This window comes from Plectropomus leopardus, chromosome 7 (assembly GCF_026936395.1).
Source record: "Plectropomus leopardus strain MGB_pleo_1.0 chromosome 7, ASM2693639v1, whole genome shotgun sequence".
Lineage (NCBI taxonomy): Eukaryota > Metazoa > Chordata > Actinopteri > Perciformes > Serranidae > Plectropomus > Plectropomus leopardus.
The window spans coordinates 21,343,605-21,631,962 of NC_142182.1; the positions used below are offsets into that span (position 1 = coordinate 21,343,605).

At 38.0% G+C, this 288,358-nt stretch overlaps 6 protein-coding genes and 1 non-coding gene across 15 annotated transcripts; 2 read left to right on the top strand and 5 right to left on the bottom strand.

Moving 5' to 3' along the window:
* Positions 1 to 35,984: 35,984 nt before the first annotated feature.
* On the bottom strand, positions 35,985 to 71,663 carry tmtc3 (transmembrane O-mannosyltransferase targeting cadherins 3). Of its 2 annotated transcripts, none has more exons than XM_042496916.2 (14): positions 71,526 to 71,663; positions 70,464 to 70,677; positions 69,779 to 69,997; positions 61,996 to 62,095; positions 58,505 to 58,620; positions 57,145 to 57,317; positions 52,495 to 52,747; positions 47,312 to 47,460; positions 46,824 to 46,944; positions 46,483 to 46,594; positions 43,876 to 43,979; positions 43,248 to 43,417; positions 41,962 to 42,188; positions 35,985 to 39,498 (listed from the first exon to the last, which is right to left on the bottom strand). In XM_042496916.2, exons 2-14 carry the CDS (start codon positions 70,650 to 70,652, stop codon positions 38,621 to 38,623), a joined length of 2,811 nt encoding a protein of 936 aa, XP_042352850.1. In that variant the 5' UTR covers positions 70,653 to 70,677; positions 71,526 to 71,663; the 3' UTR covers positions 35,985 to 38,620. The 2 variants fall into 2 exon arrangements, with proteins under 2 accessions (XP_042352850.1, XP_042352851.1); XM_042496917.2 differs by lacking the exon at positions 71,526 to 71,663 and adding an exon at positions 70,947 to 71,150.
* cep290 (centrosomal protein 290) lies at positions 71,618 to 181,057 on the top strand. 8 transcript variants are annotated; one of them, XM_088080192.1, is made up of 54 exons: positions 71,618 to 72,248; positions 73,942 to 74,019; positions 74,243 to 74,312; positions 74,402 to 74,448; positions 74,934 to 75,068; positions 76,361 to 76,414; positions 76,595 to 76,615; positions 77,999 to 78,145; positions 79,190 to 79,372; positions 79,663 to 79,752; positions 81,666 to 81,788; positions 82,238 to 82,258; positions 82,419 to 82,542; positions 83,246 to 83,418; positions 83,759 to 83,921; positions 84,032 to 84,132; positions 84,219 to 84,285; positions 85,701 to 85,810; positions 86,700 to 86,775; positions 86,982 to 87,115; positions 89,682 to 89,846; positions 90,761 to 90,910; positions 91,571 to 91,686; positions 91,776 to 91,878; positions 92,090 to 92,320; positions 93,457 to 93,630; positions 93,754 to 93,865; positions 95,658 to 95,863; positions 96,038 to 96,189; positions 96,547 to 96,658; positions 97,448 to 97,903; positions 98,032 to 98,196; positions 98,441 to 98,548; positions 98,662 to 98,796; positions 98,883 to 99,152; positions 100,145 to 100,252; positions 100,523 to 100,722; positions 103,115 to 103,328; positions 103,948 to 104,085; positions 104,844 to 105,065; positions 105,532 to 105,654; positions 106,367 to 106,509; positions 107,925 to 108,080; positions 109,230 to 109,353; positions 112,271 to 112,468; positions 113,382 to 113,516; positions 114,750 to 114,836; positions 115,082 to 115,246; positions 115,337 to 115,459; positions 115,864 to 116,033; positions 116,311 to 116,452; positions 116,892 to 116,965; positions 180,313 to 180,407; positions 180,728 to 181,057. In XM_088080192.1, the coding sequence occupies exons 1-54, from the start codon at positions 72,144 to 72,146 to the stop codon at positions 180,970 to 180,972; spliced, it is 7,539 nt and encodes a 2,512-aa protein (XP_087936318.1). In that variant the 5' UTR covers positions 71,618 to 72,143; the 3' UTR covers positions 180,973 to 181,057. The 8 variants fall into 8 exon arrangements, with proteins under 8 accessions (XP_087936318.1, XP_087936315.1, XP_087936319.1 ...); XM_088080186.1 differs by having other exon boundaries at positions 71,774 to 72,248; positions 112,271 to 113,071; XM_088080193.1 differs by lacking the exon at positions 112,271 to 112,468 and having other exon boundaries at positions 71,619 to 72,248.
* A 150-nt stretch (positions 181,058 to 181,207) lies between these two features.
* Positions 181,208 to 186,794, bottom strand: rlig1 (RNA 5'-phosphate and 3'-OH ligase 1). The gene is made up of 7 exons (XM_042496253.2): positions 186,253 to 186,794; positions 185,008 to 185,125; positions 184,598 to 184,693; positions 184,384 to 184,500; positions 183,554 to 183,751; positions 181,968 to 182,137; positions 181,208 to 181,676 (listed from the first exon to the last, which is right to left on the bottom strand). Exons 1-7 carry the CDS (start codon positions 186,340 to 186,342, stop codon positions 181,461 to 181,463), a joined length of 1,005 nt encoding a protein of 334 aa, XP_042352187.2. The 5' UTR covers positions 186,343 to 186,794; the 3' UTR covers positions 181,208 to 181,460.
* A 358-nt stretch (positions 186,795 to 187,152) lies between these two features.
* lyve1b (lymphatic vessel endothelial hyaluronic receptor 1b) lies at positions 187,153 to 191,972 on the bottom strand. The gene is made up of 6 exons (XM_042496252.2): positions 191,807 to 191,972; positions 190,480 to 190,642; positions 189,921 to 190,060; positions 189,437 to 189,838; positions 187,977 to 188,055; positions 187,153 to 187,652 (listed from the first exon to the last, which is right to left on the bottom strand). The coding sequence occupies exons 1-6, from the start codon at positions 191,907 to 191,909 to the stop codon at positions 187,463 to 187,465; spliced, it is 1,077 nt and encodes a 358-aa protein (XP_042352186.2). The 5' UTR covers positions 191,910 to 191,972; the 3' UTR covers positions 187,153 to 187,462.
* A 6,136-nt stretch (positions 191,973 to 198,108) lies between these two features.
* On the top strand, positions 198,109 to 205,602 carry LOC148189181 (uncharacterized). Its single transcript, XM_088080195.1, has 7 exons — positions 198,109 to 198,333; positions 199,303 to 199,503; positions 200,262 to 200,449; positions 201,963 to 202,176; positions 203,074 to 203,172; positions 203,273 to 203,340; positions 203,996 to 205,602. The coding sequence occupies exons 1-7, from the start codon at positions 198,244 to 198,246 to the stop codon at positions 204,153 to 204,155; spliced, it is 1,020 nt and encodes a 339-aa protein (XP_087936321.1). The 5' UTR covers positions 198,109 to 198,243; the 3' UTR covers positions 204,156 to 205,602.
* Positions 205,603 to 205,756: 154 nt separating this feature from the next.
* eif4g2b (eukaryotic translation initiation factor 4, gamma 2b) lies at positions 205,757 to 222,683 on the bottom strand. Its single transcript, XM_088079460.1, has 21 exons — positions 222,674 to 222,683; positions 222,306 to 222,414; positions 220,405 to 220,470; positions 218,381 to 218,506; positions 216,432 to 216,534; positions 216,155 to 216,286; positions 215,259 to 215,325; positions 215,017 to 215,168; positions 214,720 to 214,830; positions 214,036 to 214,218; positions 213,493 to 213,634; positions 212,069 to 212,232; positions 211,840 to 211,953; positions 211,364 to 211,492; positions 211,045 to 211,149; positions 209,979 to 210,194; positions 209,549 to 209,807; positions 209,149 to 209,353; positions 208,440 to 208,648; positions 207,623 to 207,744; positions 205,757 to 207,424 (listed from the first exon to the last, which is right to left on the bottom strand). Exons 1-21 carry the CDS (start codon positions 222,681 to 222,683, stop codon positions 207,359 to 207,361), a joined length of 2,790 nt encoding a protein of 929 aa, XP_087935586.1. The 3' UTR covers positions 205,757 to 207,358.
* On the bottom strand, positions 211,575 to 211,751 carry LOC121950822 (small nucleolar RNA SNORD97). The gene has a single exon (XR_006106351.1). It is a non-coding gene; the product is annotated as a small nucleolar RNA SNORD97 (small nucleolar RNA).
* Positions 222,684 to 288,358: the final 65,675 nt, after the last annotated feature.

The window sequence follows — 288,358 nt, forward strand, 5'->3', positions numbered from 1 at the left end:
TCAACAGTAACTTGGGGTGCCGGGACTTAAGAAAGGTCAATTGAAGGCTAAATGATGAACACAGTATTCCCAGTATCAGGTGTCAAAATCAGTGCTTTAAGATCTCAGCAAACAGGCCTCCTTAATGTCAAAAGATGTTGAAATCTTTGGGTAATGCAATCTTTTACCTCCCATGCCTCCTTTCTTTGGTGCTCTGTTCAATGTACCCTGCAGGCTTCCCACCTGCTGGTCAGCTGCACAGCTGGACCTCCCCCACCTTTAAAGTTACCCCACCCTACCAGTTCGACCTGACCTCATTTGTAAAACAATCTCAACCATGCCCTGTTCACCTCCAAGCTGTTAAATTTAGAATTATCTGATTTTTTCTGGCCTTATATTTCTTTGAGGGAATTGAATCTCTGTCAAGTTCTTTGTGCAATCTACACACAAAGCAAAACATGCCAAATTAACTCAGTGGTTCAGTCACGGCTGATACACATAATGCTGGGATGAGTTTCAAAATGTATTCATAGGAGGAGAGCTTCTGTCATCTTTTAAAGAAAACATTCGATATGCTGAGGATATCAGAAGATAACAGCTGAGAATGAATGCATGTAATCTACTGTTGTTTGATAGATTATATGCAGGGATTCTTTAACAATGCGAAGACCTTTCTCGTGGAGATAACTCATCTTTTTGATTGCAGATTGTCTTTGACAGTAATTGCCTGAGGGATTGAGGGATTGAGGAGATAACTGAGGTGTTTCTTTCAAGCTCCCACAATGCCCCTCGGCTGTGTTTGATCTAAGAGAAAACAGTTAAAAGTATGCGTTTGCCTTGGGCAAGAATTAATCAAAGCTCTATAAGCTCCTCTTGCCTAAACAAAGAGGAGCCAAACATGTGAAGCTGCTGTTTAGCTCAAAACAAAACAGTGTTAACTAACTGTCTTGATAATTGAAATATAAAATACGTTTTTTGTAACAGTTTTTGTAACTGGTCCAGTACTGAGTGAGAGAGCTGCCACCAGCAACCATCTTACAGGCTGCAATTTAACCACTTTGGGAATTTGTACACAGTCAGTTTGCTTTGACTAAAAGTGTTTGTTTTTCAGCTACTGACATGTTCAGATTATTATTCTAATTGACATTATTTAAAGGATCCCTTCAGAGAAAGTCCTTTCAACTTTCTGCATCTGCTGTTAACGTTCTGTGATGGTGCTACTTTAATGTCAACAAATGCACATAGTGGGATGACATTGCATGTGGTTATGTTTAGACAAGACAAGGAAATGGCAAGCAACACTGGGACATCAACAAAAGCACATGCTGGCATGGATGGTTAGCATTAGGCAACAAGGGCATATATGGTTAGCTGTAGAAGAAAACCCCATCCAAATTCAGACAGGGAGCAAACACTGGACTCTGACATGAACCTCTGGGGTTTGTTTGATCGATCTGCCACTCATACCGCATCCCCTATAAGCACCATAATGCTCCTTATATTAGCATTTGTACCTGACTCTGTCCAGCTGCATATCATGCAGACGCAACATGTTCCGTCTGTCTGTGTTCAGAACTGACGCTGACTGTCCACATATCACGTTGCCACAGCAGGTGCTGTGAACGGTTCTGTCCAACCACGTTCTCAGTTAACGCTGTCCAGCGCCGTATCATGCAGACGCAAAAGTTGGCTTTTAACGTCGGAATCTTACGCTGAAAGCTCTGCCAAAGCAGTGGTATTTGATGACTTCAGAATAAAAACAGGCTAGACCTTTTTGTTAAAGAGTAAGATCATTGTTGTTTAACCAGAAACAGCCCTGAATTTGCTATCTCCACCAGACCACATTTAAAATAGTTTTAGTTTTAGCAGGTATGTATACATTGTTTTCATCTAACTTGATAAATTAAGGGTTTATTACAACCACACCAGAGTTGGTGATGTAAAACAGTGTAAAGTACAAGTCACTTTTTGTGATTTTTATCTTGTTTTGACTTTGAATGAAATGTAATTTACTAAACCTACGGAGTGCCCTAAGGATGATGTTTTTGTGAAGGTCGACACGGAAGTCACCCTGGTTCCCTCATCAAAAGCCTGTGGGATTTTGCCATTGGATTTTGGGTTATTGACAGAAAGTAAGCTTTGTGGCAAACAAACATCTATAATACTTGCATTTTTTGTTCAGCAAGATAATCTTCACAAATGAGCACTTCTTTTAAGATTTTTGAAGCCTAAATGCAATGGCCAGAGGTAAAACGCTAACGTTAGGCTTGACACAAACTACGCTATGTTTGCATGACTTAGTTGCCACCAGAACAAGGTTGTAAAGGCGTGTTCAGCGCAACTTGGTGTTGACAAACTTTAGTCTCATTTAGCCACTTGTTAGCAACCACCTTTTTTGAAGACACATAAAAGCTTCAAAATTTATTAATGGGATATTTACTGATGTGAATGTGAAATGTGAATGTGAATGTGAAAATGTGGAAGTCTCTAAAGTTTGTGTTAACCACAGACCTTATTTCAAGCCTCTAACAAAAAAAAACCAAAAAAAAACAACTGATTTCAAGGCAAGGTAGTGTAAAATGCTAACTAAATTCCAGGTTTTAGGAATCATTCCTGGGCTGCTCCATTACTCATCAGACACAGAAACATGAGGAAATAGGGTCCAGGTTGAAAAATACAGAACCCTTTAAAACATGAATAAATGTCTCCACTTAATTGTTCATCATACAACAAAACATAAGGACCAGGACTGACTCAGATCACTCTGGTGGTTACTGGCACAATTTTCCAACTGCATAGCGTGAGCTCTGAAAATTGATATGAACTTATCATGACAATATTATGTGCAATTTAGAGGGCCAAGTAGGCTATAAAAGGTTTCCAGTAAGCGTTTGGGTCCCACATGCACATGGACAGACAGAATGTTTCTCTGAGAAGATGAAACAGGTTGCGTGTGTTCATTAGCAAATTCCAGTAACTAGTCAGAGATTTGATGTTAATTAAGTTTCTGGATGTCTTTCATTGCATTGTTGCCATAGCAGAGCTAGAAGTAATGTGTGGTTACAGCAGAAGGTGGTTATCTGGAATTGACTTGTGTTGTTTGGTAGCTTGATTGTTCATAGCACAAAAGGTAAACATACTACAGTATAGTGTCGTTGTTTCCTAAGCAGCAATGATGTGTAGACGATGAAGAAACCTCCGCTGACACCGACTTGGTTGCATAAGAATCAATTTATTACAACAAAGTTCAACATCCACCAGGCACCATGGTCTGCCTGGGAGAGGATTCGGGACCAATGTGAATCTCTCTCTCTTACAGCTCATGCATGTGTCTTATATAGGTACAAGCATCTACAGATCTATCAGTAAACATTCCTTCACCCATTGTGTTCACTCACAAAAACCCCAAGGGGACACATTCCATGTAATTTAAGCCGGGTGTCCATACTCCAGCCATCAGACCCCAAGGCCTAACCATCCCTTAACCTTTGATCTCAAGATAAGAACCATATAAACAGAGCATAATACACCTCAATAGTCAACAGATGGAGTTTACCTTCACCTTCACGCTTTCTCTAAAAATCAAGGTTTGTTTTCCTCAAGCTACAGAGATGGAGAGGAGAAATTTCAAGACAAATAAAGATCTTAGTACTTTGTGGCTGGTAAGTTTTGGGACATTTTCAATGTTCTAAATAAAGATGTTACTCAGTGGCTAAATAATCTAAATACAGTGGTTTTGGTATTGCATGGGTATGCTTTGATGTGGCTGGTATTTGTGGTGGCAGACTTGATGCCTTCAGGGACAAAGCTAGAACATCCCCCATGTGGTGTGATAACAAGGCCACAGTTTTAAATTACCTTTAAGGAGATTCCACATGCTGGTGCTGATCATTATTTTTCTTCACCAGACTTTGCCCTGCAAGAACCAATGACAACAATGAAATGCTGAGTTACATGTCAACCTGATCACCTCAAGGAAAAAATATGGTGAGCCCCTCTTTTTTTTTCCTCTCTATTTTTCATAGACAAGTCAGGTCAGTTTTATTTATAAAGCCCAATATCAGAAATCACAATTTGCCTCAAAGGGCTTTACAGCATGCAACATCCCTCTGTCCTTGGACCCTCACAGCAAGGAGGAAACCCCCCCCAAAAAAACCTTTCCAACCAGAACAAAAGTTAGAAACCTCAGGAAGAGCAGCTGAGGAAGGATCCCTCTTCCAAGCCAGGACAGATGTGCAATAGATGTCGTGTGTACAGAGCAGATCTACATAATAAAATTACAGTAATCCATATAACAAAATTATACACAGAGGGAGAGAGAGAGAGGGATGCACAGCAACAACAATGGCAATGATGATTATAACAATAGCAACAGAAATTTGAAAATTAATAAGAGTAGTTTATGAAAATATGTTATATGCATATATTAAAGTTTATGTATATTACAACAATAATAATATGTGTAATAATAGTTTGCATGGGGCAGGACCACAGCGCAACCAATACCCACAGTCCAGGCACAGCCATGATCAGAGGAAACCTTGGAGACAAGGGAGCACAAAGGCTCTGGAAAATAAGCTGAGTTAGTGATCTGCAGTGAAAGGACATGTAAATGAAAAGAGTGAGAAGGAAAGAGTAGCTAGAAAGTCCCTTGATAGACTAGGCCCATATCGGTCTAACTAGGGGCTGGTCCAAGGCAAGCCAGCCCTAACTATAAGCTTTATCAAAGAGGAAATTGTCAGTCTACTCTTAAATGAAAAGATGGTGTTTGCCTCCTGGACCTTCATTATTTATAATAATATATCAGGTGCCAAGATGGCGCCTATTCATTCCAATCAAGTTGTTCACCTGCTGCATACGCTAAAAAAATGTTTATCTTTCAGGCATTTTTCCATGCTATGCAGCCCACTGAATGTGCGCAGTAGTATTTCTTCCATTGGCCACACCTGTGAGTTCCTGCTCTGCTCATTGACTTAACATTGCAAAGACATCACAGATTTTTGAAATAATTTTCAGCTTGAGGAAGGTTTCACAAATATGCAACCACTTTGACTAGAAACAATTCTAATAGAAATAAGCATAAGTCATTATTGACCTTGTTTGAAGTTTAAGGTGTCCTGTCAACAGTTTTATAGACATCTCTTCTATAATGGTGGTCTATCCAGAAAATGCTCTTTGGGCCAGAGGGGATTTTTTTTTATTTTCGGAAAGCCTGAGCTGCTTTCCTTGGGGCCTGGTATTCATCAAGAAATGTATCATAAGAGTATGCTAAAGTCATTATTAGAATTAATTAATAATTAGAATATTATAAGATATAGCCCCAACGGAAATTGGACTGTGTGGTCTGTGAACTGCTCACATGTTTGTGGAAAAACATGTTGCTGTTGAATTTCTGTAGCACTAATCTTTCAAAGCTTTCACTGCACAGGAAATTTAATTCACTGACATTTAATTGGGAGTAGTTTCAGAGCCAGATGAAAATCTGGGCAAGAAAAACCATGTATGGCGAGACAGCACTAGAGCTGAGTGAGACAATGTGGTTTTTTTTGTGATTTGGGTTTATTGACCCTGTAATGATTCTTTAGACTTCCACAAATTCACAGCAATGTTTACTTCACTATTTGCTTTAATGCAGAAAGATTTGTCCATCTTCTCAAAATAATACATAATAAAAATATGTGGTGGAGGTGCAGCCTCGCTTGAATACATACTGTGGTGGGTAATAATATTCTTCACTTAAAGTAGACACCTGTGTCTGCTTAGATATGCCAAGTGGAGATGTTGTTCACTATCAGTGCATTTTTCTGCTGTTTTAAGTAGGGAGGAGTGTTTTCAGATATCCTCCCATCACGCACACCAAGTACTATTTGTTACATCTTCTGTCAGGAAGTTGTGAGTTTGACCTCTTCCTCTTATCAGCTGTTTGCACTGATAGTGATTTAGAGATTTTGGCTTGCTGTGAAGCTGCTGGCACTGAAAGCTTGGTCAAATGAATGGGATATGTTAGGTGAGTGTCTATTAATCCATCAGCACCCTGTAGTTGACAGGTATGTATAAGGTGTTTTATTTCAGTTGAGGCTTATCACAGAAGCCTCGTCAGTAACCATTTCAGTTCATCTGTGGAGCATTCTTTAGACCTAACAAGGTCTTGTGTCCACATTTTTGGATATATTCTGGGTCAATACATCCTTATTTGCTTAAGTCTTCTAAAAATGTTAATAAGACCAGCCCATCAGACAAAATTAGTGAGTAATATTGCATTTTGAATCAGCTGATGAACTCTGTCTGAAACCAGCCTATTCTTATTCTGCACTCTTAAATAGTGTTGCTTTGACAGTCCATTTGGCGTTAGTTCGAAATGCCAAAAGGCACCTTTTGTGTGCGCATGATATGCTGCTGGACAGAACCAGTCTTACAGTTATTTTATGTTGATGGATGGTTAGACGGCACCTGCCGCATTCTCAAGATGCAATATGTTGATGTGGAAGTCAACTGCACATCAGCAATATATGAGGACTCAGGATGAAAACGTGTTGAAACTTACTGACTTGATGGTTCCGTCATGTCAGAGACTGTAACAGCAAGTGGCAACCTTGGAGCTGTAACAGACATACTCATCGCATTCTTTCTCTTTTTTTTATGTTTTACACAGTGTCCCAATTTTGTTGGAATTGGGGCTGTAACCATGCTGCAGTGTTTAAAGCTAATAAATATTTTACTTTGAGCGATTTAATTTTATAGCACATTATGTTGCTAAAGCTCAATGTGCTTTACAATAAAATGCATTGACAAAGACAGACCAAATCTTTCACAAATTGATGTAGTCAATGCAGTCTTGACCACTCTTAGAAGCTTTCAAAAGGGCTGTGATCAAATAGTAGAAAAATACTGAAAAATACTTCCCATGTCTTTTCCTAAATACTTCTCTTGACCTTGATGGAAAATGTTGTGAGGTGTGTGCATGTGCGTGTGTGCGTGCGTGTGTGTGTAAGCATTGTTTTTTTACTACAATAACATTTGTTTATTATTTGTCATTACCAAAAGCTAAAAAAAAAAAAATCCACCTCAGAGTGATGGATTGTCTAACAGAATAGGCCAAGTTGTGTTCATGACAAGGTGATAGTGCTTATTCCTTGTAAATGTCCTAAAATCCTAGAAGTGTCCTAAAATCCCAGAAACATCTGAGAATCTGAGAAATGCCCTGAAAGCTTAGAATCGTCCTTAAATCCTAAAAATGTTCTAAAATCCTAGAAACATCCTAAAGTCCGAGAAATGTTCTAAAATTGGAATAATGTCCTAAAATCCTAGAAATGTCCTGAAATCCCAGAAATGTCCTTAAATCCAAGAAATGTCTTAGAATCCTAGAAATGTCCTAACATCCTAGACACGTGCTAAAATCCAAGAAATGTTCTGAAATCCTTGAAACATGTATGGGACTGCCCCTGGCCTCCTGCTATTTTGCAAAAGTGGCTCCCTACCAAAGGCAGTTGAGTAACCCGGAGCTCAGGCAACGAGAACCTGGCTCTGTTGAACTTCTTCATGTTACACTAGTTGATACACATGCAGTTGTCACACTCTTTTTGCTTTTGTTTTCGCTGTCCTTGATGCGATATCATGACAACACATCTGGCTGACTGTTTATAATTGACAGCACTCTCTGTGATTCCTAAAAGGTGTCAGTCGAACTTGTAAAATGTATCCCCTCCTCCAGTGCCAAAATTCATCTCCATGAGCACATCCCAAAAACAGAGGAAGGCAAGTGGAAATAATCACAATAATATCACAATGGCAATACATTATGTTATGTTCGGTTAAGTTGCTACAGTTAAAAAAGGCCATGGTGGTCAACATTGGCCAAGAATGTGCAAGTGATTAACAGCATAGTTTTTGGTAAAACTTGGGATCAGGATTTAAAAGACCATTTTCCAGTGAGAAAATCGGTTCATTTTAACACAGTTCAGATGTTACATCCCATTAGTGACTGAAAGATAAATAAGATGAAATATTAAACATGCACTTCACTTAAAATGATCTTGCTTTTGTTATGTTCTCTGAGCTACAAAAACACACACACACAAAAAAAAGTGTGTGACTGAGAGAGAGCAGTACTATTTTGTGCATCTAAGAAATCTCATCTGGGATTAAGTGTACATATCTATCAAGCAGATTATGAGCCACCTGGACTTCTTTTACTGTTTCAGACCATCCCATATTTTATCTGCTTCTGCAAAACAGAGCTGAGTGTCGATTAATGCACCCTTACCATCCATGCGGCTAAAGGGTTTGTTTGGCTGTAATAAAAGCCTTACCTAACATGTTGTTCCAAAGGGGATGTGAGTAAAATTGAGCATTTGGCTTTAAATAATTGGGGAATTTATAAAGCTGTCAGACTCGTGATCATAAAATCATGGGAATCTTATTTGAAAAGGTTGTTTTTATTTTTTCCTCCTCAGGCCCGAAGGCTGTATGGTCACAGCTCAAAAATGAGTGAATAGCTTGGTTTTTTGTTTTCTTTTTTTTAAGAACTGCAGACACTGAAGACAGCAGTCTGTGTTCAGATTTCTCATTTGACACACATTTTGTGCAGTTCTTCTGAGTTACATAAAAAATGCATTAGGTCCACTGGAGTTCAATCTTTCCCTTTGTACACTATTGGAGCCATGACATGCTGCATTAAAAAATTCACAATCAACAATCACTTTCACATATGCGCACATAATGATTATTTCGACAGTATGACAAATAAAGAATACACTGACGTCACTGAGAAGGCAAAGTCAGGAAATGACCTTGTTTGACAGCAGTGGCAGCAGTGGATGTGAACTGTGAGCTCCAACAGTGAGACGCAGACTGTTTGAGTCTGTTAGGAAGTGCCGTTTGGTGTGTTTCTTCTGTATGTTTAATGATGCCATGTAAGTCAATTTCCCCCAACCGTTACTGTTTCACAACTTTAATTTCTTTCGGTCAGTGGGGATACCATGTGCTTTGAATTACCAGCAGGCAAGCTATAGTGCATATTTGATTCTTTTTGTGTCATCCCACCATTTTTATTTTTTTGACATTACGGTAGCGTATGAATATAGTATGAATGTAAATACATTTTCCAACTTTAAGAGTTAGGTTTTAAAAAGTAAAACACCATTGTTAAATTGTTTAGAAGTTTATTATAAACCCTACTATTTATAGGCTTCCAGTCTTGTTCCCACATCTTTACACTACTCGTCCATGTTATTGTTACAGCTGTCAACTCTCAAGCACAAACCCTGTCTTAAACCATCAAGTAGTGATTTAAAAAAAACTTGTTCCAAAAGCTACATTCACGTGTGGTCTGGACCAACATTTGACCAGAAGGATTGGAACTGATTATAGTTGGTAAAAATAAACTGATTTCTATCATTGTCAGGGTTTATGTATTTTCCTTATTCGACTGCTTGTTTTTGTGTTTTTTTAACTGCTTCATAAATCAAAATATGATTATGTTTGGATATTCCTTTCTGCTCTCCATCTACTATACTCTCTGGGATTCAGCTTACTCTGACCAACCACAGCTGTGTGGGTTGTAAGGCTCTGGCACAGACAAGTTCTTGCTCCCTGAGGTCTACATCAGGCATATAAAATGTTTCACTTTCTGCCATAGGCAATCAATGTTAATGCTCTGTTTACTCGAAATGAGCCACACAGGCAGTGTGACTGACCGTTTTTAAAAACTTTTCCCCTCCTTTCTGCAATGCCTCCATGATGTTCACTGTGCCAGCATCCAACATTCAACACTGAATTCGGTTCTTGGTTGTTGTCATGTGAAATTACTTAAGTGAATATTTTATCAAAGCTTAATGCAGTTAAGTCATGTGTCTTTGGAAATAAATAGTCTTCATAATGATTGGATTAAATGTTCAGTTGATGGTTTATTAAAGAACATACCTTCCTAATATGAGCAATTCAATGATTGTCTGGTAGTTCACATCATGCAAGAAGATGTAGAAAAGGCAGACACATACGGCATGCTGAGTGAATCTGTTATTGAAGGCTTTGCAGTTTGACTTTGGAATGCACTTGAGGTCTTTGTCCTGTATTTGGCCATATAGATCAGACTGTGTTATTATACTGTTAATGATGGATGAGCCCAAGTGCCATCAAGACAAATTTCCAGACATTCAGCATATATGTATGGTCAAAAGATGGTCAATCTGTTGTTTATGGTCAGTGGCGGTATTCTCTGCCTCTTTATGTTTTACCTCACTCTACAGAGGAAAATAACAACATTTAATATAAGGAACTTACATAGAAAAATGTCAACATATTATGTAAGGGTAAACCAAGGAAACTGTCTTTCAGTATGTGTGTGTGTGTGTGTGTGTGTATGTATGAATAAATGTATGTGCGTGTATATGTACGTATATGTATGTTTGCATGTGTATGTACAGTATATGTACAGTATATGTACACACACACACACACACACACACACACACACACACACATATAACTAAATTTATATTAATTACATTTTCGATTCCATGAATAACTAAAGCTGTTAAGCACTGCACTTGCCTCTGGGCCTTCCCACAGTCAGAGCCAACATGACAGTACAGTTCTTCTTGCTCTTTTTTATGTTTCATTTGAAGTCTGTTACACATCAATGCATCTTGACAGTTGATGTGCAAACACACCAAATGTAATTTATTTCAGTGTTTAGTGTCACCCTTAGAAACCACTCATTACATGCTAACAGTCACCCACTATACATGCCAACAGCTGTTGTTTTTTCTGTTTAAAGTGCTTTCATATGATAATTTCTGCTGCTCCTTCTATTATTTCCTTATGCCCTACAGCTTGCAGGGCTGGCTCTAAAACCTTTGGAGCCATACGCCATATCTGTTCAGGGGCAACTTCTCTTCATTTTTCCCAATTTATTAGTTTCCCATTAAAGATATGGTGCTGCCAACTTTCTCAATCGGAAAGCAAAATTCTCCTAGAACTCATAGAGACCTCTAAAGACAAACCCTGTTATCTGGGTCAGCAGGTGCTGCCTTAGAGGACTCACTTGTTGGTGGCTGTGCTCTCACTGTACATTATGTAGCATGATGTAGATGGTCAATATGGAGCTGGTGGTATAATTTGTGCATCTGCAGACAAAGACAGACTTGAATGCTCATAGTTATATACCCACTGTTTATGTTGCTCAAAATATGGCACATTATTGGAAATAAATACCATTTAGTATGCAACTGTGTTTTGCAATAATAGTAACTTAACTCAGTTTCACAGTAAACTCAGCACCTTGACTAAACACCTGCTACAGGCAGTGTTGGAGCAGCAAAGGATGAAGAGTTTATACTTTAATTTTCCTTCCACAGTTGTAGAGCCGCTGGGCTGTGCCAACATGTTTTTGCTCCCAACTAGTTAACTACCTTCACTTGGTCAGTGGTCCTTTGACCTGAGATACTCGTCCAGCATCAGTTTTGGTATGTCAGGGACAGTGATTTATGCTCATTCCATGTATTGTGTACAGTTTCTACGCATTATCCATATAAAGTACCTTTAAAAAACAACTTATAACACAGGTTTTAAAAAAAAAAACTTTCAAGTTTTACTTAGTTCATTTTAGGCAACAAAAGCAAGTAGTTCACTTTTCAGTTTGCAGTCAGACTATAGTCAATGCACATGCAGAACGCCCATGGGTGAAGTAGCAATACATGTTGATTGTATTTGTGTAAACTATTTGCAGTTGTGTTGTTTGACCCCATCTGTTGTGCTGAGATCACTGAAATTGAATTCTTCCATTGCAAACCACTACTTCAAACACATCCTGCTACACTCAAAACACTGTATATGATCCAACAAATACAGTCAGAGGCAGGATAGGCTAATCTTGCACTTCCTTTTTAAAAGATCCCCTTGTGTTCTGTGAGAAAAGCTATATTTAGCCTGGTGGTCACTGGCCTAGTCTGACTTTTTATAGCTAACACTCAGGGTCAGAACAATGATGGGAATTAAGTAAAGAGAAGATGGAGCAGAGAGGTCTGCACCCAGTCATTGTGAATACACTGGACTGCACAGCCACAGGTCAAACTCTCTCAGTGTGTGCTGGTTTTAAGTGCTACAGAGCTATTTTTCTGATACAAGCAAATTTGTACTCAAAGTATAACTGCAGCAAATCTTTACGTATTATTTATCAAACAATTCAGATAAAACATCCTAAGATGCTTAACGAATGCAAAATATAGGACTGAAATAATCAGTGCGTGAATGAATTACATAATTATTAATCTTCAAAAAAATAGAATACTGTAACTTAATAATGTATACTGAATACTGTGAATCATTTTGTCAGTTGTCAAGCAATGATGCTAACAATTTGCTGGTTCTTGCTCCTCAGATGTGGGCATCTGCCACGTTTTCCTGCTTCACATCAAGTCATGTAACCTTCAGATTTAATGGCAAAAAAAGAAGAAAAATACACAGATGAGTAATAAATTCAAAGTTAATATGTGGAGGGTTAAGTCAGAAAGGAGTGTGGCCAAGGATCTTCTTTGATGTAACCACATATCAAACAGACAAAAAATGAAACGTGTATAACTCCACTGTGGCCTCTGTATTTTCCTTCTTCACTCCCTCTCTGAATCATCCATCTCTTCTCTTTACTCCCGACTTCACGCAACTCTTATCCCACACATGTGCTTTTCCTCAGGGGCTGCCATCCATCTCTCTCTCTCACTAAATCATATGACTGCTTCTCTTCCCTGTGAGCTGCACATTTGCTTTGCACCAGAGCAGGAATATGGGAATCATTCAAACTACTGGCTGTGGTAAAAACATAATCTCTAATGTGCCCTCTCATCTTACTGAAGACAGCTCCCAACTGTGTTGTGTTGAATTAGTTGTGACCTAAACAATCCTTTACACACTGAAACCACTCAGAGAAGGACAGTCAGCCTTGTTGTTTATTCCAAGACTCCATTATTGTGGCCTGGCCCTGCCAGATCAACAACAGCAGTGCGTGCAGTCCAAGTTATGACATTGAACTACTACTGAACTAGGGACGGGCATTTTAAGTAACTTCAAAATTCAAGCACTCATATTAAATTATCGTAGAGTACTTGAAAACTCGTAAAAAAACCACAACAAAAAAGTCTAACATAAGAATAGGAATGTAAATGGCTGTAGTTTGCCTATTAAACCGTCAACTGATGGTTTGGAAGAGAGAGTTAATTAAATTTTTTCACAGACATGGATGTAAACTGTAAGTGCAACTTGACTGGAAGAGGAGGCATACAACCACATGTCAATGTATCCAATAGTTTGTCATTATTTTGTGTCTCTGCAGTTTCCTTGCATCTTTTTGTGGTCTTTTTGAGTGTCTTTCTGAGTAGTACATATTAATTTAAGCAACATTTGGCAGGCCCGTTAAGTAACTGATACATGTACAGGGATCACTGTTATTGATTACGGCCACCAATAACACTGTCAAACTTCTTGCAGTCAAGTGAGAGTTAAATTAAGATTCTCTTGAAAAGTTCCTTTAAAAGGAAGGAAAAAAATGTTTGCCCCAAAATGTTGTATTGCATTTAGTTGTTTTCAAAATATTCCTGGATTTTTCTGATCACAAAAGTACACGTTCTATGAATTGCAAAATGTTTAAACAAAATGTTCTCACAAAATTATTATTTGAACTTTGTCTAACCAGCTCTTTGTGTAAAACATTTATTACTCTTTGGATTCACAGAGGCAGCATAAAATGTTTATATATATTTACATTTAAAAAGATAAATTAATACTAGTGATTATGTGTGATCCACAGAGTGGAATTTCCATAAGGGAACACAGGAGGAGCTACTAAATATGTTTTTATGTAAAGGGCTACATTATAGCAAAGAATAAAAGGGAGATTTTGCATTGGCAGAAGAGAGCATCTTTCATTTTTTTGGCAGGGAGGAATGTGGGAACACGTGTGCAGCACATGTCAAACAATCTACAATCTTTGAATGACAAGAAAAATGCATGCAAGCCCCAATTAATAATACAATGAAAGAAAAGAGCTTTTCCTCATATTTACAAAAAGCTTACCTTACCTTACCAGCTCACCTTAAAGTGAGTCAAATAGGTCAGAGCCCTGAATCACACATCTTAACACTGTTCTTTCCTCTGCAGGTTCAAACATAACTCAACACTTAAACAACAGTGCATTTGTGCACACAAAGTTTAAGGTCACCCATGACTGCCTGCAAATGGTAAAAATGCATGTAGTTACAATAAGAAACCACTTATGCCACTCCTCACATAGCTTAGATATTCTTTTTATTCCTTGAAACTCCAAACTACTGTCTGACTTTATTTATTTAGTTGCAGTCTCAAGAGTATCCTGTCAAAAAGTCCAAAAACCTGACTCACAATATTCTTCCAAATCTGAGAAAGAGCCAAAGCGGTCTTCAGAGGATTGATGGCGTTTTGAACTTGGTTGCACTGCAGAAATTGTTTTTATAGACTGTGTTTCATGCAGATGGCACTTCATCTGAGCATATCTTGCCAAGTATAGTCACAGCAATTTAAAATAGCTATTTTTACATGGGTGGGATGGCATGATGGCCAACAATAAATTAAGTTTTCTTACTGTGCAGAGGAGCCCTTTTGTCCCTGTCCAGACTGTGCTTTCGTCATCCGGCCACCTGTCACATGATCAGACTTTGACAAAGCCTAAAGGAATGATCCTTCTATCCTTCTTTGTTTTCTGGTAGTTTCAAAACTGGCTCAAAACGCAGACACTGAATTTATTCTCTACCAGGATGTGCCTGAAACAAGACTGTGCAAGGACTGTTAGCATATAGGTATAGCTTTATTCATATGAACAAACAGACAAATGAAAAATAAGAGAGAAAATAATTATTGCAATAGTATACATGCAGCCGGACAGCACATGCCCTCAGGCCCAAACTCACACCACAAAAAAAGTTAATACTTTGAAACTTGGGCAAATTGGCTTGATGTGTTTCTTTCAAACACATGGGAAGAAGACTGAGTGACAAAGGAAGAAATGACCCAAACATTTGTTAAAAAAATATATATGAACCAGGAAATTGCCTGAAATTTATAAAATAAATAATGAAACTATCATAATTATAAGAACATTATTTTTTCATAGCCCAGGCATTTTTCCCTAGCTTCATTTTCTAAATCTACTAATTTCTTGCAATTTGTGAAGCAGCACGATGAAAGTGGTGATGCTCCAGGTTTTAAGGCCTAATGCAATCAACCATTAAAGGAATATTTCACCCACAAAATGATTCACAATAGTAAACATTAAACAGTAAAGTAAAAGTTCTGGTTTTAATAACAAAGCATCAGTCTGTGAGCATCATGTTACTGTTATAGTTGTATGAGGTGGACCTCATACCTGATTACTACAAAAAACCAAAAAGGTTGGAGACCACTGGTTTTAATGGTAATCTTCAACAATGTGCTGTATTTAAAAAGCTTGTCATAGCTTCCATTTTGTCAAATCTTAATTTAATAAGTTAATAAAGCTGTCAAATAAATGTAGTGAAGTATAAAGTACATTATTTCCCTCTGAAATGTCGTGGAGTAGAAGTATAAAGTAGCGTTAAATGAAAATACTCAAATGCAAATTTTACTTAAATACAGTACTAAAGTATATGGATGACACTGACACCTAACCTTCTGTTAATTTTACAGTATATATATCTATAATGTTTGATAATAATCCCTAAAACAGGTGCAATAGATCCTGATCCATTAAGGAAACATGGAGGATTTTATTATCAAAGGTTTTTTAAAGGTGTTTATTTTGCCTATTATTTTGGGGGGATTTTGTTCTATTATGAAACAAATTTAATCCATACATAAAATGTGCCCTTTTGTGTTGAACTTTGTCGTCACTATGGGATGACCCGTTCTGCAAGCTGTTGCAGTAGTTCATTAGTTGAATATGGTGAATACTGTTGACTATATTGGGTGAAAGCATGTGTTTAGACTTAAATGTATGATATGCCCTTGTATGTATCACTCAATTATTTTCAACATTAATCCCAACTAGACAGGACTTTATTTCCCCAAATCATCTTTGTCCTTGGAGTTACAATGGACTAAGATTGTTTCAGCCTTAAAATGCCTTGGGGAAATACATCCACATGCTGACGACCCACCTTGCAGTGACACTCACCAAGAAATTAAAACAACCAGATAGACGCACTTGAGTAAACTGAATGCTATAAAGTGTTTCTAATTTAACTTGAAAAGTCAGAAACATTCAGACATGTATAACACTAATTCCTCCTCATCACAGTTTGCATTTACAGGGGCCGGGGAGGGAGCCTCTAAACTCATTAATTTTGCAGGGATAGTCTAATTTTTACAATCTGACATTATTTTTTAGTTTAATCTGTGCACCAGCTGCATCTGCAAATGTTTCTATAGCATGGACACTGCAAAACAAGGCTAATTTCAGCTACATGTATTATGTCATTTATAATATCAGTCAGAGGTAACAAAGCAGTACATTTACTGTAATACTTAAGCATAGTAATGACATAAGAATCAGATCAGATGTAACATACCAATCGGATGTAAGAAGAGAGCAGCACAACAATTTAAAAAAAGAATGGATGCAGTCTTCCAATTTTTTTCATTTTAGATGTGGAAAACTGAACTGATAAGCATTACATGGACCAATGTTAACCCAAAACATGTTTCTTTCTTACACTAACTACATTGTACATTTCCTGTGAAAAGGGAAATGTAGTCTATTTTAAAGACACAATGCATGGAACCAGCTTAAATTGACATACAAGGGTGGAGCATCATATCTTGATGTATATGTCCGTTAACAAAGCCGCATTACTTGACCGATTAGGACGAGAACGTGTTTTCAGCACAGCCTCACAGAGCAGCTAGTGTAACTTTAGACTTTTAGACTTGTTATAAGACCTGAGTCACACCACAAAATGACAGAGAGAAATGTCAAAAAAAAACAGCCTTGCAATAAAACACTTCTTGTAGCAAGGTATCAGCTTGCTCATGAAGGATTTTACAAGTTTTATTTCACTCTACAGAGTATCTGCCCCTTCAGGCTTTAATTGTGTAAACACAGTGTGCTATCAGTGGCAAATCAGGGTATCAAAGTTCACTGAAGTTGAAGTTGACAAGAAAGTTTTGCATGGATGTACAGCACTCTGCCTCGAGGACCAAATTCTCTGATTGTGACTGAAGTATTCTATTGACCCACGAGCATGACCAGGACCTACAACTGTGTGCCCATTTGGCATCCTTGCTGAACAGAAAAGGGCTGTAAGGTGAAATAGCTGTCTAAATCAACTTCAAGTTATTGGAGGCAGCAACATAAAAAAAGTTTGAAAAACAACGCTGGTAGGACAGTGATCACTCATACACTTTTAAATGTCTCGTTTCATGTATCAGAAATATAGCCTGCTAATGATGACTGTTTCCAACCAGCAGTTTGTCTATTTTTTGTCTGCAGGTGTGTGCTTTCTCCATTTAAAGGTCGTAGGTTAGAAAGCTATTGTTTAGATGAGCTGGTAGAGGCCACCATCCCTTTTCCACATGTAAAATATTCCAATCATTCAGTGGTGAATCTGTAGAAATACTGGCCTCACTGGGACACTTTACCTCCTCTGCTGGTGTCACGTTACATTCTTTGTTTTAGAATCACTTAGTCTTTGGTGCATTCTTGTTTTCTTAAAATAGATAATAACCTTCATTAACATAGTTTAAGACAGTTGACTCCACGAGTCTTTACTTGCTCCACTGTGTCTTCATTTCCATCAGTGTTGTCGTGAACGTGGCTGGTGCAGGATTGCAGCAGAACATTTGAGGCTTCTGATGTGGGTATTTAGTAAAAATCTGAGTTCAGGCAGATTTAAGAGGGTCTGAAAAGATTCATTTCCCTCTAGCATCATCCTGAACAGCCGGAGACAAGTTGGGTCTGTATGACAGGGGAGTTTACTGGGTATAGGTTTAACTCTCCAACATCAGGGTGACAGACATCCAACCGGCTCCATTTACAGAAGGAACTCATTACTTTTGTTGTTTGTTTATGTGCCTCTTTGTTTTGTCTCCAGGAGAATTCATGCACTTCCTCTATTTCCATATTCCCTTCCCTTATGAAGAATGCCAACAGCCAGACCTTCTTTATCCACACAAAGAAAGCTGAAAGTTTTTACCCAATTCTGTGCAGATATTCATCATGCACTCATAACCTACACTGGACTCCAACCTATTGATTCTTTCTCTGGAAAATGATCCCTTTAATTTACATGATTGCTGAGCAATTTTTTCTGTTCAAGTTTTACACGAGTTTCCAACCTTAAAGACAGGTTAATGTTACCCTCCACAGATTAATGACACCTTTCTTCATGATGGACAAATTGTATATCTAAGGCTGTATAACAAACATTTAGAGTGGATTTGTAGAGCATATTCAAGTGAGGGTTAAACCTTTTTGTGTGTTAATTATTCAGTATGAAAGTGCCCCAATCTTCTGCACTGTAGAGTCCACAGAGCATGTGGACTAGAGACTTACAGCTGCCAAGCACGGCCGAGCAGCCAACTTTCCCCGTCCGAGTGGCTGACTTCCACATTAACTAATGTGACTGAAGGTAAAATTATTTAATCTTGTAATCTTGTGGTTCTTCTAGGCTTTCCAAATATTATTGGAACTAATGGACCAAATGTTGATATAAAAAGAAGCCTGGGGGGGGGGGCTTCTTTTAATATCAACATTTGGTCCATTAGTTCCAATGCCACTACAAAAACTATCTTCAAAGACTGGCACTCTTTCTGGGGGCCTGGCCTGATCTGTTAACGTAACATGATGCACATGTTATATGTCAGACCAGAGGCCGACACTGTTGTGTTAAACGTCACAGCTGTCATGCCTCCTTTGCTTTTGTGATGCTGGCATTCTGTCTTTTATCACACATTGGAGCAGCATAATGCCACATTTGTTGGTTCTGTGTAAACCATAAAAGCTGCATAAAGTGGGAATCTCTGTGTGAAAATGGCTACTGTCACATCTACATCCATGTCAGACTTGTTGAAAAATTTTAATCCAATTTTAACATTTGAATGATTACTTAACAAAATTCAAAACAGACAAATACTTGACTTCAGAATCACTCTTTTAGGTGGACCTGTTATGGTAGGGGTTGGGAATTTAACAATAATTTGCAGATGACAGTTACACAACTCTCTGCCAGTCTCTGAACACAAACAAAAAAATGCATCATTTTCCCTGCTAAATCATATTTTAAAGGACTATAGAGATACAGAGGAAATGTTGTTCATGTTAATACAAACACAATTAATGTTTTTTTTCTTTCCAGAATAAAAGAAGAATATGTGGTGCATTTATTTATCCCTGCACCCATAGCGCAGTTGTTGAATTGGACCAACCTGCTTTCATGCTGCACAAATAAGAAGCATCAGGAGGCGGGAATGGTGTTTGTCTTCAGTCAGTATAATCCCAAACAGACTTCAGTTTTGTTTTTCTCTTTGTAAATGAGAATTTGTGACATGATATTTATGACAAATGGCAGTATGAAACACAAAGCAGACACTCCTGATGTACAACTGACTAATTTTCACAAGAGAGGGAACTAATTTTTCCAGAGAGGCGATGTAGCCACATCTATGAAAACTTTTTATATGTTGTTGTCTTTTTAGGGTATAGTGTGTCTTGAATTGTAAAGGGAATTAATTGTCTCTCTTAAAGAAATGTTTGACCTGATTTGTGCAAAAAAGATTTCAGCACATTTACATCTATACAGTGAAACACTACATTACACTTCACTCTAAGTTTGGACTTCTTTTTCGGCACCTTGCCAAAACAGAGCTAGGTTGAGCAGTGAGTGTCCTGCGTGACCTCAAGTTTGCAAATTGTCTCAAACCAAATTGGGAACAGAGCTATGAAGACATATGATGCATTCACATGAGAAAAAAACTGCTCTCTGTTTCTTATGAAACGAGATAATTATGTAAATAATACTGAAAAACATGAGCAGATGTTTTTCAATGAAATCTTTTCTCAGAGTTCTGAGAATGTCTTACGTGCATATACACGCAGTGGTTATTAAGAGGTTTAGAACCAATCCAGATCTGATATTTTTGAATTATTACAATGGGCTGTAACAATATTAAGCCTTTCTGAGACTGAGCTGATGGAGCTGTGTAAATGATTAAAGGGTCTTTTCATCCATAATTACTTGCTGCCCCCTTATACATGAAGGAGAATTTTGTTTTAAAGCTTTAAATGAATACTTCCCCTCATAAATAATCATTTGTATACTAGTAACTCACCCTTTGTTACATTGAATTTGTGAGGAAAATGTTGTTTGTGTAGGTCAAAGGGGTTTAACAGCAAAACTTTGACAAAAACATGAGTAAACAAACTTTCACACAACCTTTGCAGTACAATGCAAGTGTTGTTTATCAGTTTTATCTTCAGTACTTTTCCAACGGACAGCCTTTTCTGACAGGGAGCTGACCTGAAAGTGAGGCTCATCTATGCTCTCTCCAAAGCCAGACTCCACTGACAAACACAGTAATGTTTCCTCTCTAAACACAGAGCCTGCTGTTGCCTGATATTAGACAGACTTATCAACTTCTTACACCTCGTTTCCATCTTCAGTCTGACATTGCATTCACTCTAACTGAAATCTGTGGGGGACCTGGATTTTATTTTCCCTAATCAATCAATAGAGACCAACGTTTCGCCTGAGTGGAGTTAAGTAAAAACAACCTACAATGTCAGGCAATATTAAGAGGTCATCTTGATTTAGAACAACCTAGATAGCAGTGGTTGCCTTGTCTGTAGCATTGGCCATTGTTGTCATTACCCCTTGTTGGTTACGGCACACCGCTTGACAAAAGTGTTGACTTGGCCCATGGCACTGAAGGCTTATCATTACTCATCATGCATCACTTATTGGTTAGTTTTTTATTTCAAAGTGTTATTGCAATGATTTGTTTTTATTTTTTATCACTAACTAAATATCCAAAGAGTGCCTCACTCATTGGTTATTTTTTTTAATTTCAAAGTGTTGTTGTAATGTTTTATTTTAATTTTATTGTATTTTATTTTATTTTAGTCTCTACCTATGCAGGCCTCCATATTAGTTGAAGTACATTTTGTTGTATACATTGATTTTATTGTATGTTTCTAATGGTTGTAGTATTTTCAGCTCAGCACTGTTATGTCTGTTTAAATTTTGGAAGCCTAACCAGGGGCAGGGATTGCAAATTAGCCTTGGCTAGAAACCTGTATGGATAGCATCTACTTTGTATGTCTTATGAAGCAATGTTTCATGCACTTGTCCCTATCAAATAAACATGTAAATAAATAAATTGTTTGATGTCATGACGCCAGGCGAATCAGTCGATTTAAACTCTGTGGAGTGGGCAGATTCCAAGGTGCTGACCCAGCCAAGAGCTGCTGGTCTTCCGCTGCCTCAATCAGTTAGTGTGTTTTGTTATTGGACAGCTTTTGTGTTGTAGTTAGTTTGGCTTCAGCAATGTCACAAATTACTGATTGAAGCAGTGGTAGACCACCAGCCAGTGTGTTTGGCAAGGTACAATGAAGTCTGGCTTGGAGAAGAAGAGCATAGATTAAGTTTTACTATACGTTCAGTTCCCTGATGGACAGGGCTGTCAGCTTGGGAAATACTCAAAATATGACAATAATTAAGCCTAGAATAATACTGCATGATTTTTGTGAGAGTTTTCAAACAGAAGTTTAACTGTTGTGAAATACAGGCACCTGTGACTTCAGTTCATCAAGAATTTTCTTTATTTTGGGATTCTTCATTTATTGGAGGCATGCTAGAAAAACAAAGTTTTCTTCATGAATTTAGCGTAACAGTCATATGGGGGGTAGGGGGTTGAAGTATTTCTTTAAGCAATGAATAAAGACATTTATTCAACAGTAATGAGTCTCCTCATAAACAATGCCCCATGTAATCAAGATAAGACTTTTCAAAGAAACCAAAGAAACTATTTCAATGAAAACCTTTTCACAGAAATGTTTATTCCTATTGACCACTGAGACTCGAGATGGGTGTGAAATTATTTTTAGTGCAGGAAACTAGAACTTTCTGTCTTTCTGACTTCCTATTTTCTCTTTGTCAATGACTCTTTGAGGTTTCAGGCAGTGTGACTTCAGTGTTTGATATGTTTCCAGAATTTAGTTTTGGCTCATTTTTAGTTGAGTGTCAGTGTGTTTCTGTTTGTGTGGGGCTGTGTCACATTATCAAACACGGGGTTACAGTTGTTTATTTTTCAAAAGTGACATTATCTTCCCCCTGCCCTTCCACTACCTATGGCTCATGGGTTAGTTTAACTCTCAGACTGGAAATGAGTCCCATCCTGCTCCTGGGCCTCCTGTAAAACCTGTGCAGGCAGCGCACACACTTCCTCTGAGGAAAGAGCTGTAATGTAGGAGCTAAATTAAAGCGCACACATTGGTTTGATGGCACAATCTAGCTGCAAACAAATGACAAAAGTACAGACATTTAATTATTTTTTTAAAGTTAATCCCAAGTGAAATATGTTTTAATGGACTTTTTATTTGGTTTCTAAGCCCTTCCCTGTACTCCGTATGAAAGCAGTATAGAGGAGACATACATCCATACTTGCTGCAGAACTCTGTCTTCACCTCTTATTCCGGTGATGAAATTAGCTAGCAACATTGTCTAATGCAGAGTCGCCGTGATGGCGAGCTTCAAGTGTCCTGAAGGGTTTAACATTATCTGAAACCAATTATACACTGTTAAAATACCTGATTAGTTCATAGTCCACAAAACAAAGTTGACATGCTGAAGAGACACAAAGTTTTTGCCTTGGAGCAAAACTCTTTGTTTTTCTCTAAAACACTTTGCCTAACCAGGCCACACAAATCTCTCAGAGCAGGTTTCTGCATGCAACAGTTTGTAAGCATGTGAGCGTCTCACCGCACAAAGTATTGGTCAAAATGACAGCAAAGATGTCTAAATACAAATGCATCCACCATTAAAGAATTTTTGTTTCTATATGTTTGCTACTTATTATAGTTTTTATCTGTTTTGGATTCACCCTGCATTTACCAAATCCCTAGGTAATTTCTTTTCACAGATTTCTTGTTAACTTCTGGGGCATCTCAGTTTGATTGTATTCCCCTTCTTTGCCTGGGCTATTTATTGAACTTTTATGTTATTAAAATAATATATTATTGTTATTATTGTTATTATTATTATTATTATTATTATTATTATTATTATTATTATTATTACTATTGTTGTTGTTATTGTTATTATTATTATTATCATCTTTGTGTTTTCTTGTGTAGTTTTATAGTTTTTGCTATATTTTCATTGTACAACACTTTGATCAGTTCTTGTGCATGTATGGTCAATAAATTAATTTGGATCTGAATTTGGATTTTATTCAAATGAGGAGAACAGCGCCCCCGTGCACCGCGACGTCACTTCCTGGCCTCCAGGTGAAGCTCCGTCCTTTAATTAGATGAATTTGAAATTAATGCCACCCGCAGATTGTGAAGGAAGAGGACATTCGAGGATAAATCAGAGTAGACGTGTCCAAACAAACTTGAACGAAGTTTTTAAATTTAAATAAGTAAGCTCGTTGTTCAGTGTAGGAAATTAAATTAGGTGTAGGTTACAAGGCTATGAATGATTTTTTTTGTGGCGTGCTCGCGCTCAGCAGTGGAAAATGGAGACACCAAATGCCCTGGGAAATCATATGACGTGGATATGAACAACTTGACCTCCTTTAAGGTAAGAATAATGCCACCTTAAAATGGCGTGACTCAACATGTCTCTGTGTGTCTGTTGTGTCCTGGGGCGTTTCAGGTGGTTAAATACCCGCTGCTGCTCTTTCTGTTGACGCGCTGTTTATTTGTTGACGTTTTAACGTCAGTGTAAGTGAGATGTTAAAGTGTGCCACGTTTGTTTGTATAATTTGAAACTGTCTACACATGCAGACACAGTCAGCAGAGACTGGGGCTCTGCATGCATTTCCACATTTTTGCTTTCCTCAGTCGTCCTCGTCTTTTTATTGTTCGTGATGTGTTGTTGTGCTGTAATGTTAAGCTGTTCAAGGGTCTTGTTGCTGTTGTTTCTGAGCTGTGCTGTACAATGAGTTTCAATAAGTCACTCAATAATATGCCAGTTTATGTTGAAACTATTTTAGAGTTGTGTTCAGGTGTGGTAATTTTGGATGCTGTAGTCTGTGGTGCTACTGCTTTGCATTGAGAGATCTTTTTAATATTTTGTCCATATTATTTATGTCATGTGCAGTAGTGGATGAACCTAAAAGTCATACTTTAGGAGAAGTACAGATTTCTTACCAGAAAATAACATTGGTTGAAGTCAAAGTTGCCTATTGAAAATATTCCCCTACTTGAGTAAAAGTCTCAAAGTATTTTGAGATTTTTTTATGTACTTAAGTAACAAAAGTAATTTTATGATATCAATAGGCTACACTAAAGTTTTGAAAGTAAAAAGTTCAAGTAAATGCTGCTAATTAAAAAGCAAGTAGTCAGAATTTTGTGAGTAATTACATTTATTTTTCCGTAACACATTCCACCTCAAAAATGAAGTGTACATTACACTTAAAAAAAGTTTTTTTTTTTTTTTTTACAACTAAATAGTTACAGAAAACATTTTTTAAAATAAAAATCAGTTTTTCCTTCCCTCCCCTTTCTTTATTCATCAGGACATAAAAGACAGACATAAAAACTCAAATGAAGCACAGATACATTTAAAAATTACTAAAGTACTGTAGCAAAGTATTATTTCCTTACATAACACCACTCGCAACGTCTTTATGTACGTATCATTTTTGTTTTGCTAGACGATAGATGAGAGATACATCTCTCTGCTTGTGATGGACAGAAGGCAGGCTAGATAGTGTTCATGCAGTCATTCTTTCTTTAAAGTGTTTGTATTGTCAGATTTAAGGGATTGTTGAGATTTTTTGAAGTGGAGGTGTATGGGGTACTTATCCCTATTTAGTGTGTTTCAGTAGATGTCAGTCGGCACACTTCAGTTTGGAGAAGCAGGAAGGAGTCTGACATGGAAGCTAAGCAATCTGCTGCTATGGACAGAGGTAGCAACAATACATATATTTCCACCTTAAAAAAAATCGATGTTAGCTTAAAGGTACACTAAATCAAAAGTATTTTCACTGCTTTACCTTTCTGTCAGACAGCCCATTTCAACAAGGAAGTTATGGACGGCTTCAGATACCCATCTATGCTGTCTATGCTCCAAAGTCACAAAATAATACAAACAAGCTAACTGATAGAGGCAGCAGAAGACCAGCAGCTCCTAGTTCAGCGATATTAAATCACAGTTCTTCACTATGGTCTGGCTTTCAAGAAAGTGACATAATGGCCTCATTTTCCCATTGGAAAACTCTGACTGTCATGAAAGTAAAGCAGTTAAAATATTCTACATAAAGTGCAAACTTGCATGTTGGAGTTCAGTCAGTTGAAAAACTCAAAAAATCTGAACTATGCCTTCAACTCATGGTTAATTTAAGGACGTTTGCATTGGTTAGCTGTTATATATATATATATATATATATATATATAACCTAGATTTATCCTTGGGCTAATTAATTCCTATCTGTGAACTCTGACCTTTTTGAGTAGAATAACCTATCAAGTGACAGGGGAACCTGCGGCATCTGTTTCATGTTATTGTATCCTTTAACAGTGTTTTTACATGTCCCGGACCTTAACAAATATACTAATAAATAAAATAAAATAAATACATGTTTAAAAGCCAAAGTCAGTATGCCCTGTGCTAACAAAATATTTCACAGATGTTGGTCTCCAAGGTTAGAAAAGAGCCAGATAAAGAAGATTTTAAATGCCCTTCCTCTTCCTCCTGGAGTAATGTACAGAAGGACCTCAAGCTGTTGGAGTTAATCAGTTACTTTTAGGGAATTTATGTCTATTTTTGATTGCTCCTCTTTTTTTTAAAACAAAAAAATGATTCGACAGGCAGAACCATGTTGTGCTCATGTTTGTACTTCAGCTAGGAATGATTAAGTGTATTCTCTAACCTTAATGAAGTATTTCACTGCTGGAATGATGGCTTTTTAATAAAACTAGGGTGTCCATGCTGTAGAAAGACAAAAACGCTTTTGAGAGATCTCTAGGTGCTGGATAGATGGAGGAAAGTTTACCACAGTTCATCTGCACATACTGCTGACATTGTTTTGATACAAAGCTGGTTGAAAATCAGCAAACTATCCCTTTACCCATTTGCATGCTCAACATCAAGCATTAACCGTTAACATAACGCATCTAAATCTCATTCTGCCCTTAAATGTAATAGCAGTTCTCAACTCTTAAATAGCCCTTAAAAGAAAATGGTCCTCGCTTTCAAGGTCATACTCATAAAAGTACAATAAGGGCTGGGACACATTGTGTGTCTTTAACTGCCTGAAAACACAAGGTTGGACGCTGGATGCTACTCTTGTGCTTAGCCTATGCCAAGTTTAAAGTGCTTGGAGGCAGGTTGTTTCTGAGGTTGGCAGGACCCTGTCATAGTTTACCAGAAATCCTGAGTCTAGACCTGATGTTCTTTTCAGATGCTTTTTTAAGTGTGTATTAAAATATTGTCAGTGGGACAGATGTAAAGCGCTGGGTAGCCCTGCACTCAAACGGAAAAGATATCTGGCAGTGATTGGTTGTTCCTTTCACATGACATGCATTGCAGGCTGCTTCCAAAAGCTGAGTTGAGTTAATTGATTGACTGATTTATTTACCAAGTTAAGGCTTGTACAGCCAGGAAGAGCATTTCCTCTCTGACAGCCAAGTTTGGATCAAAGCCTGAGTCCTGTCCTGCTTGTCAGGGGATGCAGTTTCAGTCAAGTCAAGCCAAGTCAGTTTTATTTATAGAGCACATTGTCACAAAACACGGTTTGCCTCAGAGGGCTTTACATTGTATGACATCCCTCTGCCCTTAAACCCTCACATCACCCAAGGAAAAACTCCCGAATAAAGAACCCCTGTAATGGGCAAAAAAAAAAGGAAGAAACCTCAGGAAGAGCAGTAGAGGATGATGAGGAATCCCTGTTCCAGGACGGACAGTTGTGCAATAGATGTCGTAAATAACAAATGAAATACAATTGTGGCAAAAAGGAAAGAGAAAGAGAGAGGGGGAGGGGGAGAGAGGCACAGCAATAGTGGAAACAGACACATGTCATATTACAATAACGATAGGTGTGAAATTATCAAATGCACTTTATGATGATATTGTAGGTGTTGAAATGAGTCTCATGCTTTTATTGATAGGGAGGTATCCAAAGGCATGATAACGCCATCAGTGCAGTGAAAGCAGGAGCACAACCAAAGGAAGGGTTCAGCAGGAGAGCTGGTAGTGTTGTGTTTGGGACCTGCAGCATGAGAGCTGCTGGCACGCTGTCTGGTATTTTATAGCTGCAGGGCTAATGTTTGCATCCTTGCCACTGATGTTAGTTTCATGTTGTGTGCGTCTAAATAAATGCGGATATTTTTGCCTGTTTTTCAGATGGTTGGGGTCAACGTCTCTCCATTAATAATTTACTCTTTGGCTTTTAGAATATGATTTAATATAATATGTAAAATATAATGGTAGGGGAAACACTGCGCAGTAAATTTTACATTGATGATAATGTCCTCTTAGTAACTTTATCCAAAGCAATCCCTTTCTTTGCACACAGCTTTTGTGTTTGGTTAAAATAAATCTGTCGGAAATTGTGGTGTGTTTCAGTTATGTTAAATTGTTTTTATTTGATTCAGTGAGACAGACCGTTGGGCGCCATGTGTATTCACTGACAATACACTGTGCACATGGTAGATTTTACCCTCAAGGACAGAAGGAAAAAAAAAGAAAAATCACATCGTCAGGGAATGTGTGCTTGCACAGTTTTGCAGCCTTGAAGTGTTGACATATACACGAGGCCATCTTCATACCGTGACTGAAGAGGTAACGCAAGCATGCATGTCTTTTTGATTAATATTTAACTTGTCATCACATAATGGGAGATGAAAGAGTAGGAGGAAAACTTGACTTACTCTTGTGTTCTGCTGAGATGGGTGTGATTGATATTTTCCAAGACGGGTAGCATTCTGCTTGTGATAAATGAAGCGTCTGACAGCGAGGACCTCAGTTAGTATCATTGAAGTCACTCCTATGGGATTCTGCTGACATCTGCTAGAAAATCTCCAATAACATAGCACAGTTCTTAGCTGTGAGTGTCCGCTTCTCTGTTGGTCATGATCTTCTTGATCTTAAGTGCCTTGTATTTATGCAAGAACAGTTTATATACATGCATGTACGTGTTTATTTTTGATGAATCTGCTCTTTGAGCTGCACGGATATTCTTGCTTTCTCTACAGTTATCTGATCCGCAATAAAGGTCCTTAAGGCTGCAACCAACCTTTTTTCATAATCTGTTGACTGGATTTTGTACAACAGTGAAAAATGTTTTCCAGATATCCTCATATGTCTTTCAGTTGTTTGTTTTGTTTGCTTAACATTCAAAATCCCACTTATTCAATGTATGAGTGTTTTGTGCAGGTATTCTCTTGCTAAAGACTGTATGTATGGAAAAATAAATACATATTTAAATAAAAATACAATAAGAAAAAATAAAAAAGAAATAATAAAAACAACTAAACATTAAAAATGAGTTTTAAAAAAGCGTATTTGTTATAGAACTACTTTATTCCCGAAGCCATGGTAAAGGATGTTCAAACCAGAATTCCTGCCTTGCAAAACACATCCAGAGATCTTTGCCTTTGCGTTGCAGTGTGAAGTCTACCACCTAGGACCAGGCGGAGCTGAGCACCCAGGTGAGATGTGCTAGCTCTATAACCTAAAGGTCCTTTTGGTTGGCAGACTTCACTGACACTTGAATTATGTACTGTTTGCCTTCCCAAAATAAGCATATCTGCCTTGTTTGCTGTGCGCCTCATCAATGAGACCGGGTCAAAGGTATCAGGCCGAGAAAATAAACAGGGTGACTACAGTTGCCTTTCACTCTACAAGCAAAACTACTGTTTGATGGTTTCTGGGAAACTGGAGGACCTCCAGCAGACACCCTGCTAGCTACTTTTAGTCCTCTGACCTACAGTGACCTCAGCAGGTTTGTGTCATCAGTGTTGTGTCAGGCTTAAATGAGTCTTGGTTAAAGGTACAGGGTTCCCACAGTCATGACATTCCTGGGAAAGTTACCAGATTAGAAGAACTATTTTCCAGGCATGGAAATGGTTAAGAGTGTTTTGGAATGGTTTTGATTATTGTTTTGGTTTTTGTTTTGAAGACGTTCATAAAAATTCAAAAACATGTCTAATGTTACGAAAAATACATTCCTTGTGATTCTACTTTCAAGTGTAGTGCTGTGCTGTGTTACTATTAATATTACTCAGCGATGGCAGTGTCAGAAGCCGTTACCTGGACAGTTTATGGCGCTATTCTGGGGCACCATTCATCCCATGTCTCAGCTGAGTAGAGCATGCGAATGCGGCCGGATGTATTTGATGGTTCTAGGTTGGGCAGATGCTTGGCCGTGCCATTTTTAATAATGGCAGTGATGGCAGTGTCGGCAGCTGGAATTGGGCAGTGTGTGCAGCCAAATCTGGGCCAGATTATTTTGGGTTATTTGGGATTCTGGGATGTCATTCATCCCAGTCTCAGCCAAGTTGGGCAACCAGACAGGGCCCGATTTATTTCTTCTGGTGTGCTGAGAATGGATGAATATATAGGGAATGTAAAACAAATGAGTAAAATAAGCAAGTGCTTGCAGTTGGCTTATCCTCAAATGCCTGGAAATTGCGTGTTTAGCAATATAGTTTTGGAGTGACAAATATAATACATGACTCAAAAAAGAGAGGCAGCCTCAGCCAGCCATGCTGAGAGAGATCCCCACCCCGAAACTAAAGCACCTAGCTTATACGCAAATCATAAAATGTGATCCTCTCTATTACCTGCTATAAATCCTCTTGAGAAGACTGTTTCTCCTATTTAATCAGTCATCAGCCCTTGAGCTCATCATCACATTATCACATTCTTTTACAGTACATTGTGTCATTTGTGTCAGCGCTCATCTCTGATGCAATCCTGCAATGCAGACAGACATTCCTGTCAACCACACACTGTGGGTGCTACTGTGAAATCCTCTTCTTCTCACTTAATATTGGCAGTTCTGTAGGCAGTCGTTCTTATTTGTCTGTTCACCCACGGTGGCTCCAATCCAATGCTTTTTCTCTGACTCGTGTGTTTTCTCAAATAGAATGAGAGTAACAAAACTTAGATTTATTTATATGTAAAAGCTTTGAATACTCTGAACTCATGCTTAACAAGAGGACTATTAAGCAATGACATTTATTTGATTAACCTCTGTTTATTCAAAATTTAGTTACAACTGATTCAGTCAGTTAAAAATAAGACTTAGCTTATGTCAGAACAATAAAATAGCAATAAGAACTTAACAACATATAAAAATGTGGTTTGAAATGCAATAAAAATAGATGAGGTAAAGAAAAAAAGAACCACTTAATGCAGCACAGCAAGCCTATAAAATAACTTCACTATTAGCAAGTTGAAATAAGACAAGACTGTTCAGAGCTTGAGCTTTTTCTGGGCTGCTGGGCCTCTTAGTAGCAGTTAAGACAAGGATTATTGTTTCTACAATGGGTATAGTGATATCAATATCATAGACAGAATTATGCTTTCAAACTCAAAAGGGCTGAAATGCTTTGCTTTATTAAGTTATGTTCTCTCTCATTTGTTCTCATGTGGAGTTTGGTGGCAACATTCTTTGTCAGTTGGATATTTGCTCTTCAGATGCTGAATATAAAGTTACAATAATCAATTCTGGGAAAAACTAAAAGAAAAAGAATGTCTTCAAGACGGAAGATTCTTTGAAATAAATCTCTTAACATTTTTTATTTGATAAAGACATTACTCACTTAAATTTCTTGGCATAAGCAATTTATACTGATGCAGTGCTTGAATTGGTTCGCTTCTCACTAGTACAGAGAATTGTTGGGCAAAATGGGCTGAAACAGGCTGCAAGAGGTGCAGCAATGCAACTCTCACCCGAGCCAGATAGTGCACAGTGCAGTAAATGTAAGTAAAATTAACCTGTAGACCGACATAAAATATAAAAATATTCCACTGATTAATGGTCAACCACTGACATTTGACAGTGGCCAGTTTAGATTTCTCCCTCCAAAATCTTCTGTCTATTGATTGTCTAGAGAGCCTTGCAGGTATCTGAAACAAATTTGTTTAATGTGGACGAAAGTTAATGTCAGCATTTTGTCATTTGCACCCTCAAATAAGTAGTTTTGTGCATAAAGTGTGCCTTTCAGAGTACTGGTATTTTTAAATTTCAGGTTAAATTCTGTGCTGACCTCTGTGATTTTATTTACCGAAACTTCATTACTATTGTGGGATGGCCCTCCAAGATTTGTCAGAGGACAGTTTAGTTGAGCCAGAATTATGTTCTCCCTCCTGCTTATTTTTTGACTTTGAAAAGACGCTAGCAATTGTTGGTGTTTGTTAAATAGCTTAAGGCTCACCATTAGACATGCACATACTTAAACGCCATACAGCCATCAATCGTCGAAAACTTCTTAGATAAATATTGCCCCGAGTTAGTAAAAACTCGATAAACTTTTCATATTTATTTTATTCTCAGGAAATTCTGCCATGCACTCACACATTTTTCTTTGAGAGCTGCAAGGTACCTTGTTGTGTTCTTCATCAAGGGCACACCAAAAATAGTTAATCAGAGGACGGGAGAGTGGTCCTACAGTACAAGGCTTTGCTCGTCAGTCTGGATATTCAGTCCCTTTAAAGCGTGTGTTTGCGTCTTTTACCTTGACCCTGTCCCCCAGAGTGGAGTAGCTTTGTTGGGAGTGAAACTTTCTTTTCATTCTTAGTTGAAAAAACAATTTCAAAGCACACAGCTGTTATTAATTAAAACTCTTGTAGTTCCAAATACCACCCAGAGTTTTAGCAATTGCCTTGAGCATTTTCTTGTGAGAGGATGCTAATGTTGTTGAGTGATGGGGAGACCCCCTTCGGCTGCGTGTGTCTCAACAGCACCAGCTATGACATTCCTAACAGTCAACCAGCAGAAGCTATAACTAAAGTAAAAAATTTAGTCTCATGGCATGTTCTGCATACAGCGGGCCCCTGAAGTTACTGCATGTGTGTGTCATCGGCTCATGGTCGCACGCACCACCCTTGAGAGTTTTGGGAAGCCTTTGAAAATTCAGTCACTTGTAAAATGGACAAGAGAGACAATGTAATTTATTTTCTGCCTTCAACAAATAATTGAAAATTGGTATTTAATTGGTATGCAGTTAAATTTCTCATTAAAAATGATTATTTTATATGTGATTTTATGTGATTACATCCACCCAATAAAGTGCTGCTGGTATAATCAGGCACATTTCCTAAAGATTTATTCACCCAACAATAGTGTGTTCAGTAGATGTTATTTGTCAACTTTTATTTAGTAAATTGTTGTCATATTCTGTGACAAAATGTGCAACATTAATAACGTATGTTGTGCAACGCATTTAAGGGGCACTTAAAATCTGATGAATGTGTTAAACGATTTCAAACTGCTCATATAATATGCACCTTTTTCGAAAAATGTTTAACCTGATAGATTAAATTGTCATCAATTTTGACTGATTTCTGAGTTAATTGCTACTCTTAGACTAGTCAACTAGTTAATTTTTAATCAATTTATAGAAAGAAGTCATCAGAAACATCCCTAATATCCAGATATTGCGTAACCCCACTTTACAATGTTAAAAAACAAAAACAAAAAATATCAGTTGATATATTATTTGAGTTTTTCTTAGCTCTAAAATATTGATAAATTAAATCAAGTATTCCAGTTTTGATAATCATACTTAATCATTTAAGGTATTCAGTGTTTCCCCTAGGTTTACTGGTTTGGGTGGTGCCTGGGCTGGATGAGGATGGTCTCCCACGGGACCCCTCTCTGCTGATTACCCATGTATTTGCTATGTATTTTATTCATCTATAGCTTATTCATTCATTTAGCCAGGAGGAGGATTTCCTCTCTGACAGTCAAGTTGGATCAAAGCCTGTCATCCTGCGGTGAGTCCTGTGCAGCTTGTCAGGGGATGCAGTTTCAGCAGAAGAGCTGGTAGTGTCTGCTCAGGACTTGGGCCTGGAGCAAGAGAGCTGTGAGCACTCTGGCTGGTGCTTTGCCAAGCAGCAGGGATAGCATTTGCATCCATGCCATTAATGCTAGTTTCATGTTGTTTACATCTGAAAAAATGTGGATATTTTCACCTGTTTATCAGATGGTTGGGGTCGACTTCTCTCCATTAATGACTTACCTGTTTTAGACTATCACTCTTTGTCTGGTGATGTATCACTCGCAAAAGCTGCAGTGCTTTGCAATACACTTAATACATGTAGAATCTCTCCTCTGCTCCGCTCTACTCTCTGTCTGACTGTGTGTGTGTGCCTATCCCTGTGTGTGTGTGTGTGTGTGTGTGTGTGCGTGCATGTGTGCATGCGTGTAGGGGCATGGTCCACAATATAATGGTAGAGGAAACACTGGTAGTTATTAAGCACAAAGATGTTGTTTAACAAGTTTAACAGCTGTCAGGATTGCTGCCTCTCTCTGTTCCTTTTAAAATGTTAACTGTTAAATGTTAAAAAAAAATATTGAATGTAAGGGTTTCAACAGCTAGTTGGACAACACAAGCAAATTCTAATATTAAACTATTTTCTGAGAAATTATTGACCCAATGATTAATCATCATAAGTGATTGTGAGAGAGTTGAAACACTATTTATTCACAGTAAAATGGAAGTGAACATCAAAAATGTCTGACACCCTTGAAGCACAACTGAGTCCTGCATGTTGTTAGCCTTAATGTTTCAGTTAGTTCATGTTTCTTATCTCAGCAGAAATGCTTGAGGTACCCATTACATTAAGGAAAACTTGGTTATGTATGTTTTTTAGTCACCCGTGACTGTGTGCAAACTAATTATCTTTAATTTGTTTTTATCGGAAAAGATTACATAAATCCAGCTGAAGCTTCCAAGAATCATAATGCCTAATACTGAATGCAATATTTCATATAATATAACTCCTGGCAAGAAAGCTTTAGATGGTAACCGCACAGCAGGTGTAAGTGACAGCTAAAGCCCTGAAGCAAAGTGTTGAGGCGGCCAACAGCACATCACACTGCATGAAAGGCACATTGTGACTGATAGCATGACAGTTACACTCTTCCTCCAGTCAAGCTGACAGATCAGGCTCCGGCTCGGCTCATGGGGTTGACAAGTTCTCACTCTGATTTGTGAAGATACATTCTCACACTGTTCAAAAGTAATTACCAGAGTTTTTATACATTGGCATCGGCTGCTCCGTCTTTCTTTTATGTCCCAACACCTGAAGAATACAAACTAACTACCCAAGACAGCAAACAAATCCATGGCAGGAGACCAGGGAATGTGAAGGGAAGCAGGGTGTAACTTTATTTAACATTCATGGTTTAAGAACATTGATATTTTTTCTTCTGAAATACACTTCGATATTAAAGGGTCACACAGGATTCCTACAGCTTGGGGCAAGTTAGATTTAAGACGTTATCAATGCCGTTTCAGAATGAAATTTCTAATCAATTTTACAGCATGAACCAACATCAGTAGCCCTTTTTACATAGAGATCATGCTATAGGAATGCTACCTAATCCTTTCTTTGGCCCTTTGCAAAACTAATCTTTGGCATTCTGCTCCAGTGTGTGATTTTAAATTGGTTCTGGAATACCAGAACCAAAGGAGGCAAATATTAACAAGGGCATTTAAATGTAAAAAAATAATCATTTATCTTTGGAAGAAAAAACAAACAAAACAACCCCCCTCCCCCCAAGTGACAGCTGTATAGCTGACAATGAATCCTCTGCTGAGAGCATCGTGTCAGGAAGTGCTGTTGGTTTTCCTTTCCTGATTTGCATGACATTAATGCCAGAAAACAATCACATTTAAGAAGCTGGCACATTTTTTCTTAAAAGAGTATCTCAAATGGACTTATCATTTCGCAGATTAGTTGGCGAATAATTTAATAGTTAATAACTAACCATTAATCATTGCAACTCTAAAGTAGGGTTACTATGGTATACAATTTTCATTGTATGATAACTGTTTTAGAAAATATTGCGCTTTCTATCCAGGTGCACTATTTTTCCAATACTGTACATAAGCAAATGTAAACGGTATGATAGCTCTCAGTTTTCATACCACAGTATAACTTGACACCAGTGTGTGGCCTCAACCCTTCTCCATTTACCTTCATTATATTGAAGTGGGAGCAGAAAACTCAAAACCTGGCTAAATCAAATCAACGACATAGCTAAATACCCCAGAGGTAATAAGAAAATGTTGTTTCTTTTTATATAATTTGGGTGAACTGACGCTTTAAAACTATATCCTCGAGCAGATCTTTACTCCGTATACACCTCCAGCTTTCTCTATTGTCAAAAATCCTAGTTGACACATTGTTACAAACAAAACATTTGAATGTTCTGCACATTTCCCCACAGACACTGAATCAGAGCAGGAAGTCAAATGATGCCAAAGGATAGATAGTTGCATTAGATGCTGTGTTTATGCCTTGTATTCATAAATTACATTACATCCAAAGTGTAATTGGTCAGAGAGACGAACAACAGCATACTTCTGGTACATTGGATTTCAAATTGGAACCTAATTTAGGATTTAATATAGGATTGGCCCTGAGCTTGACATTCTGTGAGGGATGGCACACTGTTTCTGTGGCATGAAATGCACAAAAGAACATGATGCTTGTCCCTCATCACATATATTTCTGCAGCTCACAACCTGGGATGCTGCACCTAGGATGCTGCATGCATTGGCTTTACCTTAAAAATTGCAAACAGACACAGGAGAGCAAAAGCAATGAGTTGTCATCTGACTTTATTTATTAACCTAAACCCCCACCACCCAGGGCTATTGCATAAAAAAAGAAAAAAAAATTGTACAAAAATCAGCCACTCAGAAAAATGAGGTGAAACAGAAAATGTTGCAAACGAGATGTTTTCTCATTCAAAGCTGTACCTATTTTTTGGGGCGGACAGTTGGTTAAATAAATTTCATACATGTTTAACACTGACATGGCTCTGTTGTTTAAAAGTGAAAAACATTTATGAAAGGTTTTACAAGTGGCATAATGAAAATTAATAAAGACAAATAATGCACCATGAATTTAAAGCATACTGTAAGTGGTAAACAAAAACATCTACAGCATTTGCAGTGCATAATAACATATAATAAATAACACTGGATACAAGAACACTGTAAATATATGTACATAGAATTTCAGGGCTAAACAAAGTCAATGCATAGCAAGGCTCCTTAGTACCACCACAGTGCTGCTATCTTACAGTGATCACTCTTCTTTCCTGTCATTCCACTATTTCGAATTGCACTAAGCAGGGGGTCGTCGTACTGAAACAAATTATTGCACTGTGAAGTAAAATCAGGAACACTGTGGGTACTGTGAGGACATTAACATCAGCTTGCAAGGGAGAATAATTTGAACTTAACTTGCTTTGTAGTGAGTGTGATTCATTGGACATTGTTGATATTTTTTGAGTTTATATCCAGTGGCAACCTCTGGGGTTTAAAAGGAAGTCAACATCGAAGTTCCAAAAACTGCAGGTTCTTGACTGGCCACCTAAGGCGTGCTCAAAGAGTAAGCCAATCCCTTTAGACCCTCATGTTAAAATGTCCAACTTTACAGCAGAAATAAACATGTACAAGAGGCAATTTTCTTATAGCTCACCTGTTTAAATGTTATTAAGGCTTAAAATTATGCATACTTAAAGGTGCTGCTGCTTTGAGTGACAGGTGAGTGCCGTCTGTTTAAAAGTTACTACCACAGCGACAATGTTGGTTGAGTAAAGTATCCATGGCATAACCCCTGATTGACACAGTATTGGCTAATGGTGTCCCAAAAGGTTTTGTCAAGATTTTTTTGTGATTAACTGTAGCTTGGAAGGGGCTTCATTATGTGTTCCTGCCCCTTTGTTAGCAGTAACATTAGCCATAATAATAAAAAAAAAAATACTTGCAAGGTGCAAGGTGGCTAAGCTGCAGATACAGTTTTTCAGGTGATTTGCCAAGCTCGTAGATTTGTGATAAGCCAGTTTTCTTTGGCATATCTGGCATCTTTGTAAATTTTGAAATTATTCTAGACGCTTAACTTTTTTCAACACTTTGCTAGTGCATCTATAAACCCGTCACTGGCAGTTAAACTGTTGGAGTCACTTTAAATGTCATTGTCTGACAATAGCAAATAATGAATTTAAATTCAGAATTAACTAAATGGCAAATTCAAGGCTTCAAAATGGGAGTCCACACACCAATGGGGAGTTTCACATTGGCTGTGTCCATTATTTTATAGCCTGATTTTGACTGCTCACCCACTGCTGTCTTAGATGATGGTTGTAAGAACTTTTTATTGCAAGTGATCACGAGTGTTAATGCTGAATAGAGTCAATACAAAGGCTACTTCAAACATCCAAATGTTATTTTAGTGCCAGTAAGCTAAAACAACATGGCTTTGGAGCTGCATCAATAAAGTGGGCTGTTTATTTGCAGATGTGCTGTGAATACTCTCCTTGTAGAGTGGGAGGAACTTGAAAATGAGTAACACATGATGAAGCCTGATGCTGGGAACACGTGTGCATTATTGTTGACCATCACATAAAATGGCGTGGTCAAAGCAATGTGAATGGTAAAAAAAAATAAAATAGGGAAAACAATCATCTGGGGTTGCTGTGTCTAAAGAATGGGAGACAGGCGCTAAGATAAGAGGAGCTAATGTGACAAAGGGAGTGAAATAATGGTGTTTAGATGGGATCACAATGAAATTTCGAGGTGAAGGCAGCTTTTAGCACAGAGGCTGATGATGTAGTGTCAGGAAGTGCTGAGCGAGATCAATAAAGATTAGAAGATGTGTGAGCCTGCTGTTGATGTAGAGTGGAGGGTTATTTTGCTGTTTGTGTGGTTTGGGTTATTTTGAGGCGCGAACTCTGCAGATATCATCCTGCCTTGAGGATATCTGGGGAACACGTCATTTCCTTTAATTGTCCAAGATACAATCAATCCGTTTTTAAAAACAATAACAAGTGAGTCACATCTTAGTGAAAAAAAAAATCCAGTGATAAACAATGACTACACATAGAAAAACAAATATTTATAGCTACTGCAGATCTACGATATGTGAAATCACATTCAGATGAAAGACACACACTGGCAACTACATCTGCCATAAGCTTTAAATAGATTATCCCAAATTGGCTTTGTGCTTTGTTACATGAGTTTCATGTGCAGATCAACATTTCCCTTCCTTACATGATTAGTGTTAAATCAACAGGGCCATGCCGAGCAGCCTGCAAACATGTGAATGAATCAAAGGAATAAAATGACAATTGATTAGGAATACACAATTTCCAAGGGGGGAAAATGCAGTCTTATTTTGGAGCATTAAAGAGCTCTATAAAAGTAGTCCAGCTATAAATTACAACAGTGTCAATCACCACTTAATATGCGCTCAATCTCCTCTAGTCTCTTCAAGGCAGCTGCCCTTTTTTTCTCTATATCTTTAATCTCTTTAGTGGACTTACCCTTAGTCTGCTTGTCAGACTGGCTACTGTCCAAAGATTCTGATTGGTCCACACCCACACCTCCGAGGCTTTCTGTAGAGGATTTCCGCTCATTCTTCTCCTCCCCAGCCCCCTTCACAACAGCATCAGCACCCCTCCCTTCCTTCTCACCCTCAGCAACTTCCTCCGCTCCCTCTTTAACTCTCTTCGGCTTTTCCTCCTTAGCCAATATGGTGGCTCCACCTGCCGCAGTAAGAGGTTGCCCTGCTGCGCTCATGGCTGCCATTTTACTTCGAACAATATTCAAGTGACGACGCACGTACTCCTCGTTTGGTGCCAGGGCCAGTGTTTCCTCCAGGCAGCGCTCGGCACGTGGCAGGTCGCGCTCCTCAAAGTATACCACGCACAAGTTATGCTTGCCTTGCACATTGGTGGGGTCCATGCGCAAAATGCGCTCAAAGCAGGCTTTAGCACCATGTGTGTCCTTCTTGTGGTTCATGAGGATGTCACCCTTCAGGATGAGGCCCTTGATGTGCTCTGGGTGGTGACGCAGCAGCTCGTCCAACACAGGCAGTGCATCCATCTCGCGTTTGGACTGAGAATAAAGCAGTGCCAGGTTAAACAGTGCACTACGGAACCCAGCTTGCAAACCAATGGCTTTACGCATCCACCGCTCAGCTGCTGCATTTTCATTGGCATCCATGGCCAGCATGCCAAGGTTGAAGTAGCCGTTGGCATCTTCAGGATCCTCCTCCACATAGATCAGGAAACGACGGTTGGCTTCAGGCCAGAATTTTGGCTCGCCTGCCACAAAAACAAGACAAAATACAAGGTGTCATTTATTTTTGCAATCCACTCCTAATATTCAACTATATAGTCTACAGCAGTGTTTCTAAAATGGTTTTGAGGGGTACCTGAGGGGTACTCTGGAGTACTACAGAGGATACATGAGATTTTTATCTCCACCGGGTGTAAGCCTGAAGGGGATCATGCGTTTGGTCGTGTCAGTGGGTGTCTGTCTGTCTGCAGCTATTCATGCAAACTACTTGACCAAGTAGCCCCAAATTTTGTGTGCATTCATGATTATATGCTCAAGGATCTCTTGTGGTTGCAGTTATGGACATTTTTTTAAAAGTCCGTTTTATTGACTATTTAATATCGTCACTGGTTTCTTTTTGTGTATTTTAGTTGCGTTTATTGTTCTTATTTCCTACTTTGTTGTGCTTTAGCCTACAGACAAATTTAATACTATTGAAAAATCTTGATAAGAATGACATGGGCCACAGATTTGTGGCTGTTTTAATAATAAAAAATAGATTATTCCTCACAATTATATTGTATCTAAATTTCAGACACAGTTCATGTTAACAGAAGAAATGAATCTGCTTTATGCAATGTGCTACAGCCCTATCAAAAACAGACACCGTGTATATTTTTAATAACTTCTTGGACCCTTATGAATAGTGCTGTTGTGCATCTGCTGGAATTACAAAATCAAAAAACTAGAATGGCCCTGATCTGCCTGGGTGACTGCCTTGTGGAGATTTTTACTCTACTGAGCGCACTTTTTTAGTTTTTAAAGTTTAATTACAAAATATCAATCATGCATTATTCCTAAAAATAAATACGCTATAATAAGTTCAATGCAAAATGTAAATGTTATTTTAATGAACCACATTTTATATTCGCTGTTTCTATTTTCATTTTCATTTTCATTTTCATTACTGCTGCAATAAACACAATCCCAGTCACTTTAGACAGAGTCTCTGAGGAGTCTCGCAGAAAAATACACTGCCATGCACTTGCAGTCGGTCATAAGTGATGATTGGGAGGGATTACTTCTGCATGAGTCGTGTAATGTCTTTTAGGAAAGTCCTGCAGCCTATATCTTTAAACGTATATAAAAGTGGGCTAACCTCGTAATTGCTGAAGGCAGTTGTTGTGATCCATTAAAGTGAACACAAACTGCAGCCGAAGAAGGAATATGTTAAATGTGAAGAAAAGAATTTGTGGCATGTTTGGAGCGCTGCACACTTTAACACCTGTGTTACCCTGGCCACTTTAGCCAGAACATTGAAAGTAAGATGAATTTGGTGAAACAGAATCCAGCTCCAAACATTCAAAAAGCTTTCAGACTGTCTGCAAAGGTATTTCTAAAAGAGCTTTTTCTAGCCATTAGGGTTACAAAGGCTGTAGTGCTGTAGCTTACTGTCAAATGACCCTGGATTGAACTTTGTCATCTGAGAGAAAGCGGCATGTCTGCAGTGGACTATACAAATAAAGAGCTGTGGGAGAATGCTGTGAAAATGTAACAACGATCATATCACATTGTGAAAGTGACGTTCTACTTGTGTTGTTGATCCATGTTTAAAATCTCTTATTACACAGACTCTGCTATGTTTTATATCCACACATTTATAAGACTGTAAAAGAGAGAATCATTTAAAGAATGTGACACATCAGTTGAAAAAAAATCTGCAGAGTGGAGGAAGCAGGCTCTGTGAGTTTGGCAAACATGAGCTTGTTGTGTAATGCTATTTAGCACTTGTTATGAATCATTTTCAAAAGGTACACTTGGCAGAACAAATCAACTGTTAAAAGCCTTGATTGATAGAGTAGCAATGGAATACCTTTACACATGTGCTGACACATCAAAGGTTGGCAGGTAACAGTAACGCTCATACTAGAAAGGTAAAACACAATCTGTTGACAAGAACTATTGCTACCTTGAGGACTCAACTCCTTGTTAATTTTGTTTGAACCACCCAACAAAAAGATAAATAGACATGTCATCCTTAGTTTCTGTGCCCTCAACAAGTGGGTAGTCATATGTGTCTCTAAAGTCCAGATGCTCCAAATGGTCCAAATGTTTAAACTGGAAAAACCTGCTGCAGACGTGCTGGGGTTAAAGAGTGCATAAACACCGCAGCAAGATTTAGAAGAAGCATGGGTGGAAAAGCTTACACAAACTAAAAAAAACACCAGTCGAACTTGCTGTAAATATAACTGCTTATTAAATGTGTGAATTGTGATAGAGCAAATGAAGTGTGACTTGACAGAAACTTGGCTTCGAACTCTGCGCCAGCGCTCAGATTTATTGTAATATAAAGGCCAATTCTAAGGAACCTGGTTACACCCTAAAGGTAACATCAGGTTATTTCCTTTGTTCCTACCTGTTGCTTTGAAAGATGCCTTGAACAAGTAGTGTCCCACCTTTTCTCCAGCCAAGGACAGGATTAGTTAAAACCATTCACATAGCTCACTCACCAGACTCCTGCATGAGAAGTGCTGAGTTGAAGAGCGCCAGCTTGTGGCGTGGGTTTAGCTCAAGGGCGTGGTTGAAGTTCTTCAGGGCCTCTGATGGGTCCTTCATCTCAATGTTGACGATTGCTAGGTTGTACCACAGGTCAGCGTTGGTGCGGTCAAGCTCCAAGGCCCGGAGGTAGGCATCCCGGGCTTCTGTGAGCTTGTTCATCTTCAGCAGCAGCTCCCCTCTGAGACAAATAAAATTCATTAAATAAAAGCACACAAAAAGAAATCAGTAATCAAGGTGTGGTAAAATAAAGTGTGTAAAATGCTCAGTATATAATTTTTTTTCTGTGGCAATCAAAGTCCACTTTCACTTAATACTAGGAAGGCCAGACAAGTAATGGAAGCAGATTTTTGTGCCTCTGCCTGGGGTTGTCCGTCTGTCCGTCCATTCGTCCTTCTGTCACATTCTCATAAGCACATTATCCCCAAAACACCTTGGGGGAATTAAATCAGATTTGGTACACATGTCCATTTGGACTCAAGACTGAATTGATTATAATTCAGTGATCAAATTTAAAGGTCAATGTGACCTCACAAAACATATTTTTGGCCATAATTCATACACAGGGTAAAATGAAGAAATAATGACTTTTTATATACAAAAGGTCAATCGTCCACCTCACTGTGACATAATGTTCTACGAAAACACTTTTCTGGTGGTTGTGTGTCAAGCATCCATGTTTTCAAAGACATGGATGCAAACTGTTGCCCTTTGTTGGGTTTACGGAGGCATGCATTTGCGAGGTAGTAGTTTGAGGAGCAGGTGATAAATAGAATAGAGAGTCTAGAAACATTGTGGCAGTTACTACAGGCCTTCATTGCAGAGCAGGAAAAAAGAGTGTATTGAATTAAAATTCAAGAATGTGTGTGCTGTGACCAGGGTTTTGGACTAATCATTTGGTATTTTGGAGCTCTTTTCCTCCAAACTGTAGATGTCACTTAACGAATATGCAGATTATTATGGAAGAAAATCAATCACATCATTGCTGGTCAGTTTCAGATGGAGCTGCATTCTTGTGTACTTCTAGCTACTGTTAAACTTTGGATTTTATTCCAGAGGAACTGTTTGCTAAACAACAGTAAATAGGAAGCGAAAAATTATGTTATACACATTTTATTTAAGGAAAAAAAGAATAAAACTCCTGTCCAAATTGACATTAAGTTGTACCATTAAGTTATGAGTATGATGCTAAATCATGTTCAAAGATTGACATGGATGGGTCCAAAGTAAAAAATCTTGCCTGCTGATGTAGGCCTGTTTGAAGTCTGGTCTCATGCTGATTGCTTGTCGGTAGAGCTGGTCAGCCTCCTCCAGCCTCGATTCGTTGGCCCGGATCAGATTGGCCAGGTTTATGTAAACGTTCAGGTGGTTTGGGGCCACACGTGTGGCATATTTCTTACCAGGAATTACCTGATGAGCCATCACAAAGAAGTCAGTGAGTAAGGTCAACCACAACAAGTTTGAATACACAGTTCCTGAACAAAGTATTACAAAATAGACACACTTTGTCTCCTCTGACAATTCAACCAGATTAGATCGTAATGTTGACAATATTTTTGGGTGCTGACTTCCTGATGTGCCCAAGCCCCCAGGAACAGAGCTGGGCTTTGAAGCCAATTTGACATAGTGGCTAAACCATATAACTAAAACTTCCGAGTCCATCATGTGATGCCATTAGGTCTAAAATGAATGACAAGTGGGTAGGACGCAGTAAAAGATATGCATGGAGATGATCCAAGTGGTTTGGCTTAGCCTGACTGGTGAATGAAGAAGTGTTTTTTTGTTTGAACTTTTACTTAGCACTATGCAACTTGCTTTATGCAATTTGCTCCAAACATTTGTGCTCTGTCTTTGACGTGATGAGATACCTGAGGCATGAGAGATTTGGCAACCAAGTAAGCATCTTCTGCCTCTTTGGACTTGTTCAAGTTCTTGTAGGTTCTTCCAACATTCATGTGAGCACCAATGTCATCTGTGGAAACATTGTATGGAGAATAAGAAAAAAAATAACTACAGGCTGAAATATGCAGAAGTCTGTGTTTTTTTAAAGTCCGTTTTCGTAAACTGACCCTGTTTGTTTCCCATGTATTTTGACACGTTTCTCCCACTTTACTTTGTTTCCACAAATAAACTGAACTAATGTTAATTATACATAATGAGAAATAACACCTAAATGCAACTATGTTTTGAGAGGGAGCAAAATAACTGCTTCCGGGAACCAGTAGGACAAGTGAAACATTGAAAAGGGTCAGTCAGGGCAAGCAGAGCTGATGCTTGATGATTAGCATAGCAGGAAATCCTCATCGGGTTAATGTGTTTACAGTGTTAATCTTGGGGAAACACTCTTGGGTGGTGAACCGGCAAAACCGTTGATGTCTCAGCTGATGACGGGCTTCCTGAAAACTAAGCAATGAAGCAAAACAGAAATGCTGGGAGAGGCCTCACTTTCTCTAACAGGACATCTAATGTATAAATATTAAATATTAGTTTAGTATAAATTCTTGAGGTGAATGCAGTCTCAGTTATTGGAGTATGATTAATGGACTCATCAAACAACAGGGTGGCCAAGTGAAGAGGGAAGTTACTGGAAAATGAAATGACAATCCAAGACAAATATATGAACACAGCCACCCTTTATACAGTGAGATTCACAAGGCATCAAAGACTTAAAGGGGCAGTTCACCATAAAATCAAAAATACATGCTCTATCTGTTACCTGTTGTACTATTTATCAATCTAGATTGTTTAGGCTTGTTTGCAATGAGTGTTGGAGATATCAGCTGTAGAGATGCCTGCTTAGTATCGAATATAATGGAACCACATGACAACCAGCTAGCCCCGCAAAGCGCCAAGAATTTGAAAAACAGAACAGCATTGTCTCTTACCAGATATCATGACCCAGTGTCTGAAGATAATCCACAGACCTTGTTGAGAGCAGTTTAATCTGGGAATTATTTTCTTTTTACTGAACTACACCCGCCAACCACATAACCGTGCATAAAGTGTGCATATACTCACGGACAAGAGGCCAAGCCCCCAGGAACAGCACTAGGATTTGAGGCCAATTTCACATAGTGGCCAAAAGTAAACTTACACTGTACATGTCCATCATGTGATGCCATGGGCCCCAAAGACTCTTTCCCATTAACTTACATTGGAATACAGACATCTGTAAATCAGTGGATTTTTTTTTGGGTTAAAATCCCCATCAAAAATTGTTTTACTATAGGGATTTTGATAGATTTGATCCATTCGTTCTGATTACATTTTGAAAGTCTAGAAGAGCAGCAAGATTTAATCATTTTTCCCTATTCCGCTTAGCAAAGTGCTAAACCAGCTCTGTAGCTCTGAATGTTTGATTGCAGTGATTTGGTATTCGCACCATTCGTCACCTCTCACAAATTTTTTACAATTTGTGGGACATTTCTTACCAAGTTGTCATTGCATTTTTCATATGTTTTTTCCCCCAAAGAAATCAAACCAATTTGCTCGGGTTTCAAAATATTGTCAACACATATGCAAGGATATTTTTGTTTCACTTTAGGTCAAAACTAAGGGACAGAGCAAGATCTAAAAATTAATGGCATCCTCCTCAGCTCAGCTACAGCATTAGCTAGCTCAGTGGTGCTAGGTGACCTAGCAGTAGATGCATATTTCATTCTGCATGGTGATATAGTGCTAGATTGTTCAACAGCACTTCAGGTAATGGGAAAAATATTAATATTTGATTTTGTGGTGAACTGCCCCTTAAACAAACAGAGGGTGGAAACAAAAATACTTTGAAGTGACAATACAATTAATAGTGTTGTTTAGCAATTATAATAGTACTGTATTTTGTTTGCGACTTCTGCAGCAACAATGTGGGCAGTAACTACCTGGAAACCTTTTATCTCTGTGCACTTCCTCATGTTTTTTTGAGAACTTTAAGAAAAAAATGAGTCATCTCACCCATTTAACTGAATATGTAAATGTAAGTGACAGTTGTTGCAGCATGCATTAAAAAAATAAGACACAAAGCTACAGCAGGAAAACCACACTGGCAAAAACAACCACACCTCACTGAAAGAAAGACTGGAAAAAAAGAGAAGCTCTTGAAAGGGTATCTGCTGAACAACTCAACACTTTAACACTGAGTTAAATCAGCACATCTGAAAGTCTTAAAAAAGGTTCACTAAATGAGTCTTTTGGCACAGGGCTATTGTATGGTAGGTCTTGTTTTGTCTAGCCCTCGTCTGATCATCTGGTCTGCATTTATCTTCAAAGAGCTGGTAGTGCAGTTTATCAGCTGACAGTGAAAATCTTATTGTGTCACAGGTGATAAATTTACAACATGAAAGATCTCACAATATCCTCTCGTACTCAGTTAAGACATATTTGGACAAGCCCCGGCAGATTTTTTTGTCATTACGTGTGATATCTCTCCCCAATGTCAAAATATCCTAATGATTTACAAATGGCTGATTTATGGTCCTTACCTGGCTGGACGCGAGTGGCCTGGAGAAAATACCGCAGAGCCCTTGCATAACTGTTTTGGTTCTCTAGAGCATGGCCAACATTGTTCCACAACTTGGCATTGTTCTTGTTAACCTGAAGCAGCAATTGAAGAAACATGCAAATAAGCTTATTTTGCCTTGTAAACGACTTGTTTTGAGTTGTTAAAGACTGATTCATCATTTGTCATCTTTTGACAGTTTAATCAGGCCTTTTAACACAAGCTGATCAAAGATTTGTTCTAATGTTGAAAAACAGCCAAGATACACTGGCAAGGTGGACAAGGATAGTCTAGAAACGGCGCCTAATTGTCAGTCAGTCTTACCTTCAGGGCTGAGGTGAATAGAGTATATTCTGACTCCCAGTCCCAGTTCCTGTTGAAGGTTTTCACTGCATGTGTTGTTAAAAGAACTCCAATGATCAACCAGGAAACTTTCTTCAAGTGTCTACAAAGGAAGATATAAACAGTTTCAAATTATACTGGTTAGGTAATACAATAACAGAACATGGTTTGGTGAGTTTTATTTTGTTTCTTTTGAGTTCGAATGAAGTGCATGTTATGGTGAGTTAACAAGGCAATTCAGATGTTAGTCTTTGAGCAGTGGCAGAGTGAAACTTGGATTGGTGTATCATTGTATTTTTCAGTTGATTCAGGAAACTAGTTTGTCTGATACACTTTAAGGCCCCATTGATGTGTGTTGTCACCATAAGAACTAACAACAATCACCATTTTCTTTTGTGCTAGTCAAATAACCACAGCAAACAGGTTAATGTCCGTTTTATTCATTCTGTTTCTGTGGGAAGAGCACTCACCCTTTATGTGAGACAATCTTGAATCCATGCGCCACAAGGACACAGAATCCCATGCTGGGTACATAAAGTACCCGTTCTGCCACAACAAAACCCACAGGGAAGAAGAGGTTGGACGCAGGAATAAAAGGCAGGACGATCAAAGACAGGGCCTGAAGGAGAAAGACAAGAACTTACTTCAGTCTGTATGCAACGAATTATTAACGTGCACTTAATTTTAACTACATAGTGAAGTTCAGAGATCGTACTTCAACTGTCAAAAACATGTAGAAAAAATTTAAATGATTCCACTACAGCTGGCACATTTGGTTAACTGATCAAATTGTTGATTGACAGATTATCAGTTGACAGCTATTTTGAGAGTTTAATTAACAATTTCAGTACATTTTCCAACAGAAACAGTTTTGATTCCAGTTTCTCAAATGTGAGGATATGCCACTACTCTCTGTCATCTGACAGTGGACTAGATAATTGTGTGTTGTTGTTTTCTTTAGTCTGTTGATAGGACAAAAGCCATTTCAAGATGTCACCTTGGGCTTTCAGAAATGATTATTGGCTTTTTTTGTTTGGTTTTTTAGTCAATAATGAAAATAACCACGAGTTGCAGTCAAAGATTCAGCTTCTAAAAAGGTAAACTGCAGTAAGAGTCTCCACGCAAAACAAGCTGATGTTACAGTGGTTAATCAGATATGAGAGGTGGCAACAGGCAGGCTAAAATCTAACCATCTCGTCGTGTGTGAAATGAGCTAAAGCCAAGAGATATGACACTGCAGGTTTTTCATACCTCTGCACAGGCTGGAGCCTGGGGTTTAGTCAGTTTTTATATATAGCATCAGTGCAATCAAAAGAAATAGCAATCCATGACTAATGCAGTTATATGGTTATTAAATAGAATGCTGTGGGAGTTACATGGTTGATATATGGGATACTGCCAGGGGAAGAGAAGAGTGCTAAAAATAATCTGTTTTCATATTTATTATAATATATGCCTTGGTATCTTATGACTTGTATTTCTAGAATATATATTGAGCCAAATGTTGGTTCTGTTTTCTTACACCCCAACGAAATAGTTTACTGCTCCATGACAGGTGGCATGATTTAATAGCACAGGACAAATTTCTCTGCAATAATCAACTGAATGCAACTCAAATTAAACCCATCAGGTTTAACTTCTTTATTTTCAATTGCAGTGCCTGGAAATCACATCTCTTATTCTGATGGAGAGTCCGTCCATAAAATCCTACTAAACGTCATTAAAATGTAGTGTAGAGACTTATGGCCTCATTAGTTTTTATTTGCTTTGTTGACTTTTGAAAGATGTTTTTAGTATTATTGATTCCCATTATTAAAACCTATACATCTGCATTTACTTTAGCAAAACTAACATCTATGAAAAGAACTGTCCACGTTTATCTTTCATTATTGCTAATCTCCCGTGTCTTCACAAGCAATAAGATTGAGCAAGTCACAAAAATAAATGCCTTATTGTGTCACATAAAATTGTTTAACAGAGTACGTACTGCAGTGTATGCCAAGATGAAGGCGATTTTAAGAAGTTTGTAACTCGTTTACATGCCAGCAACAGTATGTGTGGAGTAGGGCTGAAATTTTGAAAATCAGTTTTTCATTTAAGTAACTTTTAGGGGGAAAAAAATCACCTGAGCCAAAATGTTAAAATGCGACTGTTTGCTGGTTTTCTCAAGTCCTCTACAGAGTTGCAGCTGTATACAGCTTTCAAAGTATACTGTAATACAAAAATTGAATGTTAACGCATACATTTCCTTATCTGCGGTATTGAAAAAATTTGACTGGATGGAGAATCTCACCTTCATTTTTGTTATTTTCAAACGGGAGATTTTTTACACACACTTCCATTAAAAGTAAATGGTTTTAACTTTACATTATAGTAATAAAAATGTTTGCTCAACCGAATGAAAAACCTTCTGTTTTCACTCCTTTGTGGGTCATTGTTACTGATGATAATACTAATTCTGTAATACCGTGATATCGCAATATTTTCTGAGACTGTGATCATACAGTGAAAATCTTATACAGTTGCAGCCCTTGTCTTCTATATCAATAGTACTGTAAAAAAACAAGAGCAAACAAACAAAACAGGTTTTTACTTGTTGGTCGGACAAAAGAACCAATGTGTAGATGTTAATTTGGGCTTAGGAAATTATAATGACACATTTTACCTTTTTAAAGACTAAATAATTAAAGGATTAATCATGAAAATATCCAGCAGATAAGTTGCTGAGGAAAATAATCATTAGCTGTAGCACTCTTGTACAGCCCACAGTCACCACGGCTAGGAAAGGGCAATCCAGAACAGGCCTCCTCAGTGGACAACTGTTATCTAAAACCATTCAATGTGTCTCATGCTCTGTGTGAGACAGCTGGCAGCCTTGCAGTAAAGCAAAGTAGGGTGATGTGGTTTGATATTGTTATGCAACATTTTTAAAAGGCTCTAAGCAAACCAGAGTAAACACCGCAAAGATCGTAACTCAGTTTATTTTGTGTTGACTTCTTGTGCCTTTTTCTAAAAATGAATAAGAGAAATACTGTTAGGAAGTTTACTGACCTTAAAGTAGGAGAGAGATGGGCTTGTTGCACAACAAATGCTAATTTGTTTCTGTGTGCAACAATGAACAATCAACATTCGCTCGAGTGAGAACTTATCTTTTATTTCTCATTATTCTGCTGACTGATATATTGCCTATTTTTGTCATTTTATTTTTTTTAGGTTGCTAAGTAATAAAAAATATCTTATTAGATTTGTTTTATTGATAAAGCTGTCAAGAATGTTCTGCAATCTGGATTTTGCCACAGTTAGTGCTTCAACGATGTAGCTTATGTCAAAAGAATTAAGTTCAATCAATAAAAACTAGATGGTGAAGAACAAATATCTTCAACAATGGTACTAAAATTCAGACTATAGAAAAAAAAGTCTCTAGCAAGTAAATGTCAACAAGTTTAGCATCAGCAAAAATGTTCCAGTCGAGAACTGAATGACTTTGAGGATAAAGTATAATTATCTGGATTTTCTGTGGAATTAAAGTGGCTGATGAGCACAAGGAACCACTTTAGCCGAGAATTTGGTTAAAACCAGTTTATTGCCTTTAAATGGCCCCGGTTTATTATTTCTGAAAATAAAAGTAGCCCTTTCTGGACTAATAACATATAATGAAGCTATTCAACTAAATATGAGTAGTTCGAAGTGAATAGTGAATAAGAAAACATGTAAGATCATATTTACTGATCACAGACACTAAAATGTGTAATAATAATGCTCCACACAGAGCAGCCATCCATAGTTGGCCTCTATAACTAACCCTATACCCAACGATTTAAGACGACAGCCAAGAGGATCCCAATTACCCCAGCGACAAACTGTTGTGTTTCTCATTTTGTTTTTACTTGCGTGATCTTTTGGGTCAGGTATTGTTAAGGGAACTCCTAAGTAATACTAATACCTATAGAGTACTTAAACTGATGATTCAATACCCATCATGAAATTAGAAGCATTCAGTTGCATAAAATGCGTGCAGATGCCACAGGGGTGTAGTATAGAATACTTTTGAATGTTGTGGTGCTGTCTCAGCTTGCTGAACAGCCAAGTCTGTAAAATACATTGCGCTCATCTTTACCACAGACTGTAATGGTTATAGCTGCTGCAGTAGTGAGCCAAACACACGTCACATTTAATCGAAGGCCGCTTGCAGTGATTGGCTCTGAGCAAAAACATACCAACAGTCATTTTTTTTAGATCTGCGTACAAAAAAAAGATTAAATGCAGGTAATGTTTGACTAGAGAAATTTCAATAGTACTTGGTACTGGGTTATTTCAGTTGATACCTTAAAGATATCAAGTACAGATACCCATCCCAAGAAAAAATCCTTTTCTTTACTGGAACTGTTGTAGCCTGAGACTAAAGATTTTAATTGCCAATGACTGCTTCTCTGTAACAGAGAAATATTTCAAAACAAGCCTGTTTGTAACAAAGCATAAACTTGGCCTCTGGCATTGGTGCCTGCCTGTTTCTCAAGAGCTGGGAAGTTACTTCCCACTTGACACTGCACTTTATTTGGTCCTGAGCAATACATCTGCTATGATATCGTTGCATCCCCAAGCAACACTCAGGAATACGTTCATTTGCCAATATCTAGCTATTTCGGGCCAGGCTACCGGAACAAACGTGTTCATTCTGAAAGTTATATCTGTGATACTCAAATTGGTTGAGATTGCTACAATGTTACATCTCCAGGTTTCTTTCTATTTGTTGTTGAATAAGCTGAAGGGAGTGACGGAGAGTGAGCTGTGCCTAGCATGCTGCTCGGTGGTGTAACAGTTGATAGGGGTCCTCTCCAATACATTACACAGTGTGTACATAAAGCACTACTAATAAATGTATCCCGTAAATCTCAAGAGCTTGCACTGTATGCTGCACTCCCATGGGTTGTCAGCAATAAACCTGCCAGCTGTGAAGTCAATCAAATGAATAGTTGTCGAGAAAACTGTAGGACAAACACGCATTCACACCATAAACTGCGTAAATAATGGACAAAGCCACAGTGACAAAACCATTGGTTTGTTATCTGCCGTTTTAAAGCCTCCAGTTCGGCATTAGGGCTGGTTATGGTAGGGCTGTTCGGCATTTGGTTGAGAGGGTGAATTCTAAAAAAATTCACCCCCTGTACAGTTGTCATGAATGCTGAAATTAGCTATAGAGACCAAAACTGTTTGTTTGTGCCAGGCTGTAAGCATGTTTATTTCAGCTGTAAAGTTGGGCATTTTAACATGAGGGTCTCGGGGACTGACTCTGTTTTGGAGCAAGCCTCAAGTGGCCATTCGATGAATTTCAGTTTTTAGCACTTAAGCACTGGCTTAATTTTTCAGCCTCGGAGGCTGCCACTTGATACAGGCAGACTCCTTCCATTTTATTGAGATCAGCAGAGAAGCATGAAAGTGAGGAGCACTCAGTCTGCAGCTATATCTCGGGACAGAGGGACGTCCCCAGAAGAACACTGACTGACAATACAAAAAAAAGACTGCTTGATTTGAAGGAATCTCAGTTGACTGAGGGGTCTCGACTGATTATTCGAATCGTCGAATTGTAGGAGGCAGTCCTAATACTAACAAACAAAGCAGTTTATTTGAATAATCTGGATAAGCATCTTCTCACCATGATGACAGTCTTTGCAGAGCTGTGTCTGTAACGCAGGCTGTGGTAAGCTAGCAGGCCCAGAAAAGTGTAGAACACAAGGGTGGCCAGGTTTCGCAGGTCTAGAAGTGACTCCACCAGAGGGATGGTTCCCATAGTCCAGTCACAGCAGAGCTCAGATGGATTCAGCAGAAGCCATGCATTCACAGGAAGTAGGTAGTTGAAAGTGAGTTGTCTAGCGGGAGTGGGGCTGACTGCTGCAGGGTTATCAAATCTAGAAAGAGAGGACCAAGAAGAAAAGTTAAACTGACCAGTAAAGCCTGACCAAACATGCCATGGAGCATGGTGTGCTCATGGAGCACTTTTTTTTCCACAGAATGCATTAGAATATATGCAAGGAAACACTTTTGCTTGAGGAATTTGAGGTCATGTATACTGAGCAAAACTAAAAGGATCACAAGTTAAATGTGGTTAGGAGTATGGGTTCAAGGAGGCAAAGAAGAGCTTAAATACAAAGTGTCAGGAAAGGGCATGTCAGCATATATTGACACCTTCGCACAAAACTTGTTATTTTAAACCTCAGAATTTCATTTGGATAAGACTTGGGATTTACACCTCTGTTTGCCTTTTAATGCCTGGAAAGCCGTGAAGAAAAATGTCTTATTAGAGAGATAAAATACCTGTGTTAAAAAATAAATACCATATAGCTAACCAATGATGGAGCACGGATATTAAATAGCAGTGGAATTTGAGTAAAAAATGATTCATTTTTTTATGATTGATGGTAATGTTTGAAAATAAAAACACAGGTCTATCATAAATCAAATGTAGCACAATTCATCTTCTTCAGGTTCTTTATCTTTTGCACAGCCTCAGCTGTCGAGAGAACAATCACCCATCTTAGTCAAGAGAACATGCACCCTTCATCATATCCCATAAAATACTGCATGTCAAGTTGATTTTGTTTAAAGTATCTTTATCTTTATCTGAGTTGTGAGCTTCTTTTTCATCAATCATAGTAAAAAAAGAAGGCTGAGCTATGATGAGTATGTACCCAAATACACTGATTTTTGTTTTCTACACCTTGAAATGCAGTATTTGTATCTCATCTACTATAACTATCTAGATCTATAAAACCGATATCTAAATAAGATATAAGGCTACAATATATCCATCTGCCAAAATCAATATCTAAAAAATTAGTACAGCAACAGAGTTGAGAGACAGCAAAGCACATAGCATGTGATATACAACGTAGATACTTTTTATAGATGTTCACATTCAGAACAAAGATGTTATTTAATCTTGCTATATAAAATTTTGTCATTTAATGTGGTACAGGATAGAGGTTAACCGCTGGTGGATCTTTAAAGGCTGATAAAATAACAATAGTTTAGAACAGAAAAAAGCAGACAGACGCTAAATCGTGGAAAAGAAATGACAGTTTCAGATATGAACAGTCTTTGAATTTATCCAGCAACTGGATAACTGTTGAATTTAATATCAAACTCAAAGTAATAAATGCTTCAAAAAAAAAAAAAGAAAAATCTCAATCACTGAATATCAAACTCAAAGTGATAAATACCTAAATAAATATGAAAAGCATTAACTGAACAACACTAAACAAAATCTAGATGGGAGTTAGTTTTGTTTGCACTATTAATTTTACTCAACTTCAACCTGAGATTCTCAGGACACTACTTTGATGATCATAAATCCAACAACACTTTTTATTCCAATGCTAACTGAAAGGCCAAGTGGCCATCTAAAATAAAAAGGGCCTAATATTACTCTGAGAAGATGAGTGCTAAGAAAATTTCATTGGAATTTTCAATTGAATAATGAGATACCTGGAGTACATGACTGTGTAGTAAATTTGTAATGTAAGTGACATAGGATAACCCTTTAAAATGTAAATTAAAAAACAGTATTTATCGCTATGAACATGTTTTGTCTATTCAAGAGCCAGTGAGACCCCCATATCCTCAACTTAAGATCTGTCTCTCTTTGGTGTCCAAGGTATGCATATCCTGCCGGTATCTAAACTGCTCTGGTACAGTAGGAAATTTGAACTACGAGACCACCTGTTAAGGCAACTAATCCCAACTGTGATGGAGATAATCTCAATGTGCAGTATTGTTATGACTTGAACACAGAAGTTCCTGCAGACAATCTGGAGACATCTTTAGGATTACGGCTAGAGGATTAGCCGATCGTGCTAATTGTCTGAATTTTATCTCCACTATCAAATGCCATTAGGTTGAGTCTGTGCAGAATCCTGTGCAGACAATTTTAAAATAGATTACACTCAATCAACACTTGAACTATTACCATTCATCGCTGGTTTAGTGTTCTTACTGGTCACATCCTTAATCTAAATATAAAAAAATTTCTCCCTCTGAATTATTACTTGTAGCAGCTATGCCTCTATTTTGCTGATACTGAAGAGATACTGTGCACAGAATCTAAGCTGCAGGCACACACTGATTCTCCTCTCTTTGTTTAATTAAAGATTGAGTATTTAGGATTCAGATGAATATACTGGAAGAAATTCAATATAATACCATGAGTATGTTTTCTGTAGTATATAATCACCAGCAAATGAGTACTTGTGCTTTTGTTACCTTAACATGACCCCTTTTGAGCCATTTATAACTACACAGGGAGCGGGTCCTTGTCTACAGAGATTATCATGTTGCACCGGCAGGTTTTTACGGTAGCTCAGAACGGACAAACCAAACACTGGCTCTCCCGTCAGCCCCTCCGCGACGAGCACTGTCAGAATAAACAGATTTTTTAAATGTGAAACCTGTTTATAGTATTTTTTTATGGTTTAACTCATCGGCTCCATCTGTTTTGGAGAGTGTTTTTAATGGGAGACAGCTTTATTGAGTGTTTACAATTTTTAATAACCAGGTCTGTTATTTTTGCGTATAATTCGGCTCCTAGTAAAAACCCTCTGAACAATGAACATTGAAGGAATTCTGACTAGGAGAGCTTTCAGCTAGTTGTAATCTGCTAGAAACCACTAAACCCCCCTAAATTTTACACACTGCTCCTTTAAGTTTAAAACGTACAACTCATTGGACACTTGGCCCATTTGCATTCATAGGTAGGTAAATACAGTGTAAAATACAGCAGCAAGTATTGTAAGCAATTGTTCCTTATTGTAATTTGATGGTCCTTGGTTTGAAACACAATATTTTAACAAAGCTGTAATGAAAACGAAACATCCATTTATAAATAAGAAATATTGTCTCGTCAGAAAGTAGGTTTAAGTAATCTCTTAAATAAAAAAGGAGCTTTTTTCAAAATTAGTTAATGGATTAATGAAATTTATATTTAGTCTCGTATTTTAAATGATATAAGTATTCTTCGACAATAAATTACATTACATAAATAATATCTAGAATGCAATATTAAGAAGATACGATACATTTCAGTTTGTTATTGTTGTAAGTATTTCGTTACTTGATAATATGTCAATATCTTATCTTATTGACATGAACCTAGACTCCCCTGCATTTTCAGGTTCATGAGGGTACACATACATCACACAAGTGTGTCACACTTGTGATGAACAGGGTCTGCATTCCATCCAGAGCAGGGCTGCACTGAGCCTGTGCCAAGTTCAACAGATATTTTGTCATTATCAAAGGTGTCATGAACAAGAAGAGATGCTGTGCCCTCAAAATGTTCAGTGCACCTATCATGTCATCATGATTAACTTCCAGTGATAACAGTCTTACCGTTCACTACAACACCATAAATATCTCATTGCAGCATAAATATAACATGCCACATAAATTTACCTTACAGGGATATCAGCATGTGTTAAAGGGGGCACGGTATTTGACCGAGAATTGTCACAACGCAGTGGAAAGCATTTGAGGAATAAAAAGGATTTTTAAAAAAACACACTAGCTTTTTTCATGTAAGAGGATTACAAGGCCCATTTTTAGTTGTTTTCAAGTAGCTGAAGCTTTGGCCTTTGAACTCCTCACGACTGATTTAATTGTTCTTATCTGAGAAAGCAAATGTATGTACAGTATGTATAATTCATTTTCATGTAATGTAGAACTCTGTTCACTACAAAATAGTTCTAGGCCTGTAAATAGCATCTGACAGCGGCAGGAAGTCAGAAGCCATGGGAAGATTTTCTACTTTAATCAAATAAAAAGACATTACATAAACTATTACATAATCTGAAATAAATAAAGAACCAGAGTAGTATAATGTGTTTATATAACCCTGAAATCCATTTACATTCAAATCATGACTTTAACTGTACTCCAACGCCCTTTAGTGTCTACAAATGTCTTTTCCTTTTGTGCAGATAAGAAACAGCAGCTCTTTTCTAAACTGTTCCAAATACAAACCACTAAAACATAATGCATTCTCCTAAAAATTATCATACCAAACCGTAACATGCTCGCACACACACACACACCCACCCACCCACACACACACACACAGACACACACACACACACACACACAAAGACAAAAAAAACAAAAAGTAAAAGAAATGTACACTATTAAGGTCATTGATTTTTTGACACACCAATAAAAAAAAAGGTCGACAATCAGGGACAAACAGCTTTAGCGGTTGTAAGGCTGAAATGCTATTTTAACAGCATATAGTTGCTGCTGATGGGATAATGCTACCTACCTGGTGAAGACAGGAAGCTGAGACTGGATGACTTGAACCCTGATGATGACGAGCAATAGTGTGCTGATGATGAGGACAATAAGCTTTAGCAGAGTTTGCAGGACAGCATAGGGGAAACCGTCTTTTCCTTGTAAGACTTGCCGTAATGTGTCCAACAGCATGGGCAAGGTAAACTAAAAAGAATAGTAACATGAAAGCACAGGAAGGAGGGGTCAACTCGACATTGTAATGTAAAGGATTCCTTCCTACACACCTTCAGATTTAAATCCCGCTTGTTATGCCTTTGCACCAGCAATAGCAAAGGCTGGAGCCATCATACTGTCTGGTTCTCTATTTGTCTGTCAGTCCATCCTTTTCTCGTCAATATCAAACACTTTAAGGGAATTTCCTGAAATATGGCACAGACATCCAATTGGACTGATAAGATTTTGGTGGTCATAGGTCCAAAGTTCTGGTCACTGTAACTACTTATGTCTAATCCTCACATACCTGATATTTCAAGAACACCTCAAGGGAATGTCTTCAAAGTTGCCATATACATCCACTTGGATTCAAGGATGAAATTATTAGAATTAGGTTGTCAAAGGTCAAGGTCACTGTGACCATATATCTGTCTCATTCTTGTGAAAGTGATATATTAACAACACCTTGAGGGCATTTCTTAAAAATTTGGCACAGAAGTCCACTTGGACTCTAGATGAACTCATTGGAAATTGATGGCTGATTATCCAGGGTCAGGGTCACTGTGACCTCACAAAACACATTTTTTGACCATATTCAAGAATTTATACTATATAAATTTTACATAAATGTCTGACAGGATAAAATGATGACATTATATATATTTCCAGAAATCAGTTTCACTGTGAGGTTACTTTTTACATTACTTAATGTCATAACTCAGGAACAGAGCGGGAGGCATTTGGTCAGGTATTGAGTTGGTGACACTACTCCTAAAAATGTGGTGATTGTATAGATTTGTGCTACGGGGGGGTAAGATGTGTGTGAAGCATCCATGTATTCACAGACATGATGGTCAACTGTAAGTGCAACTTGGATGGTTTGGAGGCATACAACTGCTAGTTTTTACAATTTAATTGACTTTTCCATTGTGATTTAGGTTTTTGATGTGAAACATTTTAAAATCTCATTTCCCTGCCATTCAGGCTCATTCAGTGTTAGATATATTCATTGTGTATCAATCTAATATACTGCCTAATCTGATTAATCTCATCCAGGTAGCAACTGCTTTTTAAAACTACCAATTTAGCAAACCAAAGTCTCAAGCAAAATCCAGCCATGCTTTGCTGTAGCAGGTTGACCAAAAGAAACACAGAGTAACTAAGCTTCAGTGCCTTACCCCTTGTGCAACAAACACTTCATAGACACAGCAGATGCCGACGACAGTGATTCCCTGCTCCTTACACAGTGTTGCTGCAGCCACTAGAACAACTGTCAGAGCGATGGGAGCCCAAACTAAAAAAAGAAAAAAGAACAGACATAAATAACAAACAAAGTTTCTGCAACTGAGACTCCCAAAATACACAGTATTTCATGGTGCTTTACGTCCTGCATTACACAGAGTGTTCTGTGCCTAATGTGCGTTTTTGTCGGCTCGCATTGAATCATCTCATTGCTTTTTGAGAGAAGCTAGCAAAACCACAACCTGAAAAGTTGTTTATTGAATTATCTTTGCTTTAAAGGTGCATTATGTAAGATGTGGATGTAATTTTAGTTTAAAACATTCAAAAAAACCTAACTATCAACAGAGTGTGAGGCAGTAACACCTTTGACGTTGTGTCCAAGATGCCTATGTATTGTAGTGCAGAGATATTCAATGCTAAACAGCCAGGGATGGGCGGCCCTTTCTGTAATAATACATCCTGGCTTGAGAGGTGATAGTGAGTCACTGTGTGATGCAGGAGAGGATGAAGAAGTTGAGCTGGCTGGAGCATAAACTCAATGGATACAGTGTAGAAGTTACAGTCTCAGTGAATTAGTTAGTGTGTAAGAAACACAGTGATGGCAGAAGATCCAGGAAAACAACCAGGTCCTGGCAGAAAGCAATGTTCCGTGGCAAAGAAAAGAAGCGATGTAAGAAGAAGCAAAACTAGAGTAAATATCCGGTGTGGCTTTCCAACGCAGGAGACAGCGCTTGGAGAGTAAAAAGTTGCAGTTTGACGCTGAATTCGTAACGTTTCTTTAAGACTGGTATGTGACATCTAACGCTGGCTATTAACCAAATCATATCTTTAGTTTAACTAATGATATCACCAACTGTAGGCTTACAGTTCATGATAAACTTTTCAAATGGCGGGATGCCACTTTTTTCTTGTTACTGTTGCGTCACTAAAGCTAAGCTAAGTAAGCCATAAAATAAATTATCTACAAACACCAAACGTGAAGATCATACGATACGATAGCAGCCTTATTTTGACCAGCTGTATTCTTGCTCTGCTGTCTGTTCTGAGTTGGCCTTAGTTATGACTGATGACACTAATTGTGGTTGTATGGACAGAGAAACGGGGGCTTGTTGATTTTTTACTCATGCCATGTGCGTTTGCCAGCAGACACAGACAGTGAAAATGGTGTTTTGATGATTATATTGACTCTAGACCACCTTTTACTGCAGTTTAAAAGTCTCTCTCTGACACAGAGATGAGGAAATAAAACAATGTCTGTTTTACTTCAGCTTTCCTGCTTCCCTTCCAAAATAAAAACCCTTTGACATCGTCTCTGTGGACAGAATCCCACCAGTAGCTGATACGAGGCATTTTATTTTGAAACATTTGCAGGACCGTGTTAATGGCTGTGCAGGAGCTTGCACGACTTCATAAGTGAGTGGAATTTGTAGATAAATATGGAAATACAGTACTCATAGCAGCAGGAAGCGATGCAGCAGTGACGTTGCAACAACGCTGAACACCACAAGCATGAAACATGCTGCAGTTTGGCGAGGCTGCCGTCTGGCGAGGCTGCAGTCACACACAGATGATGCATGCTGTGTGAAACGGGCTTTACACTCAAAAATATGTGAAACTAAATAGTTATAAAATATACTGACGTTTAGATGGACTAAAATGTTCCAAGCTTTAAAAATAAAAACAATAAATAAAAATATTCTTTGCCCATCCCATACAGAAGCTTTTACAGTGGCTCATTTAATACATTTCTTAGTACAGATATTTATCCAAATTTAATACACCAAACTCTAGTGCAATAAAACTTAAGCACAGCCCCTACTGAGGACAAAACCACTTGTCCTTAGCAGGCCCCATTTTATCAAAATGCATGATTTAATGGAGCATGATAAAATCCTCATCAACATGTCAAGTAGGGAAATATTACAATCAAGCCTTTGCAGTTAAGTGGCAATCAATCACTGTTAAAATACCACTTGAACTTTGCTAGACCATAGAAAGGAGCCAGGTTGAAAATAATTGATGCCAGACATTAAACCTTGCGTTTGCTCTTGTCAGCAGTGTGGGTGTTGTTAATCATTACAGGGAAATGATGTATTTTATGAGGATATATTTTGCATTAGCTCAGCATTCTATTTCCCAGTCATCAACCTTTTGTTGAAGTGAAATATCACAACCCGTCCTGTAAACACCACTATGGATTTTAATCCATATTCCCAGATGCCCAGCCCACAGTGTTAATTATTCATTGGTAGCCAAGAAGGGCCAATTCATGATGAATCTTGGTCATAAACCTTGAAATATGTGAGTTTGTGACTTAATAAGAACTGCCTGGACTGACCATTGTTTTAGGGGAAAATTATCTTGTTGGGGGGGAAGACCCGTTTTAGCCCCGTTTTAGGAAAAGCACAGGTGAAATTGTTATCATTAACGATGTCTCAGTTCTATTAAATGCCCCAATAAGATATTTCAGTGAGCCAGCATGCACAATACCAGGGCCTCCCCTAAGTGGAATGCAGCTATCATAAATCATATTAAATACACCAGTGCTTTCCCTAATATGACATGTCATAATGTCTGCTCTGAAAAGGTTTCTCATGGGACACAGCTTAAATGAGCTGCCAGGTGTCTGAGCTGCCCCTGCACACTGTACGGCTAATCCTGCCTGACAAACCGGAAATTCAGCATGACTCATAAAATAAGTCATACGGCTCAAAAATCAGATCATAAACTGACTTAAGCCGTTAAGTGTAAGCCCAGCTTACATAAATTTAAAAAAATTGGTAGGGCTGTGGTTCAAGCTTAACAAGTCATTGCTGTCATGGTTTCTGTTGGTTGGCACAGGTAAACGGGTAAACAAAAGACTGACAGAAGTAGACCAATTCAATGTGAATCCAAAAGTTTAAAAGCCTTTGTTATGAATGGTTCGCACACATTGCGCATACAAAAGAAATAAAAGGGCATAGGTGTGCTGTGTCATTTTCCTCAGGGTGCAATTATAAAACAAATACACACAGGTGTATTTGATGACAACAAGCCCCACCCTACCCTACTACGTGAGAGATTTCATCGCACTGAGAACCACAAACACAATACCAACCAAATACAAAGCACAACAGACACAGGTCTGTCTGCATTATCATTTCAATATAAAAACTGTAACAATGTGAATATAATTACATGATCCTATCCCAAACCTTCCTGTTGCCACAAACATTTGACTGTGGACTAATACTGCTTATTAATGAATGAGGAGGGCTGCAACATTGCCAGAGATCTTCCGGGTCACTTGCGTCATACAGTGGGAATTTTGGGTTGGGTTTCCTGTCTCTGTCTTGAATGGATGGGCAAATGCTTAGATGACATAAACTCAGTACATCTTGTACATGGGTTATATTCAAGTGAGAGGTGTGAAGTACAGTAGACTTACCAATGGAGTGGTCTGCACCTTTTGATTTAGTGTAGGCCAGGAAAGCAGCCAGGAGAAAGATTGAAGAAAGAAGTTCAGCTCGGCCAACCACACCTGTGACCTGATAAGAAGTGACAGCAGTTAGTACTGTGGCTCATCTATACTGATTTGTTAGTTTTACGTCTCATAGAAGTGTAGGTTAATCTATTTATTTAAAAGTCTGCAAAAAATGGTGCATGTTCAATCATACAGATTGCAAACATTATTTCCTCACGAGAAGATACTTGATGAATGTCGTGCTTTTACAAATATTTATGGGTCCACATTGACAACAAGCTTAACTTGCACAGTTGTGTTGCAAGTGTAAGGAAATCCATCAGCGCTTCTATTTCCTTGGGACAGTTTTTGATGTCTGTGGGAATTATATGCTCATTCTTTATAGAGCTACCATAGAGTCTGTTTTACATTATGGCTTTCCAGCTGGTTTTAATACCATCAAATGATCAAGTTCAAGGCCTGCAGTGCTGGCCCTCGCCACCCCTTGTCAGCTTTTCTTCAGTCGATTCAGCATGTTGAATTGGTGTCGGAGTTGGCAGAGCTTGTAGGTGAATGAAATCACTCAAATTAGCAGATCAGTGTATCACACAAGAAGAGAAATTTAAGTGAGGAATGTAAACAAGAGCTAAAGTCAAGAGGGAGTAGGACTAAAACTAACTTGTTATGTAAGGTAAGATTGTTCTCATTAAGTCATTGAGCCTTTTAGCAGAAAGGTTTCCTGATGGGTTGTGTTTTTGTTCACTGGCGCACGGTAGATATGCTTTATTTCTTTCGTTATTGGATTGTGTTGTTAAAAGTGCATACTGGCTAAATATTGTCATAGTTTCCCTTTTTAAATGACAATTACAGACAACTACCAGCAGGTAGTTGTCTGTAATTGTAATTTCCATTCACACAGGTGCAGAATGTATGTGCTGGTTGGCCATCAGGTATATCTGTGTGTGTGTTCATGTGCAACTTTTTGTCCAAGACACGGGCAACATGAGGTGACACAACAGTTGGCTTTCACACCACTATTTGTTTGATGTTGGTTTGGTGTGTCTGTGCCTTTAAAATGCTGTTTTTCAATCGAGACTGTTTTGATGCGATTTGCCGAGTGTTGGAGATGTCAGCCGTAGAGATGGCTGCCTTCACTCAAATATTGTGAAACTAGATGGTACTGAGCTTGAGGTACTCACAGCCCCTAAAAACTTGTAAAATTGGACAGCAATGTCTCCTTTCGGAAATCATAACGTGGTTGCTGAAGCTAATCCACAGACCTTGTTGCTGGCAGTGTTGTGTAGGAACTATTTTCTTTTTTACCAAACGATACCCGCCAACTGTATCATAACGCAGAAGGAGGCGTGCATCTACTCATGGATGAGAGACTCATATTCGTGACAGCACAAGATGTAAACATTAATGGTGTCATCCTCAGCTGAGCCGTAACATTAGCTAGCTCAGTAATAATTGAGTGTTCCCTTCTGCGCTGTGATACGGTTGGCAGGTGGAGTTTGGTGGAAAGAAAATAGTTCCTACATGAAACTGCTCACAACAAGGTCTGTGGATTATTTTAAGTAACTGGGTCATAATTTTTGGAAAGAGACATTGCTATTGAGTTTTTCAAATATATTTTCTGGCCCTTTGAGCACCACAAGCCGAGTGCCATCTAGTTCCATCATAGTAAAGTGAATGGCCAATGTCTTTAACTCTTGGCAACTCATACCAAAACAATCTAGATTAATTGTAATTAAGTAGCTGGCTGTTTTATGTCAGGTTTGCATACGTGCAATGCAGCAGGTTCCCCCCCATGGCAGACAACAAGGTATCCATAACCTTGTTTTGACACAGGCTTTCAAGTGTCGAACATGTCAGCACATGACCATTCCTACCCTGAGTTCAACAACAACCACGTTTACATCCTCAAATACACTTCAAATAAAGAAAAACACAGAATAACTGATCTAATCTCTGAGAGCATTACACACATGTCCAGGGCTGGCAGTAACCAGAGCCCACACGTTTAAGCCCTCAAATCCAGCTGTGAAAACAGGTCCAGTTGGGTAAATCTTTTGAATAGATGACAAGCAGATCTCCGCAAAGCAGCCTCTCATGAACATCTGTCATTTGTGTAAATGATGACTGCCCTCGTGTGGAAGAAATAACATTCTCACTTAAGCCGCAACTAGAGGCCTGAAGTTGTAGAAATAAACATACCCTAAAACCACATGAATGATCCCACAGACAGTTTTGCAAGCACTTTACAAAAACAAAAGTATCTCTTAATGCTGCAATTGATAACTTTAGTGAAAATACATTTTTGTCATATTTTTTGAAACTGTCAGTATATTCAGTCAGCACAAATAATAATCTGTGAAAAAAAATCATGTCCTACCCCCTCTACTGATTGCTTCAAATGGCATTTGCTGAAATCTACTGCTGTGCATGGAAAATCTGCTATCAATCATGTCAACCATGGCGGGTGACCAGCAGTCAAACAAGGTAGTGCTAATCAAAATTCTGTTACTACATTGCCTATTTCTAACTTCAAGTGTTGTCAGAAACATGATTTTTTTTTTACCAGGGTTTCCCACACATCCCTTTATTTGTGGCAGCCTTCCACAATTAAAACATTTGCTGCCACATCTAGATTTTTTTATTTTTGGAGATGGACCATTCATTAGGAGCACTTTGGGAATATACGTATATATATGCCTTTTAACATCAGGCAAGGGATTACGATGAAAATAAGCTCCCCAGGTAACTCGGTGTGTGTTTAAATGTGAATTAATGCACACCCTTTTTTAAATAAATAAATTACACACACACACACACACACAAACACACAAACACACACACACACACACACACACACACATATATCTATCTATCTATATATATATATATATATATATATATATATATATATACTGTTGTTTTTTTATAGCATCACACTGTTGGAGTGCAGAGTACAGCCAGGGCAGAGAAGTTAATCATAAATTCTGCTGGGTCTAAAAATTGGCATTGCAGCAGCTGCTCCTCTCCTCCATTGATCTGTGCTGATCAGCTCAGGATGAATTGACTGATCAATTATCTGCCCCTGCGACTCACAAACTGCTGCTGAGGAAAAACACTCATGGAGAGCCCCGCCTGCTCTGCGTTCACTGACATGCAGAAACCTCAGAATTTAGAGAGGGACACAGAAAGAAAACAAAACTAAATTTTGATCACAGTTCACAGGGTGATTGATATGATTGACAGCTGTGTTAGAGACTCCTTGCCTCTGATTGATTATTTTGTTGACTTGCCATAAAGCCATTCATGCACTAGAATGCAGAATAGGCAGAGGAGTATCACTTTTTCACAGATTATCTGTCTCATTTAGTACTGTGTGGATGAAGTGACATGAAGTTTCAGCCAATATGAAGTTTTTTTTTAAAATAAAAGTTCCAAACCACAGCTTTGAAGCTAAAACCAGCAATTAGTGTATATATATATATATATATATATATATATATATATATATATATATATATATATATATATATATATATATATATATATATATATATATATATATATATATCACTGAGTCCTTTGAATGGCACTGCCTACTATTAAATAAAGACATTTTCGAAAACTGCACAAACATGGTCACAATACCAACCTACACTTACTTTATCAGGCAGTCACACCACTGCATTAGCTCACTTGATAAAGTGGCTAAGTATGCAGTGACCCATTTTGCTACAAGAACACTAAGAAACATGTATGCCCCTGTGTATCATTCACTGTTGAAGCTTGATTCCACTGATAGCTGTTAAAGTAAATAACTGCATTATTTAAATAAGTCTGGAACGATTTTTTTTTGCCACAGTGTTCCTAATAAGTTAACACACTGATTTGCTCACATAACACTGAGAGGATAAATTCACAAGGAACAAGGAAATCTTTGAAAAAAATCTGAAGTTCATGCAGTACATCTACTTACAGACAGCCTCAAAACGTCTTTGTTAGCTTATTAAAGCTAACATAGCAGAATGGTAGAAAGGTTGACCACAGTTTTGGTTTGATTAACTGAACTACTCAGACTTTAAATCCCATATTCTCAGTGTGTCTGTGTCAGAGTGAGCGCTTGCCCCCTAATGCCATTTTAGAGCCTTAATATACTGTATTGTTGTGGAGCACACTAAATAATTTGTATTTAGAGATACTTGGACATACTAAAAAAATCCTGAAGTCCCCAATCCAAAAGACAGATAACCAAAAACACACTGAGAAAGACATGGGGACACACAGGGACTCTTTGTACCCACGTACCATGAAGGGACCTTCAGTGCTTGGAGCATAACTCAAAAACAAATGATCCGTTCAGAGAGAGATTCCAGACGGCGATAACATGAAGGGCATTTGCTGGACTAACTCTAAGGGCTCATTTGTGAGGCAAATTGTTTCCATTCAAGAAGTCTGAGAGACTCTGCATAGATTAGAGAACACCATGAGGACGACTGGCACAGCACTGCATGCTGTGTAACAGTAGCACTCCACCCCAAGAAGCAGAATGTTTTCTTTGTTTTTCTGCTCTGGTCAGGGCCTGTCTGGTCATCAGTTCAGCTATGCTGAATAGGATGAATTACAAATCCTAATTGGGGAGGAGGCTTTTCAGACAGGCCCTGCAGAAGAGATAAAGATCATATCATAAAGTATACGCAAAAGGTTTTTGGTTCAGTGAACATTGTGGTCCCAATAAAGTTCATGATAGACTGCTATAGCAACTATTTTTTTAAATTCAAAAAGGATCAGCACAAAATAGTGTCCATGGGCATAAGAGGAGGACTAACAATAATTGCTAAAGGAGTCTGAATACTGGAGAAGGCTGCTGAACTCAACAAATACTCCCCTCCCGTCAATGCTCTTTCAGAACCTCCTGTAGTATCTCTGATGTTTGATAAAGTTTCATTTCTATGGTGTAGCCTTAGGGAGGACGGGGAAGGAGAGCAGCCAACATAGTGTTATGTGGCTCGGTCCAGTCTACTTTGTTTGTTCCCCTTTATGGAATCAGGGCTGTGTATGAATACAAGGGGCCAGATGCATGAAATTCTGTATAGACTGATGACTAAAACTGTGTGTATGCACAATGACAGATATATGCATCAGCATTCTTTTTGTCAGATTTATAAAGCTGCATATATGCATGTACTGTTTTATAAATCTCAGCCTGCAAAAATAACACCATCAGTGAAATTGGCAAACAACTAAAACCAAGATGCCCATCTCCTTAAATTATATTAAATCTCCTCATAAACTCACCTGCAGCTATCTCACCTGTATGCCTAGTCTTAAGTCTGAGTGAGGAGCACACTTCCTATTCTTCATTTATAAATACCTGTTTGTGTGGGAAAAGGCATGTGCGTGGTTTTTGCATGCATGTATTGTTTATATATCCTAAATTTCTCCAGTGCATAGAACAGACAGTAAACAAACCATTAGGAGATATTTGCTGAGTTTGACAAAAAGGTTAGATCAGAATCACTGTCTCCACCTCTAACAGAGGGCTTAAAATGACACCTGCGGTAACTGGAGTTGACCTAATCCCGTTAGAAGGGAGTTCATTGCATGCAGGTAAACACATTCCACCATGGGAGGGGATGTCTTGGATAAGGTATGATCAGACCCTTTGCAGGCCACAAGGGCTGGATTTAACAATATGTTACGTGTGCAGTTTTTTCATCTGCTGCTTACTGTCATATTATAAGTAGTTTAATCACAAAACAATGTCAGTTTGACATGGCTTCTTTGTGTGTGGAAAACTTTTGCTTTTTGTTTGTGGAGAAGTTATGCAGCCAGAAAAATATGACCTGTTTGATAACCTGTACGATAACCTGTTTTGAAGCTGACTAAGATGCCTCATCCCGCAGACAGACCTGGTGGGCATGTTGAAGCAACGGTGAGGTGATGATTTTATAGAGGTGTTATAAGCAGCAGATGAGTGATGTCCTCTAATCCCCCTCCTCTGTTCAGTGAAGACATGCACCTTGTGTACATATACACATGGCTTATACACTATAGCCTCCTATAGACCTTTTTTTTTAACCTCAAAGCCATGCTTGGTTTTCTGTTAGTAGAAGCACTACTGTGTTCTGGCCTGATATACTGACTCTTTTTGTTTTGTGTGATGCATATTTGGATACATTCATTTAATGACACAGTTGTTGACATGTTGTTTGAAATATATCCAAAATGTCTTGTCTTGTTGCCCAATTTATGGTCATTTAGAAAATCAAAGTCAAACAAATAATGGTGCACAGGTAAAAAAAAAAGGTTTGTGTGGACAATTGCACTGTAAGACCACTGCTGCTAACAATGTACTTCACTGTCTTAGCATTTTTCCAATATCCCTACTGGGCCTCTCCAGTGTGGTGGAGCATCAGCTTAATTTAGAAAAGGCCTCACATTTGCTTGAGGACAAATGCTGTGTATTTCCTGCCTAGTACTGATGAAGTCTTATGAAGATCCCAGGAAATGGGCACTTCAACTTCTTCAAATGTTGCTTCCTAGAAAACAGTGTCTTCCCTATGGTGACCTATGTTTTGCTGCACTTGTGGTAACTGAAAAGTCCAACCAATACACAAAACTAATTAATTTCTATCAGTACTAAAAACCCATTACCTTTAGGCTTGAGTTCCAAGCTCTATAACTTAAAATGTACCATCCTAATTAAGTAGGTACTACCAAGTGAGTATTCACATTAATATATCTGTGCCAGATTTCAATAACTGAGAATGCAGCTGGGTGAAAGAGTTGAGTTAAGAAAGGAGGCGGAAGCGTTACAAATTCTTGTGCGAGCAGCTGCCTGGCTGTTTACACCAGATGTACATTTTTTCACGCCGGTCAACAAGGAATTCTGCTCCTCTGCTCTTCTCTATTAACACGTGAAGCTAATCTTTATCATAAGTACCTTCTCCCTCTCTGTCTACCTGCATGTGTGTGTGTTGCAACTAACAAATATTTGGTGGAAAAAGTATGTGATCACAAAATACACAATCACAAACTGGAGTGAAACTAGATTATTTCTCATATATATTTTGGATGGGCAGAATCTGTAATTCCATCGTGTGGGGTTAAAATCATGTGAGATGGGAGAGTCTATGAGCATGGGGTGTATATTTTGTCATTTATCATAATCAGATAATTTACAGTATATCATATATATCCTTTATATTATTTATAATAAAGTCTGTTGTTAAGCCACATTTAGTTGCACAGACGCCAAAACTATCACTGCAGATTGAAAGGTGACCACATCTTCTCTGAACAGCCCAGTTGGTTAATAAGGGTGTCTAAAGGAAGCTGGCAATGTTTTCCAGAGCTTCCTTGCATAATTAGGAGAATAGAGAGAAAGAAAAAGAGTATGAATGTTTCCCCCTTGCAGCTTTTTCAAAATTTACATTTTTTGTACGTTGGATGCTGGTACCAAATCCTAGTTATCAGTACCAATTAAAATGTGAATGATACCCAATCCTACTTCACACGTACAATTAATCACTCACTGATTTTTTCAACAGGAAATAAAACAAACTTTGAAGAAGTAAGAAATATAATTTCAGTGGACCTTTGAACTAATAAACTTCAAATTTTCAGCTTAAGTCAAGTGGATAAGTTTAAGACAGCGACAGTCATTTCATTTGGTAACTGTGTGTACTGTATGTGAAGTTATTTTCTGCCATAGCGTACATACATTGCCTTGACCCAGGAAATGTATACTTACAGCTTCAGTGTGGATGGGGTGCACAGCAAACAGCAATGCTGCCACCAAGCTGGAAGTTTTGTCCAGGAACAATCTGCACACTCGCAGGAAGAGCACACATACTACAGCATGTAAAACAACATTGAGCAGATGGTAGGAAGCTGCACTCAGCTCACTGAAGAGGTAGTTCAGTCGGAAAGTGAGTACAGTCAGGGGTCTGTAAGATTTATGGCTCCGCTCCTGTAATTGGACATACACAAGATAATATTAGATTTAAAACATTCAGAACATTTTAGAATAACAAACACACATTCACAAAACAGGTCTAGAGTGTTAAAACTACAGTTGACAAAATGAATTTAATTGACAAGGACAATGTTAACAAGTCGAAGTACAGCGCTTATATTTCTCAGGGTGATAATCGCAAATGGAATGAAAAAATTACGCCATGTTGGGAGTTGCTACCACAGAGTAGTACGCCCATGCAAATGACTCACACTTCACTCACTATATACAGTAAATGCTGTCAAATGGAGGTCTATGGCTGAGGCTTGAAAGACTTGACCAGAGTAAAAGAACATATTCACCAACCCTTAAACCAAATAATTGCTTGAGATAAGCCACCTCAACTTTTATCAATATGATATAAACTGAAAGTAAGCCCATACTGATAAACCACAGGTGTGTGTCATGGCCCATTACTTACCTCGGCCATGGGTGTTCCCCAGAAGTCATTGAGGAACAGATTGCGTAGAGGGGTAAGGGGCCGCAAGTCCTTGTTGTCAAGGATTGCTGAGACATCATCAAAAACAAAGCCACACGACAGACTGTTCCAGTAACATCCCACCACCAGTCCAGTCAAAAGTAAAATCTCCTTCCATGACACCACAGCCATGGCTGACCAAAGCCGTCATTGATCACTGTATAGGAAAACACAGAGGTGTAACATATATTAAAATTAGCATACACATGTGAGAACTATAAATCACTTGTATATTTGTTTCCTGATTTGACTATCATTTTAAAAGCAAGCATTTAATCATACCAACAATAAAGCTCTGAAAGGGATTTGATATGGCAGGTTTATGTAGCAACCTCACTCAATAATTGCGTTATAGTAAGTAACACAAGCATGGCTCACAGGTCTCTTTCTGATTTATGTTGCTGCCTGGTCACAATACTCACTCACCCTTATGGTGGCTTAAAATCTGTGGTGACAATAGTATCCCTCATCTGAGATAGGCCTTGTTCTTGTTTCGGATTCTGGAACATAACCGGGCACATAAACTGTCCTCCAAGTAAAACTACGGGTGGGGATATAGGCCCAAATGCTGAAAAGTCAAACAGTCGAGCTACCGGAACAGCTGTCTGCGACCGAGCAAAAGCAATTCAGGGTGGATCTTAACATAAAAAAACCTAAACAAAAACCCACCATTGCCAATATTATCATCTTTGAATGGCTGTAATGTCAGATAGTGGATACACGATTGAAACCATCATAAGAGTTGCTCTATCGCTGCGATATAAACGTAAAAAACCCCTTAATAATACGCTCTGATGATCAGCATAACTAGCTGGCGATAAAGCTAGCTAACGTTATGCAGCTAATGCTAACTAGAGTTATACCAGATTTTACGACGGAAACTGTGGACACAGACGTATTAAAAAGCCTCTATTGTAATTCCTACCTATCGTGTCTATAAAAGAGCAGACAGTGGCTGCAGAGTGGATATCAAAAGCCAGAAGTGGTCAAAGTTTGCACACTTACGGGGTAAACAATTCAGCCGACGGCATTCCAATTGTGAAAGCTAGCCTCCATACATCAGCACTATCACTTCCGGTTCAGAGGTGACCGCGCGAGTCAAACGTTAGCAACATCAGACAGACTGAAATGAATACGCCCGATACAAAAGTTGTTAAAATTACGACTTAAAAGCACCGACGTGTCTCCGCAGTTTGGTAAAGTTCCCTGCAATGGTCCACTCTTCGCTTCTCACTTAATGTATTTCCTGAGTGACGCAATTATTCTCTTGCGGACTCAATGTTAGCATAACAAGCTAACTAAGTTAGCGTTGTTGTTGTCAGTGGTAACCGAGCAGCTGAAGCACCACATCATAGAAACCCCAGGGTTAATTCAACGTACCGTTAACTTGATGTAACGTGACTAAAAAGTCATTATCAATTTCGTTAATGCTCTCATTTCATTTTAGCATTTCTGCGGAAAGTATGGCACATTTTGAGAAGCGTAACAAAGTTTATCCTTAGCTCCGTAACTCCAATGAGCTAGCTAACCAGCTAACACAAACATTGCGTAACGCTAGCTAGCCCATCACGTCGGTTTCTGTTTGATTCCTGTTGAAATATTTGTAACCACTCTACGGCCAAGATGCCTGCTGCTCTTGATTGGGAGAAAGTGGCCACAATCGACCCAGTGCGTCTCCCTGAATGTGAAACAGACCAAGTGGACGAGGTCTTCAGCATGTTCGTTTTGGTAATTGTAAACACTTCACACCAGTATTAATCACACCTCAAATTAGTGCTCTGTTGCCCAAACATAAAAAAATTCTCTTGTTTCAAGTTACAAGATGATCACAGTGATGATGTGTTGTTAATCCTTGACTACTTGCACAAACAAAGACTACCGTCCTGCTGATCCGAGATTATTGTTGAGGGTATTACAGCTCCGTAATCAATGGCTTTGTCAGCAAAATGTATGCATCGGATTGTTTTGCTTTGACTCCCCCTTTCCAGTGTAGTCACCCAGTACGTTTACATGCCCAGTTTAGGCCATTTAATTGGACTAATGACCTCAGTATACATGCACCAAAGGAGAATAGATTTGTTGATGGAAGTATGTGTTACTCCACCAATGAGATATACCCTCTTTCACCTAGTTGCAACAGTTAGACCTGCATTTTTATACAGTCTATGCAATTGACAGAATCACAATCATAACTGTTTATTTATAATAACTTCAGGGTAGAAAACTACAGAATCACGTACACATAATCAAATAGCACTGAGCAAACTCTGCATTCATCGAACAACAATTTTAGTTATAGTGTAGCCTGCGCTATATTTACAATATTGTCACTGCTTTACTTTGCTTTAAGACAGCCCTTACAGATGGGGATTTGAAGTCATTATATCAAAAACACCAGACTCCATTGAGAACATTTTATTTTACTCACAGAATGGCAGAATTGTCGATTTATTGCTGCCTTGATCAGCTATTGTGGAATGTAAAGAGGAGGAAATATTCAAATATAGTAATCACTTAAACTGACTTTTTTTTTAGTTGGCTAAAGTAGCTTATTTTGCTGGCGCCACATCCACAACAGTGCATTGCTTAGCATCTGTGCCAGTGTTGTGGGACTGTGCTTTATTTATCAGACGAGGGGGGTGGCTGCGGTGTGACTTTTTTTATGTAAAATATATATAAATGACTACGTTTTCAATTTGTATATCCCCCAACTAAGCCAAAATTAAAAACACAAGTCCCTCTTCAGTGCTTACATTTTTCAATGCCTTACCCTTTTTGTAGCACCCTTTCCCCCCCTCACAAGTAATGAGTAATCGCTATGGCTAACCACCAAGGGAGGCTGGCGTGGCGACAAGAAGCACGTACAGAACGCAGAGTCCACTTAAAATCTGATGTATTTACAGGACGGAATAGCTCAAATCACAATGTCTGTGTGTGTTAGTCCAATTTTGAGAAATTTGATAACAATAGAGAGAAAACAATAGTTTTGCTGGTGTTACTTTTCTAGCAACACGTCCTGGTGTGATCGACCCTTCAGTTAGCCTAACACAATAATTCGACTTCTTCTAACATCATGTAAGTGTACTGACTGCTGACTTGGATGTTTCCCATAGTAGCCCTACATCTGCATTAGATCATTGTTTAACTTAATGCAAATCTAAAGTGAGTGCTGTCATCTGAGCTTTGAACAGGAGAATTTGTTTGACATGCCTCCCCCTTTTTGCACAGCCTGCTACCCTCTTAAAAAATAACAAAAAATAACAAACAGTCCCTTAACTGTAACACACACAGATAAATCTGTGTGTATACACACACACACACACACACATACATATATATATGTACTAGACAATTGTTAAAATAAGTTAAAATGACTATGCATTTGACTGTTTTTCCACTTTGAACCATGCGCTCCATGCAGACGGAAGATTGGGACGTGAACGATAAAGCTCCGGAGGAAATTATTCAAGTCCTCAGAGTGTTTCAGTCCCTATTGAAGGTGATAATTATTTTATTTGTTGTATTGTAATCTCTCCCATGCACATCTACAACCCTATTAGCAGCATGTATAATCTATTTCATTAAGCAGGAATATTTTGCTCATATTTACTAACTGTAGTTTTTTTTCCACCCTGGTGCTATTTTATGGGCATATATGTTACAAAAAAAAATCTAGGTTTGACATTTTCGACATTATTGTCTTCTTTTCTCTGTTTTTTTAGATTAAGGATCGGGAGGTTTCTATTGCTTACAACTTTATTGAACAAATTGGTGTAAATAATGCTAAGAGTGGTAAGTGCATTGATGAAGTTTGGTAGTCAAAATACTTTTTGCTAAGAAAGACCATCATTTACATTAGTGCTTATGTCTTACAACTGTAGAAAAGGAACTCCGCGGCCAGTTGTTGAGGCTCGAACAAGAGCACCAGGTAATGCTTTTCAGGATCTGTCTGTGTATTTGTCTATACTCTGTAAGTCAACATGGTTTCTTACTGTATGTTTTTAATCACTGGGATGAATTTCAGTACAAATATAAATTTCTCAAGTTGGAAATTACGGCAACAGTACCAAATCAGCCAATCATAGAGAGTAACCCTGGCTACAAAGTGATTGGTTGTGGTGACTACTGAATGACATCCCCTAAGAAGATTACAGCTAATTCCTTGCATGCTCTTAGCCATTACCTCTTGTGTCAACGTCATTGTTATTTTCATTTTTTAAAGTTTCTATGTAATCAGAATTTCCATTCTCACAATTGTTATGCAAAGAGGAAGGTAATCCTTGTTTTAGGACTTAATGACTGTATGCATATTTTCATGTTTATGAACAGATGGAGGTGATGGGAGACTAAGAGGTTTCTTGGTGGGGGTTGTTTGGGTGTTTGTTTGTCTTGTTTCCGGTCCATACGATTCAGCTCTGCAACACAGTGGCAGGCACCCGCTTTCTGAGAGATGAGGCTCGGCAGCTCGAGACCCAGCTGGAGCAAAAGGACAGAGAGTTGACCCACTTAAAGAAAGAGATGGGCAAGGGAAAGAAAACCAACGAGGAGGTATGAACATGTTACCCATAATTTCCACGACTAGCATAGGACTATGGATTCAGTATTCTGTCCTTAGATGACCTACAGATATTAGCTCATAAGTACATGCTGGTGCAACTGAAGTGCTTGATATATTAGTAAGACATTGTACTGGTAAGTCCTTTGAAGTATATGTTAGTGGAGGTAATTATATTTGTCCCATAACATCACTCATGCAAAAAGATATTGTCAGTTGATGTGATTGGACTGCACATATTTATTTTTTTAATAAACTCAGGTAATAGATATTTACTCAAATACGAATTTTTCAAAACTAACATTTTATTTAATTTATGGTTCATAAAACAGTAATGTAAAGTAGAAGAAGAACTAAAATCCTATATAAATGGGTGTGTTCTGTAGCAATACATTTTGATATTAACTTTTAGTCACTGAGACAGATTACATAGATGTTATTGGATTAAAACTGCTATTATTTGCTATTAAAATAATTATGTAAAATAAACTACAAATTAATAATGATCATAAGTGTGCTACATTATACAATTTTTGTATAAATTTTCAATCATGATGGCCACAAATATTGACAAGTCAGCATGAAGGTATTGAAAAATACTTTCTTTGTTTTGTTATTTAAACAGTAATACATTATAGATAAATAAGTCAGCACCCAGCAGGTAAAAAGAAGGTTTGGAGATGAGCTCATTGTTCTCCTTTTGCCAACATCGAGTCAAACTGAGTAGGAAGACTGGAAGACTTCTCTGGGTCCACAGTAAATGTGTGTTGAATATCCAACTTCCAAACTTGCTACAGTGCTGCTGTTGTGCTGTGATGTTTTGTCTGTCTAGGTGCTTATGGTGCGCTTATGGTTGCGCTGCAACATTATCAGTTATAGATTTGTTTGCCACTTTAATGAATGTCTATAAAATGGAGGGGTGGTGTGAGAGCTTAAGAGTAGTGTCAGTTGTGTGAGGCAATGTGTGAAAGTTGCCAGCTATACCATATTACATGCACTGGTACATGTAGACCCGAGAATTACACTCACAACTCAAATTGTGCGTACACTACCATGTATATGCACAGGGTATTTTGACGCATGACAGTATTTATATGCATATAAATATTATGACTAATAATCTGCCATTGCACTAGTCTTTGTCATCATAGTTTGCCGTTTATTGGTACACAGGTTAATAGTCTGGAGCATCATTATTGCCATGTGCAAATGTAAAATATCTGTTGTGCATCTGATGTGGTTAAAACTGTTTTTTTGCATTTTGTACTCTATTTTGTTTTACTAGTTGGTTGTGCGAGCTGAGGAGGCTGAGGATGAGGTCAAGAAGCTGAAAAGAGAGGTATGTGGCCGCTAGCCCTACATGACACAGATTATAAATATTTTTTCATTCATTGCTTCTTCTTCTCTGTTCAACATATATTCTAACATAATTTAAAACTTGTGTAGTCTCATGTGCTCATCTAAATGCTTTCTCAAAATTCATCATCTCTCTGTATCACTTTCTGTTCCATTGGCAAAGGTAAAAAAGCTTAGGAAGAAGGTAAGAAATATAGGTAGTGAAGTAAAATTAGTTTTCAGTGATACAGTAGAAGTAAAAGTTTGGTAGTATTTGTAGCTATAAAATGATGCAAGTGTGTCAGTAAATTTAGAACACATTTAAAAAATCTCTCTGCAAACAGTTATTTACTGCACACGATACTGCTGCAGAATTATTTAATGTTATATTGACACAGCTTTTCATAGAACTCCATAAAAAGTCAGAAAGAAGAGAAATCTTAAGACCACATATATTGTATGTTTTCCCACACAGATGGGTGCCAACAATAATAATAATGAGAATAATAATAATAATTGGTGTGCGTCCAGGAATGTTGTCAGGGCCAGCGGACTTGTTCATATTCACTCTTAGCATCTTAGAGTTTTCTCACATCTGCTGTGGTCACTGAGAGTGCCTTAGTCCTCTGGAGGCGGCGTGGACTTAACAGCTGAGTAAAATTAGTTCAGCTCGTCCAGAAGTGTGGCCTCACATATGATGGGGGCACTCCAGCCTTTGTAGCCTGTAACATTTTGAATCCCCTGCCACATATCTTTAGTTCTGTTGCTGTTGAGGTCTCTCTCCAGTCGCTGCTGGTGTCTTCTCTTAGCCTCCTTGATGCCAGCTCTCAGTTGTGCTCTGATGTATGCCTAGTTTTCCCCTGACTGAAAGGCAGCTTTTTTGCTCTGAGAAGAGCCTTCACCTCCCCATTCATCCAGGCTTTCTGGTTGGGGAATGATCTCGCCATCTTTGTGATCACCATGTCATCAAACACATTTGCTGATATATGGTGTCACATAAAATGCATATTCTTCAAGATTGATCTTGTTATTTTCAGTGGCAGCATCTTTAAACATTTGCCAATCTGTGTGCTCAAAACAGTCCTGTAGGGCTGCTGTGGCTTCATCTGTCCATGCTTAAATGGTTTGTTTGACTCTTTTTATTAGCTGACAATATGTCTGCAGAAGGAGCAGAGAAATATGATCTGACAGGCCAAAGTGAGGGCGTGATAGGGCTTTGTAGCTGTCAGGAATATTTATATACACGTGGTCCAGGATGTTTCTTCCTCTTGTGGGGATCTGGACATGCTGGTGGAGTTTAGATAAGACAGATTTGTGGTCTGTTTGATTAACATCACCAGTTACTATGAAAATTCCATCCGATTGCTTGGTGATGTTGCTGCTGATGGCATCATACAATTCCTGCGGTGCATTGTTTTAATTTGCATTTGGGGAAATGTAAAAAGCAACATTTCAACATTTCAGATCCAAAAATAAGACAAATCCATTGTTTCTTATCACATGTAGTGCCTCTAGATAAGTGTATGACCACAGGTTCGGGTCCAGTTCTTTTTCTAAGTCTAATTTGGTCCTTCCTACACCAAAACAGAATGAGCAGCTCCAGCAGGATGTGGACTTCTACCGCGGAGAGCTGGACCAGAGAGAGCCAGTCCCATCCAGAGATGAGAATACTGAGATCCAGAAGAAGCTTAAGGAGAACAAGAGACTTGCTGATCAGTACTATGAAGAACTTAAGGTACTTTAGGGAATCTATTTGTCTACTATACCTTGTGGTGTATCAGGTAACAGTGCGAGGGTTAATAAAACTAGCTAGCATTAGTGAGCCGGGTTACTACTAGCCATGAGTTGTCGTGTAATGGTGTATACATTATATTTACATTTTTTTACATGACTAGCTGGTAAAACAAATTTCAACATGTCAAAAATTAAAGGGAAAATTATTTAAATTTGTTGGAAAGGTTGCAATCATGCTGCTCGCTCTCCTCTCATCCTTCGGATAGTATTATGCTATATATTAAATGTGAGCAGAGCATCACAACACAAACAGCCATAAACTGTTTTGTAACATATTTTATTTATTTGGGTAAAATATTCTCCATAAAATAGTATGGACTTCTGACTTATGGTCACGAATATGCATGTCGGTATTTGTTATGAATGGACCACCAGCCATTGTTGTCACTTTAAATGTCATTTATATTGTTTAGAAAGCGCAGCTGACGTGTATATTGCATATCATAGTTGAGGCTGATGCTGTTGTTACCAGTGTGAAAATAACACACTGGAGTGGTATCATGCTGCTGCTGTTTGGTTCTGTAAAAATATGGAAAGCTGGCATCAAGGCAAGACTTTGTAGCATGCCAATAGTGCGAATCTCTGTGTAAAAAAAGCTACTTACAATGGTTGAGAGAACTAAATGCTCAAAAGTCAAGTTACACCTCACTAGAGTCAATGCTGACAATGCTCATTAATAAAAGCGCTACAAGGCTTTTACAGGTAAGGGCAGAAGCATGGGTCACGGTTTAAAAGTAACCACAAGTCAGCTGTTTTTTTTTATCTATGAATATTGCCACATTCACAATTCATGTACAGTACATAATAGAAGAAAAGCAGTGTTAACTCGGTTATTAATTTGTTTCCTATTTTTTCTTATAAAAAAACAACAAAAAGAGTCAATAAATGTACCATTAAAGTACCGTATCAATAAGCAGTATCAAGGTCTTACTACTGTAGCTTGTGAAGCTATTTGTTTACAAATTAATTAATTGGTGTCCACTAGCAAGCAGAGGATGAAATTGAACACCTGAAGACACAGAATGAGCAGATGCAGAAAAGTCTGGAGGAGTCAGTGAGGGAGATGGAGAAGATGACAGATGAGTACAACAAGATGAAGATCATCGTACAGCAGACTGACTCCATTATGGACCAGCTCAGGAAAGAGAGAGATCATGCAAAGCTGCAAGTAAGGAACATCCTCAATTAAGGTCTTTATATATGTATATATATATATATATATATATATATATATATATATATATATATATATATATATATATATATATATGTATGTATGTATGTATGTATATATTCATTCTGTTCTCTCCCTTAATCTGTGAGTATGTTGTAAGATATATTTTCATGCTGAGATGAGTGATCTGACATGATTAATCATTTAACTGCTAGGAGCACTGGATTATTGAAAAAAAACACTGCAATGATGAAGCAATCAAAGGTCATGTGTGTGATTTGCAGGTCAGAGAGTTAACAGATAAGATTCATAGCATGACTGAAGAGGATGACCCAATTATGGCAGCAGTCAATTCCAAAGTGGAGGAGTGGAAGGTGAGTGTTAATCTGATGTCTACACCTCCCACATAGGCACCTCTTTTCTCTTTTTCTTTTTAAAGCATATGAAGTTAATTAAAATGCTTCTTTGCTTTAGTAACTTTTTATGAACTCAGCAACATTACCTAACTTTCAACTGCAGGAACGTAAGTCTGAATTTACATCCTGCTCCATATTAAGTCCCTTTTTGGCAGCAGAAATTTCTGGAGGCCAATATTTTCCACATAGCTAAGAATTTATTTATAGTGGCCCAGCACAGTGTCAACATTCACAGCCACACAATGATTGACTAGATTTTTTTTAACTATTTAAAATGCCCTGCTCTCTTGCCCTTCCCAGTGGACAAAAACCCACTAACACTCCCTAACTTCTGGATTTTGTTGTTAATTGGAAAGGTTACAATCTGCATTCATACCCAGGAAAAAAAGACTGCGGTAGTCATATTTATTTATTGGCTCTAGCTCCAATTGATTTACAATAATGAAAATATGATACACAGATGGACATGCTAATTTTTGTCCCTTTACCAATGTGATGCAATGATGCACCACCACAAAATACTGTTCGGCTTCGTCTGAGCAGCCCAGACCTCAACCATTGTTAAAATTATGTCGGCATTTGAAAGAGAGACTAAATGAGTAACTGATATAAAAAAAGTAACCACCATAAAATTGCCACCGGCCTTTTTGCTGCTTCCTACTGTTTACCAACCTTGTTTTCCAGCATGTTGGTGATACAGGGTGTGACACGTAAGTAAAAACAACAGAAAGGCATTGTTGTCTACTGGCAATGGGAACAGAGTCGATCATATATTTAAGTGGGTTTTGCTGTGTTAAAAATAACCTACATATACTGTAAGTGCTAACTTTCGTGGAAAAAGGGTATCTCTTTCTTTCTCTCTCTAAGAAAAAGACACATCTGTGACTTAAGATGAAACTAGCTGTGTTCCCATGGAAACCCACTCATGTGGATTCCATAAATAGCAATATTGGGTTATGAATTTGATGAATTTTATTATTTTTTCAGACCAAAGATGAGAAAAGATTGATCTAGTTAGCATAGCTTGCTGTCTCTCTGCCTCACTCTGCCACTAGGACCTTCCATGGTTGTAGTCACACAATTTCAGCAAATGCAAACCCCAGTGCTTTGGGTCACTGGTGCTAGATCCAAAAATGTGCAACAGCAGCAATAGAAACATTGGCAAATCACCACTAAAAGAATTTAATTCTGTGGGAAACACTGTGAAGGCCCAGGAACTGGAATCTGGATAGAATTTGAGGGACTGAGGGTCACTGATTTATGAAAGACCTCCCTCAAAGCTGACACCAGCTCTGTACAACCTTATTCATAATGTAAGCAAGTACTAGTTGTCACTAGTATAAAATAGAATTCTTATTTTATTTTAATGACATTAAAAAACCCAAACTATATAATCAATTTGCCAGATACACTAAAAAAGTCAAACAACAGAGAAAGAAGGGCAGTTATATCAAGTTACTTTGGAGACCAGCATTCTAGCATTTTCAGTTTACCTCTCCAACTCTGCATATCTCCTTCGACTTATTCATTCAGATATCACAGTCACACAGAAAACTAACTAATATGAGGACAGTGTCTCTGTTGTTGTATTAAACAAGTGACCTATTTTTATAATACACAACTAGACTACTTTGCTTAAACTTCACCGTTGTAAAAAAGTAATAGAGGCACAAATAGGAATGCGTAATACAAACTTACTCTCTTAATGTAGTTCCTGGTGTTTATTAGTTCCTGCGACCAAATTCATGTCCGTGTACACATGTACACATGCTTCTTTACCATCACCATTGAGTTTGGCTGTTTGTTGAATGGTTCTACAGGACCGCCATGAGTCTTCCATTGTGCTGACATGATCTTCTCCTCCCACACAGAGAGTGCTGTCTGGAAAGGACGATGAAATTTTGGTGTACCAGCAGATGATCCGAGATTTGAGGGAAAAGCTGCGTTCGGCCCAGTTGGACTTGGACAAAAGCAACATTATTGCCTTGCAGCAGGTCTGTCCCAAAGCAGGCGAGAAATGAATCCTCGCTGATTAAGTCAGATTTTAAAGCGCTTTAAATATCACTTGATATTTATCCCAGCCATGTTTTTTGAAAGAAATATTTGCACGTAAAAACATTATTTCACTTAGTTTACAACATCGTCACAGTAAGTGATTATATTTTAATATAGAACAAAATATACAACAGCTTATTATATTATATTATTATAATAATATAATTCTTTCAGACCCTGCATACTTAAATGATTAAAATCTAATTAAAGTTTGGAATGTAACTGCCTTTATTTGTGTTCTTTAGAGCAGGTGAATGCTGAAGTGGAATTTCCTTTTATGTTTTTCCATCTGGCTGTCATTTTTCCAACTTTCTGCTTTTTCTTATTGTCTTGACATGCTTTATCAACCTTTCCTCCCTTCTGTCTGTCAATTGCTGCTCTGGTCAAGGTCATATTTGAGCTTTGCAGTGTAAGTTTCATCTGTCCTGTGTCTGTCAACCTCAGCATTCCCTTTTTCACTTCATAAATCCCCTTAATAATGGTAGTGCCAATGATATAGTGAGGTGCAGCTGTGGTCAGTCTCACATTTAAAGCATCAGGATTTTAAAGTGTTGGTGAATGTCTTCAAGGCTGTCCAAGAGAGAGACAATCAAATCAAGATACTGAGTGAGCAGGTGGAGCAGTATACAGGCGAAATGGAGAAGCACACCCAGCTCATTGAGGAGCTAAAAATGTCCACAAAGAAAGACAGAGGTGGGTTGATCACTGCTCAAGATTCCTCACTTGATATAATGTTTTTAACACTCATTATTGGATTGCTGCAACACTTTTATCAGCCTTTATTCTGTCACACGTGGCCTACAAGTGTGTGTAGTAAAATAGAAAGTAGTCATTTAAGTAATTTACAAATTTGAGTTCTTGTATTAAATTCTTATTGAGTACTGCATATGTTCTCTTTTACAAAGCAAAAAACAGAAAAATGCTATGACTCTATATTTTGAACGATTACCAAACGTCCAAATCAAGTACTTGAGTAGTCATGCCCATCCCTGATGGAGAGGTAGAGATATTAGCCCTGGTCAACAACTAAATGTTGTTAAGATACAAGTTTATTTGGTCTCACTGCTGATAAAAAGCAAAACAGAAATCATGTAAAATAAACAACTATGAGCACAACTCCATTGCGTTATAAGTGCCTTTAAAATGTCCAACTATTAAAAGAGAAAAACAATTGAAGTAGCATCGGAAAGCAAATGCCAAACATTCTGCTGTTTCTTGCTGTATTTTTTAACAAATTCTCTGGCTGAACTTTGGTGAAGTTCGTAATTCTGTAACGTTACGCGTGCTTGTCATGAGGTGACCTAGAAAAACTGTAGTAAAGTAAATTCTGATGTCTTGCAATCACCACCTAGTCACTTGTCTGCAGTTAAAGAAAGATTTCCTTATCTTGTCCTAGGCTTACCATCTTCCATACAGCAGAGAAAGATGGAAGAGCTGAAGTGCAAGTTGGAAGCTGCAGAGACACAAGCAGTGGAAGCAGTGCAGGCGGTAAAGCTTGCAGAAGCACATGCTGAAGAAAAGGACAAAGCACTCATTGAGGCTTCAAACCGTTTGAGCCAATATGAGTCTGTAAGTCTACAAACACCCTCTTTCCCCTCTTTGTTTTTGTTATTCTGCTAATTTCAAAGAATTTTTTAATCTTTATCAAATTAATTGAGACACTAATTCTCAGAAGAATATTTTTTCTCCTTGTCCATCATGACTTTTAATAGAAATCAAACTACAGTGTGTGACTATGTGACTGTGGTGTGATTAGCTTGCCTTTTGGGTCTACAAGCTAAGTGTTTGTCTTCCACCGTGTCTAATTTCATCCTGATTTCTCTAAAAAGTGTTAGCGTCGGAAAAGGAGACTAGAATAAAACATGCTTTCTGATAGAAGAGTAATGACAGCTGTGTTTCTGTATTACAGGGCTGTTATGGCCTTGAAGCAGCCATTGCTGAGATCAAAGAGTGTAAAAATCAAATTAGAATTAGAGACCTTGAGGCAGAGGCTATGACCAAAGACATCAACCAGCTTGAGATGAGAATCAACGACCTTATGGATGAAAATGAAGATTTCCGTGAAAGACTGGGTCAGTTCTTTTAGAAACATTTTACTTCCATCTCTCCGTCTATTTAGATAGTGATCTGACCTGATCTGACCTTGAGCACTGAATTTAATTTTGTTCTTTTTCATCCTAAGGTCTGGAACCAAAGCAGGAAGTGGATTTGACAGAGTTCAGGCGAGCCAGAGAGCTCAGACAGCGCCAGTACAAAGCAGAAAACCAAGTCCTCACCAAAGAGGTAAAGTTCAAAGGTTATAACAACTGCGTTTATAACCAGAATCTATGTACCCTAAACCACCCTCATGTTATTGCTTTCCTCCTTAGATTGAACGTCTTGAAGAAGAGAGACTGGAGCTGAAGAAACAAATCAGAAGGATGGTGAAAGAAAGAGGTGATGGAAAATACAAGGAATTAAATAACCCCTATTATTGGATTTACAATCTTTAGTCATGTTTTTCCCCTAAGGGATAAAAGGTAACTTGAGGATTTTGTTTTTCCGTCTGTTTGATTCAGTGATATTATAGACAAGACCTGTTTGTCTTTGGCAAAACTTGGCAAATTTATGTGTTTTCATGTTGTTTCTAAAAATGTATTGGCCTTATGAGAGCAAAAAGCTATTTCTAAGTTTCTCAGAACCTCAAGGTATAATTCCTATAACTGACTTATTAAAAAGAGTCTCTTTGAAAGAGGTTCTTTGGATTTTTGAAGTGGGTTTGTTAAAGGTTCTTAATTGCATGGGAGAAAAACTAATGCACTGCTGTGGTTTGGGGCATCTGCATTTTAGCCACCTACAAAAGTGAAATACTGTCTCCACAGTGAAGAGTGTTTTGTTGTTCTAAATTTTATTTTCTTGTATTTGTTATCTCTTTGATAAACAGCTGAAAATCTGGTCCAAAGAGCTGACCAATAGTGTTACACAGAGCACAGCATAATAGGTTCATGCTGAGGAATAAGGAAGTTCTACAGTTCAGATAGTGTAGTCCCAAAGGAAAGGGCTGTCTGACAGCAAGGCAAAGTGGTCAAAATATTCTCTTTGCAGCGTGCCATTGAACTCACGTTTTATTTAGGTTGGCCTTTTTTTAGGTGACTAAAATATGTTTTGTTGCCGCCCACCTAAATGGCAGCACATTGCTTAGCTTACAGTTAACTTGTATTCATCTGCACTGTTGTTTACCAACCTTGTAATGCAATGCAGTGCATCGGTCCACTCAGATTACACAAAAGCATTTTTTGTACAGTTCCCTTATTTGTGACTTTCTTTGCACATGTTTTGAAATATCACCCTCTGAAACTTCTGCTTCCAGCTCAATAAAATGGAATACGGGGGATTTTATTAGGGGGCTAAAATTTAATTTATCATTTTTTTAATACTACATTGCAAAGATGATTGATTTAAAACATTAAACAGCAATGCATCTTTCCAGAAAACCTGTTGAAGATGTTGAAAATGGGTGAGGTTATTGTCACTAACAAAGACAATCATTGACTTCCATGTTATTGGAAAGGAGGCAGAACTTTAATCCAAGAAATTCTAGAGGCAGATATCTCAAAACCTGAGCAAATAAGTTCAAAACGAACAAACCACTAAAACTGTCTCCTGTTGATGGAGAGTTGAACTTGAGAAATTTGTGTAAATCCTCTCCAATCCAATCCATTTGTGTAAATTTTTCTTATTCGCCTTTTTTATTGCTGAATTATAGTCTTTTGGGGATTTTGTCTTTTCAAAGTGTTATAAGTACAGAAAAATGTCAGATATTCACATTTTGCTGTCTCTTAAGTGTTTGTAACGATCAGCTTTGTCTGCAGGTATGCCACATTCAAGCTTGCTGCTGGAGGAGGACGTTAAGTCCAGCAGGACTGTACAGCTGCCACATACACAAAGCAGCACTTACACAGATGAAGAGATCCGACGCAAAGTAAGCTCATGGGCAATGATGTAATTTCTTCCATGTTGGCTTCATTTAAGGCCCAGTGTTTCAAAGAATCGCGATTTCCCAGTTAAGCCACAGGCTTAAACAGTTGTTGGAGGTGATTGCTATCCGAGCACAATGGTTTGTGGTTTCAATAAGCAACAATTTGTTTTGTGTAATTTGTTTTATTCATTTCTGATCATTATCTAATCGGGCTAGTCTGGTTAAGAAGAATTTCCTCTATCAAGACAGACTTGGTTACAAGATTTATGCACCAAACAAAAGAATGCAAATGTCATCAATATGCATAAAAATTTAAGACATGAGAAAAAAATGAAGATAGAATGGGGAGAAGAAGGGGATGTGTAGATGGATATTTCATGAATTCGTCATCTTTTCATTCAACAGCATTCAACAGCATACTTTTAGCATTCATTCATGCTAAAAGTACAGGTTTATGATATATGTATTTGGAGTGATTCAGATGATGTCATGTTCAGAGTCTGCATTCACATATAAATATCTGTCTAAATAGATGAATGAAATGAAATGGTTACATAGATATCCATTGTAAAGAAAGCAACAGAGTATCCTGTGTTGAATCCTATCAGGAGTTCGATAGAAATACACAAGTGAATCTAGTAGAACTTAAGATGTTTGTCAAGCAAAACTGTTTCAATTAATGATTCGTGATTAGCATTTAAACCATACATCAGACTTTTTTTTATACCATGAAATATGTAAGTATCAGTCCAAATTCAGTCCAATATCAGTACTTCATTGCTGTGTCTTTTTTAATGCCAGTACAGTTGACAAAATACATGTTGCACCTGAAGCTGAACGGTTTTAAGGGATTTACTGTTACATTTTACATGATATAAATTTCTCTTTGCAGAATGAGTACCTTGAAAAACAACTGAGCAATAAGGAGAGAGAGTTGGAACTTCACAAAACTCAGTTTCAAATCAAATGTGAGTATAGCCCTGCTGTCATTCTGATTTGCATTTAAAGTTTACATGGACAGATTTTGTTTGTCTGAACACTTAAAAGTAAGAGAATATGTACTGGAAGGATTATTATTGTAGTTTTTCCACAACATGAGAGATTTTAAGAGAATGAAATGCATCAGAGTTCGAATTTTCACCGATGTTGTTCCTCCCTGTGTTTTACCTCTCAGTGGATGAACTGTTAAAAGTGAGAAGAGACCTTGAGGATGCACTAAAAGATGTCCTCCAAGCCATGAGGATTAATCAGGAGACCACTCCATCTGACACTGCCATCGATATTTCCCGACTGGAAAGGCTGACTAATGTAAGTGACTGCCATGTACAAAATTATGATCAGCACAAGGGTAAATTCCAGTATTTTTCAACTCGGACCCTATTATCCAATGTTTTTATGATTAAATTACTCTTGGAAACAACAATTTTTGGAATCAGTGGAGTATTTAGTATTTGTTTTTCTCCCGACAGGCTCAGATTGTTATTATGAGTGCCTGGTAACATTATCAAAAGTAACCTACAGAGAAATTAAAGGTTTGTCCATACCTTTAGCTTGTTAAGATAAGATAATCCTTTATTAGTCCCACAGTGGGGAAATTTACAGTTACAGCAGCTATGAGATACAGGATTAAAAAGAACAATATAATAGTAAAAAAAAATTTGAAAAAATTAAAATTACAAATATGAAAAAAAAATTGAATAATAAAAAAACAAGATGCCAAGTAAATAAGAAAACAAGGTACAAAATAGTAACATAGAGTTACAAGGTGCAAACAAAAGCTCAATAGTCTAAAATGTATATATGTATATATAAAATATGTGCAAACCAGTCTATGTGAGAGTTAGAGGGAGGAGTGATGGTAAAGGCTTAGACGTACTTTCCACAACTGAATTTCCTGGACAGCTGCAGTTATACGCACACGCAGTTCTATCTACAGTACAACTGTCAATGTTAGCCATTGGCTGTAAGCAGGAGGACAGTAAGTTCATCTCACAGCACTCCTGTCTCACTTAAAACAGTCCATACCGTGGTGAGTTGACTGGCTTGACAGCAGTGTTATGGACAGGACTGAAGTTTGGAACAAGAGATTTAATGTGGACAGTTTGCACCAGTCCATATAGGGTCCAAGTGGACCTTCGCAGACATTGGTAGATTACAACACTTACATGGCACATATCAAAGCAGATCCACATGCACATATGGACGTGAATACTATGAATTGGTCTTAAAACTTTGTTGTTTATGACTCCAGAAAGTGTGTCTTATTCTTATCTAAAGGTGTTCAATGGAAAAGAGAAGTCTCTTTATGAAATCTCAGACTTTTACACATTCTCGGAATTTGCCAAATATCCAGCCGTGGCTGAAATTAAACCCAGTACGCGATAAAGACTGAACCTCTGGGAACCCAATTTACCAAAGATTTTGGACACAAAATGCAGTGGAACAAGTGGAACTTGGTACAGAAAAATGTTTAGTTTCTCTCAAGGGTCCTCTTCCTTCAGCCAGGTTCCTTAGGGTATTTACATGAAGTTACATAGTTTATATTTACATCTTGTAAAGACACATTTTGCCTCACAGAAGTCATTTTTATATAAAAGTTCACATAAGACGCTCAGATCCAAACTTAGCCCACTACAGCCAATATCACCTCAAACATATCCTTTCAGACACAACCGTGAATGATGAGCTTTCTTCCTTAATATATTCAGCTAAATATATGATACTCCTGCAATCTGTGATCACATGAGTAACACCATATTTTCCACAGTTTCAATGTACACTGTGTAAAATGCTTTTATAATTAGACTTCCCCTCCCATGAATTTCAATGCTTTTTGTCTGTTGAAGAAGCAGATGGCTTGTCTCATAGCAACCAAATAAAAAACAAATACATTGAAAGACAAGCAAGTTAAGAGGAGTCAAACTTTTGGTGGATTATGCTGTGCTGTTGTCCGTCATAAAAAATCTAATAAGTCAAATTTAAGACAGCTTAGAAGGACGTTTGTTTGGCTTTGACATCACACTGCTGGGCTCAACATCAGATATGTCCAAAACAAGTGGAAGTAACAGGAAGTATCGCGCAGGTGCAAACCACATGCAATCTGACAAACACCAAAATAAGTTAGTAAGTAGTAAGTAAGTAATTAAGTAGTGTGTTCAGCAGTTTGATTTTGGACAACAAAAAGTACGTGCACATTTTTGTACAACAAGTGTTAGAAAATGTTAAACGAATATGGTTTTAAGGCGGTTACACTGACTGTAAGGCAAAACCTCAAATGATCTATTCTATTCCACAGATTGGGTCTATTATTTATCATTCAATGTTTTGGGCATTTATTTTGATGGCATTTAAATTGTTCTCCAAAATTATTTTGGCTGACTGAAACTACATGGAAAAAACAGAACAATTTGTGTAATAATGTTTTAGTTGACTGAATTGACAATAAAAACTAGATTAGAAAAAATGAAAACTATCTGAAACAATAATGTGTTCTTACAAAACGAGCTAAAATATAATAAAAATATACAGGAAGTGTCTATAGTTTTAGTCTGTTAATTTGAAGCAACAATAACAACCCATTTTTGATTAATAAAAACTAGCATAAACTAGCCTAATAAAAGCTGAACGTAAGTTCATAAAAAGCAAATTAAAACCTAAACTAAAAAAAACTAATAAAAACCCAATCTAATAAAAACTAAACTTAAACTAATAAAAACTAAACAATGAAACATCAACTGTAACGAGCAAAAACACTTTGTAAAATAACTGAAACTAAACTGAACTGAAAACACACATCTAAAACTAAAATCAAAAAGCAATGAAAAATAAAAAAATATATAAAATATATTTGCTTTGCTCATCCCCCAAACCACAGGTAATAGATGTCAGCAATATGAGCGGACAGTCTGAGTCTGCCGTGTACCTCAAGTCCCAAATCCATCAGCTGGTTGGGAGAAATGAAGAACTGAGGCAGGAGCTGAAATCAGCCCGGGAGGAAGCAGCCAGCACTTTGAGTCAGCTTGCCAGAGCCAAAGAAAAGGTACATCTGTATTGTGTTGTGTTAAGATAAATAGATAGTGGTGTTGACTGATGTATTTTTTTAAATCACGACTGATATGATCACATGGACTTTTCTTTCTCACCCTTAAAAAAAAAAAAAAAATCCGTATTGTCCATCTTTTCTGGCTCCACATTCATATATGATTTGACAAGTCGTTCAAGTTCAAGCTGCTCATAAACTCTGGTTATTGAAGGCCAGCTCCAAACCAGAGAAGTGTATGTAATTAAGATTCATAGAGACAGTGACAATGTCTGCGTGCTCTGAGTCCCTGAGAGTAATAAGCAGCAGTGAAACATTTCTTCATGTGATGCCTTTGTTTCATGTAACAAGAAAAAGTAGGGAAAAAACTTGTCTCCACTTTTCATCTTGCATTCATTTTCAGTATTTACGCTGATGCAACACCTCTGATATATATGTTTAACAGAAACAGTTTTTCAAAGAGAAAAGCTGGCAAAATGTTTGTGGGATCCTTGTTCTAAAAATGAGAAAGCATTTTGTTTATACCACCAGGCATTTATCAAAACTCATCTTTAAGTCCTCCACTTTGTTCTTTTATCCCATCCAGTTTCTTTTATGTTTTTATTTTATTGTCTGGTGGTCGTTTTATTAGTTTGTCTTTGGTGGAGTATGTTTCACATTATTTTTATTTAAATTGCACTGGTATTTGAGTTAATCCCCTGATCATAATCTCTGTAAAAAGCCTTTTTTCTTGTGTGACTCATGCTTAGCAGTTTGAATTGATTCTCCAATTGCTAAACTATTGTTCTGAGTCAGCTTCTGAAGTTATCTAGAGGTAAACTTGGGAACTATTGTGATAGACAAATAACATTTTTAGTGATACTGAAGTTGGTATCATAAAAACAAGGGTTGACTGCTTTTGATTTGCCTGTCAGGTGAGCCACCTGGAAGGTGAATTGGAGCTGTTGAGGAGGTCGGGCAGCAGTGGAGTTGTTCTCCGTGCTCTGGCGTTTCCTGAGGGCCAGGGGCCCAGCAGCACAGAGGTCATCAGTTCGTTGAATGAGTACACTGTTCGACTTCTTCAGGTCAGTGTCTCTGTCTTCTTAAAGGAATAGTTTGGATCTTTAGAAGGTTGGTTATATGGGGTATTTATTAATAGTCAGTATATTTCCTACAGTGGATGTCAGTCGGCATGCCCCCAGTTTGGAGAAGCAGACAAGAGTTCTGACACAGAATGTAAGCAATGCACTGCCATGGACATGGGCAGCAGCAAAACACATTTTAGCCTCCTAAAAATCTCCCACCTAAGTGTACGCTATAATAAGAATATTTTAACCGGACAGAGATTTACAAGTTGTTAACTGCTTCAGTTCCCCATCTGTTATCTCATCAAAGCCACCAGAAACATTAGACAAAAGAAGTAATTTTAGCTCACTTTTTAGCAAATAGGTTTTGTTGCTGCCCCCGCCCACAGCAGTACGCCATTTTGCGTCACTGGCAGGACTGCCTGCTTCTCCACAGTAACATAAAACAAAAGATATACTCATCTACTGCAGGATCCTGTGCACTTAGAAAGTAGATTAAAAAAGGATGGAACAGGGGTTTGTAATACTCTGCCTATAGATCAGGACCTCATAAAACCTCTCTTCAAAAGACCTAAACTGTCCCTGAAAGACCTGGATTGAAAATCTGCAAATCAGCAGTATGTCTCAACTGTAAACATGCATTATACTTGAATTTATTAGGAGCTCAAAAACCAGGAGGAAAAAAGCAAGAAACTCACAGGAACTCTGGAGGAATATAAGGAGAAGTTTTCTGTTATTAGTCACCAACAGGGACTCCTCTATAAAGAATACCTAAGGTTTGTTGAAAAAAAGTTTCTTTTGAGTTGTAGCTGGTTTGTAACCCTAAGAACAGCATTTGAAAAACATTTTACTGTGTTTGTCTCAGTGAGAAGGCGGAGTGGCAAAAGGAGAAAGACACATTTACAGAGATGAAGAACAAGCTGGAGGAGCAAAAGCAGGTGGACGCAGTTAAAATCCAAGAGTTCACCGTAAGTCAGACAAATAAATGCTTATAGGGTTAATGGTACTTAAGTACTGCAATATGGACTGCTTTTTTGTACTTCCTTTATTTGAAGCGCTTTATTCAAGGTGTCAGTGTTTTTGTAATAGAAAAATGGATGCAGAAAATGTAGATGTAGAGTCAATGAATATGAGGAAAAAGTACCTAAGTAATTCATCATTCTTTCTTTCACCAATCAGGAGCTGCTGGACAACCTTCAGAAGGACCCAGAGGAGATCAGGAGACAGTTGAGCGAAGCGTTGCGCAAGTTGACTCTTTTGAAGGTTAATGAGAAGAAACTGACGCGACGCTACAGCACCCTGCTGGAGCAAGAGCAGCATCTCCGCAAGGAGAACAGCAAGCTGAGAGACGACAGCAGCCACATGCAGGCCTCTGTCGCCCAGAGGATAGGCTACCTGCAGAGATACAAGGTAGACAAAGAAAATGTTACACCGGTAGACCTAATTCTGTTTTCCAGAGTAGAAAAATAAAAGGTTCAGCCTGATCTACTAATAGTTCATGTATGACATGAAAGTCAATCCTGCTTTTGATAGACAGTTTAAGTCTGAGGACACCAGATAGCTCACTATCAGCTAGGGGTTTTCGAGTTTTACAACTATCTGGATTAAAAAGTGACATAAGGTAGGCCAGAGGTAGAAAATATGTACCATTGTTGGAACAAGAAGCAACAGCTCATAGAAACAAGCACAAGATTACATAAAAAAGTCAATTTAAACTTGTTATATTTTCATTTAACAAAGTACGAAAGACTGCTGTTGTATAGATATTTTGGTATTTTTCAAATTGGGTCTAAGAGCCAATCTACAGCATTTTTGGAAGACCTTTTTGACGTCTGTCATTCGTGCGTCTCATGGAAAAGATACTTTTCCATTTAATTAAACATGTCAAACGAATCCACACTGACTCTGTAAGACATGCATCTCATGAGATTCCCTGTGTCTATTTTGTTGTGTTTCGTAAAGCTAATCTGCATAGACAGCTGTTAAATATCCTGCTGCACACGTGTCTTTAACTTATTAACCACATCTTCATCGACTGATTAGTTCTGCTAGTCAGTTAGTGAGGTTGCCTGTTATACTTAGGGCAGATTTCCTTCACTCACAACTGTGGGCGGGAAATAAAGTCAGTGAAGTCAGTGAAGTCAGTCAATACTTGAAAAACACTGTTGATTTTTTCACATGAAACAACATGAAAAACTGTTCCAGTTTGGTAAATTTCTGCTGTCAGACAGCTTGTTGATGGCAGGTTAGCCCTGTCCACTCAGCTCTCCAGGAGCTACAGCTGACAGACAGCTAAGATGTTTACAGAGGACAGGGTTAGTTTGGATTGGAAACGGGACAGTCATGCTCCACTCACACCCCGTTTACGTCTCGCCTCCAATGGGGATTTACAAAAAATCATGGACAGAAATGTGGTAATAATACCCAGATTTCCAAATACTCTGATTTTGTTTTCAAAATCACAAGTAAAAGTTGCTTTTGGGTTTAGCCATCATTACCACCATAAAACTGCCTTTTACTGACACTGTCTTTTGTTTTGTCATCAGGAAATGGCTGCATATAAGATAGCAGCACTGCAGAAGGCCTTGGATGATAGTGTGCCCACATCAGACCTGGAGAGGGCTAACAAACAGTTCACAGAGCTAACAGTGAAATACAGAGACATGCTGCAGAGGGACAGCCGCCTGATACAGAGAACCACCAACCTCGAACATATGGAGGTAGAACAATTTAATTGCCCTAATATTTTATTTAAACCTCCAATACACACACCATTATTAATTTTACCTCTTAACTGTTGAATGACCATACCCTGTATTTGTCCTTTTTTTCCCGTCTCTTAGAGTGAGAATGAGTCTTTACGGGAGCAAATCTCAGCCATGAATGAAGAAATGAAGATCACTAAGGAGAAACTGAATACTTTAGAACAAGCATGGGACAACGTCAATGCAACTGGTAAACTATATATGGCTGATTTTATTTAGCTCAGTTCTTTCTAAAACCTATAAACTGACAACCAGAACAGTCTGTTATATTTTTTATGTGTTCTAATGCCAAACACTGCAGGCTGCAAAGAAACTAAGACTTTCTGTGACTCACAGAAAGAAGGAATCTGTTGATGATCAAATAGTATGTCAACACAGACTGACTGGACCATAAAAGGAAATGTTCAGTCTTTTACTCGACTGAAGTTCTTGCCATTATTTTTTATCAACAAAACATTTCCTTGGTTATTGCGACGCCACTTTTCACAGCTGAGGGCACAGGCTCCCCACAAGGCCAAAAGTTTTAGTTGTTTATGTCTATTGTATCGCTTTATTTGATGTGAGCTGTGGCTTGTGGTATCATCACATGCCTATGACAATGTGCTTAAGCTGTTCACCTCCTTAACATTACAAACATAGCATGCAGGCCCCTCAACAAGCTAAAGGTTACCTTTGGTGATTTTCAATTTGGACAGTTTTGCGTCATAGTGATAAAATTTTAAAAATAATCTAGTGTTCAGTGAGACTGCTGCAGCAAGCTGCAGCAAATCAGACTGCAAAGTAACCACTTCGGGCATTTATGCCCCATCAATTAACATCCACTACATTTGCTTGTTTTTGCCTCTGACAGACTCAGATTATTGAAGTGTCTGATAACATTATGGTAAGGATTCCTTTAGAGACAGACCTTTGTTAAAGGGCATACTCTTTAACAAACGGAATCCTCACACCCACCAGACTCCATATATAAAGGGTTTGTTTTACCAAGCCAGAGTTGGTGATTGTTAGAACAGTGGAAAGAACAACCAAGACAGTTTATGTGAGTTTTATTTTGTTTCTGTCAACTTTCAACGAAGTGTGTTTTAAAATTATAAAATGAGTTTGTTTAAATCAGTCTGGTGGGTTTGGTGATTGAGAAGCTGTTTTTGGTTAAACAAAAATGAACTCACAAAAGAGCACCTGTAGAGATATTTTCCATAATGTGGTCAGGCACTGAGAATCACAGCCTGAGCCTGTCAGTGGCAAAATCAAGCACTGTTAGTGGACAAGTGGTTACTTTTTATGGCTGTTTTGACACAGTTTTGCCGCTGTTGGCTACAGCACCAAAATTGTTGTTCCCATTAGTCACTGATACACAAAAACATGGGAAAATAGGGTTAAAAAATAAAAAAGTTATCCTTTAAAAAAAATAATGCAAAACATTTATAATGCACTTGAAGCCTTTTATCTAGTGGGCCATTTGTAATTTCTTCTTTGTTGAACTTTTTTTTTTATCCATTTTTTTGTTTGACACTTTTATGATTCTTTTATGAGCATGGTTATTATCTATCTGTTTATTTACTTTATTAAGTGTACTTTACATGTAAATGCCATTACTGTCTTTTTTTCCCCGTTTTTTCAAATGAGCTTACCAAAACAGTTTCCAATGAGTCATGTTGACATGGCAGTGAAGTACTGAATCTTAATCGAAAGACTCAGATTGCAAAAAGAATAGGTCAGGTTTTAATTAACTTGTGCTTAACCTTGTCCAAACCAGGACTGCTGGCAAAAATCGTAAGAGGAACAATCACTGCTGTGTACTAAAACAGTTATATTATTAAAGTAGCAAATTAGTATGTACCGTTTTAGTTTGATTCCAGTGTTATAGCATTCATGCAATGCAGTGAATCCTGATTAATTAATCTGAGAGTTATCCTAGTTTGTGGATTCCACCCTTAATGTCAAACTCTCGTCCCAAATAATGTTTTTGTCTTTTATATCAGGGGGCGAAAATAGCATGGATAAGGCCGACAAGGCAATGGCCAACAAAGAGATGGTGTCTGCAGCGAGGCGCATCACTACTCTGGAGATGAAGGAGCTGAACGAGAGGCAGAGAGCCGAGCACGCCCACAAGATGTATGAACACATGAGGAACTCCCTGAGGCAGGTGGAGGAACGTAACTCAGAGCTGGAGTCCAAGTTTGCAGAGGTATGAGGCTGAGGGAAATGACAGATGAGTTGTTTCTTGTCATGCTCCTGAGACTTGCTGTTGCATAGGATGTCTTTGTGACCAATTTTATTTTATTTTTTTAATAAATTGTGCTATTTGTAAAATGCCATACAGTTCACGTTTTCAAGCAACGGTCCCTCTGCTTATCTGCAGTTGAGCAAGTTGAATGTAGAAGCCCAGAGGGTGGAGCGGGAGCTGAGAGATGAGCTGACGGACAGTGTCAGCAGAGCTGTGAGCGACGCTGACAGAGCCAGGGTTGCAGAGTTGGAGAAGGCTGAGGCTGAGCTTCGCATTGAAGTTTCTAGGTAGGTTTGGCAATGTGCAGGTCTGAGATTCATTATTTATGCTCTTATCATGTGATGTATGTCTGATTAAAATTTTCATTCACAATATTGAAATGACTTCTGAAATAATTGATATCAACATAAAGGTTTTTGAGGTCACGGTGTCGAGTGTCGTGAATTAATATGTTCAATGGTTGTGTCATTCCTTGAAAATGCTTCTCTGTTATGATTTCCTCAGCTTTTATTTAATATTTTATTATATTTTGCTTATTTTTTTTGTACTGTTGATTATAATGTTGGTAATAAAGGCATTAAGGCTCATTCTACTATTGAAGGCAAAGAGTGTAATATGTGTTATTTTTTGTTATTTTTTTACAGGCTTCAAGAGGTGTCTGATGTGGCCATGATGCAGGCATCTGCTCTCCAGGCCAGACAGCAGTCCAAAGAGAAGGAAGTAGAAGCTTTGAGAAGACAAATATTTGACTATCAGGTAATTAGGGCCTGAGCAGCAAAAGCGGTTTCAGTAAGGACCTTTTTGAAATGCTTGCTTTTGTTATTATTTCACGGAAAGACTTGCCTTTTTGAGGGCCCAAACATGCTCATGATCTTTACAGACTAATCTTAACTGGTGAAAAATTTGATATTTTATAGATGTCAAGTTTAGGTGACAAAAGCCCATATACAGTACGTAAGGCTTCTGCAGCGACCTGGTTTCGAGTCCGACCCGTGGCCATTTGCTGCGTGTCATTCCCCCTTCTCTCTCCTACCTTTCCTGTCTCTTTCAAACTGTCCTATAAATAAAGAGAAATGCCCCTAAAAAATTATCTTCACAAAAAATTAAAACAAAGTTTTCGGCACAAATTCAAGGTAACACATGGTAAGTAATTGATAAACAAATTGTCATTTTGTGGAATAAGTATACCTTTGACTGCACTTTCTGTCACAGTTATGTATTCATAGCAGACTTAAAATTAGTCATTGTTTTTGGTATTGTACACTGATCCATGAAATTTTTAGGTTTTTGCTTTCAGCATGAAATGGGGAATGTAAAGAAATAAAGTTAATAAAGTAGTTTTCAAGTTTTTCCAATGCTCTAGACAATGATAAAAAGCAAAATCATAGTACAAACATTTGTATAGTAGCCCTTAATATTGGAATGGTAAAAAGTACATTCAAATTTATCAAATCAATCAATCAAAACACAAACAACCAGGTTTTGTATCAGGCAGTAACGCACTTCAGTGAGTTAAAAGCATGTCTTCACATCTTTTTCCCTCAGTCACAGTCAGATGAGAAGGCCCTCATTGCAAAACTCCACCAACACATTGTGGCTCTGCAGCTCAGTGAGTCATCTGCGTTAGCCAAGTTGGAGGCCGCCACCTCTCACATCCAACAGCTGGAGGCATACAAGCTGCGTGCGGAACAGCGGCTGGATGCCAGCGAGCGCACTCTGTTCCTCGCCCGCCAGGAGGGCAGAAATCGCTCCAAGCACCTACGGCAGACCATCCAGTCTCTGCGTAGGCAGTTTGCCGGAGCGCTGCCTCTTCCCCAGCAGGAAAAGTTCTCCATGACCATGGTGAGCCTGCAGGAGGACAGAGCAAAAGCCCAGGAGGAGAAGAAGAAGGCAGAGGAGGAGAGGAGGAGGGCAGAGGGCAGGGCAGAAGAACTGGAGCTGAGACTCAAAGGCCTGGAGGAGCTCATCTCAACACTGAAGGATGTGAAAGGGGCCCAGAAGGTCAGTCTGTTTAACTGTTTCAAAATAGTTGAATAAGAGTCTGTTTTCTTCTGATTTCATTTATTTGTGTCACATCCTGCCCACAATGAATCTGCAAATGCTTAAAACCACTCCAACCTCTCAAACAGGTAACCGAGTGGCACAAGAAGATGGAGGAAGCTCGTCTGCAGGAGCTGAGGAAAGGCAGGGAGCTGGTTGTCCAGAAGGAGGAGATCAGGTACCTGAGAAACCTGGTGGAAGAGCAGGAGCGGACCATCCGCACACTAGAAGAGGATATTGTGCAGCAAAACATGGTGAGTGAAGAACTCTTGAGACTTCCAAAAATGATCAGAGCATTACAGTTATATGCAAAGGCATTATAGTGGTGAGAGTATCTCAGTTAAAAGAATGGTGAAAAGTGTAGCTGTAAAAACCTCATAATTTTAACTGCCTCATTTGTGAAGGAGCTTTTGAGCACATAAGTGTTAGAGTAGTATCATAATATTCAAGGAAAATATCAAGGTAATGTCAAAAACCTTTTTTTTTTGCCACATCAAGCTTCAAGAAGAACGCCAGCTTGCATACGATCAGCGAGAGGTGGAACTGGAGCGCCAATTGGACCAGTACGAGAAGCACCAGCGTGAAATTTTAAGCAGTGCAGAAAAGGTAAACTGTTCACAGAAGGAATTGTTCAGATGAACAGCAAGTAAAACATGATGATTCAGAAACAGACTGTCCTTTCAGCTCTGAAGTATTAATATATTTTTGATTGGTTTCAGTATGAGGATGGTACAGGATCACTCCCAGACCCGAGTCTACCTCTTGCTCATCAGTTAGAGTTTGCTTTGAGTAAAAACAGAGAGCATTTCCGCACCATCTTGGAAACGCAGGCCACCTGCAAAAGTTTAGATGAGGTATAGTGTTCAGTGTTTCTACATTCAGTATTTCTTATATATCAGTTGATAGCACATTGTTAAAACTCTTATTCCCTCATATGCAGAAATTGAAAGAAAAAGAAGCAGCTCTGTGGAAGGCAGAGCAGAACATCGTGTCCAGGGATAAGGTGATCAATGAGCTGCGTCTTCGACTTCCAGCTGCTGCAAACAGAGAGCGCCTGCTGGCCGACCTCGCCAAGCATGAAGAGGGCCAGTCTGACCACCAGCCTGCTCTCAAGGTGGCTCACCAGACCATCAAAGACCTCCAGGGTCGACTTGACAAAAAAGAGGACGTGCTAAAGAAATACCAGAACCAGCTGACTCAAGCCAGACAGGTACAGTGATTCAACGATGCATCCAGTCTCTTATATTCTTCCTATGTGCTTTTTAAGAGGCATTAAATAATTTGTGAGTAACATTTTGGCAGTGACTAGTTGTAGGGTCTGTTGGAGTTTAGGGTTTATGAATTTCTTGAATCTTTAAGTGGTGGAAAAAATAGATTTCAGCACTTACATTAAATATTTATTAGCAGTCTTTTTTGGGGGGAGTTTTTCGTTAGTCAGCGTGAGGGTCTAAGGACAGAGGGATGCCGTGTGCTGTAAAGCCCTCTAAGGCAAATTGTGATTTGTGACAATGGGCTTCATAATTAAACTTGAAATATAACTCCATATCACATCTCCTCATATAGTCTTTAGCTTTAAAGACAACTGGTTGCCACAGTTGTGGCGCAGCAACCAGAAAAGCAGTCACCTTTTAGTTTTAGTCACAAGATGAGACACACAAAACAATTTTATTTTCAGTAGAGATGCAACTAGTCGAATGTTCAATTAGTAAAATTTTTAAAGCAAAAATGTCAAACATTTTTAGGTGAATTGAATATTAGGGTAATGTGGATACACTTTATAGTACCAGTCACCATCCTTACTGCTGCATTTTGAACCATCTGTAGGCAAGATATCGATGACTATGAAAGGCCTAAATATAGGGAATCACAATAGTCCAATCTTTTTGTAATGGAGACCCAAGTTACTTTTTCCATCTCATTGAAGGACAGACTTGGCTTGATTTTTCAAAGGTTCTTAACTAATTGTAGCAGACGTTAACAGAACTGATTTGTTTGTTAAGACAGAACTTTGAATTAATTATAACACAGATTGTTTTAGCATGAGACTTCACATACACAATGACTCCTGGACTAAAAGCAAACAAAGATTATTACTTCAGTATTGTTACTGTTTTATTGAAGGAAATCATTTGCCATCCTAAATGTAATATTCTCAAATAAAGTATTTCTTTGTTTCATTTAACTACACCCTGTTGATCCCAGGATCAGGAAGAGATGATAAAGAGACACCAGGAGGAGCTGAGAGCTCTGCATCACAAGTTGGACTTGCACTCGGACACCTCACTGGACCGCTTTAAACAGACGGCAATGGTACGCATATGTCCATGTCTTGTATTGTTGCCTGTTTTTGTTCATGCCAAAAATGCTTTGGTTTGGTGCCTGTCTATTCCAAAACGTCAGATGCACATTAATGTCCAGAGGTGTCTCCTTTACATGGCTTACATCCCATACTGCATTCTAGGTGTACTGAACATTACCTAACATTTAACATTTGATCAATCAGTGTTTAATGAAACAACATCCCATTTTCTGAGTCTAATTTAGATTTCCCTCCTTATTTAATACTCTTTCTTTATCCAGGAATTAATGAAGAAGCCCACTATCAGGGTGCCAACTACCAAGCATTTGGAGCGTCTGGCTGAGCTGGAGCAGACAGTGGCTGAACAGGACATCTCGCTGTCCTCTGTCACAGAGAAGCTGAAGCTTGCCACTGCTGAGCTGGAGCGACAGAGGACCACCATGGAAACACTGGCGAAGAAACACACTGACGAGATGTCAAAGTGATTATCCTTTTATTAAAGTTTAGTTCTGAAGTTTCGGCAGTGGTAAAATGTAGAGATTAATTTTCAAACGGAGTCAGAATCCTTTATGTTTTATTTATCTTCGTTAATGTGAGTGAGTGCATTAATGATTGATGCAAATATTATCAAAAGTGAACATACAGGATTTTAACAATTCCATTTTTATACAGAGGCTAACCTAAAGCTACATTTGAAAGCCTCTCTCTAGACACATTAACAAAAAAATTAAACTTAAACTTATACTACCAGCAGCGTTTGTGTAACATGGTTTTCCCACATAAAAAAGGGCTGGAAGCAGATCTACTTTTTCTCCCCAACTGAGAATTTTAGATTGTACCTCTGCCCCGCCCAATATCGCAGTATGTTTCCCTTTCTCCAGCTCTGTTTGTGCTCATTTGAACAGTGGAAGAGCAGTATGCATCAGGATGCCTCGCACTAGCATTAGAGGAAACATTGGAGATATTGAGTCATACATGTTTGAGCCTCAGATGAGAAGTCTGTTGTGCACCAAAATGGGTGACAAACAGAGCTAGTAGAAAAGTGTAGTTAGCATCTTTTATTGTTGATGTTGTTTTCTTAGCTTGTAGGCTAACTGGCAGTGGCTGACACTGTGTAAATTGTTGTGAAACTTAAAGTAATATCTGCTACAATATTAGAGTTTATTCGGATTGGTCTGATTGACATCCAAAAACCTAACCGTGTTTGCTGTCAAAACTGTGCTAATGTTAACTCTGCTCTCTGTACTGACAAGTCTGCTCTGCGCTGGAGGCTTTGGGTTTCTTTACCTGTGCTTTGTGTTTTTCATATTAGACAGTAATTGGCCTTCATTCATTCATTCACTGAATGTCTGACAATGTCATAAATAGGAGGACAGGTGGTGGTGTGTACAAGACTGCTGATTTGTAACTGATTGGCTCAGGTTTGAATCTCACTCACGGCGCACGCATTACCTAAACTTTACAATGAAGATGATAACAGTAGGCCTACTTTACTCAGTTACAGCGTGAAAGCCTATTTTAATGCAAAAATGAATAAAAATACATAGGCCAAGAAGACCACGGCATAATTATAAAACATATTTATTTCCGATCGGAATGACAGCTGACTGAACAAATCAGGCACCAGGATTAAACAAGCCTGGCTGTCAGGCTGGGCGGGAACAGGCTAAAATCCCCAAATCCTGGCTTAATCCGTTATTTAGGTTTTGTACAACAGCCCACGGGAGTCAAGACCAGAGCACAGTTCAGGTCCAGGGCACAGTTCAGGTCCAGGGTACAGTTTGGCACCCTTCATGAGGTACCCCTAAAGCCTGAAAAAGCTCCTGAATAAATGCTCTGAACTTAAGGCGTTGGAAAATTTCAAATACCATAAATCAACAGTTTAAATATCACTATGCAACAACAGATTTCTTTGTTCCCTTTAATGTAGAATTCATAATACAAGGTTCCATATTATCTGCTTTTAACTGTGGATCATGGATTAATGGCTTTGATTATTTCACATAGTACAACACTTCATCATATAGCTTTAAGGAAGACATGGAACAAGCTGGTACTGTCAGACAGTGTTGAATAAGATGATTTTAACAACCCTAAAGCAACTTAAGGGTAAATTCAAGGGGTTAAAAGTTTAATAACAAGAGGCTAAAGAAAAGTAGATTAAAGAAAGCTTTCAAGAGTTCAGTAGTGCACTGGGACATGTGAATTTCAGCCACACCAGAACATGCATGACTGAGGGTGGGCAGAACATTAAAAATACCTTTCAAAGGGCAAGTTGACTTAGCGTCAGCACTTAAGTGCCAACAAAAGCTGAATGAGACATAAGGTATATTACAGGTTAATTATACTAAACTGCTTTAGGATTTGCTAGGTCGGATGTTTGCCTAAAAAACTCATTGTATATCTCAGCAGTTGTAAATTCCACGGTAGCAGACATCAGGTAGCTTTCCAGAGCTCAATGCTAGTCTAATAGAAGACATGGAAGAAAAATAGCCCAAAATCTCAAGATTGATGAGCGTATGGAAAAACTATGTTTTTACTTGTTGTGTCTTACCGTGTCGTTTCAGTAGTTTTAGACGCCTTTGATATTTTTACAGAAGGCATGGCTTTATAAGCTTTTATGTGTTTAACTCATTGTAAACCTGGAAATTTTCCTGTGATAGCTACAGGTTAACATTTAAATTATGTTCCTTTTATATGTGTATGATTTTTATTTACTCTAATCGTGACTACACCTCCTGCCAACCCCATAAGTTACTTTTCTACTTCGCTATCAGGTTCGAATTAAAAGCCATGCCAAATGTATTTTAAATTGATAATGAAAGTCAAAGAAATGTGTATGTTATGAAACTAACAGAAGGGATTTGTTGCAGGCTGGAGGAGTATCATGCTGCCCAGGTGAAAGCTCTGACCATTGAGACCGAGGATCAGAGGAGCCAGATGGCCCAGATGGAGAAGGAGATGAACTACCTCCGAACCGAGCTGGCAGCACAGAAGGAGGCCAATGTCCGCTCCCCCACCAACACCATGAAAAACCTGGTAGAACGACTGAAGGCGCAGCTAACCCAGAAAGAGAAACAGCTCAAGGTTGTTCTTTCACCACATAAGTGTATCTTTTTTTTTGGTCCATCAAATAGTGGTGAGCAACATAAAGGCATTAGTCCTGTTTCTTTGCTAAAATTCCCTGGTTGATATCAGGAAAATGATGTTGATGAAGTGCTGCTCTTTGCACTTCCCCCGTAATTCTGTTCCCATCACGTCCTAGGATGTGCCTCATGGGTGGACTGACTGTTGTAAATTCTGTGTGATGGACTGATGACATGGATATTTTCCTGCTGTTCATCCAATGTATGCTGCTACTGAAACTTGAATTAAGTCAAATAAATACTGCTTTTTCACCTTTTAGCTGCTTAACAGGTAAGCTGATTGTGGTATTAGTTTTAGGATTACTAAAAGTGCCCCAAGCATTTTTGATGATACATACTGATTATTTTTATTTTGTTATTTTGTCAGAACTACAGCTAAGTTTTGTGTTTGTTCACCACATACAGGAAGAAGATGCTTTTTGTTAAGTTCATACTAAGAATAAGTGTTAGGAAGTAGACAATGAAGAAATGAACAATGATGCATTAACTAAAATGAGGTCTGACATCTTCACTTGTCATATTTATTATAGCTGACACCTCTTTGTTCCCTGTGTTCTCAGGCTCTCAGTAAGGCTCTCCTGGAGCTGCGGGCAGAGCTGACATCTGCTGCAGAGCAGCAAGTCATAGCCAGCGCTGCACAGAAAGAGGAGAGTCTCAATGTACAGATGTTGGTCGACAAACACACCAAAGAGCTTAAGGTGGGACTCCCTTTATCATAACAACACAATTGTTTTTTATTGTGGTGTCTGCAGGTCCTTAAAATGTCTTAAATTCAATTCTGTATATATTAGGCTTTAAATGTCCTTAAATAGTCTTGATTTTGAATTTGTGAGCTTAATTGGCCTTTTTTTCTCTTATTTAATTTAACAGTCTTTTAATTTTTATTTGTCAGTGAGTTGATTTCCTCTGCACGAAAGTTAATTTGTTATGTAAGAAATTTCTAAACCAGACACTGAAACTGAATACTTTATACTTGCACATATCTATTGGTTAAATAAAGATTAACAAAGCCTGCATGCTGCACCATATATGTACGAAAAGGGCAGGCACCTATGGGGTCAATATATAGTATATATATATAGATAGATAGATATACATTTACTGATATGATATGATTGATATTGTATATGTTGACCTATTAGGTGCCTGCCCTTTTTTTTTCAAAAACAGCTGGGTACAGTAGTCTTTAGTAAATGTTACTGAAAAAAGGAGTAACTACTAATGCATTTGCAGAGGACCATTGAAAGCTGCAGACTGATACAAAGTATTATGTCTGTGTTTGTTGTATGGAAGAATTGATTTTTCATTGACTGGTTGACATCATTATCTTTTAATACACAGACAATATTTGTTTGTAGCATCAATTCTTTTATGTTTTCTGTAAGATTTGCTTTCAATAAGAAAACTACAGAATATCCCTAATACTCTAAATTGAAAAATCCTTCTTCTGATAAAGGTGCGTGTGCAAGAACTCAGTGAAGAACTTAAAGCTGCAAAGGAGTCCACTAAAGCAGCCAGAGGCCGGGAGAATACCCTGAAAGAGGAAGTGGATGGCCTGAACCAGGACCTTCAGAAGAGTCTGAAAACCCAGAGACGCCTGCAGACTGAGAGGGAGGAGAGAGAGCAGGAAATCCAGGAGCTCAGGCAGCAAAACAAAAGGCTCAGCAGTGCCCTTCAGGTTAGTATTTCTAAGGAGAGTGGAATTACACAACAAGCTAGTGATTTGTAAGGAAGTATGCTGCTTGGATTGATTTTGATCTGCAGCTTATCGCTGTTGCTGTTATATAAGCTTTAGTGTAATAAACTCAACAGCCTCATGACAGCCAATATCAGGACATCGTGTAAACACATAGCAGGACGTTTAGACCCTGAAATGTCATGAAACAGTAACATGTAAGACACGCAAACCCTGCTCTGCTGTAAGTTAAGATATAATGAGGAGTACATCAACAGCAGGATGTTACATTCTTCTCAGATTTATGGTAAACTCCCGCAGAGGTGTCACAGGGCTTTGGCTTCATCTCTTTCTTCTCATATCCTTAACATGATGCCATGGGTTGTGATTCTAACCTTTGCAGTGTTTGTGCCTACACTATCTAGACAAGTGAGGTGCCATTTGGATGTCTTTTTTATTTGCTGTTCAGAATCAACCAGAACCAGATGTGAAGGGGCCCACCATTGAGAATCTGCAGAAGAGGATCAGGAAGCTCGAGTCTGACTTGGAGAAAAGAGCAGAAATGACGAATGTTAAGGATGGTCATGATAAGGTTTGGGCAACAATGTGGATATTAGTGAGGTCATTTGTTTGCATGACTACGGAAGCCCTAAGCGGACGTGTTTTTTTTTTTTTTAACAAGCCGTTCTCATAACAAGATATTATCTCGTTATCTCGAGAAAACAGAGTTTGTTTTCCTGAGATATTATCTCGTTATCTCGAGAAAACGAACTTTGTTTTCCCGAGATATTAAGTCGTTATCTCGAGAAAACGAACTTTGTTTTTTTAAACTTTATTGAATGAACGTCAGAAGAAGAAGCGGCGGGTGGATGATGTGACAGCAGGTGCCGTGCGGTGTTCAGCGGACAAATGTGTGCAGGTTCTCGCCCTGCACGCACTAAAAGCACCGGAGCAACAGTATAATAATCTAGTTATGATTACTGATGAATTTGGATGATGTGTTCCTGTAATAATCATCTTACCTTGCGCATTTGTCCGTGCTGAGCACCGCACGGCACCTGCTGTCACATCATCCACCCGCCACTTCTTCTTCTGACGTTCATTCAATAAAGTTAAAAAAAAAAACAAAGTTTGTTTTCTCGAGATAACGACTTAATATCTCGGGAAAACAAAGTTCATTTTCTCGAGATAACGAGATAATATCTTGTTATATCGAGAAAACGGCTTGTAAAAAAAAAAAACACGTCCGCTTAGGGCTTCCGTACATGACAACTTGATGTGTGACTTGTTTTTTTTACTTGCAGACGAAAGGTGAAATAGTGCGTTGGGAGGAGGGCAAGAAATGGCAGGCCAAGATGGAAAAGGTGAAGCAGTCATTGAAGGAGAAGGAACGAGAGAATGAATCACTGTCGAAACAGCTCACCACTCTTAAAGACCTCTATGCAAGGTCAGTATGTACATTATACTGAAATATTTGCTCAGTATTCCTCGATCTTGCTCTTAACATGAAGAATGACTTCAAAACTGCAATAAGCTACTTGGAACATCTGGGTCCAGATGACAGCATGAGGGACAGAAGTTTGCAAACATGAAATAATGATAAAAATCAGGGCTGCAAGCAAGGAATATTTTGATCATTTTGGTTTTTCGTGACTCTACAGATAATTTTAGTATTTAAAGCCATTTCTCACCAAGCACAGATTTTTGTCCAAAAAAAAATTGGTATGGAAATTTATGAAACCTGATTTTCATATAAATGTTTACAAACCTGCGAAGCATTCTTGCAGGAAAAAAAGTTAGACCTCATATCAGTAGATTTTACTGCACGTTTGTCTTTGACCGATTCATTCCTTTTTCCAACTCATGCTAACACCTCAAGATCATAGCTAGCTTGCTGCCAAATTGGGGAACCTCAAATTAGTTTCTCAACACCTAATATTGTACAACAAACCTTGTGAACCAAATGAAAGACCATAAAATGGCTTAAAGATTGCCCAGCGGCTTTCTAACATTATATGTTGGTCATAGTACAGGGCTAGCCAAGACAGTTAGCACTAGCATCAAATTTGGGGTTTATGTATCATGTACTTAACATTGGCCCCCTACATTTTCTGTCTGGATAAGTTTTTATTATGTGGCGTGGCAATGGACACAACTTAACAGAAAGTCATTGGGCCTCTACACGTTTGTTTTACAAAAATGGAACTTGGCAATGTGGATAATTTGCACTGTGTTTAGTTATTTGTGTATCTCATATTGTCATCACACTGTGAGAAATAACTTTTAATCGCTTTGTCAACAAAAGAAAAATTACAGGTACAAAGGCCCAACGGCGGTGAAATCTTCAAATTCCTGACCCACAATTAAAAAGATATTCAGTTTGTTTTTATTTTAAACAAACAAACAAAAAGGGACAATATCATTTTGGGTCTTTTACTTGAAGACATACTAAAACAAACAATTTTTTATCAGAATGGTGGCAGATTTATTTTCAGTTAAACAACTAATTGATTTATCATGTATACAGCTATTTGTATTATCTGACAATTCCTAAGTGTCTCACCCAAAGTTCATTACATCCCTTTGTTTTTATTTTTTATTTTTTTTTGCGTTGGGTGCCTGGTAGCTCAGTCAGTGCTGTAAACTATACACTTTGTACTGATGTTGACCACCCTTTTGGAAGTTAGTACACACAAACCAGTGTACTTTACTATTTTATTCGATCAGGAAATTTTAAATGTGTCTGAATTCTGTCTGACTATGAAAGGTTACTGCAACTTTCAAATTTGAAAATGTCAAATCTAGTAAGTTTTTACATCTCTAGCCCTTCTGTTTCCATTCTGTGCTTTATTTTGCATGCAGACTGGAGCAAGAGAAAAGTGTGCTACAGAGAAAGCTGAAGGGTCGAGGTGTGACTGCTGATCAGGTGGTGGGAGTGCGGTCCACTGAAATGGAGAAGGAGATGGAAGAGCTGAAGAAGAAGAACTCAGACCTGGAGGCACAGATCCTCACCATAAAGTATGTAGCAGTCTTTAAGATTAGCCTAAACAAGATACTTAAATTAGGGCATTTTGAACAAAGATATTTTTTAAGATATTACAAAGTCACAGTGCGTTCACCTACGTCAATCTAGACAATTTAAGGTCTAGTGTGTAGACTTTCAGGGGGGTCTGTTGGCAGAAATTGAACATAATATTTATAACTATGTTTTCATTAGTGTATAATCACCTGAAACTTATATTCATGTCTTTGTTAGCGTAGAATGAGCCCTTAATGTCAACATAGGCTGCTGTTCCTCTTCCATGGAGCCCTCCACGCAGCACTGACATGTTTCTACAATGGCCCAGAATGGAGAAACCAAGCACTGGCTCTAGAGAGAGCCTTTTGGTTTTTTATGAGACTTGAAGGCCACCTGGACAGGAAGGGGCATTCAGTTGGCTTCAGTTTACAACCTTTAGGCTAGATGGAAAAAATTCTGAACAAGTAGTAGTGTTCATAGATCAACTCAGTACAGAAGCCATTGAGTGTTATAGTTTCAAATTTAGGATTGTCAGTACATCAGGCTTTTTTTACAGTGTTAATGTTGCATTTAGCTGATTACAGCCTCAACTTAAAGCCCTAAAGAATTATCCATGTAACTGGTGATCATTCCAATCTGAGCCACAACGACAGATATTTATGACCATGAAATTTGATCTTATATCTAAATTTCATGGCATTCTGCAGTGTTAATATTTTCAATATATTATACAATCTGTTGTCACCATTATTAGAAATAATTGGATCATTTTGTGAGCCGAGAAATTGTAAAATCACATGCATAAATTACAGAAGTATTAATGCAGGAATTTAACATAATTTTCCTGATGAAGAGAATGACTGATGCCGAATTTTTTTAAGCTAATAGAGAGGCGTAATCCCTACCCTTTTGCCAGACCTAAATGGGACCTTATTTCAGAAAAAAATATGTACAGAAGTCAACAGTGGAAAAAAAAAACTTGATCCTTTTTGAATTGTCCAACATGCACACCTGTATGGGTAACTAATATTTATGATGATCAAACATATGTCAGTGGAATAAACCCTTCAGCTGTGTCATTCTCTAGAGTCTAGACTGTTGAACTCCTCCCAAGTCTTTTTACAAAAATGCAATATTTGAACTTGCAGACAGCACCAGGCTTTACCTCGTGATGATGCCATTGAGAATCTGACTGTGATGAACCGCTACCTGGAGGAGAGAGTGCACTCCTTAGAGAACCAGATATCCAAAGAGCCTCCATCAAGACCCTCTGTGAGTGCTCATCCACATGCAGATGATGACTGTAATTAATGTGAAAGACTTTGTCAGATATATCCAGGTAATTCACACTGTAACATAAATATATGCTGGAACACATAGAGCTGGACATTTTTTTATCTTAGGGATTTGTTAACCACAGAAGACATTTATTAAACAAATCTTTGATTTCAGCCTTTCAAGTGAGATAATATGTTTTATATAGTGTAAGATTGAAAAATGTTAGGTATTCATTCACGTGACCTTTGGCTCCTTGGACTAATGATGGATAATTTTCACATTTTTGGGGGTCCGTTTTATAATTAGTGCTTTGCAGTATGATATTAAAGACGACAAAGATAAAGATCAGATATTTCTGTTCATAAAAATAGAAAAAAAAGTTCCAATGAAAAAGCAGAGAAGTAAAGGTGATAAAAATGGTACTAGAGAAAGATAAAGAAATACTGAATCAATAGGTCCTCAGCAGATTTTTAAAGATGTCAACAGAGCTTGTGTGTGTAATATAACTGGGCAGGATATTTAATATTCTGGGGCATATTAGATGGAAGCAGTTTTACTATTTGTTTATTGGATACTTTAGGAAGTGTTAAACCACCAACATCAGAGGACCTAAGGGCTCATGTAGGTGATAACAAGATAAAAAGTCAGAAATGTCAGAGGATGCAATGCCAGGGGTGTTCAACATTTTCCAGTCCAAAGACCCCTTAGCTAAAAGAGAGATGGAGCAGGGACCTCCTACTGCAAATATTGTATAAAATTGACTTGCGTATTAAACAGTACAAGTAATACTAAGCTATTAAAATAAGAATCATTGGCAGATTCACATCTTTATACATGTTTGATGTTGAGGGAGACAGTTTTCAGAGTCTCTTGTGTGAAAAGTTCCAGGACGATCCATTGTGGCTCACATGAATGCAACCCAGCTAACTGACTAATAGGTTTCATGGTATATAACTATGAGCTAACTAGTTCGCCTCGCAGTTATGGACAGGTGCTGCACAGGAAGAAGTGCTAGTTTACTAACAAGATTGCAAAAAGATTTATGGGTAAAAGTTAGTCTTGCATCGTTGTTGTGTATTTTATATTAACCCTTTGAAACCTGGAACTACATCGGTTTTCTGATGCTGCATTCAGCACATTTTACATTAAAGGCGACAAGAAAATTATCTTAAAATTAGTTTTTAAAAAGAGAGCGATATTATTAAAAGTTAATAATTCTAAAAAAAAATACGGGGAAATATAAAGAAAACTGTATTTATAATAATAAATAAATAAATCTCTGTTGAAGACCAGGTGAAGAGGGTATTACACCAACCTGCTAGTAATAAAAACATGCATCAGTTTCTCTGCATGCTGCTATGTTAAGAACAGGCTTACTTTTAAAATAGTTCTCAGGTGGAAGAATGTTATATGCTTTGAATGATGCATCAATTAATTGAAAGAAAGAAAAAAATAATATATAAATTCTATATGTATATACTTTATGGATAAAAGTATTGGGCCACCTACACATTACATCTACAGGAGCTTCTATGATATCCCATTCTAAATGCATAGGCATTAATATGGAGTTGGTACTCCCTTTGTAGCTATAACAGCTTCCACTCTTCTGGGAAGGCTTTCCACAAGATTTTTGGAGTGTATCTGTGGGAATTTTTGCCCATTCATCCAGGCGAGCATTTTTGAGGTCAGACACTGATGTTTGACGAGAGCGCCTGGCTCACAATCTCCGTTCTATTTCATCCCAAAGGTGTTTGATAGGGTGGAGGTCAGTGCTCTGTGTGGGCCAGTCTTCCACACCAAACCCATCCAACCATGCCTTTATGGACTTTGCTTTGTGAATTGGGGCACAGTCATGCTGGAACAGAAAAGGGCCTTTCCCACACTGTTCCCACAAAGTTGGATGCATAGATCTGTCCAATATGTCTTGGTAAGCTGAAGCATTAAGATTTCCCTTCAGTGGAACCAATGGGCCTTGGCCAACCCCAGAAAAACAACCCCGAAGCATTATCCCTCCACCCAACTTTACAGTTGGCACAATGCAGTCAGGCAAGTAATGTTCTCCTGGCATTTGCCAAACCCAGACTCATCTATCAGACTGCCAGCTGGAAAAGCTTGATTTGTCACTCCACAGAACACATTTCCACTGCTCCACAGTCCAGTGGCGGTGTCCTTTACACCACTCCCTCCGATGCTTGGCATTGTGCTTGGTGATGTAAGGCTTGCATGCAACTGCTCAGCCATGGAAACCCATGCCATGAAGCTCCCAGTGCACAGTTTTTGTACTGATGCTAATGCCACAGGAGGTTTGATTTATTGAGTCGGCAGAGCGTCTGCAACTTTTACGCTCTGTGTGCCTCAGCACTTGGCGACCCTGCACTGTAACTTAATGTGGCCTGCCACTTTGTGGCTGTGTTGTTTGTGGTGCCTAAATGCTTCCTATTTATAAAAATACCACATACAGTTGATTGTGGAATATCTAGGAGGGAAGAAATTTCACAAACCGACTTGTTGCAACAGTGGCATCCTATTACAATACCACACTCGAATTCAGTGAGCTCTTTAGAACGATCCCTTCTTTCAAAAATGTTTGTAAAGGCAGATTGCATGGCTAGGTGCTTGATTTTATACACCTGTGGCAATGGGACCGAATGAAACACCTGAATTCAGCGATTAAGAGGTGTGGCCCAATACCTTTGTCCATGTAGTGTATATTATATACAATATATCATATGCATTGCAGGATGTACAGTCCACAGTAAATATCACTACATGTACTGAACAAGGCATTTTTCCATCTCTGTATCATGTGTGTCTGTTCTATTTTGAGGAGCAAAATGTGTTTTTCTTTTATCCCTCTATTCATCATTCTTTACTCTTTTTCTTTATGTATCTTCTTCACTGGATTTAGTCTGATTCAATGCCTGTGAAGGCTAAAAGCTCCTCCTCCTGGACTTCCAGAGGGATTTGTTCTCTCACATTTGATGTTGTCGATGGGTCACGCGAAGGGAATGCAGCACCCCATCCTGCTGTGTACTACAGCCGCTCTGTTAGCTCTTTAACTGTTGAAGACACTGCTGACCAACAGAGGGAGCCAAAGCTAAGCCAGGTAGCCAAAGAAACTCAAACCAGCATTGTGGGAGCAGAGGATGTTCTAACAGAACAAGAGCAGTTGAGTCCAGATGTTGCTGAAAACACAACAGCAGACAAAACTGGAGGGGAAGATGTCGACACCAATGAGATAGAAGCAGATATTTTAAAAAGTACACAAGACATCACAGGTGAATTAGATGTCAGTGAAGAAAGGGAAGAAACACAGGCAACAATAAAAAGTGAGCCCGAGCCTGAAAATCCATCAGAAAGACCAGGATCAGCTATGTCATCTTCTGAGCCAGCTGTAGCAGCAAGTGGCTCTGAAACTGTGAATGAAGAAGGTGTTGGTGAGCAACATGATCGAGAGGGTACAGATAATGATAATGATGTGGGGATCTGGGAAGAGAAGCCAGAGGAGTCTGAGGAACAAGACAAGCTGAGAGATGAAGTGACTGGCAGTACAAAGGAGGAAGCAGAAGATAATCCAGAACAGTCCTGCTCAGCAGAGCCAGATGTGGACTTCGGCTCCACACTGAGAAATCAAGCAGAGAAGTCAATCAGTAAAGAACAGGATGTTCATGTACGAAAGCGAGGGAGCAGATCCCTTAGATATCTGAAGGTACTTCGAGCTTCTGTTGTCCCCCAGTGTAGTGGTAGTGCTGTGATAGCTTAACGGTAGATGTGGCAGAGCGACTTTTTAATAAAAAGTCAGTGTAAGTGGCTTGTTAGTGTGTTGTTTTCTCTCCGTAGTCGTGTGTAGGCAGAGACAGATCCAGGACCCTAAAACAAGACTTTTTCAAATAAAGCTCTTCCTCTACAATCCCTTAGGGCTTCAAGATTCAGTTTTTTTCCTTCACAGCAGTGTTTATACCTGCCACATTTTTTTATTAAATTCACCTTGCTGATATAGTGTCTTTTACATCCGGTAGACTTCAGGACGAGGGACTGGTACTCCCTCACAGAGAGATCAAGACCTCCAAAAAGAAAACCTCAAGCTGGCCTCTGAGAACCTTGAGCTTCGTTTCCAGCTGGAGCAGACCAACAAAGATTTACCAAGACTCAAGGTATACATAACCTCCATTAAGAAGTAGTTGGTCAGTGCTATGCCATTGTTTGATATTGGTGTTTCTTATAAAGGCCCAGATACACCAAACCAACATCAGAGAACTACTTACTAGTTAAAAAGTCTAGTTGCTTCGTCTCATCCAAAAAGTTGCATCTGAACAGACCAAACCGACTGCCAATCAGCAATTATGCTCTGTGCTTGCGTTAGAGGGGATATCCCTTCATACCAGCAGATGGCGGTTGTTTGTTGTCATTTTTCAAAATGGGAAACAAGAAGACTTGGTTTATGGCGTTGGTTAGCCACTTAGTCAAGTGTATTTACCATGCAGAACAACAACACAAACCACCAGGAAACTTTTCTGCTAATGGCAGCTCAATGGCAGACGAAAAGCAATCTTACCTCATATAACAAGTTTGTTTCGACTTCACTTCATGTTGGCTTTAGCCCTTTATTTACATTTTTCACATACGTTTGTCCTCTTGTGAGCTGAGATTCATATTTAGATACAGGGATGGTATCAATCCTCTCATTTAACTCTTAGCAAGAAAGGCAAAAAGCATACTTACAAAAATGGTTAAGCATTTCTTGAAAACCTAAATAAGGGCTTGAGTTTTTTCTAGAGATTGAAGACATTTGTCTTAAATTCTGTATCTAATTATGTGCTAGATGTATACAATGCAAGATTGTTGGTTACCAGTAAAAGTAAAAGCCGACCCAGAGTTCACTCTTGTTTGGCGTTTCACTTTGCTATATTTGCATTTTTGTGGCAGTGTCTCTTGAATGCTTGCTGCTTACAGTCTGGCACCTGGTTGCTAGCTGTTTATAAAACCCCAACCTCACCTCAGCACTGAACACATAGATAATTTAAATATAAGAAAATAAGAAAATACAGGCAGAGGGCAGAGTCTCTGCAGAAAAATACCCCACCACACACAGTGTGTCATAAGTGATGATTGAAAGAGATTACACCTGTATGAGTCTATGCATTGTTTTTTTTAGGAAACCCTGCATAGCATATGTTTTAACATTTACAAGTTTTAGATACAAAATCTTTAATTAAAGTGATTTTATTTATTGTCATAAAGTATTTTTCTACATTTCAGCATCAACTTCACTTTATACCATTTTGACAAAAATGTGTACAGTCCTGTATTAAGTTTTAAGGTACAGTTCAAAATGTTTTATTTTAGCTAATAGTGTTTTATATGATTGCATCTTTGTGTTTTCACAGAATCAAGTTGCAGACCTCAAGGAGATGTGCAGTGCGCTGAAAAAGGAAAAGGCTGAGGTGGAAAAAAAGCTTGCACACATTCGTGGAGTATGTTTATCTAAAGTCACCCATGTTCTTTCTATACACGAGTATTTTCCCAGACACAATTAAACACAGAGATAACAAGAAATCGAACTATACATGTCTACATTTGCGGTTAAAAAAAATCCCAGTCAACTTAAAAACATTTAACACATATCAAGTCTGTGATGGCTCTACTTTGGAAATTCATTCACCAGCCCCCTGTTCCAAATATAGTTCATGGAAGTGATTTGTATTGTGTTCCTCATCAGGCCGGTCACAGTGGTAAAACAGTGCCTGAACTGGAGAAGACCATTGGGTTGATGAAGAAGGTTGTGGAGCGGGTGCAGAGGGAAAATGAGACGCTGAAGAAATCCAGTGCACCTGCAGACCAAGACAAGGTTTCTGCCTTGGAGCAAGAAAATGAGAAGCTAAAGGTTGTTGACTGTCTCATATGTTATATGTCTTATAGCACACTCTGTTCTGTTACTACAGCTGACATTTAATAGTCTTTCCTTTTTTTCTAGGCTGACTATAGGAAACTAAAGAGTCAAAGTGAAACTGAGCTGAGTGCCAAACTTGAATCGAAAACCAAAGGACTTGAGAAAATAGTGATGGAAAATGAACGTCTACGCAAGGAGATCAAAAGGGTGAGTACATATTGTATACATTAAGGTAATTCCACAATAAAATGTAAATATAAAAAAAGTGTTTTCTAAAGAAAAAAGCATTGTAATAATAATAAATATTTTCTATTTAAAAGCTGGTGTCCTAGTATTAAGTCACTAGTAGGGCTGACACCTTCTGCTCAGTTGGTCAATTGGTGGGTTATATTCTCTTGCCCAACCAAATTCTCAATGACGGACAATTGCTGGTGTTACATTCATAAGGCCATGGGTACCAAGTATCCCTCTAATTATAGAGCTAATTTTTCTAATAACGATTTTATGACAGAGGTTTTTTTTTTATTAACAAGGATTTCTCTTATATAATAAAAACCCTCGTACCACACATTTTCATCTCTGTTATTCCACCATGTCTCATATTGTTACAGGAAATGGAAGCTGCAGAGAGGCTGAGAGTGACAAAGGCGAGTCTGGAAGTGACCAACGAGAAGCTCGAGGCAGAGCTGGAAGAGACCAAGCAAAGACTGCGGGCAGCTCTTTCCAAACCCATCACAGAGGGAGCAGACAGTAAGACCTGGAAGGCATCTGTGGTAACAAGGTCAGCAAAAATATTTAGCATTATTATTATTATTATTATTTCCAATAGTTTCGTCTTATTGTAGTGGATGTTTACAAAGTGCATTAATCAGCATTACGAATGAGCATTATTTAGGACCAGTATTTATAAAAAAAAAAAACAATCTCCATTACCTCCTTCATACTCTGTCTTTGAAGTGTGGATTCAAAACTTTGACCTTGTTTTCTTTGTAGAAGTTCGAAGCTATAAGTTACAGTTTACAGAGAGTGAGCACGCTGTTGTTTTACTACTTCCGCAGAATGTTTGAGAACAAGATGAAGGAGCTGGAGAAGGAGCTTTCCCAGAAGACCTCCAGTCTGTCTGAACTCAAACAACAGCTGAAGGAAGTGAATGAACGTGAGGAGAGAGCTCAGATAAGCATCCGAAAACTTGAAGATCAGGTAAAGGCTATATTGCTATTTCATTTTATGAAAAATTTCAATTAAAGACTATCTTCTGTTGGTTTGCCATGTCAGTTCCCGAGAGACTCTATCGCATATTTGGATTTGGCCTCAGGCATGTGTCTAATATGGAATAAATTATTGAAACACATATACTAAACAATTTTATTCAGTAGCTGTAATAATTGTTATATACTTGTTACAGTTTTCATGAATCTGTGTGTGCTTCAGTGGTATCTATTTTTAATACCTTCCCCTAAATTTTACTGGTGTATAAAGTGTAGGAAAGCACTGTGTGCAGAGCTGTAAGATTGCAGGAGAGCTCCATTAAAAGAAAACGGCCTAGTCTTACTGTACAGCTTATGTAAAAAAAAAGTTATTCATGTTTTGAAAAAGTATGTGGTAGATGTATATTGACTGTGAGTTTGTCATTTCTTAGGCTGACATGTTAAAAAGTTTTCCTACCACCGCAAAGACAGGAGGAGGGCTCACCAGGGAATTCCAAGCAATGAGGTTTGTTAAACTATGTGCAATATTGAAATCACAAAATGATAATTAAGTAATATTAAGGCTGTTCATAGTCCAATTTGACAATGATAGTAAGAACATTTTTATGATATCCATATATATACCATATTATGGTAAGAATTGTAGAATCAGAAACCAAACTGTTTTTGCAACTGCATTTAAATGCAATGTTTGACTTATACAATTTGGAAATTTGTTAAAGAAAGAAGTTATAGGACGCCATCAAAAAATATTGTTGTATTTGATAAAAATGAAATCAAATTGTCAAAGTCAAAGTATATTATACCACAAAAATAAGAATAAAGTATAAATAAAATAAATAAATTTACATAAAAATATTAAAGTATAAACCAAAGTATAGTATGCCAGAAAAAAAAATCTGAAACAGTAATAGCATAGTATATCACAAAAAAGTCGTAGTATAATAAGACATAAAAATGTAATTAAACCTATTTTAAGTTGTTTTAGGAAAATTCTCATGAAAAACTAATAGTATTTCATAAAGCATGTCATAAACAAGTCAGTTTAGTATAGAAAATAGTTCATAGAATCACAGTTAGGTGTGTTAAGGAATTCATAGTATGTGATGAAAATGAAAAAGAAGTCATAGTAAAGTATGTTATAAAAATGAAAAAAAAAAAAAAAAAAACATGATGAAAAAAGTCACAGTGCACTGCTTTGAAAGAAGTCATAGTACATGGTTATAAAGATTTAAAAGTCTCAGTATAGTCTGTCAAAAAAAAGTGTAAAAAAAAATATTGTATAGTATGTAGAAAAAAGTCTTGTAAAGTATGTCATAAAAATGTAAAAATAATATTATCATAGTATTTTTTGAAAAAATGTAAAAATAAATAAATAAATAAAAATATAGAATGAAAAAAGTCATGGTAAAAAAATTATTGGACATTATGTCATACAAGTGTACAAAAAAGTGATAATCATCGTTATGTCATAAAATGAAAAAATACAAACCAAAATAGTTCATAGAATCATTGTTTGCACTTTTTGTATAAGTCCAGTTGGTGTGTGTGTTCTACTGGTAGCAGTGCTGGTTGTACAGTCTGACAGCAGCAGGAAGGAAGGACCTGTGGTACCGCTCCTTCACACACTTTGGATGGTGCAGTCTGTCGCTGAAGGAGCTTTCCAGTACAGTCAGAGTGTCATGCATGATTTGGGAGTCGTTCTCCAGCATGGAGGACAGCTTGGTAATCATCGTCCTTTCTCCCACCACCTGCACTGGGTCAAGCAGGCTTCCCAGGACAGAGCAGAGGTTTTCCTGACGGTAGCCGTGATGCTGCTGCCCCAGCAGACCACTCCATATGAAATGGCTGATGCCACTACAAAGAAAGTACTCAGGAGCAGGCCCTGTAACCCTAAGGACATGTGAAAATATGTAATTTTCAATCATTTTTATGACATGTCAAAATTTGCTATTTTTTCAACATATTATGCTATGGCATTTTCAGTCATTTTTTCAACATGCTAAATTATGACTTTTATGGCCTTTTTTGGCCTTTATTTCCACTTTGTATACTATGACGCATCTCTCCAAGCTATAATATGTGGTTTTCAGACGTTTTTAGAAGCAGGTTAGTGTGCCAGAGGTTGCTGGTTCAAGTCTCATCTGGAATATATGACTTTTATGGCATAAATTAAAAACATAAAATGTTGGCTGATATATGTGTCTGCTCTGCTGATATAAGTCGGCAATGGCATACCCTGCAAGGAATACTTAAAACAGTTAAAAAACGCACAATTGTCTCCCGAATATTCATCTACTGAATACTGATTTTCCTTGCTAAGAACTTAGTTGATTATCGGTCTGACTCGTATATCAGTCAAGTTTTTGACAGATGTCACTTCCGATACTGAAGGGAACATCGAAAGGTACAAAGAGTCTGGAGGTTTGGTTCAGTGGGTAATCAGGGGGTTAGTATACCAGAGGTTCATGTTTCAAGCCTCTCTTCAAAATTTTGACTTTTGACTGATGGCATAAATCAAATAAAATATTGGCTGATATATGTGTCTGCCCTGCTGATATAAGTCATCGATGGCGTATCTTGCAACAAACTCTTAAAACAGCAAGGAAAATCAGTACTGAGTTTCTGAATATTCAGGAGACAGTTGTGTGTTTTTTAACTAACAACTTAGTTGATGATCAGCCTGACTCATTTATCAGTCTAATTTTTGACAGATGTCACTGCCGATACTGAACTGAAGGGAACATTGAAAGCAGGTAAAGTGTCTGCAGCTTTGTGAGTAAACCAGGTTGTTAGTATACCAGAGGTTGCTGGTTCAACTTTTGCCTAAAACATCTTACTTTTATGGCATAAATATAACAAAATATCGGCTGATATATGTGTCTGATCTGCTGATACAAGTCAGTGAGGTTGAACCTTGTTTCTCGTGTCCTGAATTTTCATGTACTGAATCCTGAATTTTCCATGCCAAGAACTTAGTTGATTATCAACCCAGCTCACATCAGTTGAGTTTTTGACAGATGTCGCTGCCATTACTAAGGTAAATGGAACGTCAAAAGCTTCTGAAGTGTCTGGAGGTTTGGCTCAGTGGTCTGGTCAGGTGTTTAGTATATTAGAGGTTGCTGGTTCAAGTCCCACTTGGAACTTTTGTCTTTTATGGCATAAATAAAATAAAATATAGGCTGATATATGTGTCTGCTCTGCTGATATAAATCATCGTTGGCATATCTTGGAATGAACTCTTAAAACAGCAAGAAAAATCAGTATTGAGTATATGAAAATTCAGGAGACAATTGTGCCTTTAACTAAGAACTTCGTTGATGATTAGCCTGACTCATTTATCAGTCTAATTTTTGACAGATGTCACTGCTGATTCTGACATAAAGGGAACGTGGAAAGCATAGGAAGTGTCTGGAGGTTTGGCTCAGTGAGTACATCAGTTGGTCAGCATGCCGGAGGTTGTTGGTTCAAGTCTTGCCCGGAGCATTTTACTTTTATAGCATAAATAAAATAAAATATCTGCTGATAAATGTGTCTGCTCTGCTGATATAAGTCAGTGAGGTTGAACCTTGCTTCTCGTGTCCTGAATTTTCATGTACTGAATCCTGAATTTTCCATGCCAAGAACTTAGTTGATTATCAACCCAGCTCACATCAGTTGAGTTTTTGACAGATGTCACTGCCATTACTAAGGTAAATGAAACGTCAAAAGCTTCTGAAGTGTCTGGAGGTTTGGCTCAGTGGTCTGATCAGGTGTTTAGTATATTAGAGGTTGCTGGTTCAAGTCCCACTTGGAACTTTTGTCTTTTATGGCATAAATAAAATAAAATGTTGGTTGATATATGTGTCTGCTCTACTAACATAAGTCAGCGATGGCATACCTACCAGTACTCAAAACAGTTAATAAACACACTGTCTCCTGAATATTCATGTACTGAATACTGATTTTCCTTGCTAAGAACTTAGTTGATTATCAGCCTGACTCATATATTTTGACAGATGTCACTGCTGATACTGACATGAAGGGAACATTGAAAGCTATGAAGCACCTGGAGGTTTGGCTCAGTGGGTAAATCAGGTGGTTAGTGTGCCACAGGTTCCTGGTTGAAATCTCACTTGGAACTTTTGACTTTTATGGCATAAATAAAATAAAATATTGGCTGATATATGTGTCTGCTCTGCTGATATAAATCATCGATGGCATATCTTGGAATGAACTCTTAAAACAGCAAGAAAAATCAGTATTGAGTATATGAAAATTCAGGAGACAATTGTGCCTTTAACTAAGAACTTCGTTGATGAAATCTCACTTGGAACTTTTGACTTTTATAGCATAAATAAAATAAAATATCTGCTGATAAATGTGTCTGCTCTGCTGATATAAGTCATTGATGGTATACCTTGCAACAAACACTTAAAACGGTTAAAAAACCCACAATTGCCTCCTTGTGTCCGGAATTTTCATGAAATGAATACTGACTTTCCCTGCCAAAATCCTGGACCTGACTCACATATCATTTAAATAAAATATCGGCTGATTTATCTGTCTGCTCTGTTGATATAAGGGTCACATGGTGTTAATAGGCAAAGTTCGGCAGTGATGCTTGTCAAAAACGATTTTATTTTATTTATACCACAAAAAATCTTTTGGCTGTAGATTCATACAGTTTAGACACTGATTGTGATATTGCAGAACAAATTAAGGCAGTAAAGTTGAGTGATAAATTGTTTTGACGGATAAATCAGGTGAAGTGGTCCAGAAACAGGTAAAACCAGTATTGGCAGCTGCGTCTGTCGAAATCACAGATATCGGCCTGACTAATATATCAGTCTAGTTTTCGACAGCTGTCACTGCCGAAACTGAATTTTTTTTTAGTAGAAGTTTTTGGGAGCAGTCAAAAATTTGACTTTTTTCAACACTCTATACTATTGCCTTTTTGGCCATTTTTTTGACATGCTAATTTATGAGGTTTGGGGCCTTTTTTGGCCTTTATTCCCACTTTGTATGCAAAGACGGGTCTCTACAAGCTTTTCTAGGTTGTTTTAAACCGTTTTTAGGAGTGGTCAAAGTTTGTCTTTTTTGACTATAGCCTTTTTGGCCATTTTTTGACATGCCAAATTATGAGGTATTTGGCCCTTTTTGGCTGTTATTCGCGCTGTTATTCCCAAACTGAATTTTGCCTTTCAACACCATGTGACCCTTATATCAACAGAGCAGACAGATAAATCAGCCGATATTTCATTTTATTTATGCCATAAAATATCATACAGTTTAGACACTGATTGTGATACTGTGGAACAAATTAGGCACATAAAGATTAGTGATATAACGTTTTGGCCAATGAATCAAGTGAAGTTGTCCTGAAAGAGGTAAAACCAGTATCGGCAGTGATGTCTGTCGAAAACCCAACTGATATATGAGTCAAGCCGATTTTCCTTGTTTTTGAAAGACGTATCTGCCGATACTGGTTTTATCTGTTTCTGGACCACTTCACCTGATATATCGGCCAAAACAATTTGTCACTCAACTTTACTGTCTTAATTTGTTCTGCAATATCACAGTGAGTGTCTAAACTGTATGAATCTACAGCCAAATGATATTTTATATCAGTTAATATATCTGTCTGCTTTGTTGATATAAGGGTCATATGGTGTTGAAAGGCAAAATTCAGTATTGGCAGTGATGTCTGTCGAATACTCCACTGATATATAAGTCAGGCTGATAATTAAATGTCACCTGTTCCAGATAAGACTTGACCAAGCAACCACTGGCACACTAACCACCTGATTCACTCACTGAGCTAAACCTCTAGACACTTCTAATGCTTTCAATGTTCCCATTAGCTCAGTATCGGCAGTGACTTCTGTCAAATACTGATATATAAGTTTGGCCAATTATCAATGAAGTTCTTGGCAGGGAAAATCAGAGTTCAGTACATGAAAATTCAGCGGACAAGGACACAATTGTGTGTTTTTTTAACTGTTTCAAGTGTTTGTTGCAAGGTACGCCATCAATAATTTATATCAGCAGAGCAGACACATATATCAGCCTATATTTCATTGTATTTATGTCACAAAAGTGAGATGTTACCGGCAAGACTCAAACCAGCGACCTCTGGCACACTAACCACCTGATTACCCACTGAGCCAAACCTCCAGACTCTTCACAAGCTTTTGACGTTCCGTTTAGCTCAGTAACGGCAGTGACATCTGTCAAAAACTTGACTGATATGTGAGTTTGGTTGATAATCAACTAAGTCCCTGGCAGGAAAGATCAGTATTCAGTATATGAAAATTCAGGAGACAATTGTCTTTTTTTTAACTGCTTTAATTGTTAATTGCAAGGTATGCCATCAATGAGTTATATCAGCAGAGCAGACACATTTGTCAGACAATATTTTATTGTATTTATGTTATGAAAATCAAATATTCCAGGCAAGACTTGAACCAGCAATCTCTGGCACACTAACCACCTGATTTACACACTGAGCCAAACCTCCACTTTTCATGCTTTTGACATTACTTTTATGTCAATATTGGCAGTGACCTCTGTCGAAAACTCGACTGATATATGTGTCAGGCCAATAATCAACTAAGTTCTTGGCAGGGAAAATTCAGTATTCTGTATCTGAAAATTCAGGACATGAGGACAATTGTGTGTGTTTTTCTTTAACCGTTTCAAGTGTTAGTTGCAAAGTATGTCATTGATGACTTGTATCAGCAGAGCAGACACATATATCAGCTGGTATTTTGTTTTATTTGTGCTATAACAGTTAAATGTCACCTGTCCAAGTTAAGACTTAAACCACCAACCTCAGGCACATTAACTGCCTGATTTACCCATTGAGTCACACCTTCAGACACTTTGCAAGATCAAGTTCAACAGAATGTCAAAAACAGACAATCTTATGGTTTACAATTAAGTGTTTTAACAGACCATGCCACTGCATCTCACACTTCACCATCCTGAATGAGGTTTGAACCAATATCTCATAGTCTGGTGACATGCCCTCTGACCCATTTCAGACATTTTAACTATGTTTTAAGTTGCTCTTCAGGCTCTTCTCTGGGAAGCAGCCTGTAAAACATATCTGCCCTGGATACGGTTCAAACTCAACATTCTAAATAGTTTTTTTTCTTTTAATATTAATATTATAATATCTTTTAATATCAATTTGGTCTAAAAATGATGTACAACAAAATGACGTTGAGTTTATGTGCACTCCACTGTCAATTAGTGGGCACTGAAAGTACTACATTATGTGAAATATCTCACTCCAGGGTCCAAACCCTTTGCGTGCATTATTATTATTATTATCATTATTATTATCCGAAATGAACGACCGCTTTAGCTGGAGTTCACCAGTACCCCGACATATGTGGGGGTGTGAGGGCCCTTTCATCGCTGCTTGCATCTTTAATTTAGCCTTTATTCCCACTTGGTATACTATGGTGGGTCTCTACAAACTATTCAATGTTGTTTTCAGCCATTTTTAGGAGCAGTCAAAATTTGACTTTTTTCGACATACTGTACTATTGCCTTTATGGCCACTTTTTTGACATGATAAATTATGCAGTTTTTGGCTGTTTTTGGCCTTCATTCCCACGTTATATGCTATGACACATCTCCATAAGCTATTCTACGTTGTTATAAGCTGTTTTTAGAAGCAGTCACAATTTGACTTTTTTGACATACTATGCTATTGCCTCCCCTCCCTGAGCTACCACCTTATCGTGGTGGATGGGTTTGCTTGTCCCAATGATCCTAGGAGCTCAGTTGTCGGGGGCTTTATGCCCCTGGTAGGGTCACCCATGGCAAACAGTCTTAGGGGAGGGACCAGGCAAAGAGTAGCTCTCTGGACCCCTTATGAAGAAAAACACAAATGGTCCACGGTTTCCCTCGCCTGGACGCGGGTCACTAGGGCACCCCCCGGAGCCAGGTCTGGGGGTGGGGCTTGATGGCGAGTGCCTGGTGGCCAGGGGGTTGGGGGGGTCCTGACTGTTGTTTGTGCCAGTGGACAAACAGCAGCTCAGCTATAGGGTGTCCATATGTGCACTTGGCACCAGGACACCCTAGGCCGCAGTTCGATGATCCACTTGGTAGTCATGTCATCGGACTTACTGCCGCATGTCTTGGACATTTGGGTGAAGAGAGGGGCGGGGCTGTTAACCGATCACCACCTGGTGGTGACTCAGCTCCGATGGTGGGGGACCAAAAGGCATTGTGAGGTGTCTGCTGGAAACATCTGGCAGAGTCTTCCATCAGAATGAGCTTCTACTCTCACCTCTGGGAGAGCTTCGACCATGTCCCAAGGGAGGCAAGGGACATTGAGTCCGAGTGGGCCATGTTCCGTGCCTCCATTGTTGAGGTGGCACATCGGTGCTGTGGCCGTAAGGTGGTCGGTGCCTGTCACGGCGGCAACACCCGAACCCGTTGGTGGACACCGGCGGTGAGGGATGCCGTCAAGATGAAGAGGGAGTCCTATCGGGCCTTCTTGGCCTGTGGGACTCGGAGGCAGCAGACAGGTACTGGTAAGCCAAGCGGAATGCAACTACAGTGGTCACCGAGGTGAAAACCTGGACATGGAAGGAGTTCTGTGAGGCCATGGAGAAGGACTTCTGGAAGGCTTTGAAGAGGTTCTGGACCTCTTCTATGGTACCCTCATCTATGGTAGCGAGCTTTGGGTAGTGACCGAAAGAACAAGATTGTGGTTACAAGCAGCCGAAATGAGCTTCTTCTGTAGGGTGGCTGGGCTCTCCCTTAGAGATAGGGTGAGAACCTCAGTCATCAGGGAGGAGCTCGGAGTAGAGCTGCTGCTCCTCCGTGTTGAGAAGAGTCAGATGAGGTGGCTCAGGCATCTAATTAGGATGCCTTCTGGACGCCTCCCTGGTGAGGTGTTCAGGGCACGTCCCAACGGTAGGAGACCCCGGGGAAGACCCAAACACGCCGGAGAGACTATTTCTCTCAGCTGCCCTGGGAACGCCTTGCGATCCCTCAGGAAGAGCTGGATGAAGTGGCCGGAGAGAGGGAAATCTGGGCTTCCCCTGTTTCGGCAGCTGCCTCCGCGACCCGATCCCTGGATAAGCAGAGAAGAAGGTGAAGGTGATACTATTGCCTTTTTGGCCATTTTTTTGACGTACTAAATTATGAGGTGATTGGACTTTTTCGGCCTTGATTTCCACTTTGTATACTATAACGCGTCTCTACAAGCTATTTTAGATAATTTTCACCCATTTTTTAAGAGGGGTCAAAGTTTTGATTTTTTTAGACCTACTATACTATTGACTTGTTGGCCATTTTTTAGATATTCTAAATTATGAAGTTTTTAGGCGTTTGTGGCCTTAATTCCCACTTTGTGTACCATAACACATCTTTACAAGCTATTCAACATTGTTTTCAGCCATTTTTAGGGGGGAGCAAAATTTGACTTTTTTCAACATACTATACTATTGCCTTGTTGGCGATTTTTTTAAAATGCTAAATTATAAGGTTTTGGCTGTTTATGGCCTTAATTTCCACTTTGTGTGCCATCACGCATCTCTACAAGCTATTCTACGTAATTTTCAGCCATTTTTAGGAGGGGGCAAAATTTGACTCTTTTCGACATACTATACTATTGCCTTGTTGGCCATTTTTTTGACTTCCTAAATTATGAGGTTTTTGGCCGTTTTTGGCCTTAATTCCCACTTTGTATACCAAAACGCGCCTCTACAAGCTTTTCTAGATCGTTTTTATTCATTTTTAGAAGGGTTTAAAATTTGACTTTTTTCGACATACTATACTATTGCCTTGTTGGCCTTTTTTTTTTTGACATGCTAAATTTTGAGGTTTTTGGCAATTAATGTCCTTTTTTCCCACTTTATATACCATAATGCGCCTCTCCATGCTATTTTAGATCGTTTTTAACCATTTTTAGGAGGCGTCAAAATTTGACTTTTTTCGACATACTATTGCCTTGTTGGCCATTTTTTTGACATGCTAAATTTTGAAGTTTTTGGCCGTTTTTGACCTTAATTCCCACTTTGTGTACCATAACGCATCTCTACAAGCTATTCTACATTGTTTTCAGCCATTTTTAGGAGGGGTCAAAATTTGACTTTTTTCATCATACTATACTATTGCCTTGTTGGCCATTTTTTTGACTTCCTAAATTATCAGGTTTTTAGCCGTTTTTGGTCTAAATTCCCACTTTCTGTGCCATAACGCATCTCTACAAGCTATTCTACATTGTTTTCAGCCATTTTTAGGAGGGGGCAAAATTTGACTTTTTTTGACATACTATACTATTGCCTTGTTGGCCATTTTATTTGACGTGCTAAATTTTGAGGTTTTTGGCAATTATTGGCCTTAACTCCCACCTTGTATACTGTAATGTGCCTCTCCATGCTATTTTAGATCGTTTTTATCCATTGTTAGGAGGCGTCAAAATTTGACTTTTTTTGACATACTATACTATTGCCTTGTTGGCCATTTGTTTGACTTCCTAAATTATCAGGTTTCTAGCCGTTTTTGGTCTTAATTCCCACTTTGTGTGCCATAACGCATCTCTACAAGCTATTTTACAACGTTTTCAGCCATTTTTAGGAGGGGTCAAAATTTGACTTTTTTCGACATACTATACTATTGCCTTGTTGGCCATTTTATTTGACGTGCTAAATTTTGAGGTTTTTGGCAATTATTGGCCTTAATTCCCACTTTGTATACCATGAAGTGCCTCTCTATGCTATTTTAGATCGTTTTTATCCATTTTTAGGAGGCGTCAAAATTTGACTTTTTTCGACATACTATACTATTGCCTTCTTGGCCATTTGTTTGACTTCCTAGATTATCAGGTTTTTAGCCGTTTTTGGTCTTAATTCCCACTTTGTGTGCCATAACGCATCTCTACAAGCTATTTTACAACGTTTTCAGCCATTTTTAGGAGGGGGCAAAATTTGACTTTTTTCGACATACTATACTATTGCCTTGTTGGCCATTTTTTTGACTTCCTGAATTATCAGGTTTTTAGCCGTTTTTGGTCTTAATTCCCACTTTCTGTGCCATAACGCATCTCTACAAGCTATTCTACATTGTTTTCAGCCATTTTTAGGAGGGGTCAAAATTTGACTTTTTTCGACATACTATACTATTGCCTTGTTGGCCATTTTTTTTGACATGCAAAATTTTGAGGTTTTTGGCAATTATTGGCCTTAATTCCCACTTTGTACACTGTAATGTGCCTCTTTATGCTATTTTAGATCGTTTTTATCCATTTTTAGGAGGCGTCAAAATTTGACTTTTTTCGACATACTATACTATTGCCTTGTTGGCCATTTGTTTGACTTCCTAGATTATCAGGTTTTTAGCCGTTTTTGGTCTTAATTCCCACTTTGTGTGCCATAACGCATCTCTACAAGCTATTTTACAACGTTTTCAGCCATTTTTAGGAGGGGGCAAAATTTGACTTTTTTCGACATACTATACTATTGCCTTGTTGGCCATTTTTTTTGACATGCAAAATTTTGAGGTTTTTGGCAATTATTGGCCTTAATTCCCACTTTGTATACCATAAAGTGCCTCTCTATGCTATTTTAGATCGTTTTTATCCATTTTTAGGAGGGGTCAAAATTTGACTTTTTTCGACATACTATACTATTGCCTTGTTGGCCATTTTTTTGACTTCCTAAATTTTGAGGTTTTTGGACGTTTTTGACCTTAATTCCCACTTTGTGTACCATAACGCATCTTTACAAGCTATTTTACAACGTTTTCAGCCATTTTTAGGAGGGGGCAAAATTTGACTTTTTTCGACATACTATACTATTGCCTTGTTGGCCATTTTTTTTGACATGCAAAATTCTGAGGTTTTTGGCCGTTTTTGACCTTAATTCCCACTTTGTGTACCATAACGCATCTCTACAAGCTATTCTACATTGTTTTCAGCCATTTTAGGAGGGGTCAAAATTGGACTTTTTTCGACATACTATACTATTGCCTTGTTGGCCATTTTTTTTGACGTGCTAAATTTGGGGGTTTTTGGCAATTATTGGCCTTAATTCCCACTTTGTACACTGTAATGTGCCTCTTTATGCTATTTTAGATCGTTTTTATCCATTTTTAGGAGGCGTCAAAATTTGACTTTTTTCGACATACTATACTATTGCCTTGTTGGCCATTTTTTTGACTTCCTAAATTATCAGGTTTTTAGCCGTTTTTGGTCTTAATTCCCACTTTGTGTGCCATAACGCATCTCTACAAGCTATTCTACATTGTTTTCAGCCATTTTTAGGAGGGGGCAAAATTTGACTTTTTTCGACATACTATACTATTGCCTTGTTGGCCATTTTTTTTGACATGCAAAATTTTGAGGTTTTTGGCAATTATTGGCCTTAATTCCCACTTTGTACACTGTAATGTGCCTCTTTATGCTATTTTAGATCGTTTTTATCCATTTTTAGGAGGCGTCAAAATTTGACTTTTTTCGACATACTATACTATTGCCTTGTTGGCCATTTTTTTTGACATGCTAAATTTCAAGGTTTTTGGCCGTTTTTGACCTTAATTCCCACTTTGTGTACCATAACGCATCTCTACAAGCTATTCTACATTGTTTTCAGCCATTTTAGGAGGGGTCAAAATTGGACTTTTTTCGACATACTATACTATTGCCTTGTTGGCCATTTTTTTTGACGTGCTAAATTTGGGGGTTTTTGGCAATTATTGGCCTTAATTCCCACTTTGTACACTGTAATGTGCCTCTTTATGCTATTTTAGATCGTTTTTATCCATTTTTAGGAGGCGTCAAAATTTGACTTTTTTCGACATACTATACTATTGCCTTGTTGGCCATTTTTTTTTACATGCTAAATTTCAAGGTTTTTGGCCGTTTTTGACCTTAATTCCCACTTTGTGTACCATAACGCATCTTTACAAGCTATTTTACAACATTTTCAGCCATTTTTAGGAGGGGGCAAAATTGGACTTTTTTCGACATACTATACTATTGCCTTGTTGGCCATTTTTTTTGACATGCAAAATTCTGAGGTTTTTGGCAATTATTGGCCTTAATTCCCACTTTGTATACCATAAAGTGCCTCTCTATGCTACTTTAGATCGTTTTTATCCATTTTTAGGAGGCGTCAAAATTTGACTTTTTTCGACATACTATACTATTGCCTTCTTGGCCATTTTTTTGACTTCCTAAATTATCAGGTTTTTAGCCGTTTTTGGTCTTAATTCCCACTTTGTGTGCCATAACGCATCTCTACAAGCTATTCTACATTGTTTTCAGCCATTTTTAGGAGGGGTCAAAATTTGACTTTTTTCGACATACTATACTATTGCCTTGTTGGCCATTTTTTTTGACATGCTAAATTTCAAGGTTTTTGGCCGTTTTTGACCTTAATTCCCACTTTGTGTACCATAACGCATCTCTACAAGCTATTCTACATTGTTTTCAGCCATTTTTAGGAGGGGGCAAAATTTGACTTTTTTTGACATACTATACTATTGCCTTGTTGGCCATTTTTTTTGACATGCTAAATTCTGAGGTTTTTGGCAATTATTGGCCTTAATTCCCACTTTGTATACCATGAAGTGCCTCTCTATGCTATTTTAGATCGTTTTTATCCATTTTTAGGAGGCGTCAAAATTTGACTTTTTTCGACATACTATACTATTGCCTTGTTGGCCATTTTTTTTGACATGCAAAATTCTGAGGTTTTTGGCCGTTTTTGACCTTAATTCCCACTTTGTGTACCATAACGCATCTCTACAAGCTATTCTACATTGTTTTCAGCCATTTTAGGAGGGGTCAAAATTGGACTTTTTTCGACATACTATACTATTGCCTTGTTGGCCATTTTTTTTGACGTGCTAAATTTGGGGGTTTTTGGCAATTATTGGCCTTAATTCCCACTTTGTACACTGTAATGTGCCTCTTTATGCTATTTTAGATCGTTTTTATCCATTTTTAGGAGGCGTCAAAATTTGACTTTTTTCGACATACTATACTATTGCCTTGTTGGCCATTTTTTTGACTTCCTAAATTATCAGGTTTTTAGCTGTTTTTGGTCTTAATTCCCACTTTGTGTACCATAACGCATCTCTACAAGCTATTCTACATTGTTTTCAGCCATTTTTAGGAGGGGGCAAAATTTGACCTTTTTTGACATACTATACTATTGCCTTGTTGGCCATTTTTTTTGACATGCAAAATTTTGAGGTTTTTGGCAATTATTGGCCTTAATTCCCACTTTGTACACTGTAATGTGCCTCTTTATGCTATTTTAGATCGTTTTTATCCATTTTTAGGAGGCGTCAAAATTTGACTTTTTTCGACATACTATACTATTGCCTTGTTGGCCATTTTTTTTGACATGCTAAATTTCAAGGTTTTTGGCCGTTTTTGACCTTAATTCCCACTTTGTGTACCATAACGCATCTTTACAAGCTATTTTACAACATTTTCAGCCATTTTTAGGAGGGGGCAAAATTTGACTTTTTTCGACATACTATACTATTGCCTTGTTGGCCATTTTTTTTGACATGCAAAATTCTGAGGTTTTTGGCAATTATTGGCCTTAATTCCCACTTTGTATACCATAAAGTGCCTCTCTATGCTATTTTAGATCGTTTTTATCCATTTTTAGGAGGCGTCAAAATTTGACTTTTTTCGACATACTATACTATTGCCTTCTTGGCCATTTTTTTGACTTCCTAAATTATCAGGTTTTTAGCCGTTTTTGGTCTTAATTCCCACTTTCTGTGCCATAACGCATCTCTACAAGCTATTTTACAACGTTTTCAGCCATTTTTAGGAGGGGGCAAAATTGGACTTTTTTCGACATACTATACTATTGCCTTGTTGGCCATTTTTTTTGACATGCTAAATTTCAAGGTTTTTGGCCGTTTTTGGCCTTAATTCCCACTTTCTGTGCCATAACGCATCTATACAAGCTATTCTACATTGTTTTCAGCCATTTTTAGGAGGGGGCAAAATTTGACTTTTTTTGACATATTTTACTATTGCCTTTTTGGCCATTTTTTGTGACATGCAAAATTTTGAGGTTTTTGGCAATTATTGGCCTTAATTCCCACTTTGTATGCCATAATGTGCCTCTCTATGCTATTTTAGATCGTTTTATCCATTTTTAGGAGGCGTCAAAATTTGACTTTTTCGACATACTATACTATTGCCTTCTTGGCCATTTTTTTTGACTTCCTAAATTATCAGGTTTTTAGCCGTTTTTGGTCTTAATTCCCACTTTGTGTACCATAACGCATCTTTACAAGCTATTTTACATCGTTTTCAGCCATTTTTAGGAGGGGGCAAAATTTGACTTTTTTCGACATACTATACTATTGCCTTGTTGGCCATTTTTTTGACATGCTAAATTTCAAGGTTTTTGGCCGTTTTGACCTTAATTCCCACTTTCTGTGCTATAACGCATCTTTACAAGCTATTTTACATCTTTTTCAGCCATTTTTAGGAGGGGGCAAAATTTGACTTTTTTCGACATACTATACTATTGCCTTGTTGGCCATTTTTTTTTACATGCAAAATTCTGAGGTTTTTGGCAATTATTGGCCTTAATTCCCACTTTGTGTGCCATAACGCATCTCTACAAGCTATTCTACATTGTTTTCAGCCATTTTTAGGAGGGGTCAAAATTGGACTTTTTTCGACATACTATACTATTGCCTTGTTGGCCATTTTTTTTGACATGCAAAATTTTGAGGTTTTTGGCAATTATTGGCCTTAATTCCCACTTTGTATACCATAATGTGCCTCTCTATGCTATTTTAGATCGTTTTTATCCATTTTTAGGAGGCGTCAAAATTTGACTTTTTTCGACATACTATACTATTGCCTTCTTGGCCATTTTTTGACTTCCTAAATTATCAGGTTTCTAGCCGTTTTTGGTCTTAATTCCCACTTTGTGTACCATAACGCATCTTTACAAGCTATTTTACAACGTTTTCAGCCATTTTTAGGAGGGGGCAAAATTTGACTTTTTTCGACATACTATACTATTGCCTTGTTGGCCATTTTTTTTGACATGCAAAATTCTGAGGTTTTTGGAAATTATTAGCCTTAATTCCCACTTTGTGTGCCATAACGCATCTCTACAAGCTATTCTACATTGTTTTCAGCCATTTTTAGGAGGGGGCAAAATTTGACTTTTTTCGACATACTATACTATTGCCTTGTTGGCCATTTTTTTTTACATGCAAAATTCTGAGGTTTTTGGCAATTATTGGCCTTAATTCCCACTTTGTATACCATAAAGTGCCTCTCTATGCTATTTTAGATCGTTTTTATCCATTTTTAGGAGGCGTCAAAATTTGACTTTTTTCGACATACTATACTATTGCCTTGTTGGCCATTTTTTTGACTTCCTAAATTATCAGGTTTTTTAATGCTTTTTGGTCTTAATTCCCACTTTGTGTGCCATAACGCATCTCTACAAGCTATTCTACATTGTTTTCAGCCATTTTTTGGGGGGGCCAAAATTTACTTTTTTTACATACTATACTATTGCCTTGTTGGCCATTTTTTTTTGACATGCAAAATTTTGAGGTTTTTGGCAATTATTGGCCTTAATTCCCACTTTGTACACTGTAATGTGCCTCTTTATGCTATTTTAGATCGTTTTTATCCATTTTTAGGAGGCGTCAAAATTTGACTTTTTTCGACATACTATACTATTGCCTTCTTGGCCATTTTTTGACATGCTAAATTTCAGGTTTTTGGCCGCTTTTGATCTTAATTCCCACTTTCTGTGCCATAACGCATCTCTACAAGCTATTTTACAACGTTTTCAGCCATTTTAGGAGGGGCAAAATTTGACTTTTTCGACATACTATACTATTGCCTTGTTGGCCATTTTTTTTGACATGCTAAATTTCAAGGTTTTTGGCCGTTTTTGGCCTTAATTCCCACTTTCTGTGCTATAACGCATCTCTACAAGCTATTCTACATTGTTTTCAGCCATTTTTAGGAGGGGGCAAAATTTGACTTTTTTTGACATACTATACTATTGCCTTGTTGGCCATTTTTTTTGACATGCTAAATTTCAAGGTTTTTGGCAATTATTGGCCTTAATTCCCACTTTGTATACCATAAAGTGCCTCTCTATGCTATTTTAGATCGTTTTTATCCATTTTTAGGAGGCGTCAAAATTTGACTTTTTTCGACATACTATACTATTGCCTTCTTGGCCATTTTTTTGACTTCCTAAATTATCAGGTTTTTAGCCGTTTTTGGTCTTAATTCCCACTTTGTGTGCCATAACGCATCTCTACAAGCTATTTTACAACGTTTTCAGCCATTTTTAGGAGGGGGCAAAATTTGACTTTTTTCGACATACTATACTATTGCCTTGTTGGCCATTTTTTTTGACATGCAAAATTTTGAGGTTTTTGGCAATTATTGGCCTTAATTCCCACTTTGTGTGCCATAATGTGCCTCTTTATGCTATTTTAGATCGTTTTCAGCCATTTTTAGGAGGGGGCAAAATTTGACTTTTTTCGACATACTATACTATTGCCTTGTTGGCCATTTTTTTTGACATGCAAAATTCTGAGGTTTTTGGCCGTTTTTGACCTTAATTCCCACTTTGTGTACCATAACGCATCTCTACAAGCTATTCTACATTGTTTTCAGCCATTTTTAGGAGGGGGCAAAATTTGACTTTTTTCGACATACTATACTATTGCCTTGTTGGCCATTTTTTTTGACATGCAAAATTCTGAGGTTTTTGGCAATTATTGGCCTTAATTCCCACTTTGTATACCATAAAGTGCCTCTCTATGCTATTTTAGATCGTTTTTATCCATTTTTAGGAGGCGTCAAAATTTGACTTTTTTCGACATACTATACTATTGCCTTCTTGGCCATTTTTTGACTTCCTAAATTATCAGGTTTTTAGCCGTTTTTGGTCTTAATTCCCACTTTGTGTGCCATAACGCATCTCTACAAGCTATTTTACAACGTTTTCAGCCATTTTTAGGAGGGGGCAAAATTGGACTTTTTTCGACATACTATACTATTGCCTTGTTGGCCATTTTTTTTGACATGCTAAATTTCAAGGTTTTTGGCCGTTTTTGGCCTTAATTCCCACTTTCTGTGCTATAACGCATCTCTACAAGCTATTCTACATTGTTTTCAGCCATTTTTAGAAGGGGGCAAAATTGGACTTTTTTCGACATACTATACTATTGCCTTGTTGGCCATTTTTTTTGACGTGCTAAATTTGGGGGTTTTTGGCAATTATTGGCCTTAATTCCCACTTTGTACACTGTAATGTGCCTCTTTATGCTATTTTAGATCGTTTTTATCCATTTTTAGGAGGCGTCAAAATTTGACTTTTTTCAACATACTATACTATTGCCTTGTTGGCCATTTTTTTTTGACATGCTAAATTTCAAGGTTTTTGGCCGTTTTTGACCTTAATTCCCACTTTGTGTACCATAACGCATCTTTACAAGCTATTTTACAACGTTTTCAGCCATTTTTAGGAGGGGGCAAAATTTGACTTTTTTCGACATACTATACTATTGCCTTGTTGGCCATTTTTTTTGACATGCAAAATTTTGAGGTTTTTGGCAATTATTGGCCTTAATTCCCACTTTGTATACCATAATGTGCCTCTCTATGCTATTTTAGATCGTTTTTATCCATTTTTAGGAGGCGTCAAAATTTGACTTTTTTCGACATACTATACTATTGCCTTGTTGGCCATTTTTTTTTGACATGCTAAATTTCAAGGTTTTTGGCCGTTTTTGGCCTTAATTCCCACTTTGTGTACCATAACGCATCTTTACAAGCTATTTTACAACGTTTTCAGCCATTTTTAGGAGGGGGCAAAATTTGACTTTTTTCGACATACTATACTATTGCCTTGTTGGCCATTTTTTTTGACATGCAAAATTCTGAGGTTTTTGGCCGTTTTTGACCTTAATTCCCACTTTGTGTACCATAACGCATCTCTACAAGCTATTCTACATTGTTTTCAGCCATTTTTAGGAGGGGTCAAAATTTGACTTTTTTCGACATACTATACTATTGCCTTGTTGGCCATTTTTTTTGACATGCTAAATTTCAAGGTTTTTGGCAATTTTGACCTTAATTCCCACTTTGTGTACCATAACGCATCTTTACAAGCTATTTTACAACATTTTCAGCCATTTTTAGGAGGGGGCAAAATTTGACTTTTTTCGACATACTATACTATTGCCTTGTTGGCCATTTTTTTTGACATGCTAAATTCTGAGGTTTTTGGCAATTATTGGCCTTAATTCCCACTTTGTATACCATAAAGTGCCTCTCTATGCTATTTTAGATCGTTTTTATCCATTTTTAGGAGGCGTCAAAATTTGACTTTTTTCGACATACTATACTATTGCCTTGTTGGCCATTTTTTTTGACATGCTAAATTTCAAGGTTTTTGGCCGTTTTTGACCTTAATTCCCACTTTGTGTACCATAACGCATCTTTACAAGCTATTTTACAACATTTTCAGCCATTTTTAGGAGGGGGCAAAATTTGACTTTTTTCGACATACTATACTATTGCCTTGTTGGCCATTTTTTTTGACATGCAAAATTCTGAGGTTTTTGGCAATTATTGGCCTTAATTCCCACTTTGTACACTGTAATGTGCCTCTTTATGCTATTTTAGATCGTTTTTATCCATTTTTAGGAGGCGTCAAAATTTGACTTTTTTCAACATACTATACTATTGCCTTCTTGGCCATTTTTTTGACTTCCTAAATTATCAGGTTTTTAGCCGTTTTTGGTCTTAATTCCCACTTTGTGTGCCATAACGCATCTCTACAAGCTATTTTACAACGTTTTCAGCCATTTTTAGGAGGGTCAAAATTTGACTTTTTCGACATACTATACTATTGCCTTGTTGGCCATTTTTTTGACATGCTAAATTTCAAGGTTTTTGGCCGTTTTGACCTTAATTCCCACTTTGTGTACCATAACGCATCTCTACAAGCTATTCTACATTGTTTTCAGCCATTTTTAGGAGGGGTCAAAATTTGACTTTTTCGACATACTATACTATTGCCTTGTTGGCCATTTTTTGACATGCTAAATTTCAGGTTTTTGGCAATTATTGGCCTTAATTCCCACTTTGTTTACTATAATGTATCTCTACAAGCTATTTTAGATCGTTTTTATCCATTTTTAGGAGGCGTCAAAATTTGACTTTTTTCGACATACTATACTATTGCCTTGTTGGCCATTTTTTTTGACATGCTAAATTTCAAGGTTTTTGGCCGCTTTTGATCTTAATTCCCACTTTGTGTACCATAACGCATCTTTACAAGCTATTTTACAACGTTTTCAGCCATTTTTAGGAGGGGGCAAAATTTGACTTTTTTCGACATACTATACTATTGCCTTGTTGGCCATTTTTTTTGACATGCAAAATTCTGAGGTTTTTGGCAATTATTGGCCTTAATTCCCACTTTGTTTACCATAATGTGCCTCTTTATGCTATTTTAGATCGTTTTTATCCATTTTTAGGAGGCGTCAAAATTTGACTTTTTCGACATACTATACTATTGCCTTGTTGGCCATTTTTTGACATGCTAAATTTCAAGGTTTTTGGCCGTTTTGACCTTAATTCCCACTTTGTGTACCATAACGCATCTTTACAAGCTATTTTACAACGTTTTCAGCCATTTTTAGGAGGGGGCAAAATTTGACTTTTTTCGACATACTATACTATTGCCTTGTTGGCCATTTTTTTTGACATGCTAAATTTCAAGGTTTTTGGCAATTATTGGCCTTAATTCCCACTTTGTATACCATAATGTCCCTCTCTATGCTATTTTAGATCGTTTTATCCATTTTAGGAGGCGTCAAAATTTGACTTTTTTCGACATACTATACTATTGCCTTGTTGGCCATTTTTTTGACATGCTAAATTTCAAGGTTTTTGGCCGTTTTTGACCTTAATTCCCACTTTGTGTACCATAACGCATCTCTACAAGCTATTCTACATTGTTTTCAGCCATTTTTAGGAGGGGGCAAAATTTGACTTTTTTCGACATACTATACTATTGCCTTGTTGGCCATTTTTTTTGACATGCTAAATTTCAAGGTTTTTGGCCGTTTTTGACCTTAATTCCCACTTTGTGTACCATAACGCATCTTTACAAGCTATTTTACAACATTTTCAGCCATTTTTAGGAGGGGGCAAAATTTGACTTTTTTCGACATACTATACTATTGCCTTGTTGGCCATTTTTTTTTGACATGCTAAATTTCAAGGTTTTTGGCCGTTTTTGACCTTAATTCCCACTTTGTGTACCATAACGCATCTCTACAAGCTATTCTACATTGTTTTCAGCCATTTTTAGGAGGGGTCAAAATTTGACTTTTTTCGACATACTATACTATTGCCTTGTTGGCCATTTTTTGACATGCTAAATTTCAAGGTTTTTGGCCGTTTTGACCTTAATTCCCACTTTGTGTACCATAACGCATCTCTACAAGCTATTTTACATTGTTTTCAGCCATTTTTAGGAGGGGCAAAATTTGACTTTTTCGACATACTATACTATTGCCTTGTTGGCCATTTTTTTTGACATGCTAAATTTCAAGGTTTTTGGCCGTTTTTGGCCTTAATTCCCACTTTCTGTGCTATAACGCATCTCTACAAGCTATTCTACATTGTTTTCAGCCATTTTTAGGAGGGGGCAAAATTGGACTTTTTTCGACATACTATACTATTGCCTTGTTGGCCATTTTTTTTGACGTGCTAAATTTGGGGGTTTTTGGCAATTATTGGCCTTAATTCCCACTTTGTACACTGTAATGTGCCTCTTTATGCTATTTTAGATCGTTTTTATCCATTTTTAGGAGGCGTCAAAATTTGACTTTTTTCGACATACTATACTATTGCCTTCTTGGCCATTTTTTGACATGCTAAATTTCAAGGTTTTGGCCGTTTTGACCTTAATTCACACTTTGTGTACCATAACGCATCTTTACAAGCTATTTTACAACGTTTTCAGCCATTTTTAGGAGGGGCAAAATTTGACTTTTTTCGACATACTATACTATTGCCTTGTTGGCCATTTTTTTGACATGCTAAATTTCAAGGTTTTTGGCCGTTTTGACCTTAATTCCCACTTTGTGTACCATAACGCATCTCTACAAGCTATTCTACATTGTTTTCAGCCATTTTTAGGAGGCGTCAAAATTTGACTTTTTTCGACATACTATACTATTGCCTTGTTGGCCATTTTTTTTGACATGCAAAATTTTGAGGTTTTTGGCAATTATTGGCCTTAATTCCCACTTTGTATACCATAATGTGCCTCTCTATGCTATTTTAGATCGTTTTTATCCATTTTTAGGAGGCGTCAAAATTTGACTTTTTTCGACATACTATACTATTGCCTTGTTGGCCATTTTTTTTGACATGCTAAATTTCAAGGTTTTTGGCCGTTTTTGACCTTAATTCCCACTTTGTGTACCATAACGCATCTTTACAAGCTATTTTACAACGTTTTCAGCCATTTTTAGGAGGGGGCAAAATTTGACTTTTTTCGACATACTATACTATTGCCTTGTTGGCCATTTTTTTTGACATGCAAAATTCTGAGGTTTTTGGCAATTATTGGCCTTAATTCCCACTTTGTATACCATAATGTGCCTCTCTATGCTATTTTAGATCGTTTTATCCATTTTTAGGAGGGGCAAAATTTGACTTTTTCGACATACTATACTATTGCCTTGTTGGCCATTTTTTGACATGCTAAATTATCAGGTTTTTTGGCCGTTTTTGACCTTAATTCCCACTTTGTGTACCATAACGCATCTCTACAAGCTATTTTACAACGTTTTCAGCCATTTTAGGAGGGGCAAAATTTTACCTTTTTCGACATACCTAACTTATGCCTTGTTGGCCATTTTTTTGACATGCTAAATTTCAAGGTTTTGGCAATTTTTGACCTTAATTCCCACTTTGTGTACCATAACGCATCTCTACAAGCTATTCTACATTGTTTTCAGCCATTTTTAGGAGGGGTCAAAATTTGACTTTTTCGACATACTATACTATTGCCTTGTTGGCCATTTTTTTGACATGCTAAATTTCAAGGTTTTTGGCGTTTTTGACCTTAATTCCCACTTTGTGTACCATAACGCATCTCTACAAGCTATTTTACATTGTTTTCAGCCATTTTTAGGAGGGGCAAAATTTGACTTTTTTCGACATACTATACTATTGCCTTGTTGGCCATTTTTTGACATGCTAAATTTCAAGGTTTTTGGCAATTTTGACCTTAATTCCCACTTTGTGTACCATAACGCATCTCTACAAGCTATTCTACATTGTTTTCAGCCATTTTTAGGAGGGGGCAAAATTGGACTTTTTTCGACATACTATACTATTGCCTTGTTGGCCATTTTTTTGACATGCTAAATTTGAGGTTTTTGGCAATTATTGGCCTTAATTCCCACTTTGTACACATAATGTGCCTCTTTATGCTATTTTAGATCGTTTTCATCCATTTTTAGGAGGGGCAAATTTGACTTTTTTCGACATACTATACTATTGCCTTGTTGGCCATTTTTTTTGACATGCTAAATTTCAAGGTTTTTGGCCGTTTTTGACCTTAATTCCCACTTTGTGTACCATAACGCATCTTTACAAGCTATTTTACAACGTTTTCAGCCATTTTTAGGAGGGGGCAAAATTTGACTTTTTTCGACATACTATACTATTGCCTTGTTGGCCATTTTTTTGACATGCTAAATTTCAAGGTTTTTGGCAATTTTTGACCTTAATTCCCACTTTGTGTACCATAATGTGCATCTCTACAAGCTATTTTACATTGTTTTCAGCCATTTTTAGGAGGGCAAAATTTGACTTTTTTCGACATACTATACTATTGCCTTGTTGGCCATTTTTTGACATGCTAAATTTCAAGGTTTTTGGCAATTTTGACCTTAATTCCCACTTTGTGTACCATAACGCATCTCTACAAGCTATTTTACATTGTTTTCAGCCATTTTTAGGAGGGTCAAAATTTGACTTTTTTCGACATACTATACTATTGACTTGTTGGCCTTTTTCTTGACCTGGTAAATTATCAGGTTTTTGGCCGCTTTTGACCTTAATTCCCACTTTGTGTGCCATAACGCATCTCTACAAGCTATTCTACATTGTTTTCAGCCATTTTTAGGAGGGGGCAAAATTTGACTTTTTTCGACATACTATACTATTGCCTTGTTGGCCATTTTTTTTGACATGCTAAATTTCAAGGTTTTTGGCCGTTTTTGGCCTTAATTCCCACTTTGTGTACCATAACGCATCTCTACAAGCTATTCTACATTGTTTTCAGCCATTTTTAGGAGGGGCAAAATTTGACTTTTTCGACATACTATACTATTGCCTTGTTGGCCATTTTTTTGACATGCTAAATTATGGGGTTTTTGGCAATTATTGGCCTTAATTCCCACTTTGTACACTGTAATGTGCCTCTTTATGCTATTTTAGATTGTTTTCATCCATTTTTAGGAGGCGTCAAAATTTGACTTTTTTCGACATACTATACTATTGCCTTGTTTGCCATTTTTTTGACATGCTAAATTTCAAGGTTTTTGGCCGTTTTTGACCTTAATTCCCACTTTGTGTACCATAACGCATCTTTACAAGCTATTTTACAACGTTTTCAGCCATTTTTAGGAGGGGGCAAAATTTGACTTTTTTCGACATACTATACTATTGCCTTGTTGGCCATTTTTTTTGACATGCAAAATTTCAAGGTTTTTGGCCGTTTTTGACCTTAATTCCCACTTTGTGTACCATAACGCATCTCTACAAGCTATTCTACATTGTTTTCAGCCATTTTAGGAGGTGTCAAAATTTGACTTTTTTCGACATACTATACTATTGCCTTGTTGGCCATTTTTTTTGACATGCTAAATTTCAAGGTTTTTGGCCGTTTTGACCTTAATTCCCACTTTGTGTACCATAACGCATCTTTACAAGCTATTTTACAACGTTTTCAGCCATTTTTAGGAGGGCAAAATTTGACTTTTTCGACATACTATACTATTGCCTTGTTGGCCATTTTTTTGACATGCAAAATTCTGAGGTTTTTGGCCGTTTTGACCTTAATTCCCACTTTGTGTACCATAACGCATCTCTACAAGCTATTCTACATTGTTTTCAGCCATTTTTAGGAGGGGTCAAAATTTGACTTTTTTCGACATACTATACTATTGCCTTGTTGGCCCTTTTTTTTGACATGCAAAATTTTGAGGTTTTTGGCAATTATTGGCCTTAATTCCCACTTTGTATACCATAATGTGCCTCTCTATGCTATTTTAGATCGTTTTTATCCATTTTTAGGAGGCGTCAAAATTTGACTTTTTTCGACATACTATACTATTGCCTTGTTGGCCATTTTTTTTGACATGCTAAATTTCAAGGTTTTTGGCCGTTTTGACCTTAATTCCCACTTTGTGTACCATAACGCATCTTTACAAGCTATTTTACAACATTTTCAGCCATTTTTAGGAGGGGCAAAATTTGACTTTTTTCGACATACTATACTATTGCCTTGTTGGCCATTTTTTGACATGCAAAATTTTGAGGTTTTTGGCAATTATTGGCCTTAATTCCCACTTTGTACACTGTAATGTGCCTCTTTATGCTATTTTAGATCGTTTTTATCCATTTTTAGGAGGCGTCAAAATTTGACTTTTTTCGACATACTATACTATTGCCTTCTTGGCCATTTTTTGACTTCCTAAATTATCAGGTTTTTAGCCGTTTTTGGTCTTAATTCCCACTTTCTGTGCCATAACGCATCTCTACAAGCTATTTTACAACGTTTTCAGCCATTTTTAGGAGGGGGCAAAATTTGACTTTTTTCGACATACTATACTATTGCCTTGTTGGCCATTTTTTTTGACATGCTAAATTTCAAGGTTTTTGTCTTTTTGACCTTAATTCCCACTTTGTGTACCATAACGCATCTTTACAAGCTATTTTACATTGTTTTCAGCCATTTTTAGGAGTGGTCAAAATTTGACTTTTTTCGACATAGTATACTATTGCCTTGTTGGCCATTTTTTTGACATGCAAAATTTCAGGTTTTTGGCCGTTTTGACCTTAATTCCCACTTTGTGTACCATAACGCATCTCTACAAGCTATTCTACATTGTTTTCAGCCATTTTTAGGAGGCAAAATTTGACTTTTTCGACATACTATACTATTGCCTTGTTGGCCATTTTTTTTGACATGCTAAATTTCAAGGTTTTTGGCCGTTTTTGACCTTAATTCCCACTTTGTGTACCATAACGCATCTTTACAAGCTATTTTACAACATTTTCAGCCATTTTTAGGAGGGGGCAAAATTTGACTTTTTTCGACATACTATACTATTGCCTTGTTGGCCATTTTTTTTGACATGCAAAATTTTGAGGTTTTTGGCAATTATTGGCCTTAATTCCCACTTTGTACACTGTAATGTGCCTCTTTATGCTATTTTAGATCGTTTTTATCCATTTTTAGGAGGCGTCAAAATTTGACTTTTTTCGACATACTATACTATTGCCTTCTTGGCCATTTTTTGACTTCCTAAATTATCAGGTTTTTGCCTTTTTGACCTTAATTCCCACTTTGTGTACCATAACGCATCTCTACAAGCTATTTTACAACGTTTTCAGCCATTTTAGGAGGGGTCAAAATTTGACTTTTTCGACATACTATACTATTGCCTTGTTGGCCATTTTTTTGACATGCTAAATTTCAAGGTTTTTGGCCGTTTTGACCTTAATTCCCACTTTGTGTACCATAACACATCTCTACAAGCTATTCTACATTGTTTTCAGCCATTTTTAGGAGGGGTCAAAATTTGACTTTTTTCGACATACTATACTATTGCCTTGTTGGCCATTTTTGACATGCTAAATTATCAGGTTTTTAGCCGTTTTGACCTTAATTCCCACTTTGTGTACCATAACGCATCTCTACAAGCTATTCTACATTGTTTTCAGCCATTTTTAGGAGGGCAAAATTTGACTTTTTTCGACATACTATACTATTGCCTTGTTGGCCATTTTTTTGACATGCTAAATTTCAAGGTTTTGGCCGTTTTGACCTTAATTCCCACTTTGTGTACCATAACGCATCTCTACAAGCTATTCTACATTGTTTTCAGCCATTTTTAGGAGGGGTCAAAATTTGACTTTTTTTCGACATACTATACTATTGCCTTGTTGGCCATTTTTTTGACATGCAAATTTTGAGGTTTTTGGCAATTATTGGCCTTAATTCCCACTTTGTATACCATAATGTGCCTCTCTATGCTATTTTAGATCGTTTTTATCCATTTTAGGAGGTGTCAAAATTTGACTTTTTCGACATACTATACTATTGCCTTTGTTGGCCATTTTTTTTGACATGCTAAATTTCAAGGTTTTGGCAATTTTGACCTTAATTCCCACTTTGTGTACCATAACGCATCTTTACAAGCTATTTTACAACGTTTTCAGCCATTTTAGGAGGGGCAAAATTTGACTTTTTTCGACATACTATACTATTGCCTTGTTGGCCATTTTTTTTGACATGCTAAATTTCAAGGTTTTTGGCCGTTTTTGACCTTAATTCCCACTTTGTGTACCATAACACATCTCTACAAGCTATTCTACATTGTTTTCAGCCATTTTTAGGAGGGGTCAAAATTTGACTTTTTCGACATACTATACTATTGCCTTGTTGGCCATTTTTTTTGACATGCAAAATTTTGAGGTTTTTGGCAATTATTGGCCTTAATTCCCACTTTGTATACCATAATGTGCCTCTCTATGCTATTTTAGATCGTTTTTATCCATTTTTAGGAGGCATCAAAATTTGACTTTTTTCGACATACTATACTGTTGCCTTGTTGGCCATTTTTTTGACATGCTAAATTATCAGGTTTTTGGCCGTTTTGACCTTAATTCCCACTTTGTGTACCATAACGCATCTCTACAAGCTATTTTACATTGTTTTCAGCCATTTTTAGGAGGGGCAAAATTTGACTTTTTTCGACATACTATACTATTGCCTTGTTGGCCATTTTTTGACATGCTAAATTTTGAGGTTTTTGGCAATTATTGGCCTTAATTCCCACTTTGTACACTGTAATGTGCCTCTTTATGCTATTCTACATTGTTTTCAGCCATTTTTAGGAGGGGTCAAAATTTGACTTTTTTCGACATACTATACTATTGCCTTCTTGGCCATTTTTTTGACTTCCTAAATTATCAGGTTTTTAGCCGTTTTTGGTCTTAATTCCCACTTTGTGTACCATAACGCATCTCTCCATGCTATTTTACATTGTTTTCAGCCATTTTTAGGAGGGGTCAAAATTTGACTTTTTTCGACATACTATACTATTGCCTTGTTGGCCATTTTTTTTGACATGCTAAATTTCAAGGTTTTTGGCCGTTTTGACCTTAATTCCCACTTTGTGTACCATAACGCATCTCTACAAGCTATTCTACATTGTTTTCAGCCATTTTTAGGAGGGGCAAAATTTGACTTTTTTCGACATACTATACTATTGCCTTGTTGGCCATTTTTTGACATGCTAAATTTCAAGGTTTTGGCAATTTTTGACCTTAATTCCCACTTTGTGTACCATAACGCATCTCTACAAGCTATTCTACATTGTTTTCAGCCATTTTTAGGAGGGGTCAAAATTTGACTTTTTTCGACATACTATACTATTGCCTTGTTGGCCATTTTTTGACATGCTAAATTTCAAGGTTTTTGGCCGTTTTGACCTTAATTCCCACTTTGTGTACCATAACGCATCTCTACAAGCTATTCTACATTGTTTTCAGCCATTTTAGGAGGGTCAAAATTTGACTTTTTTCGACATACTATACTATTGCCTTGTTGGCCATTTTTTGACATGCTAAATTTCAAGGTTTTTGGCCGTTTTTGACCTTAATTCCCACTTTGTGTACCATAACGCATCTTTACAAGCTATTTTACATCATTTTCAGCCATTTTTAGGAGGGGGCAAAATTTGACTTTTTTCGACATACTATACTATTGCCTTGTTGGCCATTTTTTTGACATGCTAAATTTCAAGGTTTTGGCGTTTTGACCTTAATTCCCACTTTGTGTACCATAACGCATCTCTACAAGCTATTCTACATTGTTTTCAGCCATTTTTAGGAGGGGTCAAAATTTGACTTTTTTCGACATACTATACTATTGCCTTGTTGGCCATTTTTTTTGACATGCTATATTTCAAGGTTTTTTGCCGTTTTTGACCTTAATTCCCACTTTGTGTACCATAACGCATCTCTACAAGCTATTTTACATTGTTTTCAGCCATTTTTAGGAGGGGTCAAAATTTGACTTTTTCGACATACTATACTATTGCCTTGTTGGCCATTTTTTTGACATGCTAAATTTCAAGGTTTTTGGCCGTTTTGACCTTAATTCCCACTTTGTGTGCCATAACGCATCTCTACAAGCTATTCTACATTGTTTTCAGCCATTTTTAGGAGGGGCAAAATTTGACTTTTTTCGACATACTATACTATTGCCTTGTTGGCCATTTTTTTGACATGCTAAATTTGAGGTTTTTGGCAATTATTGGCCTTAATTCCCACTTTGTATACCATAATGTGCCTCTTTATGCTATTTTAGATCGTTTTTATCCATTTTTAGGAGGCGTCAAAATTTGACTTTTTTCGACATACTATACTATTGCCTTGTTGGCCATTTTTTTTGACATGCTAAATTTCAAGGTTTTTGGCCGTTTTTGACCTTAATTCCCACTTTGTGTACCATAACGCATCTTTACAAGCTATTTTACAACGTTTTCAGCCATTTTTAGGAGGGGGCAAAATTTGACTTTTTTCGACATACTATACTATTGCCTTGTTGGCCATTTTTTTGACATGCTAAATTTCAAGGTTTTTGGCCTTTTGACCTTAATTCCCACTTTGTGTACCATAACGCATCTCTACAAGCTATTCTACATTGTTTTCAGCCATTTTTAGGAGGGGGCAAAATTGGACTTTTTTTCGACATACTATACTATTGCCTTGTTGGCCATTTTTTTGACATGCTAAATTTCAAGGTTTTTGGCCGTTTTTGACCTTAATTCCCACTTTGTGTACCATAACGCATCTCTACAAGCTATTCTACATTGTTTTCAGCCATTTTAGGAGGGGTCAAAATTTGACTTTTTTCGACATACTATACTATTGCCTTGTTGGCCATTTTTTGACATGCTAAATTTCAGGTTTTGGCGTTTTGACCTTAATTCCCACTTTGTGTACCATAACGCATCTCTACAAGCTATTCTACATTGTTTTCAGCCATTTTAGGAGGGGTCAAAATTTGACTTTTTGCGACATACTATACTATTGCCTTGTTGGCCATTGTTTTTGACATGCTAAATTTCAAGGTTTTTGGCCGTTTTTGACCTTAATTCCCACTTTGTGTACCATAACGCATCTCTACAAGCTATTCTACATTGTTTTCAGCCATTTTTAGGATGGGTCAAAATTGGACTTTTTTCGACATACTATACTATTGCCTTGTTGGCCATTTTTTTGACATGCTAAATTTCAAGGTTTTTGGCCGTTTTGACCTTAATTCCCACTTTGTGTACCATAACGCATCTCTACAAGCTATTCTACATTGTTTTCAGCCATTTTTAGGAGGGGTCAAAATTTGACTTTTTTCGACATACTATACTATTGCCTTGTTGGCCATTTTTTTTGACATGCTAAATTTCAAGGTTTTTGGCCGTTTTTGACCTTAATTCCCACTTTGTGTACCATAACGCATCTCTACAAGCTATTCTACATTGTTTTCAGCCATTTTTAGGAGGGGTCAAAATTTGACTTTTTTCGACATACTATACTATTGCCTTCTTGGCCATTTTTTGACATGCTAAATTTCAAGGTTTTTGGCCGTTTTGACCTTAATTCCCACTTTGTGTGCCATAACGCATCTCTACAAGCTATTCTACATTGTTTTCAGCCATTTTTAGGAGGGGCAAATTTGACTTTTTTCGACATACTATACTATTGCCTTGTTGGCCATTTTTTGACATGCTAAATTTTGAGGTTTTTGGCAATTATTGACCTTAATTCCCACTTTGTGTACCATAATGTGCATCTCTATGCTATTCTACATTGTTTTCAGCCATTTTTAGGAGGGGTCAAAATTTGACTTTTTTCGACATACTATACTATTGCCTTGTTGGCCATTTTTTGACATGCTAAATTTCAAGGTTTTTGGCCGTTTTTGACCTTAATTCCCACTTTGTGTACCATAACGCATCTCTACAAGCTATTCTACATTGTTTTCAGCCATTTTTAGGAGGGGTCAAAATTTGACTTTTTTCGACATACTATACTATTGCCTTGTTGGCCATTTTTTTTGACATGCTAAATTTCAAGGTTTTTGGCCGTTTTTGGCCTTAATTCCCACTTTGTGTGCCATAACGCATCTCTACAAGCTATTCTACATTGTTTTCAGCCATTTTTAGGAGGGGGCAAAATTTGACTTTTTCGACATACTATACTATTGCCTTGTTGGCCATTTTTTGACATGCTAAATTTCAAGGTTTTTGGCTTTTTGACCTTAATTCCCACTTTGTGTACCATAACGCATCTCTAAGCTATTCTACATTGTTTTCAGCCATTTTAGGAGGGGTCAAAATTTGACTTTTTTCGACATACTATACTATTGCCTTGTTGGCCATTTTTTGACATGCTAAATTTCAAGGTTTTTGGCCGTTTTGACCTTAATTCCCACTTTGTGTACCATAACGCATCTCTACAAGCTATTCTACATTGTTTTCAGCCATTTTAGGAGGGGTCAAATTTGACTTTTTTCGACATACTATACTATTGCCTTGTTGGCCATTTTTTTGACATGCTAAATTATCAAGGTTTTTGGCGTTTTGACCTTAATTCCCACTTTGTGTACCATAACGCATCTCTACAAGCTATTCTACATTGTTTTCAGCCATTTTTAGGAGGGGTCAAAATTTGACTTTTTTCGACATACTATACTATTGCCTTGTTGGCCATTTTTTGACATGCTAAATTTCAAGGTTTTTGGCAATTTTTGACCTTAATTCCCACTTTGTGTGCCATAACGCATCTCTACAAGCTATTCTACATTGTTTTCAGCCATTTTAGGAGGGGCAAAATTTGACTTTTTCGACATACTATACTATTGCCTTGTTGGCCATTTTTTGACATGCTAAATTATCAGGTTTTTGGCCGTTTTTGACCTTAATTCCCACTTTGTGTACCATAACGCATCTCTACAAGCTATTTTACATTGTTTTCAGCCATTTTTAGGAGGGGTCAAAATTTGACTTTTTCGACATACTATACTATTGCCTTGTTGGCCATTTTTTTGACATGCTAAATTTCAAGGTTTTTGGCCGTTTTGGCCTTAATTCCCACTTTCTGTGCTATAACGCATCTCTACAAGCTATTCTACATTGTTTTCAGCCATTTTTAGGAGGGGGCAAAATTTGACTTTTTTCGACATACTATACTATTGCCTTGTTGGCCATTTTTTTTGACGTGCTAAATTTGGGGGTTTTTGGCAATTATTGGCCTTAATTCCCACTTTGTACACTGTAATGTGCCTCTTTATGCTATTTTAGATCGTTTTTATCCATTTTAGGAGGCGTCAAAATTTGACTTTTTTCGACATACTATACTATTGCCTTGTTGGCCATTTTTTGACATGCTAAATTTCAAGGTTTTTGGCCGTTTTGACCTTAATTCCCACTTTGTGTACCATAACGCATCTTTACAAGCTATTTTACAACATTTTCAGCCATTTTTAGGAGGGGTCAAAATTTGCCTTTTTCGACATACTATACTATTGCCTTGTTGGCCATTTTTTTGACATGCTAAATTTCAAGGTTTTTGGCCGTTTTTGACCTTAATTCCCACTTTGTGTACCATAACGCATCTTTACAAGCTATTTTACAACGTTTTCAGCCATTTTTAGGAGGGGTCAAAATTTGACTTTTTTCGACATACTATACTATTGCCTTGTTGGCCATTTTTTTTGACATGCAAAATTTCAAGGTTTTTGGCCGTTTTTGACCTTAATTCCCACTTTGTGTACCATAACGCATCTCTACAAGCTATTCTACATTGTTTTCAGCCATTTTTAGGAGGGGTCAAAATTTGACTTTTTTCGACATACTATACTATTGCCTTGTTGGCCATTTTTTTTGACATGCTAAATTTCAAGGTTTTTGGCCGTTTTTGACCTTAATTCCCACTTTGTGTACCATAACGCATCTCTACAAGCTATTCTACATTGTTTTCAGCCATTTTAGGAGGGGTCAAAATTGGACTTTTTTCGACATACTATACTATTGCCTTGTTGGCCATTTTTTTTGACATGCTAAATTTCAAGGTTTTTGGCCGTTTTTGGCCTTAATTCCCACTTTCTGTGCTATAACGCATCTCTACAAGCTATTCTACATTGTTTTCAGCCATTTTTAGTAGGGGCAAAATTGGACTTTTTTCGACATACTATACTATTGCCTTGTTGGCCATTTTTTTTGACGTGCTAAATTTGGGGGTTTTTGGCAATTATTGGCCTTAATTCCCACTTTGTACACTGTAATGTGCCTCTTTATGCTATTTTAGATCGTTTTTATCCATTTTTAGGAGGCGTCAAAATTTGACTTTTTTCGACATACTATACTATTGCCTTGTTGGCCATTTTTTTTGACATGCTAAATTTCAAGGTTTTTGGCCGTTTTTGACCTTAATTCCCACTTTGTGTACCATAACGCATCTTTACAAGCTATTTTACAACGTTTTCAGCCATTTTAGGAGGGGCAAAATTTGACTTTTTCGACATACTATACTATTGCCTTGTTGGCCATTTTTTTGACATGCTAAATTTCAAGGTTTTTGGCCGTTTTTGACCTTAATTCCCACTTTGTGTACCATAACGCATCTCTACAAGCTATTCTACATTGTTTTCAGCCATTTTTAGGAGGGGTCAAAATTTGACTTTTTTCGACATACTATACTATTGCCTTGTTGGCCATTTTTTTTGACATGCTAAATTTCAAGGTTTTTGGCCGTTTTTGACCTTAATTCCCACTTTGTGTACTATAACGCATCTCTACAAGCTATTCTACATTGTTTTCAGCCATTTTAGGAGGGGTCAAATTTGACTTTTTTCGACATACTATACTATTGCCTTGTTGGCCATTTTTTGACATGCTAAATTTCAAGGTTTTGGCCGTTTTGACCTTAATTCCCACTTTGTGTACCATAACGCATCTCTACAAGCTATTCTACATTGTTTTCAGCCATTTTTAGGAGGGGTCAAAATTTGACTTTTTTCGACATACTATACTATTGCCTTGTTGGCCATTTTTTTGACATGCTAAATTTCAAGGTTTTTGGCCGTTTTGACCTTAATTCCCACTTTGTGTACCATAACGCATCTCTACAAGCTATTCTACATTGTTTTCAGCCATTTTTAGGAGGGGGCAAAATTTGACTTTTTTCGACATACTATACTATTGCCTTGTTGGCCATTTTTTTTGACATGCTACATTTCAAGGTTTTTGGCCGTTTTTGGCCTTAATTCCCACTTTGTGTGCCATAACGCATCTCTACAAGCTATTCTACATTGTTTTCAGCCATTTTTAGGAGGGGGCAAAATTTGACTTTTTTCGACATACTATACTATTGCCTTGTTGGCCATTTTTTGACATGCTAAATTCTGAGGTTTTTTGGCAATTATTGGCCTTAATTCCCACTTTGTATACCATAATGTGCATCTCTATGCTATTTTACATCGTTTTCAGCCATTTTTAGGAGGTCAAAATTTGACTTTTTCGACATACTATACTATTGCCTTGTTGGCCATTTTTTGACTTCCTAAATTATCAGGTTTTTGGCCGTTTTGGTCTTAATTCCCACTTTGTGTACCATAACGCATCTCTACAAGCTATTCTACATTGTTTTCAGCCATTTTTAGGAGGGGCAAAATTTGACTTTTTTCGACATACTATACTATTGCCTTGTTGGCCATTTTTTGACATGCTAAATTTTGAGGTTTTTGGCAATTATTGGCCTTAATTCCCACTTTGTACACTGTAATGTGCCTCTTTATGCTATTTTAGATTGTTTTCAGCCATTTTAGGAGGCGTCAAAATTTGACTTTTTTCGACATACTATACTATTGCCTTCTTGGCCATTTTTTGACTTCCTAAATTATCAGGTTTTTAGCCGTTTTTGGTCTTAATTCCCACTTTGTGTGCCATAACGCATCTCTACAAGCTATTTTACAACGTTTTCAGCCATTTTTAGGAGGGGCAAATTTGACTTTTTCGACATACTATACTATTGCCTTGTTGGCCATTTTTTTGACATGCTAAATTTCAAGGTTTTGGCCGTTTTGGCCTTAATTCCCACTTTCTGTGCTATAACGCATCTCTACAAGCTATTCTACATTGTTTTCAGCCATTTTTAGGAGGGGTCAAAATTTGACTTTTTTCGACATACTATACTATTGCCTTGTTGGCCTTTTTTTTGACATGCTAAATTTGGGGTTTTTGGCAATTATTGGCCTTAATTCCCACTTTGTACACTGTAATGTGCCTCTTTATGCTATTTTAGATCGTTTTATCCATTTTTAGGAGGGTCAAAATTTGACTTTTTTCGACATACTATACTATTGCCTTGTTGGCCATTTTTTGACATGCTAAATTTCAAGGTTTTTGGCCGTTTTTGACCTTAATACCCACTTTGTGTACCATAACGCATCTTTACAAGCTATTTTACAACGTTTTCAGCCATTTTTAGGAGGGGGCAAAATTTGACTTTTTTCGACATACTATACTATTGCCTTGTTGGCCATTTTCTTTGACATGCTAAATTTCAAGGTTTTTGGCCGTTTTTGACCTTAATTCCCACTTTGTGTACCATAACGCATCTTTACAAGCTATTTTACAACGTTTTCAGCCATTTTTAGGAGGGGTCAAAATTTGACTTTTTTTCGACATACTATACTATTGCCTTGTTGGCCATTTTTTGACATGCTAAATTTCAAGGTTTTTGGCCGTTTTGACCTTAATTCCCACTTTGTGTACCATAACGCATCTCTACAAGCTATTCTACATTGTTTTCAGCCATTTTTAGGAGGGGTCAAAATTTGACTTTTTTCGACATACTATACTATTGCCTTGTTGGCCATTTTTTTTGACATGCTAAATTTCAAGGTTTTTGGCCGTTTTGACCTTAATTCCCACTTTGTGTACCATAACGCATCTCTACAAGCTATTCTACATTGTTTTCAGCCATTTTAGGAGGGTCAAAATTTGACTTTTTTCGACATACTATACTATTGCCTTGTTGGCCATTTTTTTGACATGCTAAATTTCAAGGTTTTTGGCCGTTTTTGGCCTTAATTCCCACTTTCTGTGCCATAACGCATCTCTACAAGCTATTCTACATTGTTTTCAGCCATTTTTAGGAGGGGGCAAAATTGGACTTTTTTCGACATACTATACTATTGCCTTGTTGGCCATTTTTTGACATGCTAAATTTGGGGTTTTTGGCAATTATTGGCCTTAATTCCCACTTTGTGTACACTGTAATGTGCCTCTTTATGCTATTTTAGATCGTTTTATCCATTTTTAGGAGGCGTCAAAATTTGACTTTTTCGACATACTATACTATTGCCTTGTTGGCCATTTTTTGACATGCTAAATTTCAAGGTTTTTGGCCGTTTTGACCTTAATTCCCACTTTGTGTACCATAACGCATCTTTACAAGCTATTTTACAACGTTTTCAGCCATTTTTAGGAGGGGGCAAAATTTGACTTTTTTCGACATACTATACTATTGCCTTGTTGGCCATTTTTTTGACATGCTAAATTTCAAGGTTTTTGGCCGTTTTTGACCTTAATTCCCACTTTGTGTACCATAACGCATCTTTACAAGCTATTTTACAACGTTTTCAGCCATTTTAGGAGGGTCAAAATTTGACTTTTTCGACATACTATACTATTGCCTTGTTGGCCATTTTTTTGACATGCAAAATTTCAAGGTTTTTGGCTTTTTGACCTTAATTCCCACTTTGTGTACCATAACGCATCTCTACAAGCTATTCTACATTGTTTTCAGCCATTTTTAGGAGGGGTCAAAATTTGACTTTTTTCGACATACTATACTATTGCCTTGTTGGCCATTTTTTGACATGCTAAATTTCAAGGTTTTTGGCCGTTTTGACCTTAATTCCCACTTTGTGTACCATAACGCATCTCTACAAGCTATTCTACATTGTTTTCAGCCATTTTTAGGAGGGGTCAAAATTTGACTTTTTTCGACATACTATACTATTGCCTTGTTGGCCATTTTTTTTGACATGCTAAATTTCAAGGTTTTTGGCCGTTTTTGGCCTTAATTCCCACTTTCTGTGCTATAACGCATCTCTACAAGCTATTCTACATTGTTTTCAGCCATTTTTAGGAGGGGGCAAAATTGGACTTTTTTCGACATACTATACTATTGCCTTGTTGGCCATTTTTTTGACATGCTAAATTTGGGGTTTTTGGCAATTATTGGCCTTAATTCCCACTTTGTACACTGTAATGTGCCTCTTTATGCTATTTTAGATCGTTTTATCCATTTTTAGGAGGCGTCAAAATTTGACTTTTTCGACATACTATACTATTGCCTTGTTGGCCATTTTTTTGACATGCTAAATTTCAAGGTTTTTGGCCGTTTTGACCTTAATTCCCACTTTGTGTACCATAACGCATCTTTACAAGCTATTTTACATTGTTTTCAGCCATTTTTAGGAGGGGTCAAAATTTGACTTTTTTCGACATACTATACTATTGCCTTGTTGGCCATTTTTTTGACATGCTAAATTTCAAGGTTTTTGGCTTTTTGACCTTAATTCCCACTTTGTGTACCATAACGCATCTCTACAAGCTATTCTACATTGTTTTCAGCCATTTTTAGGAGGGGTCAAAATTTGACTTTTTTCGACATACTATACTATTGCCTTGTTGGCCATTTTTTTTTGACATGCTAAATTTCAAGGTTTTTGGCCGTTTTTGACCTTAATTCCCACTTTGTGTACCATAACGCATCTCTACAAGCTATTCTACATTGTTTTCAACCATTTTAGGAGGGGTCAAAATTTGACTTTTTTCGACATACTATACTATTGCCTTGTTGGCCATTTTTTTGACATGCTAAATTTCAAGGTTTTTGGCCGTTTTGACCTTAATTCCCACTTTGTGTACCATAACGCATCTCTACAAGCTATTCTACATTGTTTTCAGCCATTTTAGGAGGGGTCAAAATTTGACTTTTTTCGACATACTATACTATTGCCTTGTTGGCCATTTTTTTTTTCACATGCTAAATTTCAAGGTTTTTGGCCGTTTTTGACCTTAATTCCCACTTTGTGTACCATAACGCATCTCTACAAGCTATTCTACATTGTTTTCAGCCATTTTTAGGAGGGGGCAAAATTTGACTTTTTTCGACATACTATACTATTGCCTTGTTGGCCATTTTTTTTGACATGCTAAATTTCAAGGTTTTTGGCCGTTTTTGGCCTTAATTCCCACTTTGTGTGCCATAACGCATCTCTACAAGCTATTCTACATTGTTTTCAGCCATTTTTAGGAGGGGGCAAAATTTGACTTTTTTCGACATACTATACTATTGCCTTGTTGGCCATTTTTTTTGACATGCAAAATTCTGAGGTTTTTGGCAATTATTGGCCTTAATTCCCACTTTGTATACCATAATGTGCCTCTCTATGCTATTTTAGATCGTTTTTATCCATTTTTAGGAGGCGTCAAAATTTGACTTTTTTCGACATACTATACTATTGCCTTGTTGGCCATTTTTTTGACATGCTAAATTATCAGGTTTTTGGCTTTTTGGTCTTAATTCCCACTTTGTGTGCCATAACGCATCTCTACAAGCTATTCTACATTGTTTTCAGCCATTTTTAGGAGGGGGCAAAATTTGACTTTTTTCGACATACTATACTATTGCCTTGTTGGCCATTTTTTTTGACATGCAAAATTTTGAGGTTTTTGGCAATTATTGGCCTTAATTCCCACTTTGTACACTGTAATGTGCCTCTTTATGCTATTTTAGATCGTTTTTATCCATTTTTAGGAGGCGTCAAAATTTGACTTTTTTCGACATACTATACTATTGCCTTCTTGGCCATTTTTTTGACATGCTAAATTATCAGGTTTTTAGCCGTTTTTGGTCTTAATTCCCACTTTGTGTGCCATAACGCATCTCTACAAGCTATTTTACAACGTTTTCAGCCATTTTTAGGAGGGGGCAAAATTGGACTTTTTTCGACATACTATACTATTGCCTTGTTGGCCATTTTTTTTGACATGCTAAATTTCAAGGTTTTTGGCCGTTTTTGGCCTTAATTCCCACTTTGTGTGCCATAACGCATCTCTACAAGCTATTCTACATTGTTTTCAGCCATTTTAGGAGGGGCAAAATTTGACTTTTTTCGACATACTATACTATTGCCTTGTTGGCCTTTTTCTTTGACGTGCTAAATTTGGGGGTTTTTGGCAATTATTGGCCTTAATTCCCACTTTGTACACTGTAATGTGCCTCTTTATGCTATTTTAGATCGTTTTTATCCATTTTTAGGAGGCGTCAAAATTTGACTTTTTTCGACATACTATACTATTGCCTTGTTGGCCATTTTTTTTGACATGCTAAATTTCAAGGTTTTTGGCCGTTTTTGACCTTAATTCCCACTTTGTGTACCATAACGCATCTTTACAAGCTATTTTACAACGTTTTCAGCCATTTTTAGGAGGGGGCAAAATTTGACTTTTTTCGACATACTATACTATTGCCTTGTTGGCCATTTTTTTGACATGCTATATTTCAAGGTTTTTGGCCGTTTTTGACCTTAATTCCCACTTTGTGTACCATAACGCATCTTTACAAGCTATTTTACAACGTTTTCAGCCATTTTTAGGAGGGGTCAAAATTTGACTTTTTTCGACATACTATACTATTGCCTTGTTGGCCATTTTTTTTGACATGCTAAATTTCAAGGTTTTTGGCCGTTTTTGACCTTAATTCCCACTTTGTGTACCATAACGCATCTCTACAAGCTATTCTACATTGTTTTCAGCCATTTTTAGGAGGGTCAAAATTTGACTTTTTCGACATACTATACTATTGCCTTGTTGGCCATTTTTTGACATGCTAAATTTCAAGGTTTTTGGCCGTTTTTGACCTTAATTCCCACTTTGTGTACCATAACGCATCTCTACAAGCTATTCTACATTGTTTTCAGCCATTTTTAGGAGGGGTCAAAATTTGACTTTTTTCGACATACTATACTATTGCCTTGTTGGCCATTTTTTTTGACATGCTAAATTTCAAGGTTTTTGGCCGTTTTTGACCTTAATTCCCACTTTCTGTTCCATAACGCATCTCTACAAGCTATTTTACATTGTTTTCAGCCATTTTTAGGAGGGGGCAAAATTTGACTTTTTTCGACATACTATACTATTGCCTTGTTGGCCATTTTTTTTGACATGCAAAATTCTGAGGTTTTTGGCAATTATTGGCCTTAATTCCCACTTTGTACACTGTAATGTGCCTCTTTATGCTATTTTAGATCGTTTTTATCCATTTTTAGGAGGCGTCAAAATTTGACTTTTTTCGACATACTATACTATTGCCTTGTTGGCCATTTTTTTGACATGCTAAATTTCAAGGTTTTTGGCCGTTTTTGACCTTAATTCCCACTTTGTGTACCATAACGCATCTCTACAAGCTATTTTACAACGTTTTCAGCCATTTTTAGGAGGGGGCAAAATTTGACTTTTTTCGACATACTATACTATTGCCTTGTTGGCCATTTTTTTTGACATGCTAAATTTCAAGGTTTTTGGCCGTTTTTGACCTTAATTCCCACTTTGTGTACCATAACGCATCTCTACAAGCTATTCTACATTGTTTTCAGCCATTTTTAGGAGGGGTCAAAATTTGACTTTTTCGACATACTATACTATTGCCTTGTTGGCCATTTTTTGACATGCTAAATTTCAAGGTTTTTTGGCCGTTTTGACCTTAATTCCCACTTTGTGTACCATAACGCATCTCTACAAGCTATTCTACATTGTTTTCAGCCATTTTTAGGAGGGGGCAAAATTTGACTTTTTTCGACATACTATACTATTGCGTTGTTGGCCATTTTTTTGACATGCTAAATTTCAAGGTTTTTTGGCAATTATTGACCTTAATTCCCACTTTGTGTACCATAACGCATCTCTACAAGCTATTCTACATTGTTTTCAGCCATTTTTAGAGGGGTCAAATTTGACTTTTTTCGACATACTATACTATTGCCTTGTTGGCCATTTTTTTGACTTCCTAAATTATCAGGTTTTTAGCCGTTTTTGACCTTAATTCCCACTTTGTGTACCATAACGCATCTTTACAAGCTATTTTACAACGTTTTCAGCCATTTTTAGGAGGGGGCAAAATTTGACTTTTTTCGACATACTATACTATTGCCTTGTTGGCCATTTTTTTTGACATGCTAAATTTCAAGGTTTTTGGCCGTTTTTGACCTTAATTCCCACTTTGTGTACCATAACGCATCTCTACAAGCTATTCTACATTGTTATCAGCCATTTTTAGGAGGGGTCAAAATTTGACTTTTTTCGACATACTATACTATTGCCTTGTTGGCCATTTTTTTGACATGCTAAATTATCAGGTTTTTGACTTTTTGGTCTTAATTCCCTCTTTGTGTGCTATAACGCATCTCTACAAGCTATTCTACATTGTTTTCAGCCATTTTTAGGAGGGGGCAAAATTTGACTTTTTTCGACATACTATACTATTGCCTTGTTGGCCATTTTTTTTGACATGCTAAATTTCACGGTTTTTGGCCGTTTTTGACCTTAATTCCCACTTTGTGTACCATAACGCATCTTTACAAGCTATTTTACATTGTGTTCAGCCATTTTTAGGAGGGGGCAAAATTTGACTTTTTTCGACATACTATACTATTGCCTTGTTGGCCATTTTTTTTGACATGCAAAATTTTGAGGTTTTTGGCAATTATTGGCCTTAATTCCCACTTTGTATACCATAATGTGCCTCTACATGCTATTTTAGATCGTTTTATCCATTTTTAGGAGGTGTCAAAATTTGACTTTTTCGACATACTATACTATTGCCTTGTTGGCCATTTTTTTGACATGCTAAATTTCAAGGTTTTTGCTTTGACCTTAATTCCCACTTTGTGTACCATAACGCATCTTTACAAGCTATTTTACAACGTTTTCAGCCATTTTTAGGAGGGGGCAAAATTTGACTTTTTTCGACATACTATACTATTGCCTTGTTGGCCATTTTTTTTGACATGCAAAATTCTGAGGTTTTTGGCCGTTTTTGACCTTAATTCCCACTTTGTGTACCATAACGCATCTCTACAAGCTATTCTACATTGTTTTCAGCCATTTTTAGGAGGGGGCAAAATTTGACTTTTTTCGACAAACTATACTATTGCCTTGTTGGCCATTTTTTTTGACATGCTAAATTTCAAGGTTTTTGGCCGTTTTTGACCTTAATTCCCACTTTGTGTACCATAACGCATCTTTACAAGCTATTTTACAACATTTTCAGCCATTTTTAGGAGGGGGCAAAATTTGACTTTTTTCGACATACTATACTATTGCCTTGTTGGCCATTTTTTTTGACATGCAAAATTTTGAGGTTTTTGGCAATTATTGGCCTTAATTCCCACTTTGTACACTGTAATGTGCCTCTTTATGCTATTTTAGATCGTTTTTATCCATTTTTAGGAGGCGTCAAAATTTGACTTTTTTCGACATACTATACTATTGCCTTCTTGGTCATTTTTTTGACTTCCTAAATTATCAGGTTTTTAGCCGTTTTTGGTCTTAATTCCCACTTTGTGTACCATAACGCATCTCTACAAGCTATTTTACAACGTTTTCAGCCATTTTTAGGAGGGGTCAAAATTTGACTTTTTTCGACATACTATACTATTGCCTTGTTGGCCATTTTTTTTGACATGCTAAATTTCAAGGTTTTTGGCCGTTTTTGACCTTAATTCCCACTTTGTGTACCATAACACATCTCTACAAGCTATTCTACATTGTTTTCAGCCATTTTTAGGAGGGGTCAAAATTTGACTTTTTTCGACATACTATACTATTGCCTTCTTGGCCATTTTTTTGACTTCCTAAATTATCAGGTTTTTAGCCGTTTTTGGTCTTAATTCCCACTTTGTGTACCATAACGCATCTCTACAAGCTATTCTACATTGTTTTCAGCCATTTTTAGGAGGGGGCAAAATTGGACTTTTTTTCGACATACTATACTATTGCCTTGTTGGCCATTTTTTTGACATGCTAAATTTCAAGGTTTTTGGCCGTTTTTGACCTTAATTCCCACTTTGTGTACCATAACGCATCTCTACAAGCTATTCTACATTGTTTTCAGCCATTTTTAGGAGGGGTCAAAATTTGACTTTTTTCGACATACTATACTATTGCCTTCTTGGCCATTTTTTTTGACATGCAAAATTTTGAGGTTTTTGGCAATTATTGGCCTTAATTCCCACTTTGTATACCATAATGTGCCTCTCTATGCTATTTTAGATCGTTTTTATCCATTTTTAGGAGGTGTCAAAATTTGACTTTTTTCGACATACTATACTATTGCCTTGTTGGCCATTTTTTTTGACATGCTAAATTTCAAGGTTTTTGGCCGTTTTTGACCTTAATTCCCACTTTGTGTACCATAACGCATCTTTACAAGCTATTTTACAACGTTTTCAGCCATTTTTAGGAGGGGGCAAAATTTGACTTTTTTCGACATACTATACTATTGCCTTGTTGGCCATTTTTTTTGACATGCAAAATTCTGAGGTTTTTGGCCGTTTTTGACCTTAATTCCCACTTTGTGTACCATAACGCATCTCTACAAGCTATTCTACATTGTTTTCAGCCATTTTAGGAGGGGCAAAATTTGACTTTTTTCGACATACTATACTATTGCCTTGTTGGCCATTTTTTTTGACATGCTAAATTTCAAGGTTTTTGGCCGTTTTTGACCTTAATTCCCACTTTGTGTACCATAACGCATCTTTACAAGCTATTTTACAACATTTTCAGCCATTTTTAGGAGGGGGCAAAATTTGACTTTTTTCGACATACTATACTATTGCCTTGTTGGCCATTTTTTTTGACATGCAAAATTTTGAGGTTTTTGGCAATTATTGGCCTTAATTCCCACTTTGTACACTGTAATGTGCCTCTTTATGCTATTTTAGATCGTTTTTATCCATTTTTAGGAGGCGTCAAAATTTGACTTTTTTCGACATACTATACTATTGCCTTCTTGGTCATTTTTTTGACTTCCTAAATTATCAGGTTTTTAGCCGTTTTTGGTCTTAATTCCCACTTTGTGTACCATAACGCATCTCTACAAGCTATTTTACAACGTTTTCAGCCATTTTTAGGAGGGGTCAAAATTTGACTTTTTTCGACATACTATACTATTGCCTTGTTGGCCATTTTTTGACATGCTAAATTTCAAGGTTTTTGGCCGTTTTTGGCCTTAATTCCCACTTTGTGTACCATAACACATCTCTACAAGCTATTCTACATTGTTTTCAGCCATTTTTAGGAGGGGTCAAAATTTGACTTTTTTCGACATACTATACTATTGCCTTCTTGGCCATTTTTTTGACTTCCTAAATTATCAGGTTTTTAGCCGTTTTTGGTCTTAATTCCCACTTTGTGTACCATAACGCATCTCTACAAGCTATTCTACATTGTTTTCAGCCATTTTTAGGAGGGGGCAAAATTGGACTTTTTTTCGACATACTATACTATTGCCTTGTTGGCCATTTTTTTGACATGCTAAATTTCAAGGTTTTTGGCCGTTTTTGACCTTAATTCCCACTTTGTGTACCATAACGCATCTCTACAAGCTATTCTACATTGTTTTCAGCCATTTTTAGGAGGGGTCAAAATTTGACTTTTTTCGACATACTATACTATTGCCTTGTTGGCCATTTTTTTTGACATGCTAAATTTCAAGGTTTTTGGCCGTTTTTGACCTTAATTCCCACTTTGTGTACCATAACGCATCTCTACAAGCTATTCTACATTGTTTTCAGCCATTTTAGGAGGGGTCAAATTTGACTTTTTTCGACATACTATCCTTTGGCCTTCTGGGCAATTTTTTGACTTCCTAAATTATCAGGTTTTTAGCCGTTTTTGGTCTTAATTCCCACTTTGTGTACCATAACGCATCTCTACAAGCTATTCTACATTGTTTTCAGCCATTTTTAGGAGGGGTCAAAATTTGACTTTTTTCGACATACTATACTATTGCCTTGTTGGCCATTTTTTTTTACATGCTAAATTTCAAGGTTTTTGGCCGTTTTTGACCTTAATTCCCACTTTGTGTACCATAACGCATCTTTACTAGCTATTTTACAACATTTTCAGCCATTTTTAGGAGGGGCAAAATTGACTTTTTTCGACATACTATACTATTGCCTTGTTGGCCATTTTTTGACATGCTAAATTTCAAGGTTTTTGGCCGTTTTTGACCTTAATTCCCACTTTGTGTACCATAACGCATCTCTACAAGCTATTCTACATTGTTTTCAGCCATTTTTAGGAGGGGTCAAATTTGACTTTTTTCGACATACTATACTATTGCCTTGTTGGCCATTTTTTTTGACATGCTAAATTTCAAGGTTTTTGGCCGTTTTTGACCTTAATTCCCACTTTGTGTACCATAACGCATCTCTACAAGCTATTCTACATTGTTTTCAGCCATTTTTAGGAGGGGTCAAAATTTGACTTTTTTCGACATACTATACTATTGCCTTGTTGGCCATTTTTTTTGACATGCTAAATTTCAAGGTTTTTGGCCGTTTTTGGCCTTAATTCCCACTTTCTGTGCTATAACGCATCTCTACAAGCTATTCTACATTGTTTTCAGCCATTTTTAGGAGGGGCAAATTGGACTTTTTCGACATACTATACTATTGCCTTGTTGGCCATTTTTTTTGACGTGCTAAATTTGGGGGTTTTTGGCAATTATTGGCCTTAATTCCCACTTTGTACACTGTAATGTGCCTCTTTATGCTATTTTAGATCGTTTTTATCCATTTTTAGGAGGCGTCAAAATTTGACTTTTTTCGACATACTATACTATTGCCTTGTTGGCCATTTTTTTGACATGCTATATTTCAAGGTTTTTGGCCGTTTTTGACCTTAATTCACACTTTGTGTACCATAACGCATCTTTACAAGCTATTTTACAACGTTTTCAGCCATTTTTAGGAGGGGGCAAAATTTGACTTTTTTCGACATACTATACTATTGCCTTGTTGGCCATTTTTTTTGACATGCAAAATTCTGAGGTTTTTGGCCGTTTTTGACCTTAATTCCCACTTTGTGTACCATAACGCATCTCTACAAGCTATTCTACATTGTTTTCAGCCATTTTTAGGAGGGGGCAAAATTTGACTTTTTTCGACATACTATACTATTGCCTTGTTGGCCATTTTTTTTGACATGCTAAATTTCAAGGTTTTTGGCCGTTTTTGACCTTAATTCCCACTTTGTGTACCATAACACATCTCTACAAGCTATTCTACATTGTTTTCAGCCATTTTTAGGAGGGGTCAAAATTTGACTTTTTTCGACATACTATACTATTGCCTTCTTGGCCATTTTTTTGACTTCCTAAATTATCAGGTTTTTAGCCGTTTTTGGTCTTAATTCCCACTTTGTGTACCATAACGCATCTCTACAAGCTATTCTACATTGTTTTCAGCCATTTTTAGGAGGGGTCAAAATTTGACTTTTTTCGACATACTATACTATTGCCTTGTTGGCCATTTTTTTTGACATGCTAAATTTCAAGGTTTTTGGCCGTTTTTGACCTTAATTCCCACTTTGTGTACCATAACGCATCTTTACAAGCTATTTTACAACATTTTCAGCCATTTTTAGGAGGGGGCAAAATTGGACTTTTTTCGACATACTATACTATTGCCTTGTTGGCCATTTTTTTGACATGCTAAATTTCAAGGTTTTTGGCCGTTTTTGACCTTAATTCCCACTTTGTGTGCCATAACGCATCTCTACAAGCTATTCTACATTGTTTTCAGCCATTTTTAGGAGGGGTCAAAATTTGACTTTTTTCGACATACTATACTATTGCCTTGTTGGCCATTTTTTTTGACATGCTAAATTTCAAGGTTTTTGGCCGTTTTTGACCTTAATTCCCACTTTGTGTACCATAACGCATCTCTACAAGCTATTCTACATTGTTTTCAGCCATTTTTAGGAGGGGTCAAAATTTGACTTTTTTCGACATACTATACTATTGCCTTGTTGGCCATTTTTTTGACATGCTATATTTCAAGGTTTTTGGCCGTTTTTGACCTTAATTCACACTTTGTGTACCATAACGCATCTTTACAAGCTATTTTACAACGTTTTCAGCCATTTTTAGGAGGGGGCAAAATTTGACTTTTTTCGACATACTATACTATTGCCTTGTTGGCCATTTTTTTTGACATGCAAAATTTTGAGGTTTTTGGCAATTATTGGCCTTAATTCCCACTTTGTATACCATAATGTGCCTCTCTATGCTATTTTAGATCGTTTTTATCCATTTTTAGGAGGCGTCAAAATTTGACTTTTTTCGACATACTATACTATTGCCTTGTTGGCCATTTTTTTTGACATGCTAAATTTCAAGGTTTTTGGCCGTTTTTGACCTTAATTCCCACTTTGTGTACCATAACACATCTCTCCAAGCTATTCTACATTATTTTCAGCCATTTTAGGAGGGGTCAAAATTTGACTTTTTTCGACATACTATACTATTGCCTTCTTGGCCATTTTTTGACTTCCTAAATTATCAGGTTTTTAGTTTTTTTGGTCTTAATTCCCACTTTGTGTACCATAACGCATCTCTACAAGCTATTCTACATTGTTTTCAGCCATTTTTAGGAGGGGTCAAAATTGGACTTTTTTCGACATACTATACTATTGCCTTGTTGGCCATTTTTTTTTACATGCTAAATTTCAAGGTTTTTGGCCGTTTTTGACCTTAATTCCCACTTTGTGTACCATAACGCATCTTTACAAGCTATTTTACAACATTTTCAGCCATTTTTAGGAGGGGGCAAAATTGGACTTTTTTCGACATACTATACTATTGCCTTGTTGGCCATTTTTTTGACATGCTAAATTTCAAGGTTTTTGGCCGTTTTTGACCTTAATTCCCACTTTGTGTACCATAACGCATCTCTACAAGCTATTCTACATTGTTTTCAGCCATTTTTAGGAGGGGTCAAAATTTGACTTTTTTCGACATACTATACTATTGCCTTGTTGGCCATTTTTTTTGACATGCTAAATTTCAAGGTTTTTGGCCGTTTTTGACCCTAATTCCCACTTTGTGTCCCATAACGCATCTCTTCAAGCTATTTTACATTGTTTTCAGCCATTTTTAGGAGGGGGCAAAATTGGACTTTTTTCGACATACTATACTATTGCCTTGTTGGCCATTTTTTTTGACGTGCTAAATTTGGGGGTTTTTGGCAATTATTGGCCTTAATTCCCACTTTGTACACTGTAATGTGCCTCTTTATGCTATTTTAGATCGTTTTTATCCATTTTTAGGAGGCGTCAAAATTTGACTTTTTTCGACATACTATACTATTGCCTTGTTGGCCATTTTTTTGACATGCTATATTTCAAGGTTTTTGGCCGTTATTGACCTTAATTCACACTTTGTGTACCATAACGCATCTTTACAAGCTATTTTACAACGTTTTCAGCCATTTTTAGGAGGGGGCAAAATTTGACTTTTTTCGACATACTATACTATTGCCTTGTTGGCCATTTTTTTGACATGCAAAATTCTGAGGTTTTTGGCCGTTTTTGACCTTAATTCCCACTTTGTGTACCATAACGCATCTCTACAAGCTATTCTACATTGTTTTCAGCCATTTTTAGGAGGGGCAAATTTGACTTTTTTCGACATACTATACTATTGCCTTGTTGGCCATTTTTTTTGACATGCTAAATTTCAAGGTTTTTGGCCGTTTTTGGCCTTAATTCCCACTTTCTGTGCTATAACGCATCTCTACAAGCTATTCTACATTGTTTTCAGCCATTTTTAGGAGGGGGCAAAATTGGACTTTTTTCGACATACTATACTATTGCCTTGTTGGCCATTTTTTTTGACGTGCTAAATTTGGGGGTTTTTTTTGCAATTATTGGCCTTAATTCCCACTTTGTACACTGTAATGTGCCTCTTTATGCTATTTTAGATCGTTTTTATCCATTTTTAGGAGGCGTCAAAATTTGACTTTTTTCGACATACTATACTATTGCCTTGTTGGCCATTTTTTTTGACATGCTAAATTTCAAGGTTTTTGGCCGTTTTTGACCTTAATTCCCACTTTGTGTACCATAACGCATCTTTACAAGCTATTTTACAACATTTTCAGCCATTTTTAGGAGGGGGCAAAATTGGACTTTTTTCGACATACTATACTATTGCCTTGTTGGCCATTTTTTTGACATGCTAAATTTCAAGGTTTTTGGCCGTTTTGACCTTAATTCCCACTTTGTGTACCATAACGCATCTTTACAAGCTATTTTACAACGTTTTCAGCCATTTTTAGGAGGGGTCAAAATTTGACTTTTTTCGACATACTATACTATTGCCTTGTTGGCCATTTTTTTTGACATGCAAAATTTCAAGGTTTTTGGCCGTTTTTGACCTTAATTCCCACTTTGTGTACCATAACGCATCTCTACAAGCTATTCTACATTGTTTTCAGCCATTTTTAGGAGGGGTCAAAATTTGACTTTTTTCGACATACTATACTATTGCCTTGTTGGCCATTTTTTTGACATGCTAAATTTCAAGGTTTTGGCCGTTTTGACCTTAATTCCCACTTTGTGTACCATAACGCATCTCTACAAGCTATTCTACATTGTTTTCAGCCATTTTAGGAGGGGCAAAATTTGACTTTTTCGACATACTATACTATTGCCTTGTTGGCCATTTTTTTTGACATGCTAAATTTCAAGGTTTTTGGCCGTTTTTGGCCTTAATTCCCACTTTCTGTGCTATAACGCATCTCTACAAGCTATTCTACATTGTTTTCAGCCATTTTTAGGAGGGCAAATTGGACTTTTTTCGACATACTATACTATTGCCTTGTTGGCCATTTTTTTTGACGTGCTAAATTTGGGGGTTTTTGGCAATTATTGGCCTTAATTCCCACTTTGTACACTGTAATGTGCCTCTTTATGCTATTTTAGATCGTTTTTATCCATTTTTAGGAGGCGTCAAAATTTGACTTTTTCGACATACTATACTATTGCCTTGTTGGCCATTTTTTTGACATGCTAAATTTCAAGGTTTTTGGCCGTTTTGACCTTAATTCCCACTTTGTGTACCATAACGCATCTTTACAAGCTATTTTACAACATTTTCAGCCATTTTTAGGAGGGGCAAAATTGGACTTTTTCGACATACTATACTATTGCCTTGTTGGCCATTTTTTTGACATGCTAAATTTCAAGGTTTTTGGCCGTTTTTGACCTTAATTCCCACTTTGTGTACCATAACGCATCTCTACAAGCTATTCTACATTGTTTTCAGCCATTTTTAGGAGGGGTCAAAATTTGACTTTTTTCGACATACTATACTATTGCCTTGTTGGCCATTTTTTTGACATGCTAAATTTCAAGGTTTTTGGCCGTTTTTGACCTTAATTCCCACTTTGTGTACCATAACGCATCTCTACAAGCTATTCTACATTGTTTTCAGCCATTTTAGGAGGGGTCAAAATTGGACTTTTTTCGACATACTATACTATTGCCTTGTTGGCCATTTTTTTTGACGTGCTGAATTTCAAGGTTTTGGCCGTTTTGACCTTAATTCCCACTTTGTGTACCATAACGCATCTCTACAAGCTATTCTACATTGTTTTCAGCCATTTTAGGAGGGGGTCAAAATTTGACTTTTTCGACATACTATACTATTGCCTTGTTGGCCATTTTTTGACATGCTAAATTTCAAGGTTTTTTGGCCGCTTTTGGCCTTAATTCCCACTTTCTGTGCTATAACGCATCTCTACAAGCTATTCTACATTGTTTTCAGCCATTTTTAGGAGGGGCAAATTGGACTTTTTTCGACATACTATACTATTGCCTTGTTGGCCATTTTTTTGATTGCTAAATTTGGGGGTTTTTGGCAATTATTGGCCTTAATTCCCACTTTGTACACTGTAATGTGCCTCTTTATGCTATTTTAGATCGTTTTTATCCATTTTTAGGAGGCGTCAAAATTTGACTTTTTTCGACATACTATACTATTGCCTTGTTGGCCATTTTTTTGACATGCTATATTTCAAGGTTTTGGCCGTTTTGACCTTAATTCCCACTTTGTGTACCATAACGCATCTTTACAAGCTATTTTACAACATTTTCAGCCATTTTTAGGAGGAGTCAAAATTTGACTTTTTTCGACATACTATACTATTGAATTGCCATTTTTTTTACATGATAAATTATGAGGTTTTTGGCCTTTTTGGGCCTTTATTCCCAATTTATATACCATAACGCATCTCTATAAGTCATTCTAGCTTGTTTTAAGCCATTTTTAGGAGGGGTCAAAATTTGACTTTTTTTGACATACTATACTATTGCCTTTTTGGCCATGTTTTTGACATGCTAAATTTTTAGGTTTTTGGCCGCTTTTTGACCTTAATTCCCACTTTGTGTACCATAACGCATCTCTACAAGCTATTCTACATTGTTTTCAGCCATTTTAGGAGGGGTCAAAATTTGACTTTTTCGACATACTATACAATTGCCTTGTTGGCCATTTTTTTGACATGCTAAATTTCAAGGTTTTGGCCGTTTTGACCTTAATTCCCACTTTGTGTACCATAACGCATCTCTACAAGCTATTCTACATTGTTTTCAGCCATTTTTAGGAGGGGTCAAAATTTGACTTTTTCGACATACTATACTATTGCCTTGTTGGCCATTTTTTTGACATGCTAAATTTCAAGGTTTTTGGCCGTTTTGACCTTAATTCCCACTTTGTGTACCATAACGCATCTCTACAAGCTATTCTACATTGTTTTCAGCCATTTTAGGAGGGGTCAAAATTTGACTTTTTTCGACATACTATACTATTGCCTTGTTGGCCATTTTTTTGACATGCTAAATTTCAAGGTTTTTGGCCGTTTTGACCTTAATTCCCACTTTGTGTACCATAACGCATCTCTACAAGCTATTCTACATTGTTTTCAGCCATTTTAGGAGGGGTCAAAATTGGACTTTTTCGACATACTATACTATTGCCTTCATGGCCATTTTTTTGACATGCTAAATTTCAAGGTTTTTGGCCGTTTTTGGCCTTAATTCCCACTTTCTGTGCTATAACGCATCTCTACAAGCTATTCTACATTGTTTTCAGCCATTTTTAGGAGGGGGCAAAATTGGACTTTTTTCGACATACTATACTATTGCCTTGTTGGCCATTTTTTTTGACGTGCTAAATTTGGGGGTTTTTGGCAATTATTGGCCTTAATTCCCACTTTGTACACTGTAATGTGCCTCTTTATGCTATTTTAGATCGTTTTTATCCATTTTTAGGAGGCGTCAAAATTTGACTTTTTTCGACATACTATACTATTGCCTTGTTGGCCATTTTTTTGACATGCTAAATTTCAAGGTTTTGGCCGTTTTGACCTTAATTCCCACTTTGTGTACCATAACGCATCTTTACAAGCTATTTTACAACATTTTCAGCCATTTTAGGAGGGGCAAAATTTGACTTTTTTCGACATACTATACTATTGCCTTGTTGGCCATTTTTTTGACATGCTAAATTTCAAGGTTTTTGGCCGTTTTTGACCTTAATTCCCACTTTGTGTACCATAACGCATCTCTACAAGCTATTCTACATTGTTTTCAGCCATTTTTACGAGGGGTCAAAATTTGACTTTTTCGACATACTATACTATTGCCTTTGTTGGCCATTTTTTTGACATGCTAAATTTCAAGGTTTTTGGCCGTTTTTGGCCTTAATTCCCACTTTCTGTGCTATAACGCATCTCTACAAGCTATTCTACATTGTTTTCAGCCATTTTTAGGAGGGGGCAAAATTGGACTTTTTTCGACATACTATACTATTGCCTTGTTGGCCATTTTTTTTGACGTGCTAAATTTGGGGGTTTTTGGCAATTATTGGCCTTAATTCCCACTTTGTACACTGTAATGTGCCTCTTTATGCTATTTTAGATCATTTTTATCCATTTTTAGGAGGCGTCAAAATTTGACTTTTTTCGACATACTATACTATTGCCTTGTTGGCCATTTTTTTTGACATGCTAAATTTCAAGGTTTTGGCCGTTTTGACCTTAATTCCCACTTTGTGTACCATAACGCATCTTTACAAGCTATTTTACAACATTTTCAGCCATTTTTAGGAGGGGGCAAAATTTGACTTTTTTCGACATACTATACTATTGCCTTGTTGGCCATTTTTTTTGACATGCTAAATTTCAAGGTTTTTGGCCGTTTTGACCTTAATTCCCACTTTGTGTACCATAACGCATCTCTACAAGCTATTCTACATTGTTTTCAGCCATTTTTAGGAGGGTCAAAATTTGACTTTTTCGACATACTATACTATTGCCTTGTTGGCCATTTTTTTTGACATGCTAAATTTCAAGGTTTTTGGCCGTTTTTGACCTTAATTCCCACTTTGTGTACCATAACGCATCTCTACAAGCTATTCTACATTGTTTTCAGCCATTTTTAGGAGGGGTCAAAATTTGACTTTTTTCGACATACTATACTATTGCCTTGTTGGCCATTTTTTTGACATGCTAAATTTCAAGGTTTTTGGCCGTTTTTGACCTTAATTCCCACTTTGTGTACCATAACGCATCTCTACAAGCTATTCTACATTGTTTTCAGCCATTTTTAGGAGGGGGCAAATTGACTTTTTCGACATACTATACTATTGCCTTGTTGGCCATTTTTTTGACATGCTAAATTTCAAGGTTTTTGGCCGTTTTTGACCTTAATTCCCACTTTGTGTACCATAACGCATCTCTACAAGCTATTCTACATTGTTTTCAGCCATTTTAGGAGGGGTCAAAATTTGACTTTTTCGACATACTATACTATTGCCTTGTTGGCCATTTTTTTGACATGCTAAATTTCAAGGTTTTTGGCCGTTTTTGACCTTAATTCCCACTTTGTGTACCATAACGCATCTCTACAAGCTATTCTACATTGTTTTCAGCCATTTTTAGGAGGGGTCAAAATTTGACTTTTTTCGACATACTATACTATTGCCTTGTTGGCCATTTTTTTGACATGCTAAATTTCAAGGTTTTTGGCCGTTTTTGGCCTTAATTCCCACTTTCTGTGCTATAACGCATCTCTACAAGCTATTCTACATTGTTTTCAGCCATTTTTAGGAGGGGGCAAAATTGGACTTTTTCGACATACTATACTATTGCCTTGTTGGCCATTTTTTTTGACGTGCTAAATTTGGGGGTTTTTGGCAATTATTGGCCTTAATTCCCACTTTGTACACTGTAATGTGCCTCTTTATGCTATTTTAGATCGTTTTTATCCATTTTTAGGAGGCGTCAAAATTTGACTTTTTCGACATACTATACTATTGCCTTGTTGGCCATTTTTTTGACATGCTAAATTTCAAGGTTTTTGGCCGTTTTGACCTTAATTCCCACTTTGTGTACCATAACGCATCTTTACAAGCTATTTTACAACGTTTTCAGCCATTTTAGGAGGGGGCAAAATTGGACTTTTTTTCGACATACTATACTATTGCCTTGTTGGCCATTTTTTTGACATGCTAAATTTCAAGGTTTTTGGCCGTTTTTGACCTTAATTCCCACTTTGTGTACCATAACGCATCTCTACAAGCTATTCTACATTGTTTTCAGCCATTTTTAGGAGGGGTCAAAATTTGACTTTTTCGACATACTATACTATTGCCTTGTTGGCCATTTTTTTGACATGCTAAATTTCAAGGTTTTTGGCCGTTTTTGACCTTAATTCCCACTTTGTGTACCATAACGCATCTCTACAAGCTATTCTACATTGTTTTCAGCCATTTTTAGGAGGGGTCAAAATTTGACTTTTTTCGACATACTATACTATTGCCTTGTTGGCCATTTTTTTGACATGCTAAATTTCAAGGTTTTTGGCCGTTTTTGACCTTAATTCCCACTTTGTGTACCATAACGCATCTCTACAAGCTATTCTACATTGTTTTCAGCCATTTTAGGAGGGGTCAAAATTTGACTTTTTCGACATACTATACTATTGCCTTGTTGGCCATTTTTTGACATGCTAAATTTCAAGGTTTTTGGCCGTTTTGACCTTAATTCCCACTTTCTGTGTACCATAACGCATCTTTACAAGCTATTTTACAACATTTTCAGCCATTTTTAGGAGGGGGCAAAATTTGACTTTTTTCGACATACTATACTATTGCCTTGTTGGCCATTTTTTTTGACATGCTAAATTCTGAGGTTTTTGGCAATTATTGGCCTTAATTCCCACTTTGTATACCATAAAGTGCCTCTCTATGCTATTTTAGATCGTTTTTATCCATTTTTAGGAGGCGTCAAAATTTGACTTTTTTCGACATACTATACTATTGCCTTGTTGGCCATTTTTTTGACTTCCTAAATTATCAGGTTTTTAGCCGTTTTTGGTCTTAATTCCCACTTTGTGTGCCATAACGCATCTCTACAAGCTATTCTACATTGTTTTCAGCCATTTTTAGGAGGGGGCAAAATTTGACTTTTTTCGACATACTATACTATTGCCTTGTTGGCCATTTTTTTTGACGTGCTAAATTTGGGGGTTTTTGGCAATTATTGGCCTTAATTCCCACTTTGTACACTGTAATGTGCCTCTTTATGCTATTTTAGATCGTTTTTATCCATTTTTAGGAGGCGTCAAAATTTGACTTTTTTCGACATACTATACTATTGCCTTGTTGGCCATTTTTTTTGACATGCAAAATTTTGAGGTTTTTGGCAATTATTGGCCTTAATTCCCACTTTGTACACTGTAATGTGCCTCTTTATGCTATTTTAGATAGTTTTTATCCATTTTTAGGAGGCGTCAAAATTTGACTTTTTTCGACATACTATACTATTGCCTTGTTGGCCATTTTTTTTGACATGCTAAATTTCAAGGTTTTTGGCCGTTTTTGACCTTAATTCCCACTTTGTGTACCATAACGCATCTTTACAAGCTATTTTACAACGTTTTCAGCCATTTTTAGGAGGGGGCAAAATTTGACTTTTTTCGACATACTATACTATTGCCTTGTTGGCCATTTTTTTTGACATGCTAAATTTCAAGGTTTTTGGCCGTTTTTGGTCTTAATTCCCACTTTGTGTGCTATAACGCATCTCTACAAGCTATTTTACAACGTTTTCAGCCATTTTTAGGAGGGGTCAAAATTTGACTTTTTTCGACATACTATACTATTGCCTTGTTGGCCATTTTTTTTGACATGCAAAATTCTGAGGTTTTTGGCCGTTTTTGACCTTAATTCCCACTTTGTGTACCATAACGCATCTTTACAAGCTATTTTACAACGTTTTCAGCCATTTTTAGGAGGGGGCAAAATTTGACTTTTTTCGACATACTATACTATTGCCTTGTTGGCCATTTTTTTTGACATGCAAAATTCTGAGGTTTTTGGCAATTATTGGCCTTAATTCCCACTTTGTATACCATAAAGTGCCTCTCTATGCTATTTTAGATCGTTTTTATCCATTTTTAGGAGGCATCAAAATTTGACTTTTTTCGACATACTATACTGTTGCCTTGTTGGCCATTTTTTTGACTTCCTAAATTATCAGGTTTTTAGCCGTTTTTGGTCTTGATTCCCACTTTCTGTGCTATAACGCATCTTTACGAGCTATTCTACATTGTTTTCAGCCATTTTCAGGAGGGGTCAAAATTTGACTTTTTTCGACATACTATACTATTGCCTTGTTGGCCATTTTTTTTGACATGCAAAATTTTGAGGTTTTTGGCAATTATTGGCCTTAATTCCCACTTTGTATACCATAATGTGCCTCTCTATGCTATTTTAGATCGTTTTTATCCATTTTTAGGAGGCGTCAAAATTTGACTTTTTTCGACATACTATACTATTGCCTTGTTGGCCATTTTTTTGACTTCCTAAATTATCAGGTTTTTAGCCGTTTTTGGTCTTAATTCCCACTTTGTGTACCATAACGCATCTCTACAAGCTATTCTACATTGTTTTCAGCCATTTTTAGGAGGGGTCAAAATTTGACTTTTTTTGACATACTATACTATTGCCTTGTTGGCCATTTTTTTTTACATACTAAATTCTGAGGTTTTTGGCAATTATTGGCCTTAATTCCCACTTTGTACACTGTAATGTGCCTATTTATGCTATTTTAGATCGTTTTTATCCATTTTTAGGAGGCGTCAAAATTTGACTTTTTTCGACATACTATACTATTGCCTTGTTGGCCATTTTTTTTGACATGCTAAATTTCAAGGTTTTTGGCCGTTTTTGACCTTAATTCCCACTTTGTGTACCATAACGCATCTTTACAAGCTATTTTACAACGTTTTCAGCCATTTTTAGGAGGGGGCAAAATTTGACTTTTTTCGACATACTATACTATTGCCTTGTTGGCCATTTTTTTGACATGTAAAATTTTGAGGTTTTTGGCAATTATTGGCCTTAATTCCCACTTTGTACACTGTAATGTGCCTCTTTATGCTATTTTAGATCGTTTTTATCCATTTTTAGGAGGCGTCAAAATTTGACTTTTTTCGACATACTATACTATTGCCTTGTTGGCCATTTCTTTGACTTCCTAAATTATCAGGATTTTAGCCATTTTTGGTCTTAATTCCCACTTTCTGTGCTATAACGCATCTCTACAAGCTATTCTACATTGTTTTCAGCCATTTTTAGGAGGGGGCAAAATTTGACTTTTTTCGACATACTATACTATTGCCTTGTTGGCCATTTTTTTTGACGTGCAAAATTCTGAGGTTTTTGGCAATTATTGGCCTTAATTCCCACTTTGTATACCATAAAGTGCCTCTCTATGCTATTTTAGATCGTTTTTATCCATTTTTAGGAGGCGTCAAAATTTGACTTTTTTCGACATACTATACTATTGCCTTCTTGGCCATTTTTTTGACTTCCTAAATTATCAGGTTTTTAGCCATTTTTGGTCTTAATTCCCACTTTGTATACCATAATGTGCCTCTCTATGCTATTTTAGATCGTTTTTATCCATTTTTAGGAGGCGTCAAAATTTGACTTTTTTCGACATACTATACTATTGCCTTGTTGGCCATTTTTTTGACTTCCTAAATTTTGAGGTTTTTGGCCGTTTTTGACCTTAATTCCCACTTTGTGTACCATAACGCATCTCTACAAGCTATTCTACATTGTTTTCAGCCATTTTTAGGAGGGCAAAATTTGACTTTTTCGACATACTATACTATTGCCTTGTTGGCCATTTTTTGACTTCCTAAATTATCAGGTTTTTAGCACTTTTGACCTTAATTCCCACTTTGTGTGCCATAACGCATCTCTACAAGCTATTTTACAACGTTTTCAGCCATTTTTAGGAGGGGGCAAAATTTGACTTTTTTCAACATACTATACTATTGCCTTGTTGGCCATTTTTTTGACTTCCTAGATTATCAGGTTTTTAGCCGTTTTTGGTCTTAATTCCCACTTTCTGTGCTATAACGCATCTCTACAAGCTATTCTACATTGTTTTCAGCCATTTTTAGGAGGGGGCAAAATTTGACTTTTTTCGACATACTATACTATTGCCTTGTTGGCCATTTTTTTGACTTCCTAAATTATCAGGTTTTTAGCCGTTTTTGGTCTTGATTCCCACTTTCTGTGCTATAATGCATCTCTACAAGCTATTCTACATTGTTTTCAGCCATTTTTAGGAGGGGGCAAAATTTGACTTTTTTCGACATACTATACTATTGCCTTGTTGGCCATTTTTTTTGACATGCAAAATTTTGAGGTTTTTGGCAATTATTGGCCTTAATTCCCACTTTGTATACTGTAATGTGCCTCTCTATGCTATTTTAGATAATTTTTATCCATTTTTAGGAGGCGTCAAAATTTGACTTTTTTCGACATACTATACTATTGCCTTGTTGGCCATTTTTTTGACTTTCTAAATTTTGAGGTTTTTGGCCATTTTTGACCTTAATTCCCACTTTGTGTACCATAACGCATCTCTACAAGCTATTCTACATTGTTTTCAGCAATTTTTAGGAGGGGACAAAATTTGACTTTTTTCGACATACTATACTATTGCCTTGTTGGCCATTTTTTTTGACATGCAAAATTTTGAGGTTTTTGGCAATTATTGGCCTTAACTCCCACTTTGTATACCATAAAGTGCCTCTCTATGCTATTTTAGATCGTTTTTATCCATTTTTAGGAGGCATCAAAATTTGACTTTTTTCGACATACTATACTGTTGCCTTGTTGGCCATTTTTTTGACATGCTAAATTATCAGGTTTTTAACCGTTTTTGGTCTTAATTCCCACTTTGTGTACCATAACGCATCCCTACAAGCTATTTTACAACGTTTTCAGCCATTTTTAGGAGGCGTCAAAATTTGACTTTTTTCGACATACTATACTATTGCCTTGTTGGCCATTTTTTTGACTTCCTAAATTATCAGGTTTTTAGCCGTTTTTGGTCTTAATTCCCACTTTGTGTACCATAACGCATCTCTACAAGCTATTCTACACTGTTTTCAGCCATTTTTAGGAGGGGGCAAAATTTGACTTTTTTCGACATACTATACTATTGCCTTGTTGGCCATTTTTTTTGACATGCTAAATTTCAAGGTTTTTGGCCGTTTTTGGCCTTAATTCCCACTTTCTGTGCTATAACGCATCTCTACAAGCTATTCTACATTGTTTTCAGCCATTTTTAGGAGGGGTCAAAATTTGACTTTTTTCGACATACTATACTATTGCCTTCTTGGTCATTTTTTTTGACAGGCAAAATTTTGAGGTTTTTGGCAATTATTGGCCTTAATTCCCACTTTGTATACCATAATGTGCCTCTCTATGCTATTTTAGATCGTTTTTATCCATTTTTAGGAGGCGTCAAAATTTGACTTTTTTCGACATTCTATACTATTGCCTTGTTGGCCATTTTTTTGACTTCCTAAATTATCAGGTTTTTAGCCGTTTTTGGTCTTGATTCCCACTTTCTGTGCTATAACGCATCTCTACAAGCTATTCTACATTGTTTTCAGCCATTTTTAGGAGGGGTCAAAATTTGACTTTTTTCGACATACTATACTATTGCCTTGTTGGCCATTTTTTTTGACATGCAAAATTTTGAGGTATTTGGCAATTATTGGCCTTAATTCCCACTTTGTATACCATAATGTGCCTCTCTATGCTATTTTAGATCGTTTTTATCCATTTTTAGGAGGCATCAAAATTTGACTTTTTTCGACATACTATACTATTGCCTTGTTGGCCATTTTTTTGACTTCCTAAATTTTGAGGTTTTTGGCCGTTTTTGGTCTTAATTCCCACTTTGTGTGCCATAATGCATCTCTACAAGCTATTTTACAACGTTTTCAGCCATTTTTAGGTGGGGGCAAAATTTGACTTTTTTCGACATACTATACTATTGCCTTGTTGGCCATTTTTTTGACTTCCTAAATTATCAGGTTTTAGCCGTTTTTGGTCTTGATTCCCACTTTCTGTGCTATAACGCATCTCTACAAGCTATTCTACATTGTTTTCAGCCATTTTTAGGAGGGGGCAAAATTTGACTTTTTTCGACATACTATACTATTGCCTTCTTGGCCATTTTTTTTGACAGGCAAAATTTTGAGGTTTTTGGCAATTATTGGCCTTAATTCCCACTTTGTATACCATAATGTGACTCTCTATGCTATTTTAGATCGTTTTTATCCATTTTTAGGAGGGGTCAAAATTTGACTTTTTTCGACATACTATACTATTGCCTTGTTGGCCATTTTTTTTGACATGCTAAATTTCGAGGTTTTTGGCCGTTTTTGACCTTAATTCCCACTTTGTGTACCATAACGCATCTCTACAAGCTATTTTACAACGTTTTCAGCCATTTTTAGGAGGGTGCAAAATTTGACTTTTTTCCACATACTATACTATTGCCTTTTTGGCCATGTTTTTGACATGCTAAATTTCAAGGTTTTTGGCCGTTTTTGACCTTAATTACCACTTTGTGTACCATAACGCATCTCTACAAGCTATTCTACATTGTTTTCAGCCATTTTTAGGAGGGGGCAAAATTTGACTTTTTTCGACATACTATACTATTGCCTTGTTGGCCATTTTTTTGACTTCCTAAATTATCAGGTTTTTAGCCGTTTTTGACCTTAATTCCCACTTTGTGTGCCATAACGCATCTCTACAAGCTATTTTACAACGTTTTCAGCCATTTTTAGGAGGGGGCAAAATTTGACTTTTTTCGACATACTATACTATTGCCTTGTTGGCCATTTTTTTTGACGTGCTAAATTTTGAGGTTTTTGGCAATTATTGGCCTTAATTCCCACTTTTCATTCCATAATGCGCCTCTCCATGTTATTTTAGATTGTTTTTATCCATTTTTAGGAGGCGTCAAAATTTGACTTTTTTCGACATACTATACTATTGCCTTCTTGACCATTTTTTTTTACTTCCTGAATTTTGAGGTTTTTGGCCGTTTTTGACCTTAATTCCCACTTTGTGTACCATAACGCATCTCTACAAGCTATTCTACATTGTTTTCAGCCATTTTTAGGAGGGGGCAAAATTTGACTTTTTTCGACATACTATACTATTGCCTTGTTGGCCATTTTTTTTGACATGCAAAATTTTGAGGTTTTTGGCAATTATTGGCCTTAATTCCCACTTTGTATACTGTAATGTGCCTCTCTATGCTATTTTAGATTGTTTTTATCCATTTTTAGGAGGCGTCAAAATTTGACTTTTTTCGACATTCTATACTATTGCCTTGTTGGCCATTTTTTTGACTTCCTAAATTATCAGGTTTTTAGCCGTTTTTGGTCTTGATTCCCACTTTCTGTGCTATAACGCATCTCTACAAGCTATTCTACATTGTTTTCAGCCATTTTTAGGAGGGGTCAAAATTTGACTTTTTTCGACATACTATACTATTGCCTTGTTGGCCATTTTTTTGACTTCCTAAATTATCAGGTTTTAGCCGTTTTTGGTCTTAATTCCCACTTTGTGTGCCATAACGCATCTCTACAAGCTATTTTACAACGTTTTCAGCCATTTTTAGGAGGGGTCAAAATTTGACTTTTTTCGACATACTATACTATTGCCTTGTTGGCCATTTTTTTGACTTCCTAAATTATCAGGTTTTCGCCGTTTTTGGTCTTGATTCCCACTTTCTGTGCTATAACGCATCTCTACAAGCTATTCTACATTGTTTTCAGCCATTTTTAGGAGGGGGCAAAATTTGACTTTTTTCGACACACTATACTATTGCCTTGTTGGCCATTTTTTTTGACATGCAAAATTTTGAGGTTTTTGGCAATTATTGGCCTTAATTCCCACTTTGTATACTGTAATGTGCCTCTCTATGCTATTTTAGATAATTTTTATCCATTTTTAGGAGGCGTCAAAATTTGACTTTTTTCGACATACTATACTATTGCCTTGTTGGCCATTTTTTTGACCTCCTAAATTTTGAGGTTTTTGGCCGTTTTTGACCTTAATTCCCACTTTGTGTATCATAAAGCATCTCTACAAGCTATTTTACAACGTTTTCAGCCATTTTTAGGAGGGGTCAAAATTTGACTTTTGTCGACATACTATACTATTGCCTTGTTGGCCATGTTTTTTTGACGTGCTAAATTTTGAGGTTTTTAGCCATTTTTGACCTTAATTCCCACTTTTTATACCATAACGCATCTCCACAAGCTATTCTACATTGTTTTCAGCCATTTTCATGAGGGCTCAAAATTTGACTTTTTTCGACATTCTATACTATTGCCTTGTTGGCCATTTTTTTGACATGCAAAATTTTGAGGTTTTTGGCAATTATTGGCCTTAATTCCCACTTTGTATACTGTAATGTGCCTCTCTATGCTATTTTAGATTGTTTTTATCCATTTTTAGGAGGCGTCAAAATTTGACTTTTTTCGACATACTATACTATTGCCTTGTTGGCCATTTTTTTGACTTCCTAAATTATCAGGTTTTTGGCCGTTTTTGGCCTTAATTCCAACTTTGTGTGCCATAACGCGTCTCTACAAGCTATTCTACATTGACTTCCTGATTTTGCATAACTACTTTGATGTGCAATAATCCAGTGCAATAACTACATCCATGTGTAATATTCTATATTCAAATGTTGGTAATATGTTGTTTTATTTATCACATATTAGAAACAAGAACAAAATGTACATTTATATTTTAGTGTTTAGATATTTTTATTTTATATTAGTACTTAGTTTAAATTTTATTGATATATTCTACACTTTCCTACTTCTTTTAAGACTTTTGAATGGGAGCATCTGTAACTAAAGACAATTTCCCCTTGGGGATCAATTAAGTATTTCTGATTCTCATTCTGTTTCTGATGTTATTCATCTTGTGTTAAGGTTGGCAAACACTGACCTGGAGAAGGAGAACACAGAACTTAAACAAAGGCTGAACGAGTACGGTGAGCGATTTGGTGAGACATCTTCTAAACTAGGTGAGATTCAAAACACAGTTTTGTTTTTGTTTTTTTAGATAAAGCCCTGTTATAGTAATTTGAGCATTCGTGGTGCTGCAGTCATTTTTTTCAACACCAAGTGTTGTTAAACATTCTCAAACTACAGGATGATTTATATATTTTGTTATTAAGTTAAAAAAGAAACGTTTGACATGTAGTCAGTTAAGAATTGCTGCTGACAAAAATAAACATGCCACATACCTCTGACTGAAACCTGACACTGAAAACCATGATTTATGTTCATGAGCTAGATGTTTTCTGTATATTTATTCCAGTTGTCTCTCTTGTTGTGCTCTTAGATTACGGAAAGCTCAAACACCTTCTGCAGGCAGCGCAAACAGAGAAAGCAAAACTTCAAACTGAGGTTAAAAGGCTGAAGAAAGAACTTGAAAGCTTTGACCCAACGTTTTTTGAAGAGATTGAGGACTTAAAATATAACTACAATTTAGAGGTCAAGAAGAACATTCTGCTGGAGGAACAGCTGAAGAAAGTGCGTGATCAGTTTGATGTAGAGGCTGAACTGCCTACTGTGTCCATCAGTTAACTCAGGGTTTCTGTGCCTTTTAATGATGTTAGGACAGTTAAAACTAAACTTGTGTTCTTTTTTTAGTCAAGCCATGCAGCTCCTTCAGTTTCTTTCATAAGTCAGCTATTTTTTGTTAATTCTAAGTACTTGGTTTGGTGATGTAACTATGTAGCATATTTATTTCTTTATATTTGTACAGTTCTGACATATTGTTAAATGTATTTGTCAATAAAACATCTTTTGTACTAATAAGTAACATAAATGTTTACATACTTGTCATGATTTATTCATTTAGCAATGAAATACCTTAAACATACAGTATTTACAGGATATTAATGGAACATTTTGAACAACTTCACTTTTTGAAAAAATGTCCAGTTGGTCAGTTTTTTGTTTACACTAAAGCTGTACACACTTCTGCAAATGTCAAACTTTAACAGATTCCTCTGTATACATCTGGAATTATTGGCAAAAATATCTGGCAGCTCTCACCAAAGTGACAAATCTTACAGGGTCACAGCAGAAGCTTCGGAAAAAGGAAAGTCAAACTGGATGTCTGTCAGTCGGCTAAAACATTGTCCATTCAGTCTGTTGAAGGAAGCAAACAAGTCCTTGCTATTGTTGTATTCATCAACCGTCCCATCAACATTAATGACCACCGACCTGTCCCCAAGAGTGGTCTCCCCGTCTGGCCACCTCAATCCCAGGTGATGACGATGCACCTGCCAATACAACAGCCAATGAACATTACAGTTTAAGGCCCTTAATGGTATTAAAGCCAATTAAAGCATATATATATATATATATATATATATATATTCAAGAACCACTTCAAGGGGAAAAACTTTCACGCTCTATCTGTCTATGAAGTGGTGTTCTGTACTTCCAACCAATTCAATTTTTAGTTTATCAGTTTCCCTTCTCAAAACTGAAATTGCTTGTATTTGGTCAGTTAGGAAAGAGCAGCAATATCTTGAGCAGCGCTGCAGACACTGAATGTTAAGTTTTCTCACCTTAATGAGTGTACCGTCATTGCAGTGCCAGACGATGCCCTCAGCTTTGCCCTCTGGATTCTCCTGAAACCAAGAGCACAGCTGCTCGAAGTCAACAGGGGGAGGGTTTCTGATTCGAACACTCCCATGTGACACGAGGCAGTGGATCGGCTGCTTCTTATTCCCCAATCCTGTTGAGACAACATCATTTTGTTTTTTTGAGCAGTTGTTATTGTTTTCTATACAATGTGTTGATATGGTTGAAATATCTTAATTAAACATTAAGGTGGTTTAATTCCTGAGTGAGTCTCTCAAAAGGTAACCTGAAGAGTTTTTGATCACTAGTAGAGCTATTGAGCAGGTATTCATTTTGCTTTAATGGCACTCTACAACTTTATATTTTTTTGTTTTGTTTTGGTCATACAGTACTGTTATGTTTTTATGCCATACTACACTATGACAGTTTCAAGGAGTACTTTAATATGACTTTTTGTAACATGCGATACTATGATGTTTTTTTCCATGCTATACATTTTTTTTGCCATACTACACTATGACATTTTTTGTCAGACAATACAGACATTTTCGCCATATGTGCTATGTCTTTTTTGCCATGTTGCCATGCCACCTCGACAGTTTGGGGTTTTTCGCCACACAATACTAAGTCTTTTGCTAAACTATAGAATGATGTTTTTTGCCAACTTATACTATGACATTTTTTCTTCCATACTATACTATGATGTTTTGTTTTGTTTTGTTTTTTGGGGGGCAGGGACACGTAATACTGACATGTTTTGGGTTTTTTTTTCATAATACACTAACATTTTTGGCACACTATGCTGTGATGTTTTTATGTTGTTGTTTCTTGACATATTACACTATGACGTTTTTGGGTTGTTGTTTTTTTTCTCAAAAACTACACTGTGACATTTTTTTGCCATATTTTAATACTACATTTTTTGCTAACCTATAATATTGTTACTACTACTATTGTTAATTACTGTTGTTTCTTTGCAATACAATGATGTTTATATGCCCCTCTAAAACATTAATTTTTTTTTGTCATAATATACTATCGCATTTTTTTGCAACTTTATACACTATGACTTTTTTTCCATACTGCACTATGACATTTTTATGGCATACTATACAATCATTTTTTTTTTTTTTGCCACACTACACCATTACCATTTTATGGCATACTATAATATGACTTTTATGGCAAACCATACACAGACATTTTATGGCAAATAAATACTATGACATTAATATCCCATGCTACACACTATGACATTTCAATAGAATTTTCAATCAATGTTTTTGCCATACTATACTGTGTCATTTTTGTGACATGCTACGTTATGAAATTCTTACGACATACTTTATTATTAAATTTTATTTAAACATTTTTTTTCTATATTTTTTATATGGATCCAGCTGTCATGTGAGAAGCCCTTTTTAAGACCAATCTACCCAAAGTAAATCAATTTTTAACATTAATTAGTTTTAAATTCACAACCAAAAGCTGAGATTTAAACAAGTGCTCCCTCGACATTATTATTATTAATCTTAATGACATTAAAAGGAAAAATGAATCATGACATTACCATAAGGGTTTCCGTTGACGTTGGTTCCAATTAGCTCCAGCGTTTGTTCCATGAGGTCGGCCAACGGGACCGCTGCAACTTCTAGCATGTCTTCATGGTCGGAGCTGGGCCTGAGAATCAGAGCTGTACCGATGTCAGAATCCACCACAGAGGAGTGCCAGCAGTACTGTTTGTTGTCCTTCTCTACCGGAATCCAGCCTGAACAGTTACGAGGACAAAATCATTATTTCTGCAGGCAGCATTGTTTCCATTGTGTGGCATGTCGGGAATATTAATGTTAGTCCTTTATTAAATCAAGGAACCTGGATCTCTTTATAGCATCTATGTACCAAATCTAAGAAATCTTTTAAAGTGCTTTTGATAGTTTTATACCAAATTCGTATTCGTAATTCACTGTAGGTACTTACTTTTGCACACCCTATATTTCTGCATAAGGCACACCCGGATGTCAACTCCCTCTGCTGCGTGACTGTATTTGTGTCACACTGCAAACTGCAACCCATATTTTTTTAAAATAAATTTCATTAAATTCCAAATTCCAGTCCAAATCATGGCCCAGTCATTCGACTGTTTTCTGTACCAGCTTATACTGCTCTGGGCTTAAGGATGAGGTCATTGTGTTTCTGAAGCGTAAAAATGGCTGCTGTTTATCTCTAATGGTGTTACAGTTTGGGATTTTTATGCCTCACACTGCTGCATTAATAACTCTGCATTCCATCTTCCATGAGGTAAAACTAACGTGGCCTGGAATGGTACATTTGCAGAAAAGCTGATAAATAATCAAAGATAATCTCTATTTCACTTTCTGAGTAATGGTTAAACTTCAGGACCTGGAATGTGTCCATGTTCGTCAGGCACTGGATGGCCACTGTGATGTTTGACTCTGTGGGCTGGGATCCACGTCTCTGGCATCATCTTAAAATCTTCCTCTACGTTCCATGTGAAACCTGAATAGGACACAAAAACAATACAACTTGTCCACCCTCCCTGAGGAAATAATGCAACTGTCTGGCCGTAAGTACGAAAGTATTGGACATTAAATACCTTTAGAGCTCCTGTGAGAGTACTGATACTTTCTGAACCTCTTCTCTGCCTGTTTGTTAGGTTTCCTGTCAAGTCGAGCCCAGAGGTGAGGCTGCCCTACAGGAAAAAAGATAAACCATCATTTAGTTTAGGTCCTCTCCACTGCAAGAGAATTCACAAAATGAACAATGAAGGTAAGTTGTAGAAGTCATACTAACATTAATGCCAGCACAGCAATTATATAATCAGTTCAAATTACAATGCATTCATAATATGAAGCAAATAAGGCAACACATCCCCATATCTGTCAAGCTTAAAATATATTCTCCTATGTATTTTTATGTTAAAAAAACTACACAGGCAGAACAAGCACCCCCAGTGCCCTGCTCAGGAGGGCGTATATGGTAGTTGTAATTCTGAGAGACACCCACCTTTATAAGCTGTAACATAACAGCAGGTGCCATCTATTTTTTCGGTTGCGAGTGCACAATCGATGCTGGCCTCCAGAGCAACAGGGTTCACGTTTTCTGTGGCGACCACCTGAAATTGCTAAAGAGAGAAGACGACTTTTAACCATTTTAAGTTTAAGAAAAAAAACAACTGCCTAACTGCATCACAAGTGTTATTCCTATACCTGTTAATTTTAACATGGAGATGAAATAAATTAAAAAGGCACAATTATGTAAGTTGTTTAAAAATAAATCATCAATAGTTCCACACTGTCTAAATTTCATCTCGTTCCTCTAACAATAGCATATTTCTAAACCCAGATTACTTTTATTGTATCCAGCAAGACAGATCATGTTTTACCTTCTCAGTAACATATAAATAACTAATGTCACTGTACTAACACAGTCCTAGTATTGTACATTTATCTGACTGAAAGGTTGCATTTTGAGTTATTCCTATGGACTAATACAATCATCAGCAATACAACACCAATCTGCTGATGTCAGTTATCAAGCAAAACAATGTCGCTAACAGCTTCTAAAGTGAGCACAGTTTTATATAATTACATTAAATATCTTTAAGGTTTAATGGAATTATTATTATACAAATCACCTTTAGATCCGGGATCCTCTTTTTTGATTTAAAGATGAAATAATCAATTAGTGGTTAATGTTGTTATTCATTCCTCTATGTTTTTTTTTTTACTGACTGGTGCTGTAGCCCTTGGCTTCATGTGGAAACCCTTGGTGGCACATACTCATACCAACTGTTGCACTGGCCAGATTTATATTATCGATTTGTTGGTGGAAGAAATAAGTAAAACAAATGATATATATATATAGAGAGAGAGAGAGACATATCGGCAGAGAAATTAGTGTTGATTCAGTTTCCAACTCTGCAGGTTCAATAAGTTATCCACAGTATTTACACTATTCTGTGCTCTGTAAATAACGCTATATTTCAGTTGAGGGTTTGAGTGTTTATTTTCATCGCCATTGGCTGACTCAGCTTCAGGAGGATGACACGCTCATCACTGAGAGGGCAACGTGCGTCACTATTAGCAAGTGCATTGAAACACGAGCACCATATCTACCGGGAAACACGTCGCGTAGAGGTTTTCAGCGGACATACTTTGCGTGAACGTCGCCGCGGTTGTTGCTTCATGCAGCTGCAGCAGCAGCCGTTTGCCGTTTAAAAACCTGGCTGCTGTTTGCAGCTGCACTCACCTGACCGCCTCGTTTTCTGGACTGTTCCTCTTTCACCTCCGTCAGAAAAACACACGGGATCTTCTGCTGAACGGAGCCCAGGCGGCGCATTTTTGTTGGTTTAATAACTTCCACCAGAAACCTTCAGAAACGTCAACGTTTACCTCTGAGTAAAGCACGAGCTGTGGTGTTGTTGTTGTTAGCGTGGATGGGGGCGAGATTTCTGGTCACGTGATTTCTTCTTCTCGTTTCTGTAGGTTCGCAAACAGTGACATGGCTCATTAGCGCCGCTAGTGGCTGAGTGGATATGAATCCCTCCAATAATATATTTGTTGTGTTTTATTTATGTATTTCGAACTTATTCATAAAAAATAGTAATAATACAAATAATGACTTATAAAAGCAGAAAACCTACAGGGAAATTTTTACATGTCCATAGGTGGAACTATATATTGTGTTGCCCTACACCTCTAAATCAAGCAATTTACTCAGTAGGCAACCTATATATGATAAACAACATTTTAGAAACGTATTATTATTGTTGCTGTTGTTTTTTGATTATTATTAATCATATTACATTGTTATTGTTGTTGTTATAACTACAATATTTCTGTTATAGTTAGTATTTGTATCTAAAATCAAACTTTTAACATATGTATTATATAAAATGATATAGTTAATTACTGACTGACTGCTTGGCTTGAAAATTAAAAACAACAATAGCTGTATTTTTCAGTTAAGAATTACTTGTTACAATGCCATTTTCTGACTGCAAAAGTCACACTGGTTGTGCCTGGATTGTGTGCTACATTATCTTTTTTGTAATATGCTCAAATCACAGCCTGAATGTGTTTTTTTTTTGTTTGTTTGTTTTATTTTTCCTGTGGGTCTAAGGGTAGTTAAACAATGAAGTAACAAATATATTATTATTTTTTTATCAGTTCAGTGTAGGCCATTCAACTTTAAAGATGCATTAATAAAGTGGTTTACAAAGATCAGCAACATATATTTGATTTAAAAAAAAAAAAAACTAGGTATATTTATTTCAAAATTATAAGAAAGATATTTTGAGGTGAATGCACACAAACACAAAAGGTAAAAAAAATAAGTGCTGCTTTTCAACCTCAGTAATAATTACTTTGACTTACCAATCAAAGAATTCACTGGCAACACAGGGACTGTAAATCATTCAACCTGCTTTACAAATTTTCCCCATAGAAATACCAAAGAGCTACTCTGAGGAGTTTATTTTGATATCCGGATTCACGCACAGCGTGATATCACTGGAATACTTCCTGTCTGATTCCTCTTCTTCTCCTTCATGTTGACTGTGCAGGTCTGTCTCACTGTCTGCGTGCTTCCACATTTCGGTCTCTATGTCGTCCTTCTGCAGCCCCTGAGACCACATGGTGAAAATATTCCTTTTCCAAAATAAGAGAAAGAACAATCATGTTAGAAACACGACATACAAGGATTAATAGAAACATATTAAATTCTCTCTGAAATTCTTTCTCATCCTCTCTGAAATCAGTTTATTAATAAACTGTCTTCTGCTAAAAAGTACCAAGAGGAAAGATAGTTGTACTTGTGTCACCTCCAGTCTGTCAATAGCAATGAAACTAAATTTCTCCTCCATTCTGGAGACACTAAATCATTTGTTTGCTTACATTCTTCAGACAGCCCTTTCTGTTTCCAAATCATTACACGTTTCACTGAGAGGAAAGCTGTTTGACAACATGACTCACAGTTTGTAGTACCACACGATGCCTGCTGCTGTCAGGAGCAGAAGGATAATGCCAAGAATGATGAGCGTTGTAGGTACATCTGCAAAATGAAGGAAACGTTTACGAATTAAAATCAGATTTATATGTGCACTCATTCAAATTCAAGCTGCATTCATAAACAAATTAAAGAGAATTCATGTCCTCCTACATTTAATCCTGTGATGTCTTCCTTTTGCATTAATTTCTGATTTGTACATTGATTGGATATTTGTGATATATGATATTTGTAATTTACATTATTTCTTTAATTTAGTTTGTCTATGTTTATTGGTAATTTGTGATGTGTACATTAGCTAACTGGTCATTTCTGCTTTTTTACTGGTTAAAATGGGTTTTTCACATCAGTTGGTAACTGCTTGAATCAAACTCTGACAAACATGTTTGAGCAACTATAAAGGTTTCTGCTTCTATCACTTGTTGCCTCCTAGTGGCCAAAATTAGACAAATGCAGCTTTACAGTTGGCATTTAATTCAGGTTGGCATGGAACAGATTTTTATTCTGGTAAAGGAGATAAGATGTGATAAACACAGGTTTTCTCAAAATGAAATGGCCTTTGTCAACTTAACCAAGGTCGCTCCAGTGTACCTCCAAATCCACTTAAGGTTTAAATCTTACTGTGTAGAACCTGGAGCCCCGACCTCCAACTTACAAGTGTGTTATTATCCAGTTTGATTTGGATATACATAAACAGCCAAAACGCGGTTTCTGAAAAATGTACAATACTATATTTGCTTCATACGTATTATATTAATGATTCTTAAGTGTCAGAATATGTGAGCTGACTTTAAAATCAGGAGGTGGAGGGGACACAGGATGGCGTGACACCTCGGCGGGACACCTGCCAGGCTGCAGTGTTTAAGACCAACAAACAATACAACAGCTTGTTATTTGTGAGTCATTAGTGAATGTTAGTGACCTGTTGATCTCTTTCTTGACTCTTTTTCGCCTTCAAATATGTGTATTTTTTAAGGGATACATTACTGTTTCCATCAGGGATAGTGCCACAAAAAAATGCTTTTTTTTTTTTTTTTTGGAGACATTGCTTTCTGCTGGGCATTGTGCCCCTAACAAAATCTATTTTAAGCCATAACTTGATCTTTTCATAACCATAACAATAGACTGTACACACACACACACACACACACACACACACACACACACACACACACACACACACACACACACACACAAAGCCGTAACCCTATTATATACAGTCTATGACAGTGTTTTTGCACCTAACCAAACATTTAACACAACCTTATTGAAAAGTAAAGTTTCAATGAATCAAGTGCAATAAACATTATTTGCAGGTTTCTGTCTCTCCCCTCCCCAGATTGTTTTGCCTCTTCTTTGGAAAACTAATCAAGAGATCTTCACAACAACCTAAACCAATAGAAAATTTAAGAAGACAAGGTCTCACCTCCCAGAGAAGGTTTTGTAGAGTTTGTCGGCTGCAGCGTTGCTGACTTGGAGGAAACAGAGAAACTGGAGGCATGAGCAGAGGTAGAAAAGGCCAAACGGATGGTGACAGTTGGTTTTGAGGTGAGAGGGTGAGAAAGAGAAGTAGGAATATGGGTGGAGAGAGGCTTAGGAGTGGTGGTGGCTAAAATCCTAGGTGACCGTGTTGTCTGAAAGAGGAATTTGAAAGCTGAAGTGAAAGACGTCTGCTCAGAGAACTTTGTTGTCAGTGAAGGCGGAGACTTGGTTGTTGATCTTGGTGGAGATGTAGCAGGTGCTGAGGTTTGGGTCAGTGCTGTCGGTGTGGTGGAGAGAGCGGAGCTTTGTGGGCTGGCTGTTGATCTGTCTGGAGTTTCCTCTAAATCTGCAAGTGGTGAGCAGCAAAAGATTTCTGTTCCAGTCATTCAGTCACATACACAGCATGCAATGCAGTAAATAAAGAGTACCTGATGCATTGAAGCAGAAGACACCAAACATCTGTTCTGGCTTTGCGTACCACAGCACCACCCCAGTATTGCCCTTTCCACAGTTTTTGTCAGATGTAAGTCGTGGAACGACTGCGATCCGTTCAGCTATCCAGCCAAATCTGTTCAAACAGTGAATAAAGTGCAAACAATCCAATGAATGGATGCATTTAAAAACATGTGTCTACTTAGTTTATGCATAAATCTGTGTGGACCACCACTTCACCCCTTCACCCCTTTGAAAGCTTGACCTCACTTTTCTTGTGCTGCTCTCAAAAGCTTTTCCACAACTATTTAACCCTTTGAACTCTAAGCTAGTTGGTAAGATTTCCTTTAAAAAATGGAAAAAAGCAAAGAGCAACCTGATAAGAAATGTTCCACAAACTGCAAGAAATTAGTAGATTTAGAAAATTATTCTATAAAAGTGAGAGAACAATGTCGAGAGGGAAAAAAGGAAGAAAATTAAAGAAAAGATATATTTAGAATTATTTTAACAGTTATTCCTCAACACCAGAACAGTCGTCATGTGCTCTCAGCTTACTTGCATGTTTCTAGTCCGTGCTGCACTGCTCGCTCCATCTGGGCTCTGGTTGCTATGGTGACGTTCAGAAAAAGACAGGCAGCTCCCGCAGTAGTGAAGTTGAAGGTGTATTTTCCTCCTTCGATAAGCATGAAGACGCCTGCAGCTTTTGGACTTTGAGGGACTGTGGACATTTTTTTTAAAAGCACATATTTAGAAAGCATGCATCAACATCAACATGTCAGACTGAAAGATTATTAAGAGCTCTGTCACTAAGAACAACATTAATTCTGCACTAAATATAAAGTTCATACTTACATCTATGTAAACTGAAAGTATCACATCTTATAAAGGGTTACTGCCCTTTAAAATCATCATCTCTTGTGTTGATTCTGTCATTAATGAGAACACTTTAATCGAAAGTACATTATGTACTATATTCTGAAGTAAATAGTCCATAATATAGGTGCTAATAGGCCATGGATTATTGTGGGTGCAAAACATCAACAAAATAATGATAATTTTCCAAATTTAACTCATGATAATATTTGATAATTTTACATTTTTCAGTCTTTAATCCTTTAGTGTTTCCCAACTGGTGAGTAACGGTCCAAAATTGTGTTGCAGGGCCATTCTGAGTGCACTGCAAGTGACGTGTAAACATGTAAAGTTTGTGAAAACACACTTTATTTTGAAATACAGACCTACAGATTTTGTTATTGGCCTAATTTATCACACCAACTGTTTTTTGTTTTTTTTTTCTCCCTAGTACAGCAACTGTCTTATTGTCCTGTTCTTGGTATTACGTGGACTGTAAACATGTTGTGCCTTTGCAATGTTTTTATGCAGGTTGTTCTGTCTCTGGTGTTGAAGCACAATGTGCTCTTATTTTTGGTTGCAGTGCTATATATTTAATTGCAGGTTATTCTTGCAATATGCTTGTGTTCTGAGCCTGCGTGTTATTTACATTTTGTGAAATAAAACTGAATATGGTAATTTATCATTTGTGTGGACCTTAAACTAATGACAAAGCAGAAATCTGGACCACATGGCTGGACCAGTAGGAAACCACTGTTTTAGACCATAGTGACCATAGATATAATTTCTTAATGTCACAAAAAAAAAGTAACCAAGAAGATGAGACAAAAGTTGTAGCCAAAGCGTCCTAAAAATGTTCCTTTAACCATAAAAAGTCATGCATAAAATATATACATATATATATAAAAAAGTAAAATGTACATTCATGCATTCATATTTATTTCACACCAGCAAAGTAAAAAGAATCATAATGACAATGTTCCAGTATCTAAATGTGGTGCTCTACCTACATCAGAAACAAACAACTTACCTTTAATCAGACTGGTGTCAGACGCCAGCAAAAAGGCTGCAAAAGACAAAAGTAGGAGTTGAGTAAAAAAACTAAATCTTGCCATGTTTTTTGTAAAATACATGGAACTGAAGCGGCTGGAGGTAAAGGACCAAATAAGCGGATGGATCAGCCTCAGAACAAATGTGATGTGGATGAGATGAGGAAACAGGAAGCGGAGGTCAAATCTGCTGGACGCCCCTTTATGAGATAACATACACACACACACACACACACACAACACACAACACACAACACACAACACACACACTCTCTCTCTCACACACACACACACACACACACACACACACGCACAGGAGAAAGACCTTGACTCTCGGTGTGTTTGATCAAAAGCATTGTTGTTTGGGGTATCAAATCACAGACATATACAGCACATTCAACACCAAACTAGTTAAAAATAAAAACTAATTGAGGATTTCCAGGAAATATTAAAGCAGGACGACAGGAAACATCATCTTAAACTGGTGTTCTGAGAGAAATAAATAACAGGATACTCCTTTATCAAACTGGTGCCTTTTCTGTCAAACAGGGATGAAGAGATATACTTGAATAATGGTTTATTTTTTGGTTTGGAGTGTTTTTGCTTTGCCAGCATCTATCTTCCAGACCTATGTGTGCTCTGACAGGCTGGTCGGAAAGGGGACTTCCTCCACATTGTTCATGCATGTTTTCTTTCCGTTTTTTTAAAATTCACTTTCTATCATGTCTATCTGTCCTCCTGTTCTCTGTTCAACTGTGGTATTTGTCTATAATGTTTCTGCTGCACCACACTGCTCTCAGACCTAAAGGAAGAGCGCTCTATCATCTTCTGTTTGGCTTAAACTGTTGATGGCAAACTGTCTTTGATCTGTTTTCATGTTCTGAGTTGGAGGATCGAACCTCTCGCTCTGGCAGTGATGGGATGAGTTCACTTTACACACTGTTATGATCACTTTAAAAGGGATCATTCAGATTTTCTGTAGTGGGTTTGTATTTAAAATTATAGATTTGTTTTATATTATGAATCAAGTTTTTTTATTGTGGACCCCAGGAAGAGCAGATGCTACCCTGGTAATGTGCAAATGGGAATCCAAATGAATAAATAAATAAAGACCAGCAGCTCCTGCGAGCTAAAATGACGGTGAGTCTGGTGGACTTGACGAGATCATAGACAGAGAACTAATGTCATTAATGGCTTTCCCATCAGATATCACTGTCTACAGCGAGGTAAAGCAGTGAAAATACTCTCAATATAATAATTAAACTGATTTTTATTTAGGTGGCCCTTTTGTTGACATCACCTTTACTTCTTATTTGCCAGGGGTCCTACAGAGCCTAATGCTGTAAGTGTACTGCTACCAAACAGCCCAGTCACCAGGAGAAACTGCTGGCATTTTACATCTATGTTACATTCATACATTTCATACCCACCATTCTATAAAATTACATTTTTTTATGTCACTTAACCGCTTTCTTATCGACATTTTGTGGCAAATGTAATCGCTGCCTGGATTAAGTTCAGAGGTTTTGGTCAGATAACGCAGCACACAGTCATGTCTCGTGTGGGCTTCACTGGGAGGTGGCTGCGTGGGATGGTGGAGTTAGGAAGTGCAGGACTGTGACATCAGAACACTGGGTTCACATCCAGACTCCTGTCTTGGGTTTGGGCAAAAATATATTGTAATGTAAACTGTAAAACAAAATAATGCTGTAGTCAGTAGAAAGCATATAGCAAGACTGCCTAATCTTGCGGGAAAAGTAATGTTCAAACGTACCTTGTCAGTGTTTCTAGTGTGAGGTAGTTCTGAGCTGACTTTGGGAGGCGGCGGAGATGGTGGACAGCGTGTCACCTGGTGAGATGGTTGTCAAGCTGCAGACCACTGTTGAAGACCAATAAACAACAAATCAGTTTGCTTTAAGTGAGACATAGGCAGCATTTCCAGCCATGATAGTGACATCAAAAGTGGGCCGTTTAAGCCAAAGCTGAACTTTTCCTAATCATAACCATGTGGTTTCTGCACCCAAATAAACCACACGTTAACCACAGTATGGTGAAATGTACAGAAACGTGAAGTTTCCGCTACATATAAAACAAACGTACCCGTGGTTTGCAGAAACATACAACACAACACTTATTCTGGTGAATGGGTTGTACTACAGCTATTTCCAATAAATTAAAAAAAAAAATCAACCTCTTTTCTTTTCTTTTGTCATTGAAGACATAAATTATTCCTTCATTTGTTCCTATCTGTGCTGTAGCAACACCTGAGAATGTAAATTACAGCAAAGTGTGCAAACAATCTGTCAGCTAAAGTTACGTAGTGTGACATCAGATGTGTTTTGACTCCTTCAGTTCACTGACCAGACAGGACAGGTGAGATTATCACCCAGGGAAAGTTGGTGATTGCCTTAGAGCTCCGAGTGCCCCAAGTTTGGGTTTGTTAGAATATGATTTAATCTAATTCAGGCAAATAACTGGTAAAATGCACCACTAAAACTTAATATGAACTGAAAGGGTCTAAATGTGTTTCCTCCATTTCAAGTTCTTTAGAAGCTGCTTCTCATACAGCTTGTATAAAAATCTAGTTTTTAAGTTTAATTTTAAGTTCTGAAGGTTCAGTGTATAAGATTTTAGGGGGATATATCAGCAAAAATAAAATATAATAAAATAAGTTTCCTTTCTTTAATTTCGAATAAACTAAATAATCCCATCAAAACAAGAACTTTCATGATTTTTTCCCTCATGATGAGACGTTCATATCTACACAGGCACAGACTGTCAAAAACAAATCAAATCCATCCTCACTCTAAATTGTCAGAACTTGTTTGTTGAATACTGACAACAGATATGATTTGTACTGACATCATTTTTATGAGCTTTTAATAAGAAGTTAAATTTTGCAATTTCATTATTCAGATATACTTTTGAAGCTTTTGTGGCAGAAAATCATTGATAAAATGATACTGAAATCAAACATCTTTCTCTATTCAATCAGTGCTTAATATTTTTACCTTATTACAGCAACTCTGGATCAAAATCCTGCATGCTCATCTAATCTGTGGACGCCTGTCTTAGGAAACCTGACCATGGGAGTAATAGAGGTCTGTTGGTTAAGTGTATTTACAGTCCCATGCTGACAGTGTGGATGTTTTAATGTACAGCAGTGCAGGGAGTTCCACATGTCCTACTTTCACGACTCGGTGCATATCGTGTGAATAATGAAGCTCCCTCTCTGCTTCGGGCTGCAGCGTGGTGGGGCTGTAAGGGATACAGCGCTGAAACACAGATAGGAGCTGGAGGAGAAGCTAATTGGTCACACTTCTGTGGCCATGAAGAATATAAGCCTCAATTTTATCCACAGGGAGAGAAAAGCATAATTCAGTGATAAAAGTGTGACAGTTTCCTTCACACAGCCTGATTTTAGAAAGTCGTCCTCTTTAGGGATAAGAGGAAACTGTAATTAAAACAGTTTTTCTGAGGTCACTGGTCCAAAGCCAATTAAATACTGTCAAATAATGTACTTTTTCAAAATGTCTCTTAAAGCTACTTAGGCTTAAAATAAATATATATATTCAGTTAATGGGGTTTATTATGGTCACTGTTCTTTTAATTTTGTCATTCACTGTAATCATGAAGGAACGCTCTTCAGGAAAGCCTTGATGCATATTAACATTCATGCCATAAAGCTATTCAGTTGAAAAAATTTAAATGCTATTTAGCCTTGTTTTTCCTGGATTTTTCTTAGATTTTTTAACATGTATTTTACAGACACATTTTTCATAGACTTTTTGTGATACTTTGAGTTTAATTTTTCTAGCTATACTGATTTATTGCATATATTTAATTATTTTTATATTTTGTTTTCCTGTGATTATAAAAATAAATGCAGTAATTTACTGAGAAGTGTTTTTTTATGTTGAAATTCCACATCATAATCCTGATATTGTCACTTTGAGGTGGTAAACTTTGAGGTAGTAAACTCAGTGGTAAAAATGTATTTTTACCACTGAGTTTGGCTGATGATTCAAATAATGGAAATTATCTAATCATATTATCACTTGTAATTCTCACTCATCTTTTATTATTTAATATTTGTTCATTTTCTCTTTATTTGTGTTTTTCTGCATTTTTATCAATTGATCTGTTATTGACAGAGTGATTCACTTATTGAATAAATGTGAAATTGACAAAAAAATGACTAAAAAATGACCCATGTGAACATTTTCTAGTCTGGTGTTCCTATCAACAGGACAGCATCATCTGATCCATGTGATTCTTCTCTAATCTGCCATCACTATGTTTAAGGTTTGGTCAGGCTTAGGCACAAAAACTTCTTCACCTTTAGTCCAGGTTAAACCAACGCTGATGGGAGACATGATATGAACAGTGGTCCTCCATGTCAAAGTAAAAACACTGCATTATGGCACCTTTGGTTTTCTGTTCTTTTCAAATCTCATAGCAGTAATGGTGGAGAAATGCCCCTCACACATTGCCTTTATCTATCATGTGATTAAAAAAAGCAAAATAGCAATTTTGTCATGAAGTCAATAAAAGACATCCTGTTTTTGACTTCATTTGAGTCCCGGTCACCACGAGCCCCGTCACTCTTCGCCCCCGCTGCTCTGTCCAACTCAGGCCTGAAGATTGGCTCTGGAGTCCGAGGTTGTGAACTTTCTTACATTGCCACTGCTGCTGAAATTTCTGTGCAGACCAGTGTGACTTAACACGTGAAAATGCGGATTACATTCCACCGAACAAAAGATAAAAAGGGCCCTCATACCAAAACTCAGAGGCGGCTTGCTTCTGTCCCGTGCAGGTTCGTCCTATCATGTTACCTTATGAATAATGAATGATGGCAGGTTGGTGATAGGATCCACCCAATGAACTAGAGAACTTCATTCACATCGCATTCTGAACACACACTGGGAGCCCGACTGCTCATTTGAGATACGGTGAAGTAACATTTTAAAAAAGCTGCACCAATCTGGTTTTGAAATGTCACTCAAAGCCAAATCTCACACCGACCTGCAAACGGCTGGGAAGTCCTCATTGGATGACAGCCTGTACAAGTCTTTCTCCATGAGCAGCAGTAACGTCAACAGAGGCAGCCGCTTCGGGAACGGGACAGTCGAGGAGGTCAAAGGTCTCTCCAGGCCAACCAGGAGGCCCGTACGGGCAGTCAGACCGGTCAGCGCCATCAGCTCTAACAGCTCCTTCCTTCAGATCAACCATCTGCAGGGAGAGCTGGTCAGAAAGAGGAAGGTAAGGAGGTAGAGAGGGTGAGCAGTGGTGTGTTGGATCCTCAGACTGTACAACCATCCTCAGAAATTGTTAAACTTTTTAAACTCCCAGTGACCTACAGGAGAAAATATCGCATTTCCAATCACTTTAGTGGGATACTGTGCAAATACTACAACTAAACTCAACCTTTAGGAATGTTGCAGGAATATCAAAGTTATATTAATCCTATGTATTAATCCTGTGTAGAAGAGGCAGTGGGGCTACCCATCTGTGTTTATATTGGTTCCCTATAAGCCTCACTTTCACTCTGAATTCTGTCCGACACCGGGCACGATCTCCGGAGACAATGAAGACTTGATTTAGGGCACAAGGGAAGTGTGTCAACCATTGTAGAGCCAAAACAGGAAAAGGATAGCGCTTTTATTTTCTCCTGCAGCTATTGGTAGCTGTCCTTAGTGCAATGTTGTGGTGGTGGTCTGATATATTCTGAATATATCTGAATAAAAATTCTTCTGGCTCTAGACTAAGATTTGTCTCTAAACACAGCTAGAGTCAAGTGAGTGGCTGCTTATGGATCACACACGTAGACTTGTCATGTCATTTCACAAAAAGGGAAAATCGAGGTTCCTAAAAAGAGAATAAAAAGCGATGGCAAAGAAAGCAATCTGACTTTGTAAAAAAAAAGAAAAAAAATCTGTAAAGGTGCGTAACAAAGGGCACAGAGGGCCCAGAATACTGTGCTACGCCGTTGTCAGTTACCAAAGGGGATCAGTGTAAATTCTTTGCGGTTACTATCCCCAGTAGCGGAAATGGTGGATGGTGTAACAACCAATGTAACTGTGGGATTTGGCTCTGAAGAACCCGGAAAGTGATCTCATTGTCTTTGCGACAGCAGCGCCGTTGATAATACCGTTCAAAATTGCCAGGGTAGCAGGTAGGTCACAAGTTTAAATGTTCATCAAACCATAATATTAAACCCAAAATGATAAGTGATGGTGAGAATTGATGTTAAAAAAAATGTATTATTTGCTTTGATAAGTGGGGAAAAAATTGTAAAAAATGATAGTTGGAGTGAGGAATATCTTGCTGACTTATATCAGTCAGTGTCAATGTGAACTTTCCTCAGGAATGTGAGGATCTGAGAAAAGAAAACAAGTACTTATCAAATGAGATCCACATGGAGCGGATCATGATGCGCACAGAAAACGAGCTGACCATGAGGAACCTCAGGAACCTGAACCAGGAACTGCAGGCTCAAGTCAAAGAGGTACATGCAAACACTGGACATAAGAATAACCCTCTGAAACATCAGTTTGCTTATGCTGAATTAAGACGCCTTTCATGTGCATTTAAACCTTTGAAACCTGAGCAAATTGGTTTGATTTCTTTTAAAAAGATGGCCAAAAAATTAATTTTAAAATCAAGAGAAAGGGAGGAAAAAATATTAGAAGTTGATAATAATTTGAAAATTAGGATGACATGTCCAGAAAACTATACTTAGATTTATCAACTCCCCTTTTTTTAAAAAAAATCTCTTTCCTCTTTTTTTGGGGGTGGGATAAATTCTAGGTAATTTTCTCATGATGTAGAACTTTTGCACATCTTCTTGAAAAAAATCAAGCCAGTTTGCTTAGTTTTAAACAGTTGAACAGACAGATTGAAAAAATGAACTTTCTCTCCTGAGCACTGATTAAAAAGAAGCTATAGGCCTAGCTCTTTGAAAAACCCCACCAGTATTGATTTGAATTAATAAAGATGCAGAAGATGCTGCGATATCCTAACTTTCAGTTTGTGTGAGTAAAGTTCTGAAAGCCCTGGATCCTACATTTCCCATAATGCAACCAACGGCCAATTTTCAATGTCCGCTAACACAATAATCTGTGATAAAGTCATTGCCCCCAAACAACCACAAAAAACACACAAATCTGCTTTCTGAGTGGTACATGGACTTACATAAACTGACTTGATGTAATAATAGATGGAGTCCCCCTTTAGTGCAAGAAAAAGGCAGCATCTGATACATTTTCCGATTATATTTAGTCTCATATGATGGTGGTGATTTTACACAAATGTATAAAGGAATTTCATGTAGCACCATTAACCTATATCCATTCACGTCACAGAGTAGCTCACTGTGTTTGGAGTCATATTACATCGAGAAACAAAGGCAGGCGTGTAAAGTTTCCTGACCCAGTCACCACGGTATACACCGACCTCTCTTTCTGACCCCCATCAGCTGAAGCAGAGAGTGTATCAGAGCCAGCAGAGGGCAACGTTGTGCTCACGAGCTGCAGATGAGGCGGAGGAGTCAAGAGGGGAGGCAGAGAAAAGCAGGGCCCTTGCCGAGGCTCGGGCCCTCGGGTGTCAGCGGGACAAGGAGGCAGCAGAGGCCGACAGGAGCCGCCTGAGTGAAGAACTGCAGCAGCTTAAAAAAGAGGTACACAGTCAGACACAGGTATTGCCGGCTGATCAGCACAGTCACCTTTAACATCAGAACAGAGATAATTAGAGACAGCTATTAGTGTAACTATAGTACAACATGTAATCTATACACTGCTTGGGTGCTCCATTATGTTACACTGAAACGTCTTCCTAGATTTCAGCAGGTAGTTTCTGCAAAAGTACATTTATATTTAAAATACGCACAAAAAAACTTAAATAGAAGCGTCAAAGTCAAAAGTTATCAAATTAATGACAAAATGTCAAAAAAGTGGAACTGCCAGCTGCTTTAGGACAAAGGACCTCAAAGACGTCACAAGGCTACCCACTGCCTGCCTTAAAAATAAACAGTACAATTTTGGAATTCTGTGTTACACTTGAGGCCAGCTGAGTGGCAGTACATGGGTGATGTGGTCTATCTTTTCAGTGCCAGTCAAAAAAAAGAACATTAGTTTTCATGGACTGAGAGGAAAGACTTCACAAATATGTATACAAATAAACAAATTATGAAAAATCATCATCATTTCCATGATTATGTATTGATGAGCAGAGCAATGAACCTCAGATGAAATCTTTTTAACCAGATTGGATGTGGAATATTTTTTGCACACTTTTCCCACAGAGTTCCTTCTCTCCGTAACCAGCATCGATATCATCTCAATCAGCCAGGGCACGAACAGGGTATAAAATTATCAGCGGACTAAATCGACTTAATTAGGGCCTGTGACATTCATTTTGCATTTTCTCCTTCTGTAGCAAACTGATCTGCAGCTTTTATTGGCACAAACGGAAAAAAGTTACTTTGAAACCAAGCTGAAGCTGGACAAGGTGTCTGGGGAGAAACAGGCTCTGCTGCAGGAGCACAGGAGCCTGGAGGGAGACAGAGAAGACCTCCGATACAAGCTGAGACAGACCACAGAGGAAAATGTCCAAATTAAACAAAGGTCAGTATATTTCATGGGCACCAGGCTGTGTACCCAAAGTACATTTTGGGACCTCAAAGCTGTGCTAGGCAAATAAAAAAACACAGCATTAAAAAGGCCTGCAACAGGAGACATCGCAAAAAATAACAAGAAAATTGCCAGAAAATAAGCCAGAAAAAAAGATCAGCTACTGTAGCTAGCTGTTACTTTACTTTGAACATATCTTTTTTTTTTTTAAATATAATTTTGTAATAATTTGCACCCTATAAATATAGATTTTTAGGTTATGTCACCATTTGTTGGACATTGCTTGCCAAGTAGGCCATTGCATTTTTCCCCATGCTTCTGAAAGAAATCAAACTAATTTGCTCAGGTATCAAGTTAGACTGACTGGACCAGAGGGGAATGATTAAAGGTTCATAATGTCACCTAGCTTTAAAAATGGGAATAGTTAAACAGCAAGGTTGAATGTCAAACCTGATTGTTGCCCGTTATCAACAAAGACTATGCTGGGAAAGTATTCCACCTATAGGAAGCAATAAATCAGCACACTATACGATGTAACTCTAAGGAAAATCCCAACAAGAAGACACTGCATTAACATGATGAGATTTTAGTGAGAGGAGGGTCCAGATTCATGCATGCACCTGGTTTCTTTATGTTTTCTCTAGCATTTTTGACAGTCCTGTGCTGCATCATACATTTACTTTACAAGTAAATGAGCTCCATTTAAGCTCACATTTTTCAGTAACCAGAACGGACATATTCTCTCCTGCTGAGAGCAAAGGTGGGAGCATAAATTGTAAAAAGGAACATCAGATCACATGAACTGCTGCACATCTAATCTAAACACCGTTTTTCTCAAAACCTGGGGTATCAAAGCAGACAGCACGGCTAAAAAGTGGACAAGAAGACTGTATATGGGAAAACAAGGTTTGACTGGAGGATGGAGGAGCTGAAAAGAATGCGGAGGAGACAAGGGAAGTGAAGGATAAAGCAGACTTAAAGGGAGGTGGCAGAGGAGGAAAACAGTAGAAACAGATCTTTTTAATTATCTTTAAGAAAGATGAATGTCAGAGAGGGCTGTTTGATTCTGAGACGAGTTTCACAAGATATAGGGTGGAATTAAAACACTCCCTTAAAAGTAAAAACCCCATTAAATCACATTTCTTTATATTGAGTGTTCGTGAACTTGGGCAATTCTTCAAGGAAAGATGGGGGGGGGGTGTGTCCTTAATGCAGATGTGCTTAGTTAGTATAAATGTATCCAAAAACCCATGACTGGGCGGCACAGGCTCACCAATTAGGTTTAAGTTTCCATCTGATAGCTTGTTTCTCTGATAACTGGGTGACATTTTGTTTGTTTTTGTATCTGCATGAAAGTAAATGTCTGATTTTTATTTTTCAGGGAAACAAGTGTAGTTGTGACACACACAGCAAAAGATTGGAAAAAGGGAGGATGAAAATGGAAAGCAATTAAGTATGGCTGAGCCCAAAGTTTTTTTTGGATGTTATTTGAGTCATTTGTTCACAGTGAGATTAATTTGAGGTGCAGAGCGATGACGTCTGAGGAAGAGAGCAAAAAGGCCTGCCAGGCTCAGCAGGAAGCCGAGGCTGAGAAGCGTCTGGCTGAGAAGGAGAGACAGGAGAGAACAGCCGAATGTCTCAACTGGAGGGAGAAACACCAAGAAATAGCCGACAGGTTCAGAGCTCAGGAGGACCTGAAGACTCTGAGGCAGAACAAAGCGGTAAGAAAGCATCCACGACAGCCAGTTTTTGTTCATCAAAGCTAACTACAACTGATCCTTCAAGAGAACACACTTCAGGAGATCACTGTGTGCTGAATAAGGAAAAAGAAACAGGACCGAAGATAGAACCCTGGTGTACTCCAAATTACAGCACGGCATGTGAAATTTAAAACTCAGTTTAAAAAGTGCTTCACAACAAATGCAAAAAAATAAGTAATAATAATAATAATAAAGATAAAAAAATAAAAAATGCACCAGGAGTTAGCTGACAGGTTCAGAGCTTAGAAGGACCTAAAGCAGAACAAATCAGAATGAAAGTATCCTTGACTGCAATTTTTGTTTATCACACATCTTTACCTACAGTCTGTGATTTGACCTGTAGCTGAAAAGCAGTGAAATGGCCCAGGATGAACTGTAGAATACAGAATTCTACAAAAAAATTTAAATGGAAAACACTGAATTTGCGGGGTAAAAAAAAAAAAAAAATAGAAAAAATAAAATTTATTTCACTGGGCCCTACACACGTGTTGAGGGAGATAAGAAAGATGTCGCCCAAGTGCTTATCTATGTGGAAGTGACTCAGATTGTAGTCCAATTCACACCCAAGTCTTGTAAAATATGAACGAAAGGCTTCATGTTGCACTGTGATAAAAATGTCAGAACACTGCAGAAGCTGAGGCGTCATCTGCTTGTAAAGACTTCAACATGTTTAATCGCGTAAAACATTTTGGATTTTTAGTGTTATGTGATTAAAAACAAAGGTGAATGAAATACAACCTTGGAGAAGTTAACTGTAATTGTTGTTTGTGCAAATGGACGTTTAGTTTCATAATTTTTTGTACTATTAAAAATTACTTCTAAGTCAGCTGTCATTTTTGTGTTTGCTTTTTCTAACAGTGTCAAGCCAACATCAAGAGTTATTTCCTCTGCATGACAGAAAGTGATCAGAGAGTTAAAATTCTCAAAAATCAAGATGGCACCCCAAGAAACTTTACGGTGAGATGACACAACAGCTGTGTCCATAATGTTCATGAATAATGTATTAAAAGCAAAACAAAATAACTCACCGGTAGTGGTGTTATGTGATTTGGTTCAGGAGGGAGACCCTGTGTACATCTCCAACCCAGAGTCCAGTCCTGAAGAGCCTGAGAGGAGTTCATCCAGGTAACGCTGAGGCCACCAGGGGGCTCTAAAACTGCTTATTTCTCTCAGGTGGAAATCTTTCATCTCCAAACTGTCAACCCTCAGGAACAAAACATAATGTTGTGGTTAGATTATACTTTTGGCACTGTTATCCAAAGGGTTTAAGGGTCTCATACAGTGATACTCAGTTTTAAGCCCACAGCCCAAATCATCCCCCCCCAAATCATTTTCTAATCCACAATTAAAATTCAAACTGGGAATTGTTTTGGTACTTTTCATGTGCAAAAGGTACCAGAATGCACAAAACAGCATAAAAATAGAGCTTGTTCATTAAAAAAAAAATAAATAAAAAAGTATCGGGTCTCCATTCGACAGGGATAAGTCATGTATCAATTCAACGATTTGTTTTGTCTAGTTCGGGTAAAATGATTGTTTTCAGATAAAACTGCTCTGATTTCTTAGGTTCTTGCTTTGAAGAATAAGCTGAGTTAACAGCTGAAAACCCGGTGCTCTTTGGATGCTGCCTTTTTCTTTTTTAATATTAAATACCAAAAACTTGGAGTAACACTGGAGGACAGAAAAATGTGAAAGGCCAATTTAAAGGTTTCTCCCCTGAGCGAGATCTGTTGCATTTTAAATGATGAATAACTTACTCAATTTTAATAACTTTTCTCAGGACAATGTTCAGGGTCTCTGCCCCACACATGGGGAGGGATCTGGGCCCAAGTCACTTCGATGAGCTGCCCGCCTTCGGAGGGGAGCGTCCTGACTCTGCTCCTCTGCGCAGAAGCAGGAAGGTGGTGGAATACTTCTGGATTCCTACAGACCAGGAATAGCTGACGGTTAACATTTTGTCATAGTAAAGAAAGGTGAAACTTGCCCTGCTTGGTTGTGACAGCAGGCTGAGGGGAATTTTCATGGTTTTGTAAAAGTTAAAGAGGAACAAATGACTGTTGTTCGGGAAAATGCTGACTTAAGATACTCAAACCTTCAGGGTCCTGGTCCAGTCTCCACCCGCCAGCCTGCCGTCCATCAGCACACAGCCCCAATCAACTCCTCCGGCCTCCACAGTCACACATGATGTCATTACACACAACCAGTTTCCATTACTTTTCAAAAGCTTTTAATGATTTTTACTTATTCCATGACTTCTTCAGTTCTGGAAAACAAGATCTGTGACTTTTCAAGGTTTTCCATGACCATGGGAATCCTGCAAAGGAATAAACATTACTGCATTTATTCAGTGGGCAGCATACACCCTGGTAGTAAACCCAAAATTAACAAAATTTTTTAGGGTATGCATCAGGTGAGCAATTGTCATTGGCCTGAATACGTACCATCTTAGGGTCCGGTATCCAGATCCAATAATACCTCCACGATGTAGACATAAACAGCTCATTCCAAGATGATGGACGATAACTCGATGATTTTTAGTTTTATGTGATTAAACACCATAAAAACATTATATTATGTTCCATTTCTGCCGATATATCCTCCTAAGTCCTTTAAAATTGACAGGTACACTACGTATTTATATTTAGATGGGCAACTGGCTAGATTTACAGACTCACTGAATTGCAAATTCAAGTACTTTAAGTTACTTTCAGGGTTTTGATTCAAGTACTCATAAGCCAAAGGCATGCTCTTCTTTTAAAGCATTTTGTATAACATTGGTTAAATGTATAGTCCAGAATCATGCCTTGGTTTTCACTTACTAGAGTGTGGCTGAGAAGAGAAGCTATATTAGATACAAGCATTAAAAATGAAGAAACAATGATTTCTAAAGAACTTTGATAACCTATACACCAGAGTGATGGCAGTGATACTCAACTTACAGCCCGTGGGCCAAACCTTGCCACAAGTAGGGTGCCATGTTCCCCCCCACCACCCAGTTTCTAAATCAAAATAAAATAATTCACACTGGGAATTGTCTTTGTACTTTTAGTATACCTGAGGTGCCAAAGTGCATAAAACAGCATAAAAATGCAGCTTGTTTATTAGAAAAATGGCCTGTGGAGGGTCCCCGGACCCCCAAACAGAGGTCCTCCTAAAGCCCCTGATGTCCTGAAATCACAGAAACATCCCAAAATTCTAGAAACGCTCTAAAATGCTAGAAACAAGTAAAAAATCTTTGAAATGTCCTAAAATCTTAAAAATGCCTAAAAATCATAGGAACATCCAAAATTCGTAGAAAGATCCCATCGTCCTAAAATCCTAGAAACATGTATGGGGCGGCTGGCCCCTTGCCTCCTGTCAAAGTGGCCCTAAGCAAAGCAAGTTGAGTATCCTTGTGTTATGGTATATGGACAAGGAGTGTGAAAATTAGGTTGGGGTCATTTCAGAATTAAAAGTTTGTTATAGAGTGTTAAGTATTTGATGCCGAGTTAATAAAAAATATATAAAAAATATAGCTGTGTTAATAAAAGTGAAAACTAGCTTCGGTGCTCATGTACTGGACTTTATTGACATTAAAGCAATAGAGGTGCACAATAATTTTTGAATACCTTACAATATAATCCAAATCCATTGCCTTATACATAAACATGGCTTGTCAGCACAATTCTCAGGTAAAAGTCGATGTTTATTGTTTATTTAGCTGTTAGACTTATCTTAGCGAGGAGGGGGGGATCAATTACAATCTATCTACTAAGGTTTAATTTGACTCTGCCAATTAAAGAAAAACATTTAAAATCCACGTCTTTCACTTTTCAAGTGTTCAAAATAAACTGGCCACATTCACGCTGTTGCTCCAAATTCTGGGCAAACGAAACCCAAAGATACGCTTTCTCGGGGGAGGACTCTGAGCCGGCGAATAAATCAAATCAAGCGCTTCTTCCATTCTTCATTATTAATACTTGTAAACCATGTGAAGCGTCGCTTAAACCATGTGAAGCGTCGAAGATAAAGTTTGCTTCAAAAGACTTACTGTGCGACTAAATCAAATACTTTAGCATCTGCTCGGGCTATAAGTTCTTCTTAGTAGATTTCATTATCCAAGCACAAAAAACAAACGAAAGCCCATCTAACTAAGAGGTAGAAACACAGGCAACTTTGAAACGTTACGGCGGCACACCAATGACTACAACTTCTTAAAATATTGTAACATTTGGAGGATCACGAGTTTTGCAACCACTCATGTGATAAAAGACAAGAAAGAGGGACAGATGAGAAAGAGGGGGGAATCTCCTGATGAGGATCACAAAAAAGAAAGATGCTCATCAGCGACTACGAAGAGCACTTTTATTTAAAAAAAAAAAAAAAAGAAAAAGAAAAAAGAAGCGGAAAACAGGTCTTTTAAGCATAGGTTGACTAAACAAATGCCTTAATTCATTTTTACATGTTTTGCCAGCTTATGCTTCACTCTCTCTTTAGTAGGCCCCCTTGCAATAAATCACACTTTGTGAAACAAAGGCTGAATGTCACATATTTTACTATATGGATCACTCTGCAGCCTCTCTGGTGATTTTAAATCCCCTCTTTTTAAGGAGTGTGATGGAAAGGAATCCAGGTCGGGCCGTTACAGAAGATCACAAAGCAGGTCACTGACAACACCTTCTGTTAATGGTCTTTTAAACTAGGATTAACAAAAATGACCACTAATTTGATTTATTTAGGGGGAATTCCTAGGCATTCTTAAATAAAGCAGTTTTCTACTGGGGAAGGCTCAAATCAGTAAAAATTGAGTGGAAATGAAAAACATGCACTAGAGTGAAAAAAAAAAAAATCAGTCTGAGCAAAGAGACAGGATTGAGCCACTGCAGACCTCAGAATTCATGTGAGCTGATCAGATCAGGACACAGATCCAAACTCAAACATCCATCAGGCAACAGATCAAATGATGCTTCCCAGCCCATCGTTCGGTGCAGGTGGTAACACGCCAGGCCCTACAGGTACGAGCTTTCGATTTAATATTTGCGAAACAGAAGCAGCTAAGTGCCACGTGGTAGTGGTTAAATTAAGAATGGAGTTAAATAAAAGGAAAGGCAAGTGTACTAATAAGAGATGGTTGATCTTCTACATCATGATTCTTCTTGGTTTCTCAGTCTGCTTCATCCTCTGACTCCTCCTCCTCCGCTGTCTCCAGCCAGGTGAGCCACTGGTTGACCTGACCGAGTGAAAACAAGATTTTTTTTTTTATTTAAAACACATATTCTTCTGTCATTCATGTTCAAAAATGTTTGTATGAGAAGTACCTGAGAACATCCAGTCACACAAATCATAAGGCAATATGTTTTTAGAGAACAACACCGAACATGGATTTGAGACAAAAATGTAAAATCTCACTGTGACATCATTAATGTACCTGGAATAAAGCTTTTCCTTTTCCAGGGAATTCTTGGGTAATGTCTTCTTTCCATGCAAGGAAGGCTTCTTCTTCAATGATCTCCATGTCGTAAAAGTTGACAAAGTAGCGCAACAGCATGCCTTAGTGGAGAGAATGTTTTAAAAATAAGTATTGTTAAATGTTTCAACATGCTGGTAACATATGATAAAGGATCCTAACCATGAGTTGCTGCTTAAGTAACAAACATACCTTTCAAATAAAAAACTGTTCAAGTATATATGATGCATTAAAATGACTGTTTTTAGCCGCTGCTGCTGTTCTTGTAACTAAGGAAAGCTTAGACCAATCTTCACTGTTGGCAGTGCTCTCCAGTGCAAAAATCAATGTGACCCCATTTCTAGACGCAAATGTCATGTCAGCGTCACACTAGCGTAAAAACAGTGTTCACGCGACACTGAAGTGACGTCATTACTGTGAATTTCCAAACATCAAGCAGCAAAGGAGAAGCCAAACTTTTGTGCAAAGATGGAAGTAAATGTGCAAGTTTCAAAATGTAGACAAATGTACGCACACGGTGCTTTTTTATTGAGCATAAACCTTGCGTTTGCGAGGATATTATCAAGAAATAGACATGAGGCGTAAATAAAAGCTTTAGGTTGTGAAAATGCCTGTGAGGCAACATGTTATATAAAACACTGTTTTTAAACTACCTCAAACCTATTTTGGTGACTTGTTGGCTGACGTACACTGATACCAATACATGTGTGATGGAAGGTAATAACGCCTTTATTGGTCGTGCTCTAATGGACTGCCCCAGACTTTCAGTGTACTGTACCTTTAGGGAACGTGCTGGCGTTGCAGTGCACCTGCAAGGCATAGAGGGCGCTGACCTGCAGCTCGGTATGGTCGTGCAAGAACTTCTGCATGACAGGCTTGAAGGCCAGCAGCAGCTGCTTCTCCTGCTCCAGCTGCTCTTTGGAGGGGGCCGCCAGCTGCTCATCGCCCTCCGTCATGCACAGCTCCTGGGAGATGTACTGAAGAAAACTTTAAAAAATAAAAAAAAAAGGTCAGATGGCAATGGTTGCTCACAAGGGCCCTTTATTCAAGTATGTGTAATTTAAAATGTGTAGGCCTATAGCAATAAAACCATACATTATTAAACACATACTTCCCAGGCACTTGCGGATCAGCAAATGCTAGCGCATGCAAACTTAACAAGACATTCTGTTAATTCCAAACCATTTCTAGTCCTGGAAAACAGTTTTTCAAACTTTATTTTCCATGACCATGGGAACCCTGTTTTAACTCTCCTCTCATTTTACAGAACAACTGAGAGAATAAGAGGGAATGCAAACAGCAAGGTCAGTTCTTGGGACTGCTTGGTCAAATTTTTCACTGTATTTAAATGTTTATTAATTCAGTTATTTAAAAAAATGCAAAAAAGGAAGAATTTAAATGTAAATTTCAAAGGAGCCTTAGTTTTCATCCATACTGACTTCAGTAATATCTGCCGATTATTTACCTGGCCATGAGGATTTGTTTACCTGGTCATGAGGATGTTGACAAAGCCTTTATCAGTGTGAAGCTTGGGTGAGATGTTGTCTTTAATCCACTTGTAGATGGACTGTGGAGAGGGGTCTGCCTTTATCTGCTTCAGCAGCTCCTTCTCCAGCTTCAGCAGCGGGAACAGGAAGCTCAGGCCCTTCCCCTCCAGGATCTCCAGCATGCGGTCCTTGTTCTGATCGATTTCTGACAAAAGAACCAGTCAGTTATTCAGGGGAAGTCACAACAGTTCCCTCAGTGAGATGTGTAAGGGCAGAGAAGCGGGACTTTTTAAAAGTCTGTAAAGATTAAATATGTTGGAATTTTTTTACATCTGCAGCAACCCATCAATGGCCATGTGAGCACCAGGTACAGGTGAGAGATGGACAGAATAATTAGTACCTGGGAGCATCTTCTGCATGTTGACCTTGCTCTGCTGGAAGATGTCGGTGAGCCACTCTCGGTCCTTCAGCTTGGCCGTTTGTTGCAGGCAGAGCAGGAAGAGGGGGAAGTGTGTGCCGTTCTCAAGGGGGTGAGCAAGCTCCGCCACGCTCACCAGCTCTGCGATAATGGCCCGAGCTGCAAACTGGGCCAGGTAGGACTTCACCAGGGGCACGTCCAGCTCGATCTTAGGGCACTGGTCCAGGACGTTGAGGAAAGCCTGCATGTGTAGGGGGGAGATGGCAAAGCATGAATAATGATGTAATCCCCATCTGGGCTCCTCAGTGACAAATATGTCACAGCTACTTCTATGGGCAATGAACGGTTTACTCAGAGCACACGTCAGTCTAATTTAAATGTGTAATATAAAGGGAGTGCTGCATGCGTTTACCTGCATGAAGTTCTCTCCAGTGATGAGGCCCTCTGTGCGGAGCGTGTGGATCAGAGTGCTAGCGTGCTCCTTGTCCTCATCAGGACGGTCCAGGGAACACACGATGATCTTACTCAGCATCTCTGGCAGGAAGTGCTTGGGAGCCTTCATCTCTCTCGCGCCGCTCACAGCCTCAGTCAGGTTCTTACTGTTCAAGTACTCAGTCACAATCGCCTCCTGAAATACAGATGTCAGCAGACAGTCGTGAGCTGTGGCCAGCTTAAGCGATTATATAAAATGTGAACGCAGGTTGGTGCTCTCCACTGCTGTGTTGTTAGCCTTCATTTCCCACTGAAGTCGCACAAAAATCCCCTGTTAGTCTATTTTAGATGCATTTTAAATCTGATTTTAAAAGAGAGATTTTGTACACCTCACATGAGCTGATGCTATGATTTGAAACTAAGGCTGAAGTAAGATAGCCTGCCCTCGGCGGCAAGAAGGAAACTGGTAAAATAGCAAAAAGACAAGTTCGTTAATTTTCCTCAAACTAGGTGACCAGTCCGACCTGAAGCAGGACAAAGTCATTGAGCGGATCAACAGTGTGGCGACCCCGGTGAGGTGATCACAAAAGGACGTAGAACTGTCTGAGACATGGGGGGAGAAGAAACAAGCAGGGGAGAGGAGGCTGAGGGCAATATGCTGCATACACTGTAGATTTTCTTTATGCATTCCATTTTTTGTATTGCAATTAGATTTGATTAATTTATTAATCCCAAAATGCCAAGCAGCTCACAGTCAAAAATAAATACACAAGACGATAAAAACACACCTAGAAAAACTTAATTAAAGGGCTTAATTAAAAAGGCAGAGGGTCAATAGTGGTAAAACTCAACAGTAAAAACAACTAATATATACTGCAACAGAAATATAACAATTTTAGTTTTCCCAACATCATGCAGCCCTAGTTGTGATTATATTTTTGTGCTATTTCACTCCTTTTCTGTGCATTATCAAATTTATAAAACAATTTTCCATTTAAAATAAAAAAATTTCCAGCAAAAACTCATACCATTTTTATTTTGCCTACCGTCATTTTAAGCAGTTCCTCCTTGGCAGGAGGTGGTTTCTTGTTCGTTTTCTGAGGTTTCTCTTGGATGGGCGGAGGGTTGGTCTTCAGGCCAAGCTGTGGAGGCTGAGACAGAAGGCCGTACCATTATAACACAGATGCGGATCCAGTGTGAAACCAGAACACTTTATGATGAATGGGTTTGGCTTCTTTTTTTTTCTCCTTTCACATGTTAGCTGTTTCCTCTTTACATGTTTCAGTCGTCTTTGTGAGACTGCCGCAAGGTTAATGTGACTAATATAAAAGTAGATAAGATGTGAGAACACAGCTTGTCTCTCACCTGTCCCAGAGGGGGGGTCTGAGTGCGTGGGGGCTGGGCGCTGGGAGGCATCATGGTGGGGATCTGGGGCTGGAGCTTGGGTACCTGGTTCTTGTTAAGGAGGAATGACTGAGCAGGCCTCAGGCTGATCTGTGGGACCCGGAACACAGAGCATGCTTTAGGATAAGTCACGCTGCTCAAAAATGAGGAATCTGCATATTAGCATAAATCCATGCCCTCATATCTCATAATCGCAGTCAGCGGGCCAGCTACCAATCTGAAGAGGAGAGGAGGAGTGGAGGAAGAATAAAAGAAAGATGTAGATAAAAGGTAGAGCACAAGGTAGAGGAAAGACTGGTAGCAGGTTTTGTTCCTCAGAATAACGCGTCTTTTTATAATCACTGGGCATGAAGACGCTAACACTAGCAGATAGGACTTTAACTCTTGTGAAGTTTTTGTTCATATTCTGTATCCCAACTACAACTAGTTTGAGTTACCTCATCTGCATTGAGCTGTCCTTTCTTGCTGAATCGTGGAGGCATGTCCTTGGACTGGACCTGCTGCTGGGCCAAGTGGTTCTGGTTCTGGTTGAGGAAATGCTGGTTCTGAACCTGGCGAAAGTCACATGGGCAGAGTGGATCACCATCTTAAACTCGGACCTCCCGATTTGTGGAGAAGCATCAATTAGTGTTTGCCTAAACAATATTTATCTGTTAGCAAAAGTACCTGGTTGGACTTAACAAAAGACTTTGGCCCCATGTCGAACTGTGACTGAGGAGGAGGGGCGATGTGACCGCTGTGGCCGTTGAAGAGCGGGTTGGTGCGATGGCGTCCCATAGTGGGCGAGTACCTATCCTGAATAACCCCCGGGCCAGTTCCAATACCACTGCCTGAGTAAACGAAATGCAAAGATAATGTCAGCAGGGCTCCCACACGTTTTCCATGGACAACATTTCAGAACTTTTCCATGACTTTTCAAGGACCTATTTTAAGTTGTTTTTTTTTTCCTTGCCCCACTTGCCCGGCATTTTTCAAACTTGTCAGATTCAAACTCTATTCAAATAATTTCAGCTAACGGCCATACAAAAGTGAGAGACAGAACGAGGGGAGAAAACTGAACAAACATACATAATGGTTAATAAATAGTCAACATCGAAGCATATCAGAGCTACGTTCTGTCAGCTACAGAAGATGATTGATGTTATGTTACATTACCTGGAAGGTTATTCTTACAACTGTAACAATTTCATCACACACTACAAAATAATAGGGATACACAATAATATCGGCACATCATCTGTACCAGCCAATATCAGTTTTATATTGAACTATTGGAATCAGCCAATGTTCCTTTTCTTATTTTTCACCATGAATGAATATTTCAGACACGGAACAGCATTGTAACTTACGTCTCCATCTGCTGGTGGACCATCATAATAAGAGTATGCATAATATGATGTTACAGGAGAGACTTGATCACTAAAATTTGGTAGGAAATTAAGTGGATATCTTGTTATCGGTATCAGTCATCTGCCAAATGACTTGTAATATATCGGCAAAAAATCTAATATTGTGTATCCCTACAAAATGCTATGACTTGTCCAGCACTTTCAATACTTTATTCTAATTTCATGATTTTTCCAGGCCTCAAAAATGTGATTTTTAGTTAGTGTGAGTGCACACTACATTTAGAATGTTTTACATCTTTCCCTTACACAATAAATAATCAAATCAGCCAGACCAACAACTGTGAGGTTCCGGTGCGTTGAGGTTTTTGTCAATGTTGCCTGGTGGCTTTAAGGTAAAAGCTTCAGCTCCCCATGTGACGGCAAGGTAAAGCAATAAAAATATTCTTAATGTATAAAAAACTAACCAGCTAAGGCAGAATTTGCTCAGTGCCATTTGTTATGTATGTGACGCACTGGTTTTCTACAAGCATTGTGATTTGGACTGTGTGGAATTACCACCCTAAGGGGATCATAAAAACACAGCAAAGTATTGTGTCATGTTTTCATCATTTTGTGCAACAAACAAAATATCTGTAAGAATAAAAAGTGAGTCCAGTTTTAGCACTGACAACATGAAAATGATATGAAAATGTGATGAGATGTGTCCACACACTTTAAAACATCCAGAAATAGAGTCCATACCTGGCATCTGTCCAAACATATCGGCCAATCCCCCGAGAGTCTCCCTGTCCAGTTTCATTCTGTTGGGCATGAAGGGGCTTTCCAAGAAAAAGTCCATCCTCATCCCCTGAGACATGGGTGCTGGGATGAAAACACCCAAATCCTGCAGGAACACACAGAACAGAGCTGGTGTCAATAAACTGTCCAATAACATGATTACAAGTTCAACCCGGAACTGAACTTCATGTATTAAATCAAAGAAAGTCCCTTTACTGCATACTGAACCACATCATTTTCTCCACAGAAACTTAATTACATCCTGTGCATACTTTTTAGTCAACAGGCAATTTAACTGCTGACTCACTCGCCTCACAATAGGTTGTTTGCTGATGTGCTCAAACTGGCTCTTTGTATAGGAAAGAGCGTTTAACGCTACAAGTTTAATTATGGAGCCCTTATACACATGCATGCCTCAACCACAGCTCTTGATGCTAGACGTAAGTATTCATTATTCCAAAATGTGGGTGATCCACGCAACGAGTGCCATAACATCCCCTGACTTACTTTCACTGCATCCTGACGGATCTGGTTAATCGTCTTTGGTCCGTTGTCGATGAAAGCCTTGCGGGGGACCCAGTTGTTTTCTCGCAGTTCCACTGTGTCTTGCAGCAGGAAGCGGATCCTAGCGGGCAACTCCTTGTTGTTCATTAAGGATCGCATACGGCCAAAATACTGATCCATTAAAGACTGCAGAAAGGATGGGGAGAGGAGGGGAGGCAGTGAGGACAGGCAGGGCTTGTACATACATCATGACAAGATTTGATAGGATTTACATTAGCAGTGGCTGTGAGCCAAGTGGGGCTTTAGGTGAGACTGTCCTGCCAGATGGTGACCTGATACGACATAGTCGACCCAGGCACGACCACAAAGTCACAGAGAGGCAGGCAGAGTAACATTTGAATTGTATTTGAATGCACTTTTCCTGCTCCAGGGTCAAGTTCAGATAAACAGACAGAGGCAGGGTGGCTGTAAGTGGCACCAAAACGCAGTACAAGCACTCAGCATAGTTAAAACAGATCTTCGGTTACACTACAAACATTTACTGGTCAGTGTGGTGGATAGCCATCTGAGAATTACTCGCTAAATGGAAAATCTATGTCCATGTGTTGAATGTGACATGTCCCACACACAGAGCCATAGACAGCCTCTCCAGAAGGCTGTGGTGCCATGAAAGGCCAGAGCTGTTACCTTTGCTTTCTCATGGTCGAGTCTCGGCCCCACTGTTCTCATTATCTGACAGAGGCACTCCAGATCCTCCCCCATATCCTTGAGCTGGACTCTCTTCTTCTTTTCCAGAAGCTTCAGAAAAGATTAAGGAGAGAGGGAAGGCAGGGGGGGTCATACAAGGTACTCTACTCTGGTTTCATGGAGCTCTGCAGAATTTCTTTTGATTCCAACATCTGAAGTTCAGTCTTTCAAAATGGAAAAAAATTCAAAGGAAGCACATTTCAAGAAACAAAAAAACAAAAGAGAGGGTGCCCGTACTGTTTTGATGCACTTATGAAGGATAGATTCATGGATGAGGTCGAGTTTGCCAAGTTCCCCGATGAATTTAATGTTGCCAAGCATCTTGATCTTGGCAATGGCACGCTGCTCCTCCTCCTCTGAAGTAAGAGGGTTGTCATGTTTGTCATAGACTGGAGGGAGAGGAGAAGCAGAAGTTAGTGGTAGGGAGGCTCAAAGATTTTCCTTCACTTACAAGATACACAACAAAGACATGAACTCACTTTCAACATTTCTGGTGCGGTTCTCAAATTCATCTTGAAGTTTGGAAATCAGCAGTCTTCTGAAAGTCTAAAAAACATTATCCACTGGTTAGATGTAGTTCAGCAAGGGAAAATCATAGAGCATAGATTACAGTTACAATAACCGTCAATAAATAGAGCCAATAATACAAAGTCCAGTTGCTTTTATTGACTTAACTAGCACAGAATCTACACCAACACAGAGAGGAAGAAGAAGAGGATCAAGCGCAGAGTGATAACTACAAAGCCAAACATGTTGTCACAAGTGGGGACCTTTTTCCTTAAAGTTTCAGAGGTCAACAACACGATAGAGCCAGGGGTCTGATCCCCTTCTTTTGCTCCCATTTCACTGGTTAGATACAGTGCTGAAGAGCCATCCCCAGAGCAGCCGTCTTCCCAGTGAACGGTCAGTTCACGTCTGTCCTGTTAGCTTGAGCTAACTCAGCAGCAGCGGCTAACATGCAACACCGACCTGTTCGATGGTACCAACAAACCACACCGACAACGAAACAGCTCAACTCTGATCTGAACTGACCTGCTGATAACAGTTTGGTAATCACCATGCGACATCATTAAATCTGCTGATGACAGTTAGGTCACGTTAGTCGTGTGAGGCTGTTAACAGTTAGCCACTACATCTTAGCCTGTCTTACCCTCAGGTGCGTGTAACTACAGGGCATATACTTCTTTTCGGTTATGGTATCAGAAAAAGAAAAAAAAAAAATCTATAATGTGCATCCCTATTAAAACCATCAGCTTATAAGTGGCACTGGCAGCTTTATGAACCCAAAGTCTTGATATAAAAGGAGGAGAACAGATTTATTCAAGGCATGGAAATGTTTTTCACTACGCAGCAAAATGTGAACAGCCACACTTACTGTGCTCTGCTTTTGGGATGTTTGGATCTCAGATGAAGGGCCATCAAAGTTTGGTGCGTCCTCTGCCAAGCGCAGACATAGCTGAGCATAGAGCGAGCTATACTTCGGCTCTTCTAGGGCTTTGTCTACAATCTAAACCGCAGTGAGGGAGGAGAGCAGGGAGAAACCAGAGAGGGACCACTCAGGTCATTAAAACGTGTATGAGTCACTGAGCAGCCTGCCAAGAATGGATGAATACATTTCCATTAGCAAAAAAAAAAAAAAAAAGGACTCTCACCAGCAAGATGATTCCTTTAAGGACGAGTTTTGAATCTACGCCCACGTTCAGGAGCTCAAGGCATAGCTTGTCAAACTTCTCAGGCGTGAGTTTGTTGAGTATGCTAGAAAAATAAAAACAAGAGAGGAAGGGAGAGGCACCAAGATAAGGTGGTCAGTATGATTATGAAAGGCCAATATGCTGGCGTGACGCCATGTTGTCAAGGTTTTCCCGTATGTTGCGTTTCATGTGTTGATGTGACTGGGTTTGTTTGGACCTCCTCAGCAAAAACAAATTCCATTCTGATTTTAAAATAACTTGCAGAGTTGCCTCCCTTAACTCTGTTCCTTATCAGCCCCTCCTTTACCCGGGAGCTGACAATAAATCACTTAGATACAAACCAAGTTATGGTGCTTACACAAAATAAACACTGTTGTTGGCACTTCTTCAGCCCAGATCTGGCCCACTAATACCGGGCTGCGTTCACTCAGGTCTGAAGCCAAACAATGATATCTGCAAAACAGACTGTTGACTCAAAAGTATTTTTAAAGTGTTTACTTTGTACTTAGTCTGGGGATTCTACATGAAACTGTGGGCAAAGTGGAGCAACTGCGGACATTTTCTCTGTATCTGATTTAGAACCACCTATAAAAGAAGCCCAAATCTGATGTGAGATCAGACTCCATGCGATTTGTGCTGTGACATTAGACAATCACATCTGGGTCACATGGGGGGTGGGTCTGTATGGCCACTTGGGCCTGCAGTGTGAACAGTGCTACAGTTTTAGATCAAGTCAAACACGTTAAATCATTGTTTCATACTACATTAAATCTCAGTTGCAGTCTTTAAAAATGTATCCATCAGCCGTTTTATAATCCTTCACGGCCTGAGCGCTCTTTCACACTTCTGGAAAGAACTGCAGCATCACTTCATTTGCTGTGACACGCTGCAACAGAGCCAATTAATAATGATTTATAAATCCACAGGCTTTGTTTTCTAAATCTCATTATCCACATTGGCTTTCTCATTCTTTACTGGCTTTGTTTTAGCAGTGTGTGAGTCAATTTGAGACACCCTGACTTTCTGATCAGGGATTAAAGAAAAGTCTGTTAGCAACAAGAAAAATCACGCCCAAGATGATGAGGGATTCTGATATATAATAGGGCAGCAAATGGATCTAACTGTGGCTTATTTCATGAACATAAATGTAACGTGCAGTTGTCCACTTCACTTCACCGGGCTAAGATAGCAGAGTCGACTGTCTGGCTCTTGTGTTGGCCACCAGCTAGCCTACATTCCTGAAGGAAACTCTGTCATCTCTTCATCTTCAGTACTTGTAAACATCACCTGACACAGACAGGAACAAGCTTTAAGTGCCTTTAGCAAAGCACATGCCTTCATCACAACAGAACTGCACAATTCAACACTGCGTCCCTGTTGAACTCACAAAATCATCATCAGTGTGGAAAAAAAGTATCAACAATACATGAGTCACAGAAAATCAAGCAAGGCACGACTGATGAACTGTAGAAACTTCTCATCTCGTCTTTGACAGCTTAAGTGAAAGACTTAACAAAAAAGAGCATTTAGGGACAGCAGTTACAGTTTTTTTCTTTAAATCAACATGACCTCATGTCCTGTAACCTTTGGCTATGACACTGTTCCAGATTTCAAGATCATTTTTCAACATTTACTGGCAGTTTTCTTCAGGGGAGCTCTCTTGGCAATCCTGAATGAAATTTGGCAAGCCAGACCACACTTTCAATCAGATGGTTTCTTTTTTATTTTGCAAGAATTTGACTCTGCACAGCTGAATTACTTTTAGTACCAAAAACCTCAAACGTCTAGTACACTACATGTGTGTATGTTTGAATAGAAAGTCATGAAGAAGTTAGCAAAACATGTTTTGCTTTTCCCCGCAATTAATGGATAATTAACTCTTCAACTATGCACACAGGCTTGTACCTTACCCCCTCACTTTCCTGAAGATTGCATCGTGTCGCTCTTTTTCGTTGCTGGAGTTGACATCTCGTCTAGTGCTTCGTGAAGGAACCCATCTCTGAACGCTTTGCCCTGGGGTTTTCCCCAGGAACTCGCTGTAAAGCACACAGACAGAGACACTGAGTACCACAGAAGCTGGTGACTTCATGGCAGGTACAGAAAAACACACAAACACCTGCAGTGACTGCAAATGCTGCACTTTAATGTCTGTCAAGTTGTGTCGGTGCCTCCTGGCTTAATCCGTTGAGCGTTTGCTAAACCAGGATGAGAAGGCGGGACTATGTCAAGCCAGGTTTAAGGATTCTGGATAAATATGAGTTCATGGCTGTCATTAGGAGACCGCACGTGTCGATTGCAGACTGTCGAGATGCAGAAATGGAGAAAATGTGTGCAGTGGAGTTTTCAGCTAGTGAACAGCATGGAAATGTATGTGCAGGTAACGCATTTAATGTGCAAATAAGGGAAATATGGAGTTATGATCAAACAGAAAAAACTTCACAGAAGATAGCGGACTGACTTCACGCGTAAATAATGAGAGATACATAAGTGAGTTAAGATTAATTATGGGTGGTATAGCGCAGCGGACAATGATATTGTTTTCTGCTCGCAGGTCTCGGGTTCCAGTCTCTTTTCATGTGATCTATGTCTGTCTCTTTAAAAACGTCTACTCATTACTAATTTCCTTTAACTTCAGCTGCACTGACACGTTGTAATTACCACACAAGGATATACTTGTTATTTTAACAAATCAGTTGGACACTTTGTTAGCAGTGGAAAGTAATAATTAATGAAATGTACTATGATGACTAATTAAAAACACCTATAAGAATCATTTAGCAGACGCTTTTATCCTCCCCCACCATGTTCATCCACAACGCCACAAAGACCATCTGAGGGAGGGTGAGGATGTGTCATCACTGACTTCACTAAAACCACCTTTGCAACTTCATTAGCCATTTCTAATCATCTCAACAAATGCAATAATAACCTACCAGAATGCTGACTTTAACTGTCTGCTCCTGGATTAACTCTCCCTCAGTGTGCACGTTACCTTTAACTTTACACTGAAAATGATAACAGCAGGCCTACTTTAATGAATTACAGAGTTGAAGTTTATTTCAATGCAGGCAAATAAAAAATAAACAAAAATGAAGAGGCCAAGAAGACCATGGAGTAATTATAAACATATTTATTTCTGATCAGAATGACAGCTGACTGAAGAAATCTGACACCAGGATTAAACAAGCCCGACTGTTAGCCTGGTCAGGAGGAGGCTAACTGCACAGAATAAATCTCCATGGTAACTTATGTGCCTCTGCTTTCATGCAAGCGAGTCACAGCTAAATTCAGCCTGGATACCTGGAAAATCCAGGCTTAATCTGCCATCTAATATCCCTCTGGAGTAACTTCTCTTGTGCTGCTTGTCACATCCTTAATGACTATTTTATCCTTTGAGCCCCGAGCAAATTAGTAAGATTTCTTTCAAAAACATGTGGAGAAAAAAAGGCAATGATCAACTTGGTAAAAAAGGTTCCACAAACTGAAAGAAATTAGTAGATTTAGAAAATTATATTTCAAAAGTATTGTAAAAAAAAATGTCTCGGGGAAAAAGAAAAAGGGTAGAGAAAAATAACATTTAAATTATGTTACAGAATTATTATAATTTTCTTGTCTTGTCTTGTTTTGGTTTTTTTTAAACTTTTTAAACCTTTTTCTTCTGCCTTTAAAACCCCTTCCTTTTTTACCCCTTTGTTATAAGATAATCCCCGCCTGCCCAGTTTGTAAACATATGTGTCCTATTTGCAGTTGACTGACATCATGTTACAGGACTTCTGGGTGTTCAAATCAAGTTTCCTGGAATTCGGGCCATTTATTCAACAAAGCTGTCTAGTCCACTGTTTCCAAAGTGATGGGGGAAACTACAAGCGACATCCCACTAATTATTAAATCCCTATACATTAAGGGTGCTCTGAAGAAAGTCCAAATGACGCACCTGTTGCCGACAGTCTTGGGATAGTGCTGAGGTGCACCCCTACCACCTCCTCCCCCCGAAGAAGCACTGCAGAAGCAAACACATGGAGGAGAACATCTTAGGTCCATGCAACACTGCACCAGATGGAATGACTATGTGTCTTTACCTCATAGGAAACAAGATTAAATGTATACTTTATTCATCCATTTAACTTTTGTTTTAACTGAAGACACTAAGTAACAAGAGCACTCGTTTACAACTGGGATTATTTTTTTTAACAAGACAGAAATGCACAATTAAATATGTAATCTGTAAGAATATAATACATCGAGCCATAAATATATAGAATGTCTTTCATCTATGTCTGTTAAATGTTTTATAAGCTGATACTGCGTGTATCTTTGCAATACATCACTGTATTTAGTAAGATTTTTTTTTAGAGTTTTATAACTGCAGGGAAAACAAAGTTAACACTGTCAGTTATCAGGGAACCATTAAATTAAGTAGGAATAATGACTTTGCGTCCTGAATAAACATAGCAGGATGCATTTTTAAGTGACCGTTACAATCAGATGTTGGAGAATCAGAGATGCAGCTTCAAGAATGACACACGCATGTTTATAGAGCAATGCCAAATGCAGCATATCTAAGGTTTGTGCAGAGATGCACCAGTCAGTCACGTGAGCAGAACAAAGGTATACATGCAGCCTGGGTTTGGCCAACATTGTATCTTCATCTTTGAATACATTATTTGACTTGCATTCATTTTCTTTAATGTTTTGTCCTTTTTGCCCATTAATAGTGCATGAAGTTTTTCTACTTCCACTTTTTTGGGGCAGCGTAGTCAGCTGAAGGTTTGTTTTCTTTTTTGAAAGTTTAAGTGTTTGTGAAATTTTGTGTACTGACAAATACTTCTGCAACTATTGTTCAAATTTACTTTATTGCACAGCTCTGCAGTAGACTGTGACTTTGTTACTGGTCCGTCTGATTGTTTTACAGAATATAAAGTGCATGAACCCAAGTTTAAGAGCTAATGATTATTGCACACAAATGAATTTGTCAATTTTTACGCTGAAGAACTTTTCCTTAAAAGCATGGGCTGCAACTCTAAATCATCATGAGATACCTCAATGGTAATGAGTTTTCTGTCATAATCTTAAATAAAAATCTTACATAAAACAAAACATGACTTAAATGACAAAAACACTATGAGAGGCACAAAGGCTCGGGCAATAAACACAGTTCCAGGTGCAGCGGAAAAGCAGAACACTTTGTTCTTCACATTGACTGCTCTGCTGCTGCTTTATGATCGTACACATCATGGTCTATTAATACTCAAATTTTCATGACAGTGCTTTGAACTGCAAGTCAACGCAGCATATCGGTAAGTGACAGGCACTAATTACTGGTATATTCAGGGCATCTGTATTACCTGATGACATAATTTGAGGCATTTTTGAATCATTTTACTGATCACCAAATTTGTCAACTGCCAATTAAAAACAGACATTTCCAGAACCTGCTGACGAGGTGCGGTATAAAACTGCAAACTTACACCCTCCACGCTGACTTATTCATTTAACACACAGTATCTTACATCACTTGATGCTTTATTCTAAACATTTCAATACACAGACAGTGAGTCGCTTTACTGTGAATAGAGTGAATGCCCATTCAACCAATATTCAACCAACAGGATGGAAATCCCCATCAAGGCTCATTTTGTCAACCCAGCCCCCTCTTTCAAAAGGTTTCACAAAGAGAAGAATCTGACTGCCATTTTGGGCCTTCCCACATCCTGCTTTGTTCTATAGAGCCGGAAGTTCCTGCACAAAAACACCAGCAGAGGGCTGACCATGGAAAAAAAAAAAAGAAAAGAATTTCCTTGTTGTTATTGTCTGCGCAATCTTTGTTGTCATTACCTGAAACGAGAAGCACCCCCTTCTGCAATCACACTCTCCACTTTGGCGGCTTGACAATGAAGAATACTCAAAAGAATAAGAATAATAGGAAGGGATGGGGAAAACGGTGCTGAGGAAGAGAAAAAGAAATGCAATTAGTTATTGTATAGGGGGGTGCATATTAATAGGCTACATCATAAGCTTCGACTTTATTAAAGAGGACAGGATGAGTGAACCATCATGATCTTAGTCAACGTGACTTTATAAACACTCAGGAAATCAAATCTTTGTCACAGGCCTCACCACTAATGGAAAAATAAACAACAACAAATTAGCAAAACAACCTACATACTGACACTGATTAAAACGCGCGTGCACGCTAACGTTACAAATTCTCATTTTTAGTTGAACATGGATGCCTGACACGATAACAGCAAATGTCAAAAACGTGGATTTCTGTGCTCGTTTTTGCTCAGCTGCAACAAAGCAAAGGTGCGTCAGCTAGCATGCTAATCGCTAACATTAACTAACTAGCTTGCGAGGTTGCTAAATCCATAAATTAGCCAAGTCACGACACCGATCAGATGTTTACTACGTCTGGATACAATATTATGAGCAATTTACGAAGGGTTCAGTCGGGCGTGTATGCTTATATGAAGGGTAATGTTTGCAGCTACATAGGAATAGTGTTACTGACTAATCCGAGTTTCCTTGCGTTGGTTTGTGATCTGGATTGAAAACAGGACTAGCCTGCAAAACTAACGCTACCGTTACACTATTATGCAGTCAATTGGGGCAGGGCAGCGTGGTTAGCCGCTAATGTTTCCAGTCGACTGTGCTTGTATCGCCATCCCATAATGGCTCAGACTTTACGCTGGGATTTAAGGCCAATTTTGAAGTGATCCTAGCGCGATTCCCGTGTAACTTAATGCAGCACGCGTTATGATACATGACATTTAACAATGCAATATTATGTTTATTTTCCTGTAAATACTAGTTAGAGTAGCTAGGCGACGACGCCATTTTCTGCTCGAATGTAAATCAGCTGAGCAATCGGTAAGCTAGGTTATCTACCGGCTCCTGAGCTAGTATGCTGCCGTTAGCTTAAGCAAGCTTATGTTGGACGTTAGTATTTTAGCCTGCTAGCTAGCAGAAGCCATTTTGGATGAGCCGGTGCAGTTTTGTGAGGGAGGAAAATCTGCCTTACCTTTACCAAAGCAACTTCAGTTTTATATTGTTGTGTGACGACCAACGAAGAAATAAGACAGTTGTAAAAGAAAAACGGGGTATGCAACGGGTATCAGGAGAGCTAGAAGCAGAAAGATGACCGCACAAACACACACATCAATCCCCTGCTTGCTGCCTGGCTTGTTTGCTTTAGCTAGCGGGTGTAGAGCTCTGTAGCCGCCTGCCTTATGGAGACAGAAGAGCCAACCGTTTGCATTGGTCACGTATTTTGTTGTCACGTCCATGCTGGCCAATCACAGGAAAGATACGTTTTTAAGGCGTTTCCTGTCGCACGTATCATCCAATAAGAAACGTCTTGAGACAAAAAAGACCGCCCCCTTCAGTTGATTGACATCCAATTTAATATCTGCAGTGCAGGAAAAGATATGGATTATTTGCTTATGTTTAAGGCATTAAATTAATACTAGGCACAAGGGCCGTTGTTATGTTTATTATTATCTATTTTTTATTATTTAAAAAAATCGGGATACATGGAAAAATCCTTGCTCATATTTGACATATGAACTGTTATAATGAAATGCATTGTAAAAGTTGCAAATAAGCATATTTAGCGTTTAACATATTTTAAATAACATAAAATTTATATTGCCTTTGACTCTCTCTTAGCATCATATTATTTGATTATCTCATTATTTTATCATTTGTGGGGTTTGGTATATCCTCATTGACAGACTTTTGCTATGTAGAAACAAATCAGTGGTCAACAGCTTATCAGCCTGGTTGATTATTGGGATTGATATTTGGCATTTTGTCAATTATCTGTATCAGCATTTTATTTTAATGATTACCAATAAATTTAAGTAATTAAAACGTGCAAAGAAAGTCTTTAGCATGGGGTACTTTCACCTTAGAACCTCAGGGAGATATTTTTATTTATTAATGTTTTATTTGAATTTTGACTTTATAAAAAAATTGCTGTGAATTTGCAGTATATGATGTTGAAAGTTTCAGTTTTAATCAAGCATTTGCTAATGTTTTTAAACAAGGTTTTGTATTGGAGTTTGTTATATTCCAAATTATAAATATTGACAGAGATTTTCTTATTTTATTGTAAATGCATATGGATTCCAAATATTTGTTATGGATCTCATTAACTACTAATACTAATATATATATATATACACAGTCTATGGTTGTGTAGAGCACAGCAACAATTCACTTTACATCTGTGTGGAGAACACGCCCTGACTCTTTTGACCAATCTGTCAAAATTCAATTTTAATTTTTTTTGCATCATCCAAAGATAATAGTTGTCATACTGTCGAGTTACATTAAAAATCCATCTACTGCTTTTACTGTTTGTATATGTGTTATTCATTGGACAGTGATTAGTCCAGAAAAGGTCACTAGAATGGGTCACCTTTACAATTTATTTGTCGAAAGCAGTAAATATTGTTAAATATATTCACTGTCTGTATATATTCATATCAGTAAGGACTATAGGTTTCTATATATATTTATACAGCTATATAGTTTGTCATATCTGTGTGTTTCCAAAAGACAATTTGTGCATTTTCATCCATAAAGGGAAGCTGTTTTGTTAATATCCTTATTTAATTTCACTTGGTCCCAGTGCCAATTTCCCTACCACAGTATATGTCAATTTAAAAGCACTCAATACCATAAAAGGCATAAAATGCGCCACGATATTTACCTATACCTGAGCAAATTGTGATTCCTTTCAAAAATATGGGAAGAGGGCAAAGACCAGCTTGAAAAGATATGTCCCACAAAAATTTTTTTTTTTTAAAGTAAAAGGTTACAAGAAAAATTAAATGAAAATAAGCATAAAAGTAGTGAAGAATTTAAAAATTCCTTCAAGAAAGAGCAAAAGAAAATGTTACAAAAAATACACATAGTTTTCTGACCCTCTTTCCCCATTAAAAAAAAAATATATATATATATATATATATATATATATATATATATATATACATATATGTATATATATATATATATATATAAGTCCCCCTCAGCACATTTTTGGATGATTTCCTTGTCCCATTTTACTATTTTTTTGCAGTTTGAGGAAATGTCTTGCTCATTATGTTTTTTTGTCCGTTTGTTTTTGAGAGAAATCAAACCAATTTTCTCTTTCAGAGGTTTAAATGCTTGTGAAAGGTGTCTGAATGCAGCACAATAAACTGATGTTGATGTAGGTGTTAAAGCACTATTTAGTTTTGTTTTATTCTGGGGAATCAAAACTCGGTGTAAATCATGTGAGGACTTAAGGCTCATTTATTTATCTTTTTTTCTATTGTTTTTTTTTTTTTTTTACAGTAGTAGAAACAATCGACTTCCTTATGATAGCAGGTTCATGACTTCTGATGTAGCAGTCATCAGGAGGCTTAAACACCTGACCTCTTCACCCTGCTGCCTCGACCTGTGCTGAAGAAAATCCACTGTCTACTGTCAATAACAGTCCAGTTTTGAACAGTTATAACTGACTTTATTTTTTACTTCATCCTCAACTGCCAGATTTGAAGCTGCACCCGTCCAGGCCAAGGGCAAACTGCAGCACATCAGTCAGTCTGCTGAGAAGGGCCTGGGTCATGACCTCCTCCTCTCCATGCAGCTAGGAAAATAATTGGGGACCTCCATTGCCGAGACACCCCAAAACTCCCCCTGGCACTTCCAGCTAATCAACCCATCACCTCCTCACCTTTCCTGCTGCACTGATGCCAAGGAAACATCTTTTCCCACAAAGGGACAAGAAGCAAGAAGTAAAAGGGTTCTGAGGAATCATCTTAACATAATACTCATCCTTAAAAAATTTAATTAACTGTCATTTAGTGCAGATCTTTGAAGTAACTTTTCAGCTTGAGGTCACGTGTATCCAAGGAAATGTGTGTAGCGAGGTCATTGGAATTTTAATTTAAATGCAAATTCTAACAAACATAGCAGCTGGGTTTCATAAAAGCTGCGTCAGCAGTTTTCACCATGAATCAGTGAAATCAGCAGTTGGTGTTGTGATGAAATGTAAATGAAATATCACGTTAATTGAAAATCTTATTTTAATCTGTCCTTTTTGCCCATTAATAGTGCATGCAGGTTTTCAATCTGAACAGTGTACAGCAGCTTGTTCAAGGTGAAACAAGCTGGTCTAAATAAGCTGTAACATTTGCATGAAAGAAACCCTGCAATGCTCCAGAGAGTGTCTGGAAAGGTGGAAAGAAAACACAATAGTCGCTGAAATGTAGAAAATGACAAAACACAAAGAGAAAGGTGACATCTGACAGTGGAAATGTGGGAGGACCAAACACAGCAACAACATTTAAAATAGACAATGAAAAGATACAAAGAATGGAGGTGTGCAAAGAGAGAAAAATAATGAGCAAAACAATACAAAACTGGCTGAACAGCATGTTGGGCCATCTTTTACATAACGCAGACAGGACATCAGAAGTGTTCTGGCACTTAACTGCAATATAATGTGAGTAAAAATCAATAAATCTTACATGCAGATATGCACAAAGCTTCTCAGCCTGGCTTGGCTGTTTCACTTGCAATAGGTAGGGGGTACAAGAAAATGCAGAATGACAATAAGACAAAATAAAATAACCAAAAAGACGCACACACAATAAATGACAAAGGAAGGAAACCTTTACTTCTTGCATGAAGAACTGTGTCATAGGGGCTCTGAGAGTCTAAGAGCATGGACCAATCAGGTTGTATGGATCATTTACCCTACTGTTTATATTTTTTATTCATATACAGGCAGTCAGTGGTATAATAGAAGGATTTATATACCACGATTTTGTGCTGACTCCCATCCACAGCAGTACATTGCTTCTGTGGACATACATGGTCAGGACATCAAACAGGCCACTTCATACAAATATTTAGGGCTCCATATTGATAATGAGCTGAAACGGCACACACGTGGCAAGTGTCTGTGTGAGAATCCACCAGCACCTCCACTTTCTTCACCGACTCAGAGTTTTGGGTGCTTGTAAGAATACTAAGTGTATATTTTATAGAGTGACAATAGAGTCTATCTTACGTCATGGCATCACCAGCTGGTTTGGTAACCTTAAGGCTGTGACACACCCAACAGACATCCTAGAGCTGGCGGACTACATTACCAAAAGGTGGTGTTAGAATCAATAAATAATTTTATTCCCAAATTTTCAGATTTTTTTTTTTAATATGCCCATCACTAAAATTTGAAATTGGTGGAAAAAAACCTAAGGCTGCCAATGGAAACCACTGAGCTCTGTTCTTAAATGGGATTTGGACACAAAAATATGAATACTAGTTCAAAATAATGTAATGAGTGTTAATGCTTTGCAGCTAACACTTGCTTAGTGAGCAAACTCAATACACTAAAGTCCATGACATTTGGTTGAAAGCGCTGTGAAAAGCTGGTTATTACCTTCAGTAGTACTTTTCTCTTTACGTGTCAGAGAGGAGAGGATTTGACTCAACTCAGGATCACAGTTGCTATTATTTTGTCCTGTATTCCCATTATTAAGTCACCCACTGCTTTACAAAGCATAAATATATAAAGGTGAGGGCCTAACAGAAAAAATGGAAATCAGTAGAGTAAGGTGCTGATGGCTGGGGCCTGCTCCTTTTCCTCCTTTAATGTAGTAATTGAGAATGTATGAGGATGCCATTAAAAGGGCCTCACAGTAAACAGAGGATATTATCTTGATGTCTTGCGACATGGATTACAGGTCTGTTTTGCACGATACTCTGCAGGTATTCATGTTTTTGTGTCCACCCCTTATTTACTGATACACAACTGCTCAGTAAATCTATCAAACATCAAAAAAATAAATAAATAAATACAACATTTTAAAGTGATAATATTTTGATGTTGACTATAAACAATGAAAAAAAAACAACTAAAAATGATAACTGCAGCCAACGGTGGATGGATATGCAAAGGCCCAACCACCTTTAGAAGGAAGACAGGCTTCTTATGGTTATTTTATGTCCCTCTTACATAATTTTGTGTCTTCTTCAGTCATTTTGTGTCTCTTTGTCATTGTTTTACTCATCTTTGTAGTTATGTTGTATCTCTTTGCAGTTCCTTTGCATCTTTGTGGTCTTTTTGTCTCTTTGATGTAGTCTTATGTCATCTGGTTGTTTTGTGTCACTTTGTAGTCATTTTGTGTCTCCTTGTATTTGTTATGTCTCTTTGTAGTCATTTTGTGTCTCTTTGTAGTCATTTTATGTCTCTTTGTACTCATTTTGTGTCTCTTTGCAGTCATTTTATGTCTCTTTGTACTCATTTTGTGTCTCTTTGCAGTCATTTTATGTCTCTTTGTACTCATTTTGTGTCTCTTTGCAGTAGTTCTGTATAACTTTGTCATCATTTTGTGTCTCCTTGGTGTCTTTTTGGTTGTTTATTGTTGCTTTGTAGTAATTTTGTGTGTTTATTTGTGGTTGTTTTATGTCTCTTTGTACTCATTTTGTGTCCCCTTGTGGCTGTTTTGTGTCTGTAGTTGTTTGGCATTAGTTAATTGTCAATTTTGCTCCTTCTGGTTGTTATTTGTCTATTTATAGTTGTTTTGCCAATTTTTGTGGTTATATTTTCTCTTTGGACTTCCTTTGCATCTCTTTGTGGTCATCTTGAGCCACTTCCTTGTTGCTTGGTGTTAAGTTGAGTGTAAATTTTGCAAGTGAAAGCCAGGGTGGCCCCCTGAACCTTTGGGCCCCTGTGCCTGGTAGGCCCATTCAGCAATCCATCCATCTGTGACTGCAGCATATGGTTCCTAAAACTGACATGATGTGATTGGTCACCGTGAGCAAAAACTAGTAGAAATAAGGTAAATGGATAAAACAGAATATAATTTACTAAGAAATGTACTAATGGTAAATAGGACAGGGACGTATGAGACAGAAATTAGAATTGGATGTAGTTGATTCAATTTTCCACTAGAGGGCAGGATGAGCCCTCCAATCAAATTGAAAGACATCAAAAGGGTTCATGGACTTCTGCGGCTCTGGTGCTCCGTCCTCTATTTGGATTCACTCTCAGTCCACATCTCTTGAATCCCATTACCTTCCCCTATCATAAGCACTGACTTCAAACCCTGCAGACACAATAAAACACGTGTGCCGTACCCTTGACTACACTATAATGTTGTTCTCTCTCATCTCTTTTCATCTCTTCATTGTTCTCTACACTTCCTTCAGGAAAACTTTCATCTTGCAGGTCTACAGTAACCCTTCTTATTGCTTTATGAAGACAGAGATCTCTGACCCAATTAGCTGTCTTTATTAAATAACAGTCCGTCGGCCCTCATTTAAACCCCCAGTCAACCCTCAAACCAGCCTCCACCCTTCCTTTTGTGTTTTCAAAGAACAAAGTGATTACAGATTTAATTAGCCGAGGACCTTGCCTCCGTATCCATGCTGATATTTGTGCAGAGTTTGGAGATAGAAGCCTCGGCTGTGTGATGATAACTTGCAGGGGAAATGAAATAAAGGTTGGGCTCAAGGTATCAAGTTAAAATGACTGTCCACACTGAACAGCCCTCGATAGGAAAACTGTGAAATCCCTTCATCCTCTCTGTCCAGTCCAACTTTTCAGCACAACCTGCTGTGTTATAATATGGATAAACTTATTGACCTAGCTTTTTTCTAATACATATTTTTCTGTTTCAGTTGCCAAAAAACTGAAGGAGTAGAAAGTTGTGACCTAATTGGGGGTCATTAAGGACGCTTGTTAACCAGAGTGAGTGGTAGCTGTTTCATGACATCCTTTAATCCCTCTTTTATCTGTTTCTGACAAATAAAAATGTGAAAACACTTGTACTGCGTGCAGCTGTACTCACACATTGTGAGAATACAATATTTTCAGGAATATGTCATTGTCATTCCATCACTGTTTGTCTTTTCCATCATAATAACAGTGATGAAAATGACATTTTGTCACATAAAAAAAATCTAACAATACTGTATGTTTACTTGCTGTGTCATGTCTGTGTTTGTGTTAGCATAACATATACACAAAATGGCTGTTTTTCTTATTATTTGTACATTCAAACTAAGTAAGAGCTGTTTGGGAAAAACAGCCAATAAACATATTCTTTATTAACCCTTTGTAACCTGAGAAATTCTGTTTGGTTTCTTGAAAAATAGGGAGAAGGCAAACAGTGAATAAACAATACATGGTCCATAAATAAGCAAGAAAATAGTAAAAAACTACAATAAAATTAACTTAAAATAAGCATTTAAAAAATTATAATAAGTTAAAAACAAACATGAAAATGACTCACAAATGTACTGAAAATCTAAAAAATATATGTAAACATTATTTTTCTGTAACATAATTAAAATACATAATCACAATAATTGTGAATATAGTTAGTTTATTATAGTTTTTTTTCTTTTATTGCTTTTAAACTATCCCCTGTTAAAAATAAACAACTTTTTAAGTTTTTTTCCTGTTCCTTTTACTAATTACTTGCAATAGGTGAGACAGTTTTTTGCCAAGTTGCTCACTGCCTTTTCCCCTATTTTCCATTTTTATTTCCCAATTTGCTGAGGTTTCAAAGGGTTAAACAGCTTGTAAAAGGCATCTGAACACAGCACAAGAAAACAAGAAACTCATTGGGTGTTTTGTATTTTAACCAAGAAACCGCTGTTTCATGTCACAATGCCAGACCAGAATCAGTGAACTTGGACTCAGTGGAGTGGGTGGATTCCACAGTATGGACCCAAGTTTTTGTCATGAGCTAGTCTCGATATACGGTGGTCTTGACTACAACACTGTGGTTCGGTTTATACCTTCAGTCTGCAGGTGGTCAGTCATAATTCACAAAGTTGCATAAGCTGCATGCAGATGCCTGCACAGTTTTTTTTGCAGATCATGGACATGGAAGGTATAAATTGAGCTTAAACATGGATGAAGAAGATTGTAGATATACCGTTTAATTTTCTACCCAGGTGATTATCTTTCAGCTGCAGGATGATACTTAGTCAGCGTTATGTACAAGCATGGCAGCCAGCAATCATTCTTTTATACTTTCTTCTATTTAAGAAACATTTGCTGTTATTAAAGAAAGGTTTCTGCTGCCATGAATGAAGGCCGCCGACTCAGCTCCTGATTCACAAGAGAGTAAAATATGCATGTACAGTAAAAGCAGACGAACAGGGTTATCTCTTCTGTCTAAACGCTGAGTAAAGCTGTCACATATCGTAAGTGTCAAACTTTGCCTTTACTTGTGTTTCTCTTAACAGGATTTAAGAAAGCGCCTTTGAAAGAGCCAGGTACTGTCAAAGACCTGCAAGGGGGGCTGATGCTTAAAAAAAACAATCGGTGTGACCTTTTCCAAAGACACATTTATCGCTCAGTGACAGGCACATGAGTTTTTTTCCTGCCAATTTTTGTTGGAAACCAGGTCTGTCTGTGCTGCAGAGGTGAATGAAAGATCTGACTGTTTAAACGAGAAAAAAGTGAATTACAAACCAGTCTTACAGTAAATTGTTGTAATTTGTAATCATTTCATGTAGCTTTATGCCAAAATATCTTCCAAAATTGAATTATGTTTACTGAAGGCCACTGAATAGTGGGAATAATCTGTAGTGCCAATACCTGAAGCTAGGCCAAAGCAATTTAATTATCTTTGCTACAGCAGCATAAACATCTTGGGTGTGACAAAGCCATGAGTTGCACCTTTCCACACCGGCTATTTATACAAGGCTCACCTTTAACCTGCTCCTACGTGCATTCATCTATGACCTTCAGAGAATATAGAAAATATGAATGAAACACTCCTCTGCTCTCTCCTGAGATGTGTGTGACCTTTCCCACACATTTCAGAGCCCCTATTTATCCAAGGAAGGGTTCTCTCAGTGTGCTGCATGCTGTTTTTTCAGCTCCACAAGCTCTGCATTTATACAAAATTCACACCTGAGAGATGCTCAGTCTAGCCAAAGTACTGTCAGCCAAATGGGCACAATTTCCAAAGGAAAAAAACCAAAACTAAAGCTTTCAATATCCCAGAACAGATGCTGGTGTGCATTTGTTTTGTGGTGTAGTATTCAGATCTCTGATAAATCGCATACATAAAAGGACAGGCTATAAGACATGCCCAGTCAGTATTTGCAGGGTGATTGCAGAAAATGGAACGGTAAACTTCAGGTTTCCAAAAATCCATCTGTTTGCAATGGCATTCAATCAAGAGGAAACCCATCATTTATAGAGGAGAAGGTAATGGCACCATTTTGCACCAACAGTAGTCTTAGTAGACCTTACGAGCAGATAACATGCATTTTGAGTGAAAAATGCAGACTCTGCAGCCTACACAATTTCACACCATATCTGAGGTTTGTTGTAGGGTATTCTGGGAAATGTGGGCAATGGATAAGTGGAACAGCTTTGTAGTTTCAGGAAAAATGGGAAAAAACAGGTCATCTAACACTAACTGCTAGAAAACAGTGGAGGTCAGAGATTGAGGTTGATGATATCCAAGATTAGCAGATCTGAAGGCGTAGCCAGGCGTGCACCGTCCATATGTTTTCCTGTGTAGTGTACCAAAATTTGTATATATCCTACATAATAAAGAGCCAGTAATTCATGTATAATCCACGTATTTGGAAAGACTGTGATGATGTGACCGATGTGCTTACAGGAGTAAAGAATAAAGAAGGATGCAGTCCAGTAAGGTAGTTGGGGTGATGGGAAAACTTAAGTCTTTCCCCAGGAAACTTGTGTTTGGTATTGTGAACTTTGAAGTCATATTTTGGTATGTCTTCACCATGTTTCTTTTCAGAAATCTAGTTGTCATTAAAAATGGGAAACCGGAAGAGCGATAGTGCTAGTGAACAGTAATACACTTATGAATCGTTCCTACATAAGAGCTCAAACTGTAAAAGAAATAACATACTAATATAACAAGTTTGTTTTGATTTCATGCCCTCTTGACCGTAGCCATTTATTTGCTTTCCTCACTTCCATTTCTCTTGTTGTGTGGGCTCCGCGAGCTCAACTGCTGATTCAACATGCTGAAATGACCAAAAAACAACCACCTAACGCAAACGGTGCTAGACACACCGCAAAAACTAGGGCAACAGACCCTGACCGATGGCCGTACACTGACTGACGGCCAAGCGTTGGCTTGATGTGACAGGGCTTTAACACCAAGCGTCATCATAAGCTGAAATTCGTATTTGTTCAATAATTTACCTTCTGACCAAATATCTGCAGAGCTAATGTCATTCCCATCAGTCTCAGCTGTACTTTGTGTTTAATACTAGCAAATCTTGACACGCTAACTCCTAACAACCGTCTACTACCTTCTAAACACCAGCATGATAGCAATGTCATTGTGAGCATGTAATCATGCTGACATTAGCATTTAGCTCTAAGCACTCCTGTGCCTAAAGTACAGCCCAGCAGAGATGCTAGCATGGCTGTAGAGATTCCTTTTGAGTGTTTTGCTGAGTAACATCATAAAAGGTAGTTTGGGATTAAAGCTGGCAACCTTCCACCCACACACCTTCTTATGTAAATTTGAGGCCACCACCACCTGCATCTTCTCCTCTCCACTGTAATCTATGTTGAGAAGTGTCTGATGTATTATGTTAGACATCCCTTTTTCAATATAGGATCAGGTATGAGCCTGGAAATAATAGACCATAGTCACAAACTTGAAAACAATTGACTGTGTGCAACCTTTTAATCCTTCCCCCTTGTCCCCAGAGGGTTTTATAAAAAGTCTCCTATTCCCAGGCTGTCTGCCGAAGTGCTGATAAACTGTGGTACATGTGACCCTCTTCACATGTGAATCAATAATGCACTGTGATATCTTCTTTTTAATCTCGCCAGTCAATTACATTGTACCTGACAGGCTAATCTAAAAGAACGCATTACTGTTTGAGTGGCCCGTGGCAAAGGGTATCGCTCTCCGTATAAGAAAGGGGTTTCTGGCTGCTTGTATGAATTAGAGTGCAGAAAGCAAAATGACTTCATATCAAATTTCAGACTCCACAAGAGACGCAGGAGAAATAATTCACTCTTCATGTGAAAATCAATACAAGTCCATGTTTGCAAACTTCCAGTCAATTTCTGGTTCATCACACGATGGTGATTTGTTGGGCAGACTTTTTCCATAAACTTCTCTAAGTGGAACAATTGATCACTTGTCAGCCACATGTCAGAGTCAAGAACAACCTATTAAGACTTGGATAGAGCGAGAGTGCATTTCCAGGATAAAGTGCAAGAGAATAACTCCACTATACTCTGTGCAGTGCAAGTGGGGATATGTTTTCTCTGCGGAAATATATATGTGCCATCTGCAATTGTTTTTTTTTTTTGTGAAAAAACTTTCCTGCAACTTTTTTTTCTTATGACAAAATATTGTTTGTTTGTGTTTTTCTCTTTGCAGAGTATCTCTCCGTCTTGGGAATGCAGGATTAAAATATTAGCACTTCCTATTCAAACTCTTCCCTTTAGTTCAAAACAAAAATCAATACAAGCTCGGTTATGTAAAAATGTTCAAAGAAACATGGTCCCAAGGGTCGGGTCTCTCTCTGTGAGTAGTCTGGTCTATTTAGACTTGAGGATATACAACATGCCCTTCTGATATAACCAAAGACTGCCTTTGGATGAAAAGAAGTTCACTTGAAGCTAAAGCCTTTTTTGTTGGTTGAGATTGTTCTTTGTGGGATAATCCATTTTTATAGTTTTATGTAAAGTATTCATGATGCATATGTTTGTGTGTGAATGTCAAAAAAGGACTCCTGGCTGTAATTGGTCCCTGCACACAAATGTTTTTGTACACAGCAAATGTAACTTGCCTTACAGTAGTTGCTGAGGGGCTGAAGTGGTCTGGTCCCTTGATGCCAGCAGTAGAACGTATGGAAAAGTCTCTTGATAACAGCCCACAGTGGGGCTGATCTCAAAAACAAAGAATGTGTCTCAAATCGGATAGTTCTGTACTTCTTCTGTACTTCTGTATTCTTAAATTTTGAGTGCATGCGTGTATTCACAATGAGAAGTGTGGGAAAATGCAGTGCATAATGAGTGTCCTGACCATACACTAAATATAAAGATGGGTGATGTGTTTCCACTTACCCCTATTGAAAACCTTTCCCATTACATTAAAACGCCAGTTATTAGCTACAAAAGGGGCTATAGTGATTTGATGCTATAAAAAGGGTGTGTGACATTATGATTGACAGCTTTGTGTCACAAATGGAGTACTGCTTGTAATTAGTCAGATGGTGGTATGTGGGGGAACTCCACCAATGTGGAGATCGCTACTGCGCAGACTCTAGCTCCAAATTATGTCACCAGCACAAAATAGCAGCAGCCATATCCAGGATACTTTGACTTCATTTTTGCATAGTGGGGGTAATTTATACTCAATGTATGTCTCGGCCTGGTTGCAATTCGTGGAGCAGAAGAAAAAAAGCTGCTAGATCTTGTGACCATTAGTTCTGGTAAGCGTGCAACAGCTGTGTTCGATTGAGTCAAAATTCATATGTTATGCAACTAAATACACAGTGTACACAAGTGTACTGCATGTGAGTGTACTCGGAAGTATCCCATTTGAGACACAGCATTTGAGATTGAGTGCAGAGCACCAATATATTCATGGGAAGCTTTTTCCTTAAGTGAACAAAATGAAGATTTGTGTTCTCTCTCTTGCTGTGCCTTTAAAATTGTTACTCCCTGCTGACATTAAAACTGAGCCTAAAAATGAATACACTTACTGCGCAATATATCTTCTTTTATCTCTCACATTGTGTTAAAAAAGGAGGGACTCTTAGTAGCAAAAAAAAAAAAAATAGCACTCAAACACACCATTGCTCCAGACCTCTGTGGTAATTTTGCACCATGCCAATTACCCCGCCCCATCATTTGTGCCATCCAAACGGTAATGGCCAGCCTAACATGAGAGCAAAAGCATCCGTAAATAATTTCTTGCAATGGAAATGGAGGAAAGCACTGAGCAGGAAAGTGGCCTTGCTGCTAATTAAAAAGCCAGTGCTCGGGCCGATCCTCTCTTTTACATTAAAGCCTGCAGTCCTCTCAGGCTCGGAGAAACTTGCGCTCCTGCACCGAGCAGCCGTCAAGAGAAGTTGCAGTCAGAGGTTAGGACTAAGAAAAACCGAGATGGCTTTGTGGAGGATGACATCCAAGCCCAAATTAAGTTAATTTGTGGTTCTGCAGTGGGCCTGTCAAGTCCTCACAGCGTCAGGTCTCCGGCAGACATGTGGCTAATAGGCAGGACAGCTCTGCAGAAGAGACACTGTGAGCAGCAGAGTTAGTGTCATACTCTATCTGCGCCTCTCTGTCCCTTCACTGACACTTAACCTGCCTGACATTTTCAGAAAGGAAATTATAGTTAATTTGTGTGAGATGCATCCGGTTTGCATTTTCAAGTGTTTCTGTAAATGCTTTGATTGACAAGTTGTGGCAGTTGTGGGTTGTGCGTTGTTACGTCTGTGACCTGCAGTTATCGTTAGGTAAATAAACTGATTCGCCGAATTTAAGTTTGGACATCTGCCATGGCCCGGTGGATGATGCATAAGACATCAACACTTTCTTTGATTCATATTCAAGTAAGCTGTACACAAGAAATTGGATTTCATCTTAGCTCCCAAAGGATTTTTTATGTTACTATTCCAACACTTGGATTAGAGGTGATTCCTCATTTTGCAGCTCCATCTCAGAAATGTGCATCAACAACAGAGCACAAGCAGAAATTAACATTGACTCCGCTGTCTATGTGGGAGCCTGCCTTCCCTTTTTGTTTATGGTTTTCTAAACTAACAAATTACCACCTGGCCCTTTTCAAATTTACACTTGAAAGACACTTTTTTTCCTCTCTCTCTCTCCTTTACATGAAAGTGTTTTCAGCATTAAACTTCAAAGTGGTATAAACAAGGGGCAGAAGTGGATGAGGAATGCTCCACTGAGCAAATAGAAGTCTTCCTCAGCAATGTGAACTCAAACTACTATGAATGATATGAATGGCCTTGGACTGTAACTAAAAATGCAAACACAGACATTGGTACAGCATAAGAAAAAAGACCTTTAACAAAGTATAAATGTGACAAAAGTCACATGTGGCTAAGGTTAGCTATGTCATTAGCTTTGAGTCTGATGTAATTGGGCACCTTAGTGGGTTTCACAGTTTTTCATTTAAATAGCAGCAGCAGAACCTCATTAATAATATGAATAAGATTTGTCCTCGGAAACTCCAGCTGTCAGTGACCATTTTTTCCTTTCTCCCGGTCATGGTTTCTTCTAATAAGTGAAATTGAACTATTGTTGGAAATTCCTGGAACAGCCTCAGTGACCCCTGGAGGTCCTCAGAGCTCACACTCAGGGACACAGTATTTATGAAATAATTCTCTAACCAGAACCTTACAACTTTGATTTAGCTTTAGATTGAAATGCTGAAAAAAAAAACCAATAACCCTCCTTTCATTGTGTTTACACTCTATAGCCTCAGGTTAAAGTCATATTGTTTGTCTCAGGAGGAGTATCACCACTATCCAAATAATGAGACGCATTTTAAAAAAATCTTTTTGCCTGATATCAGAATTGTCAACTCATTACACTCTATGTCCATCTTCAGTCTACTCTAACTGATTCCCGTTGGGAGGGGATTTGGTTTCCCTAAACAATCACTAGAGACCACCATATTCGCCTGATTCTAAAGTGATTTCAAGGCCACACTGATGCATAGCTATGGCAACATACCTGTTTTGCTGAGGTTTTAAAGGGGGAGTGGAGAGATATAAAGCAAACTATGATGTTGTGCGACACTGAGAAGACTTGCAGATTTAGAGTAGACTTGATAGCAGAGTCTATCTTGTCTATAGCACTTGCCATTGTTGTTATTACTCCTCACTGGTTCCACTTGGCTACAGCTTACAGGAAACAGGTAACAGGTAACCGCGGATTTGCAAAACTCTCATGAGTAAATTACACAAACTCCTGTTTTAGGGTGTAACTACGATGTGGTTAAGGTCTAGTTAGGTTTAGGCACAAAAAGCAATTAACTATGGTAAGGGAAATATAATGGCTATCTTAAAAAATTATACTTGACACATGAAATCTAGTAGGATTTTTCACAAATCTGGGGTTACCATAAACAAATGGGGCACCTTTAATGTCAGTTTTAGGTCCGTGTCAATATCTGCTCGTTACATGCTGTCTTGTCTTTCAAAATAAACTTCTGTTTTCACAGGAAACCAAAACTACTTTAGGTTTAGCCCATAGACTGTATATAAGGATGGACAACATGACAGTTTCCCCAAAGTGTAACATATCATTCTCTATCACCCCCTGGTGTCTAACTGGAGTATAGGCTATAAAGCCCGCCCCTTTATGTTAGTGAATGGGACATAGGCCAAACTAAAAACTCAAAGTACACGCCAGATACATTTTTCCCAAAGATGGTTTCTGTCACTGAGAGTAGTTCTCATCACCCTAATGTTTGTTCAAGTGATCATTTTTATGATAAGTTTGTTTTTAATGAGTTATTCAACTCAAAGGGGATTTTTCATCATGATTGACAGCTATTGCTTAATCCTAAAAATCCATGCCAGCATGTGCTTTTGTTGACATCCCAGCATTGGTTACCCTATGCTTTTCTTGCCTTAACATTACCACATGCAGCGTCATCCCACCATGTGCTTGTGATGTAATTGCGGTAACAGCATCCTGGAACGTCAACAGCAGACGCAAAAGGACACATAGAGCCTTATGTAGACACGGAAGTCCTCTGCAAAGTGGCAATACGTGGTGACTTGACCAAATGACTGTTGATTAAGGTTATATTCCAAGGCTGGATTTGGAGTTATTTGCATTTCTACAATTTATGTGATTTTGAATGGAGGTTTTCTTACTTCTGCAACAGAACCTGAAAGTTCTGGTTTTACCGCGGCTCTCTCTGGTTGTTGTTAAAGCTCATGATAAGAAATGCATTAAACATGCATGACAAAGTAGAATAACTAAAGACAAAAAGAGAAAAAAAACAAAACTTTACCACAAAATATGTCCTAGATAAAAGCAAGCGTCATGACTTATCAACACGTACTCATCCCATGGAAGGAGCATTCAAGGATGCTTTTTTTCATCTTTTTTTTCCTCCATCAGCAATAAATAAGTCATCAGACTGCTTGATAATTGTATTCCATTCAGTTGCGTGCTATTTTCCATTTTCAGTGCAAATATAATGCAAATCAAGTGTTGGCAAATGTTTCTGTGACTTTCACTTCCATCCTCTGCGTTCATTCCTCATGGAGAGAAGACATACCCGAGTGGCTTGTACATGGGTGTAATTAAGATGTGGGGCTATGATAAAAAATCTCTCAGAAAGTTTACAAACTGAGGCAACATGAAATGGTAATGTTTAATTTATGTTTATGCCTTTCAACATTTAATGATGTCCTCAGATGTTCTTTAGGGAGAAAAACACACATATTTCAATGCAAATGAGAAGACAAACACAAACAAATATGCTAGTCTCTTGGATCACCACATATCACACAGAACCAGACGCTCAGATTATTCCAGTGTCTGAACAAATGTGCCCTCGCCTTTGTTCATCGCTTTTCTGTTTAGTTTGCTGCCTTGTTTGTTTATGCAAAGAGTATTATTCTGTTCCAACAGTTATCCCGCCCATATTGTCAGACAGCGGCCAGTTCGCTGCTCAAACACAACTCGTCTGCTGTTAGAAAGATGTGTTTTAATTCAAATAAAATGAGACTAATATGCAATTAATCTTCAACAACAACAAGGGAAATTAAATGTCTCTATTCAGCATGAAAAGGTGTGATAGGAGGGAAGATTAGCTTGACTGGTACAATGACACACAGTTTGCCGCAGGGGAATCAGTGTTGGTAAATCTTGTTGGTGATTAGCCATGATTATGTGATGTCTGATAAGCAAGTGCTGATTTGTTGTTGCATTTGTTGATTGGAACATTTTATTATTCAAACAATCTAGGACATTCATTTTTTCATACCTGAGCAACTCTAATGCATGTGTATTATATCCGTTTCTTGGTTTAGTCAAGGGATACTCAACTTGCTTTGCTTGGAGGCCACTTTTGAAAATGACAGGAGGCCAGTCGTAGCATGTTTCTGGGATTTTAGGACATATCTAAGATTTTAGGACGTCTCTGGGATTTTTGGATATTTCTAAATTTAGGACATATCTAGAAATATAACATATTTCAAGGATTTTAGGAATTGTCTCAGAATTAGGATGTTTCTAGGACTTGAGAAAATTTCTTGGATTTTAGGATGTATTTGATGTATCTGAGATTCTAGGACATTTCTAGGATTTTAGGACATTGCTAGGATTTAAGGACGTTTCTTTGGATTTTAGGATACTTCTATGATTTTAGAATGTTTCTAGGATTTTCCGACATTTCTCGAATTTAGGATGTTTCTAGGACTTTAGAAAATGTCTTGGATTTTGGGACATTTCTACAATTTCTGAATGTTTCTAAGATTTTAGGACACTTCTTGGATTTTTTGGTAGGGGTGTGCTATATCAGCATATCATATTGTCCACCATAATACCGGTATCATTTTTAGTAAAATCAGAAAATTTCAAATTGTGATAATGGCAATATTTCAACTTATTTACGTACTGGTGTAAATGATGCTGTGTCATACCATTATATATATACATACATACACATACATGTATGTGTATGTATGTACAATTTACAGATTGAGGACAGTGTTTTTTGTATTGTTTACTGTTTAGATGTGTAATTTTGCTAGGTTTTATTTAATTCTAACGCTCATATTTTATATAGAATCTGATTCTCACTCTGTTACTGTTGTTTAGTTACAATAGTTACAATTGCTGTTTGTTAACTGTGATAATTTTCGTTCAGTTTTTATGGAATATTTAAACGGAATGTTTTACTATGTTTATGTTGACATATACAACTACAACGCTTATTTTGTTATTTAAAATATTCCCAGTATTTTTATTAAATCTTCAAGAATATTGTTATGCCAAAAATACCCTGAAATATTGTGATATTATTTTATAGCCATATCGCCAACCCCTAATATTAGGATATTTCTAGCATTTTAGGACATTTCTAGGATTTTTCAGACTTTTCAAGGATTTTAGGACATTAGGTGTCGGCGGTGTGTGTTCATGCTCTTCTGGCACTTTTTTTGATAAACGAACTCTGTATCGGTGCTGGTTTATGCACTCTGGCACCTTATGTATACTAAAAATACAAAAACAATTCTCAGTGTGAATCACTTTATTTTTATAATGAATTAGAAAATGGTTGAGGGGCCCACGGCCATTTTTTTATCACTGGTCTAGTCTAAGTTTTGGTGGTCATTGCTTAACATCTCCCAATTATTATGTCCTGTCAACAACAAATCAATACTGCTTGGCAGCCCAGCGGTCACATTTTTCATCTTTAGACAGAGCAGCAAATGAATGACTTTTTCTGTGTTTTCTATTGTCAGCCGTGGCAAGAAGCCTTTCAATTCTGTACCTACAAACCTGACACAACAATGGAAGCCAACATAATGGATTCCAGAGGGACTGTGAGGAATGAAGTGTTGAGTGTTGCAGATCATCACCGGAGAGGCCACCAAGGGCTTGTTATGTTTGTGGTGTATGAATAAAGTTTGAGTTGCTATGGTTCAGTCATTATTTTCTGTCACGCAAAAACAAATACAAGTTTCTCAGGTCTATTGTACTGTAGCACCAAAGAATATGCTTTTCCTAAGTAACAACATGAATTGGTTGTAACAGACATTTTAAAGTAAACTCTGGTATCTTAAATAAAAGTAAGGTAAAGTAAGTCTCCCTGAAAATAGGTCACCCATTGTAGAATAATCCTGCGGCCCTGTCTTTAGAGGTTCAGCAGACTTCAAATTGAAGACCTTGAAGCTGCACCAATTTTGTCCTTAAGTATGGAGCTGTTTTCTATGAGTGGGTCCCCATTTATTTGGTCTTGAGCACGAACACTCAAGGGCACAAATGCATGCACACCCACATAGGTTACATGGTACACAGTCCTGTCAGTTGTCTCACACTATCCCATTGAGCAAGAGGTGGAGTTAAAAAGCCTAGCTTGCAGCTTAGTGCCAACAAATGCAGATAAGAGTAAGACCTCAAGCATGTGAATATGTAAAGCAGCATCTAAAATACTTTAAGGAATACTGAAATAACTCTGCACATGTCCATTTGTATGCCAAGACCAGCAGCTCCCATCTTCAGCAAGGTAAAATTAATTTTTCTCAACGCAGTCTGGCAGTCTAGGAGAGCCTAGATACTCACTTTCCCTGTAGTTTTAAATACAAAGGTCTTGTTGAGAATGAATGTGTTGGGAAAGAAAGTGAGCACACAACTGTAAAAATGATACATGGCATTTACCAATCTGTTCTCATTCCAAACTTCATCATCAGGCGCATAATGGCAAGCAGCCGAGAGAAAGACGATGGGGATGACGCTATTTACTTGGGAATAAGTCATCAGTGTGGAAATGTTCTTTTTGATATTAGAAAATTGATTGATTTAATATTGTATCACGATGAAATCAGTGATTTACATCCCTAGACAAAACTGGCTGCGTTGTTATTACACCATGCTGGGCGGCACATGCTGCATCACTTGAGAACATGGCTGGACAGAATCCGACGCATCCGCATAATACGTGTTATGATGGCGTCATGTTGAAACACTGCCTGTAACAATGTAATACAGTATAAGAAAAATGTGAGGGCACCTATGGGGCAGGTGGGAGGGGCAGCAGACACAGAAGGATAACTACAGCGTAGTGTGTAGACCGGGAAGTCTACTGCAATGTGGCGATATGACTTGGGATTACAACATGTTAAATATACTGCATGAGAGTTTATTAACAGATTTTTGATATACGTAGATTTGCTGTTATATACCTGGACCCCCATGACTTCAGTTCATTAAGAATTCTCTCAATTTTGGGTTTCTTTGTTCTCCAGACACATGCGAGAAAAACAAGATTTCTTCACAAATCTAATTTAACATGGGGTGAGAAATTGATATACTAATTGTCATTTGAAGGGGGGGTATTTCTTCAAAATTAGCTTTGCTTTATGAAAAAGGAAATGCACTGAACACATTTGTTAAAACTCAAGGACATGCCTTTGGACATGAGTTTGTTTTGTTAACAAGAGAACTCCACAGCAATGGAAGAGGTGAAATGTGAAAGCTTTCACTCAAAAGTGACAAGCTCATAGGAAATAATTACCCAACTCTACAGAGCATTTACGCATCTTTCAGGTTTTTGTTTTGATTTTACACTGAATGCAAATGTACTGATTTAGTTTACTCTCACAGCTCTGATCAACTTCGCTTCTAGCTGCATCAGCCTGCTGTCAACCTGCAAAGCATCAAATAGCAAAAGGAAATATACGCAATGGTCGAATGTCACTGAGTTTACTCTGCTAATGCTAAAGTTAGCACTTGTTGCTCTCCGAGCTGCCATTGCGGTTTTGACAGCAGCGGCCTACATGTTGCGTTACCAACTGTTGTAGTCCCTCAGCTTCAGAGTGGATCCCTTATTGGCCAGACTAGACTATGGTGGATTAAAAGTATTTGGGGTGGCAGAAAGTCCAGACTGACACAGAGAGAGAAACTGCATGTTGAGCTTGTGATCAGGATGGTTTTACCAGGCTAGTATGAGATAATTATGTGACTATACATATGTATGTGTATATATATGTATATGTACAGTATGTATAACACCCAGTAGCTGGCTGTCAGTGTGCTCTCGGTTTGGAGAAACAGACGCTCACCCAACAGTTGAGCATTAGACTGCTATACAGAGGGGTTGATATCCTAACGTATTTTAGCCACTTTAAAAAAGGCCGACTTAAAAAAATCAATGTCACTTAAGTGGATGTTGTATTGGGAGTGTTTTCACCGCTTTACCTTGCCAACGCACAGCCCTTTCCTTCAGTGTTACACGTTCTCAACTGCATAATTTCCGTATTCCTACGCAGACGGCCAACTGAGCCGCAAAGTGCATCAAGTGGTGGTCAGCGATTTGATATCAGCCCCTCCATACAGCAGTGTAATGCTGAGCTGTGGGGTGCATGCCCTATCTGTTTCAGCAAAACGGGACCGTGCTGACAGCCAGCTACTGTTATTACATTGACTTAGGATAATTATCTCATACAGCCCCATTTCAAAAATCTGTAACTATCCCTTTAAGTACAAATTTCTGGTACTTCTACGTTACTTGAGTCTTATCTTTTCATTCCACTTTATAATTTTACTCCACTACATTTCAAAAGAATAACATTTACTTTTTAATCCACTACATTAATATGAGTTTAAGTTACTAGGTACTTCACAAATTAATTCATTAATTAATTTTTGCAAAAAAAATAATAATAAGAGTTTATAAAATAAACTCTTAAAAAATTTAATTAAAAAAATTAAATTACTGTTTCTAGAAGCACAGCCAAGATGAATAGCTGATTAATCAATTAACTTATTAACAGAAAATTAATTGGAAACTATTTTGATAAACATTTAAGTTTTCCTCTTTTTCTTTTTGCCATGATTTGGAGCTTCTTTTGGGTGTTATTATTATTAATAGTCGTTACATATTTCTGAATCAGTACTTATAGTTTTCATACTTTAACTACATTTTCTGTTTATACTGACTTACTTTTACTTCAGTAACATTTTCAGTGTCGAATTTTCACTTGGAAGAGAGTATTTCACAGTGTCCTACTAGAACCTTTACTTAAATAAAGGAACTGAATACTTTCTCTCCCACTTTATATAAGCAACCACTTAGTTAGGATGGTGAAGCAGTTAGTGGGTAAGGAGCTGGATTTTTTTTTTCTTTGTCTCAGGAGCTTGTAAAGGCCAAAACAGAGCTAAAAGGAGAATGAATATTTTACACAGATTCATCAGGTGGTCAGAATCACAACTCCAGATGAATGTTAATAAAGCTCGGTGTCTGCCGGATGTGTAAATGGGCAGCTACTTGCTAACAAGTTTGCAACATCAACTTCATAAGGTGATATTATGTCTACGTTTTGTCAACAGCCAACAACATGGCTGTGCATCAGGGCCAATAACATATTAATCTCACCATGAGTCAACATTAATACGTAGACAAAATAGAAAATAGAAAATAACACTCTGTCTGACTAATCTCTGCGGCCGAGGACAAACAGCCAGCAAGCCCACTGTACATATTAACTATGCACTCAAACATGATAAAAGACAAATAAATCAATATATAAGTCTGCTGCTTCACTGTTTTTTCCACAACATCAGCAAAACGGTTTGTATCCTGTTATTGCCCTGCCAGCGCTATCACCCTTCTGCGTTGAAATATGGTGTGTTTCCATACCAACAACCCTACTGGGAACAGCATGGGTGAAAGACTGTGGTGTCACACAGTACACAGACAGATATCAAACTGCATGTGGCGAGTACACTCAATCTGCCGCAGCCGTCAAAAAATAAATCATGATGGGTGATGAGTTTGAGCCATTACTTTTAAATGTCTGCTGTCGTGTGCTGTGATGCATGAGGGTTTAGTGGGCAGCCAATAAGTGCTGGGTGCAGTTTTCATTAATTACGCATTATGATGGGGCAATCCTCGGTTAATAAGACGCCATGCGCTATTGTATTTTCTTTTGCTGTTGCGATTAATAATTTGATAGTTTGGGGAAGGGAGTGTTATCTGTTGCTCTCTTGTTAAAACACCAGGCCAGTGCCCTTATCATACTGCAAAGCAAAGCATGCCTCTCCAAATCAACAGCCCTGTCAAAACATTTACTGGACTCATTGCAAACTTGCCACAGGAATATAAACCAACTGTATATAACAGTGGGCTGCAGCTTATAACTTGTGACATTTTAGCCTCCATATTTACGCATAGGGATCAGGTTCTGTGCTCCCGAACAACAGTGATTACCCCCAACACCTTTCATCGACACGTGATTTTCATGTCACATTTCTCTCCTCAGTAGTGATGCCTCACGGGTCCTCCTGCATCCCACTGTGTTGTCAACGCAACATGGCAGCCCTGCAGCAATGTGCACAGAGCGTCGCAGAGAGAGACCTCCAGCCTCAAATAAGACATCACAAACCCGAGTTCCTGCTGAGCCCAAGCATAAAGAATAAGGAGTGTGTAGTGAGAAGTGGCAGCAGGAGACGTGACAAAGGTTGACAACTCTGAAGGCAGATGAAGGCGCTGTCAATTTCAACGCTGAGCCCTGTGGTTGAGTCAAGGCACAGGCACACTATGGTATGGAGCCGACCGATATGGCATTTTTGAGACCGATATCCACACCGATTTTATCATGTAAAAATTCACTGATTACCGATATGGCGACTGATATAGTGGATTTTTGAGCTTGAATGAAAATAGATCATCTCTATGTGGATTGCGCACTGATTTTGCACCGATATGACTATGCAAAAGTATTTTTTATTTTTTATTTAGCAATTTACTTATTGAACATTACACACAAACAAAAATAAAGAAAAAATAAACAATGAAATAAAAATCAGTACTGCATGTGTTCAGCACCAGTCTTTGCTGACCATTCAAATAAAGAATATAAAAATAGCTAAATAAACATCAGTACTGTTCAGTATCAGTCAATTGCTGACTTTTTTATTCGTGCCAGTCAATTAGGGGCAGGTTGTAAAACAAGAAGCAGCTTCTCAGCATTTACACCTGCCAGGGAGCTACTCTTGTCTTTGTTGTGATCTCTGCATATTTACATATTGTTCTGCTTGATGGGAGTCAGAATGAATCAAACATCAGATATCAGTTTACTTTTTCAACATAAGAGTTGGAAACTCACTACACCTGAATTTGCACCGCGAGCAGCATCTCCTCTCGCCTATCACCGTCACACACACGGCTGGTGCAGGAGGAGAGAGGAGGGGAGACGCTGGCCTGACAGTCGCTTACAGCAGCAGTGGTCCGCGGTTACTGAGAGCAGCGAGCATGGGAATAAATGACAATATATTTCCTCCTTGTTCCCAGATGATCTGAATAAGTCGCTAAATGTGTCTCTTGTTGCTTTTGAAATTTAACGCTGCAGAGAGAGTCCGAAAAGCTGCAAAATAGCGATAAAGTTGTCCTCTCCTCCCGTCGCCCTGGAACCTTAGATCATCTTGATTGTTTGCAGAAAGATGGGGCCATTGTTTATTAACTTAACAGTATGTATTTCAATGTGCACCCTTGACTGACCCTGTTACACTGTCCGCTCCACTGTGACTAGCGCTGCTACATGTGCTTCAGAGTGCTAAGAGTAGTGTAAACAAGTCAGAGCGTACTCTGCTGGACAAACTATATAATGAAACCATTTCCAAACCACCAAAGCATCGTTTTCGGCATTATATGGTCTGTAAAAAAAGTTTTCTTAACGGCACATATTGAAAAAATATACCCTGATGCCGTTATGCTCGGCCGATAATATCGGTAAACTGATAAATCAGTCGGCTCTACCACAGTATTACCTTTGCAGGCATGAGCACTGGCTTTAAGAATAATGACAAGTTCTATCTGATGTCTCTTTTCAGGAAAAGGTCTGGAGGTCACAGTGTGCATATACTGAAAAAAAACAGAAAAAAGCTTAAACTACATACAGACTAGAGCAAAAAAAAAAACCAACAGCAACATGTTTTCAATATGCAACTGCATTAATTTTGATAGATGGACTAAGGTCAGTTTCTGGTTTCACTGGTCCGGTCTGCTGTTCAATCTTAAACTGATTTGATCTGAATGCAAATCAGCTGAATCAGCATTCATCATTATGAAATATTCTGGCAAATTAAAAAGTAGCCCACATCAGCAACCTGTGCTAATGACGCCACAGAGCTAAATGCGACTTGTATTGCATTAGGAGTGACAAGTGACATGGTGCACCATTTTGAGCTGATTTTTTGACAAATGGCCTGCTTCTATTCATTACTGTCGCTCTTTTTGAAAGTGCCACAGTGGATGAAGAACAACTGATTCATTAAAATGAAACTAGGAATTATTTGTACAATGCCTCATTTCACGACAAAAACCAAAATAAGGTGACAGATGGATGGATGGAGATCACCAGGGAGCTGAAAGTTTCCTGTAAATGACCATCTCTGATAACAACCTACTTGCTGTCAGCCATACTGTACATACTCATTTCCAGTGAATATATTAAATCTATTTTTTTCTGTTTTAAAAGTGCAAAAGTAGAAGGATAGCAAGTAGGCTGCTCACGTCTATTTTAATGTTTTTTTTTCTACAGTCTGATGTCGAACATACAGCTGATAGGTACATGCTTTGTTTACATGATGCTACAGAAGTGGATGTTTAATGAAAACTAAATTTTGCAACTGATATTAGAATCAGTGAAACTGAAATTAGAATGACATAAAAAATAACAATTAATAATATTTCAGCCCATCTATAATATTTTAAGTACAAACTTAAAAAGATTTGATGACATTTGTTAATGAAGTGCTATCTCTGAAATCCAGTCAGTTTTCGATTATATCCTTGTAATAATCAGACAGAGACAAAGTGAAAAGTCATAACTTCCTTGGCAGAGATAAAATAAAGTGTTTTTATTCACTGGCAGCACATTTTGAGGTATTGCAATTTTATAGTCAGTCACTGCAGTTTTAGAATATCTAAAGGAGTACCTTTCCTAACCTCAGTGGTTCCTTCACACCTGGCACCTGTGAGTTGTTGAGGTCACATAACACTGTTCAATATCTCATGTTAGAGTTGTCAGAGTCAGAAGAATTAAGAGTGTGAATTGCTCAGGAACTGCCCAGAAAGGGATGTCAGGACCCTGGCTGTTTCACAACAATTCACACCTTCTTGTGACTCTGACTGTTCACATATGAGACATCGCAGACGGGTGGACCGAGGTTAAAACACCTAAGACTCCTCTACAGGCAGGAAAACATCATCGAATCTGAGCTGCAGCTCAGTGCAGTTGCCCTTGACATACTGCTAGCCCTCAAGTAGTTTGTTTGAATTCTGTGAAACTAGTTTCATATCACCAGATTTAAAGTTTAATACCTTTGTCCACATCTTTCTTACTCCTGCAGCCCTGTGAAGGACTTTGTTCTTTGTACTACATCTTTGTATTCTATCATGTCTATCATATATGTGATGGTGCATCTAAGGGTTTTTCCATCCATCCATTTTCATCCATTTTTGTGGGACCGGGTCATGCCCCCCTGCGTCAAAATGAGTTGAGAGGGAACTTGTTTTGGTGGAGAAGTGCCATTAAAATGGCCAAATCAACACAAAAGACACCACATAAAGCATTTAAAGATGTTTTAGCCTGTAGGCTGTCAGCTCAGTAGTTATTGTTGTTCCACGCACAGCGCTAAAAAGATAGGCCTGGCTATGTGAGACTAGTTTCATGTAGTGATGGGGATTTTGAAAACATTACCATGCAGTCAGTGTGTAACAGTCTGAAAGAGGAGACCAATGACAGGCTTTATACCCACTGTCTATATCCTGTGAGACAGATTATACACACAAAGAAATGCAGCAAATTCACCAACAAAGGCAGGAAAGAAGACTTCAAGCTACTAAACATGGATGCAAACAATCCTGGATATTAATTACTTAAAAGAATCCGCTTTGCAAATGTTTAATGAGGAAGGAAATGCACTCAGCACACTCAGCATTGAGTGAGACTTAAAGTAAACATAACTTCTAAAAACTCCACAGGGCTCTTTTAGGTGACTTATAACATGATCACTGATTTAGCTTAAAAAAGGGAGCCAAAAGACACATATAAAAGTGACTCAGCATAAAATTTAAACCAAATTGCTAAAAAAAAATAACACTTTCAACACAAGTTATCTAACCTCATGATTTAATTTTACTTGTTTTACACCACTTTCTGTCGCCAACAAATACCACCGATCATTTATTCATGACTCTGTCTTTCATTTTTTAATTACTCTCAGCCTTTGACAGCAATCCCAGGGCACAGTCGGAAGAGATGACAGCATTTGGAATAACTAGGTACATGTGTCATTTGAGGTTGCTCAGATTTTTAGGTGTGTGTGTGTGTGTGTGTGTGTTAAGGCAAAATGATGCACAAATTGAGTCCAGAGGGAGCAGATGAAGGCCTCCAGTGCTGACAGCTGATGTCTTACTAAGAGTTAGACCACAGATTTTGACTGCATTCTTACACACTTGCAATAAACTGCACTCTGCGCTAACCTGCAGACCTACTGCATGCATTTGAATTTGACCAAGAACACAGCTTGACTTTAGGCACCAAGGTAAAACCCAACAGAGGTCACACAGACGGCTGCGATATAAATCTCCTGATTTAACACCTTAGAAAGCAAGCGTTTTGCAGGAGCAAACACACTCCTAAGAGAAGTTCCAGTGTTTTCACCATGCAGATGGTGCGTGACTTTCATAAAAGCCTTAACAAATGGAAGGAGTAAATGAAGTGGACAGTTCCTCCCAACCGAAACATCCAGGAGGTTCTACAATCTTGGAGAAAATAGGTTCACATTTAGTTTCACTGGTCCAAGGAAATAATGACACAGGAAAAAGTATCCTGCAGCAACTAACTTTGTTGGTAGTCCGACTCAGAGGGCTTGATACCCTATAGACTCAATATTAGTCAGACAAGCCCTCTCCCTCTGGGCATGTGAACACAACAGATCTATTGTTATTTGTTTTACAGCTGTTTCACCGCAGTACACAGAAAATGTTTTAAAAATGAGACCAATCTATATTTCAGTGTAGGTTTTGAAAGATAAAAAAGGCAAAATGGTTTAAGAATCTGCTTTATGCTGCAATATGTATGATTTGTATTGCCTGATATGAACCTTTAAAAAAAAAAAAAAAAATCAAATCACACTGACTAAGGCAGTCTGTTAATTAATCAGGATTTCAATTAACAAAGCGAAAATGTTTGCATTATCTCTGCCGCTTCAGATAAAGCTGGGAAGCAAATTAAACGAGGATCAGCATTTGGATGTGCATCAGATGGAATGCTAATGGCCACAGACGATCACACTGCTACAAACTGTGGATTGTCAAACGGGTGTTTATGTCACGCTGATGAGAAATGTTTTGCCAAGAAAAGCAGCAGAGTTTAACAATAGCAAAGATGTTTAATAAAGGATGGATGTGGTTAGTTTGAGGATGGGTCTTTATTTTTTTTAGTTTTTCATTGTTTTCACCATCATTTCTGATGGCTATGGTAACATAGTTGTTGAGAACTAGGAACATGGCAGCTTGGCTGTTTAATCAGATTAAGCCTTCCCCAGACCTTAACTCAAAGTGTGTGATATCTGTAATGATCATTATTACATGGTGAATCCTTGTGACAGCTTGTGTTTCTTTTCCTTTCAGATTTATTTTTAATAATTGTGCTGCATTACCAGATCTCAGCAGTAAACTTTAGGGGTTAATAATGCCAATAGAAATAACTGCTATGAAAATAAAAATCCACGACCAAATCACTAGATTAAATGTTGGCATTGTACCTACCTGGCTTAAACCACCTATGTGGTTAAATTTAGTCACAAAATACACAAAAGATCATCTTTTGGCTTTTAATGCAAGGTTTGTTGGTTAAACTCACAAATCGCTTTTTGTGGCAGTCCTGAGAGTAGGGATGTAACGATGCATCACAAGGCAGTTAAAAATCTATACAAAATATGTGAGATTCAAATCGGTGAGATGATAACTGAACAGTGATACTCTTTTTGAACAGCAGAGGGCGCAATCTTTGCAATACTTTTGACCTCACCTGCTCAACGTGCCACGTCACTACCATGTTCAACGTCCTGCATCATGTCCCAGACTAGAGACAGGTCACCAACATAAATAAGACAAAGCAAAGGCTCTGCAACATGAGATACTGAAGTAGAAGATGCGCCCTGCAGTTTCAAATCAGAAGTGTGGCGGCATTTGAGCTTTCTTAAGTAAGAAAGTAATAAAGGTGAGAAGATAACAGAAAAGACAAAAACAGTCTGCAAATATTGCAAGAAGGTGTTGAACTGAATAAACAGTACGACTAACATGATGCAGCATGTGAGCCGGCATCATAGTGAGGAGCTCCCATCAGCCCCGCCTACATACGTTTCTCCTTAACGACAACTACACAGCCAAACCACACTGATAAGCGAGCCAGCTCGCCCAAACGAGGACAAGAGCCAAAGAGAGAGCCCAACTTATCACTCATGAGATGGGAAATGGCTAATTTAGTTCTTCAGACTCGCCCTGTCTGCTTTTCCCTCTAGCAAAAGAAAACCTTTCCACACCAGCCACCTCTGTCCCAAGTGAAAGGGTTTTTTTTTTCAACAGCAGGGGACATTGTGAATGTCCAGAAATGCATTCATTACATAGTTTGTGTTTTGCATTTATACCCTTCCCTCAGAAATAATAAGGGATTATTTATTTCAATATATCGAAAAGAAAAGAAAATGCAGTATTTTGTATAATTTGTGTTTGAATTTTTCTGTAATCTCATTTTGTATTTAAAAATCATTAGAAAAATGTATCGTGAACCCAGTATCGGGAATCGTATTGAATCGTGAGTTGAGTGACTCATTACATCCCTACTCGAGAGGAAAAACAGTCAAAAATTCCTGAAAAAAAACAACACATTTGGCAACAAAAAGTTGCTGAAATCACAGCAATTACTCGCTAAGAAACAACTGGTTATGTTGTTTGTTGGTCTCATGACATCCCATCGCCATCCTCTCCACCTCCTGATCACAAGGTCAGCTTATATACTACGTCACTTTAGAAATGTTGCTGTGACACTTCACATCATTCTCATTTCCCGAGTCGTCAAACGCTTTGTCACACCCTGCAACATCGCACAGCGACGCACAGGGCACCCTTTAGCATCTCTATGTGACACACTGCTGAAACACATTTTAACTCGTAGTTAATGCTGTGAAACAGTGCTGGTTAGATTTAGGCAGCAAAACTATTTGGTTAGGTTTAGAGAAAAGACCATGTTTTGGGTTAAAAATGAACGATTTAAAGTCTAAATACATTTCTGACCTTCTGCTGCACTATGAACCATTTTTACATGAGCAACCGTTTTTATGCACCACATATTTGAAACCAACTCTCATACTTTAAAATGGAGCGCACATTACCCTTAAACAAAAACAAGGTCTTCTTCACAACTTAAAAGACAAAAAAAACAGTTTTTCCTTCCCTCCCATTCCTTCAATCCTCCATCCTTCCTTTCCTCCATCCCTAATTCCTTTTTAATAGTAACTAACTAAAATGTTTAGGGGAAATGTAGTGGAGTAAAAGAACACATTTAATTTAGGAAATGTGGTGAAACAAAAGAGGTGAGGGTGATAGAAATTTAAAACTCAAGTAGCCTAAAGCACAGATACTTAAATACTGTAAATAAGTATTATTACGTTGTTACATTATACTGCTGTTTATAAGAAGGCTACAGATGACTACAATGCTGCATAAATATAAGATTATAATAAATAAAATGTCTAAGTAGTTACCACAGACGTGCCCTGCTTTAATAATAAAGAAACCCTCTGCACTGCACGCGCCACACATTTAAGGTGTTTGTTGACTCACTCAGCCAATATGAAAATACAGATTGGTGTGTTGAGCACGGCCGCTAGAAATTTATATTAGCCTCTGTGATCAATAAGGAGTTTTAGCTTTATTGCACTGCAATCAATAACACCAAAACAAACTAAATGTTCATTAGATTTCATGATAAATTTATGAAATCCCAAAACAATAGCTTATTGATTCTTGCTGAAGTTTTATATCACAGACGTTTCAAATATGGAACCCTTGTAGAGTCCATAAACCGATAGCAGTTAACATATTAGACACCGTAGAAAAAGTAGTTCAATTACATCCATATCTCTTTTTCAGAGATATATTAAAGCCTAACATCACTGATATCAGCAACACTCGCAAAACAGCCTTTAATAAAGTGCATGTCTGCACTGAGGGATATCCAATCAAAGCACAAAGGACACACAATAAAACTCAAAGGCATATCAATGGGGGTTAGAGGCTAAGTGGGAAGGCTCCTCTGCAGCAGATGTGTGGTTGACCAGGTTGTTGTGCAGGTCCAGCCAGCCTGCACCAGCCAATCGATGCGGGCGGATACAGACGATGAGGGAGCAGAGTCCGCAGGGAGAGCAGTTGAATCACATGGTCTCCGATCAATACTCAGCAGTGTATTTCACCTCTGTTGAGACACTCGCCCACACACACATCTGACCGGCTTCAAAAGCTGTTTCAGTGAGATTCGTGGAGCGCTTTTAACTTCCTTTGCAAATTAAACATTTAACTTCACTGACACACAGAGAGGTATTTTTGGTGTCCAGGGTGTCAGTGTTTCTGCACGTGACTCCTCCACAGGAAATGTTAAAGAACAAAATCTACATTTTTAGAATTTTTAGAGGAGGCTGGTCCACAAGTGAGGATGTTATCTTCAGAGGAACTAATCAATAGAGCCAATCTCACACCCAGGAGGGCTTTACTGTGCGGGCACTTATTGATGCTTTCACAGTTGTGGCCCGGGTGCACATTAAACCCCTCAGCTCCTCTGCGGCCCCTCAGGAATCAACACTAAAAAGCCCAAAATACTGCCGTGATACTATTTACTTTTGAAGGTTTTGAGTCTCTTAGAATTTGCTTTATTTTTAAACAATTTTTGCCTCAATACCGACACGTTTAGCAATACAACCCCCCCAGAATGAATTTTTGTTCTGCTCACAAAGTGCAGCCTCTTCATTTATCCTCTGCCGTTATCTGAGCAGAGAGTCTGGGTTTATCGAGAGAGAAGTTTAAGGGCTATTTGTGAGGGGGCGGGTGTGGGTGCAGTGAGGAATGACAAGAGGTGTGCGCTCACAAAAGGAACCAGAGCAGATTCCTTTTTTTTTTTTATTCTTCAGCTTTTTATGTTCTTTAATGATATATTCAACATCAATAAAAAAACACGAGAGGGAAATCAATGCAGCTTAAATAAAATCATATCCTGTCACACATCCTCGCACAACTGCTATCCCACACAGAAACAAACATCTTAGTGTTACATAAAAACAGCATTGCACTTCAGCCCAACTGCCCCCACAGAGGAGGTACACTATATAGTCAAAAGCATGTGAACGAGCCTGTCCACATTATTCTGTGTGTTATCGATCTGAGACTTCTTCTCAGGGTTCGGACTTTGCTTTCCAATAAAAGAGGAGGCTGTTATGGCAGCAGATTAATGTCCACGTTTCTGTAATGAGATGTTCAACAATCACATTTTGCGTGAAGGGTGTGGCTGCCCGTTTTTTGTGTTATCCCCTGCGTTTCTCCCCTGTGCCTCTCCATAAGAGAGTGGTCGGGTATGGCATCTACTTACTATCACGTTCTCATCCCATGCCGCTACCACAATGTCAACAAAAGCACATGGTGGGATTACGCTGCACTTGGTTATGTTAGGCAACAAAAGCATATGGCAACCAGCCCCGGGACATCAACAAAAGCACATGGCAACCAGCCCCGGGACATCAACAAAAGCACATGGCAACCAGCCCCGGGACATCAACAAAAGCACATGGCAACCAGCCCCGGGACATCAACAAAAGCACATGGTGGGATTACGCTGCACTTGGTTATGTTAGGCAACAAAAGCACATGGCAACCAGCCCCCGGGACATCAACAAAAGCACATGGCAACCAGCCCCGGGACATCAACAAAAGCACATGGCAACCAGCCCCGGGACATCAACAAAAGCACATGCTGGTATGGATCGTTAGGATTAGGCAAAAGAGGCTTAAAAAAGTATGTGGTTGTTGGATCCACACGCAGCCCCTCCCGCCCGCCCTATAGGGACCTTCGTGCTTCTTATATTACGCAGTTACTGGCAGTGTTTCAACCCGACCTATCATGCAGACTGAGAACACGGCTGGACAGATTCCATCCGGCCATGTTCTCAACTGATGCCGACCATCCAGTGTCATGCTGACGTGGCAGGTGCCATACGGCCATCTGTTGGCAGATAATAACACAGCAAATAGTTCTGTCTGGCCGCGCTCTCAGCTGGCAACGTACACGGGCGTATCACGCGGATGTGCAAGTTGGCTATTAGTGGCAGGATCTTATGCCAAAAGCACCGCACAAATGGCGGTATTTAACAACTTCAGAATGACAGAATGACAGCGGGGTAAAATATTGGATTTCTGTGTCCATAGTACTGATATAAAGTGATCTGTGTCATATGAGAGAAAAAAATGGATTTGTGTTACAATTACTTAAAGTAAACATAGCCTGCTTCTATCATGCTTTTGTTGGGGGATGTGTCTCCTGCGTCTCCCCCAAGTCTACACCTATGCCTTCTCCTCTGTTCAAAGACCGCAGTGGCTGATTTTCTCAGAAGCAAAAAATCCAATTCAGACTATGGGGATTAAGGTTAATGTGCGGATTCATAAAACACTGGAAATACATTAGTGCAGCTGAGTGAATGCCAGCACACATACATGTCAACTGTCCACACTTATATCAAGCCCTGTCCCCCTGCTAGTGGGGCAAATGTTGAAAAATGTCTAAATTACCAGTCACTGTGGAATTGATTGGGTGACAGTCAAAGCAATAGCCAAGTTTGCAAATTTACACATGATTAATTAACATATAAAGATGTTTTTAGTGATGTTGTTTGGGGGCAGTGGGATAATAATTATATCTTTTGGAAAATAGCTATTGGCATTTGTAAAACTGTGGATTTGGATTTTAACTAGCACCACAGGCAGAAACAATAAATTGCTACAAAACGAGCAGAGACAAAGAATGACTGACACTTCTTTGCAAGATTTCTGTCATACTCTGTTGTAATATACAGGATCCCTCTTCCTTTAACCCACAACTCCTCAGAATGGAGCATTTCGCTCTGGATATTATGCTGAAATCTAGCTCTCTGGGGACTTTTTTTCAGAATTAAGATTTAAATAAGGGTTTGTTTTACACCAGAGAGACCAGGGGCACTCACAGCAACTGCTTGCTGTGTTAATGCCCCTACCAAAATGCAATTAACTACCTGGTAGCAGACAGCCCAAGCAGTTCTCTGGGTCCTTCGGATCAGGATTAAGAGTAACTGAGCTAAAGGCTTTCCTTTAAGCAACTGTCAGAGGCAGTGTTGAGATTTGTTGGACGGTCACAATAGAAATCAACCATTAGGTTAGTTCCTGTGGGGACTAAATGTTCTTTTACTCGTGATACTTTGTTTCTTCCGGCAATAGCGAACAACTGCCTATTTACTCATTTAGACAGCAAAGAGTTGAGTGAGTATACTTGTCTTTCTGTGTACCCTGTCGGGCTCACAGTTAGTAGATTGTGGGTACAAAGCAGTCGTTGGCCGCCTATCTGAGACGGTAACATGCTTCTCTCTTGTAACTATTCTTTACCTTGAAACTGGTCTTGTAAAGCTAGACCTATCTCAACACTTCACTTTATTGCTGTACATTTGCTACCGAGCTAGCGACCTGCACACTAACATGTCTTTCAATGTGCTATGTGACATTTACTTTTGCAGAGAAAAAGCCATTTTAATGCCAGCCCTTGACTCTCCGTCAGTGCCCTGCTGGCACAGTCTTTTAAGGTACTACTGCTCCGTTCTTAGTGCAACCCAAGATGACTTTGATTGGTTTACAGAGATGCTTTTTCATGCCTCATTGTTGGCAACAGTGGTGGCCGCTGTTTTCGGGTTGTCCATATACGTATGTTAGTGCCATTCTCGTGAAGCCGACCTCTCATGATCTCTTCTCTCATTCTTGTGAACATGATATCTCAAGAACGCCTTCAGGCAATTTCCTCAAATTTGACGCAAACGTCCTCTTGGACTTATGAATCAACTCATTAGAAAGGTCAAGGTCAATGTGACCTTATGTCTGACCAGTTTTCATTAACACAATGTTTCAAAAATGCCTTTAGGGGGTGTCCTCAAATTCAGCACAAATTACCACTTGGATTCAGTGATTGGAATCTGATAAGAATTTGGTGGTCAAAGACCACCTCTCAATCCTGCAAACACGATATCTCAAGAGGGCTTTTACGTAATTTCCTCAGATTTGGCACAAACACGCACCTGAACTTAGCAATGAACTGACAATTTTTTGGCCATATCTCAAGAATTTATGCTTATTGTGTCAACATTTTACAAAAATGTCTCACAGAATATAACCCTTTGATGTCCTGCTCAACCGTTTGGTAGAGCACATTTTGAGTCACTATATCTTAATGAAAAGTGTGTTGAATTTCACTCCATCTGATTGAAATTTCTCTACCATTCGGTTTAGGTATATGAAGCTAAAAAAAAGTAAAAAATACTAAATGTTGCTGTGTCTTTAAAAACTATTTCTTTTGAGTTCATTTCCTACAGGGTATTAGAAACAAGAAAAGTCTCCCCAGACGTGAGGGCTCTATGTAGTGTGATTTTCGAAGGTAGGCATATTCATTTGAAAAGTTATGGTTTCAGAGATCTTAATGAACAGATTTATGTAACTTCATGCAAAAAAATTCTAATAAGGTCTAAAAAAGTCTAATAAGGGTCAAATATTTTTTAAAAACATACTCTACCAAATGATTTGGCCTTTTATGGTAAAGATAGTGCAGCTAAGGAAATTAAAACTGACTTTTTGCCAAAAAAAAAAAAAAAAATCTGATCATTCATTGTTGTTAAATGATATATTCAGTGTTATCCATTATATAAATGGTGAAATAATTTTGTAAGTTTGATTTTTTTTACTGTCTAAAGCCATGTTGTATCATACAATTGGATTAATCTTTTAGGATAAAGGTAGTGATGTTAAAATAATAAATTAAATAAATAAATAAATAAAATAAAAAAATAAAATAAAATTAAAAAATAATGAATATTCACTATTATTAATGTAATTTTTTAAATGTTATTCCATCATATGTTTGATAGAAGGAATTATATCAGTGTGATTTTTTTTAAATACAATTTCTGAGATGTTTTTAAAGTACTGCAATATAACATGCTTGGAAATAATATAACTAATACCGCAAAATACTACTACATGGTCACATATTGATATATGTTGAAATGCTAATATATTACAAGCATTATAACAGTAAATAACTTGTAATTTTTATCTATTTATTTTTCTGTTTTACTATTACCATGTAAGGCCATCTCAACTGTTTGATAGAGGCCTATATTTAAAAAAAATATGAAGTCTGTTAAAAAAAAAATAAACATATATTTAAAAATAAATAAATTATAAATAAATCGACTTTCATTATTATAGACCCAATGGCATAAAAATGCAAAGAAAATAATTTTCCATTGCTTTTTTCTTAGTGAGGACTTTAAAGGGATAGAGTGATGACATGTAATATTTAAAAGGTTAAAGATAAACTTCACTGTGTTAACACTTTTCAGGCCATTAGTCAATGTCATAACTCAGGAACAGAAGGGGAGACATTTGGTCAGACACTGAATTGGCGGCACTAATCTTGGGTGTCTACATTGAAACTATACTGACTGTAGAGATCTTCTTTGCTTCTGTACTCGTTAAAATGTGTGAAAGGTAATTTTTTCGAATTTCTGGCATCATTAATTGAAACATTGTCCACCTACATTGATGTCTGGACAGGCATCAGTATGTAAAGTTACAACTTGACTGGTTTGCTCAGGCATACAACCATGAGGCAGTTATTCTAGTTTCCCCTTGGTGCAGAAATATGACGGGCTCTGCCAGAACTTTCACCAGCGCTGGCAGTGCAAAACAGGTCTGGCTAAGAAAGATTCACTTGGTGAATGTATGTCAAATTTTTACTCTCCTTTTAGAGTTGTCTTGTTCTCCACACAGGGCTCAAAAGGTAACAGAAGTACCATCAATACACATTCCCCATCTTATACACTGTCAGAAAGGAACAGACATCCATAGCTCTGTGTTTTTTATTTTTGTTTGCAGTGCAATGTGAAAGATTTGTTTGATGTCACTGCAGTTACCAAATATCTAAATGACCCACTACTAAGCAGCATCAGCTGAGTCAGAGAGAAAAACTCAAGTGCAAAATTTAACAAAAAAAAGGGGGGGTGGGGGGCAAATATTCCTAATTTTCCTCCCTCTTCTCCCCTCTGCTGTCCCTCTAAAGCAATTTGTAGTGCCAGATTGCCTCTCTGCAGCATGACAGGGAGAAGTGGCTGTTTATCAGACGAGCTGGTATTTAACTTTGTAGGACACATTTGTATTGATTGGGCTTTGTAATTTTCTCCTGAGTAGATTGAGCCGCTGGTTGCAGGCTGGCATGCATTAAAATTAACAGGATATGCCTCCAGCATGGCTGAGTAATGCCACAGTGTAGACAGCCATGCATGATTCTCACACTCATTTATGTAATAAGGAAGATTGCCACAGGAGAGGTCTTTTTCCTGGCAGAGAGAGGCTGAATATGTTTTTTTTTTTTTTTTTGATACTGGGTAAAGTCTAAAAATATACCTGGCACCTGGCACTGCGCTAAGCTTTGCACATGGATTTAAGATGTAAAATGAATTTTTAGTGATGCCCATGGGGAAGGTTAAAGTTACTATGTTAATATGGTACTGCTGCACAAAAATATGCCTCTATGCTTCAAATTTACAAAAAAAATGTAGCACTGTGGTTCAGTATCATTGGTTGCCAGGATGTTCTGCCTAATCTTTATGTTGGTTTTCTCCAGGTGCCTGTTTCCTCCCACAGTCCAAAAACATGCAGATTAGGTGATTATTATTTGAGGGAGTAGTAGGAGCTGTAACGCAAGACCAGAGACTGTATATAAAGATGAACAACATGACAGCTCCCTCAAAGTGAGGCTATTGAATTTTGATCGCCCCCTGGTGTCTGACTGCAGTCCGTCCTAAGGCCCGCCCCTCCATGTTAGTGAATGGACATAGGCCAAACTAAAAACTCAGAGTGCACGCCAAATACATTTTTCCCAAAGACAGTTGTCGGTGTTGTTTTTATGATAAGTTTGGTTTTAATGAGTTATTAAATTCTTCAAAAAGGGGCTTTCCCACTATAAGTGACAGCTGTGACAGCCAATCAGTGCGCTTGCATTTAATGATGCTGCTCATGATTGGTCAGATGGGTGTTTTGGCGTGAACTCCCCGCAGAATTGCTATGTTTCCTGCCAGGATTTTCAGCGATATGGCTGCATTTCATGCCAGGATAGTGGCATGAGAAGTGGTTGTTTTTTGCTGAGACATCACTGCGTTTCCAGCCGGGATGGTACCACAAAAAGTGGTTGTTTTTTACCAAGACAAGACTGCTCTTCCGGTATACTGCCACAAAAAGTGGCTGTTTTTTACATAGACATCAATGCATTTCCTGCCAGGATAATGTCATGAAAAGCAGTTGCTTCTAACAAGACATTGTTGCTTTTACAGTTGGGAAAGTGCCACAAAAAGTGAGCGTTGTTTTTTTAACAGAGACATTGATATATGTTCTTCTGGGACAGGGCCATGTAAAGCTGTTGTTTTCTACCAAAACATCACTGTGCTTTCAACTGGGATAGCGTTACAAAATACAATTGTTTTTCACCAAGAGATTCTCTAGCCGTGACTGTACCACCAAAACAAAGTTTTCTGAGTCCAAACATGATCTTCTCCTAACATGAGCAAGTGTTTTTTGTGCCTAGACCCAACCAAATGTGAACCACAGTATATCCACTTTACTATAGAACAACCAACAATGTAACATATCCATAGTTTGCAGAAATGCCAATATTTTTTCTGGGGACTCCATCGCCAGACAAGGCAGCTTCATTTTTGGCAAACAGACATCGAATAATTTAAAGAGCTTTGGAGAAGACATGGAGACATCAACAGACCAAAAGAAAAGTGAATTATTAAAAGGTAGCAGTTTTTTTTTGGATCTTTCCTAAAACTCAAGCAGCAGCACTTTGAATGAACTCTCCAAGAGGTTCTTTAGAAAGACATTTAAAAAGCCAATTACAGTAGTTAGAGATAAAGGTGTGGATTCATTTTTTAAAAAATTGTTTAGATATGAGTTCTCTTATCCTTGCTGTGTGGTGGTAATAGACTTGTCTCTATGCAGCTGTGATGACTCTTTAACATCACGCAGTATGAATAAGTAGTAGTAGTAATAGTGGTGGTAGTCATAGAAGTAGAATGCAATGTGACTATAAATCCTTTGCTCTGAAAGTGCTTACTGTCTTGAAGCACTCTGACATGAGACAACCTGATGGCGTGAGTGAGCATTTGGTTCGGCTCCATTAAAATAGCAGAGTAAGACGAGGTAACTAACCTCTTGACTCAACCGAGCTCTTTTTTCCTTCCAAGACCTCTTTTCTCCCCTGAGCAGTCGGCTTCTTTCACCACAACTCTCTTCTTGCAGACTTGTCAGTCGAGACTGTGAGAGGGTGGAGTACAAACTGACTGACCTCTGACCTCCAGTTCTCTTCATAAAGCACTGAGTGTTTCACTCAGGCCTTGGGTGTTGAAGTGGTTAAGAAAAAAAACTGTATTTTGAACAGTACCTTGGTACATACACTCACAATGTGTAGCTGTCCTTGCCCAGCTCTAGTTTACATTACCATAGTACTTTTATCTCATTTTATTTTTGTTGACATGTATTAGCGTTTTAAAAACTTCCAAACATTTTAGGAGGTCTTCGATAGTTGCATAGCAACAGCAGGAGCTGTGACGAGTTCCTCCTCTGAGGGGGGGCTCTGCCCTGCATGACCTCCTCAGTAGACAGGGGGAAGATGACTTGTAGTTGTTGACTTAGTTTACGTCACTTTGGCTCACTCTTAGAGTTCAGCCTTTCAGTTATATCGGCCTGCCGCAGTTCACTGCCAGCTAATTTCCATTATTAGCAGAGGTGTGATTACCCTCCATGGCAAAATAAAAGGAAGTCTTGATAAACACCCGTGGCTCCATGCTGATGATCATTATCTTCATTCCTACCACGATGCCAAAGGTCAAACATCCACACACAGTGTAACAAATGGGGTACCAAGTCAGATTCTTTTTTTTTTTTTTTAAAACATACCATGAACACAAAAAAATCTTTCAGCCTCGGTTTTAAGACCTATTTAAATCAGAAACACTTTTTACTTGATAAATGTATGTTAACCATTATTTTATGGTAGCAAATTTCCACCAGTGTGATAGAAAGATCCTGTTAGTCACTGGGTTAGCATCCCAAAACAATGACTTACTTTACTCAAAATAGTAAATAATTATAACTTCAACAATGAGAAACAATACTAACTCACTGCTTTGTGAAGGTTTTACATTATTTTGAACTGCTTATATTTTTCTCACTAATTTGAGAAGGTTTGTCATTATTGACAATTTGACATTTGGGATATTTTCTCATTATTTCCAAATACTAAATCAATATTTTAAGATATCAGCTTATTGCATTGGGATATTTACCCTTTAATTTCAGTTCTAATTATTTTGAGAATGTTTTGTATTACTTTGATAAGCTAATTCAAATTACTCAATACTTTGAGATACTGACTCATTATTTTGAGATATTCTAAGTCATTATTTCAAGTTTCTCATCTTTTTAAATACCAACTCATTATTTTGAGATACTCTTTACTTTGAGATACTGATTCAGTCCTTTGAGATGTAATGCCCCTATCTTGAGAAAGTTTCATAACTTTAAGATACTTACTCCTTAGTTTGATATACTGCGTCATTATTTGGAGATACTAGGTCATTGTTATGAAAAAGTTTTGGGAAAGCTTGTCATTATTTTGAGATAGCATTATGACAAAAGTATTGAATTATTTTGAGATACTAGCTCAATATTTTGAGACAGTAACTTTTTATTTTAATATACTATTTAGTTTGGGATACTAACTCAATTCTACTGAAGTTTCTTATTTTGTTGAGAAAGATTTTCATTATTTTGAGATACTTGCTACCATGAAAAGGTTTCTCATTATTCTGAGCTTCTAAATCATCATTTTAATAATGTTTCTCATTTTTATGAGACACTTAGTATTTTGAGAAAGATTCTCATTATTTTAAGAGACTTTTTTTTATAACATTTTTCATTAGTTTGAGAAACTAATACCATGACTCACGCGATCTTATTTATTTTTCTTTCACTGGGGGAAATGGGATCCCATATTATACATTATGCCAACATCACCTTTTAAAAAATCTTCTTTAAGCCCAAATTCAAAATGAAAAATGACACATAAACCTGTTTTTTTTTGTATATTCTTATTCACTGGCATGTAGGCTACCTGTACAACAGTGCCAGAACATGCAGTAAAAACAGACTTGAAATTCCCTCAGATTCAAATCTGCATTTCCTCATAGACCAAACCCCGTGGGTTCACATTCTGAGGTTATTTTTGTTTGCTTGAATAGGTTATTCATTTTTCATTTCTGACGGCTTTAAAACATAATCATGGTACACTGGGCTGTATTTCTTTTTTTATTATTCCCGTGAAGAACCTTTCAACAAACCTGCCAGGCATTTATTGGGAATTTACATTCATAATCACCCTCCTTGCACCATTGTAGTAACTGCTTCAGTGGTTCCAGAAAAGGTATTAAACTAAGTCGGTCTCTGGGAGACCTGCAAGACAAGGAAGCCGACAAAATATATACAGAAGTTTACTCAGAGGGGTAGAATACAAATCGCTCAGATTACTTTACTTGGTTAATGCTTTACAAAAAGTCACTCAAATCAATCTCATCTAATGGGTTTAACAAAGGTGCTATCTAAATTTTCCGTTCAGAGTGCTATTTTTCAAGTGGCTGTAGCTCTTGAACCAGACCTCCAAATTAAACTAAAGAAAATCCAGCGTTTAAAACGGCACTTATGTAGCAGCTTTATTTGCAGTTGTAAGCACCGAGAGAACAAAAGAAACAAAAAGAGTGAGGGTAAAGTGCATGTTTGGTTGTGTTTATGTTATATGGGGCGTTTGATAGTGGTAAGGTAAATGAGCAGGGAGGCCTGGATACTGCTCAATCTGATCGTGCCTGCATTCGATCATCCTCTGGCTCTCAGCACCTAACAAGGGATATGAGTTCTGCTTCCTCAAAGCAGGTTACAGGATTCCCAGAGGTCCCCCTGCAATGCTGGGGTGGTCCCTGGTGTAAATGTGTGTGCGCAGGAATGTGTGTGTGCATACTATGTGACCGTGAGTGTGTGTTTATACATGTGCACGCACCTCCCTGCGTAGGTGTGTGAGTGGTCCAGAATGGAAAAGAAACTCCACTAATAGCCCTGTCGTCTCTGTGGGCTCTCTTCCAGGCTCGGCCGACCTTGAGCAGGGGGCTCTTAAAAGATGACATGCCCAGGCTTTCCACTCGCGCTCGGCCCCCGAAGTTGGAGAAATATCGTGTAAACCCTTCCATTAATCATGCAACTCCTGGGTCATTAAGCACCTCAAATCGCCGGCTGCAACATCTACCTTTTACAGTCCTGCTATCCACAATAGCCAGGAGCTATGACATTGCTCTTTAATAACAACCACATACATACACACACACACGCACACGCACACACACACACACACACACCCCTTCCCCCCTCCATCTGCAGCTTTTCGCTGTTTGGGAGTCAGTAACTCTGCTTGTTATGCACGAATATCACACTGCTAATGCAGAGAGACACGTGTAAATCAGAAGATAATGAAAAGTACGGAAGCCCCGACCAGCTCTGCTTGTTAATACCTCTGCACTCTTCACTGGAGGCAAGAGGCAAGACAGATGTGATTTCATGAGGCACAGAACGGTTTGCCTCCCTTTATTGGTAATGATATGCGAGCAGCTACATGACATGATGGGATATCTGGTGATGCAAAACAGCTAGAGCTCACAGAGCTCACACTGAGGCAGTTAGAGTACCACAACCTGGAAATGGTTGCTCTTCCACGGTGTAATGTCACCATAAGTATCAAAAACTGTGTGAATTCAGTTGCCTATCCCATCCAAGTGGTTTGCTTTATTTCTTTGGAAAGTGAGCTACTTAGAAAGCTTCGCACTTTTCACTCCATTCAGGCTGTATTCTTTTATACTATATTCACATAATATACAGAGCTCATTTTTGGGATAAATAGCAGTTTATTATATTTATGCATTTTAATTTCAAACCCACTGTACACAGCTTGCCCAGTACCAAGCAGCACATAGATAGCTACTAGCTGGTGAACAAAGTGATGCATATAGCAGCTACATGCAAAGAGCCAGATACTGTATTTGTCACACTGACATATACCTCGTGCTTTCATTTACAACACGAGAAAAATGGTTGCTGATCTGGATTTCAAGAGGTTAAGATATGATTTCATATTCGTTTGAAAACACATCATACTTTACATTTTATACATTTATTATCAAGATTGCAAAAAGAACAAAGTGTGTAAGTTTTGTGAGTAAACTTACAATGTTAATGTTCAAATAACGTCCACCAAACACTGTCAAGCTAAGTATTTCCTCAGTCGCTTGTCCTCAAAACTCACTTAACCATGCATTCACAAGTGAAGGCTTTTAACAGCAGTTGACGGTCTTTTGAATCTACTAAACAGTGTCAGTAAGTGAACCGATGACTCCTTTGTTGCCATAATGACAGATGGAGTCCAGTTAGATTGCTATGACCACAGCCCCTCTTCTCCTTTCCAAACAGGCTTCAACATCCAATTACTTTTAATTAGTGAGGAGAGAATGCACACAGCACCTGAGCAACAGGCAGCGTGGATGCAATTGTGGGCTCGCCAGTGGGTGATGGGGAGTTAGCGAGCAACAGGGCTGACATGTGTGGTTTATGGATGACTTCTTCTGGGGCCTCGCAGGGAGACTCTGTCTGTGCGGAGCTCCTCAAGGGCTGAATTAGCCCCCTGATCCACTAATCAATTTGGAGAGGAAGAAAATTAACATAGGTTCTCCCACTCGGAGTCAAGAAGGAAATATATTCCTCCTGGTGCTTATAATTTGCAGCCTATTTGAAAGAGATGCCAATATAAAGAGCGGGCCATTTGTGTCATAGCTCCTTGTTAGTATTGCTGCATGATAAATCAGACATAGTTGATGTTTTTTTTCTGTATTTGTGGAGAAAGTTTGCTTCCTGGCAGAGACATAGATCATTGTTGAGGCTGATGAGCACAGTGTCAGGTCTTTGTGATCAGTTTAGAAAAATATCTGAGCACCATGCATGACCCATATAAATCATATCCAATGTAAAATATTATTGTTCCATAATGAAATATTCAAATGCGGGCTGCCTGTTTCAGCACGATGGAGCAGGTAAGTCTGTAATGATGACATAACGTGGAAGGAATAAATGGGATTCATAGGAAATGAATCAGAGTCCCCAGGTTTCTCAGTGTGACGGATAAGGCCAGAAAGTGGGTCAGAACCACAGGTTGGCTGGCTGCACAACTGGGCCGAGACACAACGCCAGGGGCAATCAGGCACCAGGAGACAGGCGCTCCCAGCGTTCAGCCGCTCTGATCACATAGCCTGAGGTAAATTATAGATTGTGGCTTACCAAGATCAGGCCTTGTGATTTTAAAAAGGAAGATTGGGGATCATTTATTTCTTATTTTTTCAGTTGTTTTTCTCAAGTATCCCAACTTGGCTCCAGAACTCCAGCTGTCTCTCTCAGCCTCGAACAAAAGGCAGTCGTTTGTTAATCAACTCGATTCAAGCACCTTTGACTAACTTCTGAATTTTCCACTAAGTCAGACATATTTTAATCACCCCAGCCAAGCAATTAATCATCGAGCTGTTTAGTGTGATTGCAATGAATATTCAGTTACCCGCTCAGGTCTTTCGCCCGACCCGTCCTCTCCCCTCATCTTAATTATATTCTGTTCTGTGGCTCCTGTGGCGGAGCGGCGCCTGTTTGCCTTGCTCACCCAGCCTCCCCTTAACAGTCATTAAGAAAAATGACACAAGTGCAGGTAGTGAAAGTACCTCAGTATGCAGAAATTAGTTTAAAGGCAGACGCCATACAGCTCGGTGGAATGAAATCCCCTCTACCCGCTCTCACTCAGTGCGGGGAGTCATAAATCACCGCACGCTACTTCCTGACGGGTGAGAATCAGAGCGTTCTGTCTTTGAAAGTGCGAGGCTGGAAAACCCCTCGACTGCTCCTCCCTGTCCTTCAAAATGTTTATGCACTTGGCATAGTGTTGATTATTGTATACTGAGAGTTAATATGGCAGTGACGAGGAGGAAGATGGGGTTACAGAGATGAATGGGTGAATCGCATCAAAAATAATGAACTGCCTTCACTGTTGCATTGCTTAAAGGATAATTTCATTGTCTATAACTGGCCTGAAAATCAGATTGAGGGGACTTTTTCAGAGGGGCCAGAGTATATTTGACCTCATAGTCCAGTTCATTTATCAGTATGACCACTGTGTGCAACACCTGAAGATAGTACTCGGATCAGTGCCTGAATCACGTGTGCTTTGGAGCAGTAAAGTGTAAACACTGACTGTACCAAAACACAGAAGCGAATTTCTTTTTAATGCATCTACAAGTAGTTTTTAACTGGTTATGAAACCGTCTCAATTTAATTCTGATGCCTCTGAAACCTCTAACCCACCGCGGACAGACCCAGATCTGGCTGTGCTGCCGCCTTCGACCTGCGCCTGAAGCGCTGGTGGGAGGCAAAGAGCTTTGCGGCCAACAGCAGTTCTCCCCCTTTGGCCTGGAGCAGAGCTTTGTCTCGCTGCTGATGACGGCCCAGGGGCGTCAACTACTCTGTAGCACACCAAAAATGTCACGTTGGTGATGACACAAGTGTACTCAAGTACAGAGCAACATTACTAATGTGAAAGCTGAGTGACGGAGGAGTGGACGGGGGAGGCAATCGTACTTTTGGCAAATTATTTGTATATGCATTGTGAAATTTTAGGACATGCGGTCCAGAGAGAAACTGTGTCTGAGGAGAGGGAATGCACAATCTTTGGACTAAAGCTGATCAAACAACCAATGGACATCTTAGCGGTTTTTCTGTAACATTAGCACCTGTGTAGGTGCAGCCCTTTCTCATTCTAAAGGCTTCATATACTGCCACTTTGTCAGTGATTTCAGTGTCAGAAACAGATGCCAAAAGCCACCTTCCTCAGCGGTATGATACGCTGCTGGGCGGTGTCAGCCTGTACCTCAGCCGGACTCAATTATTTACAGTGTAATGATAAGCCACCGATCAGCCGGACAGCCCCTGGCACAGACGTATGATGGGCAGCTTCATTTAATAAAGTGTCCGGCTGGAACCTGTCATGGCCATATGATATGCCGCCGGACAGTGTCAGGTTGAAACTCTACAACTATTGCCTAAAACCAACCACCTGTGCCTTTGTAGCCTAATCCTAACCATGTGCTTTTGTTGTGCCGTTGGTTGCAACATCCAGGAAGGTTAACAGCAGGTGCAGGAGGAGACCTAGAGCGTAATATGTAGATGCAGAAGTCTACTGATAAAGTTGTGATGTGTGACAACTTGGGATGAGAACTTGTTGGTAAGAGTGCACGTAGATAGTCATGTGCACACATTTAGAATTTGCAGCAGCCCTCAGCAAAAATGCGTTTCCAGGCACATGGGTTTCAGAGTCATTTAGCCATTAGGTTGACCTACATCAACTTGCATAACTGTATCAGCCTCATACACACTTTTCTGTTGCTATTTTTTTTTTTTTTACAGATGTGGTTAAGTAGCTTGGTAGCTAGGTAGAAAGAGGACGTCCCCATTCTTAAGCTTGAGCTTTGATTCATTGCTTGTCTCTCAAACCTGGGAAAATGAACATTAGCATCCCACAATATCAACTGTCGAACAAATCATGGGAGGCCATTAAAAGCTCTAGAACCAAACTGTTTCTAGTAAGTTCGGTACTTAGTAAGGTACTTATACCTTACCTTATAGTAAGGTATAAGTACCTTATAAGATAAGGTACTTCCCAAATTAACTGTTGGTATCTGGGAAGGGGGAAATGGGGTGAGGACTAGAAACACCAGCAGATACATGATGGGATGGTTTATGAAACCTCGTTTCTTGTCTCATCATACTTTGTTGTAGCGATGGTTCAGTGCTCCCATATCTCAGAGAATATGATCTAATGAGCAAATCTTTGAAAATGAAAACCCAATTTATTATACAAAAAAGAATAATCATATAAATATGACCTTCAATGGCAGAGAGTTCGTTAAAAGCTTTTTTGTTTCATAGAAGAATCTCACAGAAATTAACTTTGCTGAAAGAGTTTATGTTCGTCCATGTGTAGACGCTCATGAATTAACCCATAATTAGTTTGTCTTTTAATAAAAGGTTTTATCCTCGAGTGAGAATGTTCTGTTTGTCTAATATCTGCTCTTACCCACTGACTTTGCCTTTGCACACGACACCACACATCACTTCTCATTACTTCTCCTCTTTAGATCTCAGATTGCTTCTCAGATTGTCTTTGTCAGTCGTTTGAGGCTATTAAAATTCTCTCACGCTGTTTCCAATTGGCCTTAATGTCTGCTCAAACCCAAACACATTCACAAACACCAATTTTAAAGGAATGTTTGCGTTTTTGTTCCTCAGATTTGCATTATTTTGCCTTTTGAGATGCATGATATCATCAGTTTTCTTTATAAGACACAAAGTTCTTACTGAAAATATTTTTATGCACACAAAAAGAGAAATCTTTAGATTTTTTTTTCTCTATCATTTCAAGTTCACTGTATTACAAGTTCACCTCAAGTTTAAAGTCAGTTCTGTCAAATTTTATATGCAAACAAAGGATTGGTATTAAAAAGCTTTTGTATTGGTGTGGCCTAAAAAGATCGGTCTTGTCACTTAGTTCTTTCCGTATTATAATCTGATGTAATTTGCTGCATGTCTCATGTCAGATGAAGGTCAGAAATGTCCAGATTTTAATAACGATGATGGTTTTTTAATGGAAACAGTATGGCGCTTCATCTCTCATTAAATCTGCCCTTCAACATTTGGTGACATGGCCGAGGTCTGATTAGATAATATTGGTATTTGATGGAAAAATGGCTACAAAAGAGCAAATTCACAAGAGGCTCAAGGTCGGCTGCTGAACTGTTAAATATTTATAATTTTTTTCTGTGAGAGCTAGTGCATGGAAAAACCAAGTGGGGGGACTAATGTAAAGCGAGTGAAAGCCTGTAGTGCAGTGTAGTTTTTGTCTCTATGTATTAATTGTTTGATAGAAAATAGAAAACACTAGTCAAAAATGTTTATCTCAAGTTTCCAGAGCTCAAGATGATATGTTCAAATTTCTTGTTTTGTGTTATTGATAGTTCCCAAACTCAAATATGATTGATTGTACAATGATGTAAAACATAGGCATAAGACATTTTCTCACATTTAAGAAGCTGAAAACATAAAATCTTTAAAATATTTGCATTTTACATTTCAAATCATGATCTTTCCCCTAAACATCATTTTGCTCCTAAAACAAGTTGTCCTTTTACCATAGAAGAGTAACATCATAGAAAAATAAAAAAATGGATATCACCAGAAATATAATTTAAATATGAAAAATATAAAAACATGAAGCTCTTTAAAGCATATATCCTGTAAGAAATATGCTATAAAATCCAATATTAATTATTACTCGAAATTAATGATATGACATTTCCAGCCTTTACTTAATATTTAGATATTACTAATATACATAACACTCTCTGACAGCATTGCCTAAAATGACTTTTATGTCTGGAGTACAGTTAGACTTTATCTTACACCTCATGGATCTCCGCTGGTAAAGCAGGGAGTTGTTAGTATAATAATTAATCACCCATGTTAGTTGCCTAAGGGCAGATTTGTTGATCTCCTACAGACAAAAAAAGGCAGACTTTCATCTTTCTGTGCAGAGTTTGAGAATGAAACAAATTTGTTTAGAAGATGTTTGTATGCTACGCTTAAATAATGCATACGTACATCCTCCATACCAGTTAAAAATCATTTAGAGAACAGAATGTGATAAAATTACAGTAACAATGGAAGATAACTTGACTGTTTAGTGACAGAATTCTAATTTTATTATGACTTAACTTGCATATAGTAGATTTGAGACATTTAATATGATAATATCCTGCAGTTGTGTTGAGATTCCTGAGCGAGTTTCAGTTCATCTGAGACATTTTTTTGAACCATCTGTTCAGTGAGGCAGAGCTATCCAACACTTATGACCAGACGACTTTATTATGATAAATTAAGTCCTAATGTGTGTGTCACTTCTGAAATTGCTGTCATTACATTGCATTGTGTCCTTGCCTAATGATGCACAACAACTTATTTGGTAAACAATGTAACTGTCACCGTGTAACAGTGTGACTTTGGAAGGGCAGCGTGTAATGACAATTACCTGTTCTGTGGTGATGAGTCAGAACATTTATAATTACCGTCACAGTCACTTTACACCCATGTGGACATTACAGGTCTGGCTAATGTGCAGATGTTAACATTAAAGATGAGCCATTTTGATGTCACTATGGTGGTCTTTTATTTTTCTGCACAAACAAAGCAGACCAGTACGACATTAAAGGGCAATTACAGCATGATTTATTTTTTTGTTTTTCATCCCATTTAATGTTAAGAGTGGCACTTTTAACATGTATGCATCACAGTTTAAGACCATTTTAATTATTGCTGTCAAGCATTTCCTCCCATTCAAGTCCACATCACAACTGAAGCTTATGATGGACTACAGGTAGTTAGAAATAAACTTTCCTTCCGCAGTCAAGCCCATTTTCTAACAAACAAAAGATGTGTCTTCCACATGCAACCTTGAAAAAAAGACAACCTGGAATCATACCTTGATTTCACACAATATAATAATCAGCCTTTTGTCTTGTAATGCAGAGCCAGTGGACTCAAATGCAGTGAATGGCAGGCAAAAGGAACTCAAAAAGATCGCTCTTTTGGTTCTGTCTGTCCATGTTCTCAGCGGACGCTGTCCACGGGCTGAATGTGTGGACGCAAAAAGTGGGTTTTGGCATTGGGATCTTACGTCAAAAACACTGCAATAAATGTCTTAAGTCACTGATGTTGAAAAGCTTTATATCTTCATCTTCTATTTTGCTGTTAATCTTATGAATAGGTGTTTGCTCTGGAAGTATAACTTTGCTCACTGTTCATATGATAAATGGTTATTGATCTGTTTCTTGCTCAGATAGAGGAATGAGTCAGAGTGTGTGGCAGAATATCTTTCCCAGAGATAAGATGTCCTACAGGGCCTCAGAATTAGATAGCTGGATCGATGCGTGAGCATGCCAATGACATATATCATCATTTCCCCACTATATGAGGAAAGAAAAGCTTCGAAGAGGCAACTGTGATGGCAGAGCAGATATTCAAAAAGTAGATAAAGTCAGAGGTGTAATGATGCCAGTTTTTCAGAACTGGTGCTGGTATAAAGTACTCAGACCATGTACAGAGCTGAGTACATATTATATCAGTTATTCACTGTTTCCATGTGCCATGAAATGAACCACTCTGTGACTACATGATTTATATAACGTGAATCAGCACTGAAACCACCAGCACTGGCACAAATGTATGTTTGTAAAACGGATTAAAAATAAATATAAAATAAGTTTTGGATGCAATAAATGAGACAAAAACTATAATCCACTGTAACAATTTAAAAAAAAAAAAAAAAAGCTTTCCACATGATCTAATTCATCCGCTTACACTGCTCCAAAAGATATTTTTTACTATTTTGCAAATCACACAAGAAATGCAACAGTTATCTGTACAAAAACAGCCTGTCTTTCAGATACACTTCACTTATAGCTTTTAAATAAATCAGTGGCTCTTAATTACAGCTTTTTCCTCTTCATTAAAGCCATTTACATTTTCACTCAGTGTTTCTAAATCTATAACTGAAAAGAGAGCAGCAGCTGTTTCACAGAAGCCAGAGAAAAGGACTTTTTACAGCTACTGTGCAATTTCTGCTGCCTATATTAACTTGCCAAAATTTCAACCATTGTAAATTAGTTTTCATGGCAGTGCTGAATTGTCAATGAAAAATAGAGAGCATTTTCAATGCTACAGTTTGTTCATTACTGTTACTCCGTCATACCCCTCTGCATGTGATACCAACACCAAAGGCACCCTCTGGCATCTTTATGAGATGCACCAGGATTTCAATCAGCTCGAGTATAAACCCATCCGAGCAATATTTTGGGGTTTTATAGTTGAAAGGAAGGATAGTACTGAAGTGAGATCAATCTCCACAAAATGCCACCTTTAGGGTGTTGGGTGAAAAGTTTTTCAGCAAGTAAAAATTACAGCTTTACATGCATATCATAAATTTGTTTTGAAAAATAGTCATGAAGGCAAAGGTTAAAGTATTTTTTCACCTGAGAGGCAGCTCCATCAACAGGGATTAAAGTGTTAAAATCACAAACCCAAAGAGATAAAAAAAAAGGAAAAAGTAGCAAGGTGTTTTGTATGTGCTCATTGACATTCTTCAAAAACTGCCTTTTCTAGAATCACAAAATGTACAAGTCCCAAAGGGAGAACACAGTCAGCATCCTTCAGACGTGACAGAGGGGCATTGATCTGTCCCTGTATAACAGACCCGCGGTGAATAGGACCAGAATAAGCCGCTTATATGCACTGCCGCTGCTGTCGATTTAACAAGAATTAGCACGCACCGTATCTGCGTATATTTAAAGACTGACTGACTGAGTATTTTAGGCAGCGATTTCGCATTTTACTTCCCTGACCACACCGGCAGAGAAGATACTGAGCCAAACTGCAGGAAACTGAAACAGCTCAAACCTGCCAAGAAGATCATCTTGAAAATGGGTGTTTACATACTTATTATTGTACCATCCAGAAACAGACAAGTCAAAGTATTTTTTTTTACTAAGTATAGTATTGTAAAGTAGCATTTGTGGATCCTGTTTATATCATAAAGTCAACTTAAAGTTAATAATATTTATAGTAACTGTCAACATCTGTTTTGTAGCTTTGTGTCTCTTTGTGCTAATTTTGTGTGCCCTTGTGGTTGTTTAATGTTTCTTTGTAAACGTTTTGTGTCTATATTGTGACTCTGTGTCTCTTTGAGGAATATTTGTGTCTCTCTTGGTTGTTTTCTGTTTCTCTGTTCTGTTTCTCTCTAATACCTTTGCACGTCTTTGTTTTAGCTTGTCTTTAAGTTAATTCATGTCAAGGTATATTTGTGTCTTCAGCAGTGGCGATTTTGGGATGAAAATTTTGGTGGGGCCACACAGTGTTCACACAAGGAATTTGATGATGCAATCAAAACATACCACATTGAACCATACTCAGCAAATAAATGTGCTCAAGTGAGAGGGGATCACAGCAGTGTTAAATAATGAAATGCCATTTAAAATCACACAAACAATGAAGATCTAACGACATGTCTTACCAGCAACACCACCAAAGGACAGTGTTAAAGATCTCCCAACATCAAATACTCAAGACTGAAACAACACCAACATGAGGACTAGGGGTCAACAGATAATCAGCCAATTTCTGGGCTTTTGCCAATTATCTGTATGAGCGTTTTATTTGAATGATCATTGATAAAAGTAATTAATCAAAAAGAAAATGTTAGCATGGGAGGAAGTTTATTTTGTAAAACCTCAGGGAGCTATTTTTATTTATTCATTTTTTAATGTTAATTTTCACAGGACTTTATAAAAAAAAGTTTCTGGGAACTTGCTGTATATGATGTTGAACATTTCAGTTTTGATTAAACATTTGACAAAGGCATTTAAACAAGGTTTTGTGTCTTGACCGGTTTTGACAGAAATATTTTCATTTTTATAGTAAATGTGTATCAGTTTCGAATATTGGTTATGGCTCTCATTACTAATAATGAGTATCGGCCCTGAAAATCCAATATCGGTCGACCCCTACTGAGGACAATAAAACACAATGCAAAGCTCACGCCGTGAACGCGCACAGCTTATACAAAACAGTCAACATAGCAAGCTGCCACACGACAGTCAAACAGCCTTTTAATCTACACAGAGGGGAACAGGCACCCACGCACACACCCAGAGTGCACCTATCGCCAGCAACTCAGCACCCAAACGCCACTAAAAGTTAAACAATATGCAAACTACATCATTAATTCCACATAGAAATACGTCTATAAAGTCGCCCTCTGGCACCTGTTTGTCAAACTTCATGCCATGCTCAAACCAACGGCTTAACGCAGCAGTCAATACTTAATACTTCGGATTATTATTTAAGATTAACATTAAATTACACTCACCGATGAGGTTCACTTCTCGAAGTCTGTCGGTTGTGTTGTTCAGTGCCACTTCTGTATGAACTGTCAGGCTGAGGTCCCAGTAACTTTCATAGCATTATCCACATGCAGTGCAGAGTTTTCGCGTTTTACTCGCCTTCCTGAAAGATGCTTCAAGTCTTTAAATCCAGTTACTGTCAGGATGGTTTCTCTTCCAAAAAGAAGACATGGAAAGCTTTTTGTGCTGTGCTAGCGGTTAGCCAAGTTTTCCTTTAAATCCACTCCTGGTTGAATTATCTTCTTATCTTTTCCTTCTTGAGGGATGATTAAGTTATCCGGTCGATGTGCTGCCAAACATTTTATTTCCAATTTATGCTCAAGGGGTAAAGTGTTAAATCGCACAGTAGTTAAACAGTATACAGGATTCATCATGCTTACTATAACGTAACCTGACTACATGTCAGTCCCTCCTTAGCTTATGTAGCGCTAGCTAGACCTGCACGGTGGCCGCCCTTGCGCCGGTCAAATCAACCAATGGGAATGCTTCCGGGGCCCTTGCCGTCAGGCCCCACGCGCTAAACTGAAGTGCGCGTTGAGCACGCGCGTGCACGCGCACCGTTGTCCAGTTCACAGCACTGCAGGTGCACTTGCACCCGGAAACCAGGCGAGCAGCATCAGGCACAAAGACAAATTCACACTACTACACTACAAAAAAAGGAAACTGGATTCAGCATATAATGAAAAACTGCAAACATTTCATGAAGTAGACAAAGCTGAGTTTGCTATTAATTTAAGCTCAACGACATAATTGTGTCTGGCATAGAAAAGTGTATAATCTTCCTCTGGCGTGCTCCACAGGCCACTAATGTAAAAACGCCCCCTACAGGGTGGAAAATTAACACCAGCCACCGGCCAAATGCTGGTAAAATATGCAAGTGACTGCTGGATTTGCTTCACTCACCAGCCAATGAAATAATGGGGATTTATTGAGTGGCTGGTGGACAAAAAAAGTTAAGGTCCACCCTGCTTCTGGGGTCATTTTGCGTTTCTTTGTAGTTATTTTTTGTCTCTCTGAGACCATTTTTTGTCTGATAGGGCTATACTTGTGTCTATTTTGGTTGTTTTATGTCTCTGTAAAATTTTGGGGGGTCTCTTTTAGATATATTTGTGTCTTTTTTTGACATATTTGTGTCTTTTTTGACATATTTGTGTCTTTTTAGGTCATTTTGTGTTTTGTTGTAATTGTTTGTCTGATGTATATTTGTGTCTCTTAGGCTACATTTGAGTCTTTTTTTGTTGTTTTGATTCTCTTTAAAGCTCAATTTGTTTCTTTTGAAGTATATTTGTGAATATTTAGGTCCCTTTTTGTCTCTTTGTAATCATTTTGTGTCTCTTTGTAGCACCTTTGCACCACTTTGTGGACAGTTTGAGACTCTTCCTGGTTGACACATGTAAATTTGAGTGACATTTTGCACATAAAGGCTAATAAATAATGAAAAATAAACTATTTTCAAGTACTTTTTGTATGGTATGTGTGAAGCTGAAGATTTGTGCTAAACTATACACACAAAAAAGAGGATAAATCTGGATTAAAAAGAAGATCCACATGGATACAAGTGAAGGTATGGTACGGAACATAATTCTCAATCCTTGAAGCAGCCACTGCCATCCACATTGTTAGTCAGTCTTAACAGTTCCTCTTTGTGGTGACAATCATCACTGTCAAACACGCAGTAAGCCGAGGCTGAAGCCTATTCAGCCGCGCTGCTTTGTCGACGCCGTCTCTGCTCTCTAAACTGATACACAGCTCACTGAAAACTGTCTTCATGTCAATCTCCCAGTTTTTTCACTCTGATTGTTCCTTTATCTCCTTCATGCAATTTACAAGATAGTGGGCTGGGTGTGTAATCCATTGTCCTCATTCTCTCATATCAGCCTGTTTAACTCCCTCGTACCTCCCTGCTATCATTTATGATTATTATAGGGTTATGGGGATGTCACAGTGCCACTGCTGCGACCCTTTCCACTTCTTTCTGGAAGTCTGATGATCCAGGAACTGAGGCTTTTTCTATTGCTGCACACATTGTAAGTCATTCTGGATAACAGCTAAATGACTCACGTAAAAATGCTAATTTGGTGCCACTCAAACAGAGGCATTTTAATATTTTGGAGAAAGGGAGGGGGTGGCGCTTTTCTTTTAGGACTATATATAAGCTCTTCTTTGACAGAGCGGTACTAATAATGCTGTTAATGTCATAAAAAGTGACAACCGACAGATGAAGCATGAACTGTGTGTGTGTGTGTGTGTGTGTGTGTCCCTGGAGATGGTGTACATGTAGAAAAATGACTTAAAACGCTCATCACACGCTGGCATGTACCTTTCACAGAACAAAGAAACCTTGTCGGTGTAGGAAGCCTTTTTTCACACTGTTGAAGCAATCATGGAGATAGCAGAATGTCTGTTGTATTTACATGCAGTGTAATAGCGTATGAATAATTTACTTTATTCCAAATGAGTCATTAGCACCTCAGTCGGACCAAACCACACCCTCCCTCAGGCTGCGGTAACTGAGCTTTCCTCCTTCAGTGTGATTGAAAATTCAAAGTGATTCTGATTTTCTTGGACAAGTTGGACAGTTGGCAATTAGTTGGTCTTTTTTAATCTTTTTGGGAAGATGCAAATGAAACCTGCATGTCAGTGTTAATCACTGGTTCCTTCTGCCTTTGCCGGGAGTTTTTATTCACATGACAGGTGATTTTTTTATATATCATAACTGATAACACCAAGGAAAGAAATGCTGTCTGGCAGAGTTAATAACATTCAAATAATTGTGTAACAAAAATGTTGTGTATAATGATCGTAGGGCTGAGCATTATATAGATATTGTAATTTGAGTGATTTAAAGTGATTTTCTGAACTAACCAGACTGTTCTAGCTGTTCTGTTATTTACCTCGATCACCAATAGCCAACTTACAAAATTGTTGTAATATAAGTGTTGAGATCTTTGGTAAAAAAAAAAAAATAAAAAATCCCGTGAAATTTGATTTCCTCCACATCTGGCAGCCCTAAATAGGATTATGTTGAGTCCAGAAGGAGCAAGCTTGCATGGAAACACCTGGCATCACACTTGTTTCTTTGGTCTGGGGCTGTTTACTCATGGTTGGGGGTCAGGCCTTTACTTCCAGTTAAAGGGGATCTTAATGCTACAGTAGGAAACTTGGGGTTGGGCCCCCTGTGGGGTTGCAAGATAAATATTAAGGGTTATTAGATGATAAAGAAGCATAAAATAAAAATAAATGCTGGAGAACAGGCTGTTCTCATGCGCTGTTTGTAGGTTTTCCTACCAAAAGAAACACACCAAAATTCATATATATCTCAAGTAAAAGTAAAGTACTTAAATGAGCCAATAACTCATTTATAATCAACATATTTGAGATGGCTGAAATCATGTGACCAATGTCCTGATTGGAGCAAAGAAGGAAGCAGTCCCTTTCAGAAGGCAGGTTGGCGTGGTGGATGTGTCACAAAACTCAGGACTTTCCCAAAGAGACCAGTTACCAGTCTAGTAATTTGTCACCATATTTGTTTTTCTTAAACTATGTAACTTTACATTAAACATATAACTTTATGTTAAGTACGTAACATTATTTGTGGGGTGCAAATTTGTTGGATGTTACATAAGGATGTGTTTTACAGAAATCTACTTACTTTTGTTTAAACTGGTGATTTTTCTGATGAATTACTGGATAACTTCTTAGGCTTTCACATCAAGGGCCCATAAGCATCTTCTGTGTGCTTCCTGTTTTCTGGCATTGGCTGTTTCCTATTTTCCATGATAATTTCTCACAAAGGTAGGTACATAGAGAAATGATTTTACAGTTTAGTGGGGAAGAACTTGACTGGCCTGCACAGAGCCCTGACCTCAACCCCTTTCAACACGCTTGGGATGCACTGGAACGCCGACTGTGAGCCAAAATCTTATAAAAAGCCTGAAAGCAGAGGGATGGAAGATTTTACAGCAGCAGACTAATGCCTATGGTTGACATACGTTTGGCCATTTAGTCAGTGTGTTTGAGCAATGAATCCATGGAAAGGTGCAGAGATGGAGTAATAATAAAATGGGGCACTTGCTCGGTAAAGCTTCTTGCACCATGAAAAATGAAATTCAGAAAACCTTTCTGGTTGTTGTTTTTCCCGGCACCCAAATGACACACTTCTTCCCTGAGACATGAGGGAGTTTCATCATGTGCCACTCTGGAGTTTCAGAGAGCATTCACGGCACATTTACCTTCTCAGATGTCAAGCTGGGTTGTCATGCATGTAACAGTGAAAAACAAAGCTCAACCTTTTTACGCTACACAAGTGTACACGAACAGCAGAACACTGTTCCTCAGTCGACTTCCTGCAGGTGACCTACCTTCTTGAATAAAAAGAATCTCCGCCCCATCTCTGTGTGTATGTAGAGATGCCAAATTATTTGTGACATGCTTATAAATGCTGTATTAATAAACTTAATTTGATTTGCAGATCTCTATGCACACACTCTAATGTGGAATTTTCCACTTGCATCTTCAAAGTGGGCTGAAAATAGAAACCAACACAGTATTCAGACTTCTATGCATTTGTCTTTAAACAAACACTTTTTTTTCACACTTTATTTTTAGAACCTCAATGAACCTGTGAAGTGAAAAATAAAGCTAATCAGTGGTTTGTAGACACTTCAGTCATGCATGCACAGCAAGAACATTGGGTTTATCTCTAAGCTCTGAATGCTGAATTGAGGTGAAGTTCAGAGTCTGTTCAACTCAATCATTCAACACCATCATTTACAAATTATGAGATGTTCTAATACACAAATACCAACGTATTGTGATGCACAGGGTATCCTTTAGCGTTTCTGTTATTCACAGCTGAAACACATTATAAGTGGTTAATGCTGTGGTTGGGTTTAGGCAGCAATACTACTTTGTTAGGCTAGATTTGGGGTTGAAGGTCCAGTATGTAAGAAATAGCGGGATTTAGTGGCATCTAGTGGTGAGGATTGCATTGTAACCAGTTGAAACTTCTCCCAGTCAGAATTCCTTCAGTGTTCATTGTTCAGGAGGTTTTAACTGGGATCAAAATTATCCACTGAGGTCTCTTCCTCTCCAAAACAAACAGACCTGGTGATTAAAACTGGAAGAAAAAAAAATGGACAAAGCAGTCTTAAGTTATGTCAGTGAGGGGAAACGGGCCCCACATTATGAAAAAGTGGGACTGGGTTAGGGTTAGAGTTAGATTACTGCTTGCCCAGCACCTGCTAAAGTGTACTCACGCCTGATAACATTTTGCGTGCTCATCTTATTTCTGATCCAGATGCTCAGGCAATTTTTACAGTGACTGGCCAGGTGATTAAAACCAGTTCAAACACTAAATGCAGCAATTTCATATTACAAATTAGTGTTTCTCCGACACTGCTTGGCATGTCAGAGAAGGGCTGCTAGTCTAGCACAGGGTAATGTGTGCTCAACCTTTTTCACTGATTATTTAATATCTAAATGTTCAGGAGTTATTTACCGGGAGCTCAATTATCCACAGAGGTCACTTGCTCTCTAAAACAAATGGAGTAAAACCTGTGGTTAAAACCAGTACAATTACTGTAAAAAGCAGTTTTAGGTAAAAAAAAGAAAATCTTTTTATGCTCTCGTTGCATAGGGGCTGATAACTACATCGACCGACACGGAAATGCTAAACACAAATGGCCCTGTATAGAGCAAGTGTTTGATTTGTCCAACACATTCTCATCCCATGTCGTCACATATTGCTGATTTTGCAGTGGACTTCCATGTCTACATATCACACTCTAGGTGTCCGTCTGCATCTGCTAGACATTCCACGATGCCACTACTGTGATATCAATCAAAGCGCATGGTCGGATTACGCTGCATGTAGTTATGTTAAGGCAACAAAAGCACATGGCAACCAATGGTGGGACGTCAACAAATGTGCATGCTGGCAAGGGTGGTTAGGATTAGGGGAAGGAGGCACATGGTAAGGTATAAAAAAACAATCACATTCAGACAGGAAGCAAACAATGGACTCCTGTGTGATGGTCTGGGGTTTATTGAACCAATTCACCACTCCTTCAAACATGGCACAGCGTCAGGTTGATGTGGACACGGCGGGTTCTCTCTGGCCATGTTCTCAAGTGATGCAACAGGTGCCGTCTGGCTGTCTGCCGGCATATAATAATACTGCGACCAGTTCTGCCATGTTCTCACCTGATGCCATCCAACAGCATTTCTCACAGACATGAAAGGTGGCTTTTGGCATCCCAAGCTTACGCCAAAAGCACTGTAAAATCAGTGTTATTTGTATTTATTAGTTATAAGTTCGGAATAAGAACGGGCTTGTATTTGACAGCCTGGAGGTGAGAATGGGCTGGGAATTCACAGCTGTGCTTTAAAAGCACAGCATAAAACAAATTACATTGTTTTTCTAACTTGAAATATCTTTCAGCTCTTTCAGGGAGTAAAGCCTAAGGTAGTGATAAAGTCACTAAAAGGTAGCTGCTGAACACAACTTTTTAGAACAAGAGAACTATGCAGGCGAATCTGCTGGGTCAGCTCTTTTAAACTGGAAATCCAGATTATTCTAACCAAAGGTGACTGCCCCTGCATCTGCTACCCCAGCAATTAATGAGATGGGTCTCAGGAGTCACTGAGGCAGATCCCCGGATAGAGCTGTCCACTTTATCTTAGCCTACATGGAAACGTTGCAGGCCAGACAGTGATTTAGTGCCCGGGCCTCCTAGAAAGGTCACAGCTTCCTGTACTGCTCCGCAAGACCTCCCCTACTGTATCCACCAAAGAGTAATGGGGGCTGACTCTGCATGCCCCACAGCTAACATTAACATTTTTCTTTTTTGACATGCAATAGAATTCTTCACACTTAAGATGCTGTTTTTCTACAATCCACTGTGACATACTGGGGGAGTCTACACAAAGAGTGTACTGGAACTTTGTTGGTAATGGTGGAGGTGCTTTCTGACCTTTAAATGAACAATTCAGTCTCCAGTAAGGCTTAGGCTCTTTACTCATGATAAGCTGCAAGAAGCGCTGCAGAGCAGGGAAACAATATGAACTTACTGAGGATGTAGATTTCTCAACTCAATCGGCAGAAAAAGTGTTCATGTTGTAGGTTTTTGCAAACCATGGGTATGTTAAATTTGTACATTTTTGTGTAGAAGATATGTTGTAACACTGAAATGCTCTGGTGAAGTTTGGACTAGGTTTAGGCACAAAAACCACTTGGTTATGGTTAGGAAAAGATCATGTTTTGGCTTAAACACCCACATTTAGAGGCAGATTCTGCAAACCATGGATACGTGCATTTGCACATTTCATTTGTGTTTTATCAGCATTTCAAAAGTGACATAGTATATGAGCTGACTTTGTCATCAGAAAGTGGATGGAGTTATACCTAGGCGAGAAGCCTGCCAAGCTACTGACGAGTATTTGACAGCCGTTGTGTTTTAATGAGATTGCTGTGTCTTCCAGCATCATTTTATCCACCATACACGGTTATTGTTAGTGACCTGTTTCTGTGTTTTATGGGGTATAGTGGCATGAAAAGCTTTTTTTTTTTAAAACCAAGACATTGTGCTCCGAAAAAGGGTTTTTTTTAAAGGTATTTTTTGGGCACTTTTTTCTTTAATTGATTGGACAGCACAAGTGTGAAAGGGGGCGAAAGAGAGGGAGTGACATGCAGCAAAGGGCCGAAATGTGCAGTGTCAGCGTTTAATTAGCAATTGGCTCACATTATTTGTGCAACCACAAGAGGTGCATGTTGTGTTAATGTAATTTTTTTTCTGGAGAGAACAGTGTTTTTTTCTGGTCCTTTGGCCCATCACAGGTCACTTTCATTTTTCAAGACCAAAGTTGAAGCTCACTGAAAAGAACTGCATTTTGAGGTGAGACATTAAGTCTGAGAGGTTTTATGGGTGTCAGGACACTGGTGCACTTTGAACTTTTTGTACACCAAATAAAGCCATGAAACCACATGTAACAACAACGATTGACTGTCAATTGTTGCTTTGTATTTCAAATCATCCAAATTCATCTTGTCCCTGTCCCTGCCTTTCTTTGGTATAAGAACTTCACATTTCCAGGACTGTAAACATTTTTTTTGCTAGTAAACACATCCAGACTAGAATCTATTTCTTAACAACATTTGGCAAAACAAAATCATTGGATGAAAACAGGATTGGGCTGTGGGAAAAATGTATTAGTGAAACAACTTTTTCCTCTTTGGTTTCTGCTCTAAGTGGCCACAAGAATATTGTTGCTTTCTTGTTTCTCCAACTAATGACAGAGGAGGACAGAGAAGTCAGACATACAAGTGCTAATCTTTTTTTTTTTAAAATTACATAATGTAACTGAATTGTCATGCTTTAGATTATTTTCCTTTCCACGTTAAGACAATAAATAACCTGCATGGTAAGGATAGTCATATTCATTTGGCTTAAATAAATGCAGTTGAAGGCCACTCTGCAGGAGTTCAGTTACTTTACTGAAACAAGACAGACAGACATCTGCTGTATGCATTAGCAATTTAACTCTCGCAAATAGGCTTTTGTGACAGAATAAGATGTCACAGAGATAATGTGCCATTAACATTGACATTCAGCGTCTGTTTCTTCTCCGCTGCTTCATGGTAGGAGTCTTGTTTAGGGCAGCAGGGAGGGTCAGTTCACTCCCAGCACACTCATCAAACCACTCACGTCAAGCCATAAAATGGGGACAACTCTCCAGCTTTTAAAAGGAAAACCCTCTCAGGAAAGCTTTGCAATCCATTTAATGTAATGACTATGAAACACACACACACACACACACACACACACACACACACACACACACACACACACGTTATATGAGGGTAATTCTACAGAGGCTAAACGAGCCTACTCACAGAGCCCTGGTAAGAAAAAGTCTTGATTGCGTTGAGATCTTGGTATCACCTCAGGGTACATAATCCAAACTGCAAGCACAGATGGTTGATTATGTGGCGTAACTTAACAGTTTGAGAATGTTCATAATGTGAGCCCGACCAATGAGCTTCCAGCATTTCAGAGTAACATGTACATTTTTTAAAATATTCCAATGGAAGTCCATGATCTGTTCATATCCTGTGAATTTAAAGTATCCCCTTAATGAGGTGACCTTGAGTTGACATCAAAGGGTCTGCAGCAATTGACCACTTTTATTTTATCTCCATCTTTGATCGGTTGCCATCGATCTCAGCTGCCTGTTAAATGAGCAGGAGACACCATTTATTCTGCGGCCTCTTTCATGGGATATAGATCAGCCATCCGGGGTCGTCTGAGATGGCCTCCCAGTGAGATTGAGATACAGAAGAAAGCAATAGAGTGAGGTTGTTCCCCTCTTTTGCTTGCGGACGGGAAAGACTCTTCTCCCGAAGGTGATGTGGTTCACACATTGCCCAGAGAAAATCCTTAAACTTCATCAGTGAGTCTATTGACCCTTGATGAACACTGCAAAAGAGGGAGTCATGAAAGTTGTTAAATCACTTTTTTCATTGTTCTCATACAAGATTTATGATCTTGTCATATGTGTATGCGAAACTTGTTTTAAGGTGTTTTATTTTTCTAGGTTAGTTATTAAATCTGGAGCTGACAAAAAAACAAAAAAAATAATGGAATACATGGCTGACATAACCAGAGAAAGGCTTATTTCAAGAATCAGACCAATCTCCAAACCAGAAGTGCACATTAATGCATGATACATTCTCTGATAAGGCCAAGGGGTTGAGGGGAGTAACAATGAAATTAAAGCAGGGGAAAATGAATAAAGGGAACTAAGTATAAGCAAAATAAAGGAATTTATGAAGAAAATAAAATGTTTACAACCAACGCTTAAAGGCAAAACTAAATATTACTTCATTAGTAAAAAGAGTAAAGCAACTCTGACACTGGTTTAAATGATAAATCAAAAAAGAAGCCACAGCACTAACTCAAGCCAACACTCAAATACATGTAAATAGCTCTTCAAGCAAAACACACACAGCATCTCTGTTGCCGCTTGGCCCACTGGCCCGTCTCCATGTTTCTTCGGTCCTTTTAAACTGCATGCTCGTAGTGAGCAGATAAAGCACAGGTGTGCTCAACCACTGTCTGCATGGTGAAAGAGGGAGGGTGGTACCAGGAGAGGAACACAGGAGAACACAGAACAAGGCCATGCAACACAACCCTGCAGTAGTAACAGTGCATATGTGTATCTCAGTGGCTATCACTGCTGCTTTGCACTGCGCTCATAAGCCAGTTACCACTGCAGGATGGTAATGTCGCAAAGAAGTTATAGAGTAAGCACTACTAGGTCCTCTGCACGCTCTAAATTTTGCAAAGGGCCCCATTAGTGACTATAACTATTCCTTAACCTTAGTGCTGAGTGATAGAGGAAAAAAATGTTAAAATGAATGGTTGTGTAGGCTATATCTTGGAAAGTATAGATGTACAGACTTTTATTGTGAGGTTTGGAAGACTTGTTAAAATTAATTACTGGCCTAGTATTGAGAAAAGTTATTCTACAGTTCTACAAAAGTGAGTAAGTTGAGTGCATCACATCTCGTCAATGCTCCTCACCAACAGGTGTAAAAGGAACAAAAATGATCTCTTAAGAATTCATCTCCTATACTGAGCTAAATTAGGATACAAAACAGACATTCAAGAACACCGATGTTGAGTTTCTTAAGTTTCATTACTACTGTCAAATCGTTTTACATAGACTAAAGGAGAGATTGTATTTCATGCTTTTCTTTTGTTTTCACGCTAGTTTCCAGGAATTTGATCAATTTACATATCCCTCAATTACACATTATTATTTTCTTTTTTTTGTCAGATATTTTTTGCAGTGTAGCATACTGTATGCAACAGTTTGTAAGTGTTTGTAAAGGAAGCAAAGGGAACATCAAACGTTTACAGTGCTTACTGCATCATGTGATGTCAATATCTCTGTGTGTAGCAAAGTGCCTGTGTACAAAGTGTTCGTCAAAGCCAGCAAACGTGTGAATGTGACCGTGTAGGTGTCTGCACTGAGCTGATAGTGCGCTCAGCTTGAGCCTGTGACAAAACTGCACCAGCTTTTAAACTTTGATTCAGAGGAACCGAGTCCTACTATTATCTAAAACCCAGAAGCACGCCTCGCCACTCGCACACCCTCATCACATCCTGCCAATCGACAAGTTGAACTTTTCAAAAAGGTTCCCCGCGCAGACGCACTTTTCCCTGTTTTCCCCTCTCCCTCTTTCTTCTCTGACTCTCTGCTGTCTAGTCCAGAGGAATTAGAGAGAAAACAGATCTTTAAAGAACTTTCTGTTCTTTCAGTGATTTGAAAACTGCAACAAAAGACCAGCAGGTGTGGCTCAACCTGCCTGGCATTATCTGTTAGTGTCACAGAGAGCATCGGCAGCACTGCGAGGCTGTCAGATGAAAACCTTGCATACTAAGAAAGCCAACAGGTTTGAAATGCAAGGAAAAAAGAGGCTTCATCTCATATGAACACCCATACAGTTTGAAATTTCACTGAATTTAGAAAGGGTTTCGTGGTCCATGGATCATGAAACCTGCTCAACCTATAAAAGACCTCGTAAACCTTTTAAATA

Bases quoted from the DNA above. Each gene is read 5' to 3' on its own strand.
- rlig1 (XM_042496253.2), bottom strand. From the start codon at position 186,342: ATGCGCCGCCTGGGCTCCGTTCAGCAGAAGATCCCGTGTGTTTTTCTG. The intron at 183,752-184,383 runs GTCCTGAAGTTT...GTAACTGTTCAG, and splicing joins CGAACATGGACACATTCCAG to GCTGGATTCCGGTAGAGAAG. The intron at 181,677-181,967 runs GTGAGAAAACTT...TTGTATTGGCAG, and splicing joins ATGACGGTACACTCATTAAG to GTGCATCGTCATCACCTGGG.
- tmtc3 (XM_042496916.2), bottom strand. From the start codon at position 70,652: ATGGCTGTGGTGTCATGGAAGGAGATTTTACTTTTGACTGGACTGGTG. The intron at 52,748-57,144 runs GTAGGTAGCATT...CTCTCTTTCTAG, and splicing joins CAGCTTCCTGTCTTCACCAG to ATTTGATAACCCTGCAGCAG. The intron at 47,461-52,494 runs GTGAGAAGATGC...TTTCTCCTTCAG, and splicing joins CTGCAAAGACTGTCATCATG to GCCCTGTCTTTGATCGTCCT.
- LOC148189181 (XM_088080195.1), top strand. From the start codon at position 198,244: ATGGAGCGGATCATGATGCGCACAGAAAACGAGCTGACCATGAGGAAC. The intron at 198,334-199,302 runs GTACATGCAAAC...GACCCCCATCAG, and splicing joins TGCAGGCTCAAGTCAAAGAG to CTGAAGCAGAGAGTGTATCA. The intron at 200,450-201,962 runs GTCAGTATATTT...ATTTGTTCACAG, and splicing joins AATGTCCAAATTAAACAAAG to TGAGATTAATTTGAGGTGCA.
- cep290 (XM_088080186.1), top strand. From the start codon at position 72,144: ATGCCTGCTGCTCTTGATTGGGAGAAAGTGGCCACAATCGACCCAGTG. The intron at 115,460-115,863 runs GTGAGTACATAT...ATATTGTTACAG, and splicing joins TACGCAAGGAGATCAAAAGG to GAAATGGAAGCTGCAGAGAG. The intron at 180,408-180,727 runs GTGAGATTCAAA...TTGTGCTCTTAG, and splicing joins TGAGACATCTTCTAAACTAG to ATTACGGAAAGCTCAAACAC.
- lyve1b (XM_042496252.2), bottom strand. From the start codon at position 191,909: ATGTATTTTACAAAAAACATGGCAAGATTTAGTTTTTTTACTCAACTC. The intron at 190,643-191,806 runs GTAAGTTGTTTG...AAATGTCCACAG, and splicing joins TGACACCAGTCTGATTAAAG to TCCCTCAAAGTCCAAAAGCT. The intron at 189,839-189,920 runs GTACTCTTTATT...CACCACTTGCAG, and splicing joins CTTCTGCTTCAATGCATCAG to ATTTAGAGGAAACTCCAGAC.
- eif4g2b (XM_088079460.1), bottom strand. The intron at 209,354-209,548 runs GTACTAATTATT...TTCTTTTGTCAG, and splicing joins CATGCAGAAGATGCTCCCAG to AAATCGATCAGAACAAGGAC. The intron at 207,425-207,622 runs GTACATTAATGA...TCACTCGGTCAG, and splicing joins AAGGAAAAGCTTTATTCCAG to GTCAACCAGTGGCTCACCTG.